Source organism: Apus apus, chromosome 2, assembly GCF_020740795.1.
Source record: "Apus apus isolate bApuApu2 chromosome 2, bApuApu2.pri.cur, whole genome shotgun sequence".
Classification (NCBI taxonomy): domain Eukaryota; kingdom Metazoa; phylum Chordata; class Aves; order Apodiformes; family Apodidae; genus Apus; species Apus apus.
Window position 1 is genome coordinate 135,940,655 of NC_067283.1, and position 268,819 is coordinate 136,209,473.

The window sequence follows — 268,819 nt, forward strand, 5'->3', positions numbered from 1 at the left end:
AATGTTTTTCTCGTGTAGTGATCAAGACTTCTCTCTGTCACCCACCTTTATGTAATCTTACCACTAGGCAGTGGTGGGCTGCAAGCACAGAGCACTCATCATCATTGCCACAATGCTGGGAGAGTGGATCTGAAGTGTGTGGGAAGAAATGCTATGGGAAGTGTATCACATAGACAGGCCGAAGAAGGCAGCACTGGGAGGTAGAGATGGGCTAATGCCACCAGTGCTCCAGGACCCCAGAATGTGCTTCTGAAATCCCATCCCAGCTTCTGCAGTGTGGGAAGGAGCTGACAGTGCTGGAAAGGGCATGTCTTCATTGTTAAGGTCTGCTTTTAATAACAGCTACTTTGTGAAGCCAAAAGGAAAGTAAATTCTAATTAATTTGCATGAGGCTGGAGTTAGGAGGAAACTTTCACCTATCCACGCAGAGTTATGCAAGGCTTAGTTTTTTTTCAGATCAGTTACCTGCTCCAGAAAATAAATTACATTTACAAAGGTCTTATTGGCCCTCACTATTAAGTTGAAGGATTCAGATCACAGGACCACAGTGCTACACCACCCATGCATCTCCTAAGAGTGCTGCTCAAGCCCCCATCCTCCAAATTAGTGGAATAGAATGGGAAGGGATGACTGTTCCAGCTACTTCAGTTGGCACATGCTTTAGTTGTCCAACAGCCCCTGCACAGGTCCCCTAGATGCTTCGTTTCTCTCACTTAGCTGCAGGGCCTCTGATCTGCCTTGCAGCAAAGGTTCCCTCCTGTTTCCAACCCAAACCATTCTATGATTCTGTGATCAGAGAGGTTTGCAGTGTCACATTTGCTGTGAGGAGGAAGGAGGTCCACCTGCACTTGCTCATGTCCATGCCCACATCCTTTCCCAGCTCTGCTGCACTGTTGTTTCAGGCTATAGAAGGGAAAGGCTTCACCTGTAAGGGTGTTGTTATCATAGCACTGGAACATTTTTGAGCTAGCAGAGTAGCTGTATAGTAGTCCTCACTTCCCACTTTTCTAAGCATTCTCCCTCAGTTTTTCTTTCTACTTTAGAGCCAAGGTATGGCTGACTTCTCATTCAGACCCTGTGAGGAGGGAAGCCACAGCCAAGGCAAGTAGGTCTGCCCCATTCCTGGTATAAGTTCTGGTGAGATAGGCGTGGTCCACAACCCATGTGTCTGTACCAACACCACATGCATGGACACCCTCACTCCCCTCAGTGATCTGCCACAGGCAGACCTATTGCTCTGCTCCTTCTGTTCCTGCATGTAACTCATGCGAGGCAGCTTTCCAGAGGGGCTGGAGAGACCTGCCAGCAGTGCTGCAGAGTGATGTGACCAAGGACTGCTTTAAATCTGGAGCCAAAGCTGACTTCTAAAGGCTTTTTTTTTGCTGTGTATGATGTATTCAGCAGACTTCAAACCACCATGGGAACTTCTGTGGCTGTTTGTCATGCCTGCTTCTCATGCTGGCTTGTTGAAGGTCAGATAAGACCATAGATTGAAAGGAAATTGCATTTCTTACAATGCTATGGCATAAGATTTAAATACTGTTAACATTTCCTCTATTAAACTATAGATTTTATATGTGTCTCTAAGCATTTGGAAATCTGATTCTGACCAGTGTCAGGAAGCTCTTACTATGGAAATTGGAGTGCCTGTCCATATGGGATGTCTCTGCCAGGAACAACGGCAGGTCCAAGAACACAGCAGGTGCTTATTGAAGGTAGATCACCTTGGGGAAAATCAAGCTGGAAGAAGGGAGGGAACAGAAGGCAAGAAGAAAACTTCTGGGATCAAAATGAAGAGGTTCAAGGACAGGGTGAGAGTAGGAGAGGAAAGTAGAGAGGCTGAGGGAGAGGTTTGTAGCACAGAGAAGAGAGAGGAGAGGAGGCAAATCGTGATCAGGTTGTGTACATACCCAGAGACAGAGGGACTTCCAAGGAAAGGGCAAGTTGTACCTGCAGGGCACTGCCCTGGGGAGGGTGTTGTGCTCTGAGTGCGCAATGGGATCTCTCTCCCCAGGAAAGCAACCTCCAGAGAGATTCAGAAGCTCTGCACAAAGCTGCTTCATCTGCTTTCAATTAGTCTGACTCCAAGATCTCTTTGAGTGGGGTTTTGTCTTTCTTTGTTACCCTTTTCCTCCTTCTAGGACTGAGCTACCAGGAGAGGAGGACACCGGGCTAACAATAAAGGGTCATTAATCTTGACAATATCCCTCCCATGACGTTAGGGGAAAACTCTCCCTTAGGTCTGTTCCCTCTGTGTTAATTATAACTGGAGCTACTCATTTATCTGCTAAGCCTCAAGTTACACTTCAAGACATAAAGGATTGTAGGTGAACAGATAAAATAATTGACAAGTCCAGGAGCTACAGAATATGCAACCTTTTTTCATAATATGGTATGAGCCACGTGTGGGCAGGTCACACAGTTGCAGCAGAAGCAGCCAAACCGTGCACGAAAGGGAAAATGAAAAATTGCATGTTTTTTGAGAACACAAGAGAGAAGAGGCCTGCACTTTTTTTGGGTGGAGCCCTGTTTTCTCCCCATTCCTCCCCTGAGGGGTGTGCTTTGGTTTAAAGGACAGAGGAGCTGGTGGCACTGCAGCACTGCACCACCCGTGCTGCCCTTCAGGCTCTGTCCCTGCTGTGCCACCATCGGTCCCTCAGCAAGGAGGATGCTGGAAAGCAGACAGTGATTGTGGATACAGAGAACTAACAGTACAGGAAAATCCTGGAAAGCATGAGGTAAATACTTGATGCAAAGCACAGAGCTGCCTCCCACTCTCAGAGACTGTATCTCACGTTGTATTGTCTTTAATCATTGCTATGACATGCAGTAATCTACTTCTTCAGCTTCATTTAGGATTTACATGACAGAGTCTTATCAAAATAGAACTATCAGGACTGCAAAACAAACACTTCATTAAAGCTGAGTGTTTCTAATTAAATCCAGTAGGATGAACACATTGCAATGAATGTCATTTCCAATAGTGTCCCTAGAAATGACAAAACAAAGCGACTGTGAGGGATACACCCCATGGAGCACCACCACACATGTTCACGTGTTGCTTTTCCTGCAAAACAACTCCAGAAGCTGCTGGCAAACCTGGTGCAGGATTTAGGTAAAAGCAGCTAGGGTTACCTGAGCATCCTTGTTTATCAGTCAGGCTTTGCTTTCTGAAATGTTGACCTTCTAGACTATACTTCAGGGCCACACTAAGTGCACAAGATTATTTTGCATGAAAACTTAAGGCAAGGACAAGGAAATTATTTGCCCTTACAGAAATTACATTAACTTTTCTGAGCTGTTTCATGACTCATTTGAATATCTCTAGCACACTGATTTCCTTAGGATCTAAGAGTAAGGTTTTAAAAATCAAGAAGCAAGCTATTGTGAATGCTGTTAAAAATCTAGTTGCCTCAAAATAAACAATAATATAAGAATAGTCCCAAAACTTGCTTTCAAGTTGTGATTCTTGCTGCCAAACCAGTCCAGAGATTGGTCCCCAACAGCTGGTACATGACTGTGGCAGCCCCACACACCAGGACTGTATAACACTGTCTACAACAACCACTTCCCAGGTTGAGTAAATTAAATGTCTGCAGCCTGTGTTAAGGAAGAATGCAAAAGCTTGAGTTCAAAAAGCTTATTTTAGTGCACTGAGCTGAAATGATATACACTTTGTTCTGAGAGAATGGGAGGTGTTCAGAGGATAAAAGAGGTGATAAGCTGAAGAAATGGGAACAAAGGAAGGCCTTTGGGGGATTCCTTCAGAAATCATTCCAGAAAAATACCTGAAATTCTGTTTGTGTTTTTTGTAAAAATTTTATTCTGTTTGTAAGGAGCTGGTGGCTGACCCAGTTTTAGGAGGAATGAGTTAGTGTTGAGTAACTGATAGCAGCAGAGTGGTAATTTCTGTCTGAAACAGCCTAAATGCTCTCAGCCCCCAAACAGGATCTCAACAAAGGGCACTGGAAGCTGCCTCCCTTCCTCAGCAAAACACAGATTTTGGAGAACACCAGCCCAAGGTGCCAGGTGCTGGTGCCTAACACCAGCCCTGCTGTTAGGACACTTATAATTACGGTCTGGACATTTTTAATTTCAGATGCTTTTTGTCCTCTTTCCCTTTTGAATTCTTGTCTTTTTCATTGTTTTGGGGGGAAATGCCCCATTCTTTTCTCCTGTGCCAAAGCTTCTTCTGGTGGTGGCTGACAGAGCTTAGGTCTCAACTGCCGTGGCTGGAGGACATGGTGCAGAGCACTGTCAGTGCTGATGGCAGGAGCCAGCTGCCTTGGGCAATGCCTTCTCCAATATTTATCTCTTGTCAGGTAGTGACAGGCATGGCTGGAGGGCTGCAAAGGACTGCTGAGGCACAGAGATTTTCCAGCACAACCTGTGGGAAAGGCAAGAGCACCAAAGCTGGTCAGCTTATTCAGAATATTCTTCAAATGTAAAAAACACAGTGGCAATGAGTTAACTTCTTAAAATGTTTTGCTTTGTTTTGTTTTGTTTTGATTCCTGGTGAGGGTAAAGTTGAGGGATTTTAAAAAGATAAGAAAGAAGGCTTGCACTTAGACCAGTTCATGGTGAGGCACCAAACTTCACTGCCTGGGGTGACAGCGGGATCCAGCACTAGAGGCTGGATTATCCCATCAGTAACAGGCTTGGCTCTCCTGCCAGGTTTAACAGAAGTATGATTCATCCTGCCTTGTCCAACAGGAATGATGGGGTGGTCTCCTGAGGCTCCTAGCAGTCCTATTCTTCCTTGCCTCACAATTGTTATTTCCTTCTGCCCTTTTTGCCCAAGAAAAATAATGACCATCCTGCTCATGCTGTATCTGAATGGCACCAAAATCAACCCTCTGCTGCTGACAAATTTGCCAGCATACCAGTGGCACTTGACAATTCCACACTCGCTTATGCTGTATTTGTACTGCAGAAAAGACTTGCAGCAAGATACTTATAGAAAGTCCATATGTAGGAGAATATTGTTATGCACTAGCAACAGATTGCAGTCCAGAGAAACACAAAACATGGAGAAATAGTCTTTATTCACATATCCTATGGCATAATCACCCACAAGGCTGCCAAAGAGGCCAAACCTTTTTTAGTTTTTGGCCATCAGTGGGCAGCAACACCACACATCCTGAGCAGGAAGCATCTGACAGCATCTGACCCACGACGGGTCAGCATGGGTTGAGCCTGATGAGAACAGGGCTACTTTCAACAGTTTCCATTATCCTCTCCCCAAAACATGTTGATCCATTGCCTTCATCAGCCATGGCAAATCTTGGGGAGTATTAATGCATTTTGGCATCCCCCTCCCACGTGCCCTCACCAACTCAGAATGGTTGGGAAGGGATCTCTGAAGGTCATCTGGTCCAAGCCCCCTGCTCAACCAGGGCCACCCAGCCAAGGCTGCTCTGCACCATGTCCAACTGAGCTCTTGTTTCTAATTTCTTTCTTGATAAAACAATTTTTTGTTAAGTCAGAGTAAGGTGCTAAACCAATCAAAACATCTGAGGAAGATGTGTCGCGATGAAGATTTAATAAGATTGAAGAGAATGCCATTCTTCTTATTCCAGTCATATTGAAGACAGCAGAAAACATCCAGTAGGCTGCAAATAAAATAATACAGGCATAAACACATGCAAAGACATAAAATACAGGGGACTGGAGCAGGAATCTCTTAAATAACATCAAAACTGATGCAGGTCCAGGGCTGCCCCATGCCACTTGATCTTGGAGCAGATGAGAGCCATGGGCATGTTTAATTTACTAGAGCAGATGTGGCCTGAAAGTCTAAGCTGGAGTGGGTGAGATTCACAAAGACAACAGAACTTCCACAGCAACACAGTGAAAAATGGTAATCACAGGGACAAGTAAGGTGGGAATTTCTGTGTTTATTTATCCTGAGTAGTTAATCACAGCATGTTTCTAGAAAATCACATATGGCTTTCAAGACAAAAGAGTTCATGCAATAAGCAGGTTTTGTGAGACATCACATAAAGCAAAACTTAAAGGCTTCAAATGTTCTTTACACTACGAAGAGCTGGTGTGCAAATTATTCACTTTGTGCTGATGCATTTGAAGAGCTTCCCAGTAGCTGCTGGGGAGGGCTGTCACCAGACTATGGGTAGCAGCAAACCTTGGCTCAAGGTAAATATCTCCAGCTTCACACGGCCACCCTTCAGCATCAATAGGCCAGTGCTACATGCACACAAGCTGGCGATGGAGCCAGAACCAAAATTTGACTCACTGTGTAATTTCTTTCAGGAGGTACAAATCTGCTATTAATTAAAATGTAACATTCTGTGACTCACAACCCCATTAAGTTTATAGAAATCTTGGTGGTGGTGACATTTATTAGCAAAGTAACAGGTACAACCTCGGTTATTTAGACCCAGCTAGAATTATCTTAATGAGTCTCCTTGGTTATTTAGAGCCAGTTAGAATTATCTTAATGAGTCCTCTTGTTAGGACTTCTTGAATAATCTTATCTTCTCTATACAACAAGAGCAGTTCACACTTACAGAACAAAATAAGTCTCAATCAACCCACAGATTCCAATTATAGACTTTATGGGTTTGGATGTTGCTTTGAGACTAAGCTATTGCATATCTTATTAGCAAATTGCAGTGAAAATCCTGCAACTGTATTCAAAATCATTTCCTTTTATGTATTTCTTTCCCATCATGTTATTTCCTTCAAAATACAAGATGTAATTTTCTTTCCTGTTTCAAAGTATATTATTCTTGTCCAAGACTGTTTATCTTTCCTTGGTCTATTTGCACCTCAGAAGATTGATGAAAACAAAACTGATTTTTTTGCCAGGTACTAATTGACAAAGTTTTAATTTAATACAACCATAGGATTATTAGTTTGGGGAAAGACAGCATTAGCAATGACATGTTCTTATCCAGTAGGGTCATTACAGACCCAGGGGAAACTTGACAAAAACATGGAAATTCAGATTTAATCCCATGAAATTGTGTCTAAGACCCTCATTATTTAACTTCTTGAAATTTCCTGCAGGAGACTCGTGGTCAGACCAACACTAAACTGTTGAATTGTATTTCTGGACACTTCTAACGAATGTGGATATTTTTGCCATATTTTACCCTAGAGGTTACATTTCAACTAACACCATTTTACTTTAAAATACTTTTTTTTTTAGTCTGTTAGTAAGATATTTCAGAAAAAACTTCAGTGAAAGGAATGATATAAGCAAACATTTTTGCTCAGGTTAACTAAAAGGTTTTCCTTTTGGCATATGTTCTTTTACAAATAAATAACAATTCTGTGGCTTCTCAAGAAAGGTGCTGCAGGGAATTACTTCATACTTTGCTTGTCCCATGGTTTGTGCAATATGTTTTTACACTAACCTCAAAAAGAAGGAGCTCTTGGAAGATGAACCATTACAATTCTGAAATTTGTTTCACATGAGTAGAAAATTTATTTGAAGTCAAATGAGAAATTAAATTATGGATGTTAATGCAATTCCATCTTGTTAACCAGTACACACAGTTCTTCAAAACTTAATTAAATAAGTTTTTAAAAATGGATGTTATTTATTAACAGATGTATTGAGAATTTGCTTTAACTTACAGTGACTTTGCTGTCTTAAAACCCACCATGAAAAGAACTACATCTCTTTGATGCACTTTCATTTTTTTTTACCATAATGTATTTTCACATGGCTTGGTCTGTGTAAATGGCAATAAGGATGACCCTAAAAGCAGAAATAAACTGTCTTGTCCCCAGCCCAAAGGCAGTGAGGAAATTACACTCCTCTGTTGGTCAACAGCTTCCATTTACAGAATCACAGAATCCTAGGGCTTGGAAGGGACCTCGAAAGATCACCCAGTCCGACCCCCCCTGCCAGAGCAGGATCACCTAGAGCACATCACACAGGAACTTGTCCAGGCAGGTTTTGAATTTCTCCAGCAAAGGAGACTCCACAACCTCTCTGAGCAGCCTGTCCCAGTGCTCTGTCACTCTCACAGGAAAGAAGTTTTCCTCATATTTACATGGAACCTCCTATGCTCCAGTTTGCACCTGTTGCCCCTTGTCCTATCACTGGACATCACTGAGAAGAGCCTGGGTCCATCCTCCAAACATTCACCCTTACATATTCATAAACATTGATGAGGTCGCCCCTCAGCCTCCCCTTCTCCAGGCTACAAAGACCCAGCTCCCTCAGCCTTTCCTCATCAGGGAGATGTTCCACCCCCTTCATCATCTTTGTGGCTCTGCGCTGGACTCTTTCAAGCAGTTCCCTGTCCTTCTGGAACTGAGGGGCCCAGAACTGGACACAATACTCCAGATGTGGCCCTTGTGGAATTTCATCAAGTTCCTCCCCACCCAACTCTCCAGCCTGTCCAGGTCTCGCTGAATGGCAGCACAGCCTTCTGGTGTGTCAGCCACTCCTCCCAGTTTAGTGTCATCAGCAAACTTGCTGAGGGCACACTCTGTTCCCTCATACAGGTTGCTGATTATATTGAATAGTGCTGGTCCCAGTACCAACCCCTGAGGGACTCCCATTAGATACAGGCCTCCAACTAGACTCTGTCCCACTGACCAAAACTCTCTGACTTCTTTCCTTCAACCAGTTCATAATCCACTTCACTACCCAATCATCCAGGCCACACTTCCTCAGTTTAGCTATGAGGATGCTGTGGGAGAAGTTGAGACCGTGTCAAATGCTTTAATGAAATCAAGATAAACCACAGCCACTCATTACCTGAGACCCTTTTCAATTCACCATATTAAATACTCTCCTGCAAACACCCCAACAATGTCAGAACCTCTGTGCATACCCATGGTGTTCTCCCAGTGCTTGCTTTATCAGGTAGCAATATTAGGAGGAGGGAGTGGGACTGGGAAGGAAAAGGAACATGCAAAGATAAGAAGCACATTGTTTGGAAAATGGGTATTTTGGAGAAAAAGAAGGCACACTGAGACTGTCGTAACAACCCTCTGAGAAGTCAAACATGTAAATACATTATATTGTTTTTAAACAACCCTGTAGTAATGTATGTGATCTTTTAAAAAAGCCTTGGATTGAATTTTGATAATTGAATGGAAACTCCACATGGAAGAAATAAAGCCCTTCCAGTAACATCCCCAGCATCCATGGCCTTCTGCCCTAGCTTACACGGGTGCAGTGGGAGGTAGTTAGATGCTAGCTGATTTCCCTTATATGCATTTTATTCTCCTTCTATAGCATATTATCTCCAGCTTCCAAGGGGGCAGGAGAACCTGGAGCTTTTTCCTTAGCTGGACATGACTGTTTGATCACTAACGCATCACATGCAGAGGCTGTTCCAGCTTCCCTCCCAGTCCCAAAAAAGCAAACTGAAGCCTCTGTGCTAAAATGTAGGGAAGAAGATCAAGAGGAGCTGTTCCAACACCACAGTGTGATACACACCCAGCACGTGGAAAAATCAGATACACAGTGGCCTTCTTGGTGCTCAAATCTATGAAACCTAAAAATAAGTTTCCTGAGCACTTTTCACTGTGCAGAAGCAAGTCCTTCCCAGGCAGTGGGTCTAACAGACCAGACAAGGCAGATATGACAGAGTGAATGTATCAAGATGTGCAGCAGCTAACTGGAGAGAGAGGCATAGCCTTGAATGACCCAGGTTAGGGTTGTACAGCAAAAAGATATTTCATGCTGCTTTTTTTTTTCTTTCTTTCTTTCTTTCTTGAAAAGCATCCTTTGCTTTGCCTGGCAGAGAGGGCAAAGCCGTATTGTGAGGAATCACCTACTTCCCAAGCAAAGTCATGAGATACATACAATAGAAAGAGACTTCCTCCAGGTATGAGTCCCTGAGAAACATGAGACTGCATTCAAGATCTGCTGTGCCCTCAGAAGTGATCTGCAACTATCAGGTAGTTGTTGAAAGCTCAATTGTCACAGTGTTGGAATCATCATCATGAACCATTTCTGCTTATGGAGGTTCTTCATCATGAACTGATACATGCTAACACCAGATGTTCATCACCTGCTCTGATTTCCAGTGTGACTTAGGACCAAAACTGTACCCAGCAGGTACAGTCAAGGTCTGAATTCCAGTATCTTGTAGTTAAACCTAAGTTGTTCCTTAGAAGCCACCTTCACAGGTTTAAAGACAAGATTTGGCACTGAGGCAATGCCAGCCATATGGGATGTGCATCCCTATGTGTATAGGACATGAAACAACTTCAAGCACTGTCTTGTAGTGACCTGAGGTGTTTAACCACCAGCATGCTCCTCAGCATGGACACGGCCCCTGCAAGCCACACCAGCCCCTTCCCAGCTGGAGATCTTGCAGAGCCCAGGGACCAGCACCAAACAGAGCCTGCTCTCAGTAGACACACAAACTCTACCACCACAACTGGAGGGAGTAAAGGAGAAAAGACTGTAGCCATGTGGGCAGAAGTCATGTTGCCTCATGTCCACTGAAGAACACCAGGAAAATGAACATGCTAAACAAACAGTGGCAATGCAGTGGCTACACAGCAACCATGATTGTAGTCACCTTTTATACTTGATACCTACAGCTCCTACTCGACAGTGCTCTTGGGAAACCTTTCATTATTCACTTCTGGAGGTTTTAACAAGTTAATGACTGAACTGCTCCCTCATGCCATTCAGGAATGGCAAAATTCCACCCAGGGGACCCCAAGGACTGAAATACCCAAAATGCAACAATTTCTACTTTCCTCTGACTTCAGTGTTGAATAACACAGGTCTTTCAGCAAAACCAGAAGATTTATAGGGTCAGACTTGCTGTGCATCCACCTGTGTCTCAGATTTCATCATGGTTTTGTTTGGAGGACTCCTTAGCTTGGTGCTGGAGTCCTGCACACTTATCATTTGAGGCTGCAGGCTGGAAGTTACCAGGAGAAGGATATTATGTATCCCAAGAGAAGATAAGTTAATGAAGTGCAGTCTTCCCCGTATTTTTTCACATTGCAAGTTCCATGAATTTTGTTCATTAATGGATATAATTTGCAGCAAAACTCCTGTGGCTGACACTCTGTGGGTCTGGAGGAGAGCTGCACAAATGTGAGGAAAGTGTAAATTAAAGTGGGTCACATCAAGCTTATTCTAATTTACCTCTTCTGGTGCTTGTAGAGTTGGTCTCCACTGCAGCTTCTGCCTCAAGCACCCCAGCCCCTAACTTAGACTAATTAGTCTCCTAATGCAAGATTCATGTTAACATGTAGGTAGGAACTCAAATGCAGTTGGAGTGCACTACTGTGTGACTGCCCATCAGAGATGGTCCATACTGCCTTATAGCCCAGCACCCCTGCAAAGCAAAACGCAGTGTGAAGTGCCCCAGACCAACAGCTCCAGCACTCACCTGCTTCCTCAGAGGCTGCCTCCAGGCAGAAAGAGCGTGTTTTTCTTCAAAGGAATAATTCAGAGGCCCCGAAGCAAGATGGAGATGGTCAGTGCCCACCCCAGGGGCCATCAGGACGAGGGGATGGTTTCCATCCAGGGCAGGAGCAGGAAGCCCTGCTCAAGGGGGTGAAGGGAGGGGAAAGAGACACCATTTTTTCTGGCGGCATTTCCCTGGCGTGGGCACAACTCATGGCTGGCTGTGCCAGCCCCTGAGCAGGAGGAGCCGCCGGCACCCAGAGCAGCTGGCAGCCACCTCAGCGTGGGAAGGCGCGCATCGTGCGGGCTGGCATCCCTGGGGAAAATAACCTGTCAATCACTGACGGAGAGTCACAGGAGATGCTCCTACTATGTAGGAGGAGATGCCAAAGAACAGCTGAGCAGGGGGCTGGGGTTTATTTTTAATTTTATAAAGTAAGTTTGCCTTCTGTGTGATCCTCTCATTCTTCCTCTCACAGCACATGTAAATAGAAAGACAGCAAAAGGCACAAGCAGGTCCCAGCAGAGGAAGCCACAGCACAGAGCTGCTGCACATCTCAGTGCTTGCTCTAGTGGCCTCAGACACGCCTGCGCTTTCCTTTTCTTTACACTCCCCTAGAAACAGGCCAGGGGGAGCACAAGAAGCAGACCCACTGCGTAATCCTGCAGCCAGTTTCCAGCCTGTGCTGGGTGCCATTATTTACAGATCCATGCAGGCAACCGTGCTCACTTAGCAGTGCCCTGTTAATAGAACACACAGTCCCAGACCACTGAGGGAAACCTCTGGATGCAAAAATCCTTCTCACATGGAATCATGTTTCACTCCTGGAAGGTTTATTGGCTAATCTACAAGAATTCTCCAATTCTGTTTATGAGTCTGCAAATGCTCCCTTGCCACACAATGGCCCCAGGAGGCAAGAACAATGTGTGTGAGATTTACCACAAGCCTTTTAACTGAAGGAGCTGGGCTATAGTACAGGCTACTCCAAGGTGGGCTGCAGGGAAGGGTATTTGCAAGGCATGGAGGCTGAGCTCATTCCTACGAACATCCCCAGCTGCTCACAGCCCAAACCTGCCACTGTCACTCTCAGGCCAGAGGAGCTGGTGGCTGGCAGAGATGGACACAGCCCTGGAGACATTTGCTGCCCCTGAGCCAAAATCTCTCACTCTCACAGTCTTATGTTCTTGCCTTTCATTGCAAGAACCAGGCAGTTGTAATAAAATAAGGATAGCTGCTGCTGCTGACAATTAATTAGCTCCAAAGAAGGTCTCCAGGGTGGCCAATGGGAAATAAATCCATGCTGTTTAAGCTAGCAGTGTAAAGACCCCCAGCAACCTCTGCCAGCTCTTGCCCTGCCAGCAGGTACCAGGCTCTACAGGAAGGGGTGCTCCAGGCACTGCTGGCAGCACTGGATCCCCACCAGCCCAGCAGGGGCTGGGACGCTGTGCCAATGGACAGTGACTTCACAAGTTCTGTTCTACTGTTTGTTTTTTTTAAATGGGTGTTTGTTCTGAAACACTGCTGGTCCTCAGGAAAGGTAAATACCTGCCCAGCATCCAAACTTACTCTCCCTCTCACCTGTGTGTAGGTATTACTTTATGCAGAAAGAGTGAAGAAGGAGCCTTCACAGCTGCTTATCACACCAAAGCCACATTTCCAGCCTCACATCCATCAGGCACTGACTGAATCAAATGCTTCCAGTGGCTCTGCATGATACTCACCACTATCCTGGCTGAGGATCTTTGTGGTCTATGGAAAGTGCTTCACACCTCAGCCACATCCACCCATCTGCACAAGCAGCATTTATCTTGAACAGAAATGATGCACATGCAGGGGTGGTCAACTTCAGTTTTTCAGCCCCACAAGCAAGAGTACATGTCTGGAAAAAAATTGTTCTCTCCTACTCCCGGGCCAAAACTGTCCTTTTTGTGTGCCTGATGTGAGAATAACCAGACCCTGCTCATTCAGACCTACACTCAGCAGCAACGGGGAAATAAATTAGCAGCCATGACACAAAGAAAGCAGAAGTAGCAGCTCTTGCTCTCTGTTTTACGGGTTTCAGGTAAGACCATTTGAGCTTAAAATACAATCAGCACGTGCTAATGCTGCCACTTACATCTAATGGATGTGGGAGAGAGATTTGCTTACGCAGGCATCACACCACAAAGTACAGCAGCAGCAGCAGCAAGAGTACATGTAGATTAATATTATAAGTGACAGAAGAGCTTTAACACACCTGTCAAGAACTTCATCTTTTTAAAGCACAGAAACCTAATGGGCCCAAGGTGAATAAAACCAGACAGCCAGAAAAAAAGAAATTAAAAAAAAATATATTAAAAATTGAAAAAAAATCAAGACAGAGTTAAAAGTACAATTATTTTTTAATCATACAGAGGAATTCCTACCCAGCACTGTTCTGCTGCAGACATTGCAAAAGGCCATATCCTAATGTGAAAACGTCTCTGTTTAACTCAGCAGCTGCCTGCATTTCCTCATGAGTTTTGTCTGGCCTCAGCAGCCTATTGGGAGCCATGAAACATCCCACCTGTGCCAGATGCAGGATGTGCATCCCATAAATGTGACTGCTGCCTTGGAGCTCAAGAGGACTGGGGAGACAAGGAGGGAGGCTCAGCAGCTCACACCTCTGCCTGGCCACAGGGCTTGTGGCAGTGGCCAGCTGCTGTCCTTTCAAAGGTGGTTCCAAAGGCAGGAGGGCATCCCCCCTTCAAGCTCAAACCCTGCTCAGCAAGGGAGAAGCTGGGAAAACATCTTTGGGCCCTACACCCTGCTCAGCTAATAAGAGGAATTAGGCTGGTACAACTGCTTGGAAGGGGCTTTTAACAACAGGAATCTTGGAGAAACAAACTAAGAAATGCTTTTTCCAAGGTGTTTATCCAAAAACATGGCACATGCAGTAGTGGCTGTAGGATGGAGTATCTGCAGGCCCCCTCCACACATGGTCCCAGATGGAGGGTACCACAGGCTCTGCCAGCCCTTATCGGAACATGCATCTCTGATGCAGGCAATTACATGTGCTATGAATGAAGTAATTCAATAAACACCTTCAGTTCTCCAGCCAGCCCATTAGGCTGTAATTTAACACTATTTCCCTTCAAACTGAAAGAAAAAATAAATCAATAACTGATAGCCAAGCCCCTTCACAGGTGGCATAAATGCTCGCTATTACAGCTCTAAACCAACACTCCCTTGCACCATGGGTTTCATCACACCATCCTGTCCCGAGACTCTGCAACAGCCTTTACTCACTAACCTGGCTGAAATTCCTTAAGGGAAACTCTTCTCCATAGCTAGCTGGACAGAAGGAACTCACCAGCTGACATATTTCAAATAAACCCCCCTGCTTTCCTGGAGTCTCATTTAAAGCCCATTCTACCCCACAGCCCTGGCAACCCACACTTCCTCCCATCTGCAGAGCTGAGGTGTGCAAGAGAGAGGCAGCCACAGGGGGGGGTTTCCATGCATTGAAAGCTGGTTGAAATGTCCCTGGAACCAGCTCTGGTCTGGAGGAGTTGCCCCACATCTGCCACTCTCCCAAGTTCTGCTCCTTGTCATGAGAAACAGGACACTTCAAAGCAAGTCAATGGTTGGAAGAAGTTAACCTAGCAGCAAATATACCCATAAAGTTCCAGATAAATGCTTTTAAATGCTAGAGACCTAGTAATGAAACATTCAATTTTGGAGAGAATCATATTTTTCCCAAAGCTGTAAATAAACTCAGCAACAGGATCTAAAAGCCTTCTGTGTCCTGTGTCCACCCAGGCTTGCCCACATGCATTGCCCTGCTTTGGGGAATAAGGGTCTCTCCACTGAGGGACTGGCTCAGAGCAGAGGGATCTTGGTCCACCATTATTGCTGCTGCCAACTTCTGAGTTGAAAGTCTCAGGGCTCAGGCCTCCCCAGTGTCTGCTCTGGTTTCACAGGATTTCACAGCAGCAGTAAATTTTCCCACCACTAATGATTTTCCAGGTCCCCAAAGCTGTTGCTTCCATTCCTTCCATCTGAGCAGATGGTAGCACTAGTACTGTTATTGAATAATTATTAGTCAAGATTTGTGCTGTCCACCATCACGTTTGGTTCCCCACAGTCAGGGTGATGGAGTCACCAGGAAAGCCAGTGCAGGACATAAGTGACCACGAGTCTGTGTATGATGAACATTTTTGTTGCAAAACTGCTGGCGTCTAAGCAGTGAGGAGTGAACCAGCTGTCACCCCCACTGTCACCAGCACATCCTTTGTCTGTCATACTCTTCTGACCCAAGACATGTGACTATCTTCAGAAGCCTCCAGCCCTTTCCTGGGTAGTCCCACTCTGCTAGAAGGTGGCTGATGTGCCACCTCAGTCTGCCTCCAATTAATTGTTCAAAACTGCCTCTGCAAGAAGCAAAACAGCCTGTCCCACTTTGGAGATCCCACCACCATTAGCATGCAGTGGGCCCTGGACAGGTTGTTTGGTAACAGACCTGCAGACATGGCACGGGTGGAGAGCCTGAACAACCTTCTGCAACTGTAAGGTCCCCAGCTGTGGAAAGGGTTATTACATTTCCTCACAAAACAACCTGAGTATAATCTCTTCTGAACCACATCATTGGGCTAAGAAACAGCGACAGGCGGCCAAACTTTTCTTACAGCTCTCGCATTCAAGCTAGCTTGGGGTGCCAGAGGCTTTCATCAGATGAGTAAAAACTATTTGCACATTGAGACTTGTTCTTAACACTTCTCCTGGATCTGCCAACTGACAAGAAAAAAAAAAAAAATCCTACCAACTAGCCTGCAATTCATCCAGAGCCTTCTCTTCTGGGATATCCTCACTAAAGCAAGTAATTTATGGATGACCTGAGACAAGACCTGGTTTAGAAGGCTTGAAAAAAAGGCCCCAAACCCACAGCAGCCACATGAGTGCACAGCCTGCTCTTAGTCCAAGCTGGGGGAAGCAAGAATGGTTCTCGTCAGCATCTGTCCCTAGTTTGTCAGCCCTTCACTTCACCACAGACCTTTCATCTGGTGCTGGCACTGTGCACAAGGCTCCCAGCAGGGCTCAGTGGGAGGAGAGTCCAAGCCAGGCAGGACTTCAGCCTGAGCCACAGCTGAAAGGTCACCACATGACCACGCCAGTTGTCACACAAAGCAGGCAGAGAAGCCACCACACAGAGCTGCTTGCAGCATCCCAGCAGCTGAGTTTATTTGTGTAGCTACCAAGTAAAGCTGTGGCGTGACATTTAGGAGGGGCTTGCAGGGACAAGCTTTGAGCAGATCACATAGCAAGCCATCCAGTAGTCACTGTGCCCAGCACAGATTTTTTCTGACATTCACTGGGCACCAGAGGGACAGGAAACAAAGTCAGTTCCTGCTGGAGAAGTCACAGAAGCATCCAAAATACCTTATTTTCATCAATCCAGTGATGCCTTATCATGTGTCGGTGATGACCTTCTCCTTCCTCTGTAGTGAGAGGCACTCACTAAAGGAATAGGCACCACAAAGGCCATAAGGTGCCCTGTCCCCATGGTAGGAGCCAACATCTCCATCAACAAAGCCATCCAGAGGGTCCTTAGCAAGCTGGAGAGGTGGGCCAATGTCAACCTCATCAAGTTCAACAAGGCCAAGTGCAAGGTCTGGCATCTGGGTTGGGGCAACTCCAAGCACAAATACAGGCTGGGGGAAGAATGGCTGAAAAGCAGCCCTTAGGAGAAGGACTTGGGAGTGGTAGGTGATGAGAAGCTCAACATGAGCTGCCAGTGTGTGCTGGAGCCCAGAAAGCAACTGCATCCTGGGCTGCATCAAAAGAAGTGTGGCCAGCAGGGCCAGAGAGGGGATTCTGCCCCTCTGCTCTGGTGAGACCCCACCTAGAATACTGTGTACAGTTCTGGAGCCCTCAGCACAAGAAAGATACAGACCTGTTGGAGAGGCTCCAGAGAAGGGCCACCAAGATGATCAAAGGGCTGGAGCACCTCTGCTATGAAGACAGGCTGAGACTGTTGAGGCTGTTCAGCCTAGAGAAGAGAAAGCTCCAGGGAGACCTTATAGCACCTTCCAGTATTTGAAGGGGCTACAGGAAAGCTGGGGCGGGGGCTTTTCATCAGATAGGGCAGTGACAGGACAAGGGGTAATGGTTTTAAACTGAGAGAGGGGAGATTTAGGTCAGATATTAGGAAGAAATTCCTCACCATGAGGATGCTGGAATAGGTTGCCTAGGGAGGTTGTGGAAGCCCCCTCCCTGGAGGTGTCCTTGGGACGACAGGCTGGATGAGGCTCTGTGCAGCCTGGTCTAGTGTGAGGTGTCCCTGCTCATAGCAGGTCCCTTCCAACTTTAGCCATTCTATGATTTTATCTCACCCTCAATGCCAGGTTAGTCCATGTAGTTTGCTGTGGCAGCTCTTCTCATACTATGAGCTTACTAGAGAGTAACATCAACCAAACTGTGTACTACAGTCAAAAAAAAAAGGTGATATATGATACAAATTTGTCCCTGTGATCCCACCAGAAGCCACTCTAGAGCCAATGCAGTGATGAATGATGCAAGCAAAGTAACAGCAATGCTGGGGGAAGGACTGTTCCCAGGTAAGCCCTTCAAGAAGAAATGGGAAAAGGGATCTGCAGTGCAGGAGCCCCTGGTCAGCACAGCTCCAGAAGAAGCTGCAATCATGTCAGCACCACTGATTGTCATAAAAATTTCATGTCTGTCACTCACAAGCCCTCTTTATTTCATCAGAAGGGTCAAAATGCAACTGGGAATTCCCAAGCCCATCTGTGTAGTTACAGTCAACCAGCCAAAGACTAGAATCATTGTTCTTCAAAGCTGGCTGTCGTGCTCCAACACTGGACAAACACAGCCATTCCTGAAATTTACCTGTATTTTAAGCTGAAAAAACCTGCGCTTAAGATTGTGGTTAGCAGAGCACAGCTCTAGCATCACTGCTGGGACAGCTTTGGCTCCCAGAGCCAAATTACGAATGAGGGAATGAAAGACACTTTTTGGCTGTGCCACCACTGTCATCTGTGCCCAGGCAGGGAGGAGAGGGACAGGCAGCTGCTGCAAGCCAGGAACAGCATCTCTTCACAGCTGCATTACAGTGTCCCTCATACCCTTCTGCTGCAGCGGGCGGGTCTGCTAAAACTCAGCAGCTTCTCCCCTGAACTCTGCTTTTGCATGTGTGGAGCACACAAGCCTGTGTGTGAGCACCAGACGGGTACACCAGCACGTGCACACCTAGCTACAGACACACCCAGGTGCTTCTGCAGAGCACAGCACCGTCCCCAGTCGCACCAGCACCCTCCTGGCAAACACATACTCAGCTACACAGAATATTCACACATCAGCATCTGTGGTGACTGTTTCTCTCCCAGAAGGAGCTCTAGAGAATCTTGAGACAGAAATACAAGTATTGACTGACTCAAGGGCTCCACCAGCAGGAAAACTAGCCCGGATGGTCCCATCAGAAGGGCTAGACAGAAGGCACTCCCAGGGCAGGTGGGGAGTGACAAGCAGGGAGGCCAAACTTGCTGCTTAGCCATGTTCACAGGCAAGGATGAGAAACGTGGCAGAGTTGGATTAGCGCAGTGTCAGCTGGCCAGGGACTGACCAGGGCTCTGGGTGAGCTGCCACACACGTGGCCTCCTCACCTACTGCAAAAATCTTACCAGCCCAGCAACATGGCCTCCAGGCTGTCAAGAAACACCAAGAGCAAACTTGCTAATTGCTCTGTCTTCACCCACCTTTTTGTTCCCAGCAAGGGATGGGCATAGTCACTGCCCTGCTGCACTCTGCAGTGGGTTCATGACCAGAGAGCAGGGCTGGGAGCAGGCTGCCCACTTGTGCCTATTGCTAATCAAGTAATGGATTTTGCTAGGACTCATGTGTCTGCTTGAAGGTGAACAGCGGGAGCTGCAGAGGCCATTTTGGATGTTAAAAGGTGGGATTCTACCTGTGAGCCTCAACTCCCTTTGCAGCACCAAGAGACAGGTTTCTGCTCACCAGACCACTGCAGACATGTCCTTTACCATGAGAAGGACTCCTCTAGAAGGACCTTCTCTGTCCCACTGCCTATGATGGGAGTCATGCCCCAGCCTTGGACTCCAACCCCAGAGCACACAGACTATATGTTAAAGGTATGCATTACAGCTTCTCTCCCCCCCACACACCCCCCTGAGAGTGCAGATGCCATCAGGTGTGGACCTTGCCAGCTCAGCCCCGGGTGCTCAGCTGCAGGCAGGCCGGGCAGGCCTCAGCTCAGGGGCCGAGCCCCACGCTGCTGTGCCCAGGCAACAGGCAGGGCACCCACACAGAGGGGGAGATGCCCTTGAGGTATCAGATATCACTCACTGAAATTACATTTCTACAGTATTTCTTCTCTGAATCTCAGGGATGCCTAAGAGATTTCTCCTTGAGCCAGAAAACTCCAGAAAAAAAATATTTGTTTGTTCCCTAGATGGCAAACCCCATTCCTGGGAACAAGGAACAGCAAGTTGAGAGCTCACAAAGCGCATGACAGAGTATGGAGCACTTGTCACTTCCTCCCCAACCCAAAAGCTGCGAATGCTGTCTTACTCTGGCACAGCCCAATTTCATCACTTAGGATTTCACAAGAAAGCACGTAACTAGCAAAGGAAGGCATGCTCCTCGCCACCTTCAAGTTTTATTGAAACTAACACATAACACACAAATGGAGTGGGAGCTGTTCTACCGCACTTCGCTATCTCATATACGTTTACAGAACCTGAGCATGTAGCAATTTTATACTCAAATATTCTGTGTACTCTCATCTTAATTCATAACACTCAAAACAAATACTTTCTTGTACTTTTAGTGACATAAGAATAGGTTCCATCCATCCAAAACCAGACTCATTTGCAACATTTTCTCCTTCTCTCCCATCAACACAGTATTTCCAAAAGGCGTTGATTTTCTGAGTGCACAGTTCTCTTGCAGCTGCAGGACATTAATGAGGGACACAAGCTCTAGGTTTTCTCTGTATTCTCCAGATTCCCTTCTGCTCTCCCCAAGTACCTTATGTCACATGATTCAGGCTCTTCTCTAGGAAAAAAAAGCTCTCTTGTTTCCATGCTCATTATTTACTCATAATCTTTTACTGGCACCAAACAAAGAGAGTCAGTTTTACTGCTAATTTTTACACCAGGGACAATTATTCACTACAAACTACGTTAAGGCAGTGGACCTACTTCATGGAACTCAGGTACCCAGGGCTATGACTGATCTGGGCTGGCAAGAAAACCTCAACGATAACCCTGGGCTGCCAGCTCATCTCCTGCCAGGCATCTCAAAAGCAGCACAAGATGTCTGCAACAAGAAGACAGACTTATAAAAGCTCATACACAAATTGCTGAACACTGAAATAAAATGCTGGGTATAATTAAGCAGAACACTTTGTCTAACTCATGTACACAGACCTCACCTCTGGAAAAAATAAGCATACCTATTTGCCAATAATCCACTTACAGCTGAGTGGTATCCTTTCCATCCCAAGTACCACTGCAGTATGTTAGCCATTCTTCAATTGCTCTGTTCTCTGCATGTGACATTAAGACATTGAAACAAGTTTTCAGGCACTCACTGGAACACCCCAAAAAACAAACAGCAGTCCTTTGTAAGGTGCTGCTCATCCACACTGCTTTAAGATTTGTTTTTGGAAGGGTCAATACCTTCCTCCAGCAGCTGTTCTGTGACAAGGGTTTCAATGGTTCACATTAAACATGCAACTTGAAGTACCTTCATACATTATTGGTGCTTCCTTATAACCCAAACAGTATGTTTGTAGCACCTCAGGGGATAAGCCCTTGGACTGACATGTCTTCTCACCCCATCAATGCACAAGTGAAACCAAGAAGGGGAGAATATGAAATCACCCAGCACAATAGAGGGAAGACAGACAACACCCAGAGCTGGCTGTTTCAGTGTCAGGTGCCGATTGCAACTCAGCTCAACTACAGACTGCTTAATAAGGCACTTGTTCAGAGAAGCAGGGAAAATCAGGTAGCACAAGCCAAAGAACTACAGGATGTGGTTTTTCTCCACTAGTAACAGGCTTGTCTTTTCTAGGACCATTCAGAGTCAAGTGACCTGCTGAGTAACAGCTGTAAGACAAAAATCATATGTATTTGATTTAAACTCCAACCAACGGGAACCAGGTTTCCAACCAAAGAAAGATATTTTCAGATAAAACCCACATTAATGGGGAGATCAAACTGTATCCCTGGGTTTAAGATTTTATACTTCATACCTTATTAATGTCTTCCCACATTCACTTATTACTCTATTTGCAGCAGGACAAAAGGGAAGAGCTTTTACTCTAGACTAAATCTATAAACATGAAAATAAAAACCATGAAAATAATGTATAGCAACATATATACAGAGTGATACCTCATCTAGTTTTCAGATTAAAATAGCATAAAATGAGGACACAGTTTCCATTCTTAAAACACTACCAAAGTCTTAAAAAAGTGGTATCCAGGTAATTTTTAAAGATAGTAATCACAGTAGATGAGTCAAGGGAATCTTAAAAAGGCCATCCTTTTTAAAAGCCATATAAATTTTTTTATAAAGGACCCCCCCCTTTTTTTTTTTAATTATACATATTGAAATATATTTACTCCTTGAACAAACAACATGAAAACCCAGGAAAAAAATCCCAGTAGACTCCGATTCCAGGAGAAAAAATGAGGACAACTTAATGGCAGAAAGTGAGATGGGGAGAGGGAAACAGTCACCATTTGTTTGCCGAGTTATCAAAAATCTGCATCCAGAGTGAAGACATTGTCCACTGTTTCTGCCATAACAGCAAAACGTTGATATTCCGAAACCCGTTTCTCAAAGAAATTTGTTTTTCCTTCCAGAGAAATATTCTCCATGAAATCAAAAGGATTTTCTGCATGAAAGACCTGGGGAAGGGAAACATGATCATATGGGTGATTCTGACAGGGTAACAATGCTTTAAAAAAACCCCAACAAACAAAGCAGTCAAAACCTTTCAAACTAGATCATCCCCTGCTGCAATATGCTGTAGAATCAATGGACACCCCTCTAAGCAAATTCAGCACTGTCGCTCCCCAGAAGTTTGGTCCGTGGTGAAGTTCACCTGCTCAAGGTGCTTATTATCCTTTGAGGACTGCAGCACTTGGGCACAGCCCAAGTTTCCAATTACAAACCTGCAGAGCAGATGAAGGGAAACAATGGCCTAAATTGTTCTCGCTTTCTGAAATAGTAAAGCATATATATCAATGCTGTGGTTTCAGCTGTCACTCACAGAAAGTGCAAATGCTAAATATGACCTGCTCTCAGGCACATTAGGAGAGTGATTTTCGCTGACAGCTTTCCTGGGCTGTCCTGGCAGGCCAGCATTTTGGGCAACTGCACCTCTTACCTTTGAGAACCCGAGCTCCATTAGTAACCGGTCTGCGACAAATTCAATGTATCGTTTCATCAAAGTGCAATTCATTCCAATCAGACCCACAGGTAATGCCTCTGTTAGAAACTCCTAAAAGTTAAATACAGATGACATTTAGAGAAATGAAATTTAAGAAGGGGAAAGGAGAGAAGACACCTGTGTTTCACAGTAACACAATTTTGTGATACTCCAGGCTGCCAAGGCAGTTGTCTGAATAAATAACTTGTATCACTAAACTCAGGAAGGGTCTTCTGTTTTCAGTAGTTGTTTCTATCTTCCTTTATTTTTATCATGCTTTTCTGGAAAGCACAAGAATTTCTATTGCTGCCCCTCTTATCTGCCTTTCCCACTATAAGATCCCAAGCTTCAGTGTAAGCTTGAACTCCAAATTCAATAAAACCCACAGCCCATACTAGTGGGAACAGGAATAGGTCCATAAATCTTTTTTCCCTTGGCTTCCAGCCATTACAGAATGACAGATCAGAGAGCACAGGGATACATATGAGTGTTGGACTCAGCTATGTATATGTTTAGGCACCAATGCAATACCTGCCAGTGTTGTGAGGCAAAGCTGGGACTTTCACCACCATCACAGTAGTTAGATGACAATAGAAAAGTTGTAAACTACAATCCTGCCAAACAGAAGTGCAGAAACTTGTAGTTGCTGATGGGTAGCACTTCATGTCAAAGAACCTGACAGCAACCTCAGAAAAAGCCAGAGCCCAGCATGGTACACATGGCCAGAACAGACCCTGTCTTCTCCTGAGGACAAGCAGGGGTGTGTATACAGCTGGGAGAGACAAAGATCCTGAGGGAAATAAGTAAATAAACTCTTCTCTAACAGACAGTTGCAGTTGGACTAGATGACTGTTATGGGTCCTTTCCAATTGGAAGTATTCTATTTAATAGTAAATATACAGCCTATCCTCCTTTCTATCATTAAGCTGCCAGCTTCAGCTTCTCCCAGTTCCTTGACAATTGAATCAGAAAGTTTCTGACTCTTATTGTCATCATTAAGGAAGATTAAAAGGATGGTACACTGCATTAGGGATCCAGGCCTGAGCCACATATCAAATACAGAATCGCAAAAGTTAGAAGTGAATTAGTTTATTTTTGCACCTAAGGCTGGTCCTCTGCTGCCCCTGATGCTGTCACAGCCAGGCATACCTGCTCAATTTCAACAGCATTAGTGATGATCTCACGGACCCGCTCTTCTGATGGTCTGTTCACTAAATAATGGAACATTAGACAAGCAAAATCACAGTGTAGACCCTGAAGCAAAAGAGAACAATGAAAAAAAACAGTCAGTTTTTCCCTCCTCCACATAGTTTGCTCTTACTTTGAGGCAGCCTCATTCAGGTTGAAGCTTCCAAGTCTCCTGCTTCTTTGACAGTCTTAATGTTACTACGTGTAGTGGACACTTTTAGTTTACAGACCAGTTAGTAACATCTGAAGTCCAACACATGCCACCTATGCTAAAATAACACTCAGCACACATTGTTCTCCAGTAAATATTTTTGAGAGCTGCTCTACTGTGAGGGATGCTACACAGAGTGCTGCTGGCTGTGTCCTACCCTCCCATCAGAGATGCTTTTGCAGAAAGACTTCTACATCAAGAACTGCAAAACTACCTGCCAGTCAACACAGACTTTTTACGTGCTCTCTGCTTCAAGATAAGTGTACAGAAATACGTGGTTTAAGTTCTTTGCTTCTCCTCACACCACTTTCAGAAAGGATGATTCAGATTAGTCACCAAACCCAAGATTAACAAGTGCAGTTACTATGAGGAATTTGCTATGGCTACTGTGCCCCAAGTCAACCCACCTTCACATTTCACCCAGCTATCCCACACAGAGCCAAATAAATCATGTTAATTCCCCAGATTTTCAGAAAAGCCTCCAGCAAGGATAAGAACACTTCAGGAGATGAGCAATTCATCACAGTCTGAGGAGGGTTAACAGGCAGCTGATTCAAGGGGTGCCTCAGTTTCTGTTTCAACTTGCCTGGCTACAGCTTGAGCCCCTGGCTTCAGCCATACCCACCACTGCTAGACGAGAGCACTGTGGTACCATCTCTCCTCTCAACAGCAAGGTGATTAGAGGCTATTAGCATCATGAGGGCAAATCTGGAGTGAAACCAGTCAGAAGCATTTGGCAGACTATGGTCTACCAGACAATCCAGTGCTTTTGTTAACAAGGCTCAAAACAAAACCAAGTAGTAAAAAATTTTTCAGAAAGGCTACAAAATCCTTGTGCTTCAGCTCATGAAACAGCCCTGAAACAACATCATTTGGGAAATAACTCTCCCTTTAGGGACAGCAATAGCTGCCTGCTGCAGGGCTGCCCATGGTCTTGTCCAGGGCATGATCACCAGCAGGATGCAGAATGTGTCTGGCTTCCCACCTGAACCAGTGTGCTCCACTGACTGGTGCTTTTAGCAGCTTTGCACCTTTAAGAATCATAGATGCACCAGCTCCAAGAAGAGCCTGGGAACAAAGGCTGCAGCTCAAAAAAACATGTTGAGCATTAACCATTTATCTGTTCAGGTGCATCAGAAAAACAGTTTGTGTAGTTTTCCATTGTGGATTTTTTTTTACTGCCACTGCTTTTGTAACAGCATTTCCTGGTTTACAATGCAGGTGCTGTGTGCACCCAGCCTTAACCCTTCCTAACAGCTCTGCAGTTGGAATTATGCCAACAGAGCTCAAGACAAACTCAGTCTTTTGCTGCTCAACTCTGCAGAGAAGTACAGTTACATTGCTGTGTAGAGGAACTTACATCTCATTCACCTGACAGTCATCCTTTTAACAAACAAATACTTCCTCACTCAAATGGATCAGTTTGCGATGACTCACAGAAACGGAAGACAAAAGAAAGGCTGGAGAACTGTTTGGTTTTACTTACTGGTTATATCACTTTCTTCAAAAGTGTCTTTTAAATTAAAGGCATCTTGTAAGATTCCTCCTATCAAATCGGTTTATCTAATCCATGGAAATTACTTCCATTATGATAAAGCTCTTCATTGTTTTGGACCAACTCTGGGAAGTCAAAACCACTAGCATGTTTATACTGCATACAAAACTGGTCTTTCTGCTTTTTCAGTGCTGACAGTGCCCTAAGTTGTGCAGTGCCTTAAAGACAGGTCCCAACCGTCAGCAACTGCTGCCAACTGGCAGGCAGTGGTGCAGGAAGCAGTGAAAAGAAAGGGCACTGGTCAGCACCTGGCCTGCCACCTGTTCAGTGTGCTGACATGCAGCCCCTCAGACACATCACATCCTAATCTAAGCAGCACTCCCCTCTAATGCAGACATGTAGCTGCCTCCTCCCAGGAGATCCTCAGGCTGTGAAGTAACACAAGAACATGGAGAGGAATGATACCAGGCCACAGATGGAGCAAGCTGTCTGCAAGCTATGGGACCCACAGCTAGGGGCAAATGGGGAGTGGTACAAGGAGGCTGCTTGAGCCTGACTGAAGCAGTTAAGGCAGAGCAAGGCCAGGAGTCACATCCTGTCCCAAGTAAGCTTCCAATGCAGCTGAGGGCCATGCAATTCCACACCAGTCCTTGAGCAGCCAGGCCTCTGCCTCCCTTCACAGCACAGGAAAACAAAGAAACCCTTCAATCCAAAAAGTCCACCTTTTTGATCATACAGTGCATTGAGTTATTGCGAATATTTATGTTTACTCCCTTTGAAAACAGGTATTTCTGCTGAGGGACATAGCAGCACCTAGGCTTTAAATTAATTAGTAACTCCTAGCTAGAGGTTTGCTTCTTTTCCCTTTTAAAAATATTCTGGGAATAGCCTGCTCCTTAGCAGGACTCCAGTCTTCCTACATGCCAGCAGTTGCAGCTCCTCTGCCAGGCTGCAGAAGCAGGGCCGGGCACTTGCTCTAGGGAAATGAAGTCTCTTGTCTGTGCTGCCTAGGAGGTGAGGCTAGAGCAGGTGCAGGCAGGTAACTGCAGGAGAAGCTCTAGGGAGCAGGGCTGCAGTTACCTGGCAGGTATCCAGGACCTACCAGGACCTTTCCTGAAAAGCCCTGCTGCTGGCTAACAGAGAATATACTCAGTCTTCCACCACCTCCTTGGTCTCCAGTACTATCAGCATTAAAAAGGCTCCATCTCAGGAACAGCCTGTTCTAGTGGGAGGTGTCCCTGTCCATGCAGGGAAGTTGGAACTTGATGATCTTTAAGGTCCCTTACAACTCCAAACATTCTGTGATTCTGTGATATGCAGAAATGCAGCCCCTATTCATTACTGGATTCTGTTTCCCTGGTTCCCACCCAAACACTGCCTTCTGCTCTCTTCATACTCCCTTCAGCCTGCCCTGTGAAAAGAGGTGGGCTGCTCTGGTAAGACTATGGGATCTTTATGAATATGATTCTTCCTTTCCCCATGAAAGTCCCTTTTCTTCCCAGACAGTATGTAGGACATGATACATTACCTCATCTCTGCTAATAAGCTCATTGGAGAAAGTCAGTCCAGGCATCAGGCCCCTCTTCTTCAACCAAAATATAGCAGCAAAAGAACCCGAAAAGAAGATGCCTTCAACAGCAGCAAAGGCAACCACTCTCTCACCTGTTTAACATTAACACATTTTCAGTTAGACACAAAATAGTGTATTGTTTGACAGCAAGATACACCATGTGCATCAGACAGAGGCTGAAGTGGAGCAATTCCATTTGCAGCACCAGGTGCTGTCTCTGACCACATCTTTCAGCAGATCCCAAAGCATACAGGGTCTACACATGCAGCAGCACTTAACCACAGGCAACCCCAGCAGAACTGAAGAACCAGGGCACCCACTGAAACTGTCACAGGCCAGAAGGGAAAGAACATAATTGTCCAAAGGGACCAAGACCTAAGCACTCCTTCATCTCTTACTGCTAAAAGGCAGGAAAATGGTTGTGTAACTAAGAGAAAAAAAAAAAAAAACTGAGAGAAGAGCTGAGCTCCTATAAATTAAGAAAAAAACACTACACCTTAATTTCTGTTTGTTGAGAATCTACATAAACCCACATTCTTACAAGAAGAACACAGAACATAAATTCATCAAGACACAAATAACTATTTCTATTAGCCCACGTGTCATTGCACTTTTCATCCAAGGAAAGAACAACATTGCTGGTCCCAGTTCTCCCTGCTCCCTACAGGAATGTTTTTCTTCAGACTATAAAACCATCTGACTGCTTGGTGAAGACATGTCATTCAATGTACTCTATTTTAAAAACCTTCACAAGATCCTTGGGTATATTCTAACATGAATAGCTTCTGGATTAAGTGCTGGTGCCTTTTCCCAGTGAGAACTGCACAGGATTTTGTTTAAAAAATAAAATAACCCCAAAACAGCCAATGTCCCACTTCTGCGAGATGCAAATGCCATCTGCTGGCTCATCTGAAGAAATTCAAGTCAGGAAAATAGCATGAAGAGCAACACAGACTTAAAAGTATCACAGAACTTACTAAGGAAAATAATTTGTCTAGTAACACTAAAAATCTCCTAGGTTACTTCTAGAAGGGAGTGGAGGCCTGCTGCTCCTACAATGTAGCTTGAATGAAGCACAAGACCAACTATCAGTATCTTTTTTACCACATTCCACCTGACTAGCTATCAAACACGTGAGTTCAACTGAAACAAAAATTGCCCACCAGCAACACCCCATAACATGATCACAGGTTGTCCACAGAACAGACACAGCATAAGAAATCAACCAAAGCTGCAGAGATGTGGTTGCAGGGCAGGTCCCCAATCTTGGAAGAAACACCAAGCAAAAAAACCAGCCACTTTCATATACTGTATCTCATAATCCCTAAACTGTAAAGATCTGGGCCTTCCAAATGTTCTAAACTTGGGAAGTTTTCTCAATAAGATGAAAAAGTAGAAGAGTAGAAATGTACTTTACAAAAATGTGGATAGGATGCATGAAATTTGGGGGCAGGGGGATGGGTGGGAGGGTTGCTTTTTCAGTTAGGGAACCTCCTGATACCTGCCACATGCCATCCTGCTGGGAGCCAAATGAAGGAGATGAAGAAGGGACTCCACACACAGCAAGCAAAGCCAGACTGGAGAGGCAGCAGGATGCTCAAGGACAGGAGAATCTACAGCTACAGAAAGAACCCCACTCAAACAAGAGTGGTGAACAACAGATGCTGCAAAAGAATGATATTCAGATGTATTTTGTTCATCTGGCTGAATGTCTCCATCTCCTACACTTTCTCTAAGTATAGAGGATGTGTAGTTTAGAAAATTCAACAGAGTCTGCCCATTATTAATTTTAGCTACCACACATCCTTCAGTCAACATCATAGGCTGAGTGCCGAACATGGGAAAGGATGCCCTGCACCACACAGATGGAAGCTGAGCCAGCGTCCCAGCTCTAAAATGAGATGCAGAAACTAGAAACCTAGTCCCAACAGCAAAACAGAAACACTAGAGACAGATCATTCTCGAATCTTTTTTGTCCAGGCTCATCTGTGCTGTTGCAAAAAATGGTTAAATCATAAAAATTTGTCCATATATGAACATGAACACAGAAAAAGCCCAGACTTGCAAGATTTCAGCTGCCCAGTTCTCAAAACTGGAGTACAAAATAAGAGCCAACTGGAAGAAATATTCAGAACTCATAGAAAACAAGGTCTACAAGCAAATGTTGAAGGAACTAGAGTTGTTCAGTATAAAGACAAAAAAAGACAGAGACACATGCTTTTCATAACGTGTTTCTTCTGTGCATTGCCATTACTATACAATTAATTTACTTGTAGTTCTTTAGTTAAACCAGAGACCCTGAAGCCACTGGATCACCCGTGAAGAATTTTGTCTCATGTTCCAGGAATGCAGCAGAGGATTAGTTTGTGACATGTGCAACAAAACCAAGTTTTTAAGAAGCTACATACCAAAAGTAGATTCTTTGTCTTCAACCCACTTTAAAGCCCAGTCTGCTTTCTTCTTGACACACGGCATTGTTTCAATAGCATTAAATAAGAAATCCCTAAAGGAAAACAAACAAACAAACAAACAAAAAACAAAGAGAAAACATCAACATAATAATAAGTGAGTTACATAAACCTGCCTTGGTTGTCCCTCCTGGTTCCACCAGACAGAAGAACCCATAACACTAGGCTCTCAACTCACCCAAGTAAGAGACTGTTACCACCCCAAAAGGGTGATGATCTCTGATGACAAGGGCACAGGGAGATAAATCCAAGGTCTCAGAGAAGGTGAGCTGTAGTGATGGGAGGTGAACTCAAACATCCCATCCTAGGAGTGTCCACTCACCAGACCACGCTGCCTCTCAGATTTCAATCCAGATGGCAGCCACTTCATAGCCATTGAGCTAAACCTCATCTTGCCCAACTCCACAAAAGGAACGGGGCCACTTCCTATGAGCACAGACTCTGTTCCCGTGCTAAACACCTGAAAGGAAACCTTGCAGCCCTTCCACTGTCACTATACAGGATGCTACGGTGGGAAACCAAGTTCTGTCTGACCATCACCATGGTGGAGTCTCTGAGGGAAAGTGCTTCTGTTCAAATGTATTGCCATTTGGACTAGGAAGTTTTCCAGACTTCCTGCAATCAGAGGTTTATACAAACATTAACTTACCTCCTGACACTCCCACACAAGTCTGTTGGTCAGTAATACTTCACTCCATGTTGGGAGTCAGGCATGCAGGCCTTGAAAGCTTTAAGGAACCATGCCCAACTTCCCCAGATGCTGCTGCCCAACAACGGTGTCACTGGACTAGGAGATACATTTCCCACAGGTCTGTAACATATCCAGAAGTTTACCTTTTCTCAGGATCTTTGATGTATGTGTCTATGAGCAAGCTGTACATCTCTGAGTGAACGTTCTCAATGAGAATCTGAAAGCCATAGAAACAACGAGCTTCTGGGATCTGCACCTCCTGACTGAAACGTGCCACCTACCAAAATCAGAAAGCATGGCAATGAGTACAGTAAAATTAGTCCTGCATTACAGTACTCTAACTACTTTATGAGAGAGACATAGATATTGATCACAGAGAAAGGATGGGAGCAGTTCACAGAGATGTCAACAGGACATGTCAGAAGAACATGCAGGATAGAGAGCTGCGGTGAAATGTGAGGGCACACGCACACAGGAGAAGAACAGCACAATATTGTGACAGTAAACACTTCAAAGTGTACAAAGCCTCTGACTTCTTGTTCATCATGAAAAAAAAATATCAGAAAGACATGTTCATGCAATATTTGCATGTATACTATGGCATATCAACAATGATACCAACATTCAAGATCCAAAGTGGACATCTGCAGTCCGATACCACTGATAACTTGTGATGAGACATTCTGCAGTCCAGAATTGATTTCAGCAAAAAGATTTCCCCACCTTTTTATCAGCACCCACCTGCCCTAAAAGATTCTATCATGCCTTTCAGTGAGAGCAAAATGGATTTTATCAAAATGTAGATGCCTCCTCCCTGGAAGTGCTCAAGGCCAGGCTGGATGTGGCTTTGAGCAATCTGGTCGAGTAGGAGGAGTCCCTGCTCATGGCAGAAGGCTGGAACTAGATGATCTTCAACGTCCCTTCCAACCCAAGCCATTCTATGATAAAATGAAGAATACAGAGCATGACACAATCCCACCCTACTTCTCATCTAACACAAGTATGGGAAGAAGTGTGTGAGTCCATTAATCCATTGAGAAATGAGGATCACCACAGCCGGGCAGAAGGCTGAGCTTAACAAATGTGTCTAAGAGTTATGTGATTTGGAGTCTTGCTGACCACAATTGATCCAATTTAACTCAGACACTGGCCTCAGCAGAACAAGCTGCTTTTTCCCCTTGGCAAAGGTGAGATGATGGGAAGAAAAATAGTATGCATTTAATAAACTTAGCCATTCATGTGAGAAAAAAAACCATAACACTAAATGAAAAGCCAGTAAGCCCATAAGATGAGTAAGTATATAAGCTCTCCTTAAAGCTTTCTCACCAGGTTTTCATTTACTATTCCATCACTGGCTGCAAAAAATGCCAGAACATGAGAGAGAAAGTATTTTTCATCTGCTTTCAGCTTGTTCCAGTGAGGAAGGTCCTTTGACAAATCAACCTAATGAAAAGAAAAATTAAACATGTTAATGCCCTTTGAGTTTGTCATTCTGCAAGAACAGAAGCAGCCTAGTCAGGTGACTGAGGCAGAATTTTGGCATATGCTCTCAAGTCTTTACATGTAGAGAATTTAAATACATGTGACTGTAAAAGACAACAGACATACTTCAGTATTGCTGCCTCCCTCTGCAACAGTAACATCATGTTTGCTTTACAGTTTATGTTTTTGTAATTTGGAATAAAAATCAGCACCCACTGAATTATGAATAATTTGTATTTTGAAAAGTGTAAGTGTCTTCTTGTCATAAGTATGAACATGTATCAATAAGCAGAGCTCCCTCTGAGACACTTAAACTCTCCTTGAGAAGTGCTGATACACCAGGAAACCTATACCCAGGTGTGCAAAAAACGAGGACTTTTGCCTTTGGCAGGTGTTCAGCCTCCATCCTGCCAAAGAATGGCACAGGGCAAGCACTGTGCAACTGCTCTCATCTACTAAGCTAAATTCTAGCCATGGTAGAAAACCACAGCATCCCTCCCACAGGCCTTTCTTGATTGTTTGCTTGGAGGCATTTCTGAACCACAGCAGCAGTTAAGTAGGGCCAGATGTGAAAAACACAGAGGCCTAAAAACTGGTATGTGTGTATATATGTGATATACACATATACATACACAACCAGTCTTACAGTTAACACTCCAGTTCCTCTGGAAACACACCGGCAGACACTAAGTCAGTGTAAGAAGGAACCAGCAATATGGTAAAAGAGCAATGCTGATCAGGCAGAGTTTAAATGTTTTTTCTTCAACAGCTTAAATCAACCTCTACTGCAACAGGGCAGCCAAGCCAGACAAGCAATGAAATAACACTTCTACAAACAGCTGCTCCTCACCATCCCAGGATGCTGTCTGGCCTATTCAGAGCCTGCCAGTGCATTCAGCTCACTCCTCTGCAATTGCAGATCACTGCTCACAAACAAGTAAAGGCTGCAGAAGTTCTGAGTTGGAACAACCAGGTCAGCTGACAGGTAATCTCTCCAGATTAGTGCAGTGTTCAGAAGCCTCCACTGCTACAAGTGCAGTGAGCTGAGTACTGTGTAGGTCTGGCTAAGCAGAAACCTTGCTTGTATTATAACACAGGGCAAGCATCTAACCAGGGCAATCAGGAGTCCATTAGAAACAATTTTTAGCAAGTGTCCCTGATAATCACCATCTTTCTGGAAAATAAACAGGCACCTAATATTAAAGAACAGCATTTACATGAAATTGCCCAGAACACCCTACAGGGGCAAGCAGGTAGTTACAGGTACAGAGACCATAGCAGGGTAGGAGCTACCTGACCACAAATCAGCTCCCTCTATAACCAGAGAAGCACCCTGGGATACAATTGCACCTAAACCAAACACCTAAAGAAGCTCCCGTGAATGGCTTTGAGGAAGCAGCTTTCATTCCACTGTCTACAAAGGGGGTCCTGCTGTTGTGCAGGCACCTCACGTTTGATGCAATTAACTCTAACCCTTACAACAGAGAAGCCAGGAGCAGAGCTAGGAAGGAAGCACCAGGACACCAATCCGAGCACCAGGACTCACCTCTTCTGCTGTCCAAAAGGAGGCCTGAGCCTGTTTATACATCTTCCATATGTCTGGGTACTGAATGGGGAAGATGACGAACCGGCGGGGATTTTTTCTGAGAAGAGGCTCCTCGTCAGGATCCAAGCCATTCTCAGCAGCACTTGGAGCAGAGCTCTGAAGGTAAAGCACAAGCCTGGTTAATGTCATTGTTACTTACTCCACTTCTTCCCCATACCCCAAAGGTGCAGTTCAAAAGCCACCCGTGTCACGCACTCACCCGCCCCCCTTGGGTAGACACATCGCCCATCCCTGGGGTACGTGTCCCCTCGCCCTCCATCCGTGTTCCCGCTGCTGCCGCGGCAGCGCTCCTTTGGGTTTCCCGCTGGGTTTGCCGGTGCCAGGCAGCGCCCGACGCCTGCGTGCCGAGCGGACCCGAGCCGAGCGGAGCCGAGCGGAGCGGAGCCGAGCGGAGCCGAGCAGAGCCGAGCAGAGCAGAGCAGAGCCGAGCGCCCTTCTGCAGCGCGGGAGACCCCGGCCACCGCACCGCCGCACCTGGGGACACCGCACGCTGCCGCCACCCGCAGCTGGCACAGCCCCGCCCGGCTGGCTGCCCAGCTCACCTCCAGGTCAGTTGCTTTGCACTGAGACACTTGGGCCTGGATGGACTTTCTGAAAAAAACCCCATGAGATCACAGCAACTAATCCCATGTGCCACAGCAAGTCTCTGCAGGGACTTCATGTATGCTATCCTGTGGTGAGCAGAAGGCAGCCAGCCTGCCAGTGCTGGTCTGGAGGCTCTCCCTCAAGTGCTGATGTGCAGCTCAAGTGCCTCTCTTTCCAGCAGCAGGAAAAGCCCAGCCTGGAGCCACCCAACCCCAGCCTGCTGCCCCTGTGAAGGCTCCTGGGGAATGCCGTGCACAGCTCCTCCTCAGGGAGCTGCCAGGTGGCCACTGTGGGGACAGCTGAAATCTAGGAGATGGGACAGTGAAGAGCAGCCCTGAGAGGGCACTCCATCAGCTGAGCCTTCACCTCACCTCCAGCTGGGAACCCTGGGATCACCAGCAGACAGCACCCCTGCCAGGCACACCACCGAGCACCTCCTGAAGACAACCATTGTGAAGAGCTGTCAGGACATCAAGATGCAACCCCTCCAGAAGGGCTGGTGACTCACACTCATCAAAAGCTCAGCCAGTAGGACACCTGTCTGGGTCCAACCGAGATCCCGCTGACTCTACTGTAGAGGGTAACGAAGCACAGGCAGTATACAAGGCATTCTATGGAACACAGGAGGGAAGGGAGCAAAAGGTTTTGAATACCATTGCTTCTACAGTCCTGGGACATGCCAAAGTCCTTTCCCTACCCAGTCTGCTTGTAACAATTCACGTAACAAAAAGTAATCAACTTAAATTTGGAAAATACCCCCAAGCAAATTATTCTACTCACATTTAAAAAACAAACAACAAGCAAATAAATGTGTACATTGCATAGCTGGTATATGCACCACAGATTCCCAAAGAAAACACATCAGGAAGCACATTCTGGGTCACAATTTTACCACTTTATTGCATTTTTAAGTATTACTCAATTACATGAGACAAATTGCCCAGTACCACCTAGCAGAGTCTCTGCTGAAAGCCACGAGAGCACAAGACCTTTTGTATTTCCCAGGACACAGAGACAATTCCAGTAATCTACTGGAAGTGCCACAGGGGCCCAGCGGGGACAGCACCTCTCAGCACACACCTCAGCACCTGCCATGCAGCTAGCACCTCTATCTGCTTCTGCACCAACCATCGTTCTTGAAAAAGGAAACACTGCAAAAGCCTTCCTCGTTAGCCCAGCGTTTTCCTGAGCAAAAAACCCTTCCATCTGCCTGGGGACTATCCCCAAGTATTTATTTCAGCTTAACGAGGTGGACTAGCAGCCACTAACCCCAGCCTTGATGTTCCTGAGCCATTCAAAACCCAGCATGCAGGGCCCATAATGCAGGGAAAGAATTTGAAAAATACTTCTGGTGTACAGAGGTGAAGCAGAGCACAGAAAAGCAAAATTCCAGTACGGCAGCAAAACCAGAGACCAAGAGACCAACACTGAGCCAAGAAGAACTGACATTTCTCCAAAGGCCTTTAACAACTGCCATGCCACAGACCAGAGGGAGAGGGATCGATGCCCCCAAAATACTGTCAGTGCACAGTGAGAGAGAAAGGCAAGAGAAGAAGAAAAGGCCCATGAAGCAGTGTGTAAGCTCTGGAGAGCCCTGACAACAGGAAAGCAGAAGGATGGCTTCTAGGAGCCAAAGACTCAGAGCAATGGCATGACCCTGAGCAGGACCATCACACAGAATCGGAAAACTACACAAGTTTTTTTTTTAAACTGGTGGGGTTTTTTAATTTTAAAAAAGGGTCAGTCAACATAGACTATACCATACTTAAAATCAGGGGGGTTGAGTGGAGTTTAACAGGCAGGCTCCATTTCCAAGCTGGCAGGAAGGCAGCTCCTGGCTACTAGACAGTAATTTCCCTCGATTTTGGTTTCCATTAATACTTCTTACTTAGCCTGTTTGGTAAGGCAGTACATGTCTTGGTACAACTCTGCTGCAAATTCAAGCAAGATCCTTCTCTAATTGAATTTCAGATCTGTGGCACGTTCTGATCACTGCCGAGGCTTCAGAGCAGCCACCACTTTGCCCTGAAGGAGCACATATTCCCAGCTCTGCCTTCCTGGCCTCGGGCAGCACTGGCAGGGAGCTAGAGAAGGTAACAGTTACAAGGCCAAGAGACCTTGCTTTGAGTCTGCACCCCCGATCCTGTCCTTAACCCTATGATGATGCATAAAACAGCCAACGCTCACCGTAATAATGAAGAGCATCCAGTTTATAATGCAAACATGCTATTTTCTGTTCGGACAACATCAGCCAAATACATGGAAGAGCTGAAGCTGCTCTTGCTCTAGCAGGATCAGCCAGCCCAGGACTACATTCAGCTGAGTATCACCAAGGAGAGACACAACACAACTTCTGTGAGCAACCTGTGCCAGCATTTGACCACCTTCACAAATTATTTGTTACGTATAAATTGAGCCTCCTGTGTTTCAGTGTGTGTCAAATGCCTCTGGTCCCAGCAAGGGACACCACTGGGAGAAGCCTGGCTCCACCTGCTTTATTCTCTCTTATCAGGTATTTAACACACACTGATGAGATCCCCTGGAGCCTTCTCTTCTCCAGGCTAAACAGCCCAACACTCATGGCCTCCCTTCCTATGGCAGATGCTCCACTCTCTTAATCATGTGTCACTGCTAGATACACTCCAGTACCTCATATCCCACTTATTCTGCAACTGCTACAGACACTCTTACGATGATTACAATAAACCCAATGGACTGCCTAGTGGCACTGAACTTTGCATCAATTTCAAATTCAGCAAATTAGGAAATAATTAACATACACCTGTACAGCCATCACCCCAATAGCTGTTGGGCTATGTGTGCAATCATCTCGGTTATTTGCCCTCTATCAGCTGTAACCAGGGAAAAAGCTAAGGGTGCTGGCAGAGCCAGCACTGTGATGTGACATGGTCCTCATGGTATGTGACCATGAGCCCTTCTGTATCCTTGTGAGAGACTGCACAAGCATCCCACGAGCTTCCAAAGGCTTCAGGCCAGCCCCGGGCTGTGCAGGCCATGCTCATGGAGAGGCTGGGAAGATCACCAGGAGACAGATTCTGCCACACAGGGCCCGAGGAGCACAAGGCCCTGCACACCGAGGGGACGCACAGCACCACTGCCTGCCTCTGACACACCAGCAAGCACCTCTTCATCGCGGGCACCGTGTGCTGCTCACGGATGGAAGCAGTCTTTTAGGCTTGCGTTTAACACAGCACATCCCAGTTTTGGAAACGTGAGTACTGCTGAAACACTTCTGGGAAGATGACACAGGCTTCTCTGCCGTTCTGATCCCTTACCTCTGCACACCTCAGCCTGGCCTTGCAGGGTCATACTGGGGAGAACCCCGAAGGGCGTGCAGTTGCATCCCTGGCGCAGACTGCCCTGGTCCACAGGGACCGGGGAGCCAGGACCACCTGGCGTGTGTGTCTGCAGGGCAGCCCGGGGCAGAAAGGAGAAGCTCTGCCTTCCAGTTCCCAGAAGGGCACAGCTCCGCCAGCCCGCCGGGCCTGGCCGAGACCGGGCTCTGAAGCCCCAGCCAAGTGTATTTACGCACCACACGAACCAGATCAGTGCTCCCCGCGGCCACCGAGCCCAAAGGTTATGTCCCTCCGCAGCCCGGGCGGGGCGGAGGGCGAGGGCGGCCCCGTGCCCTTCCCAGCCGCCGCCACGGAGCCGTCCCTGCAGACAGACGCGCAGGGCGGGCGGGGGCAGCCGGGGCGGCCGGGACCCTCCACGGCAGGAGCAGAGCGAGGCCCGGCGCAGCGAGGCTGCGGGCGGCGGCAGCTGCCGGCACCGGGAGGCACAGGAGGCCGCTGCGCTCGGCGGGAGCCGGCGGCTCGGGCAGGGCCCAGCCAGGTCGGTGCCTGCAAGGCTGGGGACGCGAAAGCGGCGGGCAGGGCGGGCAGGGCTGCGGGGAGGGCTCCGGGCAGGGCTCCGGGCAGGGCTCCGGGCAGGGCTGCGGGCAGGGCGGGCAGGGCTCCGGGCAGGGCTGCGCCACCGGCCGCGCCGCCTCCCGGAGACGCCCGCACGGCCACGGCAGCTCTCGCCGGGGCGGACGGGACCCCCCGCCGGGCGCTGCGCACCCCGACACCCGCCGCGGGGCCCCGGCCTTACCCGCTGCGGCCCAGCCGCCTCCTGCAGGGCCGCCTTCCCCCGCCGCTCGCCCATGGCTGGCGGCGACCGGGCCCGGGCGGGCGGAGGCAGCTGAAGGGGAACGGCCGCGGCCGCCCCTCCTCTCCGGGGCGGGCGCACAGCGGCCCCGCGGCTGCGGCCTGGGGGCGGGCCCGACTCCGAGCTACGGGCCGGGGGAGGCCCCGGGGCGGCGGGAGCAGGGGAAGGCGCTGCGGGCAGCGGTGCGGGCAGGTCTGCGCCGGCCGGCCCTGCCCTGCCCGGCCCGGCCCTCCGGCCGCTGCTGCCAGAGCGGAGGCGGAGAGCTGCGGGCGGGGAGAGCGTGGTTTGCAGCGGGGGGGTCTGAGCGTGTAAGGAAAAAAACCCAACCCAGCAACAGAAAAAAACCCCAGCGACCCCCCACTAGAAGAAGACCCTCGATGAGCCGCTGAAAGACGCTAATGGGAGATGAACACGTGGAGGGAGTTAACTTCCTCTGTCGAGGAATGGGTGCAGGGGAAGGCAGCGGGAGCTGTCACTGAGGCAGAAGCTGAAGCGTCCGTGATGGGGTACAAGTGGGCACTCTGTACAAGAAGCAGCAACCTACTTAAGAAAAAAAAATAATCTTTTAATACATCCTAAGCTAGTACAGACCTCAGAACACCCTCCAGTAATTAACAGATACACATAGTGGTGTTTCTGGGAGGTGCTTTCAGGGGCCAGTGAGTGCGGACACCGCGAGTCAAAGTATTACGGATGTATTTCTGTCACTTCTTGCAAGCAGAGATACTTCACCCAGAGCTGGGAACCGTCAAGAGTTCAGTGGTTTCCTTCCTCATCCCAAAGCTGGCCACACCCTTGGGCCCCTTTGCCGTAGACCTGTGGGTCATTTACCAAATAGTCCACAGGGAAAAGAGAAGAAAAACCTCACCAATGTATATGGCCTGGCTTGTCGTGACAGAAATCCAAAAACAAACACCAGAGAGTGAGAAGAAGAAGTTAATGAGCACCAAAACAGTCAGGCAGCTCGCAAGTTTGAGCCACACTTCTCTGGGTCAAGAGAACTGCTTTGGAGCCTAGGGCAGCTCCTTGAGAAAGAGGACATGGAGGCTTGGTGTTCCTCAGTGGAGATGAGTTGATGGACACTGTGCACCATCCCGGCAACTGCTGTCCAGTGCTCTCCAGTCCAAATGCTGGTCAAACATCCCCAACCACCCTGCAACCATGAAAGGTACATAGTGCATAGGCTGGGACTTCGAGGAAGTGTGGTATCCTTTTCCAGAAAGGTAACCTTTGGTTTTGTTAGTTCTCTGACAATAAGAATTTCAGATTTGTTTTTTTTAAAGGCACCTGGCCACCAGAGAGTGACTGAGACCTCCCCTCTCCCCATTTTCCAAGCATGAGAAGCAGGAGCTAGGCCAGCTGGGCACCTCCAGACCATACCTGCCTCTGCCTCCTGATGCTTTTTTGTCTTGAGAGAGGAGCTCAAGCCTCACCAGGACAGCAGCCAAGGAAAGTTCAATGGCAAGATCTGTGTAGCACAGGTGACAGTGCTGGTTCTAAGCACAAAAACAACTTTGGTTTTCTGACACAGAATTTTCTGAGGAGCAGAAACACATACCCAAGTAGCACGTTACTAAACAGTGCACCAGAAACACACAACAGTAAATGAGGAAAGGTGGTTTTACACTATCTGCTGTTACCTAACTTCTGTTCTGAGTCAGCCTCTGAGTCTAATTACCTAGAGATACCATACAAGTTGCTTAATAGTCACATCCAACAACAGCTCCACTCGTTGGCCTACTGAGTACCAGGGATTCCAGTTTTTTGTCCAGAGCAAATTATTGGAGGAACACTGATGTATAACAAACCAAACTGACCCATTAACACAGAGAAATTATATTGGTGTGTGCAACACAAACTGTATTAATGGTTTCACAGAGTCACAGAATGCTGGGAGGATGGTGTTCAAGGAGATGTATGAGTTTCTGGGCAAACAACCAAGCAGCAAAACTCAAGCACACTAATCATATAAAATAACATTGACCTGCCTATCAGTTGTCTTAGCCCCCTAACCTGACTATCCTGACTGCTGCTTTAAAATTCCTCAAATAAGGGATGGTCCTGCTGAGTATTTGACAAGGTTTTAAAACTACCACAAACTAATTAGCAACAGAAAGGAGTTCAAGTATTTGAGGTCAACTTCTTGAAGTCACACCTGCCTTTTTACAGATGTACAGCAAACATCTACTTACATGGTAACTAAAGATTAATATACAAAGGAAAAATACTGCAAAGTAAATGTACAAGGATTAAGAAAACAGCAGTTGCCTGTCCTTGTACTTCCACAAAAATGCACCAACATCTGTTAGGTGTTTTATATAAATTACTTTCATCACATACATGACACTGAAATACAGAAAAGCACTTGTGGAACTGTAGTTTACAAGCAGAATAAACATCCATATGAAATACAGCATTACGCACAACTTTGCAAGAGTGCAGATTCCTCCAGTGTACCCACGGTGTCTTATTTAGAACGAGCTCCTCAGCAGGTGGTGGCAGCTGTTCTCATTCCTTAGCTCTTCCCAGTGGTGTGACAGCCTTCCTGCACCAGTCCCCACAGCCCCTCACCTGTGCCCACTCACAACGAACATGCACGACAGGAGCTGTGGAAGTGTTTCTGCATGGGGAGGGACCCTGATCCACAGGATCACATCCACTACCACATCCTGAAACCATGGTGGCACTTCCCAGAGGTGTGGGACACCCTGCAGCACAGAGGGGAGCAGAACCACAGCAAGGCAGCACACCAGAACAGGCATTCCCAGAGTGTGGCCCATGGCTTCACACCACCTCTCTTGCTCTGCTAATTGCAATGCAGGTGCAGCAGCAGCACACACCTTTAGTAGACCTGTGGACAAACCCAGATCTTGCAGGCTTACCAGCAGAGCTTTGCATTCCCAAAGCTTGCACTGTCCAGCAGAGCAATTTTGATCTATTCAAAGAGCCTGTCCACATCCCTCTTTGGAAATACACGAATAGAAACAATCCGGAAGTTCACACTGTGTTTAGTAGTTCTGAAGTAGTAAAAGCAGTAAGAAAATGTAATCTATACCATTGATGACAACTTTTGGGGCAAAGTACCCTTTCATGGCAAGGCAAAGAAAGTTACTGACACAAAGCAAGACCCAAAATTTTAGCTACCAAGGCATCCAAAATGCAGTCATCACAGCTCAGACTGTAATACCTCTTCCCTCCTTCCCCCAAAAGCTACTACTTATTTTGGGAGTACTTAGCTGCCTTTTAAAAGTGCGTTATACATATAATTTTTACATGAAGAATGCCATTTCAGGTAAATTGAATAATTTTCATTTAGAAATTCAAGTGAAATTTGCTGTTCACTGTAGGAAAATCAATTTGTGAATAATTTCAGTGTGTCCAAAAACAACTACTGTCTTACAAGCATCCTTGCAGAGAATCCTTACCAAAGGTTGTGGCAGCGACCTATTGTCCAGTAGGCTTGCATTATTATGGTATTCAAACATCAGATGTGTTAGCTGCTGTTGTCTCTGCACAAGAGATACTGAAAAGTTTCACCATTATGGAATAAAGTCCTGAAACAACTGGGAGCAACCAACTGCTTTTTTATACTAAATGGTACCTTACTAGAAGAGTAACTTTTGGTGATATAATGACAAACAATGCCATCATTAAGAAAACCATGGGGAAAGGGAAAAAATTTAAAGACTCTCAGGCCTGCGTTTCAAGCAAGATATAGTTATCCTCTGAAAGACAACTCTGCAGAAAATCCTTAAAATATATATTAAAAAAATTAAAAGCCTCCCGTGCTTCTCAGTTCAGCAGATCTGCTCAGTGGTGATATTCAAATATCTGCAAATTAAAAGGACAAAAACAATTTCCAACTAGGAAAGGATCCATCAGTGCTCCTGCTGATGCTAGGAAGTCCTGCCAGGCAACGACTACTCTGTGACATAAACCAGATTCCAGTTGTGAAACCTGTTTGTGTCCTCCCAACACAGACCATGTGGGAACTTCCAGCACTGCGAGTTCAAGATAGTCACCGAAACTTTGGCATGACCAACTTATCTACACATTTCAGTTGCGTGTGAACATTCAGATCCTGCAATTAGCAAATGCCATGCACACTAAAATCCAGTTAATACAGACTTGCAGAATTTTCTATTTGATTTTGGCAGACGTTATTAAAAAGGCAAATGAAAGAGGTACAGAAAGAAGGTCAAATCATACAGAGTTTGAAGAGAGAAAGGGAATCCAAGCTACTAAGCTAGGTGTCTGCAGTTTGCCCTAGAGAGGAAGCCAGAAAAATCCAAGTGCCAATGAAGCATTGAGTACAGACAAAAAAAGCTCAGAATGGCATTTACAGGCTCACACACAGAGACGTAATCCACAGGCTAGGAGGACACTATAACATGGGTGTTTAAAGAGCAGTAAGCTTCTTTCAAGTAAGCTTCCGAGGAGGCTACTGGTAACCTACTGAACAATCTTTCATGTGGTGTTAACGAATGACAAAGAGATGTGCTAACTAGGGCTCCCTGCCAGCAGCAGAAGCGCCAGGAGGCGGCTGGTGGTGACCGGGGAGCTGCAGCCCCTGCACACCAGCTCCTGAGGAACAGCTCATGCTCTGCTCTCCAGGCACTTCCCTTTGGATGCACGTGTGGAGGCAAACTTTGGAAAAACAGCATACAGCGTCTGCATACAATTGAGCAAATTATACAAAGACAAATGTAGGTTGAGAGATTAGGAAAAACTTCCTTCCCTCTGCCTCCCTGAATGACTGCTGCTGTACAAGAAGGGGACTGATTTCAGTTTAAAAATCTGCCAGTTTACAGCTTTTTCTCTGCAATTTATCCAGTGACGCCAATTACTAACTTGAAGCAAAAAAAAGTTACTCCCAAACTAAGCAGATGGGAAAGGCCACTTGATGACAAGTGCATACAACTTTTCACTTCTGAAACACTATCAAAGCTGGAGCAAGTCATTTACAGTCTGCGTTGGATACCACTAGCTAAGGAACAGAAACCAATGCTGGTATTTACCCATGGAAGTTAGCACTAAGGTGTCAGTTTTCCCTAGATTCAGAATAGCAACTAGTCTAGTAGTTGGTTATAACATTTTATTAGTAGCTACCTTTATCTCCTGTTTCAGCAGTTATGAACAGCTAAAGATTTAGACTATTAAAAAATGTAAACATTACAGAATTTTCCTTTAGCTAGTTTCTCTACCACATCTTAAAAATGAACTAACAGAAGGGCTTAAGTCAAAGGGAGATGAGGTGTATGATTTTAATAAACATTTTTCTTATTAAAATCTTGATATAGTTTAAATATACCATACAGAGGAAAAAAAGCTATTTATAAAGCTACATACACATTTCAAGTCAATGACGACAGCATATATCATTCTAGATTCCCTCTCCACTTATCAGAATGCCTTGTGTGTGTATATATGGTGAGCTACTGTGAGTTATCTGCATAATTTTTGTCTAGCTATACATTACAGGACTTAAAAAATGTTTAAACTATATACAGAAATATATATACATATAACATATATTTATATGTTATACATACACATACACTTATATACATATACACACAATACATATATATATATACACACAGTATTTTACATTTTTATATGGCCCTGCATCCAAGGGCCTTGGATACTTTTTAATACATGAAGTCTCAAAAAGCTTTGTGAGGGAGGGAGGTTTTCCACAGACTGTAGATCTGATGCCTATTCTAAACAGTTTATTTTGTTTCTTTCTACTAACTTTACACATTTCAGTTAGAGGCATTTTTGGAAATGGAAATAATTACACCAGTTAGAAATTCAGGCATAAGGTATAAGCTGCTCTGTACCTTTGTAGCTATCCTCCTTATTATATGAGAACAGCTATCTCAATATACATTTTTTCTATACTAATACACCTATATCTCAACTTGTGTAGCTGTGCTGCTTTTTATTTTTAATTGATACTAACATAGTAAAATCTGATGGTTTTGAACTTAAGATACACTGGAAGTCACAACAGGAAATCCAGAATTTACTCCAATCCTCATACATGGAAACTATCCTTTTTTCAGACAATTTATTTAGGAAGTATTAGTATATGCAGAAATAATTCTACATCTGTTTACTTGATTTATCTACAGCTTAACTACACAAGCCTGCAACAGCCAGCCTTATTTAGAAAACAAGATTTTCTGCATCAGTTTGGCAACTGGTGATCACAATTTCTGACCTCAACTGCCCTCCATACCTCTAGCAAGTAAATAAATGATGAAAACAAGCTTTTTTGAAAATCACTGCTGTAACTAACTTCTAGTCATCTTCAACTAGCTGACAGAAAGGATAACCCAGTGGAACTCTGACAAAGGTGAATTCCACTCGGATTTTGATGGAACGTTAGTTTAGCTCTTCCCAACAAAAGGAAGGAAATAAATCACTAACATGGGCTCATGGGCTTGGAGAAGCGAGAAAGGGGGAGAACATCACCACCACAAAAGTCCTTAACCTTCAATACTTCAGTCTGCTAAGCTTTCAGAAATTTGTTTTGACACAGAAGTAGCTCCTTCCTTTATTAACAACTTATTAACTCTCAAAAAATCTCTCAAGCACTAGGGAAAACACACCCTAACTAATGGTCAATGACTGCCATCCCCAAAAGCCACCAGCCACTTCAAAAGAGAACATGCCATAAAACCCACTACAATGCAGTCTTGAGAATTTTATTCTAATTTAATCACCTTGCTATTTTTCAGAACAAGCCACTTTCCCTTCAAACCAATTCTGTGAAAAGAAGGGGCTGCCTGGCCTGTTTCATTCAGGATTCTCTGCTAACTGTAAAATGTGGGCTGAATGTCTTCTGCAGGTCAATTTTTCAGTTAAAAAAAATCCGATTTTTAATGAACTGTGTTTAGTGTATGCTGTTAGCTAAAGTATAAATGGCTAAATAAATAAAAACTATGGTTTCTTCAGTATGACTTGGTATTTTGTCTGTAATTTCTTTATTAAAAAACTGTAACAAGATACTTAAAAAAAGGCTAGGATACAAAAGAAGTTAAGCTGCTCACGAACATTAAAGTTTTCCAAAATGTATCTTCAATAATCATGATCTTATAAACATTTTACAGTTACCAGAAAGTGCCCAGGCTGAGTTTACATAGTTAGATAATGCAGTACAAGTGTTGGGTTAGAACTGGTAGCGGAACAATCTCCTGACTGTCTGTTCACTGAAACAGGGATACAAAAATGTTGATTGTGAACTATGAAATACTGTGCATTGGCCTCATCATATGTACAAAAAACCCAACCCAAAACCACTAAAGGTACAGATTACATGCAAAATATTAGTGATGGTATCTGATGCACCAGAGTTCAATGCAATCAGAGCAAAATTGCAATGAAAGTGGTATCATAAGTGAATGATCCCAACTCTGGGATCTCAGCTGTCAGGAACTTTTTACAAGTTCAATATACATGATACACAACTGCAGCCAACCACAAATTAAACACCATAAAAAAAGTTAAAATAAAACACAGAACATACTTAATTTTTTATTTTGAAATTCCCTACTCCCTCTATACAAGAACCTTTGCTGAAACACTTTCCACAAAGGCAGCAGTGAATTTTCAGAACATTTTACATATTTTCCCTCAGCAAAAAGATAAATCACAGTGTAAATTATATTGTTCTGCTGTCATCTTTGGCTGGGGTTAGGCAAAGGAGTTACTGACTAGCACACTGTTGCAATCAGATATTGCTAGTGCTCCTTACGCCTTTGCGTTACAAATTTAGTACAGGAATGTTTGCATTTAAATCTTTAAAGTACCACCAGGGGTATGACAGCATTAACTTTCATAAACTTTTATAGACAAATGGAAAAATCTACAAAACTTAGCTAGTAATATTACACAGCAATACACACTTTTTATACTCTACACAAAACCAAAATTCTTGGTCTTAATGGCGAGTAACAATTTCTGTTTCAAAATCTGCTTAGAGGAATAGAGTGGGACATAAAGGCGAGAAATGCAAGTGTTTGCTGTAGGAAGATGTTGGTCATCTGGTGGTCTTATTGTGATTGATGGCATAGGCTGGAATCCCTCCTCACTGGCAGGCAATGATGGACTTGATGTCCAAAAATAAACCTGAAAAAAGAAGATGGCATTTAAAATGTTGCTGTACAAGGCCAGAAGTCATATTGCCTACACTTTGTGTAGGGATAGTTTAAAGAAGAACTGCACAGTCACAAGTTTGATGGTACTGTGTTCTGTTCAATACGCCAGCTAAACTCAGTGATCATGCCACAGGCTTTTAAGTACCTTCCTTCAATTATTTTCCTCAACTGCTTATTCTATTATATCCTTCCATAGAAATTGATAAAAGCAGCACTCAAAATTATCCTGTTCCAACAAATCTTCAGTCAATGAAACATACCCACATCAACCTGGGAAGATGGTGACTGCCATCAATACAAAAAGCATCAGAAATCTCTCACAAACCAGTCAGTAACTACAGAATATAGTACTTGTATAGACAAAAGGCAACAACAGAGAATATTTGGTTTATTATCATGTGTGAAATATTGACTGGTAGAGCAGAGTCACTACCAAGGTGTAACCATAGATATTCCTTAACAAATGTGCACTAGATATACCACTTTTCACATTAGTCCTTGTTTCCTTTTAATAACTGTAAAGGAAAGATAGTACCTTAAGTAGTAGGAAGCAATTTACAGGCAAGTTTTGCAAAATGAAACCCCTCAAACAGTACCTTGTTCTTTCATGCTTCTCATCAGCTATTCCTAAAAGGCTCTGAGAGGGTGATTGTATCAATGCTGGAATCTTATAGAGAGGACACAGGTGTTGCCCTCAAGACACACAGAAGTCAGGAGAGTAGATGATCCAGGAAGAGAACTCAACCTCAAAACCCTACTAGCCTACAACACAGTTGACTAACAGTTACTCAGCTGAAGAGCAACTGTGCAGAGACTGTAACCGTCCTTCCACAAGAGGCTGGTGAATACAGATAAGGACACACCACGCTTACTTTCAGTTGCAAGGTCTGGGATTCACACCTGATATTTCCAGAACTGAAAGTCTAATCAAATCCTACTACCCTGCTCTGCTGCTTTAACTCTCACATAAAGTCTCTGCAGGCGGACACAGTGAAAAAAGTACTGATACCAAAAGTTATTCCAGTTCTGCACATTTCTAGTGGGAATGGACAACTTACTAGATCTTGTCTTTCTGTCATACTCATCTTCTCCACTATGGACCAAAACCAACGCTTGAATTGCAAAAGCTTCTCAGCATTTTCTCCTGTGTGAAATAAAGATAACATGTAATTCAGCTGGTACACTGGACAATACATATTAAGAGATCTGTTTGATATGTACTGCAAGTTGAATGTTCAGCTACAATCTCATCTATAAAGACCTGATACTGGAGACACTACTGGTTAATTTCATAACCAATACATATGCTTTTGAATGTAAAGGCTAACTCTGACATACCTCAGGACAATTCCCATCCCCTTCCTCCCAAAAATCCTAACAACAGCTACGTACAGTTTAAAAATTTTGTAAGAAATACTAAGACTGAATCCATCACATTTATAGTTCGGATGTTAGGTCAGAACTTTCACAAAGATATGCTACAAATGCTACCCTTGTATTTAACATCAAATAACATCTAAGTTGGATAAGTGTGCTCCCCCACCCTATTCCTAGCTGAAGGTGAATATTTGCAAAGGTATGTAAAAAACAGTAATGATTTTATTAGGAGTTTCAGTGACTTATTAACTGATGTCAAATTTGAAAAGGCAGTTTAAGCTTAATGCTGGTAACTCTACTCCACACAGAACAGTGTTGTTATCCCTGAAACTGTTTCTGAACGAATAAGTTATTTCATACCTGACTCATCATTGAAAGAGGTAAAGCTGATTAGCATTTGCACATTAACTTCACCACAGCCATTTACCAAAAGTCTGAAATCTTCTGCTGTCAAATCTTCTAATGAATTCTTTGGAAGTACATCCAGGAGACCCTTCCTCATTGCCTTAAGTAAAAACCACAAGATTCACATTATAGCCATCTCATTTTCAGATTGACTTTAAATGCATTACTGAAAAGTTCCATGTGAAATCCCCTATTAATTCAAAATTCATTATTTTCCTAGCTGTTCTTTTCCTTCAAAGTTTTACTATCTGAGATACTAATTTTCTGAAACAAAGAACTGCACCATTCTGTTACACCCTACCTACTACTGGAAAAGTAAGCAGCAATGGTTTGAAATTGCATACCGGTAGCATAAGCAAAGGCACTAACACTAAAAAGGTCATCTATTTCGCTGAGGTATGCTGAATTCAATCAGAAATATGAGACCTGCATCTTGCATGTTACTTAGCTTCCTCAGATACTCACATGCCAGCTCTGCTTTAAAAATGTTACACGTACACACATATTTTACATAAATAATATCCTGAAAAGGACTGGAAATTCCATTTCTTAAATAGCAAACCAGGAATACATTTGCTTTAGTAAATTCCAAGACAAATACAAATGTTACCGTTTTCAACTCTTAAAATGAACAAGAGTCAAACTATTAATATAGGCAGATATGGAGACCAAATAACTGAATTCCAGAAATGTGCTTTTCTGTGAGAATTTTGGACCTGAACCAGAGCTAATCTAGCAGCCTGCAGGCATATCTCAGAAGTGCAGCAGGAAGCCACAGTCAGCAGAAACAAAAAGCTGAGATGCAGTATCATATGACGGAGAGTAAGTGGTTCTTAATACTTGACTCATGTTAACTGTTTACAGAAATTCTGATTTTTTTTAATCTTTGTTTATAAGGCTAAACATATAAACGGTGACAGATTATTAGAACAAAGGAGCTACTAAATATAATGCAAAAATTCCAAGAGGATATGTGCCATTTGAGCTCAAGAGGTAAACATGTATGTTTAAGCAATGAGAACAACTTTAAAAGAAATTATCTTTCATTCTCTCAAGTAAGAGAAATTCCTCAAAATACTCAGCCCTCACAGTGCTACATAAACAGCTATACAATTACAAAAAAATTAGAAGATTAAATGTTTTTAGTAAAGCTGTCAAAACTTCAAGAGACTTGATTAGCAATACCACAATAAGGAAAAGAACTTACTGACTGATTTTTTTCTTTTTTCCTTTTTAAGAAAAAGAAACCACTTCACCAAAGACTTACATGTAGAGGCTGTTCCGCTACTACCAACATTCGGTGTTCTGCGTATTTCCGAACATACTCGTATACGTTCTGAGGAGTCACTGGTATGTTTACACCATTGGAAATAAGTTCAACCTATGGCAAGGTAACAAGGATCATTTGGGGGGGGGGGGGGGAAGAAAGATGGAAATGAAGTTATTACAATAAGCACAGTATACAGCAATTTATGGCTAACATCTCTCTAAAACCAAGCAAAAATTACTACAACACATTAGCTTTAGAGATTCCCTAGGCTTGATTATGCTATCCAGGCTCTATGGTAGGCTCTTCATCACCTTTATAAAAAACCCACACATTTCCATGTATTAGAAGTCTAAGGAGAACTCTGTATTTAAGTCTAGGAAGGGTAAAACTTTCCCTCTGCAATCCAAGAAGAGCAGAGATTATGTGTACACTACAACATGCATAAGCTGTCGATTTCTGAACCTGGAAACACAGGTTTAGCTGTGCTTACCTGTCCTCCACCCTCCTCCTTACACAGGTCTATTGCAAAGGCCAAGTCCATTGCTGCAAACACTGCATCCGCGTCCGTGCTCTGGGAAGCCAGGATAAGTTGCCGAAGGCTTTCATACATAACAGGATCAAAAAAAGCAAAGTCGTGCCAGTTCACCTATAAAGAGAAGAGAGATGTTTAAGAATATATTCAAAATCACATGGTCTGTGCCTAATCTATGCACAAGCATACAGCAGTGCACAGCCCATGTGACAAAGCACCCAAACACTTTGAAACATTTACATACATTTAACTGGAAAGAATACACATTCAAGAAGAAAAAACAGAAGAAGAATTAGAGGGCAATCTCTCCTGGGAGATATCAGGTGCTATTTGGAGGCATATCTTTCTGCTATTAATCCCTTTTTCATTAAAGATCATATGTATGTTGGGTAACTGATTATGTGATCAACATTGTTTTTAAGTAAAGACCAGCAGTAACAAACCTTGGTTTAAGTTCGTTGCATGAGACAGAACTTTAAATCCTACTGACTAATGCATGAAATGTGCAATACATAATTAGTGCTTACTGAGGTGGGAAAACATTTTTGCCAAAATACTAGGTAAATATTGCTCTGAATGAAATTATATCTACACCTTAGGCAAAATTTTAATTATGATTCAATTTAGTGAGTTCTGAGTATCATTAAGCTGAGATGCTATTGCCTAGTACTGTCCAACACTATCTCTTCAAGCCTTCAGTCTTAGAAAGAGAAAAAAGTGAGCTCTTCCTGAAGACCTATTACAAATCATACCGTGCCAGTCAAATACATGACTTCTAGTACATCTACTCAGTTCAAAATCTAGGAAATTAAAAAAGTAATGGTTCTCAAAATGTAAAGGCACCCTTACCATTCCAATATCATCTCTGTTGTCAATACATGCATGTTAGGAGAGGAAAAGTTATTTTAAAAGATGGTATTTCATGCAATTAAAGAATATTAAAATTTATATGTTCAACTTACCTTTCTGCCAAGAAGAACTTTGATGACATGTCTATTTAACGTGATGGGACATAGTTCATTCTGTAACAAGCACAATCCTAGGATTCTGAAAATAAATGTTTGGGGGTTGTTTTGGTGTTACAGAAATTCCTCCAGCGAACTCACAGTAAAAATAAACAAATTCTAAGAATGAAGCTGCAGATAGATTTCTAGACCTATCAATCCCCAGAAGAAAACCATGGGCATATATAATTTCATAAAAATATTTCCTGTAGTATAGAACTTCCAGATTGTAAAAAACAACAAAAAAAAACCAACAAAAAAACCCAAAACCACAAAAAAACCCCAACAAACCAAACCCAAAATATAACAACTAAAATTTATCAGGAAAAGAAACCTCAAGCTGATGTGTGCAAATTCCCTACTACTTAGCTTCAAGTGAGAAATACAGAAGATAAAAGTAATCAAGTTTTTGCAGCTTGGATCACTGGTACTCTCCCTGGTCCTCTGTATGTTTGTCTTTCACATTTTTTCAGACTAGAAAGTTGATAGCAGCATACCTGCCGATGTTTCTGAAACAATTCAGCCTCGCTTCTGTGTTTTTCCCAGGTCTTGGTGTATAAAACCCTCGTTTCCCAGGTTGGTAGAAAAGTGGTGCATTATCATCCCCATCATCTGTATCATCTAATTCCATATCTACTACGCTGCGGCTGGAACCATGTCGCTTTCTGTTTTCCTAGTTTGAAAGCCAGAAAAGCAATTAACAAACTTCTAGTTACTGACATGCATCGACAAGCCCTTTGCTACTAGACCCTAAGATACAAGTTCCATTCATTAAGTTCCAGAAAGGTGGGGGGGTGGGGAAATGGAAATGGAAAGGGAAGATAACTCCACAAGATAATTAAACAGAACTTGTCTTGCTTGATAAAGGAAGGCTACAGTTGCTTAAGTTGTTTTTTTAAATTAACCGATACAACTCGATCTTAAGTAAATTTTGTTTGTGCAACAGTTAATTACCTGCACCTTATCTGAAGAGTCCAGCAATCCAAGATCCAATATACTGTCAGCACCATTCTCCCTTGACAGGGTGGAAAAAAAAAAAGGGCAGATTTAATTTCGCAATAATGAGTTGTCATATTCTGAAACCAGACTGATTAAATTAAACCAAAGTCAACAAGTCATTGTCCAAAGAAAAGTATATGTAACAAAGCAAGGAATAGGTTGCATGATCAGAGTCAGTACAAATGCTTTGGCCACAACATCAGTTTTCATTTATCTAAAGCCTTGATACTTTACCTGCCGTGTGCAATAATGAGTTCCATTGCTTCATCAACTCTTGCTCTAAGGGAATCTTCACTAGCTAGTAACAGAAGCAGCTGAGCAGGGGACAATTCCAACAACATTCCTGTGATTTTACTTGCAAATGCCTGGGGATAAGGAATGACATGTCTTACTGTTCTCCAGTTCTCTCAGTTTCAAATATGGTTTTATCAAAGTTGTATTATTATAAATATAGAATGCATTTCAAGATGCCTCCTAAGCTACTTGTCAAATTACAGAAAAACAAATCTTAAGAAAATGTCAAAGACAGAAACAGCCCTACACATTAAAATATTTTCAGTTATGTTAAATAATCACAGAATCTTAGGGGTTGGAAGGGACCTCGAAAGATCATCTAATGATGATCTTGTCCATAATAATGGACAAGGAAGCCATTTTTTAACTTAAAAGATAATGAGAACAATGCATCATTAAGTGCATTACGTAAGTCTTACTGGTTGCATTGCTTGCACTCGAGGGTAGAGCCTTTCTCCAAGGGCTTGTCTGTGTGCTGGTAGAGGGTCAGGGTCATCGCTAGGATTTCCTTCTGACGCCGGTCTAAAAGGCCGTGTGTCAATGGAAAGTTGTCTTCTAAAGTCCCTTAAGAAAATTAGAGCAGTTTGTACTTCCTTCAGAGGAAATATGCCAAAATCCTCTCGAACAACATCATTTGCACACAGATTCAAAATAACATTAGCTTTTATACTGGAATAGTGGTGTTACTTATAGCTGCTTGGAGAGAATGAATCAGAAACAGAGAATTAAACTGAACCAGAGGTTTTAATACTTCTAGTATTTTAACTACAGCAGTCAGAGATGCCACCAGTGGCAATGCTGTTTCTAAACCACATTAAAATTTTAATCTAGTACACAAGTTTTTATTATTCCTTTAGCAGGAGAGATTTATGGCATATGGTTTGCAACATAATTGATCAGTGCTAAAGTAAGCATAGTTATTCTTTAATGTATATGTGGGATTTCAAGAAATTACCCTGTAAATTGCTCCTGAAAGTGAAAAGGACAGACAGCTTTAATTTGAGGAAGTATTTTTCCTGAAGGTAACTATGGCAATTATTCTATTTGACAAAGTATCTCCAAAAAGTTAAAAATATATCAACTTACCTATCCCTGTCTCTCCGAGAACCAGCTCGTAAGCCACTACTTCTCCGCATTTCTCTTTCTCGCTCCCTTTCCCGATCTCTCTCCCCTCTATTTCGCAATCTCTGCATCAAACCTGAAGGGGTAAAAACCTCATAAGCCTAAACTTCTTTATGCTTCTTTCTCCTACCTAAGTTTCAGTGTAAGGAGGACACAGTTTAGAAGGTAGCTTGAAAGACATCGACAAGATAGAACCACTTCACTTGAAGTAGTGATCTGGATTCAGCCAGACTTACAAAAGGACCCAAAGTGTTTGTACCCACGTAAAAACACCAAAATACTTCAAGAGTTTATATATACTTTGTAAAACATTAACATATATTTGTGACAAGCCAAATGGAGCAGTCATACTAAAATGTTCTTAATAGCTAATTGACAATTATTACCCACTGGAGAAAGATGCTCAAAAAAGCTGAGAACATCTAAAGATGACTCTTGTTTCAAGAAAAACAAGATTCCTGTTTCTGAAAGCAGAAAAAAAAGCCATATCCTCCCCTCAGAGAAGTAACATGCAGAATTTTCTTTGTTCCCATCCTGAGCTAACAAGACCAGTGTCTGAGACAATGCCAAGTATTTCAACATAAAAAACACCTGAGGGTCTTATGATTGTTATCTATAGATTAACTGCTGGGCATCACTTACTTGTATGGGTACCCTTGTTGGCATTCTGAATACAATCTAGATTTGGCAGTTTCTCATTTGACAGAAAAGCCTGTGCAATGGCAGTATAAAAGCTTCGTGCTACACCACTGCCTTCTCCTGGCTCATCCTTAAAAGTCACTTTGACTCTGTGCACAGCCATCGGAGTGGTAGCACACCTGCGGCCAAAGTGGTTGTTGAGCTGCCTCATGGTCTGCTGAATTAGAAGATCTCTGTCTCGATCAACCTAGTAAAAAACACAAAAAAGTTTTCTTCACTTTGTCAATCACCATACTGAGAGAATTTCAGCTTCACAAGAAGTTTTTGGACACTTCTGGCATAGTCAGAAAATACTAATTAGACTGTGAAACACATCAGAGTAATTGCAATGCAGCTCATACAGCAAGGTTTAAGACATCTGGGTGCAGACTCTGAAATACAGCTTCCTCTATCAACTTACTGCAATGTGTGATCGTTCAACTTTTAGTGAAAATTAATTCAGAAGATAACCAAGAATTTTTTACCTCTAATGTTAAATCCCTGGATTGCTGGTTTCTAAGTTTTTCCATCTCCCTTCGGAATTTTGATTCCTTTACTTCAAAGCCACCTAATTCTGTCAAGATCTTAAAATAAAATAAATAAAAACAAGAGAGAAACAAAAAAAACAAACAAAATCAGAATAACGAGGGAAGTTCACAATTTAACTGTCCTTACAATGGGAAATACATACCGATCCAGGCTCTGCTCCAACATCTTCCATGAATACTCTACCGAACAACTCCAAAGAAAGGCGCCAACGTCCCAGCAACATGTCATGAGATATAACCATGCCCATGAAGCTACACTGGGGCCTGACAGAAGGAGGGGAAAAAATGACAGACAAGCAAAACCAAATTATATTTCAGGCACATTTTGTGTACTTCTGCCTTCAAATGAGTATTTTATTTCTGATAAACAACAACACAGTACAATAAGTTTGTGCGCAAAAGCACACGAAGCTGCTTAGTTTCAGCTTAAACACGTCTTGCTTCCAAAGAGAAGTTACTCTCAAAGCGTGTAACTTCACTGTTACATGGAATTCACTATTATTGGTCTCCCTTCAGTCAAGACCTTAGTATTTTTTACAAAGCTGTAATTCAAAGTGAGGGCAGTTCAATCCCTAACTGCATAAAGTGTGGTCAGTATCACCAGACACAGATGGCAAACTTAGCTACCCAGGACATCAGTGTAGGTCTGCAGCAGGAAGTCAGGTAGTAAAGGACTTTCACTAAAGTTTGCACAAACTTTTTTGAAGACTTCAAGTGTTCATTTTAAAAGCTACCAAACACAAACTACAAATTCAAACTAAAGTAGGCTACTCATGTTAATTTTAGAAGAATTTTCAGAGTCCCAAATATCCTTTTATCAGTTCAGTAATATTTTATAGAGAAATTTTTAACTCAAACTACCTGAAAGATGTGAGAGGTGGCCCTTCACTTTCTGTCAATCCTATCTCAGCCAACAAGCTGCTTTTCAGTTGTGCTGCAAGATCATGAGCTGAAGGCCCTGGCTTTGAACTCTCAGATTCTTCTGTAGGCACATTTTGTTCCTCCCCTTCCTTCTTTTGTCGATTTTGCATGCTCATAACATTTTTTAAGTTGGCTGCATAAGACATTTTTGTTGGAAGCACCTAAAAAGGAGAAGAAAAATTTAATTACACTTTAAAAAGCAGTCCAGGAGGCTCTTTCGTAATCTATATAAAATTTTTAAACCACATAAAAGTGAGCACTGTAATTGACCTGTTAAAACATAATAACCTCAATCATTTCAACAAATATGAAAAAGGTTTTTCCTACTTTATGTTAACATTTTATATACTTGCCATTTAATGTTTGGTCTGTGGGCAGGTCAAATCTATTGGGCTACAGAGAGGTTTAATACTTTGTATTACAAAGAATTATATAATTGGCATTTCAAAATTAATTCAGGATCGTACTGCAGCCTCTAAAACAATATTGCCTGAAATCTGCTATAAAGCAGTGACCATAAAAGTTCCTACACAGAACAAAAAATAATTAAGTGTTCTTTTCATTGCAAGTCTAAGTTTTCACACTTACTGGACTTTTAAATTATCATTCTGAAAGCTACTTAAAATTCTTTCTAAAAACATTCAAGTGTAATTTAAGGAATGAAGGCACTAGCTTGAATTACCCTATTGTTTATAAGAATAAAAACCCTTTACATCTACCTCAAGGCAGTTTCTATCCACTGTAACTTCCATTAAGCATTTCCCACTGTTGGCAGAAGACGAATATAGACCTTGGCTTGGTCGGCCAAACAGATCTTCTTTGCGAGCATTTGGCTGAAAATTAACAAAAGCATTCTGGGTAAATAATATACTCCAGTTAGAAACAAAAAAGCAAACTGCAGTTTTCTTCTGGAACATCATCTCTGATGTCACCTGTAATAGATGGGGCTGGTCTGCCAGGGGGATGGCCTCTGCCAGAGGAACCTCAAAAGGATTGGGTGGAATGCAGCCGAGGAACGTCATAGAGTCTGATCGTCTGAAAAACGGGTGGTTTTGGCCAGTCTCTGCTGGGAGGGAGTCGTCATCTTTGTCGTTGAGTGTAGCACCTAAGTATCAGAGAAGATTTCAATTCAATTTTCACAGTTATAAAACCAAAGGATTTAAAATAGCAAAAATTGAATACGCTTTCCTCTTAGCTATCTGACTGGAGAAGTATCTCCACAAAGCTAAGATTTGAAGTACGGATGCTTCCACAAATCCCCTATTTTTATTAAGTTGCTTAGTCGTTGCTTTTGTTCTTTTTATTGTAACTAGCTTTACTGAACATGCACTCTTACACTATATGTGCTTAGTATAGAGTATACATTCTACCATGTAGTAGAAACCAGCAGTTTCATCAGATCAAAAAACAAAAATCAGTTTACCTCTGATTCAAATTTTATATTCTGTCATTGTGTAGAATGATAAGTAAGGGCACAAATTCTGCAGTTTAGAGAGAAAGGAGACAAAAAGATGTCCCCAAAATGAGAACAGGCAACAGCAGAAGCAAACAGGTAAAGCAACAATGATAAGAAAATCTTACTAAAACCCAACTTTAATGTAACATACGCAAATAGCAAAATTTGAGGTCTCAGCCAGCTAAAGGGGAAAAGGCAATAAGAAAGCATTGCATTTTGGCATTCTATGGAAGTGTTTCTGCATACTAACTCTGATTGGTGTCATCATCATTTTCATGTTCTGAATCTTCATTGTCAAGACCCAATTCCAAAAGTTCCCGAGTTCTTAAAAAAAACCAACAACAACAAAACAACAAACAAAAACACAAACAGGAAAAAAGTCAGTCCTCTTGAAGAAAACATTAGGCAAAACATTTAGACCTGTAGCAATCCATAAAAGCAAGAGTATAATCAGTAAGTGTACTTGAGAGCTATAAATACCAAGAACAAACTCACTATAAAATTGAAGTACTGTAGAGTACTCTTCATGACATACTCACTCACTACATTACTCACACAGTTACCCCTTGGCCACCTACCAAGTTTGATCCAAAAAGTTACAGCTTAAGTGACAGGCACACTTGTTTTTAAAGATTATGTCAATATAGAAAAAAAACAGGAAACATATATTAGTGGAAAAAAGAAGTGAATACTATTCTAAAGTGTACTGTTGTAGAATATGCTTATTCCTGTAAAAATAATGTCACTGATCACAGAGTTGTTCTGGTTGGAAAAGACCTTTAAGATCATTGAGTCCAACCATTAAATCCAACTCTACTGAGTCCAATGCTCATTTCAGAAGGTGAGACTGCAAGCTGTATATTACAAAAAATGCTTTTCACTATATTATAAAAAGGATCAAGAACTTTGATTAGTATTCATTTCTGGCAGTTTGTGCATTGTGAAATATGTTCTGAAACTAGATGAAGACTAGTAAAATTTCTTCTCATATAGGCTAGTAAGACATCATCTAACAGAAGCAACTGACAGAATTTGGAACCACTCAGCTTAAATTGATACGGTCTAGGCCTTCATAGTTTTATAAGCATTTAATGGGAATTTTACAATTCTTTGATGAACAGTTATTTGACAGATTTCAATATATGAATTTTTGGGGACAAAGCAGATTCCAGAAATAAGTTATTGCCTGGAAAAGGCTTGAAGCCACAGCTTTAATGACTCAAGTCAGCAAGCACAAAAACTCAAAGATGGTTACTGTATTAAATCATCCCTACGTTTGAGGAAACTACTGTTGACAATATCCTCTGGTATGCATTTTGAAGTCGTAACAAGCTTTACGTTACCAAGATATATTGAACATAACACTGGAACTACAGCAGCAGCCCAACGTATGCCTAAAATACTGATCTCTCATATTTTACAGTTACTAGATTCGTATAGAAAAGGAAAAGTTAAGTTCCACTTGTAGTATTGAAAATCAGGGGTAGGAAGGGGCAAAGATCTGCATTTATTTAACTGTTGACAAGGGCTGTTCAGGTGCATTACCTCAAAACCTAGTAAGAAATGGGAACAAATGGTGTAGGCTATCAACATGTGGACATTTCTACTATTATTAATTGCCACTTGAAATCAAATAACACTTCTAAAAAATCTTACAACTTTTAAAAATAGTAATAAAGGCAGCTTGTAAAATGCTGTGGTTGCAGTAGCAGGGATTTTCAACTTAAGGATGTGTGATGTACTCTAGGTGACCCTGCTCTGGCAGGGGGGTTGGACTAGATGATCTTTCGAGGTCCCTTCCAACCCCTAGGATTCTATGATACTATGATATGATTTTCAGCTATTGATTTCCCTACTGTGCTTTATATCATCAGGCAAGTCTCAAATATCTGCAACTAAATGGAAAACAGAACTACTAAGCCCCTCGTACAAGGCTTTGACATTTTCTCCCATGTAATTCTTATTTACTATGTTTGACAGGATTTTAAGTAAGTTGTAATCATGTTAAATGTGAGGAGCAGATTGCATTTTCCAGCTGAGAACCTTATTAGAGGCACAGCCACGGAGTTAAAAACCAAATTCAAGTTTCAATGGTAAGAAAACCACCTTTTTATGCAACTAGCATAAAAAGGGTTGAATAGGATACTACAACAGGCTTATCAGTCAAATATATGTACATTATACACCATTAAATGTTATTTTTATCATATGCATGTTACTGCACATGTATACACATAAATAGATGTATATATTTTTATGAGTTACTGAGTAACAACAGCAATGACTGAAACAAAAGGGCACAGGCCAAGTTTGGCAGAAGTTATTGTTTCCGAGTCAGCCTTAATACCTTTTCCGTTCCAGCTGAGGAGTATCCAGTGTTGTCTGTTGATTCATTGCTTTAATCCAATAAATAAGCGCTTGAAAAACGTAAGCTACGTGCTTTAGTGAACAGACATCTAGAACAGGAAGAACATCTGAGTGCTCATCGTTGTGCGAACGCATCAAGGACAGCGCGTAGTTCAGGAAATCCCCACGTGCCGACATCATTCCCTGGCGGGCACTGAGTAAAGTTGCGCGTCTGGGGAAAGAGGAGGGTTGAACACAGAGAGATCAGGCATCCCAGCAGAATGCATCCTTAACCTATTAGTCATTATATTTGCAATGTGGATGTAAAAACTCAATCCCCTCCCCTCAAAAACCACTGTGATAGTAAGAGTAACAATCATTTTATGCTTTATTACAAGCAGCTCAGGTGGATCTAGTACGTCAGAATAACCGAGATAGTAGCAAAACCAGAGGAAACCTACTTAAAACAGCAACTATAAAGCTGCATTACAAAATGAGATTCCTTACATGTCAGTGAACAAGAAGGTTTCACTTAAGACTGGCAATTCATATTGCATGCAGTAATCAAACTACTTTCATACCTTCTCCCCTCAAGTGTTCTTAAGCTAGCTTCCTCACGGGCTGTCATTCTTTCCCTTCTGGCTGAGTTCTGAGAAGCATGGAGAGGATGATTTGGATGCCCAGGATCACCAGCAGATGCTAATGCAGAACCATAGCGCAGCTGAGCTTCTGTAGAGTCCATGATGCTAACCATCCAATTCCAAGTAGGAATAAGCTTTTCTTCTACATAATTCTATAGAAAAAGAGATGTAATGAGTTTTCTTGGAATCACAGGATGACTTTGCAAAAAATAGAACTGGATGATGAGAATGCCATCTCAACATAAGCCTGCCACCATGGTTTTTACACCGGATTACCTACAAAAAGGTTGTAAGACTACATTGAAAAATGAACAATGAACAGTTTTTGAAAGCTCTGTTGAGATTGCTGATTTATTGCAGTGATATGCAGCTCTCATCACTTAATACCTTGGTGTCTGTAAAGCATTCTCACCATCCCTCTCTCCCTTTTGGGCATCTCTCTACTCCTTGCCTTATGATCACCCAGCATCTACCAGGTGTACACATCTTGGGGATTCTGTCCCAATTCCTGACTTTCCAAAAGCTTTAACAGCCCTCATCCTGCTATGGCATTCACCAGACAGGTCTTTCACCATTCTTCACTCCTTGCAACTTACTCAGTGATGACACCAAAGTTAAGACCTGCACTATATGTCTGCATACAAACCTCTCCTCCTGGCCCAGCCTCTTCCACACCTGCTCCCAATACTGGCTCTGGAGCCTACTTTTCTTGACATTTGCTAACTCCATTGACTTGCAGTTGTTTTTTTTTATCCAGCATCAGTCTGCTTTGTTCATTCCTCTGTATTCAGATCTCTGAAAACACCCCTCACACTTCAAATGTTCTTGTGTGCCCTAAACTAACAAAATGCTGTCTCAGCCCTGCTTCTGTATTGAAATGAAACCTTCACTGTCAAGCTTTCACATGCTAATACAAATCGCTTGCTGCCTCAGCTCTCCTGGGCACTCATCTGGCAAAAAGGTAACCTTTGCAGAACATCTCTACTCAGCAGAGGCAGTATTTTCCTACGAATAATCTCCTGAATAGAAACTGGTTTTAGTCCCCTCTGTAATGAAACTAAGTTCTCATAATTATTTCCCTGTGTATTTCCCCCAGCATTTGATCCTAGAATCTCTCTGTAACATTCCTATCCCAAATCAGAAGTCCTTTTCATCCATTACACTGCGAAAACAGAGATATACAAATACTTTGTGGCTCCATTACAAGTAAATATATTGTCATCCAGTTTTCACATCCCAGTAGATAGCTAACAGAAAAAAGCCTCCTTGGGCTCCTCAAAGCAGCAGTACTATTTTAACAGTTGGGTTATGCACCACTTCAGTACAGATGATTTCAGTCTATAAACTATGTCCACATGCAAGTTGATACACACTTTCTGAACACACTCAAGTTCCTTCTATGTTTTTGGTCTCTGAAGCTTCTCATGTACATGCTAGATAGCAGGTTTTGCTTTCACTTATTTTCTCTAAATATGTATTTTACATATGCTTTCAAAAAACAGCAGTCAAGAGCACTGTACTAAAACATATGCACATAACAGGGAAAGGATTATCATGTTGCTGAAAGACAGCCTTCTCCAGTTAACCCTCAGGGAAGGTGGACTACACAATCTTCAGAGGTCACTTTCAACCTTGACAATTCTATGATTTTTCCTAAAAAACCCACTGTATTGAAGTTGTTTCTCTATGGAAATTTGGATGTTCTTACCTGCAAGTTAACTGCATCTTGATAAGTCAGCTTCACTGCAGCTGGGATTTGGGAGTACACTAAATGATTGTACTTGGGAATCAGACCCATCAGATCAGATATCTGCCGTATCACAATACTGTATGCTCTTGCTAAACTGCTTGCAGATGTTAAGTAGCTGCTTGCATTGCTGGCTTCAAGTGCTGCAGCTGCTGCTGCAGCGCTCGTACTGATGGTACCGCTCCGACGGAGGTTTGATGGATCAATGTAAATCAAGCCTGCTGAACTTGCTAAACATAAAAGAAGGTATGACGTTAATGCATTTAACCACTGCTACTCAGTTTCTCTATTGACTGATATAATGAATATTTCTCAAAATAAACTTGTAAATATTACTGACATCACAACTAACAAGCAAAGAATTACTAGCTGTTTTAAGCATACTTGTATCTTCTTAAGAACTAGAAGAGATTCTTCTGTTTTTAATTCAAAAGCAGAACTGGAACAGCCAAGATGGGTCAGCACTATCCTTCTAAGACAAACACATAACATTTCATCCTGAAGAGAACAAACTAAAACAGAGGAAGGAACAAAGCCAGAGTTAACTGACATTCATGCATGCATTTTACTCAGACTTGCCTGCTGGGGCTGACGTACTAGAAGGAGCAGCGCTGGTAGCTCTCTGATTTTGGGTGTTACGCACTGCCCATTGCATGGAGCGGGGAGCTTGGGCAGCACCGTTGGCATGTGAGCTATTTGTGGTTCGTTCTAGAGGTTCATCAAGCATGAAGGTCTCCTGCTCTATGTCATCACTCTGACTGCTGCTGCTATCAGAGTCACTGGAATCATTTGATTGAGAGTCATCTTCAGAAAAAAATGCTGGAACACTGCTAGCTCCTATTGAGAAAATAAACAAGAAACAGTAAGACAATTGAACTTGGGTGCAGGTGTACACATATCATGTCAGTGTTGTAAACTTTTTCCATGAGAAAAAACTGCAGGTACTAAAAAGGTTCAAGTACTAGTACTGAAAGTCTTTAAAAAATTATCCTTATACCATTCTGCTAACTTTCAACAGGTGTCATGAAAAAGCTGTAAGATTACTTACATTTCAAAAGATAAGTTCAGAAATAAATGGAATTAAAAATTCCTATCTGAATTTGCCCCCAGGCAATGAATTCTAAAAACTTATGCTTCCAAACTGGACAGTAGAGCAGTTGCTTTCAAAAAGCTTTAAAATTATTGGTCAGATTGTATGTTTTGTTTTATACCATATCTAACATCTACATTAAAAATGAGTGAAGACATTTCATTTCGCTTCACAAGAATGCCAGGTAATCTCTGGCTAACTCATGCAGGAGCTCTGTAAGAGCAAAAAAGAGGCTGCATCTTAGCGCATCTCCTTGTCCAAAAACTCTGCATAGTACCTTACAACTACAGGCAAAGGAAAAGCAAAGGAAAAAAGAAAATGTAGGAAAGGCAGAGATGGGAGAGAAGAAGCTGGGTGAAGAGAAAAATAATAAAGAAAGGGAAAATAAGTTTACAAGGGTACTGTTAAAGGAATTTGTTAAAGGTGATTATTGAAATATCATGACCAGGTAACTTTCATTCTGTCCAATGTATCTGTGAAGTAATGTCTCCAGTATACCTCTGGAGTGCTGGATGCAGGCCAGATCCAAAGGCAAAAATTAATATTTTTTAGATGAAGCCAGTTCTGACTTTGTTAAAGCCATGTTCAGTCACTAACACATTTTCTTTCCTGTACAAGTTAATCCTAAGACCTAAAATAAAACAGCTAAACACAAGATGATGTGGTGTACCTGCTTCCGACCCAGCAGTAGCTGCAGTGACAACACTTCTGCGCCCACTAGCATTGTCCTGATTACTGTGGTTACTCTCACTGTCACTTTCTGTTTCAGCAGCAGCTAGCAAATCCAACTCCATATCACTGCCTATAAAAACAACATTAAAAACAACTCATGTTTAGAAAAAGAAAAAAACCTGAATGACTGTCATGACTTATCTAAGACACATTAAACAAAACCCAGGGCTGCTTACTATAGCAGAAGTTAATGGATATGCAGGGAGAGGCCCTAAAAGCAGTGCAAACATGCAGCAATTTTGAATTTTCCAGCGATTAACAACCTCTGGCCCTCCCTCTCTGTATTGCACATACATATTCACACTGAAAATGCACACTGAAAATTAAGACTTTAAGGATTCCGAATTAGTCACTCAAGCAAAACACTCCAAAACTCCTCATAAACATGTATTAGGACAATTATATGCTGTTTCAAATGAATATATAAGAAATACCCAAAAACTTTTAAAAAACTAATTAAAAAGATACAAGTTCTATTCAAGTTTAGGTTTTGAGAATTATATGTTCTCAGTACTCAGCCAGTGAATAAAGAGATTGCCTGGACTGTAAATGGGTTGACTGGATACACAAGGCACAGTCAGAAAGTAATTTTTTTTATTTTTTTTTTTAATTGTAGCTTTGGGCCACTTAATCCCAAATGAACTAATGCAAGTCATATCAATGGCAAGAATTTTCACACAGAATGCAGTAGTTTTGTCTACAATGTATTGAACTTTAATATTTTGTGATGAGTTTGAAAATGGCCCACCATGACTAAGATCCCTTTTGAGAACATACCTACCACTATTCTAACATTAGTCATACAAGAGGTAGGCTATTTTTTTGGTCCTTCAAATAGTTTGTCAACATCATTTTATAGTAGCAAATACAAAAGGCAAAACATATATTGTTGACCAAATACGTAACAACATTTAGGTTGGTTTTGGTGAATTATTTTTTTTTATATACTTTTGGCACCTTAATATTTTCTCCTCATGGAGAAAACGAAAAATAGAAGTGTTCATGTAGTAGGAAGTACAAGTTATCTATAACTGTACCCAACTCCTTCTGTAAGAAGTGTAGTCTGACACCCTTGGATTCTCTCTGCTCATGCAAGGCTCTCAAAGAATTATAACTAGTGACTCCAAAAATGCCTTTAGCTTTTGATGCACAGTTTGTTCATCCAAGTGGTAACGTGCATGATGTACATCATACGCACCATCTTCATCATGCTCGTCATGCTGTCCTTCTGCTTCAGCGTTTTCTTCACCATGTTCTTCCTGTTCATCATGATGGTCTTCTTCACCAGCTACACCCTCAACCACCTCAACCTGTAAAAAGCATTGTAATTTTATATTTGACTATCTTCCACATAAGAGATAACCGACATATTTTCAAAAACTCTGTGCAAAATTTGGTCTAAAAACTAAGAAACAAAAACCCTGACATCTAAGAAAGACTACCTCACAACTGAATTAACTTAAAGCCACAATGGATAAAAAAAAAAGGTCCACAAATAAAATATAGCATTGGATGTAATATTTTAATGTTGAAAGGGTAAATCTGACTGTAAAGCCTAGACCTAGTTTCTAAATAGTTACCATCCTGGTGAAAGATCTTCTAGTTCTCCAGTATAACTTGTAACAGCAACCATGTCCTGAAAGACTTGTGTCTTAACAGGGAGTTATAATATAGCATAAGGCTACATATAAAGGAAATTACAGATTTACAGTCATACTGTAATTCCATCAAATGCAAGGCACTTACTATACCCTGAAATGACTAAGTATTACTGAAAACAAATCAACAATTAAAAAGCCCTACTCAAATAAGGTTATTCTGTGCCATAAGCACTTCATCAAGTACTACTCGATGTCTTTCGACAAATCAGAGATCTTGATACATGGATTTCTGGTTCAGATGTTAAAGCATGTGCTAATACCTTAGGTACTTTACTGAGAAGAAAGGGAAAAAAAAAGGACAAAAAAAAAAAGAGAAAGGAAACTGACCTCTTCCACATCTGCTGAAACTATATCATCCTGTTCTTCATCCCTGCCACGAACTGGCTGTGACTGGCTGATTCGTCTTTGCTGAGGATTCCTTATGATGTAAGATGACTGAGATTGACTAGAACTTTTGTTTGAAGAAAAAAAGAAAAAGTGGATTTAGACTTCTGGACATTAGTGAACCCGAATTTTTGTAGAAACCTGTCAGTAGGAAAGTACTTCCAAAACACCTGGCCAGAATAAAAAGTCACACCATATTTTTGTTAATGGGAAGCTAAGAAAAAACCTAGAACAAAACTACCTTTAACCAGTCTTTGAAAAGAACGAATAGTAAGCTTTAATAAATTTTACCTGCTAGACTGGTCAGATGATGGTCTGGGTGGTAGAGGCTCCACAGAAAACAATTCTTCACTTCCCTGCATAGCATCTATGCTAGTGCTAGCAAGAGTAAAGGGTGCTGTAGGACGTGCAATTCCCATCCTGACTGGGATAATTAGAGATTCTGCTACATTGCACAGCTCTTCAACAGCATAGGGCAATAATGCCTGGAACACACGTTTACATTTTCCAATTGGCTGTGGAATAAAATTGCTAGGGAAAAAACATGGAAAAATAAAGGTCAAATATGTATTTTCCTCCAAACAAAAAACTGTGGCAATGTAATTTTTTTTTTCAAAATGTCAAGACAATTATTTTTAACAGATACATAAATTTGCGTGTGTATAGAATCAATACGCACAGGTATTTCAGTCAGTTATAAACATCTGTCATTCAATAATTGGAGATTAAGGCTGGATATCTGCATCTATTACTAAAAAACAACCACAGACTATAATTTTGATTAACATGTTAAAAAAACTACTTAAAAAAATGTTAACAGTTTAAACATCAAGTTTTGTTATGATCATGTATGTTTAACAAACATTGTTGTATTAAAAAGCAAAATGACATACCAGAAAGCTACTTGAGGTTTGCACCTTTCCACACAATGCTGACTACAGACCACACATTAATTCAAATGTTTCTCCCTACTGTTGATTTGTAGAAAATCATTTATTAAGAGAATAAATATTTTAAAAAAAAAAACAACACCACAACCAACACACATACACCCCACCACTTACTTTTTCTTTTTAGAGGAAGCCATTTCTACACTGAGAATGACAAACACTCTTGCCACAGAACGCAGGAATCTCATTGTAACAGCAATAGCTTCTTCTCTGCGTCCGGGTGTATACTTGTTTTGCAATTCCTTTACCAGAGTACCCAGCAAAGTATCTAAGAGCTGTAGAAACAGTTCATTACAACCTAATAATGATGTGTAGTACAGAAGCATGAAAAAAGACAGACGATTCAAAAGGAGACCACAGTTGTAATAGTAGAAATTCACAAAAACTAACTTGAAGTTAGTTCCAAGTTAGTCTACAGGCATGTCACCTGAGATACACTGTAATATCACATTGTTCAAGAAATCTATGTTAAACATGACTAAGAGTGCTTACCAAAATGTCTGCTGTACACTTGACAATAAGGCAGTGTGTAAAACAGTCCAAACGAATAGTTCCACTTTGCTGATTAAGGTAAACTTGTTCTTCAGGCAGAAGATGACCTATCCTACTGCTTGCACTAAGACTTGGAAAAAACAAAGAAAGGAAATAATGTTTATGTAAGTCAGCAGGTCTCTAATATTAGATTAAACTTTGCATTGGCAACTGTAAGTAAATACACACGGGTCTTTATTTTCCTGAGAGCCAAACATGATCATTGACTTCAGTGCATTCCAGTCTTGCAAGACACGTTCCAAAGCAAGTTGGGCAAATCGAGGAGGTTCTAAGTCATGATCAGGCATATCAGAATCTAGAAAAGACAAAAAAGCAATATAAGAAAGGGGTGGTGAAATACGGAATTTGTCATTTATTTCACTGAAACATCTCTTACCTTCAGGATTCGCAGATTTACGATTACGATCTTCCCTAATTCTAGGTGGTCTGTACTGGCAGTGTTCCACAGTTTGCCTGGCAACTGTTTGCACTAAAAAGAGCAGCAGATGCTCTCCCCTGGAATGAAAAATTGATTAGTGGAGATATATCACGTATTTTAAAACAACAGAAATTATCTTGCCCTAGTCATTGCAAATATGAACTTGCCTGCTATTTGGCATGGTAACAAGATTTGTGGTGGTAAGCAGGCGGTAAAGCAGATCAAGGCGAGCAGATTTTTGTCCAGCAATGAGTGTTTTACACTTGCACTTCTCCCAGCAATCACAGTAGGCAGTTGGAGATGTTCGTTTGAGCCTACAAGAAATAGAAAAAGTGAGCTGCAACACTGTTCAGTAACGTATCAACTGTTTTCTACACGCACTGAGGGTGGTGGTGCACACATTTAAATTTCTGCTAAAGTTTTTTTGTGTATTATAGTAGCAAGATGCCAAAACCCAGCTCAAAAGAGAAATGTAGAATTTACATGTGGCAACACTTGACATTTGCAATTCTTGTTTCCTATGCTCATTTTAAGAGTGCAGTTTCACTACAGAGCTTTTCATAGTGCCTTATTCCCTTTATTACAGTTGATCTTAGAAATTAATGTGTTACACTTCTTTCTGAAAGTTTACAAAAATGGTCTGTCATCAGGATTCACTGGCTTCAGAAAACTCACCAAAGCAACCAAAATGAAAATATGGTATTATTTAGACACATTATTCTTAGAAAATTAAGCATTTTGAGGGTGTTAAAACTCATTTACTCCAAATTCTACAAAGTGAAAAGTACAAGACTGCTTCAGGTTACTCTTTCAATTTTGACCCATAAAATAAATCTTACAGAGCAGAGAGGAAAGACAAGTATTTTAAATATTCTATTACTCTTCTGTTCCGTAATATCCGAACTCTTCAATTAAGGGAAAAATCCTACAATTATCAGTAAGCAAGTGAAACCACAAATTTTTATTTATAAGAAACAGAACATAATACTTACTTGCAGTCATGTCCTTTGTGACACACCCTTGCACATTCTGTGCAACAACAAAGAGATTCCAACAGGCCACATGTTCGGCATTCAAATATATCCTAAAAAAAAGTTTACAAAAAATATTGTGCTTAGTTTTTTTCCCTGCAACACTTGCCATTTCACAGCATACCAGGTTACATTAAAAGTGCATTTGTTCAAACTGACACTTTGACTTAGAAATAAGTCAACCCTACAAAGTATAAGTTTATTGTTAGTTAGGATATTCCATGTTTTCAAAGAGCTTTTTCCATTCATTTATTTTGCCAAAGCTAGCCAGAGGGGAAAAGCCACACTCATAAACAGCAATATTCTGAGCAACAAAGCCAGCTTTGGGTGTATTATGGAAGGCAATAACTATCCCAGAATTAAAAGTTACAGCTATCAAACCAATATAACTTTAATAACTTAAAAATTACGTTAGTGGACTAACAGAATACATGGTTGGAACTCATTCCTATTTAGTTCAAAGTTTAAAAAAAGCTTACTTGATTAATATGTTCTGCACCAGTCCATGTAAAACTGCATGTATCATTACAGCACAAAACATACAAGGGAGAGTCATCTGGATTTGTACCAGAGGGACAAACCATTCCCATAAACACATCATCTTCTTTTTCACTAGAAGTTGCCTCAGCTAAAAAAAAAAATGAAATACCAGTGTTACAAACAATCCCCAAAAAGTAACAAAACCCCATCAACAGAACCCATGCTTGACATATGTTTGCCATTACAGAATCCCATACAGAAGCTGAAGTCTGAATAGAGACTCAAAGTTTTTTAAGAAAGCTTTCTGCTTTGCAGGTATTTCTTACAGGAGCTGCTGCAAATTCCTGACCAAAAAATACAACTACCAACTCTTCCCCAGTTTTGAATTCACTGCTATTTTAATTAATCTTTCAATATGATGATCCAAAGAATTGGAAAAAAAAAAACAACACCTCTTTATGGGCTATATTCTTGTAAGAATATACACAGTCCTACAGACCTTTTCACACCACAGTTCTAATCTGCTCGAGTTTCTCCTTAAATTCAACTTAGACAATAAAATACCAACACTAAAAGAGAACCACGAAACATATTTGTATAGAAGTCTTTTTAGGAACAGGATCTAGCTTAGCACAACTGCTTTATCATACTTTTCTTCCAATTCAAAGAAACAAGTTCCAGGTGATACCTCTGAGCTACTGAAAAGTGGTACCTTAATCCACTGATGTTTGTAAAGCAATAAAATACTGAGAAGACTACAATGAACACAAAAGCAGTAATATTCAGAGAAATCTATTGTAATATACACACCACAAAAGAGGAAGATACACCATAACAGCAAGATTTCCAAAACATGCAGCAATATAGTGTTTTGGAAAGAGCTGTTTACCACCATCACGAGTTGCTCAAGCACATGTAATTTTACACAAAAAAAAGCACCATTAGTAATGAATCTGCACACATGCCAACCTTTAGAAGGAACCACATGCTATTAATTAATGGAACTGGTCTACCTTTAGCAATTTTCTGTGCCGTTTCTAGAATTGTAATTGCAGCAGGATATGCCCGCCCACTAACTGCTGACATAAATGGTGTCATGCCTCTTGCATCCCTAAGGAAAAAAAATCAACAGATAAGTTAAAATGCACGCTATTTTTTTGCTACAACAGGAGAGGTAGGCAAGAAATCTATGAAAATTTAGCACTGCTACTGTGTGAACAGAAAAAACACGGCGTGAATAAGCAGTCTATTAATAATTTTACTTCTGTGAAATAGACCTAATTTTAAGGGATAGCTGGATGCAAACACAGCCAATACTGTAACATTCTGCATTTCAACTAACACGCCTTTAAATAACCTTTTTTAAAAAGGCTTCTACGTAATAAATTTCCAGTGATATAACATTACAAAGGATAGTGAGAATACATATGAAAGTTCTTACTTGGCTGACAGCAATTCTCGAAGATAAGGTTGTAAAACGAGAGTGTCACACACTAATTTCAGTATGAAATGAGCATTTGCCTTCCGATCCTTTGATTCCACTACAGATGGCTCGGTTGAAGGACCTGTAATGAGAAGAAAAAAAAAAAGCAAGAAACAATTTTTCCTCAAAATATTACTACTATTAAAACCAAATAGTTGAATGTTTCACTGGGGCGATTAATCAGTAGGTTGGCTACTCGGTGGTTTGCCAGTTTCAGCAACATTTCACATAAGTACTGTAAATTGAAGTTCCAAATTACATTCTGAAATACAAACAGGAATCCCAATTTCATACTGTCTACCATATTTCTACATATTTGTCACTCCCCAGTTAAAAATAGTTTTTACATAAAACACAGCATAGGGCTTCATGTAATTTTTGCAAACTTCTGAAATTCTGCTCCAATCCCATCTTCATCTGATAAGAGGCATTTTCATATGGAGAAAGTCTGTGCAAGCAAAGACAGCCTTTGTCATAATTTTCCTTCTAAAATATAATCAGATAAGCAGCATGTCCTCACCTGGTATCGTGGAGGTGCTAGGTCCTTGGCTGGTGCCAGTCGCAGCTGTGGTAAGAGATCCCACAGCGGGGGCCAGGATAAAATCAATGTCACCATCTTTCAGTAAACAGAACAGCAGGATGTATATCAATACATAAAAACATCCCTAACAACATGCTCTTCCTGCATTGCCTAACACACTGTTGGCTTCCTATATTTAACTGGTACTCTTTCCTACAAACAGCCATATTCCTGCATTAGTAACCTAACCCAACATTACTAAACACTTCACAGAGGTTCCACGCCAGAATTAGAAAGACACGTACTGGATCTAAAACCAGCTTTTATGTCTTCAGTGAACTCATAGAGCACATTTTGCTACCTCAACTACATTAGCTGTTTTAGTCTCATGCTGAAATCTAAGTGATTCACCTTAAAAGCCATTGGTTCCTTTATTAAATCTCTCATGCTACAGTCTAATGTGATACATGAGCTGACTCACCCGGATCCATTGCAGGAGGATCTGGAACCCAGCTAGGAGGAGCTATTGGTGGAGAAACTGGGTCCTGGTGATCACTTGATGAAGCACCAGCTTCATGTCTGCCTAGTCCAGCAGCTCTCAAGGATCTTCTCATCATTTCCCTTAATCTCAAGCTGAATACAAAAAACAAGGTAAAAATACTATCTCATTTTCATTAATAATTAGAACATTTTAAAGCAGAATTTCACACTGAAAGAGGAAACTAAACTTCAAGAGATTCTGTATCATCTTAGTAGAGGAAAAGGTGGTAGGAATAAGATAGAAGCCAAAGAACCCAGTGTGATGGAAACAAAGAGGTACAAACATAAGGGTGGTTTTGTTGGTTTCTTTAAAAATGCATTTCCTGTTGTGAGTAACATCTCCTACAGAACGTGGGAGGGAAGCTCCAACCCTTACCCTCATCTCCCATATCAAAAAGATCACTGTGATGAGGACTGTAGCTTGGAAAGGATAAAGACACCATTCCACTTCAATTGCTTCAACTATGGAGCTAAGTAAAAAATAAAGTGGTACTATGCTCTCACACAAAGTGCTCTGAACTGACTGGAACTCAATATAGATACTGTCACTTTCCCTTGACATGAGCACCACCCAGTTACCATAATGGAAAGAGAAAGAACATACTTATCCTCAAAAATCAGGATCCTGTCAGGATCAGAAACTTATCTTTTAGAGGCACCTTGATACAAAGGACTCCCACTATAAGAAAGCAGTAGTCAGCTCACCTTCTGCTGCTTGATGATCCTGCCCGATTTCCTGGACCATTACTTGACACAACAGAGATTGCATTTGCAATAGCTTCCACAGCTGAGAGCCTTTCAGCAAATGTGTTCCTTTCAGAGCGCTCTGCTTCTGAAAAATTAAGAAAAGCCTTAGTGCCAAAACTTCACTTGGAAAAATTATAGGTAACAAGTATGAAATGTCACTAATCATAAAATGTTCCCTGCATAATTTAATTTTTTTTTTAAGACTTAGAGGGATAGTGTAGGTTCATATACAAGTTTTTGTTCTCAACTAGCTTAACCATGATTTTGACTCAGTTTGGTTTCTAAACGGCCATCAAGGAAGGAAATTCAAGGTACCCTAATTCCAAAACAAGGTTTCAGTTTTCCGTATCACCAAGAGATAAGGACCTATCACATAGCTGATTCCAGACACTTGCTGAGTCAAGGCTTCAAAAGTAATGATAACCAGAAAAACTCAAAACATCATCCCTACCCCACCCCTACTTCACACTGAGCTGCTACCAACAACAGTGCAAAGTTGCAGCTTGTAAGATGCACACGTATGAGCATGCTTAGGAAAACTATGTTATGAATAGAAGGCAGCACCATCAGTTTGCATCAGAAAGAATAAGCCTTTCTTCTAACATCTAAAACCCCAAGCACCATAACACCTAAAGGTTCTAGTCATAACAAGGACTGAAGTGTGCCAAGTGCAATACAGGATATAAAAAACTACCTATTTGTACAGTTACAGTACAACTTGAAGCAGCCACCTGAATCAAAGACCTAATGTAGATTTGTCTGCAAGACAAATACACAGATAAAGCAGTAAAGTCAACTGTGCAACGTTTGCAGAGTGCTACTAACAATTAAAGATCATGTAGCCACTATGCAGCAAACTATGAATCACTACAGCTAAGGATCCAGAAAGATCTTTCAGCATGATACAGAACAAGAGAGGAGCAATTTTCCTTTCAACAGAGTGAAAGATAATTTTTGATATAAACTAAAAGGAAAATGTATTTAGTTAGTGTTCCTTTCTGGAGACCCATCAACTGCAGATGCCCTGGCACTAAGAGTAATTTGCTGTTGTGTTGTCTAATGAAAAATGTCCCAGTTCTCTGGAAAAAACTCAATTTGTAGGTGTTCAGTAAAGTTACCTGAAATTTAGTATCATAACTCTTAAATGATATCACATTCTTTGGACACTTCTTTTGGACCTGTCTTTTCCAAGATCCTTTCTATTGGCGAAGCTGAGTTATCAAATTACAGAGAAACAAAGCAGCTTTCCCCCAGTTTTGCAGGTGCGGGGCATTTTTTTTCTGCAATTCCTTTATCCAATGCTGCAGGGGCTATTGTGAAACTAGGCACAAGATCAGAGAACAAAAAAAAGCTCTTCCCTGCCCTCAATATTCCCTTTCTGGCACTTAACGAGGAATCTATATGAAGAAGAGTGAAGGATCTCGGGCAGGTACTAGCTGGGAACAGGCTTTATGTTCTGTAATTGTTAAGGAACCATCATATCTGGATTCTGGAACTGAAGTTTTTACTCCGGAATCAAACTTCATTTACAGTTCAACAGATGGCTGTACAACTTACAGACAATAACAATAGTCACCACTGCCCTCCAGATGATGGACAGAAAATAAGCTTACCCTAATATCCATCACTAAGAGTTAGAGTGGAAGGTGAATGTGATTTGAACCTAAAATATGAATCCTCTTTTAAAACAATTTTTGTGAGAGGAAAGAGAGAGGCAGAGGGGTGTTAAAAGTCTATCAGGTTCACATTTTTTGATTTTTCAGAAAGTTAGATTACATCCAAATGAAGTCACTGAAAGAATGTCAAGGTTGCAAAGACAAGCACTCAAATTAGGAAAAGTCAGATTAAGTTTGCCCATGCATCCTTATTTCAGCTTACTTGTGTGCTTAAAGTAAAACAATCTTTAGTTACACAGTTGAGTTTTGTTTGTTTGTTTTGGGTTGGTTTTTTGTTTGGGTTTTTTTGTTTCCCCTTCCCCCCCACAACAAGACCCCTGCCTCAATCAGTGCACAGGATGGACGACACACTAAAGATGAAGGGTTGTACAATGAGCAAGCTGTTCATGCCTTGTTTGCTGCAACATTTGGGAGGTGCGTATCAAGGCAGCAACAGCTTAGCAAAGAGAGGAGGAAGCACTGGCTTGTGTTTAATTCTACTGAACATCACTTTGGAGAACTGGAACTTACTTCTGCCACATCTAACAGCACAAAGGACTTTGTGAAACAAGTTTTTACAAATTATTGTGATAGATTTCACTCATTTCTGGACAACTAAAAGGTGCCTTACTCACAGAAATAATAAACATTCACAGAACAACTGAAACTACTATTAATCCAGCTCTAAAATAAAATGTTTTGAAATAACACCTACTCAAAAAAATTGAGATCAGACCCTAGGCACCTCAAACAGAATCCTGAAAAATCAGTTAATAGCTTTGAATACACAAAAAGTTCAAGCTATAATACCTTCAAGAGATGAGCTGCAGCATTATCCCCATTTTATAAATAGGGATATGAGGAACAATTAATGTCTATAAATGACTAAAATTCAATGACAGCACCATACAAAAATCCCTCAAGAAAGTTCATTCATTATTCAGTGCAGGGTTTGTATGGTGTGCAATAAGGAATGGGGCCACACACTGAATGATGAGGATAAAAAGAAATATTGAATAGCTACCCATTCGGTGAGCACCGTCCATCTTGTGCACTGAATGAGGTAGTCCTGTGGAAAAAATAGCATGACGGTGTAATTAAAGACCATTTCACAATGCATACCCATGCATAGCACATGGGTAAACTTCCTCTTGGCATTTCCTAATTTTGGAGTGCTTGACTTAGCAACCTTGTTATTGTTAACATACATAACAGTATTTAACAGACGTTTTCAAATGGTGTCAATAACTGGCATTAACAGAAGGTCATTCTTTAACATTTCTTAATACATGTCAACTGCAAGTAGCATTTCTTATTGGAGGCATTACCGCACAGTATAGCTCTTGGAAAATATTAAACACAGTTTTTCTTTAAAATTTACTAGTGATACAATGGGGATACTAGCCATATAAAGGTGGAAAACTACTTGTTCTGATCTAAAACTAACACGTGGATGTGAAAAGTTTCTCTTTTGCAATCAATAAAAGCAGCTTAGTACTCCTAACTACAGAATTGTTAAAAACCCTTAAGACAGTAATAAAATGTTATCTCAGCACCTTTGGAAGGCTAGGACACATTTTAGGTGCTAAATTTTAAGATACCCACAAATGAAGAATGCAGCCTTTGTTTCAAATGTTGTTGAAAACGCATAAACAGTTTATTCTCAGATTATTTTCATGATATTGTTGAGCTCACCCTCTTCCTCTTTCGTTTCTTTGTTGCTGGTTGGAAAGCACACAGACACACAAGCATGCAGAATATTGCGGTTCCCGTCACATCTCCGTAGCGTCTGCAGCATTCGTGGATCCTCATCAAAGACAATTTCAAGACTCATCAGGTATTGTCTGCAAGCCTCGTAGTCACATCGAAGAATGTGCTGCATTAAAGTTTGTTTCTGTACTCAAAAGAATAAAATGTTTTAACAACTTAAAACACAAAAGGCAGACACACAAGTTTCCTAAGTACTTCTAAGATTTCCATTTTGGAAATTAATAGATAAGTCTAAATCTAGGAATTTGCTGGAAGTCAGTGTAGAAACTTGAGAACATGCATCACTTCAATTCTAGCACTGTTAAAAACAGAACACAGCACACATTCAGACACAGCAAGATGAAGGAACAGAGAGGCTTAAGTAGCAGAAGCTATCAGGCTCACAAAAGCCTGATACAGAAGCCATGCAGCCCCACAACGGATCTTCCATTTTACTGTGTAAATTTATTGATGCTTTTGTGTTTCTAAGAGAATCTTCTGTTGAAATTAGTTCCTTTGAAATAGTGACAATACAATTCGGAATCTAAACTGAAGCTGCTTTAAGCTTAACTTCATAAAAGCAAGAGAAAAAACAACACAATTCTGTAGTAAAGAAAATACTTTACCTCAACAGCCATGATGATGATAGCAGCTTTCTTTTTGATGGTCGAATTAGCAGGAAGATTTGTTAAGGAATGAACACCCATTCCAAGACTACTAATAGGTGGAAGATCAAGCCAGTCAGGGTCTCGTATCCCACCCATACAATCTTTTGCCATTGGATAGATTGTGCCATTTCCATCTCTAAGAATAATAGGAGATTCCTACATTTGGGAATAAAAATTTGTTAAGTCTCCAGAATTTATAAATACTATCCTACCCAAAAAGGTGCAGTTCTGCTTGACTGCCTATAATGACAAGTTTACCTAAAATTTTATTTTTTATATATATATATAAACTTATAGAAGTTTATTTTTAAATACTATCAAAGAAACATATAGTACCAGTATGTTTAGCTTACTTACATGCTCCAAAGAAAGTTGAATATATTGAAACACTCAAACTCAGTTCTTTTGGCAAAAAATCTCCCTTCAAGTATCCTAAGCAAAGTATGTTTGAGGAAGTGACTATATCATTTTGATATTTTTTCTCAGCCCTCCTCATGCCTATCTGCAGTGTAACCAAGCTGTATAATCTGATAAACTAAGATACTTAACATTGGATAGTAGAAAGAGAACCTCAGAACCTTCACAGAACCTCACTATATCATTTTCAGTATCAAATACAGGTTGGGTTTTTTTGCTAACATTTCCATTTCTTCTCAAGTGAATTTTCATCTGACCCAGTATCAAAATACAGCTAGATCACAGATTTACAGTAACACAGGAACTACCCTCAAGTTTTTTCCCCCCTCTTTTACTTTTCATTCAAGGTAGAATTTGAGTACGATTAATTAAGCACTTAAGTGCCTTCAAAATACAAATGGCAACAGCAAGTCTTTCCTAATCCATGTGAAGAACTATTTCTTTGCCAGTCTTTGGAAGCATCTTACAAAAGGCTGTACTGTCCCATTCAAAGGTGATGGAAGTGAAATGCAGTGAGGTTAAATGATTGAGATACAAAACCACAAACCTGTCCAGCTGTAAAAATAGCAACACTTCTCTCATTCTGACCCAGGAACGCAATGCTGCTAGTAGGGAAATTATTTTCCTGTTCAGCCTTTCCTGTGGCAAGGTCAAATATGCAGTATCGAACCCAGCTCCCAGTTTTCAGAACAGCATGCACTCCTTCAAAGATATACAGAGAAAAATGTTAATATCTCTTACTGATGGCATCCAGTAAAAGAACTCCTAACTAAAGCACTTTTAAGGAATTACTAATATCCACGGAAACAGCTATTTATGTTAGTTTGAAAGCAGTTGTTTTCCACTAGGAGGAAAGACAGGTAACAAAGGATCCAACAGAGTATACTATGGGCAAAGTCCTACTTACCTTTAGAATCCACATTAACTGCTAGGATCTCTGTTTTTTCAGGAATGCACAGCTTTTTAGGTGTCCTTTGAAAACAGTCAGGAACTTTTGGAGTTCCACCAGTTTTTACGACCTGGAAACACAAAATTTTAAGATGCAATTAAGCACTCAGTTCTGACATTTAAAAATACTGATTATTTTCTCAGTGTTTCACAAAGACATACCTGCAGTTCATCTATTCTGAGCAGCCTACAGTCTTGGAGAAGAGAAGAAGGATCAGGATCTGAATTAGAACTGCTCTGACAGTTTGCATTACTGGAGGTGCCAGGAAATTTCACAGCAACGTAAGCACCATCCACTTTTAGCACCTAAAAGCAGAACATGTTACATTTACCAAAAGATATGAATAAAACTTGTTTAGGTTGATTTGCTTCAAAATAAACCAGACCTTAACCAGGAAAATGAAAAAGTTTACAATAAACAGTGATCAAATTATCTCAGTCATTAGCTTTGTTGTTTTGCTAAAATTATTGAAATTTAAAACCGTGGATTTCTTAATTACTTCACAGGAATCCTGCATCAGATCAAAGGTTCTCATTTTCAACATCCTCTGTCCAAGAGGAACCAAGAGGAACCAACACCAGCTGGCTATAAAAGCTCCTACTGATACTTCCCTGCCATCTTTCCAGCTTCCACCTACAGGAAAAAGCAGAACATCTTCATATTTAATAACCTAGATAGATCCTTCTCCTACTAATTTGTCCAATCATTTTTGGAAATAAACACTATTCTTGTGGTAATGAGCTCCAAGCATTAGCTAATAATTAAACAAAAAACATTTACACTGAGCCTCTTACTTCTTTAAGTGCTCATAAGCTCTTGTACTGTAAGAATTAGTAAATCACTTGGGGTTTTTTGTCCCATCTAATAATTTTTAAAGCCTCTGTTGCAGAGTCTTAGGGCATATTCCTCCAGATGACGGCAGAGTGGAAAAATGAAGTTGTTCCTTTATGGGTCTATTATCTGTTCTTTACACTCAGTGATAAAGTTTTCCACTCAGTCCCCTAGGACTGAAGGATACAGACAAGTCCATCCAGGCATGCTTCATGCCCTCCAAGGAAATGGAAGTTATTCAACCCCACACTGTCATTTCTGACCCTGTAAGCCTCTCTGAAAGAGTTGCTGCCATGCATATCTAAATCAGAACTGTCAAATATGTTTCCTTGATACAGAAACATCTTATGCTATCATCAAAGAGCAAGGCCCTTTGGGTTTCTAGTTGAGACCATAATTTACTCAAAAGGAAAACAAAGCTAAGAGGGAAAACAAAGCTAAGAGGGAAAACAAAGCTAAGAGGGAAAACAAAGCTAAGAGGGAAAACAAAGCTAAGAGGGAAAACAAAGCTAAGAGGGAAAACAAAGCTAAGAGGGAAAACAAAGCTAAGAGGGAAAACAAAGCTAAGAGGGAAAACAAAGCTAAGAGGGAAAACAAAGCTAAGAGGGAAAACAAAGCTAAGAGGGAAAACAAAGCTAAGAGGGAAAACAAAGCTAAGAGGGAAAACAAAGCTAAGAGGGAAAACAAAGCTAAGAGGGAAAACAAAGCTAAGAGGGAAAACAAAGCTAAGAGGGAAAACAAAGCTAAGAGGGAAAACAAAGCTAAGAGGGAAAACAAAGCTAAGAGGGAAGGGGGTAGAGGAAAGGACAGGCAATGCTTTAATTTTGAGTAGAAGTAAGATCTCAGACTTGATCAAAACGAGATACAAGTAATTGTCAATCTTGATTAAGCACTAATTTCTCAACAGTTTCTACACAGAAAGTGCTTACAAAGCATTATTAAAATATCTAGATGTAATCGACCTTATCTAAAATGTTCCTGACAATATAGAACACCTTTCAAAGTTTCAAGATATTGTAGGTAATAAACACCCAGGCATTTCCATGTCTTCTCTCAATTTCTCTAACTAGATGCAGCTTATCAAGCATGCTAGATAAAAGAATATACTGACAAATATAAAAGTATTAGCATCTTTTTCTAACCAAGATTACTGTGGATAGAGTCAAGCGTATTTGCTCCCCATATGCCTAAGCATCACTCTAGTAGCAGAGCATCACTGACAGCTGTAAGAATCCTACCCAAAAAAGTCAAAAGTCAGACCTAATCAAAAGATTAGAATCAGAAGATTCTGATCTAGACTACATTGTGGAAAAAACAACTTCTATTCCTCTGATACCAGTCAGCAGTAACAAAGGCCAATCTCACTCCGTATCTTCTCTCAACTACACTGAAAGAAGACTCCATCAGATTCCTCACTAATGTAGACAACAGAAGAGACAAATGCCAGCCTTTTTGGTTCCACCAGTCTTCCATTAGGTGGATAATCTTATTACCTCCTCCATCTAATGATGGACTTGGAGGGGTAAAGGCTTAGTTTTGTTCCAAGCTCATGAAGTATTTAAACCGAAATGAGACTGAAAGATAATATATTCCAAGGAGAAAGAGAACTAAATCCAAGAGTATACCTAGCAGACTTCTGCTTGCTTTATTTACTTCAAGACTGCCCCAACATAAGAACTTTCACACTCTCACATCAATGACCTCTGGTCATTTGTTGCTTTGGTACCATACACAATCCACATTTACTAAACAGTGTGTAAACTGCGGGTTGTAGGACCTACTGGTGTCAGAATAATCATAAGCATCCATCTTGGATCTTAGCACTCAGGGGAGGGCTGCTACTACATCAAGATCAGCAAGAGCCCAGAGAGAAAAAGGCGCACTGGAACTTGGCACCATCTACCTGACCATTCTGACATAAGCTCATGGCTATCACACTTTATTCACACTATTCTAAAGAATACAGATGTTCAAAGTTTCAGATGCTCTTGCTACAGTTAAAAGGATAGAAATCAGGTTTTTGTTCCTCTTAGCATGTCAGACCTGAATCATTACATAACATAGGAATTTTTTGTCTCAGCAATCAATTAGTTTAACGCCATCCACAACATGCTTGTCCAAAACTATCTGACAAATTACCATAGCACATTTCTCAGTATGCACATGCTCCATGACCATGTTTATTCAATGATAATACTTTAAGAGAACCTAAGCATTGCCCTACTGACACCAGGCTTTGTTACACCAAGAACTTAACACAGTGCTTCAAAGCCTTTCCAACTTTCTGCAACACCAAAGGAAACAAGCTGCTAGGAAACACAGATATAGCATATTCTCAAGCAGGATGCTCATGCCACTGAAGCCATCCATATCAATACATCGAAGATGAGAATTTTCAGAAGATCATTCAGTAAACAAAAGGCCACAGAAGACCAGATGAAGGTATATTTGGGTGGATTCTAAAAGGGTAGGACTTCAGCCATGAAGTCTTAAGAGCCTAAACCCACCTAATTATGTTTTTGCAGTCTGAACCACTGTACACATTCTGAAATTATGCACAGAACAGTCATACTGTTCAAAATTAAAATCTTTGTGCTTAATTCAGCTCACAACAAACCACATTACAAATATTACTGTTCCACAACGAACAAGATCAGCTATTCTGGAGCCCGTAGGAGAGAACCCTGCAAAGAGTAACCTTGCTGCAGACTGAGGTGCCTGAAGTCTTTTTCACACAAATACACAACTGATCTAAATTACAAACAGGTCAAGATTACCTAATCCCTACTATCACACAACAATGCCAAGGGAGGAATGGAGTATTTTCCTCTAAAGCATTCTTAGTCAGAGCAAAGGTTTACTAGAGATAAAATGAAAAAATTACAACCACCAAAGAAAAACATTCTCTGGAGTAATAAATCAAATAGTTTCACAGTCTCATATTAACGAAGCATGTAATTTCTTATCAAAACATTTCTGTTTGGTTGCCAGAACATGAGATTCACCCAAACGTTCAGCTGATGTGTATGTAGAAGTAAAACAGGTGTAACTCCTTCATAATCTCACTGGACATGTGAGAGCTGTTCCTCAAGTAACCAAAAATAATATTTTGGATAAAACTTTTGCTTTTCTTAATATTATGGTTCAACTTAAGTACCAGAACGTTATTTTTTTAAAGATTCATCACATTTTATTCACAATGCATTCAGTTAATGGCTATTATTGTATTATGGACAAATAAAAATGCAACAAAAGCCGTATTAGTCAGAAACATTCTCAGGCATCTCCAAAACTACAACTGTCTTAACAGTTATCTAAAGGGAAAAAACTTTTTTTTTTCCCCTCTCCCCAAAGATGGTGCAACAGTCTATTTTAGACAAACCTTGCCAACAGGAACATTCTTAACATCTTCCACAAACACAACTTCCCTCAAAGACCACTGCTCTTCATTCACTTTCTCCTCCTCTTTTGGAGCAGGAGTCGATCGTCGTCGCTCTGAGAAAAAAAAAAAAAAGTAATTACAGACAAAAAAAAAAAAATTAAATATTTAATCAAGGCATCAAAATACAATGGTCAGTAAACACTAAACCTTTCCCTAAAAAAGGATTATCAATGGAGAAAACTAGAAATTAAGAAGAGGTTAATAAGAATCTGACTTTAAAACCACCTAAAGTCAGAGCTACCTAACACTATGCCATACCACTTCCATAGTGTTCTATGAAATTAGCACTAACAAAGCCCATCTGAAAACAAAGCAAACTTTAAAGACATCTAAGCAAAGTAATTAGAAAGCAACTGTTTTGGCACAGTTCAGATATTCATGCTTTCAGTAACCATGATGACATTGCAAGACCCTTAATTCAGCCCTACAACATGCTACAGTGCTTTATATCACCTTACACAAAGTCTGCTTGTCCACCACACATGGAATTTTTGGTAAACATCTAGAAGAGTAGCACATGAGGCAGAAAATAGCTATTTGGGCTAACAGCAATTGCAACACAGTGAGATTTCCTGCAAAGATACTACCTAAACAGTAACTGTAGCACACTCAGGATCAAATTTTAAATTTGTAACGTGACTAAATTAATACTGACAAGAACCTTTAATCTCCTGAATTTAGTATTGAGTACAATGAATATTATCAATGTTTAAATTAAGAAGCAGAGAACTTAAGATAACCGTGAAGTTAAATTCAAACACTATTTCGAAATCCCAAGCAAAGTTACAGTGAAAAATTAGTTGAAAGAATTGCAAAGAAAAGAAAGCACTAGTGAAAAATTCTATTAAAATGAATTAGTACTGTAGATAAAAGCATACAAGATTCTCAGTCACCAAATGAGCCCATTTGATTCTCTAGGTGAACACTGAAAAACCGCAGTATGTGAACAATTAGAAGAAACAGGAGCAGAGAGAATATTCCTTCAGCTGATGGCATTGTAATCAACCCTTTATAAATGTATGGGTTTAAACAGAGAAAGAAAAATTCTTAAGAGGTCGATTACATTAATTCTAATGCAGCTTTTTAGGTTTTAAAGTACAAATTGTACTATAAAACTTCTCTAATTGCTTTTGTATGTTAGTAAAGAATGTCTGATTTTAGACATGTTATGTAATAGATAACAAACTACTACTTCATGCACTGAAGTTCACCTGCCAAGAAAGCTGTGTAAGAACAGCTTCATCTTAAAAGGAATTTTTCAAAACAAGTTCAGCTTCTGGACTGTAAAGAAACTCACTATCATCTTGCAATTAAAAATAAACAACTTTATTGTCAGACTTCCTCTTGATCACCTCTCGAATGAACAAGGTTTTATGCTTGCTTAGATACACCCTACATCAAGTAGTAACTGCTTACACTAACACATTTAAATTTAACGCTGACAATTCACTGATGCTCCAAAGTCTATTAAAAAGGCTTTCAAACTGAAAGACTGAAATGTGTTCTAAAATTAATGCAGAATCTTTGTAGAACTGCCTCTTCTGAAACCTTCTTATCTACACAAGCACATCACTATGAGCTACACATTACTTACTATATGGCATGGATGCACTGCTTGCTATTGAAGACGCATCACTACAAGTGGAAGCTGGGGAAGGCGGAGGACCCATCTCAGTTTTCACTGGTTCCTGTTTGCTTTCAGGTCTAGGGTTAAAGACAACACTTAGCATGAAGAAAGAAGATTTTAAATCTCTTCTGTGACAATGGACAAAGTGACAGATGTGTTCCAGCCATGTTCCTTTAATAATGCTTTAATGAAATAACACCACGCTTGCAAACAATCCTAACCAGCAAGGCTATACATCCAATGTTGGGAACCATGCTATGCTGCTAAATCAGGGAATGGCTTTATAACATTTACTGAGCATAGATAGAACATCACAAAAAATAAACATCCTTAGATGTACTCCATTCAAAGACAGGAAGAATTATTAGTTTTATACAGTAACCTGACACTCTAGAACTGCTCAGCTTTTTCAAGCTTTTCTTGAAACTGCTTAAATCTGTTTTAAGAAACATTTAAATGGCAATTGTCAACCCAATTACTTTGTTCAAACTACAGCAGGGCTGAAACAGCTATCTCAGTACCATGAAAAAGGGCCTGAAAATACATCCATTTTAAAAACAAACAAACAAACAACCCCACAACCAAAACAAACAAAGCAAACAAACAAACAAACCACCAAAACAAAACAAACCCCACTTTGAAGTACTCAAAGATAACATCTTGGAAACTTCATGAAAACACTGCAGGATAGTCTTCATTTAATATTCTTTCTGCATTTCAAATTTCCGTCCCTGTCTCACATAACTGAGACACCTTTCCTGCAGTGAGCATTTCTGCACATTTAGCAGTTTACAAGAAAACTAGAATCTTATAAAGAAGGGAAAAACTTCAAACTGATAAAAACCTGAGCTTCCTTCTTTCCAATTTTTAATCCATCAACAATTCAAGAGAATATCAAATAAATGTGTGTGTCCTTGACACTTACTTTGCCTCAGTAGTTTTGCTAGCTTTCTCCATGTTTTTCAAGCTCTCAGGTGACCGAAGCTGAAATCGACAGCTGTCATTCATGTTCCAAACAGATTCCATTAACACACCCACTTTAGGAATTCCAGCACTGATTGAAAAAGCAACTGCTCCAGCATGATAGAGAGGGTTATTTCTTAAACACACCTACAGATAGAAATATTTATTTCTATGAGAACAATGGATTACACTGAGGGAAATCATACATGCATGCATTTTCCTGGTGACATATGTAGTAAAAAAAAAACAAAACAACTTATGGAACTAGATTAAAAGAAAAGCACAAAGTACTACGCACTTTGCTAGAAAAAAAAAAGACTCTCTTGTGTAATTCATTACTGAAAGTAACAGCTTTAGCAGTGTGACTGTTTAATATACAGTATTTAGATGCTCCACCACAGAAGGAACAATTCATCCAATAACAAAGACTCATCCCAGAGTGCTTAGAATGGACTTGCAACCAAAATAAATGTGTTCCTTGGGAAGGAGCTGTTTTGTCTCATACCAATTCTAATACTAATCACAAAAAGAATCCTACACTTCTATGTCAGCTGTTAAATTTTTTGGTAAAGGCTTCAAACCAAAGGCCTTTCTCACCAGATAACTAAACCAAACTCAAATACTGCTGGCATTTAAATGCCAAATAATTTAAAAGCTATGTGCTCTGCTGAGAATTTTATTTCTATACTTACTTTATCTCAAAATATAGAATCAGTAGGCAAGTTAAAATAGAAGTACTTTGTACGAGTACAGCTTGTTCCTCCACATTTGCAGCAATAATCATACTTGTAAAAACAATAACAACGCTAACCAGATACATCCATTCACAGTCATATAATTAAAACATACTATTTCAATTCCCCAGTATTGATACAACTTTTATGCATAACAAGAATAAAACCTAATTTGTTTTAGCTTGGTTTTTTTTAAGAGCAGGCTGTAAGCATACGGCACTGTAAAAATGCCACTTGTGACAGTTGCACTTGCCTGGGTTCCAACGGTTATGTTTGGCATAGAGGAGATCCCAGCGCTAGACTTCGGCTTCTTATTTTTTGCTCTGGCCTTTTCTAGCATTTTCTTCCTTTGGCTAAAAGGAACTACACCCCTGTAGAAAAACAAGTATTATTTTTAAAAAGGCTATGAAAAAAAAAATGCTGTTCATAACTTTGAACAGTTTATTCCTTCTGCTTAATGTAGTCATGATCAAACACACAAGTGTCTCTGCCACCTTATCCAGAATCTCAAAGTTCTGTAGAAGTGACATTTTTCTATATTTCTTCCCACTTTTCAAATTCATCTCAACTGGCCAATTTATTAGGGGGAGGAGGAAGAGGGAGACCATGTAAGATACGTCGCTGTCAAATGGCTTTCTTTCTAGTCCAAAATGCTTCAAGACATGTATCACAGATGGCTTTCAAGTTGCAGGCTGTCCCCTGTGAACTTGAGGACATCTTTCCCTACTCTAGTGATAGTTTCCAGAATTTGCAGTCATTTGTTTTTAGATTCTAGAAGCCTCACTTTCTCACTGGGGACATGGCTGAAGGAGTCTAGAACTTTTATGTCAGACTTAAGCTGTAAGAGGGGGAAAAAGGACACTTAATTGGATCCACTCAGTTTAGCTGAAAATGCCTATGCAAGCAGTCATGCTTACTATTATGATACTTCATGTATTAGCCAGTGGGTTATACAGTTGCATGCTTTTACTTGAAAACCTCATTCATGCTAAGTAAAACATGAAACGCATCAGTCCTGTGCAACACTGGAAATGGAAATCCTTTCCAATGTACTACAGATCATTGTAACTAAGGATATCACAGAATTACGAAGGTTGAAAAAGACCTTTAAGATCAAGTCCAACCATCTGCCCTACAACTCCTAACCACTAAACCATCTGCCAAAACACCATGTCTATCCGTTTTTTGAACGCCTCCAGGAACGGTGCCTGCAGCACCTCCCTGGGCAGCCTGTCCCAATGCCTCACCACTCTTTCCATGAAGAAATTTTTCCTATTATCCAATCTGGACCTCCCCTGGTGCAACTTGACCCCATTTCCTCTTGTCCTATCACTAGTCACTAGGGAGAAGAGGCCACCTCACCACAACCTCCTTTCAGGTAGTTGTAGAGAGCAATGAGGTCTCCCCTCAGCCTCCTCTTCTCCAGTATTAGATACCAGTATTAGCAAAAGCTTCTGTCTACCAACAATCTGATTAACGTAACATCAGCATTGCTGACCTTTAACCCTTCCCAGAAAGGACGTGTTGGGTAATAAATTGCTTTCAAAGATTATGTAGAAATTCTAGCACGTCTTTTTGTATATATTGCACTGATTATTCCAAAAGCAGGTTCTAATAGCCAGGTATCTCCAATGTTATGGCTTATTAGTTTCTATACTAAGAGCAATACTCTTACTTTCATTATGTCATAACCAAGAACCAAAGAGCTGTAATTCGGAGATTTGGGACTACAAGTTAGATTAAAATACAGTCTTGTTTAAGTTTACAAGCCTAGCTGCAACTGTACTTAAGTATTTTCCAGAGAGTTATTAGAATTTAACAAGAAAGCTGTTTTATAGAATCAATTTTGAGTGCTCCCGTTTCCAACTCATCCAGTATTTAACTCATCTAGTATTTAACTCATCTGTGCCTAAACACTACTGGAGCTTTGGGCATGATCTGTAATGCAATGACTCCTGACACAGACAAAAACAGTGGATTTGACAATGTGTTAGTAACATTCAATTAATTCATTCAAATTAGAAATTTATTTCAGAGCTTTTTTGGGAATGTTATTTTTGAAGTTTTGTTTTTTGTTGTTTTAAAATGGTTTAAAATAGGCTTAATCATTCATACTTTACAATGTTTAAAAACGTTATATTTTTAACAACAAGCTCCAGAGGGAGCATTTGATCTTACTTCTCCCTTCTTTAAGATTTGGATCAAAAACTAACAGATCAGACTTCTTAACAGTGCCGGACAGAAGAATGTGGACTTCATTTGTGGGTAAGTTTATTCCATATTTATAGTCTGAAAATGGCCTGAAAGGCATAAAGCAGGTTATTCTCTGATACCGTGTAGTACTGATATACCTGGACACTAAAGCGTTTTATACATATCTCCTAAAAGAATAATCTTATTCTCTTAAAGATGTTATAACTGGATCCAAAAGCCTTAGGCATTAAAAGAAGAGAACAGATACACTTTTAAAAGGGAATCTAAACTCAAGTGCAGAGTTACAGGCCTTGAAACAACTGTGACTCAGTAGATCTGCAATGCTTCTCAGAGCCAAGGACATGAAGGTGTCCAGACGATCTGCACTGTTGTACACAAACACAGTATTTACTTACCACCAATACAAGTTGTTCTCTAGTTGAGCACACGTATAAAGAGCACAACAATGTAAAGAAACAATCCGTTCTCCCTGAAGCTCCGAGTATGTCTGTGCAATGTGTTCTAATTTAGAAGCTACAGAGCTTAAAGTTTCATCTACCCATGTAGCAACCTAAGGGAGAAGGGAAGAAAAGAAGAGAGAGGAAAAAAAAAAATAAGTTCCACCTTATTTGTCGTATTTATTGGTCTTGAAAGGAAAAAAAACAACAACAAACTACCACAAAATAAAAAACAATCCCTTTCAGGTTTTATCCCCTAGTACCTTTTTTCCCCCCAAGAAAAGAGCCTTCCAGGATTTTTTTTCTCCTCTATTTCCAGTCCCAAACAAAACAAAAAAGGTAATAAAAAAACCCAAACAAATTCTGAGAGGTGTCATAAAAATACTTCAATAAGTGCAGTTTCAAGTTTACTTTTAACATGGCAGAACAGTATCTGTAGATAACATACTTTACATCAGTGAAAGCTTCAGTGCCTTAAGTTTTTCTACTAAGTATATACCGAACATTAACAACCGTCTCTATCCTTAAACCAGTCTGTTTCTACTGTAACAGCAAAAAATCAAGTATTTCAGATAATTAGGTAAAACAGATATATTTCACTGTTTCAGCTGTGTATCTGCCAGGTTGCTGTTTTTTTAAAATGTTTTTGCATTTTTATAAAACCCCAGTTGGGTTTCTGTGTTGCTTTTGCAACTGTATAGAGGAAAATAAGTGAAATGAACAAACAATTAAGTACTTTCTGCTACCAATGAAGCTGAAGAATCAACTTCTCTATTATATACTGCAAGTAATTGAAAAAAAAAAAAAAACACAAAACAACACAGCTTTGTCAAATTCAACAGCCAACACAAACATTTCATACCTTGTTATTTTCAGTGGCAACAGTTGCTCTAATACTGTTTGCAGAAAGGAGCACTATCTTTTCATTGGTCAGTCCCAAGAACATGGCTCGTGGATGATGTAGGGAAGGATTCTTTGGAAACAAAAAACATTTTTTAGATATTCAAAGCATATAAATAATTCTGAAGGTAAATATTTAAAGACGTACAGTACCTGTGCATTTCTGTAAGGCTCTGATTCACTCCACTTCCATTGATAGAGCTCTCCTTTACTGCTAACAGCCACGAGCTCAGAATACAGAGCTCCAATAGAAATAAACTTTGTTCCATCCTACAAATTCAGAAATATGAAGTCTAAGACAGTGATATTATAAATACAGATTAAAATATATAAATGCAAAAATATGAACTTGAAACTGTTAGGTTTTTTTCAGAGTTCCCATGAATGTTGAACCTTAAAATAAAGACATATCCAGCTTGTCTCAAGCTCAGCATGCTCTCAAACACACACACACAATATTGCTTCTGACAGGAGGGAATAAAGAAATAGGTATTATTTTCCTGAAGTTTAGCAATAACATATAGATGGCAATTAACTTGGACAGTTTATTAAGAGCTTCCACAATTTTTTAAGAACATGACACTGCTCATAGAATTAAAGATGGGAAGATCTTTTGACTTCTGTCAATTTTTAAAAAAGTTTCCCACTAAAATTCTGGCTTCTTGGGATGAGCAAAAAGCAACACAATTCCATTATCCTACTCCTAAATATACTCATGAAGGTTACTTCCAAATGCCCCAGAAATCAATCAACAAATTCACTGCCTCATCAATTAAACAAATATTCTATTTCACTTTTGAAGGTAAATACACAACTGCAAACAAAATCAAGTACTATCACATTAATGCATCGTTATGCACTGACAGATTGAAAAAGTTCCTAGTTATAGGTTATCCCCGCCCTTCTCTTCATTTTAACTTTTTACCAGAGCTCATACAGCATCTCTCTGCTGCTTAGATAGAACCACTTTGCTCAATCGCTTCACCCTGTCCCTTACCCAGATTTCTCAGGCCTGTTTTCCCCCCGCCTCCCATCTGGTTGTATATTAATGTTGCAGCAACTATGCAACAGTTACTATCTCACTTTTTACAACTTCCTGCTCCCCCTTGCATTGAAATGAACCTCAAACTGCAAACTTCTGAATTTGAGTGATTTTACAAAATATTTACCTCTGAGAAGTTTACTGAGAAACATTTGTAAGGCCTGTCCATTTGCTGCTCCTCAGCTATAGAACAACTACGTTCTTTCTAAATTTCATTACTGCCAACAACTGGAAGTCCTCATCCAGTTAAGGGAGAATACAGTTTTTTAAAAAAATGTTAAAATAAACCTTAAACTAGTATGAAATCAAATTCTGTCTTCTACAGCTACAGATCTGAAAGACAGGTACATGATAACGAGTCTTCTCTGTAGTAGCTCTCTCAGATCTGTAACTCGAGGTGTCTCTTAGATTACAATGCCACCACATCTAAGCAATTCAACCCTCTGATGGGAAAGTGAACTCTTCAGACCTTTAAAAAAAGCCCACCATTCAGCATATTTATCTGTCCCCTCACTTAAGACATTTTTCTTTCAGCTACAGAATTGTACAGATGGAAACATTTTTAGTTTCATAAATCTGGATTCATACTTTTTTTTTTTACTATTTTCATTCCCAAAAGCGAGCATTTCAAAAGGTGCAAGTGTGTCCTTGAATAACATGGGATTCAGTGAATCTCCTATCAGTAGCTCAAAAGGTTTACCAATATTTTTGAGAAAGAAAGCAACAGGAAAGGACAGAAGCAATCACAAGGAATCATCTTTTATATCCTAATAACAGGATCTAGAATTAGTTAAATCGTAATTATTTGGTTCTGAGGCCATCTACCAATACAGCACTTGCCATTGCATAAATATTGCATATTCTGAGGAAAAACTGCCATCAGAACATACTGTAAGACTAATGAGATGCATCTCAACTTCATCAGCATAAATGAACCTTCAGAAATTATCTGGCCTAATGCCTCAAAGTTAAGTATGGAATGCAATTAATTTTTGCTCAAGACTATTATTATGGCCTTTAATCTTACTAATCTGTTTTATAACTTCTTTTAAAAAGTTTTACACCATGAGCTCAACACTAAAGAGACCTGCCACTCGACATTTTTCTCTCCCACCAACAATATATTGGCAGTTGTGACCTAAAACTGCTACATACACCTCCATGAGGCCATTCAAAAGACTAATGGCACAAAGATGCACAACCAACATGACGGCTCTAGTTCTGTAACTGATGTCTTACGTGTTCAACTATACATTCTGACTTCAGACCAGAGGAATGTCATACTTGAAGGTGATGCAGATGGCTGAAAAAATCTTAGTATCTCAATAGCTAAACAGAATATACCTATTTGAACAAAACAAAGGCTCAGCTTGCACCTACCTACAATCTAAAGAAACCACACATAGTTGCCATTCTATAGGGTTGCCATTCTATCTATCTGATAGGATGGCACCATGTTGATACGTGGCAGTGTAGACTAACAGTACTACAGTCCAACAAGATCTGACCTATCAGAATTAATTCATTGACTTGATTTCCTGAGCAGTTAATTTCACTTAATTGGTGGAGAAAACTCATGCAACATGTCTCGACATCATTAGTCTCAGATGGTGGGTGAAACCAGTGCTTTTGGGAACAGTATCAGCTTTCCAGAAGTTTCATCTATTCCTCTCATGTTGGTACTTTACCTCCCACAAACACAAGTTAACCAACATCATTAAGAGCTACTAAGTTCTGTTTCAAATGCTAAATGTCAAAATAATGAAAAATTAAGAGAAAATATTTGTGAACAAGATAGGTTATTTTGTAGCAATTCCTCATGCATTTTAATCGCTACCCTTGCTTACAATCTTTTCCATTAACATTTCAAGATCTCCTTTCCAGTTTTCAAAATGGAAGAAATGTCTAAACTGGCCTCTCAACTAAATCATCTCCCTCAGGATTAACCCCGAATAATTTCTATTGAAAAATGCCACCACCAAAACTTCAGAGTAGGGATATAGCAAGAAAGATGCTTAAAAAATTCTTACAAATGCTGAATTGAGGACAGCATGAAGAATTTAACCATTCTGGATAAAGATGAAAGGCCTTTCCAGTAAGACACCTTCACTTAACTGGAAGCTACATTTTATAGGAGTGCAGATACAAACAGCTCTCTTGGAAGAAGTTCAGTATATTTAAATTGAACAAGCATGCAATTAGATATCACAGCAAGTTAATTCCATAAAAGATACATATTGAAAGACTATAATAGTTGTCCTAGGGCAGGATCTCCTCAGTTTGCAAATAACAAAAAACTCCATCCAGAAACAAAACAAAACAAAACAACTCTAATTTAGTAACTAAGATTCAGGGCCAGAGAGAACAATGGGGTTAACAAGAAGAATATTCCTGAAGTAGTAAAAACCCAGAACAGAACAAGGAACACAACAGTAATAATGGCCATAATAATGTTACCAAAACACAGCAGCAGAAATAAAAGGTAAATTAGTATTCCAAATATCAATTACATTTATTCTTTGATGGTAAAAGCCCTGAAATCTCTGTCCGAGCCAGATGACCCTCTCATTCTACCATTATGATAAAGCAAGGTGGATAAAAGCTGCCAGTTTTCACTGACACAGAAATTCAATATTACTGGCTGGGGAAAAAAAAAAAAAAAAAAAAAAAAAATCACACTTTCCCAAGCATCTATGTAATTCATAAAGAAAATTATTACAGATACCCAGTTAGCAACATTTAGCTGATATTCCTATTATTCTTATATCTCACATGGGAATTACTTCTTGCCTTGAAAATGAATTAGAGCTACAGAGCAAATGAGCTAATCAAAGTCAAAGGGATTCTGAAGGAGCAATCAAGACTCATTTAAGTTACTGGTCAACTTAAATCTCAACTGAAAATAAAAGTCAACTTTCAGCATTGTTGCTTAAAAGCCTGATCCACTCAAATTGAAAGTACCTCTGAGAAAAATAATGCTAATAAAAAAGTTTTCCTAGATGTAGGATAGTTAGAATTGTTCCATGAGTTTCCTACTGCCTCTTAAATGCTTTGAGCATCTTAAGTAAAAAAGAGGAAAGAAAAAACCCAAACATTATGATCTACAGCAGTTCCTTCAAAACACACAGACAAGAAAATTAAAACAGTAAAAACAGAAGCACAGCTGTAAGGGTGTAACTAATTATTTATAATTTTCCTAAGTGCATAGTAAAGAACATGCTTTATCACATTAACTCACATAAACTGGGATGTGATACTCAAAATGAAACAGAGTATTTATTTGGAAAAAATCAACAGATCTACTGCATAGCATGGAAATAGTAAAAGAAAATTCAGTACCTTATCTGGCCACCACTGCAAGTCTTCTCCTAAAGAAACAGGACTTTGAACAGGTGTATTCTTCTTGTCCAGGTTGGGCTCCCCTTCTTTACTTGTAGAGCCTCTTTCATTATCAAATGAGGCTCCATCAAGCCACCTTCGTTCACGCAAACGTAAAACGGACTCACGTTCACGCAACAGCTCAGAGTCTCTCTCTAAGGGAAGAAGGAGAACTGGTATGCAATTGGGTCACACCAGTGGGATAAAAGTAAGCCACTCTCTAGTAAAGACCCTTCAGGATGCAACTAACAGCAGTTAAAACTACTCACACAGATTAAAAACAAAGTCCTGACATGCAACATTCAATGTATTAACCCCTTCAAGCACATCTACTTTAGAATTACTAAACATAAGCTAGAAACAAAGGTCAGAGTTTTGTGCATGATAAAAAATGCTAAAGCATTTTCACTTACATCATAAGAGGCCAAATACATTTAACATGGCAATTTAAAGTTTCATAGTACAATATGCAGAGTTTTGCAGTATTGTTTTACCAATGTAGTAGCAACAATGAAAAATCTAAATCTATATAATCGGTTAGGTATCTTTATGCAAACCAAAAAAGAGTATTTATTAGAGAGTTTCAGAACAAATTTCAAAAGAGAAAAAAGAAAAAACAACCCACCAAAAAAAACAACCAGTAATTTGTGAAGGTTAAAGAAAGCAAGCATTAAAAAAAGCTCTTGTATACGTGTTTGATAATCCAACCCCTTTTCTTTAAACCAGTATTTCATAGGACTGGATTTAATAAATTAAAGTGTATCCATTTTGAGTATATCAAATGAAACTTTTCAAGAGTCAGACAACTTTTAAAAAGGATCCTTGTAGGAAAATGTTCCTTACCAAAATGCTTCCCCTCCAATTGGCCTACAAACTGTCTAAAGCCAGTACTCTGCAGTTCGCTCATGCAGATACATTTTTTTAAATCAGGTAATCAAACTAACTTTCCAAGAGTCAACTATGCATGGAAAATAAGGATTATAAAATTCGTGGTAACGTCTTATATAGAATAACCTTAGGAAAGGAAAAAAAAAGGAGGAATTTAGAAGGAGTTATGTCAGATGCTGAATATTTGTACATGCACACAATGCATTTAACCTATCAAGTACTTCATTTATGCTCACAAAAATCAACTGGAATTACATGTATAAGATGACCACGTTACTACCATAGTTTCAACAAGTTACACCAAGTCTTGGGTCTTTCACTGTATTAGAAAATGGGAACGTTTTTACATAGGCCAAAACGTAACAGCTTACAGATATGTTTCATAAAGTACTACACTGATTTTCTAGCAGACATCACACTGTCCCCTGACTAATAATTTTGTTAACAGGAACTTAGGTGTTCAGCAATTAATATACTTAAACATGTTCACAAAAGGCAACAGAACTGTACTAAACAAACAATGACAGCAGAGGTTGGATTAACAGTTTGAAATACTAGAGGCATCTGCGCAACAGCTTCAAAAAGACAGGAAATTGCTGCATGGTCTGGTATAAATCTTTTAAGTGTAATATGCTTTTTAAAAAAGAAAAGTAAAATGCCTTAACACTGCTCAAGGAGGTTTTTTTATCAGCTGCCAATAGTTTTCCTTATCCAACTATAAAAATGTTTCCAAAAAGTAAAATTTTCATTTCTTCTCCCTCCTCAAGTATCTAAAGTTCCTCAATCCATAAAGGTAAACTTCTGTCATGGAACAATTAAGGAATGTGAAGAACAGTGAACAAAGAGCAACCCAAAAGAAAGAAGGAAAAAAAAAATTTTAAAAAAAAATATTAAGAATGCTGCAAGTCATCAATTTTTACTTTTTTTTGAGCCAAATTAAATATTTGTAATGCAATCTATGTATTAGTAGGTACTTACACTACAGTTTAAAATAAACTTAACATGCAAAATAACACCTTGCAACACCAACGGATCAACAGTTAGATTTAAAATACATGGCTATCAAGGTTCTTGCAGAACTTACCTGCTAATATTCAGAATTCATTAATCATTCTGATAACGAGTAACAGCCTATTTGTCTGCTCTATATTTGACAACATAACACAGTCTACTTTCGCATTAAAACAGAATCTAAACCACCAGTGTGTACTATCACTAGCTTTTTCCACAGCAAACTACTTATTGCAAAGAAAAAAGGTGCAAAATTACCTCTGGATGAGCCTAGCCTGGAAAGTGATGAGCGCCGAAAGGATGGATAACCAAAGTAACTAATATCTTCTGAAAACATAGCATCAGCATCAATAATGACACTTGGGTGAGCAGAATGTATGTCAGCATCCAGAAGAGACATAAGATCCTCTATAAGAGGAGACAAGGGTCTTAAGTGAATAATCAGCTACTTCATACATCAGCTAGAGAGACCATCAACTAAACAAATATGAAAACAAAAAAAAAATCCTATCTAGTAATTGAATTTCTGCTCTTCAGATTCACCAGTGCAAACTCATGTGCCTCCTATGCAACCACATTTACAATCAAGCTTGGTGGACAAAACCAGTTTCCCTACAAGAACTGCTCTATCACTTATCTAACCACATTTCCCAAACAAGACTTGCCCAAAACACATTTTTCTGTAACCCAGAAATTCAAACTGTAGCCTGTCACTTGAAAGAACAAAGCACTAGAGTAAGACAGATACATAATACATACACGTGCACACACACTCATGCATGTAACACAGAACTCCAAAGATGACCTGGAATTAAGGGAGGACAGAATTGATGGTGAAAGCTGGCCTTCACAAAGCCATGTTTTGATGTCAAAGACTACGTTCCTCCACAGAACGGGTCTTTCAAAGAATTATGTACTTGTTTAACTCACAGGCTTGCAGCTCTCCATACAAAGCTTTAAATGGTAGTTACATTAAAAACAACAACAATTATCTGGAAAAAGCAACATTTTTTGATACCATGCAGCTAAAAAAACAACAAAAAACAAAAAGATGAAAAATACCGTGACTGTCCTCGCCTCTGTATTAGAAAACTTGAGTTTCTCTGAAGTACTGATTTATCATCTTTGAAGTACAAAACCATATTCTTCTGTTTACTAAACTATAGCTGCTATCCACACACAAAAAGAGACTACTGAAAATTGTAATTTATTGAAGTCCAGCAGTATGGACTGACAAAACAACTAAACCTGACTACCATCTTGCTGCTACAGAAAGGACAATCCTACTTCCCTCTTTCATCCCTGTGGCAGTCACCTCCTTGGGGCCACAAGCCCACAAAGAGGGATTTCTAAACCTACAGCCAGCACGTTCACCTGGCTTGAAACACTACTTCACAGCATAAAGAAGTAAGGTGGGAAGGAATATTCTGACTGACTTCACTGGGTAGTCAAATGGAGCCCAACAGGTGGTGCCTCAGCACATGCAGCAAGGCTAGCAGGACCCTACTGCTGACAAAGAAGGCAGTTCTGCCCCTTTCCCAAGGGGGGAAATCAAATCTGATTAAAAAATGAGGCTCTCTAAGTTAAGTTTTAGCTAACCCATGCAGGCACACGAACCTCACCACCACACAAGCAAGTGGCAGGACAGCTCCTTCAGGCAGTAGGACCACCTCATCTCTTTAAACCACCTGTGAATGCTAAGACAAGGCTATACACTGAGTCCTCTCAGGAAACACAGAATCACAGAATAGTCATGGTTGGAAAGGACCTCTGAGATCACCGAGTCCAACCATCATTAAAAAAAAATCCAACAAAAACACAACAAAAACCCAAACACACGCACACTAAAGGAGCACAAATAATTCTAACTTATCCAGTTCTCAGCCTCTACCTCATTGCAAGCATAAGTTAAAAAAATTGTCTGGATATCAAGCTCTGTAGTTAAATAAAAGCACTCTTTATAGTAAAACCTGATTATTATGGCTCTTTTTCTCACTGTCTTGAATGAAGGGAGGTGAGAGTACAAAGGAGAGGGTATCCAAAATCTGAAAAGGAGCCAGAAGTCCATACTTAAAGACAGTATTAACTCACATAACTGTTCCACTTATTGATATGAAAAGTGTTAAGAGGCTTTCACATCCCTGCACATCAGAATATTCATCCTTAAATTTTTTAACTCTCTTCTCCAGGAAAAGTAACACATACCAACTACAACCAGCTGCCCCAGAAAAACAGCACTGTAACTAGTGAGAGCTGTGGATTCCAAATCAAAACCTGCACAAATGCTTTTTGCATTAAATAAGTAATCCACTCAAGTGTTGTCTGTGTGTCTAAAAGCACACCATTTGGGACTCAGTAGCTCATGCAGTACATTTTAGGAAGTCACCCTTGACAGACAGCTTGGAAATTCTAGTAAAAAAGTTTGGATAGGGCAAATAGGCTCTGTCCTACTAAAATACTTGAAATCTCTCAGAGTGGCCTTATCCTGCTTTCCACTGGCTTTCCACAATGATAAAGCAGCAGTACACTGCACCGTAAGAGTGTCAGCCTGTAAGTACCAGACTTTTAAGAGCTGGAAACACAGCTGAGACTCTGTTGTATCTCCCAATATTCACATGCTGCTCCTCTTCCCTCTTCTCAGAAATCATCACAACCACCTCTTCCTAGGTAAGCTCCAACTTCTCTCCAGCCTAGTACTCATTCTCAATTTTTTGGTCAGTATCCAGACAAAAACTGCTAAAGCCACTGATTTATTTTTTAGGAACAGAATTGGCCAGTATAGAAACAAACTCTTCAGCCTCATTCAAAATGGACAATATAGGGTTTTTTTAAGGTAAGCTAAGCCAGAAATACTCTCAACAGAAAACACACGCTAACTTGTGGCACACAAACTCCTTCCTCTATGCTAGGCATCTTGACTTTAGCTGTATTTCCAGAAGGAAACTAAAAATTCAAGCCACCAGACAAGAACCAAAATTATGTGGATTTTGGCTAAATGTGCATTAAGAAGAGTGAGGAAATGAAGCCTTTTCTTACCCTCTTCTTTCAGCTTCAAAATATATTTTAATTTTCTTCCAGTATTTCTGCAAGATATCCCTCTTCTTCCACTTTCCATACCATCAAAGGTGCTAAAACCAGTAGGGGTAGGAGTCTAATCCACTCCCCTTCAAACACCAGTGGGATGTTTTTAGTGCTGCACACAGATACTGCAAGGCTACATCCAATTTAAGAATCCAGGGGGAAATGCATTCTCTATGACTTTTATTTTCCTGCTCTTCAGAAAAATCCCATAGGATTATATAATTCACTTCTTGTACTGTGTTAGACCAGAATCAGGCTGCACCCTTCACATTTAGATAATTCTTATAAACTTCTTTAGGTAAGAAAGTACCTATGATTCACTAGTAAACACCACTGAACGTTGGAAGGAAAAGGATATCAAGCACAAAGAAAAAAACCTCCACCAATTAAAAAAAAACCACACACACAAAAGAAGTTTCAGTATGCACATAAGCAGCAACTCAAGTACTGAGCAAATTTTTATTTTCAATGGCTTCATGCCTAGCATTATCACTGCATTCATTAATTGAAGGCGTTGCCCAAGTTAATTCGAATATCAAGTTGAGCTCACATTAAACCTTTTCCCTTAAGGGGGCAATCATAAGTCTCTCTTCTCAGCTGCATATCTTTATGAAATATTCAAGAATCCAGTGTCTTAGTATCTCCTCCTCTTTCAAGTTTGGATTACATTGGCAAAACTGTGTCAGTGAAGGGAGAAAAACATGAATTCTGGTTTCTTAGGGAACCAGACTCAAACAGAACTCCAGAACTTATTTATTGATAAGATATATTGATATATTATCAAAAACATTATCCAACTTGAAGTTCACCTTAAAAACAAACAAAAAGCCACAAACCAAACCACATCAACAAAACCACAGAAAAAACATAGACCTAATTGCTCTCCCCAAAGACAAGCCATTAAACTGATCCTACGCTATGCTCCCGTTGCCATTTCCCCTCACTGCAAGCCAATACAGTTAAGTGCTGCTGCAATACCAGCCTGCCTCTCATCTCCTTTAAAACAAACGGAATTTTCAACAAGCTCATCTTAATTCCAAAATGCAAAATAGTCTGAATGTCACCAAACTTCTGTTTCACAAGTCCCACTACTGAGAACATACTGTAACATACTGAGGTTACTGAGCAAATATGCAAACATCTGAACTATACAAACAAAGTATTTTAACTTCTACATAATCTCTATATATAAGATTAACAGAACACAAAGCTCAGAAGCCTCTAATAAAACTTGATATGAGCTGGAAAATTAAGCTAGAGACCTTCAAGACATTTCTGTGCTAAATGATCTTGTCCTATGTAGTTTTTACCTTGATTATTTTCCCTATGCATTTGTTACTTATCAAAAGAATCCACATTCCTCTCTTAACTGTCATAAAACAAAAGAAGCAGGACTAGATTAGAGAAGTTGAAACCAAAGTACATAAGAGTCCAGAACTAAATATCAGAGAGACATGTATTGAAAGCAATCTGTACAGAAAAGTTCTTCACGTAAGACATTTCCAAGAGTTTGGTAAGAACCGAGACATGTTTTCTGTTACCTTAAAAAAATTCAGACGCATTAACTTTACAATACTAACTGAAATTACCACAACTTCTGTATTATTGAAATTATTACTTATTTTTAAAAAAATTATTACCTTCACAGAGGTTGAAAAGTACCTTAGAATTTTTTATTATTTTATTTTAAAAAACAAGTATAACATTACCTTAGTGTTCTAAAAAAAGCTTCTCTGTCTTGGAAGTTTTAGAGAAGTAACCCTTAAATTTAAGGCTCAGAAAGCACCAGACATGAAGAAGGGAGAAAGTAAAAATTAGCATATGGCATCTAAATGGTAGACCCTCAAAAGCTCAGAGGCAAAAGCAATCTTGTCATTTGCTTTTTTTGTACTTGGAAGAAACAAAATCAAAAAGCTTTAACCCATAATTTGACATGATTTTTAGAAAGAAAAAAATAGTAGAGGATTTTTATCTTTCAGAATAATTTATAAGAACCTGACTAAGAACTGAATGCATATAGCATTTATCAGTTATCTACAGTTTTCTTTTATGAACTCTGATGTTATATTATAGTTGAAAAAGCATCCAACGGCAAGACGACACATAAAATTAAGAGTGCAAAGTCTCTAAATCAAAAGACTTAAAAAAAGGTTCTAGATAGTTCTGAAGGACAGAATTATGGGTATAAGTTGGAACATAGGAAGTTCCATTTAAATATGAGGAAAAACTTCTTTACAGTGAGGGTGACAGAGCCCTGGAACAGGCTGCCCAGGCAGGTTGTGGAGACTCCTTCTCTGGAGATATTCAAAACCCACCTGGATACAGTCCTGTGTAAAGTGCTCTAGGTGATCCTACTTCAGTGTGAAAGTTGGACTAGATGATCCATAGAGGGCCCTTCCAACTCCAGCAATTATGTGAACGTTGGTATTTTTTTTACAGAGAGCTATAGGCAAGTTCCTATGTCTAGTGTTCAGCGGGAGTCTTCCTACTGTTTTGATGACATTCAGATATCAAATGAATTAATTTCTGTGCAACAAACTTATTTTTGCCCATAAAACTGCAATAATTTAAGACAGATAGAGAAAGCACAGTATGTTCTACAAATCGCAAATTACACCTTTGAAGACCGGAGGTAAGACAGATCAAGTTTCACTTCAGTTGTCACTTCCACATCTTTTTGCACAAAAACTGGGGAAGTGTTAGCCCAGTTTCTCTGCGAGGTAAAAGAAAAAAAGAGGAAAAAATGCTAACAGTAAGAGGTTGCAATCTCTCACAGAAAAGATTAGTCTTAAATAGGAAAGAAGCTTTGAAAATTAAGCCAAGGACAACATAGTTTTGTGGGCAGCCAGTCAGGACACTGAACCTTTTCATAGTACTTTAACTTGTCTCAAACACAAAAGACTCACAGACTGTAGTGCATGCACCTCCAAATAAAAGTTATCAGTCCAGGTTGTCGGACAGTCCCTGTTAACTGATGCTTATGCCCTCAAGAGGTACTAAGAGAATAGTTAATGTCACAGAAAGCCAGTTAGTATGGTTAAAAGGAACTTCTACTGTAAATGATTACTAACAGTGATTTATCTTCTGAAGGCTGGTTCTGGAGGAATACAAACTCCTGCTTTGAATATTTGGAAAGAGTTAGAAGAATTTACTTCCTCCAGTGCATCTGTCTAAAAATAAGACTCAAAAGACTTTTCACACCTTTCAATAGAGGATTCTTGATTCTACAGCAAAATAAAGAAGCTTGACAGGTGCAACTAAAAGAGGCAAAATGAAATACAAAGCCTTTGCTGCACAACAAAAAAAAAAACCTTTTTCTAATCACGATTGACAAGAGAAAGATGGAGGAAGCCCATGAACCTTCCTGGTGAACCAGATGAGCAGAAAAAAAACATTTATTAGAAAAATATCAAAACATCATTTTGACATACAGAAAGAAAAGCTAAAATGCAGTCAGTTTAGATGTGTTCTTTTCATGCAGTGCACCTAACACAAATATTAGATTTGGCTGCTATGTGTTCAAATATGTTTACTCAGCAAGAAAAGATTATCTAAATTATTTAGGCCAATGTAAAAGAAGACTTGAAGTCTTCTATAAAATGCAATTGTATGGGACAGACAATATTGTTTAAATAGCTGGGTTTCAATTAGCATATTTTACCAGTATAGCCAGAATACTACAGCATTTATGAAGGAAACTTGAGATGAAAAATAAATTCTCAACCGAACTATAACAACTGTAAGTTGTTTTGCCATCACTTGAGGCATTTTTTATTAGAAAACAGCTGTATAATTTTTTTCTCTAAAAACTGCTGTATCTTAAGAATATATGTTAGTAGTAAAAAACATGCAAGTCACTAGAAGGTTTTGGAATTAGCTTTTATGAGCAAGCCACACAGCAGTCTCAGCATCTCGTTGAGCAGCAATATACAGATGTAAGTAATGCTGATGTTACAAAGCCTGGGAACCTAAAAAACGACTAACAAACTTTCATGCCACCCACAAATAGCGTCAAGTTATTCTTCAATGCCTAACCCCTCAAGACATCCCAGTGCATCATTTCTTTTGTGCACCTTTAGACTTTGCTCCTATAAGCAAGAACTGTCTTTCTTCGCTGCATACCTTGCATAGCATGGAGCACGCTGTAAGTGCTTAAATACAGAAAAATAAAAAAGCACTGGCATTCTCTTAACAAAAGTTGCAAGATACAAACCTCCAGGAAGATATGATTCACTTGCTGTGTCATCCCCATCATCTCCATCTTCATCATCACGACTCAACAAGTTATTTACAGCAAGGTTTACATCAAGATTCGTTCGCTGGAGTTCCCGAATAATGATACTTCTAGACTTCCCTTGTAAAACAACTTGTGCCTGTAAAAGCAGAGTATAATTGGTTACTGGTTATGCTCAGCTCACCAACCACCATTTCTAGAGAAAGGAATGCGTGATTCTAAAATAAGTTTAATAAAAACCAACACTCAAACACAGTACATACAAAGGCTTCCAAACAGTTATAGTATCTTGTACTAGTTATTCCACCTTTTCTCAGTTCAAGTTAGGCCACTGAATTCCAACTTTGGTGCTGCATTTCCTAATGTTCTACCTAGAATCTACTTCTTAAAATGTTTAATGCTGTAGTTAAAGGACAAGCAACATCTGTTTTTGAGAATGTTTTAAGTTTCTACAAAACTGATTAAACTTACTATGTCTTTTAAAAGAGTTTTGCCATCAACTGTTGATCCAAAACTACACCTTAAACCCTGCCTTTTTGACACTGGTTTCTCTTTCCATTGCCCTTCAATGTGCAACCACCTTATTTCTTCTGTTTTTCTCATAATTCTGTTTGTAAAGCCTGATCTTCACCAGTTTCTGCAACATTCAAATTTTTATTAGCCAAGTGCAAATGCAGACAAAACCTTTGCAACATTAAACAGATCCAATTAAATTACAAAAACCAGAAGCATTTTAATTTATTTCACTAACTCTAGGACTCAGAGCATCTTCTTTTTCCAGACAGACTACTCTATTGAATGCCAGTGAAGATGACAGTTCTGTAAAATCACAAAGTATGCGAAGAATGTAAGAAACCAGAACTGAATGTTTTTTTAACACAGTAAAAATAAAATGGTTTGTTGACAAGCAAAAAAACAAGGAAACATTGTGACAGGAGAGAACAGTAAACTTTTTGTAATGATGCTCAATACAATTCTCGAATATTTGATTTTTCTCACTACATCTTCCATCTGCAAATGAAGAACACATGACACTCCTCATCTAGATTAAACACATACTTTTTCTTATTGGAAGTCTGGGAAACAAAAACTCCAGAATCCAAAAAAAGTCTATCACTCGGAGTACACATTTAAGAATAAACACAATTCCGCTAGGGAAGGGCAATTTTTTCAATTATATGACATTACTCCTTGGAGAAAATCTCCTATTACACCACATTCCTGTTCACATGCTATGAGAAACTCCCCAAGATTTTGACAACAAGCAATTTTCTAGTTTCACGTACCTGCGAAATGAGTTCCTCTGGAATGACTGACGCTGGAATCACTGGTTGTGGTTGACTCCCCAGCAGTCCAGATCCTCTGTCACGTCCTGTGCGTATAACTCTGGTCTGCCTTCTAGAATCTCGAGCTCCAGCAGATGATCTACCAGAAGACCCTCCTCCACTTCCACCAACTCCTGAACTCCAGCGACTCCTAGAAAATTCAGATGACATTTTTTTTTATATAGCAGCATACTTTGGGGACTACTTCAGGAAGTAGTTTTATTATTAATAACTTGTAGACAGTCTCTGAAAAATTCTGCAGATTGACTTCATAGACAAAAACTATGAATGTATCTCTCAAAGCTAGTAAGAACAAGAACACCAGGCAACTGATGAAGTTGGGAATTACACAAAAGAAATATAAAACAGTACTTCAAATGAAGTCGCACTCCTTCCTACTCATCTACTTGTGTGGATGTATACGTAAATACATGCATGCACCAATGCCTAGAATTTCTACAAGCAACAGTGTCAGCAGTGTAACATCTAACACTCAGCTGTTAACTTCCTACTATAAAAGCACGTGCACAGTATCTTCATGCCCAGTGGACTCTGACAGAAGGTCACTAAACTCAGATTAGTCTTCTAAAATTTCTGAGACTTGATTTATATTAAGAAATTGCTTAAGATTACACTGGAAAAATAAACTTTACTGCAAAACAAATGTTAACACTAGTTCTCTGATCCTCACAGATCGTTTTCAAGAGATAATCTACTCTGCACCTATTCCTATTGGAGAAATCAACATTAACTGGTATACATGGCAAAAACATGCCTAAACTGACCAAACAGCTTTTTCATTTCTTTAAGTCCGTATCAAAACAAGGACATTAAAAGGTAGCTGAAGAAACTAAAAAGGCAATTGTAGAAATAAACAACTTGCCATCGTTACAACTTTCTACTAATCTTAACACCACAGAACTGGGTCAATTGAATCCATCCTGGACTTCAGACTCTGTTGTCATAAAAAGCAAAAAGACTCTAGGTTGTTCTTCAAGGTTGACTAAACTTTGTTGTACAAATCTACCTTAAAGGATACTGGATAGGGTATTACCGCTACTTAATAATCAACATCATCAGAAATTTCCTGCTCTCAACTATTTTAATCTTCCAACTCCTTTCAAGAAAAGCACTTAGCATAAGACAAGAAAAAAAGGTACGTTCTCTGAAACGTATCTAATAAATTCACGTGAAAAGTATACCACCTGTAGCTATAAGAAGCTAATTAAGATTACTTGTCTAACATTTTATATCTTAAAGTTGATTACTAACATCCTTCTTTGTTTTTTTTCCTCCTGACAAGACCATGCAAACACAGAATAGCTCAAGTATTCAGCCAAAATGAGGCCCTGTCAGACATCTACATTTTCAGAATTCTAGACAGTGACCATACAGACAATGACAAGACAAAATTATGGCTTTAGCAAATGTCTTATCTCATGAGTTAGAAAAGAGGGTCACAAAAAAAGATACTACTGAACACAGGAAAACAAAACAAAAAAAGAAGAACATGACATTTAAAATAAAATGAGCCAGTTAATTTATTTCTAAAGGTAAGAAGCGGGCTGAAATGAAATAAGGGGGGCCGATGGGAAGTCAAATTCTTCCTAGATAAAAATTCTCAGTTCAGCTCTCAGCAGGGAAGATGTGGGTTTAAAGAAAAGGTTATGTATTAGATTTTAATAGTTGTTTTACCTTAAGTTATAAAAGATCAATGACAGACTTAAAACATCTAACAGTTAAAACTATTTATATCAATATAATAATTCAAATATTCAAAGTGTGTTCTAACCTGGTCCTGTTACAGAGAAAAAAACCTCAAGGACATAGCTATTCCTACTAAAGCTGACTAAATCTAGAATAAATATTAATACAGACTGGAAATCTTTCTGCTAATTTCTGCTCATCTACTAGTTTCCCACATCTCTCTAATGCCCACAAGCATGCCAGCAATTCTCCAAATCCAGTGATCTAATCTAAGGGCTCCACGGTTTGAATGCTACTAAACTCCACTTATTAAGATAAGTATTCCCTTCATTTAACAGAACAGCTACAAGTGTCTACTGCTACTCTCTCACTTCAGTAACTTTCAACTACCTAGTTCTGAAACATGCAAGGGAAGGTCTTCAGGGCTGGTCTCCTAAGCACATAGTTTCAAACAATTTTAACCAGTTATGCTCAGGTAAAAACAACAAGGAAACAAAAAGTCTCAAGCTTTCCTCAGTATGCTTTTTACCACGACAATAACAATCTGCCTGAACACATGGATTTTAGATTCAGATGCACATAGGTTTCACATAAAGCTGGGGGGGGGGGCGCTCGGTTATCTTTTGTGCAATTAAGCCCCTGATGAAATTAGCTTAGTTGGTAACATAAACAACAATTTCACTTTTGCATAAAAGCTGTAGTTCCTCCCTCTTAACAAATCATTCACATGCAGAAACCACAGTTTGTAAATGCAATTCTTGTCACTATGGTTAGTAACCTTAGGAAGCGGCACCGTTCAAAATGTCTTACAAAAGCATATAACGGGTTCACTGTGATTACGTGAAGATTAATTTACATTGCTATATGAAAGAGACACCATCCATTTTACAGCTAATGATAAAGAAAATTAATCTGTACAATACACTTTGTATATAGTAGAATTTTAAAGGTTCCAAGGGACAAATTTTTCCCAATGCTCCCTTTCTAATACTATGTATAAGACTGCAACTGACAAAACAAAGCTCATTACTTGGGGCAGGGGAAAGAAAGGCACAATAAAACAGAGCACACAAAGGTCTGTAAACATAGATAATGAAGATTCCTCCTGCATAAATGCACTGATTTTACTTCATGCTGCTATCCTATCAGGGTTTAAATTGATAGCATCCCTATAAAAAACTGCTTTTCAAAAATCAAGGAACTAAAAAACATTTTTAAAAGACAACACAGCCAAAATGAAGTTATTCTTCACACACAACACAGCCAAAATCAAGTTATTCTTCACATACATACGAAGAACTCTCCATATCCTAGGTACTGAAGTGTCATTTGTGTATCTGCCGTTTTAACCAAGTCAATGAAGATTTTTATCATACCCTACCTACACAACTGCTATAATTATGCGTTCCCTTATACATACTGCATACAATTTATATATGTGTATACACATATACTCAAATATGGAACAAACAGATTGCAGCCTCATTCCTATCAAAACTTACCCAAGGGTGTTGCCTGCCAGTCTGCCCAGAGTTTCAGAACCAGACAGAAACCATGGGGAGTCACTAGTCCTGCCTGGCCTGGATGTCCTTCCTGCCCCTGAGCCACTGCTCAACTTTGAACTGAAAGTAAAAGATGGTAAATCAGTCACAAAACAATCCCAAATGGGTTAAGAACAAAACCTGGAATCCCAGGTCTGAATTCTCAGGGACTTAGTCTGGTAACATACCAGCTTAAGCAACACCCTTGGGGAATATTCCAAACTAATCTAACTGTATATTAAGAGGTACGCTGGAAAAAGAAAGTGGAAAGCATGCCTAAAAGTTCTTATGTACATTGGCAAACCGTAACAGCACAGTTGCAGATACATATTAAGCTAATTAGCGATGTGAGCCACTGTGCTGTTTTCAGTTAGCGTATATGTACAAATTGTAATCACCAGGTGTTCCATCCATAAACTTGAGCCTGAGTATACTACTTTGATATTAGGAAGTAGTTTACATTCAAATGCAAACCACTAAATAGTCCTGTTAAAGGGGACTTACCTGGCCTAAACACAACAGGTCAGAGAAAGTCAGCCTCTCCAGATAGGACCACTTTCAGAGTGGATTCTACATGAGGCTTAACAACTTAAGATTTCCTTCTTAAGGATTATTCTTGGTGGGGTTTGCTTCTTGAAGTTAAGAGATCCTGTCTCACTTCTTTTAGAATCACATCTACTATTTATTCCTACATTAAGTTGTCAAGCTAGGCTGTTTGGCTGCATCACCATAACCATTAAGTATCTACAAAGTACACATTCCAAAAGCAATCTAGTTTAAAAACAAACAAAACCAAAACAGCAGCCAAGCTGCTTGCCCAGTTCAAAATAATTATTTAATATGAAGAAAAGCATTTCTTACCCATCATTGTTATCAGGTTTACCCAACTCCAATCTGTCTGGTTGAACTGAAAAACCAATCCTGCAGACTCTACCATCCTATATTGAAAAGAAGAAAAATGAGTGTCCAAAACTGCAATGTAAGAGAAGTTAGGAAAAAAAAAGTACAAGCAAAACCAGGTCTTCAGTTACTGAAGAATGTTGATTAATATGATGTTAGAAGAATTAGTTTTAACTGTATGGTTTCAAGTTTGTTATCTGAGTAGATTTAAGTAATTTACCTCAAGAAGAAATGCAGCATGATTTGGTCCCACCACACACTGTTTAATAGTGGCCTGTTCCAATACATTCAAAGGGGGGTGGCTGAAAATAAAAAGTGAGCATGTAAAACATTTTTAAACTTTAAAAGTCTATTTTGTTGGGGTTTTTTTTAAGGGGCATATGGAAGGAAAAATTGGGCACTGATGATGACTGATATGAAAAACATTCAAGAATGACTAAATACATACACTAGATGAAAGAACTATAATGTATTTTTGGTCATTAAACACAAAGTGCAGAACCTTAAAAGGTGATACAGTTTAATTTAATTTGCTCAGCAATAAACAACAGGGGTATACTTCAAATTAAGGAGTAATTTCATAAGGAGGATATTTAATAATATAATTTATCATAACTGAAAACCTAACATTTTCTTCCTAATATAAAAACTGTCTTATCTGAAGCAGTTCCGAACTTTAGTATTAGTACCGAGGCTTTCTAAGGCTATATCTAAAGTACAGGCCTTTGCTTCTTGTTGCTGTTAGAAAAACTGTACTTTCCAAAGTGATTTACAGCAGCATGTGATATGCCTTACCTGTTTAAATTATACTTGTTCAGCTTCTCTGAAACTTCCCTTAATCTGAAAAAAAAAGAAATTAAGCTGTTGCTTGAAAGCCATCCCCCACAGTATCCATCCACTTAAGCATTATGGGAATAACCTACTACTATATTTAATGAAGCTTGATGTAAATACTACTTGATGTTGGGAGTCTATATAAGAAGTAGGTGGCATTCAGCTTCAAATCTGGATTCTCCTTTGCAGGTTTTTTTCTTGTTTTTCCCTTCTACCTACTACCTTACCACAAAACCCATGCTTCGCAAGGCACCGTCAAAAAGCACTCCTCCTGCCTTGCTACTGCCATTTACAACTTCACACAAAAAATCAGCACATGAAGCATTATCTGTAGATATACTTGTGTTTCCTCATGTAACCTTGACTAGAGTATGCTAAAGTAGACAGGTTTATAATTTTCTAGGAAACTCAAGTATGTGCCACATCAGAGCCAAAAATACAGCAGTTCATTCCTCAAAAAAAGACAGGAAAACAGACGTAAAAAAGCCAGCACCAAACAACAAACTTTGACTAGTAGAAGAAACAAACCAGAGAAAATTCACTATCAAATACAGGGTTACATAAAACATCACTTCTACTACAAGGGAAAGAATGTTTCCTACAGTACTTCCACCTTCCTTTCCTGGTACCTAAGCAAAGATCAGAACCCAAAAAAGGGCCAAACCCACAGACCAGACCACCCCTGCCTGGAGGGTATGGTGTCCAAAAGTAGAAACCAACATAGTTGTTTCTAATCTAATTTCTGATCCACTTAGACAAGATTCCCTCTAGGCAGCAAAGATAAGTAGTATAAGTATCCTCTTATAGTATCTTACAATATACTCTTATAAAACCTGTAAAAATAATACAAGGCCTTCCTAATTAGATAGAGAGAAAAAAAAAAAATAATCACAACTTTGGCTGCTCACCCTAGCATTTCACAAATCTCCTTCCTAATGAGCAACACCTTTCCATACCAGCACTGTTTAAACTCCTCCTTTTCACCTGCTTCACTTCAGTTTCTACACAGACTGCTAAGGACAAGAGACTTCAGCTACTTGCAAACCCTGAGCACAAGATTACAGATTAGAGGTCCAAACAACCAAGTCTTAATGTAATCAACTCTTAAGTGCTTATTTTGAGGGAAAACAGGAAGAAAAAGGTAGGTGTTTATGCTGACAGAAATAACTTTAAAGCACAAGAAAGGACTACAGTGAGAGGGCAGCAGGAAGGAAGAGAACATGCTTAGAATTGCCTTTTGCTATCCATGCCAAGCTGCCAGTTTGAAAGTAGACAATTTCACACTCCCTATTTCCAAGCACAACTACTTCACACAGGCCAAGACGACATACATAGATAAGGTAAAATTCTGTGAAGATAAACCATGAAAAGAAAAGAGAGAACACAAACAGTCTGCATGCAAGGTACCTGACAAGAGTGAACTACTGTGGGAAAATGTGGAATGAGCCTTGAAGATGAATGGCATACACTCCTTGGTTTACTGTACGGTTTTATAAAGTAAGCAGGGATCTGCTGCATAACACAACATGTTAAATATTCTTGAATTTTCATGTCTTAAGCATATCACCTAACAGTTTTCCACCGGAATCCTGAGCAGTTTTCCATTAACATTTCTCCTCTTGGCAAGCACAAGTCATAATTATAGAATAGAAAAGCCTACATTTAAGTTCATTGCACTGCCTATATGGAAAGCTGATGGCAAATGTTGAGTGCTTTATTTGAGATGGTTACTAGACTAGTCTATGAGTAACATTTGAAGCTTCCTTATCTGAGCTCTGGGTCACAAAATCTCAGTGCTACCAAAGAAAAAGACATTTTGCAATTTATAAAAAAAAATAATCGGATTCCTTTTTATGAAGGGATAGGCAAGAAATAAACCCAGAAAGCTACGATTTGCATACTGAGTGAATCTACTAGTAACACCAATCTCAAGAGAGTAGGTTGTAAGGGACCAGCCCTCAGGACCTGTACTCGCTGGAATTGGCATCAAAAACCCACTGTAACCCCTCGGAACAAAGTCTCGTTTGCATCCCAAAAGGCCTGCCTAAGAGGGTGGAGACAACGATGATGGCTGCATATGGCTTGCATGTACAGCAACTGAGATAAGGACAACGATGGAGGGGGAGAGGTCCACTCCAGCTGCTCAGTCTTATGACTGAATCATGCTTGGTCATCCCTGCAAAACAAGGAAATTAGGCCTATAGAACAGGGGGCTGCAATGGTGGGCTTGGGGAGCCTCACCGACACCAACTCTCCCCCATTGGCTGGCTCAACACTGGATCCAAGACTGGTGATTTGCTATTATCTATGTCTCTACACTTTTCTTCTACTCTCTCTCTTCCTTCCTAAAACCATTAAGTAACACAAGGCCTAACCACACATTTTTTCTCAGGTTGTGCAGCTTAAACATACATGTATTACACTCTTGTGATCTAAATGTCAGGCTTTATGATCTTGCAGCCTGAGATAACAGTTGAAGCACCCATATTCCTTCTACAGTTTTAATTAAGCCTAATTCAAATACAGACCTTGAGTGTTGTTTCACCTTAATCTGATCAAGGGGTATCAGATGGTTGAGAATTTCCTTGGACTTGACATTTTAATCACTCTCCCTGGAAGGGCCAGGTCTGAGACAAATATTCAATCCAATCTCACCTAGGCTCCTCTCTGAGAAGGAGTTTAGAAAGCAAGGGGGCCCAATCTCAATCTCCCTCGGTTGCCCTACCCGGGTCATGACAGGTCTATCTGCAAGAAGTGCAAGTCAAATGAGATCAAACATTATTGAAGAGGCTGCTGTCAGCATTTAAGGGGAGGGAGCAGAGAACTGATGATGCTGGAAGTACTAAACTTTCCTACAAGAAAGAAGAAGAAAAAAAGAAGTAAAAACTGTATCACCCTCTGACCACATTGTATGTAACTGCTGTAACAGCAAAATTACCATGTACTGCCTGATAAGCTTAGAGATCCACGAGAACTTGAATGTGATGCAGAACACCACACCAGGTCCCTGGCTGGGCTGCTGGTCTCACCCCCACTCCTCTCCCTGCCTTGGGCTGCCACCAGTATTTGCATGAATGCTCACCACAAAACTACAACAGCAGAAAAACAAGAGTAAAGCCAAACTATGTGTTTAAATATTCTGTATGGAGAGTATGTTTGTGCAAATAAAAACTCTACACAATTTCACAAAAACATTTCCTGCAGCAATCTAAGCCTTCCTACTTGTAGTGTTGCATGGTACTGTATGTACTACTACAGACCCTCTGAAGGAAAAGTATGAAATGCATACTTAAGATCAGATTAGTTTTAACAATACGATTCAATTATTTTGACTGAGGGTGCACTGGAGGAAGAAGAACGGGCATTAAGGAAGGCCAACACTTCCACTGAGACCTTTCTGTGATAAAATGCATCCCCAGTATGAATGCCTGGACATTTCAGAGCCTAAGCAATTTAACTATTTCAAAGGATGAAGTTAGAAGCAACATGTATTTTGCTCACAAAATCATTTTCAGGAAAATGCACTAGCTCACCAAAAGGTTTAGTCATGAGGGCTTCCCTGTTAAGACACTTTAAATATCCCTATAAAATTTCACCTAACAACAGTTGTGAGAAAAACAAAGTCAATTTGTCCAAGTTGAGCAGAGATTGCTTTTCTAGCCTCTGCAAACAGATCAGAATAGAAAGGAGCTATACTCACACTAAGCAAGCGAAGAGGCTACAGGTCAGGACCACAGGAGCTCAGACTTCACAAGTGATGCTTTTATTCATCACAAGATATTTCCTCTCTCAAAGTACATTTCTGTTTCCAGCTAAGTTTATCTGAGGACCTATCCTTTCACCATGTCTTGCTTTATAAAATCAATTGAGGCTCAAAAATGCAAGAGAGCTACAGAGAAACTCCACTTCAAAATACGAAGTATTTTACAGAAATAATCATAGAATCATAGGGGTTGGAAGGGACCTCAAAAGATCATCTAGTCCAACCCCCCTGCCAGAGCAGGGTCATCTAGAGCACATCACACAGGAACGCACCCAGGTAGGTTTTGAATGTCTCCAGAGAAGGAGACTCCACAACCTCTCTGGGCAGCCTGTTCCAGTGATCTGTCACTCTCACAGTAAAAATTTTTTTTCTGATATTCACCTTAAACCTCCTATGCTCCAATTTGATCCCATTACCCCTTGTCCTATCACTGGTCAACACTGAGAAAAGCTTAACTCCATCTCCCTGACACTCACCCCTTACATATTTGTAAACATTGATGAGGTCACCCCTCAGTCTCCTTTTCTCCAAGCTGAAGAGACCCAGCCTTTCCTCATAAGGGAGATGTTCCACTCCCTTAATCATCTTTGTGTCTCTGCGCTGGACTCTTTCAAGCAGTTCCCTGTCCTTCTTGAACTGAGGGGCCCAGAACTGGACACAGTACTCCAGATGCGGCCTCACCAATGCACAATAGAGGGGGAGGAGAACCTCTCTTGACCTACTAACCATACCCTTTCTAATGCACCCCAGGATGCCATTGGCCTTCTTAGCCACAAGGGCACATTGCTGGCTCATGGTCATCCTCCTGTCTACCAGGACCCCCAGGTCCCTTTCACCTACACTGCTTTCCAGCAGGTCAGCCCCCAACCTGTACTGGTACATGGGGTTTCTCTTCCCCAAATGCAAAACTCCACACTTGAGTACATTTTAAACGAACTTTACGCTGTTTAAACAAGTGCTTAAATTCACATAAGCAAAATTCTCGTTTACAATTTGCACTTTTACTTTATTTGTAAGAATGGAAAACTTCTGTTTTAAAGTAAGCAGGCTGTCCCAAGACTTTCAGGTTTTTTTAAAGACAATATAGACTTTTATTATACATGTTCACCAGGCCCTGTTCACTGCAGCAGTCAGTCAGCAGCAGTCCTACCATGCCAGCCATCCTGAAGGAATATTCATCCTTGTCAAGTATTTCCATCATGCCAGCAACAGTTTACAGACAAAGAAACAAACCATAAGACATAAACAGAACCTTCTAACTACTTGTCAGTCATTCGATCACCAGCCCAGTGTTAAACCATAACAGAGAGATAACTACTATAAGATTTCAGAATAGTTCATCGAATCTACACTCATCCTTCTCCCTGCACGTTAGGAAACCTAACAGATACAAAAATAAAAGAAACTCAAACATCTACACTCAGTGAACATGAGCAAGACTTTCTCAAGAAGGCAAGTAACATGAACAGCACAGTATGTGCTGTAAATAGGAATCTCACGTAGCAAGATTTACATTATTTTCCCCTCAGAAACCTGCTTAAGTATTTACAGCAGCTAATATCTAACTTAACGTTTTGCAGTTTTAGTTAAACAGCAGTATGTCTACCATGTTCACTTGTGAGTATTAAATTCTAACATCTCAGAAACTAACTACTGCAATGAAATAAAACTATTTTCATTTTCTCTGCAACCTTAAGACTACATTTTTCAATGTCAGTTAGGTTTTTGAAGAATACACAGTAAAAATCACTTATGTGAAGCCACTCAAAGGAATTAACCACCGAGATGTAAAATAAAATGTTTGCACATTGCATGTCTCTGTCTTTCTGTACTCAGCAAGTAACATTACAAAGTCCCAGACAAAACATTTAGAAGATTCTCTTGGATTTTTCCCGAAGTTGCTCCTCTAGCCTTAAAAAGTTATTTGTACACTTTAAAGTTAAAATAACAGGCAGGGGGCCCATCTCAAGAGCTTTTCTCACTTCAGTATCACATAGCGATGGTAAAGATTTGCAGAAGAGGAAAAGGAAAGGCACTTAAAAACACACATACAAAAAAAACCCCAACCAAACAAAACCAAAACAAACCACCAGCTTGGTATGAACAAATTCGAGTAAGGAAACAAAAAGTAAAACTAATTAAGCCCTGCTAGTGATGAGGCCCCTCTAAGACAACTTAAGATTTCAATGAAGTCTATAAGACACAAACTTAGCAGACTTGCAACAGAGCAGAAAGAAGCGAAAGGGGGAGGGGGAGAAGGGAAGAAAAAAACCCCTAAAACTGGAAAACAATATTGAGTAACCTACCTATCAACACAAAAGTAAATACAACCATCAACTCCATCCCTCAGCTGAGACTCTGAAGTGCTCAAGAGCACAGAAGCCAGACCCAGGGAGTCATCCAGATGGCCCATTAACAGGTTTTAGCCCAAGAGAGCTGCACAGCTGCCAGAGCAAAGCCCTCTCCCGCTTCCCTGTCTTAGATCATGGGGAAATGAGATTCCAGGTCTACAGGTGTCATGAAAACAGTCTCAGAAATGAAAAAAAAATTGAGACCAATGAAAAGTTTAAGCAAGTAAGTTATCTTTGTTTCCTGATCCCAGGATATCATGGGTACTCGATGATACAAAGTCACTGATATAAAGTAACATCCAGCTGTCTTCTATGCCATGGTAGAGATCTCACCCTGTTTTGGGACAAAAACCCCTGATCACTGTTGTAAATCTTAGCTAGCAGTTTCCAAAGAGGCAGCCTTCCACAGCTGCTGTACCAGACACATTTCTCTTCACTGAATACATTTGAAGGTGAAAAGCCTCTTTTCCATCGGGGTGGGGGGTATGGAGGTGGAAAAGGGAAGAAGATTATTAAAGTGTATTTTAAGTATTAACTCATTATGGGTAGTAAGGGGGCAAGGGGAGAAGGGGGCATTCATTAAAAAATAAATGCTTAAGTACCACACAAAAGCCAGCAACATTACCTGTAGGAGATAAATAGTAATGCACAATTTAAAAAAAAATCCTAAGTGCAAATACAAAATTAGAGCCTCCAAGGTAGCAAATACTACTCAGTGGGCTGGGACCACATGCTCAGACTACAATACACAGAACACTGAAACAAACAAGATGAAAAAGGAAGTCCCTGCTTCACTCTTGTCAGTAACCATGCCCACTGTGGATTACACTGTGTCCTCTTCCCATTCCAAGAGACAGAAACCAGGACTTTTTGGTTATGATATATTAAGCCAACACCTACTGCTCAGGAAATCCCTGAGCTGCAAACTGTTAAGGCTTGAAAAGCACCACTGTATGTACGTCTGTTCTAACACACCTATCATCTAGCACTGGTCACTGCAACAAACAGGAGGAAAACAAGACGGACCCCTTGTCCAATTTCTAACAGCTACTCTTCTGTTTCATGGTATCAACCAGCATGCTTTTAAAGAACATGGCTCCCAAACTTTGTTGGATAAAGGTAGTTCTGACGGTTTAGTAGTCCTCTCTGGAAAAATGGAAACACAGTGTGCTAAATCAGTAAGCCATTGAACACTAACTAATCTGCCAAACATCAAACAAATCCATCTCTTGAAAACAGTTTTGTGCAGTATCACTAAAAAGTCTTCAGTTAATACGATGATTGTAGAAATTAATTTCATTACAGCAGATCATTATTATTTCATGATATAACAACACTGATATAGGTAATGACCTATATATCTAAACTTAGGTATAAGCTAGTCCACTAAAGCAGGACAAAAAAAAACCTAGCAGACAGGATAGAGGCAACAACATCAGAAGGTTAAAGGTAAGATACCCACCAATATCTAATATTCAGAACTATACACATACTGCATAGGCAAGTAAAATTACTTACCCATCATCTTCACCCTACAAAGAGAATAGGTATGTATTTAAATTCTGGTTTTAAGAAAGCAACTTCATATCACTGTATAGGAGAACGAGGGGAAAGCCACAGATATTCTTGATCTAGAATATAGTAAAGGCTTTTGACACTGTTTCCCATAATACCCTCACAGAGAAGCCCATTAAGTATGGGTGCATAAGCAGACAGTGAGGCGAACTGACAACTGTCTGGACGGCTGGGCCCAGAGGGTGGTGAGCAGCGGCACGAAGTCTAATTGGAGGCCAGTGACTAGTGGTGTACCCCAGGGGTTAATACTGGGTCCAGTCCTGTTCAACATCTTCATTAAAGATCTGGATGAGGAGGCAGAGCCATACCCTTAGGAAGCCTGCAGGTGACACCAAACTGGGAAGAGCAGCTGATATGCCAGAAGATTGTGCTGCCTTTCAGCACAGCAACCTCATCAAGTTCAACAAGGGGAAGCACAAAGTCCTGTACCTGGGGAAGAACAATTCCATGCATCAGTAGGTGCTTGGAACTGCTCAGCTGGAAAGCAGCTCTGCAGCAAAGGACCTGGGAGTTATTTGCTGGACATACTGTACAGAGTTCAGCAAAGGGCCACAAAGATGATTTAAGGGACTGGAGCGTCTCTCAAACTAAAAAAAAAGACTGAGAGCTGGGACTGCTTAGTCTGGGGAAAACAAAGCTCTGGGGAGGGATCTTTTCAACATACATGAACACCTAAAGAGAGGGTGCAAAAAGAACAGAGCAAGGTTCTTTCCAGTGGTGCCCAGTGACAGGAGCAGGGGCAATGCGCACACAACTGGAACTCAAAGTTCTGTCTGAACATCAGGAAACACTTGTTTACTGTGAGAACAACCAAGCAACTGGTGCAAGTTGCCTAGAGAGGTTGTGGAGTCTCCATCCTTGGGAGTTATTCAAAAGATGTCTGAATACAGTCCTGGGCAACCAGCTCTAAATGGCCCTGCTTGAGCACAGGAGTTGGACCAGATGGATCCAGAGGTCCCTTCCAGCCTCAGCCACCCTGTGATTCTGAGGGCTTTTTGCTTTCAGGATTATGCCACACGTTTGACTTGGAGGCATGGCAAAAAAAAAAAAAAAAAAAAAAAAAGGCATTTTTTTTTGCTACTGAAAAGCTGGGACCTCAAGTTTTGCTACAGAATCCCTGTAAGGGCAGTGGCTTAGAAATAAAGTTAGACCAAGGTGTCGGGGAAGTGTCTGAGAAGTATTATTTGGACATTGAGTAAAAATATTCATGGATACTAAAACAACATGCAGATGGAAGTACTTTGTTTCTCTAAAAGGAACAGAACCCCTCCACCAAGAGCAGGCAACAGGCACCTGTAGGACTTGTGAAATACAGCATTATGTTTGCCAGAACTAGATGTCTCTGATTAAAGATTAATTTCTAGGCTGGCCAACTGGTTCCTCTAGTACAACATCTACTTAGACCCTTTCTTCAGATTTGTCATTTAAGTGACACTGAACACATGACCTTCTGAATAATTTGAAAACAAATAAACAAATCAATAGTGCGAAGCACAGCCATACCGTAGCTCAAGAGGAATATGAAGTCAATAACACTTTTTAAATAAGCAAAAACTAAATCCTAAAAAAGCTATGATACAGCATGTTTCTTTTCTAGGGGCAACCCCCCCAAAAAAAAAAACAAAACCAAACAAACAAAAAACCAAACAACAAAAAAACATGCTTTACTTACAAGTCTGAATACAAAGAGAAAGAAATCACAACTTGTATGATCCTGACAGGACTAGCACACAGCAGTTACAGCACACCTATACATTATTTAGCACAATATATAAACGATTTGGTAGCAAAGCAGATCTACAGCTACAGCTTGCCTAAATGCCTAGTGGCGTTTCTGTGGAAAAAAAAAAAAAAAAAAACAAGATAGAAGAATGAGTCAGCCTCAATTTGAAGTCATTCTTTGACAGTAGACTTCCAAAACTAGGAGCTGCAGATTCAGGCAATACAAGTCAGAACTCCGTTCTCTGGTGTAAAATTCATCAAACCATCATTCTGTGTTCCCAGATTCTGTTCCACTGCTCACAGTCCTTGCAGCTGCAAAGAAATCCTGTTTAACTTTTAGCAGAAGGCTATTTCTTCAGCCAGAAGGCAAATAAAAGCTAAACAACTGGATCAATCAACTCAGTTGGGTGCAAGTTCTAAATCTTGAAACAATGAAAGTTGTAAGCTATTTAGCTACCCACCATTTCAGCAAGTATATACTTCCCTGATTGTAAAATGTGGATTACGGGAATTTAAAAACCAATGGTAGTCTTCAAAGACACTTGAAAACTACTTGCATGAAATAACACAAGCCAGTTGAGGAATATATGAATGCCAGCTACCAAGATGTAGCTAGGAAGTTGTACACTTGTGAAACTTAAGAGACCACTTAAAAAACCCATTTAGACCCAAAGAGGAAAAAAAAATATCATATTTTTTACTGTCAGTGTTTGCTGTAGAGATTCCACTTTAAAAATTGCTTATTGAAACAAAAATCCAGTAATTGTAAAATCTTTAAAACTCTACCGAATAATGATAGATTGTTAAAGTTCCTTCAAGAGTTAATTATGAACCACCAGGGAAGTTGTGTATTTACCAGGAAACCAGCTTAAAGTCAGAAGACCCAGGTTCTGGCCCCAGCTGAGGTTACTGTCGGAATTCAAATAATATTTCCACCATTTCCCCTTTCATTCTTGCGCTCAGCTTTTGGATGCCATTACCATTATGTGCAATGTTGGAAAATGGCCTTTGATTAGAGCATTCAAATGCTACAAAAATATTTCAAAATATAGAAACTGTCACATTATTAACAACTTTGTATCTTGGCTAGACAAAAGCAACAGTACATTTTGCAGAAGTGATTTTATTCAAATCAAAGCACAAACAAGACACTGAATTCTAATTGCTTTGCGAAAAAAGTCCAGCATGCTTATCCACGTGCTGGATTAGTTTTAGCAATAGGGAAAGATCATTTGGCATATCCAGTAGTTTACTTGCCAGTTCTTCCAATTCTGAGGCTTGAAGTCTTCAACAAAAATTCTCGTATCACAGTATGATCTGCCTGTTATTTTTTCAAACTTCTTAAAAACAGCTTTTTTCATATTATGAATTCCCTTCCTTACACTGCACTTTCTGCTACTAAACATACATCTTCAAAACCTTCCTCTCAGACACTGAATCTTTAATTTAGATAGGAAAAGAATAAGAACTGGCATAGGGAGTAGAGGGCAAGCACTATGCCAGAAAAACAAGCAGCCAAATCACTGTGTCAGATGCACACTGCAGGTAAAATAACTCCAAAGAAAACCCTAGCTTTTGACGTGCACATCTCACCACAATACTTTTGTGCATTGCCAAAAAACAGATTCCCTTTTCCATCTGTCTGTATACCACTGTCACAAAACTCCAGATGCATCTCCTCAGTGTAATGAGTATTTTGCTTCCTCTACAAGAACTCATGAAGCAGCACCTTGCCTACCTCCTGCTTGGCATTTTGCCTATCGCCTTACTATTTCAGGTAACAATCTTGCCAGTTACAGGTTTTGCACCACAAGGTAAAGAAAAAAACCTTTGGCCATTTCATCAAAAAGCCTGTTTTCCCTCACACACTCCCATCAAGAGTAGGGCAATCCCAGCCAAATTACATCCTGCTTACCTAATCTGCCCCAAAAGGACAAGATACTATGATTTGTGTAACTGGAATGCTTTGTTAAGTACCTTTAAATCCTTGCTCTAGAGACAGATACATTTTGGCAAGGTCTTCAAAAGAAAAAAAAAGGAAAACCTCTGCTGAAGAGAAGCTTAAACAACCTAAGAAACAGATCTTCATTAAAGGTCAAAGAACAGCAGCTCAGTTATTTTAAAAAGAAAAACAATATAAGATGGATTAAAAGCCATAAATCCTCTGTACAAGAACATGTCTTAATATTTACTAGAAAGAGAAAAAAAAGCAGCTCTGATAATTTTCAGGCTGGATATAGAATGGCAAAACTATAAATGAAAGAATAAACATCAAGGCACATTTAAGAAAATTCATTTTGCAGGATGAACAAGAAATTGAAGTGATGTGTCACTTCCTGAAGGAAATGACAAAGCCCAGTGACTTGATACGACAGAGCAAGGCCTACAGCTCTCATTCAATGACATTCATAAAGGTATTTATTTTCAAGTTAAGTTTTTGGTAAAAACCTATGGCAAAACCATTTGACCATATTAAGTCAATACCAGAATCCATACTGCAAACTATATAGCAATTTTATAGTTTTTAGTAGACTAATCCATCTCATTGTATCAGCACTACCTATGTATATATAATCTATCCCAATGGGGAAAAAAGGTGAGTTTGAATAAAGCATAATGGAATGCTGTAAGCAATTTTTTTTTTTAAACACAGGTTTGGCTTAAACTAGTCAACTACTGCTTCTACACAGCATAAAAAAATAGGCCCAAACTTAAGTAGAGAGGGTGGCAAACATGCTGCAGAAAGTACTAGCACCAAGCCCCATGTACAGAGGCACAGTTTCTTTATAGTCTGTTTTCTAATGAAAAGGCAAATACTGCTGCATGGTTGTGTGTGTAATCACTCTGGATTACTCAAGATATTCTAAACTGTTCAGGATACTGATAACTTTGATTAAAAGGAAAAAAAAAACCAACCCTACTCTCTCTGGAATGTGGTGAGGTTTTTTTACTGAAGACAAATTCCATAAGAATACTGAAGTCTCCAGCAGCCTTCATGCTTTCATCTGTTGAGTCACACTACCGTTGTCACAAATGAAATTGGCAGACCTCACAGCTGGCAAAAAACAAAAAAACACAAAAAACCCCAAACAAACAACAACAAAAAAACCCCCACACAAACAAAACACAAAAAAAAACCCCAAAAAACCCAGTAGTGAGAAGTTTTAACACACTAATGTCCAAAACAGTACTTATCATATGAATGTTTTCAAAGCTTTTAATTCTGTTTTTCATTCTGTGTTCTTTAAAAAAACACCATAACATAAAATTAAAATCAGAAACATAAGGGACCAAAGCTATTTTGGGGTATCTTTTCTGTCCAAAACAAAATTAAAAAAAAAAAAACAAAAACAAACCCACAAACAAACAGAACATTTTATCTCTATTGTGGATTTAAACAATTTAAGAAATCACTAAGACACACCTTCAGGTATAACACCAGCAGATTTGGGATTACAAAAACTACCCAACCTGATAAAACATAGGATACTATGTTAAAGATAATTTTTAGAACTGCAACAGAATAATCATGCTGGAGTGTTACAAAAGGGTAGCAAATGAATATTCAAGGCTTTTCTGTACCAGTGTGGATCGGTACTGTAAATCATGCTGCACTTTAAAGCACAGCAGCCAAGATACACTGAAAGACAAGGAAAAGCATATTTACCACAAGAAATTCCCCTGACAAGTGCTGGCAGTAGCAGTGAGACTTGCAAGAGGAAGAAAACTTTCAAAGATAGAAAATTCAATAGTTAAATCACTCCTCAACCAGAACCAAACTCACAGTTTTACACCAATACAAATGGCCAGTGTGCCCAATCTTATGCCTTCTTACTCAGTTTTAAAGCATGTTTGAAATGTCTAGACTAGGCAAACTTTGCAAGTTTGTATCTGCTAAAGTGGTATGTGTTCTCTTTCAAATGTAACAAAAAGCTCTTTACATTGAAACAAAATTGTTAATTTTCCTTGGATGGGAAGCCTAAGAGAAAAGGAAGCAGCTTTGCTTGATTGGGTTGTTTTAAGCACAAAATGATTAAAAAGTACAGCAAAGAGTTTATTGTCAAAATTTTCCTATGACACAAAGAGAAGCTAATTAAGATCTGAAACTTCAACAATTTTTGCTGCCGCAGACCAATGCTGTGACCGTTCTCGTTTAAACTACCAGCCTTACAGTTCTGGCCAAAACACACGTGCACCTTGAGAACCACATCTGTGCAATTTTTTTTTTTTTTTTTTTTTCCTAATCGCTGCTCCCAATTTAAAATCCTGTAGCTATTACTACTAGGTCTTGTCCCTATGTTTTCTCCAGGGCAAAGAGATGCCAACTACTGCAGTCATCGTAACTAAGGGCCAAATCCTCAGTGGACTTCAATCAATTCAAGTTTAGGAAAAAAGCCTGTGCAACTCAAAAGCACAAGTATTTTTTTGCATTTGGTTTTCAGCTGTCAAAGTGATGCAAGGAATGACAGCACAGCAACTTTTAGGCAGAGCATCTTGCAAAGATGCTGACAGCATAACCACTACAATAAAAGCTACCTTGAAACTCCTCCTCCTTCTTCATGTAATTTTTGAATACATACTACTGTCTAGTTCACTTAAGTCACAAAAAATTAACCATGCCATAACCATAAAAAAGGCAGCTACAACACTCTGCAGATCTTGCCATACTTAAGTACATCACTGGCTGTTAAGTTTTAAGTAATTCTTCACATAAATGTAATTGAGTACTGAATAGTTATCTACTTAAATTTTAGTTAGTTCAAGAAAAAAGTGTCATACTCTTTATACCTATTTTCTGATTTAATTACAAATTTTTTACAAACAACTTGCTACAAAAATATCCTACATGGCAACTAGAACATTTAATAAATGCATACTATACCAAAATTACTTGAAAAGTATGCTATGGATTATAGATTTTAACTTCTCCTGAAAATTAACACATAAATGTCATTGACTGATACCTTGCTGTTCCTAGAATTTAAAAAAGTTGTTTTCTGATGGCTCCAACTTGCATTGCCAACCTTAAGATACAACTATTAATACCTTATTCCATTAATTTTATTTTAGCACTGGTCTAACAACAAATATTCTTAAACCTCACAGACAATTTGAGAAGGAAAAAAGACAACATCTGTGCTTTAATTCCTATTTTACCAAATTCCTTGTGACAGGTCACAACTACTCTCAGCCTGGATCACATTCACAGTACAGTTTCACATTACAGTAGCGAAAATAAACTTGCTGCTTTCAAAATCGAAGGAACTAAACCCTCCTTCCTCTTCCTTCACCTTCTCCCCCAATTCTCCCTCACACAGCACTTTTGAAACACACACCCCCCCCCCCCCCCCTTTATCAATTTACTCTGATATTCACCCAACTGGGAGATAAACCAGTTCAACTTCCCAATTGATAAAACTTTATTTACTTCACTTTACCAGAGTTAGGCTTATATCATTTTAGAAAATTAAGTCAGTTTACTGTAGGATCAGACACTTGAAGTTAGTGCAAGGTAAGAAACGGTGAAAACAAACCTCGCCCCTTCAGAAGAGAGCAATTACTTTGACTTACAACATCTCAGAAAAGTTTCAGCAAGAACATTCACAGACAATTACATACATGCTCTCTAAAAAGCAGTCTCTGGAGTGTGGCAAACAATTGTACCCAGAAAAGGACCCTGGCAGAGCAAAGTCCAGAAAGTCCGAGACTATTGGCCTGTGTGCAAGTAATCTTTCACATTCAGTCACATGTGGAATTATGCTTACGTTTAAGTTCTGATGCTTCCCAAATTATCATCCTTAAATAACAATACTGAAATAAGACCAAAACTTAATCCACTCCTCACGGTATGAACCCTATAATGGTCTGTATAATCACAGAGGTGATGCGAACAATTTGACACAGCTAAAACATTTTATTCTTTAAAAAGTATTGCCAACTAAGAGTCTTATTCTAATAATGCCATTACAGTCATGCCATTCCCTCAATTTAAATTCTGTTATGCTTTCAAGAAATTAAACCTAAAACCAAAGTCAATTCTTCTCCTGTGACTAAAGTCTCATGAAGCAACTGTAACTTGGGGAATTCAAGTACATCAGTGATGGTTTCCTTGTAATTAAACCATCTATTCCCGTTTGAGGCAGCCTAACTTCACTTCAGCTAAAGTAGATTAGGAAACAGTTTAAAGTGGACCAAAATAAATCACCTGAGCTAAAAGAAGTACTGTATTAACTCCACACAACTTGTAGGTTTTCTATTTCAGAACAAGTCAGTCAATCCCTTCTTTCCCCTAACTTTGAGCAGCAAGGCAGATTACATGCAAGTAACAGCAGAGCAGCTCAGGGCCAGGCTGCCTTGCTGTCCACAGGAGGACAGGTACTCTCTCTCTCTCAGCACGCCTACGGATATAGCAGAGGGAGTTCAGGGCTAAACAAACCATTGGTTACCAGGAGCTCTCTCCCTGCATGGCTACCACAGACATGTGGAGCTGGTGTCTTGACCCCACATCCCTGCTGGCTCCCTGCACAGAATCATACCACACCCTACGCCAGCTCCTTCCAGCAACATCTGCTTGGGATTTTTAACAGATTTGCTCATCAGTAAATGCAAAGAAGGAGTAAGAAAATCTGCCAGAGTAGCAGTACCCTCTATTTAAGCAAATTCATTATATCTCATCTTCAAGAGAAGAGAAAAAAGTGCATTAACACTGAATTGATTACCACTTCAAAAATTACATCGGACCCTATGCTAGAACTTAAGTGGCTTAGCTGACAAGAGTTTTCTTGGTAGAAGGTAAAAACAAAGGCAAAGCCATGAAATTAGTCCTGTCCCTGAAAGTTGGTTCATGTACAGAAAGGCAATTCCTACAAGGTGAAGGACTCCCCTTCCCATTCTATAGTGTAGCAAATCAAATTGCTCCTGTGAGGTTTCTTAATAGCCAAGAAATGGTTACTTGTCATGGTTGCACCCACTTCTAATCCAACATAAGGTTAAGAAATATACTAAGAAGAATTTTCCAAGATTCTTTGAAATTTTGTGTCAAACTTCCTTAGCAAAGCACAAAGCCTTCAGCCGTGAAACATACATAAAACAGGTAGATCACAAGACAAGAAACAAAATTTATCTAACACCCACTGCAACAGATGTTGGGCATCTCTTTTTCAGAGATTCAAGTCATTAATTATTTACACCCCAAATACTTTATGGAGTTATTTCTCAAACTGCAAGCCATACCCAGTTTTTCTCCTATTAACCTTTACATATTCAGTTTGCAGAGAACAAATTGCTTGGGGAAAAATTCCAAATTACCTATCCTTCTAAATAAACTTATTGGAAAATTACCTCAGTTCATCCCAAACAAAAGTTTATCCTACTATACATTTCAAAAAAGCAACTAGCTTCCAGACATCTGAGTGAATACCACAAACAAGCCAACACTACTTGAGCTTCTCTGAGAAAGGTTTAATAACTACCATCAAAGTACAATGTTAACTAGTATTTTTAAAAATACTAGTTAAGAAGTACTTTCAGATGATGAATAGGTGTGCTCAGGAGTCTTCCCAATTATTTGTGGCTCTACAAATACTTTCTCCCTTTTTCTTTGAATAGTTATACCATTCTCTAAGTTGCTACATGAATAAGGGAGATAAATCACACAGAAAATCTAATTAAAACTGTAAAACAGAGTGACAGAAACTGCACCAAACCTAACAGAAAAAACCCTACTTCCTCACAACTTGGGGAGGAGTAGGGACTCTTAAGACCAGGGCAAAATCCTCAGGAGGATGTTTTCCAAACACATCTCTAGACTGTGCATCAAATACCTTATCATAAACATTTAAAACTGTCATGTATCCTGAATGCACGGGGATTGCACCGATCAATCCCTTGTGCTTTACAATGTGATTATTTGTTTAGATGCAGAACACGGATCCATTCCTGAAAGCAATACAACTGATCACATTCTATGTACACTACAAATGAAAGTACACAATGTAGAATTACGGTTCCAAAATCAGATTTTTGAGAAGCAATTATCTTTCAGAATGCATACAGGAAAACAGCTCACTTGGGCTACTGACCACCGCCTGCAGTGCAGGCTCAGAAAAGCCTATAAAGTGTGAGAGTGGAAAGAAACATCATGGAGATATGAGATGTTCCAAGATCCTACCTTCAATGCACATGTATATGAGAATCTATTAACCTATCTGGATCCCTATCTACACTGACAGAACAGTAAGAAGCAGCAATGCTACTGACAACATTGAGCTGGCATTTCCAGCATATTATGTGTGTGCCTCAACGCAATTTATGAATCATTCTGATTTCACTGCATTACAAGTTCGGTTATACAGCTACCACACTTCTAGTAAAATTATATTTATGAAGTGGGAATTTATGACTTGCAGCTCTGGTCAAGGAGCCACTTGATTTTTCAGAATAAGTCACTACTTAATAGCATTTCTGCAGCTTTTGCCATATATTAATTACCAGACATTATGAAGCTCCCTGTATCAAATAGAAGCTGAAAGACCCGCTGCTATGGCAAGAAGGGGGGGGAAAAAAATAAAAAATAAAAATAGGAAGCATTATGGAGACTGAAGTGGCATCATATTTAACATCAGTAATTCAACAAAACAGGCAATATTCAAGAAAATACACATGAGCTCTCTTGCTCTGAGAGGTGTGATAATTACATGATAAATGTTTTCTAAGAGTCTATCGACATTAAAAATAAATTTAAAAAAGAGAAAAACCACTGGGTTCCTCTGAAGATCTTACCCAAAATCAAAGCAGTGCAACGAAGCAGCAGAACTCCTAGTACAGAGTTTGCCACTCTCAAAGATGATGATTTATGCCAAATTTGAATGCATTACTGTGGAGAAAGCAAATCAATTCCTTAGAAATGTGTAGGCCTCCTAGGAAGCAGAATGGGGGAGACCTCATCACTGTGTTCCAGTACAGCTACAAAAAAGATGGAAGACTCCTTTTTTCACAAGAAGTCACATGGAAAAGACAGTGGTAATGGGTACAAATTACTCCTGGGGAGATTCTGTTGGACACAAGAGGAAAATCTGTCACAGTGAGAACAATCAGCCATTGGAATAACGTCCCCAGGGAAGTAGCAGATTCCCCAACACTGGACACTTAAAATTCAACTAGACATGGGCTGACTTGTCTAGACCATCCTTTTGCCAGGAAAGGCTCAAGCAGATAATCCTTGAGGTCCCTTCCAACCTCATATTCTGTGATTCTGCGATCCTGCAAAATCTATTATCAAGTTAAGGATAAAAAAATAGACTCCACACTAACACACTTCAGGTTTTGGACCTATTTTACCACGAGAAGTTTCTTTTCCCTGCTTAAGGGCAGGGATGATGTAATTTGGCAGAAATTTTATCTTTTCAGTGACCTATTTTCCCCATCATAAGCCTTCAAAACTCAGCTGTGTTTTAGCAGAGACACCTCAGCAAAGACTGGAGCAGGAAAAGTGATCTAGCTACAAACAATAGTGGAAGTGAGCTGGACTCAGACCTACTCTGAAACCTGCTAAGATCAAAACCAGAAAAATGTAACTAAGAGCCCATATTTTTTAAGATTTGCAAATATTTAAATACTATTCACAAAAACGAAATAACATTTATATTTAAGGTAAAAAATATGTTGGTTTACAACCAGTGGTTATTACAGATCTCAATTTAATCACACATAAATGTATAGGAAATTAAAGATTAAATGTTATACATTTCTTAAGAATTTATATGTAAAAAAGCACGAGTAATCTACAAGCTGTATCACCTACCATTAGTAATTACTACAGAAGACATACCTGACAGCTCCAGAGTACTGTCAAATACCCATCAAGCAGCAACGAAAATTCGGTTCACAGATTTATTTTCTCCCAACCATTCTACTTCCCCCCCCAGCCTGCAATTTCTCTCCCCTAATCCAACATAAAGTTATCCACGAGGTTTACAAGAGACTGTGCTTCTTTCCTAGCTGTCATGCCCATCCCAGCCAAGCCGCACAAAACCTGGACACCGGGCCTGCTTTTTTATTGAAAGGATCCTTGAGCGTACGAAGGGGAAGCAGCGAACAGGCGCGGTAAGATCCCTGCCGCCCGCCGGCTTTATCCTCGCTCCCATCGCTCTCCCACACGCACCGCGGTCGCCCATCCGCATTGTCTGCCTCGATCCACCTCCGACCAACATGGACACAGCCTCGCTGCTCCTCGGCCGGGGATCCTCGGGAATCCCCTTCCTCGGGCCGGCGCCGGGGCTCCCCGGGCACGCCGGACGCCCTGCCTGGGCCGCCAAGGGGCGACGGGCCCGCGGCGAAGGTCACGGCCCCCACCCCCGCTCCCCAAGGGGACAAAGTTTACGGCGGCGGCCGCCCCGGAGAGGCCGGCTGCGTGCGGCGCGGCCCGCACCGCCCCCCGCACCGCTCGCCGCCAGAGCCACGCGCCGGGGCCCTGCGGCGGGACGGTGCCAGCCGAGCCCCGCGGCCGCCGCTGCCCGCTCCCCCGGGCGGCCCCGCCGCGCCGGCCCCTCCCCGCACCCGCGGGGGGCCGAGCCGCGCCAGGCCGGCCCCTCCCCTCCGCCCCCCGCCGCACGGCCTGCCCCTCACCGGTCATTGAGCTGGTCCTCGGTGCCCGGCAGCGGGTGCACCACGAAGTGGATCGAGGTCATGTTCCGCGCCGCCGCCGCGGCCCCCCCCCGGCAGCGGGAGGCGGGCGTGCGGGGGCCGGGCACACAATGAGGGCGGGGGGGCGGCGGGGGAGGGGGCGCTCGGCCTCCGTCCCTCCCCCGGGGCCGCTGGTGGCCGCCGGCGGAGTCCTCGGCTCGCTCGCCACGGCGCGGAGAGCGGGGAAGCAGGAGCCCGCCGCGACGGCGCCGGGAGAGGCTCGGCCCGCACCGCGCTCACGCACGCGCCGCCATCTTAACTCCCAGGGCCCTTCTCCTCCCTCCGTGCGCCGCGCCGGGGGGGGCGGGGCGGGGCGGGGCGGGGCGGCGCGCGCGGCCGCCCTGCAAGCCTCGCGCTGACTGGCGCGCGCTCCGGCGCCCGGCGCCCCGGCACTAAGCGCGCCGCCGATTGGCCGAGAAGGCCCGGCCGGGGGCGGTGACGTCATGCGCGAGGGACGGGCGGGACCACGTGCCCCGCCAGCGGCTGCCGGGCGGGCAGCGGGGGCGGGGCCGGGCGCGCGCGGCTCCCCGGGGGGCGGGGCCCCTCCCCCCGCCAGGCCCGGCGCGGGCGGCGGGGCCCGGGGCGGGACCCGGGGCCGGGCCGGGCGGCGGGGCCCGGCAGGCTCCCCGGTGCTGGAGGCGCCCCGGGGCACCGGCCGCAGCGCCCCGCCCCGCCGGGCTTCCCGCCGCGCCGCGGCCTCGTAGCGCGCTGACCGCCTCCCGGGGGCTCGGGTCAAGCCCCGCGCCGGGCCTGCCGCTGCTCGCTGGCCCCGCCGGACCTCCCCGCTGCGCCCCGGCTGGGCCTCTGCCGGGCCCGGCGGCCGGAGCGGGCTGGGGCGGCGGGAGACCGAGCCTGCCCCGGGGCCCCGGGCTCCCTCCCCGCTCCGGGCCGCCTTCCCGCCGGAGCCGGCTGCTCCCTGTGCAGCCAGCCCGGTCGGCGTTCCCCTCCCCCGGGGCTACCCACCGTGTTCCGGGACGGCCGGGGGTCTGTCGGCGTTAGAAGTTGCCTCCCACGCCGGCGGAGCGCTCGATGCCGTCCCGGCTGCGCTCCCTCCCTCTGGACCGGGTTTTACCATCGTGTTCCGAAAGAGCGTAACTTGGACCTGAAACTGTTTTTAACAAATCAGTCTCTGGATTTGCTGAAAGTTGAGTAACTAAGTCAATAAAACGGCCATTTGATTCTGTGGAAGCCGACACCTTGGTTGGTGTTGTGCCAAGGTTTGGTTTTTCTGAATTGCAGCCTGCTCTTGCTTATTTTCAGGAAAGTTCGGAAAACTGGCTTGGAATTCTTTAGCGTGTGAGGAATGCTGGCAATCACGTGATAATGGTACAAAAAATTATATCACCTACTTCAGTGAGTTCTAATTCCTTTCTGAGACTGTGTAATCATAAGCCCTAGAAATCCAAGTTTGTTCCTCCACTATCAAGCGTAAGGGGTTTCACAACTTCCCATCTTCTGTTCCCCTTTCTTCCTTGGCACTTTCTCCAGTGCAGCTGAAATGAGCTAATCTGAGAATCAGCTGATGTTGCTGCTTGCAGCCCAAAGATGTGGGAAGTTTGAGCTGGTTTGTGTATTTTTTCGGTACAACTGCCATTAACAAGAGGCGAGGCAGTACAGAAAAGAAATACTCTGTTCCCCGATTGTTCTGTTCTCAAGTGACAGTGACAATCAAATGGGCTCAAGAACTCTCATCAGTCAGGTCGCTTACCCTGTAAAGAAAATCCTAATGGGCTTCTGGAAATACACAAGGCATAGAATAGGAGTTGTGTTTCATAGTGAGACAGTGCAGTAGTTCTGCTTTTAAAAACAGGTGGATCCATGATTTACCTCTTTTTCTCTGTTAGGACAGAGCTAAGAGTTTTTTCAATTAGATGTGCATCTGATCGTAGAGAAGTTAGTTTTACTCTGCCTCTTTTTTTTTTTTAATACAAATCTTTATGCTTTTCCTGAAAATGCTTATGTTGACTTTTGCAGTGGAGGATTCTTCTAAGCTGTCTTGATCTCGGTCATTTTATTAAAATCATATTTTGATCACCTGGAAAACATTGTCTCTCCAGTTATTTGAGTTAGTTCTGCAGTCATTCCTTTCTTCCTTTGAACTGTAGGAAGATGAGCTCCTGCAGTAGGTCTTGTTGCATCCATAGGAATGCTTTCAAGGATTTTTGGTAGGGTTTGGGAAGCTCCAGATTCTTGTTTGCTCTTGGGATCAAGATCTAATTCTCCAAAAAACGTAACATGTCCAAATAACGTGACTGGTTTAGTGGAATTCTCTTAGGGGCGTGGTATAAGGAAGAGATTCCAATTACTCCCTTCCACCCTTCACACACAAGTTTTACAAGTTAATTGATTGTGGCAACCTATTAGATAAAAGACAGGAAGAGGGCTGGAAAAGCCCAGAGAGGGCACAGGTCTGTTAGGGCTCAGAAGCCTGCTGCTGGCACTTATCAGGAGTCCCTTCCTGTGGCTTTATTCACCTACTGAACCCCAGCTGTAGCCATTCCCTGTGGCCGTGCAGATGCAAACCCTCAGCAGAAGCAAAAATGAAAACAGTTAAAATTGATTCCACTGAAACTTGCACCTGGAGCCAGAATAAACTTGAGTAGTGCAAATGTCAGCTTTTGGTCACACTGGGGGTTTATGCTGCCGTCTGAAATGGCAACGAATCCTGAGTGTAGATGAAAGGACACAAACCCAGGTGTTTGGGCGACTATTGGATTATTCTGACAGGAGTTTGTGGCACAGTGGAAGTTCCAGGGCACTGCCAGAAGCCCCCATACTTCTCTAATAAGGATGCAAGGCTGCATCTTACTGGTTGACTTTGGAGTACCAGTAACGTGATAATAATATTGAATGCTCTGTCTTGCCCACTGATGCATTTCTTAGAAGATGATAATGCAGTTAACAGAGTTTGATGCTCCTTTAATTATCTGAAATTACTCCAAATAGAATTGCTTTCTGGTAGAAGAACTGTTCATCCGTACAACTTGTTTTAAGACTTTTCCCGAGTCCTTTAAGTCTGTTGGATGACTACATCCAGTGCTAAGTTGGTATGTAAAAACTCCTGTTTACCAAATCATGAAAAAAGAATCAAGAACGGAACTAGATTTTCTTTCTTTACAAAACATATCTTTAAGATCAGACTTCTGTCTTTGCCTAAGAAATTTAGTTCCCCATGTTGCACAACTCCTCGGGGCGTAGATGGTGCTATTTTCAGGCCTACTGATAAAGCAGCAGCTTCCTTAGGAAGGTGCAGCTATAAATACACCAACACCCAACCAGGAGAACAAGTTCCTTGCTGGTATACTTTGTGTGAGAATTTTTGCCAGCTTGGAAATGCTGTATAAAATAACTCCTGTGGGATCACTGGTGTCATGTCTGAAGTTGAGTTTTGATGAGAGTCAGCATTTCCTGAAGTTTTCAGTCTGGTAGAAGTGAATGGGGCAAAGACCCATGGAGGTCATCTCATCCGGCTTCCTGCTCCATGCATGTCCAATTGCAGGAGATCAGGAACTTTCCCATTGGGAACAGCTTCTGAGTGAAGTGCACCAGGACAGACTTATTCCCAACCACTCACTAAAATCACTCAGCAGCTGCAGGCTGGATGGTTTGCACAGAAGTCCTGTTAGTCCTGAAGGGAGGGAACCTGCTTGAGATGACAGGATTAGGTAGGAGAACTGCAAGGGACTTTGCTCTGTAAACAGCGTGAGCAGATGCTGACAGGTGAACCGCAAGCAGTGGTGCCTGCAGCTGATGGGACTTGCTGCAGCTGATGGGACTTGCTGCAGCCAGGGAGGAGGCCCTGAGCAGAAATGAAAGCTTCAGGCAGCTAAGGAGAGCCCCAGTATGTACTTTCCAGGCTGTTAACTCCAGATGTCAACAGAGATGACATCAGGCTGGCAGCATAAGATTGTATTTTGCTGTGGAAAAAATGAAGCCAGCATTCCTGGAAATGTCAACAACAATGCTGTGCAGAAAACTGCAGCTTCTAGATTATTCCCTAAGCAGAAGTTTCTGTAGTGAGCAGCAAAGTACATTGCAAAGGAAGAAATTGCATTTCCAGCACCTTGTGCCACAAACTGAAGCAAAGCATGGCACTCACTGCCTCTTGCTCTGCCTCTGTCTAGGTATAACATGGGAGTAGCTTGTTTGGAGCTGGGAACATCAGGCTTTTAAACCACATCCCTGTGTTTTGCAACACAAGTACCTGCATAGTTTGCAAGTTAATACTGTATATCAAACAGTTCCAGCTGAGAAGGGCTGTGCTGCCTGTCATCTGCTTTCTGCTGTCCTGGACTGCATTTTGTCATGCTCACTTCCAAGGTTATAGCCTGTTGTTTTTTATACTTTGCTTATTTATGACACCTGAAACTCCCTCTTGATACCAGGTACTAAGTGTTGTTATTATTTTCTAACTTACTATTTTCTAACTTGTACTTGGTGTTCAAGTGAAGAGGTCACTGTAATAGAAAAACCATTCATCCTGTGCACAAAATGATGCTGGTCTTCAAGACATATTGCTTAAGGCCAAAAAAAGAGCAGGTAGCTTAGTCAGGTTCAGAGCTGATGAAGACTTTGTTCTCCATGGATTTTTTTCTTACAGTGTGCTCTTTCTTGTCTAATAGTGCACACACCATTTCTCTCTGCCTCGTGGATTCTCCAGCGACTAAACCAGGTTGAGCTCAGCTGCAGTCTTTCCCTTAGTTGCGGTACTAATCAGTTCTGCCCCTTCTCTGATGCTTGGGTTTATGAAGCTGACAGAGACCTCAGATCAGAATCTCATATCAGAATTTGGCTGAAAGAGACTCAGAGGTTCAGAAGTTAATATGGTGAGCTAGAGACTGACACATAGCCTGCTCATATAACACTTGCTACCACACACAGACTAAAATACAGCTGTTTAAGGTCAAGCAATACTGCAGATACCTGAACTCCCTTCCTCTTTCTTGTCTAAGCTGCTTGGCATTTTCAGTCCCCTGTTGTGCAGTGAAGGACTCTTGGGCTATAAATTAGGATTCTGCATCCATTTCCTCTTCCTTTACTATGCAGTCAGTGTTACTTTCTTCTGGTGTGGGGAGTTTGCACAGAATGCCAGGGATTGAGGTGAAGTACTCGCTGGAGTTTGTAGATCTGCCAGTATTTGATAGACTGAAGTTTTGGTTTGTGCCCCTAACCTTTTGGCTGAGCTCTCACTCAACATTGCTCCTAACCCTTGTTTAGGCCCTTCATCCTTCTCTTCCAGGTTCTACATAGGCATTCAGGATATCTCTCCTTGCTCAGACCCAGCCACAGAATTTACATGACTTTTATATGTGTAGAACAGACCTGTCCGCTGGCAAAAGTGGCTGAGCTTGACAAGAAGAGCTCACCAGGCATTGTAGGCACTATGCAGGAGCTGAACATCCTGGGAACAGAGGCTGTTTACAGCCACCTTGTGTGACCGTCCCTGGAAGTGTGGGCAGAGCTGGTGTGCACAGTGCACATGGTGTGTGTATCTCTGAGGCTTTGTTTCTGCTGTGTCATCTGGGCAGGGGTTCCTGTGCAGGCAGCTGAGAAGCTGAGTTGTGCTAGTTTGCATCAGAGCAGCTTCCTGTAAGCTCCTGGTAAGAAAAGACAGAATTTTTTTGGTCTTAGCAACCTAAAAGGCAGGCCTGTGTCCCTAGCGGGTTGTCTGGGTTCCTTGTGGAATTCCCTTCTCTTGGTCATCTGTCTGCAGGATGCCAAGGGAGTCTGGATTATTAACTGGAACAAAAGAGAGGTTTTAATTCCCTGTTAGTTCCGTTTCATTGGGTTAGTTATTCTTGCCTTAACCATATTTACCTTCACAAGTGGCACTTTTGAAAAAAAGTTTATAAATTGTAAAGGTGAATTGCATTTACAGCAATAGTTTCGTATGGCCTTGATTCATGTACTACCTTCCAAAATTATTGTAGAGTAAATTTGTTTCTGGCAGGGAAAGGCATTAAGACCTTCCAGGGCAAAAGCAAATTAATTATTCCATGGATTCCAGTGGTGTCAGGATTTACCTTCCTGTGTACTAGCCTGCTTTCTAGCCACTGTTCCTCTGCCATCAGATAGTCACCTGACATGGACAGCTATTGATAATACAGAAATAAGTAGTAGATAGTTCTTGCATTTGGTCTTAATTCCACTTGAAATATTATAATTTTTTTTTTAAATTCAGGTGGAGTCAGCTCTAAAGAAGCAAGTCCAGAAACGAATTTTGAACCCAAACTCCTGACATGAGGGATAACACAGGCACATAGAGAGAGAATTGAGCTGCTTATGAAACAGCTCCAAAGCAGCCTCCATTTACAGCTGGCACTTTAAGCGAACAGAGGCCGTGTCATTTGAGAAGTAATAAACAGTTGCAGTTCAGGAGAAATTTGGCCTGTGCCGAATGAGCTTACACAGAGGCTGCAAATTCACCAGCCCTTCTGACATAGTTCTTCCATGTTTCTGCAGCCAGAGGCTCCTGTCACGGGTCTTGGGTCACCCTATTCCCTTTAAATGATGGGCTTTGCTTTCAGGAAGGATCTCACCATTCAGCTAAAAATCTCATGAGCTTCTCTCTTCTCTGTTTGCCCGCTTAAATCACTAAGGACTTTTACAGAGAATAGGATGACTGTTTTTTAACTGTTCCTCCATGTCCCTGTAACATATTCCCAAGCTGAGAACATAATTCCAGTGGGTCATCGCAACCAGTTGCAGAAGTGATTAAACATAAAAAAAAATAGATATTGACTGCATGTAAAGAGAGGCAGCTTTAATAGATGGAAGTCTCATGAGATAAATTTTCTGGGGTTTTATGCTGAGGAAGCTTTAGTGCTGAAAATACTAATAAATAGCCTGGAAGGTTTTTTTCTATTGCATTTTAAGGGTAAAGGGACACAGTTTAACTGATGGATGAAGATTTTACTGTAACAGCAATTACAACACTTGTCTGTTGTGTATGCCTGCATATGTGTTGGTGCATGTATTTATATAGATAGGCAGGCAGTTAACATGAAACTTCAGGCAGATTTGCAAATACAGAATTACTTGCTACTAACTGAACATACAGGTAGTGTCACTTAGAATGAATGTTGCCTACTATAAACCGAGATTATCTGGGGTGTTTGAAGATCTATCAGGCTGCAGTTATTGGGCTGAAATGTTTAATATTGCATATCTGCCTTTGTCTATTTTTTAGCAGAAGCATTGACTAAAAGGTTCTGCTGTTGCAAAAGGTTAAGTTAGAAAAAGATGTCCCTAAATTGTCTTTGAAATATTGTATTGAAAACCATAATGCCACTAGAGACTGAAGGAGGGCGTTCAGAATGTTACTGCTTGCAAGAAGCTTCAAAGCTCACCTGAATTCGGTTATGAGCACTGGGCAAAAGGAAAACGGAACTAAACGTGCCAGGCAGAACTTGTTACCATTTGACAGATCTGTTCACTCCATATTACATGCCAACACTTCTCCTTTCCCCCATACAGCTTGTACAAGCGACCTAGACCCAGCTGGATTTGTGTAAAGCTTTCCCTGACGCAGTGCCATCCAGCCGGCAGGGAGCTGGTGACCAGCCCTCCTGCCCCTGGGCTGCTCTGCTGGGCAGAGTGCCTGCCAGGCACACTGCCAGGGGGAGCTGGCAACGAGTGGGAAATGTCTTCTGGTGTCTCCTCGCTTTTGGGACTGCAAAGTCAAGAGCACAAGTGCGTTTGTTTTGGGGTGCCCCATTTAGAAATGCTGTACATTTTTAATGCAGAAATCACAGGTGTTTGCCAGAGGAAGGTACAGAAGTTTATAGTACATAAGGCACTGGGGTGGGAATTCAGATAGACTCCAGCAATAATGACAGGCGAGCATCTCTTATCCGTTTGGCTTCTTGTTTCCTAGGATTTATTCTGCTGCTCTGATAAACTGTGATTTAAAACATGCTGAAGTGCCCCTTCTCCTACACTGAAACACATCACTGCAAGCAGATGACACCGTGCTTTGCATCTGTCTCCCACAGTGAGGGAGAGGAGAGCTCAAAGGTATGGGGCTCGGCCCACAAAGACCGACACTCAGGCTGCCAGCTAACCTCAGAGTGGGAATCAGATTCAGACAATAATACTGAATTTAGGTGTCTATTCTCCCACTGTAGTCAATGGAGACTTAGTTACACCTATCAGTGGAGCCAGGAGTGTGATTCAGCTGATGAAACAGGTATCCATCCTCAGGTGAGCTGAATCTCTAGTGATGGAGGGAGGTGGGACACTGAGCTCATACCTGTGTGTTGACACCTCTGGCTACACATCCACAGCCTGGAGGTGATCCCATGGACATGCTGATGACAGGGATTCACTCTCCAGCTGCTGGCAGTGTTTCTCCAGTTTAATGAGAGGGGTGGGCTAGAGCCCCCTCAAAAAGGCTGGAGCTGCTGAGCCCTCCTCATGGTCTGAGATGTAGGCCAGCTTCAGACCTTCTGTGTGGGGTGGTTGAGCACGTTAGACCTTATTCAGGGTAGTCAAAATGGCACCAGGAAAGAACACCCAAAGCTCTGCAATAAACAACCAACCTTGCTCTATTAAAATTATTTTTACAACCCCGATTGACAAGTTCAGACAAATAGGCTTAACCAAGCCATCTTAGCATATGAAACATTAATAAGTACCACTTATTTTTGAAGCTACATTTTAGATGTTTATTTTCAAGACAAAAGAGTAATTTAAAAGTATGCAAATGAGCTGCCAAACACAAGGCATCATGCAGATTTGTGAAGGCAGGCAGCAGAGTGTTAACCCTTGGTGCTGCACAGGGAGTGCCAGCACAAGAGCACTGTGTGCATTCATCTTAGGCCTTGTGCTCTTTAGTTACAATACTGCTATGGCAGGGTCTGAGGTTAGGCTAACCCTCCCACATGTGCCTGATTAACACGTGGGTTTAGGTTGATGGAGGAGGTGTATTTGCTGTAATGTTCACCTCACAGTCCTCCCTGGTACAAGCTGAACCCAAACTCAGTCCAGGCATCTCAGAAAGGACAAGCAGCATGGCTCTCAGCTGCTGTTTCACACAAGTTGTTTCCAGATTATTTGAAGTGACTGTCATGGGAGAAATATGAAATTGTTTTTCAAATGTCAGCCGTGCAGTAACACTTCAAAGACAATTGACACTGTTAGCTAAAAGTCCTCCTCACTCCCTGGGCTGGCTGGTGTATACAAGAAGCAGTTGCAACCTTGAGTTTGTCAAGGGGAAGGCTATTAAAAGAACTACATGTTGTGCTCATTTGTGGGTTCACAAGCTCATTATCCCACCCAGCTATAAAGGCGGTGGGAATAACTCCCAGCCAGGAACAGATGGGTTTTGATAGAAATCCAAGGCCTGATCTGCTCTGGAAGTTTGCCCCAATCTGCAACTGATGCCAACAGCTGACATGGCCACATTGGTGCAAACACCAGTCCTGAGCAAGAAATGCAATGGCTCATAGCAGCAAAGTATGGCAAATGGCAGGAGCTGGCAAACACCCACCATGCATGAGGGTGTAAGTGCAGCTTATCTCTGATGGAAATGTCTGATGCTGGCTTAAAGTAGTCATGGTGGCAGCCAAGCTCGGGGAGAGAGACAAAGAGATCATGTAGGGTGATTTTTGAGAGGCTGCCTCAGCTGTGCTCAGGTGGGATGCTGAGCAATATGAATATGGGTTTTGTTGAGCATCAGGCAGGGACAGATCCTGCCAAGGGCAGGAAGGAGCCTGGCTGCAGCTCCAGGCTCTGTAAGAGAGCTCACAGAACAGCACAGGTGCCAAGGAAAACACCAAGGCACTTGGCATTCACTTTCTAGTTGCTAAATAAGCGGGGGGGGGGAGTAATTTTTCCTCTCTGCTCTCTTTGAAGAACTTAGTATTTGTGTAATGAATTACTTCAGTAACAAATAATGTCTCAGTGCTGCTCTAGGAGGTGGGGATAAACTGGGTTTCTCTCCTGCATCCCCTTACACCCAAACTCTTTCAAGTGTTCTCCACTTACCAAATTGCTCCCTTGCTTCCTTGCTAGAGAAAGGTGTCATTTCAAGCTGACTGTCTGAGACAGTGCAAAATACTGAACAAACACTTCAATATATTCAAATCTGAATGCTATCAGCAAATTTACAGACATAAAACCTATGGCCACTTTTAAACTGGATATATATGCATGCACACAAAGGTTAGCCCAGTTTAGCTACTTTGAGCTTTCTTGGTTTTAAGAGCATTTTTGGCTCAAGTATGTGATTTCTCTCATGTCTTTGGAAAGAGTTGTCCAGAGCACATGATCAACATCTGCTGGTTTCAGATACGCTTGAGAAGCTCAGTAAGAATGTAGGAGATGCAGAGATCAGAGAAAATACTGGTCCTGTGTATAATTTTTTTAAGATGGTTTTGGCATTTTCCTGTTGCTCAGATATTTGAGCAATGGACTGGTGATCTAGATAGTGGGGGGGAAGCAAAAAATCCACCTACATTGGTTCAGGTTTTTGTTAATTTTGGAGGGAATGGCTGAAAAGGATGTAATTCAGACACTGCTGCTGTACTGTGCTTGCCTTGCCAGCTTAAAAGAACTAAACTAGTTTAAATAGGAAGAAATACTGTTTTATGATGGCCCACATCTCAAAACAAATCTGAGCACAAAGAGGGTGAAGGAAGTTGCTAGGAAACCTCACAATGCACTGGGGGAGTTTTGCAGCACAGGCACCTGTAAGAGAGTCGTTACCACCTGCCAGCCTGGGCATTTCCAAAAAACTGCCATGCAAAGTTGTAGTGCACATTCTTTTCCAGAAATGAAGCACCAGGAAATGCCACACAGCATTTTAAATCAATGCATCTTCAGGGGACTGCAAGCCATTCCCAGAACCATCCCTGAAGACTCAACACCGGTGTCCTGTTCACACTACTACTGAAGCCCTGACTTCTGTGTTCAGACAAGGTCTGCCCAGGTTGCTTTGCGAGCACATGCCTGCAGTTATCTTAATTGGGTTCTTAGGAAAGGTCCTTGCTTCGCTGGGCCCTGACCTTGCCCATGCTGAGATTTCAACAAGAGCTTTAAGCCAGACTAACCTTCTGGAGGCATGGCCACCCAATCTCATCTCTTTTGCACTTAGACTCAGGGTGGGTTTTGCCAGCAGAGTTTTCATACGGGCATGCTACCCCCTCAGGTGTTTGTTCTGCATGGGGATGCTCCAGAAAGATGAGGTGAATCAACTGAAAATGTTAAAGCTGCAGGTCCACAATGTCAATGTCCACGTGTCAAAGCCCCCATTTCTGTACTAAGTTGCTGTAATTGTGATATCATAATCCTCTTAACACTTAATTTCTTTCCTACGACTACTTCATAGCTGAGCACAGCTGTTTCTAGAAGGAAAGTGGTAGCTGAAATATTGGGGAGTCATCAAGGACACACTTTTTCATTTGTCATGAAGTCACCTGTCAGTCCAGTGTGTGACTGGGATAAGACAGGTAAAGACATCAGGTGTAGCTAGGATTGCTTGTCTGTACACTTCCTCAGTAACTTTTTCCAAAAGTGGGTGATGTGAAGCAGAGTGATGGAAGGATGGTGGCCGTGAGCATGATGAGCAGAGCAAGCCGGCCTTGGTTTAAGAGTCTCCATGAAATTCCCTCTGTGTCAGGATCCTCTGATAGTGCAGCACAGATGAATTTCTGCCTGCCACCACCCTTCCTTGCTATGTCTAAAAGCTGTCCTAGCACATTCCCTACTCCTCCCTGCCCACCTGTCAAGAGGACCCATCATGGTAACAGCCATTAGCACTCAGAAGATGGACCCTAGGACCTCCACTCCTTCAAAGATACGCAGTAAATTAAGATTAACCAGGAATGCATGTTAAGCATAAGGATGCTCCTTTGAAGAAGAATTCCTTTAAGAACAGAGATTCTTTACACAGCAAGGGAGGCACTCTGGAGATGTGATGCTGACATGTGATGCTGATATGTGAACTGTGGCTGTTACAGGATTTTCCATTCTGTTTTATCTAGCCCCTCTTGACACATAAAAAAGGAAAGATCCAGATCTTCAGTTTAACTTAAAAAAAGCTCTTAGGAAATCATGTTTTACACAACATATAATTAACGTATGGAATCAGCCCTGGATATTCCTGACAGGTTTAGACTAGCTCTGAACTCGATGGTCTAGCAGTGTTTGTTAGCTGTGTCCTCATGTGATGCTGGGGGAGGAAGAGCTCCAGGACATTCTGTAATGGCAGAAACTCTGTTGCTAATTTAAAGAAAAGTGTTTCCTTCCATTACAGTTTCTGGAACAGGAAAACCTTGTGAGAGACATAGCAACATCTGGAGCTTTCCTGGTTCAGGGCAGGTTTTCTACGCTTCAAAAATGAGTACATAAATGTATAGGAAGCTTTTCCAGTGGTGGTAGCTGGAGTAAGGTTTCATCCAAAGTCTCTTGATTCCCACACTGTGGGACTTCGAAGCAGCATCCACCTCACCAGCTCTTTAATTGTGGATGCCCACACCTGGCCTAGCTCCCTGCTCCTTCTGTACAGCCAGTGGGGAGAAACGGGGACCTGAGGCTCAGCAATAGAGCTGCTGGTGGGATTAGCTGTACCCTAGGAGCTTCTCTCTCCTCCACTGGCTGGAGAGAACATTTAGAGGGGAGTAGATGTGTTTGTTGCGGAGGTTTGAACTGAGTGAGCCCCATCAAGGTTCCAGCTGGCTGCAGCCAGGGAGCTGTCAGCCTGTCCCTGCTCCAAAGGCAATGCCACCCTGAGCTGAGCAACTCACAGGCCCTGCTTGGTGTCAGGTGGCTGAAGCAGTTGCCTCTCACAGCCACTCACCCTGTCCCTTTGGTAGAGACAGTTCCCTTGAAGCAAAGATGTGCTCCTCTCGTGAATCATCTCATGAACCACAGATGTTCATGTGCCAATACATGTCTGTTGGATCCCTGCATTCTCTCTGGCCACGCACCTGGTGCCAGGGCAGAGGAGTGCCCAGGAAAGGTCCTGCTCTACACAGAGCTGCAGAGTAGTGAGGAAAAACAGGAAAGACAGGTTCAAAGGTAGGTGTGACACAAAGGAAAAGGTGAAGGTAGTAACACCAAGCCAGCAGCAACAGCAGCTGCCGCATGTGGCAGAGATGACCCCATGCAACCTGACCTTTTCCACTGGACCCCTCTCATCAAGACATGCTGCACCATATCTGCAGATGGATATGAGAAAGGGTCTTCTCCAGAGCATTCAGCACAGGCAGGACTCTTAGCAACAGGGTGCCAGTGCAAACCTAACCCTTGCTCATCACCACAACATCACCTGCACAAGTAGTGGCCTCTTCCAAAGAGAGGCACATCTGGATGTACCTGATGCCTAGAGGTAGTACCAGGCAGAGGTTCACATCCCCATGACCATCCCTAAACCAGCCTTTTTATGCTCAACTCTTGCTAGCACTGCACAAACAAGTAACCAGAAGCTCTTAAATTTTGACCACCAGCTTATTTACATGTACTTTGAAGACACTGTAGATAAAATCTCTAAGGCTCTGGGATAGAGTCACTGGAGAAAGCAAGGCTGACATAGCTCCCTTGCCACTGCTGCTGAGGGTGGCTCATGCTTAGTGTCAGGAGGCAGAACATCTACTGCTGCACAGCTCATCCTTCTGGGCCACTGCCATTGCTGCACCTTGCTGAGAGATCCTCACCCAAACCAGAACTACTAATCTTTTTATAAATAGGGAAGAAAAGCAAAATTAGTGTTGTTTTGAGGGTTTTTTTCATTGCCAGAGCCAATGCCTTTTTTCCATCCCTAGAAGAGACAAGGTGTCACAGAAATTATGAGTGGCTGGTGGTGAGAACTGACCACCAGAGAAAGGCATTGTAAGATTTATTCAGTAACTCATGTCTCATTAAAACTGTCAGATTTTTTTTCTTCATAGCAGAGCAGACAAGAGTGGAAAGGTTTCACATAATCACTGATTTCACTGAAATATGACAGAATTATCAAGCACGTTAGATCTTTTTCAACTTGATATGAATTCCATAAAATACCGAAACACAAGTATCTAAACAAAGGACTTAATAAGCTTGGGTTTGATATTTCCATTATGTTCCAATTTGAAATGAAATAGATTTGAAATAATCAACTTTCCCAAGAAAATGTAACTTCTGAGACTTGTGCAGCTCTAAGCATCCCTGCATGAGCCTCAAGAAGCCCAGTGGTCCCTGCTGACAGACAAGTCTCCTGTGCTCTGTGATGCTGCAGCCACTCCAGCACACCTGCCACTAAGGGAATTCTCACTCACATCCTGTCATCTTCCAAGGTGACAGTGCCAAATGCCAGCATCATCTTTTGGGGATGCACTTTCTTAAGCACACTTGAGGAAATGCAAAGTAACATCCCTGATGTTACTGATGTTACCTGGGCCCAACCTGACAAGGGGGTATGCCTCACCTTCATCCTGCAGAGGAGAAAACAAAAGGTGGCCTTGGCACATACAAATGCTTTTCTGTTAAAGTGAACATGGATGCTGTAGAAATGAGGGAGTTCTTACTAAAAGAGTTCTCTCTCCCATTGCGCCAGCACATTGATTTCTAGTCCAGCAGCAAAAGTGAGTTTCAGTTGTAGAGGACTCTCTTGAACAGAAGCAGATGTTGAAATATGAACTAACAGCATGAAATGCATTTAGGTAGACAAGATACTTAAAATGGAAGAACAAGACCAGCAGATACACCATGTACTAAACTGCTCAGGCTTTGATGGCTTTTGGCACTTGTTTTCAGATGGAAGTTTGTACCCCCAGGGTGAGCTGTGCACTGCTGGGTAATACCCAGCCCTCTCATTTGTTCATCTGAGAGCTGGAAAGCACAGATAGTAACTGTCTTCTGCTGCTCCACAATTTACATCTCCTCTGGGCACCAGATGCATTTGCTGAGCTATTAGAACTGAATGGAACAGTAGGAATACAGTAGTGTTGGCTGAAAAAAGCTGAAGCAAGGGATTTTCAGAGCAGCTTTAGGGGCTGAAGACTACTGCAGTCCTCCTGTTTGAGCTATGCAGAGGTGATGTGAGTCCCTGGACATGACTGTGGTTGTGACAGAGAGAAGAAATTTCCATTTAAGTAGCAGGCTGTTCTCTATAAGGATGGCAACAGCTTTCAGATACTACCTTTGGGAAGGGTGGACTGGCCTGATGGAGGGAGTATCTCTTCTGTAACATCATGCCCTCCAAACCTGCAGGATGGCAAGCAGCTGCAGTGAATGCCTCTTCCAAGTGGTCTGCACCACCCAGTCAGAGCAGGAGCAGCGGCAGGGGCAGCACAGCCAGGCTATTGCAGAGAGCATCACATGAGAGGAGCAGTGAGCAGGAGGAACGCCAGAGCTAGTGAGGAGATGTTCAGACATTCTGGGGTTAGAAAAGGCTCTGGAAAGGGCAGGCTTAGTGAGTGAGCACCAATGACAGGCCATGACAGGCACATCATGGGCTTTTGCTCTCCAGGGTCTGGTGCTCCAGGGTATTTTGGTCAAGATCCTGTGTACACATGGCATAATACATGTTTAGCAAAAATGCTGGGTACCATGGTGCCCTGAAACATGCTGGGAAAGCACCTGTCACTGCTTTAATTGTATTGAAATGGTGAATAACACCATGAGCAGGTCAGCAATTAATTAGCTAACCGGTTTGCTATAAAAGAGAAGGGTAGCGCTCATTTTCTTCCACGTGGCCTGTTGTCTTGTTTTGGGACAACACGACAACAAAGGAACATCCCCATGGCTGCTCACTCAACTCCCCACACACACACACTGGGATGAGGAGGACAAAGCTCCTGGATCCAGACAAAGGATGTTAGAAATGAAATGTAGTTTTGTTTTTGCATTCTAGTGTTAGAAACATAGTGTCGGGTTTGGGTTTTATATATATATATATATATCCTAGTGTTAGGAATATAATAGTTTGTTTGAGATAAGTGAGATATCTGCATATTGCAAGGACACCGGGAGTGGTTTACGGCCCAAGAAACGGAGGGAGTGAATTGGGCTCCATCTCGGGAAGAAGGATTTATGGCCCAAGATAAGACCAAACAAAGCCACTTCTATATTGCTCCTCAGGGCAGGATGACACCAGTAGATTTGTTAATTGGGAAGACAGCCAAGGGGGCAAGAAAAGTCAAACTTTTACCTTAAAAGGTAAAAAGTAAACTGCTAGAATGGAATGTGTAAACAGGGGAAGGAAACTTACAGGATAATTTGAAGCGTTGGATAGGCTGTAAACCCTGGGCTACCCAGCCAGTGGGGAAACAGAGGAGGGAACTTTGCGTCGGGAATAGGGGATATAACCCGTTACTCACCTTACTATGGGTGTGCCTACTTGTTTAGGTCACCCATTCTTGCAAGAATGTAAATAAACTGTGCTTCGCTGAAGGATCTGTGTGGGCCTGCTCATTGGTGTGACAGACGTTTCTCACAAGGACAAGGAGGGTTCTTCACTGATTAAGGTCCTGGGCAAAAAAAACTAACCTTGGGGAAAGAATAATAATTTCATTTCACACTAAGAAAACACACAAGACACAGACAACACACAGAGCAGGGCTTGCATATGTTACCCCACCCCTCCCTTTTCCCGGGCCCAAATCACTTTGTTCCCGGTTTCTCTCCCTCCTTCCCCCCAGTGGCACAGGGAGACAGGGGATGGGGTTTAGAGTCAGTTCACAGGCTGGTGGTTCCTGCTGCTCCTTCCTCCTCAGGAAGAAGGATTCCTTACAGTCCTGCCCTGCTTCCCCACGGGGTCCCTCCCATGGGAGAGAGTCCTCCACGAACCTCTCCTTCATGAGTCCTTCCCACCAGGTCCGGAGCTGCTCCAGCCTGGGCTTCCCACAGTCATGGGCTGCTTTGGGAAGAAACTCTCCTGGCGCTGGGGTCTTCCAAAGCTGTGTAATCAGAGTCCACAGGCAGCAAATCCTCTGGCCACAAAATCCAAGTCCAGTGGCCAAGTTCACCCCTCCTGGCACCCCCAGGGAATGTTCCACCACGTTCCTCCACGAGTGCAGGGGGACAGCTGCCATCTCGCCATGGGCTGCAGGGAAACTTCTGCTTGGGCACCTTCTTCCCCTTCTTCCTCACCAACCACCAGTACCTCTCTGCTTCCCCAGCACAGCTTTTCTCTCAAGTGCCAGCTCTGCTCAGGTCTCAGTTCTTTCGTATGTTAATCGCTGAGGAGCATCTGTTGTCCCCCTAATGGCTCCTTGTCTGGTTTTGGAAGCAGGGGGACCTTCTACCCCTGGGCCCCTTCCCCCACTTCCAAAGAACCCACCAAACCAAACCAGAACACCTGTTTTGAACAGAACTTGTCAGGAAGAAGAACATGTATTTATTTAGGTGTCAGAAAGCATGGCCCTTCTCTCAGGTCTTCGCTGCTATGTGCCAGTGGGAGAACAGAAGTGGAAGAGAGCCCAGGATGATGTGGGAAACACTATTTGAAAGGAAGACACCTTAAGACAGCATTAGGAAAACTAGGAAAATCAAACCCTTTTAAAGTTAACTAAGTGTCTGTGTCTGAGCAGCAGACTGAGAAGTGAGTCAGTCTAAAATATTCAACAAATCATTTCAATTTGAATTGAAGGAACTCAATTGCTCCATTGTGAATTCCAAGTGGACAAATAATTCCTTGAGAAAAAATGTTAAAAATAGTTATTCATATAATATGAGTATCTTTTCCCATGAAGGTTAAAGAGTGTTAAATATGTCCATAAAACCAAGAGGATATAAAAGGATTGTCTCATTTACATAAACATTGTGTTGGGAATCCAGAAATACCAACCCCAGAAGTTCATTTTACCTGCAGGTTTGCAAGGGAAGTCAGCAGTCCTCCAAAGAGCAAGAGGCTGAGCTGGAGCTTGATGCTCTGGGTCTGCTCCAGGCCTTTCAGTGATACTTGACTGGACACACAAGTGCACAGTTACATGACTAATTGCTTCCTTTCCATGTGGAAATTACAAGAGGGGAAAATGATCATTATTATCCATTTGAGCACATGGTTACCTGATGTCAGTGTTAGGCTGAAATACTCTGTATACAATCACACTCTCAGTTAAACAGCATCTGGCTTGCTCTGCCAGGGTTTGTCCAGACTGGGCTTAAAGTGATATCCTTTTACACCACTCTTAATAACATGGATGGGGTGTTAAGAGATTCTGGCTGATATCAGTAAATCAGCATATCAGACACTGTCAAAACCTGCTAGGTCTGAAAATATATTGAGCAAACTCTCTTTGAATTGATTGGTACTTGCTAATTCAGGTATCATGTTTGGAAGGGCACTGAAGGCAGCAGTGCTGCCAGCTTAGGGCTAGCTTTTGGGAGCTTGGGGGCTTGGGGTTGGGTTTTGGGGGGAGGTTTTTTGAAGTTTTATGTCATTTGGAGTATTTTAAAGTCCCTTTCCATGGACTTTCCTGAAAAGGTGGACTCTGAGCAGGGAGGTCCCTGACACTGTACTCAGGACAAGGAGAGGCAGTCACATCTGGCAGCAAGCAGTGGTCTGAAGGACATCTTACCATTTCCATCCCTCTACTCTGTGTTTAGATTTTAAGAGAAAGTTCTCAGTTTCATGGGTGTCAGAAAGATTTTGACAGCCAGGAATGCTAAAGGGCTTGAAACAAAGAGCTAAAGAACCTGTGCTGTGTTTGACTTAGCTGTGTTGGGATGTTGTTGCATTTAAGATAACTGTGGATGGGAGCTCAAGACAATCTGTGAGACTGACAAGGGCCAGGTCAGAGATGGATGCTGTAGGATATGCAATCCTTCATCCTCATCCTCTTCTTCATGCCAGGTTAGATCTGACTGTGCAGGCTCCCTAGGAGTGCAGCAGACTCAAAGAAGGAGAATGTCCTATTCAACAGATAAGAAAAGACCTTTCCAGAACAGCATTTGCAAGTTAGACTTGATAGTGGACTTCATTCCTTGACAGTCCCAAATATGTTTCATTGCCTGATCTTTGCAGAATTCAAAATTCCGCTCGACTTCACTGGGCAGGGACCTGATTAAGCTGAAACCTGCATCATACCACAGGGGTTTTACTCTGGTAATTCTTCATGTCCCAGGCACATGCAGCATCCACCTATCAGCATGTTGCCATCGCTTTTCATTTACAGCATCAGATGACTTGCCATGAAGAACCACAGTAATCCCTCTTTGCTAGAGGGATTACTGAGACTACCCTACCAGCAGCTGGAGTAACACATCATGTGACAGAAGTCCCTCCTTCCCCTAGGGACACAGCTGAGCTGGTTCCTGAAATGACACACAGCACACCTTCAAGGTAGGGCTGACTTGTGCTCAGAGCCATTCCCATCCATCCACACACCTTCTCCTCTGTATTTGGATCACCTGTCAAGTGGGGCCAGCTAAGCAGACCCATAAACACAGATGCCACTTCCCCATGCCTGAGAGGTCACTAGCTCCGCAGCACTGGCGTTGGCGATGTTGGCCAAATCACCTGCACATGGTCAGTTACTCACCCGGAATCTGCCCGTAATTACCCACCTGTGCCCAGAAGGGCAGGCAAGCTCTCCCACAGCTCACAGGAAATAATTACAGAGCTGCTTACCTTCCTGCAGCATGAAGCTCTCCCTGATACATCCCAGAGGAACTGGCAGCATTACTCATGGGTGATGTTTTCCAGTGTGATTCTCACGCCCAGGCTTGGCCATCCAGCCTGCTCCCTTCTGAGGCTGGTCAAGTCAGTGCTGGGGAGGAAGGGGAGGAGTGGATGTGGCTCTGGCTGTGGGAAGCAGCCCATCAAGAAGTGCTTGTTTAACACACTGCACATTAGCTTGCCCCAGGAGCAAGCTGCTTCTGTAAATTAAGCTGCTCTTCATGAGTCAGGAGCCCAGCCCTTCATTACAGAGTTATGTATTTTCAGAAATGGTTGAAAAAGTAGCAGGCATTTTGGAGAAGCTGTTTTACACTGGTGTGGTCCCACTTTCCATTTACTTGGCTGGTTCCTGTGGTGCTTCCACAACTCAACAACCGCATACGTGGAGCAGCTGGAGATGGTCCAGCATGGTGCTGCCCTGGAAGAGATGTCCTCCCACCCTGATTATCCCCTGATAAGGGAGTGAAGTGCAAAGGCTGGTGATCTTTCAAGCCAGCTTTGTGGAAGAGATGACTTCTTAACCGTTCCACCTGCAATACTCTTCATTCTTTTAACCTGGAGATGCCTTGAGTTTCCCTCATTGCTCTTCAGGAGCAGATGCAGGTCTCTGGTGGAGACCCAGCAGCCTTAGGAAGTCTGTTTATGTTTTTATGGTGATGCCTGGTACCTGCCTTCACAGGGTTGACCTCACAGCCATGGCAGAGAGAGGGCTTGTGTGTTGTCTTTTTCTGGTGGTATGTGGTAGTAGAACAGAGCTGAGGGACTCACCTCAGCCCATGGGTAGGCTGGAAGAAGCTAGGGAGTGGGATCTTCATCCTGCACCTGCCTCTAGACCTGCTGTGTGGAAACAGGTGGAAACACCCCCCCCCCAGCAGTGGAGTCTGTGGCCACCACCTCTCTCACAAGGTACCATGAGGACTCTTTTGGGTAGTTTAGCACAATGCACACTGCAGTGAGGGGAGCAGTCCATAGCCCATTGTCACCTCCCCCCAAAGGCAGATGCCGACTACACCACCATCTTTTCAGAGAGAAGCAAGACCACGAGAGAAAGATGGGAGAAAAGGCAGAGAGAAGGCAGAGAGAAGGCAGAGGCAGGCAAGACCAACTTCTGGATGGTTTGGAGTCTATAGTCCTCAAGTTAGTTTATGGGTCATCTATGTACCTTTCTCCAGCCTATTGAGATGTGTCAAGCCCAGGCTCAGAAAGACTCACTAGCATCTTCATTCATCACATTGTCCCAGACCTTGCATAGTACAGTTATCAGGGTTGGCATCTGTAAGGAAAAACTTGCTCCATCTAATCTGCTGCTGTTGTGGTACCGATATCAAGCCACACATTTCACCCCCAAAGGGTGGTTGGTGACAAACCTTATCTTTATGATTTATGCCTAACCTGTCCCCCATTTCTCTCACTGTACTAGAGGAGCAGGTGACATCAGTAGTTCAGGGATTTTCACTGTTAACATTTGCTGGTTTTTATGTACCAGGCTGAGGTGGGATCTGACTCCTTAGAACCATGAAGACCATGGGTTTCTCTGTAATGCCAGTAGCCAAAGGGAGTGAAAGCCTAGAAAAGGGTACCAGGCAGCACAGCCAGTGCCATTATTTCCCAAGAGAGCCAGATCAGTCTTTCTCCTCTGAATGCTCTTGAGGTACCTTTCCTAAAAATGGCATCCACAGACAGTAACTACATGGGAACACTAGTGGAAATGATCACGTGTGACTGAGAATGCCGAAACTAAATCCATAATACTTAGCTGCTGTAATCTGCAAACAGTGCTAAGTGCTAGAAAGGCAGCAGCTGCCTTCCAAAACTGTTTTCAGGAACATAAAATCAAGTGAATCACTTGTCACAGCCAGAGCAGCTGCACACTTCTGCTTGACCCCTAGGAAGTCACCATAAGGATTATCACCATTCAGATCTTTATAGAAAGATCATAAAACATAAGATGAAAAAGTAACTATTGTCTAGTCTGCCTAGTCTGGCCCATCCACACCTTGTAAGTGCAAAGTGAATGATTTACAGGGGATGACCAAAGGTTTAAAGTGTGGGAGATTTTAAATAAAAGCAGCAACAAGAGGCATGAGAAAAGCACATTGGCAGCATACAATTCTGGCTTAGCTGCTGCAGGGAAACCAGGCTACAAATTACTTTCAGAACTGTATAATGCCTTTTGGTTTAATAACTACAGCCCAGTTTTCAGAGCATTGAAAAAATATATGTCCTGCCTGCAGATAGGTTTTTTATTATTTTTTAAACACTGATTCAAAATGTAAGTGAAGATTTGCAGTTGGTGTGACAGTGCCCTGGGGGATGAGCAGCTCCATGCACAGGTGTTTCAGGAAATCTTTGTAAACCAGTACTGTTACCCCTGGGTTCATTGATTCCATAGAGGGCACTTGCTGACATGGCATTTCATCCTACTGCTGGATTTCCTGGCACTTTCTGGGACATGGTAAGACAAGGAAAAGCAGATACTTCTCCCAAAGCAGGGTTGTTGCATGCCAGGAGCAGTGCTGCCTGCTGCACATCAGTCTGCCATGGATAGATGGAAACTGGCCAGAGTAGGAGAGCAGGAGCTCCAACACCTGAAGGTACCTACAGGAAAGCTGAAGAGGGACTTTTTACAAGAGCATGTAGTGGTAGGATGAGAAGGAACTGTTTTAAGGTGAAAGAGGGTAGATTTAGATTAGATATTAGGAAGAAATGCTTTCCTGTGAGGGTGGTGAGACACTGGCACAGGTTTCCCAGGGAAGCTGTGGGTGTCCCCTCCCTGGAAGTGTTCAAAGTCGGGTTCGATGGGGCTTTGAGCAGCCTGCACTAGTGGAAGATGCTCCTACCCATGGTAGGGGGGTTGGACTAGATGGTCTTTAAGGCTCCTTCCAATCCAAGCCATTCTATGATTAAATGAAATCTCTGCTTGGCTGATTTGTGTCCAGAGACACCTGCTTATCCTACGTATGTGTGATGATGCCCTCTGAGTTTATTTTGCATGCAAGTCCCTCTGCTTGGTGCTCAAGGTCATGGACCATGCTGGTGCTCTCCAGGTCTGGGAACAAACTCCCTGGCTGAGCATTCCTGTGGGGAAAAGCTCACATCCCCTGGCATAAAGATGCATCCCAAAGGAGGCAACACCCCATAGGCACCCCTGCCTGCAGTGCCTCCCTGCTCTGCTGTGGGTCTCATGGTGAATCCTCAAACCCCCAGATTTCATGTACCAGGGAGGTTTAATGTGAAAACATTTTCAATCAGTTGTTTTTCCTGCAGAAATTTTATTTTTATGCACAACTTTGTGTTCAGCATCTTTGCTTTGTAATGGCTCCTGCAGTCTGTACCCCCAGGACTCTAGTCAGGAAGATCTAGCTCAATATTTGGTTGAGTCGTCTGCTCCAGATCTCATCTCTTCAGATGGGACTTGGCAAACAAAAATTCCTCTGTGAAATAAGGGATTCAGACTTGCACCATCCAAGAGAGACCTCCCGAAAGACTCTTTCATCTGCAGCCAAAGAGACTAGAGAGTGTCAGAGTTTTAAAGACAAAATACTGCTGTCAGAAAGGTATACAGACTTCATAGAGGAGGGACCCTTCAGACAGCGGCAGACTTTGAATTCAGCTTTTAAATAAAAGATATGTCTTCAGACTGAAAAAGTTACGCCTTTTATGAGCAATAAAGCAAGAAGCAATTTCTTTTTTTCTAGATGAAACTACCATTCAATATAAAATAAGCTCTTTTGATTTACTGAAAAGTCAAAGTAATATTTCTCCTTGGGAAAATGACATATCATCCAGCTCACCAGTTTGCGGATGCCTGATGCACAGATGCACCTGTGCTGGAGCTGCTGAGGCTGGGATTAGATTTGTGTCACAGGCCAGTCTGAGAGAATATGGTTCATGTCTTGGGTTACAGCACTTATCAGAGAAGATGGGATGGACACTGAACGTGAGGATCACTGCTGGGAATTGGGGGTTTTTAAGAAGCTTTGCTTTCTAAGTATCTATTAAGCATCTGGCTTTTAACAAATGTTTTTCATTGCCAGTACATGTAAATTAAATTAGGTATATAAAGTTATATTTTAATGTTTTCCTTTATTCTTACATATGATACAACAATGTTTGAATGTGAGCTACGTCTGACAGGAAGCCTCACCTGGTTTTGTTTAGCTTGGTTCTTAGGGTCCCCTTTCTCAAAATTCTCTGCTGCCAGCAGCTCTGGCTCCCTCCAGGTGTGCAGCCCCATGGGAGCAGCCCACATGCCAGCTCAGCTTTGCCTTCTCGGGGACTGCAGTGGATATCTTCTTGTCTGGGGCTGCTGGGGCTTTTGGATGCATTAATAATTGCGGAAGGCACTTCCTCAGTGGGGAGGTGCCAGAAGGGTAGAGCAGCTCCAGAGCTCCCAAGGGGTATTCTGCTGCTCTCTTAAATGCACAGGGATTATGCATTCCCACTGATACTCAATCCACTGCAAGCCCTTAAAGACCAGATTTCTCTGAAACATTAAGCACCCCCCACTCTTGCAGTCTGCTCATAGTTTTTCTAGCAGTATTAAACCCAAGAAGTTTTGGTGTCAATGCTGCTTGTGATCCTAGTACCACAGGCACATTTCTAGGAGCCAGGCAAATCCATCCATGTCACAGGTATTGCTGACACTGAAGTCCATGGGGGTGAGTCTCAAGAAAAACTGATGCAACAGCCTGACAAGACAATAATAGTTTTGGAAGTCCTCAAGGCAGGAGCCAATGACTGCAGCACCCCTGCCCAAAGTCACTGAGCAGGCAGGCAACAAATCCAAGCACACACAGAATTTGGAATCATCAAACCGTCAGCTCAGATAAGTGCTTGCAGCAATGCCTGAGTGCAGTGCATGCAGCACTGTCCTTGTCTGTAAAACAATTGCAGATGCAGCATCCTTTTTCTGTCTTAAATCAACCAAGATACTTCTGATGCATAGGCAGATGAAAGCTGTGGAGTAACATCTGTGAGTGGGGAAAGCAAATACCTGGGTTTGCTTTCCTTAGTGCCTTGTTTGCTTACTATGGTGTGAGGACAGGGACATAAATACTTTTGAAGATGTTCTCAAAGTGTTCCCAGAAGTACCTCAGCTGCAGCGGTCAAGGGATGCAAAGAGAACTCTGATCTCTGCACATTTTTAACCATTTGCTGTGTCTTCTCCATTAAAAAAAAAAAAGAAAAAGAAAAAAGAAAATTGAGCAAAGAGCTAACGGGCAGAGGAAGCAGATTTGAAGTCACATCTGGAACTTGCAGCCACTGGAGAAAACCCCATGGAAGAGAGCCAGCAGGATGGGGAGGTGAAGTGTTCTGCTGGGGAGATGTTGGGAAGTTGCCATGAGCATCTTGCCTTCCCCTGGCACTCACTGGAGGGGCTAGTGGTACTCCTGGGGGTGCCAGTGCCCCACAGAACAGCCTGACGTGTTCAGGCCAAGGCTTCTGGTAGCCAACACCTAAACAACATGGCAGTCCACGCTGGGGGTCAGGGATGATACGTAAGGTATCACACATCCCATGTCTTGTGCAAAGAACTTGCAAAAGGAAGAAAAAACACAGAGCACTTGTAGCTCTCCTTAGTTTACATTTTTTTCTTTAATGCAAGGAGCTGCAGTTTTGCAGCAGGTTGACAGCAGCCTGCTGCTAGGTGCACATTTCCCCTCTCCCAAGGCAGTGGTGGTCAGGACCTGGGAGTGGGAATCCTCACAGGTTTCAAGACACCACACTTAAAAGTTTTACCCACGGAGATGTCTGCCCAGGAGTGAAAAGGGGCAGCTTACGTTCCCTCTGCACTGATGTTCCAGGGCAGGAGAGAGGGGGATATTGGGGGCAGCTGTGATGGAACAATGTTGTGCATGAAACCACATCCAGGTCATGCTCCTGGTGGCCCAGCCATTGCACATGTCCCCCACTATGCCCCAAGCCTCCCAGACTGTACCACTGCCATGGGCTCCCCTGGTCTGTGGGTGGAAGCTGCAGCAGGGGGGCTTTGGTTGTGCACAGACCTGGGCTGTGTTTCCCATGGCAACTGTGGGTCATTGGACACATGATGTCATAAGGTCCTGCTGGGAGGCTGCAAGAGTTCCAGCAGCTCTGCTCACACACTCACCTCTGGACAAAACTGTCCAGGCAATTTCTGCCCCTGCGGGGACTGCAGGCTGCCATGGCTGCACTTTTACCTTGATGTACTTTGCAGCGTGACAATGTCGTGGCACGATCACCTGTGGGAAGAGGCTGAGCAGGAATTTAGGCAGATGGAAAGAGAGATGGCACAGCAGATGAGGCTGCTGGACCAGCAGCTCCAACAACTCAAGGAGATGCTGCCTGCATCCTGCCTGTGCAGCCCAGCCATGTGCCCCTGCTGCCTGCGCCCCTGGGAGAGAGGGACTCTCACCAGAAGATCGGATGCAGAGCAAGAAGCGGGCAGGTAACAGATATTTGCCTGCTTCCTGCCGGCACTGGTACCCTTTAAGGATGGATGCAAGGAGGTTTGGCATCAGTATCAGGAGCAAAGGTGGAAACAGATCAGTAGGACAGAAGAGAAATATCTGTTTTCAGAGAAATGGGTTACAAGGGGAGGTATGGCTTGTGCAGCTGGGCAGCCCAAAAGGAGCCACATGGGCAGCACCTGCACCAGAAAGAGTTTGGACCACGTTGTGACATTAACCTTCTCGCAAACTGTGTCTAAGCTAAAGTACACAAATAGCTCTGAAGCTGTTCAGCTGTGGAACAAAGTCCATCTTTGTCATAAATCCAGTTTAATTCCGTTAAAGACATGTCCCCTTTGACCACTGGTGGGATGATTTTATTTTGTTAATGGTGTTCAAGATTGACTGTAGTGGAAATAAAACCTAAAGGTAGCTCTACAGGAAGGGAGTTGTTGAATGATAAAACCTCACCATTTGGGTTATGACACAACCAAATATTGAGAGATCAGAAGGGCTAGGAAGTCCCTTGGTCATCCGAAGTGGTGAGAGCCTCCTGCTGCAGTTGTGACATTGGTATTTTCCCCCCAGACTCAAGCTTCTGTTGGAGGTCTCTTGTGTTGCAACTGGAAATGATGAGACCTTCATCTTGGCAATTAAAAATATGATATTTTTGTTACCCGTAGAGCATCAAGTATCCTCCCACAATCTGCCATGTGGGTTATCTACTGGATGCAATAAAGTTATAAGAAAAAGGAAAAAAAGCCTTACCCCTGGGTAGTTTTACACTGACTTCAGAAAAAACAAAAGTTGCTGTGAGGTTACTTTAAACTTACCTAGGTGCTGCCACTCACACAGGGCTGCTGACTAGCAGATTTCTGATCCCAAGTGTTACAGGACTGGTGTCTGCATCCAGACTTTCATCAGTGTATTGGGTACCAGAGCTGGGGAAGCACAGCATCCCCTTGCAGAATCATTGCATGTCAAAATCCCAGAGAAAGAATGGAAATTCACTCTGAATGGAAGATGGGGAGCGTTCTCAGAATGGGCTGTGGTTTGCCAGGGCACAGTATCCCTGAGTACCAAGCTCCCTGGCCCTACCATACTCAGGGCAACTTGCTGGTTTGAACACAAGTCCATACCACTGCCAACTGACATAGATCCACAGCAAGATTTCAGCCCATCATGCTGGGGAATTCAGCCATTCCCTACCCACAAAAAATGCTGTGAAGGACCAGTATATTTATTCTCCTCCTACCAGCAATAAAAAAAGACTAAAAGAACTCACACAGAGCACAGACAATACATCCCCAAATCACCACACCAGGGTGAATCATTGCAGGCTTTAAGTAGTATTACTGAAATGGGTGTACCTTGCAAATGAACCACTCATTAAGGATTTCTCACCTTAGTTGTCATGCTCCTTCCCACACTGCTTGCCCCATTTCCTCTTCCATGAAACCCATTATCTTTTTAATTTGGTGCCTTGTGTCCAATTTAGCTATTAGAAGTGAGGTGACCCTTCCATTGTCTGCTTTACAAATGGTTTGAATAAGAGCCAGACTTCTGGTTGAGCAGAGTTGCTGTTTGACAGTATTAGAAATCACTGTAATGGCTCAGGGAGCCTCCAGCCCAGCTCTGCAGGAGCATTTTGGGTTGTTTGTGGGGTTTTTTTGCCAGATGTGTCTCCTGTCCACTGATTGCTTTAAACAAAACTGCCAACTGGAAAATGTGATCTATTGTAACTATCTGTTTAGAATGTAGGACAAGGCATTAGATGGACATACGTGGCTTTGTGGGTGTCTGTACCCATGAAAGAGGAGCACTGGCTTCTCTGTATTTAGGTGAAAGAACTTTTCAGCTCCACAATTTCTCCATGTCAAGAGGCAACACTGAAATACTCCTGACTGCTGTGGCGTGCAAGTGGGTGCTCCGTCTGATGGTGCAGACACCACCCCAAGTGCTGGGCATCAACATGAAGATGGATCCAATAGTTTTCTATATACTTCTCTTGTTTTTAAGGTGGTCCACCAACTCCTTTGTGAGTTGAACTGAAAGGCTGTCCTCTTGTTTTTATTCCAGCAGGCAAAGGAGCCGGAGCAGGACATTGAACTCTTCCCGTGATGACAACCTTTTGGCTTCACTGGACATCAAAGGTTTTGACCCCAAGGAAGTCACTGTAATGGTGAAAGACGGGAAGGTGAAGGTGTTAGCAGAGCACGAGGAGAAGCACACCACTGCAAGAGGGAAGGAGTATAAATACAGAAACTTCACGAGGGAAATCAGCCTGCCACCGGGGGTGAGGGAGGACGAGGTGACCTACTCGCTGAAACCAAATAGCATCTTGAAGATTGAGAAGTCACACGGCTGAGCTGCAGCAGGGAGCAGCACCCGGGCACAGCGCTTCTTCCTCTGCATCCCTCCTCACCACTGGCTTTAGGTCCCTCCCGCTAAGCTGTGCCTTGGGTCTCTTCCCAAATAAAAGACAGCACTGAGCAGATGTGCATGAGCATCATTTTTAAGGAGTCTGGTGGGCAAAAAGAGGGGGATGCCAGCAGGAAAATGCAAAGATAGGCATACTTGGCTGCGGTCTCTTGCTGGATAACAAAAAGGCATGGGTGGAGAGACAGCACGGTTCTGGGCAGGTGCTTCTGGTTTGTACAATCTCATGGATTTTAAAGGCTGAAAGGCACCTTTTATGATCTGTCGTGTTTCTATAAGGACACCTCTTAATCCCACCACTTCCATTTGAGATATAGGATACTTCCAGGATGAAAGCTAAACAACTAGGATGAAAATAAACAACTTGCAGGGAGGGGCTTCTTCCTCTTTGTCCCCTTGATTGGTTCCATAAAGAGGCTGCCTGGGGAAGAGCCACAGCTGAAGGACAGAGAGCTTTTCCTAAGAAAACACTAGGACTAGGTCAGAGCACTTAACAGCTGAGGAGGGAATGACTAAAGCATTTCCTGCTGTAGGAATCAATAGCTCCAAATTAATAAGAAAACATTTCTCATGTTGGAAGCGGGGAAGAATTGTCAATATAATTTCCTCAAGGTAATATTAATGAAAAATTTAAGGTCTGAAGTGGAACCTCACACAGCCACAGCCCTCACTCTCCCTGAGCACAGGGTACATCAGGATCAGCGAGATGGAGCTGACACCAAGAGACTGCCTTGCAGGGGATTTGCATTTGCTGGCCTGGCCTTAGCATTTGGACACACACTTGTGTGGGAAGCAGCATTAGCTTTCACTGTGGAAAAGCATGTAACAAAAAAAACATACCCTGTTTTCTGTCACACAGGGGCATTGGTGGGGAAATGCTCCTCTGGCAGCCTCTGGCAGCCAAGGGTCCCTAGTGCCAAGGGCTCCCACCCACTGCTGACACATGGATATGACCCTGGAAACACTCATGCCTAAGGAAAACAAAGCCATTCCTTTACTTTCAGTCTGCAAACAGCCAGCCCCACTTTCCGAATTTAAATTCATCTTAAAAGGGTGGCGAAATCAAAGGGGATGGGTTGCAAAGCAGTGAATCAATGACTGGGAGCACTGTGGCTGGGGGAGACTCCCACCTCCACCGACCCCTATTCTTCTCTTCCTTGATGGAGACATGCTCTGGCAAGGAGAAAAAACATCCCTGTCCATGTATTCAAAAGTCTTAGAGAAGCCCTCTGCATCAATCAAACAGACATCAATACCTGTTCCTGTATAATCACCAACCTCATTGTAAAACATTACTTTCTTATGCTTAGTCTAAATCTACCTTCTTGCAGTTTAAAACCCCTAGTTCTCTCACTACAGGCTTTGGCAAAAAGTGTCTCCACATCTTTCTTATAACCCAATTTATATGATGAAAGGCCACCTATGCACAGACAGCCTGATTCTGCTGGTGTTGGTTGAGGGAATTTAGAAATAGCCATACCTGAAGTCAGAGGCTGCCAGGGAGCCTCCTGTGAGAGCAGTGGCAGAGACAGGGACTAGGGATGCTACAGACCCCCAGAGAAGACTGTCTTCTTACGAAGCAAACCACTGAGTAACAAAACTGGAGCCCCTTTGGGGTGTGATGTTCTCACTGTGTAGCTATTTCTACAGAAGCAGTCTATGCATGCACACACCTCCCACCTACCTGTGACTTCAGGCCTGCAGAGTATATCAAGTCCCATAGAGACCATAGGGCTGGCTATGACTGCTCTTATCCTTATTGCTCATCCTTTAACATATGCTTTTCACACTTTGTTCCTAAATTAGGCTCCCAACAACAAATTACACTCCTGAGTAGCAAGACTTTACTGATGGATATGACTTAATTCCCAGTTTCCAAGACTAGAAGGCACGGTCAGATAATTGGCCTATTCTAATACTAAAAATGATATAATATCATATAAAATATTATATAATATAACACAACAAAACATATTATTATATATAATATATAATATTATACAATATATATTATATGATGTATATTATATATAGTATATTGTTTATCGTATATGGTATATTATTATATTGTGGGAAACTGTAATATAGTATTATATTATATTGTATTATATTGTATTGTGTTATATTATATATATTATTCTATTCTATTCTATTCTATTCTACTGTACCACAAATGAACTGCTCAAAGTCTAACATCCAGGAAGTTATCTAGTCTTTATTTGAAGACGTTAAGAGACAGACTCCAGCACCTCTCATATTTTGCTCCAATTAGTAATTTCCTTGTAATTAAATGTCATGCCTTGTTACTAATGCAATGTTGTCTGACATCATCAGTTCAGGGGTTTTTTTCTCTGCCAGATGACAAAAGTTCTCATAAGCTGACTTTGTAGTAGTTCAGTAGTAGCTATGAACATCTCCTACATTGTAATAAAGTCACTTTTCAATCTTGAAATTCTGGAGTTTCTCATTGCAAGACCTGGTTTCTAACTCTTCCATATTTTTAGCTTGTTTCTTTCCGTGCCCTTGGCAAAGGTGTCCACCAGGTCTAGCTGCAGCGATTCCCTCTCCACCACACCAATACAGCGTATGGAGGCAGAAACACAGTGTTGGCTTTTTTATCATCCTCCCAAGATGAGAGGGCCCCTGTAGCTTTCTGGTGTTGCATCAGAAGGTTCTTCTGCTGGGTGGCTGTTTTGCTCTCAGCCCTGCAGCTTGCTGAGAGTATCAGGTCCCCGCTTTGCAGCCTGCAACCCAGGGGGGTGGCCTGTGCAGCTCCTCCTTGTGCTGTAGACATGGAGAAGGTTGGTGTGGCAGTCCAGGGGATATGAGAAACATCTGGGGAGATGCCCACTTATTAAAGGAAGATTTTGGAAAAAATGAATCATAGAATCACAGAATTGTCAGAGTTGGAAGGGACCTCTAGGGATCATTCAGTCCAACTCCCCTGCTAAAGCAGGATCCCCTACAGCACGTTACTCAGGACTGCATCATTACACAGGACTGCTTGGTTTATATTTTTTCTTACAGAACTGAGCCACAAATAGCCATTTTTTGACTAATGATTAGGACTCCCAGTGTTTATATTCAAAGAGGACTTGCTGGCTGGGGGAGCACATCTTACAGGGAATTCTAAAGAAATTCCTAATTATAAGCTTCTGTGGAAAGCTCTCATGGAGGGTAAAGGGGCTAGTGAGTGCTGGGAGTTCTTCAAGAACACCCTACTGGATAAGCAAAACCAGTTCATCTAAAGGCAAGGGAAGTAGGCTGACCAAGAGACTCCCTTGGCCTAACTGTGAGCTTCTGGGTCCGCTCAGAACTAAAAATGAAATGTACCAGAGATGGAAAAGTGGGACATCACCAGTTGGAAATTACAAGCGCATTGCCAGGGCATGCAGAGATGCAGTTAGGAAAGCAAAAGCTCCCTTGAGCTGACATTGGCCAAAGATGTTAAAAACTTCGAGAGAGGGTTCTTCAGATACACAAGCAGACACAGAGGAATAATATTGACCCACTAATAATATTCACCGAGAGAGGTGAACTAGTCATCAACAACGCTGAAAGGGCAGAGGTCCTCAACACCTTCTTCACCTCTGTCTTTACCAGTGCTCTTGGGTCCCAGGCCATAGGAACAGAAGTCCTGATGCAGGCACCAACCTACTGTCAGTGGGAAGAGCTGGTGTGTCAACTATTACAGGAGCTTGACCTGTACAAATCAATGGGTCTGGATGCCATCCAGCCTGGGGTGCTGAGAGAGCTCCTGATGTCATTGCAAAGCTGCTCTCCATAATCTTGGAGAAGTCGTGGAGACTGGAAGACGTCCCTGAAGACTGGACGAAGGCTGATGTCACCCCCATCTACAACAAGGGTTCCAAGGAGGACGCAGGTAATTACAGACCCACTAGTCTCACTTCAGTCCCTGGAAAGCTCGTGGAGCAAGTCCTCCTGGGGACAGTCACAAGTCAATTGAAGCACGTGATTGGGAAAAGCCAACATGGATTTACCAGGGGCAAATCGTGCCTGACAAACCTGATCACCTCCTATGGCAAAGTCACCTGCTTGGCTAATGCAAGGTGAGGGGTGGACATTGTCTGCCTGGTCTTCTCCAAGGCTTTTCTCCAAGAAGATGGAGACTCCCTATTCATAATGAGTCACATGGAAAGCAAGGGGTAATGGGCACCAGTTGCTCATGGGGAGATTTCAGTTGGACACAAGAGGTAAATTTTTCACAACGAGGACAGTCAAACATTGAACTTCCCAAGAGAATATGTAGATTCCCTACATTGGACCATTTTAAGTCTCAGCTTGACAGGGTGCTGAGCCATCTCATATAAACTATAGTAGTACCTTGAAAGGTTGGACCAGATGATCCTTGAGATCTCTTCCAACCTGGCATTCTATGATTCTATGATATATCCTATGAAATGCTAGTCTGGGCTGGTAGGACCATCTTTAAGACCTTTTCTGTAGTAGAAGCAAATCACTCAAACAGTCACATAGTATTTTTAACACTTATATGTTGTAAGTACCGTGGGACATGACATACCCCAAGGTGTTCTCGAAATCTGTACCCTCCACACACCGCTTAGGTGAGATTTGCTAAGTGAAAATACCTTTGGAAAACGACCATTAGCACAGCAGGACGTGCTCACATCACCACTAGATGGCAGATTTTTTAAATTAATTTTTTTTTTTTAGTTTACCACTCTTTCTCTAAAAGGAAGAAGCCCTGTGCAGGTGCTTGTTACGGAGCAGTAAGGCTGGCGAGCACTGCAGCTGGCATTCTCTGTGCAGCACTAATAGCAAATGAAGAGGACAGCAAGAGTCAGAGCTGTGGTTTGTGATTGTTCTCTGAGGGTTGGTGCTGGGACTGGTGCTGTTTAACATCTGTGTCAGTGACATGGAAAGTGGCAGTGAGTGCACCCTCATCAAGTTTGCCGACAACACCAAAGCATGTGGTGAGGTCGACAGGCTGGAGGGAAGGGAGGCCATCCAGAGGGACCTTGACAGGCTTGAGAGGTGGGCCCATGCCAACCTCATGAACTTCAACAAGACCAAGTGCAAGGTCCTGCACCTGGGTTAGGGCAATCCCAAGCACAAATACAGGCTGGATGGAGAATGGGTTGAAAACAGTCCAGAGGAGAAGGACTTGGGAGTGACGGTGGACGAGAAGCTCAACATAGAATCATAGAATCATTAAGGTTGGAACGGACCTTAAAGATCATCAAGTTCCAACCCCCCTGCCATGAGCAGGGAACCCTACCACTAGACCAGGTTGCACAAAACCTCATCCAGCCTTGCCTTAAAAACCTCCAGGGATGGTGCATCAACAGCCTCCCTGGGCAACCCATTCCAGTTCCTCACCACCCTTAGAGTGAAGAATTTCTTCCTAATATCTAACCTAAATCTCCCCTCTCTCAGTTTAAAACCAGTACCCCTTGTCCTATCAGTATCTTCTCTGATGAAATGAAACATGAGCCAGCAATGCCCACTTGCAGCCCAGAAAGCCAACTGTGTCCTGGGCTGCATCAAAAGAAATGTGGCAGCAGTGCCAGGGAGGTGATTCTCCCCTTTTACTCAGCTCTCATGAGACCCCACCTGGAGTGCTGTGTCTAGTTCTGGAGCCCCAAACATAAGAAGGACATGGAGTTCATGGAAGAAGTTCAGAGAAGGGCCATGAAGATGATCAAAGGGCTGCAGCACCTCTGCTATGAAGAGGCTGAGAGAGTTGGGGCTGTTCAGCTTGGAGAAGGCTCCCAGGAGACCTTACAGTGGCCTTCCAGTACTTGAAGGGGCCTACAGGAAATCTGGGGAGGGACTATTTACAAGGGCTTGTAGTGAGAGGACAAGGGGTAATAGATCAAAACTGGAAGAGGGGAGATTTAAATTAGACATTAGGAAGAAATTCTTTAGTGTGAGGGTGGTGAGACACTGGAACAGGTTGCCCAGGGAAGCTGTGGAAGCCTAAATCCTGGAAGTGTTCAAGACCAGGTTGGTTGGGGACCCCAAGCAAACTAATCTAGTAGGAGGTGTCCCTGCCCATGCAGGGAGGTTGGAACTATATGGCCTTTAAGGTCCTTTCCAACTCAAATTGTTCTATGATCCTATGATCCTATGATTCTATGATCCTGGGTGTGCAGGAGCCCTTGCCACAGACCACCATCACATCAGTTTTCTGTGCTGATGATGTCAACCTTTGTTCCTGCAGCTCTTCCCACAGGAGCACAGCTCCTGGATAAGGCCAGTTTCATTTGTTTCAGCAGCCCAACTCGACTGCAGTTATGAACCTGAATGGGGAATTCGAGGAGATAATGTATTCTTCAGCATACTGTTGCATCACATTCTTTGGGGGATTGATGTTGACCATCGTCATATAGCAAATATCCCCTCTGATTTCTCTGGCATCAGGAACACGGCTGAGTGGGTGACTTGGCTCTGTAGCTATAAATGTGAGTGCATTCTTGAACTCTAGCTTTATCAGGGCACTTATAAATAGCCAGAGCCCTAGGAATTTGTAACAGGAGGTCATCTGAGGATGCTAACACCAGGCATCTCTTCAGTCATGGGTTTCTAGGGGTTTTCCTACAGCCAGGCATGCTCTGCAGGCTTAGCTCACGTAGAAATGTTATTTCTCTATTTTTGCTATTGCAAAACGAGGGAAAGTGGTATCCCAGTGGGATGAGGCAAAGCCATTCCAGCTCTCCTCTCACTGCGTGCAGGTGCTTTGCTGCTCCTGAGGCAGCACCAGTGTGGGAGGGATGTCCCTGCCAAGGGGTAAGGTGCTGCTTGTGCAGGGGTCAGCCCCGCTCTTCACGCCTCTCTTCCTCGTCCTCTGGGTAGCAGCATGGCAAGGCTAGTGGGGTCAACCATGTAGGGCACTGCACCTCCATGCAAAAAACATCATCCATCCACTTTATTTGTGCTTACAGTTAAATTTAACCATTGTCCCTGCTAAGCCATTTGGCACCTCAGTCTCTTAGATAAACTTTCCAAGCCTGTTTTCTGTCATTGCCCCCAGAGAAAGTGCTAAGAGTTTAGAAGACAGAGAAGGACCCATGGCTTCAAGCTTGCCTCTGTACCAAAGACTTGAGGGATTTGTTGTCATTCTGGACCATGCAGTTGTCACCTCATTAATAATCCTGCACTGAATTTAGGTTAGGAATAAGCAGATCCTCCCAGTGCACTGCACTCTGTGTGACTGTCAGGAAGCTGCCACCTCAGCCGTCTGGGACCCTGGCCCTTCCCCTATTTCACCCTGAGGGTCACTGTGAGGGACCAGCCCTCAGGATCTATTGTGGGAAGTGGTGTCAACACTTTTGTAAGCCCTCAAACGAAACAAAAGGACCGCCTGACAAAGGAATGTCTGGCATGTGGCCTGAGGCCTGCTTATAGAGACAAGAGAGATGTAAGATGGAGGAGTGGAGGGGATGGAGGTCCAGTGCAGTTGCTCAATCCTGTCTCAACCAGTCTTACACACAATTGGGAAATAACTGCCTAAAGGAAACACCTATAAAAGGAGGAGCTCTGCTGGTGGGCTTTGGGAGCCCCACTGACACCAGTCCTTCCCCACTGGCCAGACCAAAGCTGGAGCACAAGACTGGTGATTTTCTGTCATCTCTCTCTCTAACTTTTCTTATCCTACTCTCTGTCTCTTTATCTCTTTCTTTCTCTCTCTCTTTTCCTTCCTAAAATCATGAAGTAACACAAGGCCTACCACAATTTTACTCGGGTCACGCAGCTTGAACGTATATGTTACATGACTTTTGAAGTCAAAATACCAGCCTTTATGATCACACAGCCTCAGCATATGTAATAGTCAAAGTATCAGTATTCCTTCTATGTTCTAGTTAAAGCTGATGTTCAAATACAGACCTTGAGTGTCATTTCACCTTAATCTGATCAAGGGGTATCAGATGGTCGAGCATTTCCTTGGACTGTGGTATTTTAGTCACTCTCCCTGGGAGAACCAGGTGGGAAGGCTTCAAGCTCCTGCAGAGGAACAGAAAAGGGATGGAGAATGGGGGAGACTGGGGCCAAACTGGTGCACTGAAGACAGTCAAGCCCAGACACAGACCCTCTCAGAGCATCTCCAAGGTGCTGCAGTGCCCACTGCCTCCTGCTCGAACCACCAGCTACATCTGTGCTGAGCAGCATCTCCCCCTGCTTGTGTGTCCTGGCTTCTTTGCCTCTTTTGGTTACCTCCATGGTTTGGTGGAGAAGCAACAGAAGGGAACAGCTGAAAACAATGTGCTGTGTAGCAGGCAGTAAAGGCAGAATGTAGCAGCTGCCAGTCACGCAGCCTTGCTGAGGTTTTACTGACTGCAAAATAGAGTAAGGCCAACAGACATTAGGAAGAGAGGGATAAATTACAATGCTAACACTTGGGATCCACTCATGGCAGGTCCTGAGCACTTTCTCTTCCCACTAACTTCGCTGGACAATAACTGCACACAGCAGAACAGCACCATTACTATGAGTATCTGCAAAGTATCCTCTTGGGAAAACACAGAGATATGTCTGTTCCCAGGAGTGATCAGCCTGGCTCAGAGCCAGGCACACTCTGTGTACAAAGAGGGGCCCATGTGGGCAGGGCTACACACATCAGTGCCTGCAGGGCCGGGCAGAGTGTTTTGGCCACAGCACATTCAGAACCACACCACTGTGATCCACCACAGCTCAGGATGGAAACTCCTTCGCTGTGCTCTCAGGTGGTGCAGTGAATAGCAAAGCATGTGGAAAATTCTACCAGCTTGAGGGGAGTGTCAAAAACTCCCCTTCCCTGACCAGGTCCCCACCCCTCGTCGGCTGCTTGGTGTGCCTGCAGAGCCAGGCACTTCGCTTGAGATCCAGGGCTGTCACCCGCAGAGATTTATGGGTGTTAATGCACCAGTGTAATGTGACCCTGACCCCAATATTTAAAAATAGCCCAAGGGACTGACCTACATAAAATCCAGTCTAGATTGGGTGCCTGGTTAGCATGATGACATTTTAAACACGGTGCAGTTGATTTCATTATTTTAGGTGGGTTTCTTCTAGGAAGGTTATGCAAAGTGTGTGTTCAAAGAACATTGCTTCACGTTAGATTAAAGCAGTAAAGGAAACTGGAGAAAGCACTTGCTGTTTATTCCCCAGAGCAGCTATTAAAGGAGTAGAAGCAATGCCTGGACTGTAGTATTATTCAACAATTTATGTGTGCTTTGTCCTTTCCTCTGAAAACCAGAGGTAAAGCAAGCCACCGTGTGGCAGAGGATCCCTGCACACACAAAGGGAGAAGCAGTAAATGCTGTGGTAAACACTGGCCAGACTGGGGCCCCTGGGACTGGGCATCCCACTGGCTCCTAAGGGTCATCCTCCTGGCTCCTGGGCAGCGACAGGGCAGAGATGCCCATCCAGCACTTCCCAGGCTTTACACCCTCAGTATTTCCAAGATCCTTCACCGCTGGCCTTCCCAGGGATATTAGTGAGGAGTACAGCAAGTTTTCTGCTCTGCAAATCCCTCCTCTGCCCAGCTGTGAGGTCCAGCTGCTATGCTGAGAGGCTGCTCAGCCTCCCCCCACTTCCCGGGGTGCCTGCAGCCTGCTGTGGAAGTGGGAAAAACTACCTCAATCTCACCATGCATGCCCAGAACCCTTGCACAGAGGAGACAGTGAGGGTAAACGTGCCCCCCATCATGTTTGGGAGCATATTTTCCAAACCACAGGCAAATCCTTAAGGAGGTGCTCCATCACCCTGACAGCAAAGGGAGAGGACCAAACCAGAAGCCAGTGCAGTCCTGGACGTAAACATGTGCTTCTGGGAACAACAGCATGTGGAGTGCCACGTATGGGGTGCAGCCAAAGGTTTTTTTTGCACTCACCTGATTTTGCCTAAACCCTTGAACTAGATGGGAGGTTTAGGAGAAAACATGTACCCCTGGCTCTCCAGAACTGTTCTCTCACTGCTCAGCCATGGCCCTGTGCCCTCAGAGCCATGCACTGCCAGGAAGCAGGAAAGCCAATACAGCAGAGCTCAACTTCAGCTGCAGGCTCACGCTGCTTAGAGTTACATGGGAAGTAAAACCTGGTTTTAAGGTGATTTTAAAATGAGCTCACGGAAGACTGGGACACTGGGGAGCAGAGGGAGGCACTGCCTGTCAGCGTGTTGGCTCACAGCAGGCAGTACAACCAAAACTTCCCTTCTAGCAGCCTGCGTGAAAGGAATTTACCTGTGACCGCCTGTCCCCAGGGTCCTGGTGACCTGAAACAAAAGCTGCACCTCCTTTGCAGTCTGATTATCATGGTCCCTGCTCCACGCCAGGTAGTACCCTGGGTCTGCACCATGCCAAGTGGTGAGACAGGAGTCACCCAGGAGGAGGAGAGGTGACACCTGCAGTATGCACAGGCACAGGACAGGGCTGGGACCTTTCTGTTTTTCTGACCATCTCTTTGGGGATGTTAATGGCAGAAAAAGGGCAAGGCTGACCATGTCAGAAAAAAAATTCCCAGTTTCAGGCGAGAATTCCCATCAAAAAGCTGAGCACAGGTTTGAGGATGTTGAAGCTCTCATGCTGGGAGGTGCTACAGCCTCTGACTGCCCAACAGCTATGTTCAGCACTTCATTGTTTCAGCAGAAGGTTTATATGTCTGAGACCCAGCATGCATGGTACAGAGTACTCAAATCTGTATTTCAATTGAGGAAGAAAAACCATGAGTGAAATATTAAAGGGGCAAAGAGTAAAAGTTCCAAACAACTTCAGGAGGAATCAGAGTGAGGGACAAATTTAAGGCAAGGATTAGGAGAGATGAGCCTGCACCCAAAATGGAGAGAGGCACAGGCTTTGGGATACATCTGTAGGCAAACCCAGGCTGCGCCAAAATGCTTAATTCCTTCAGCAACCTCTCCTCACTAGAGCAAAAAAGATCCCACGTATTTGGCCAACCATCCATATCTAAGAGCAAAAACAGGTCCCAGGGGCCTTGTGAGCCTCTGGTAGAAAAGGCAGTGAAAAAGGCAGACCAAAGAGCAAAGCAAAGGCAGGGAATGACTGGGACATGGGTGGCATTTTTCCTGCTACTGATGTGTCATGGCAGTAGTGGATGCCTCTCACCAAATACCAGTGTAGAGCACAAGGTTTATCTCAGTTCAAGAATAACCAGCTGAGATGTAATGATTTGAAATGCAGTGTAACGGACTAGATGACCTGATGGTGCTTGCCAGTCTGAAAGGCTCAGTAGCTTCTCCTGAGCACCCATCGATCCTGGGGCAGCCCTGCTGCAGGGTGTGGGAAGGAGTAATCATCCATCCCCTGTTAATGACAGCAAGAACTCGAATCCCAGACAGTTTGTTTGCTGTAAGGGAAATTTTGTCTTTCAAGTGGGAAATAAACAAAATTACTAGCTCAATGCTTACCTTCTTGCACAACAGGTTCCTCCACACAAGAAAGTTTAATCAATTCTTAATTACTAAATCACCTCAACAATCACATTGTAGCTCTCTGGTTTCTCTAGGACTACAATTCTAGTCCTTGAGCTCTTTTCTTCCAGCAATATTGGGTCAGTCCTGGGCACTGGGTCTCTGGACCTGTTCAGGAGGGTCTCCTGATGACACCCAGAGACCTGACTCTATCCATCCTGTCACAGGGACTGGCTTGGAGGAAGAACACCACCTTTCCTTCCCATCTGCTTTGTTCCACCACAGGAGGACACAGGCTTTTGACTTAAATTCATGCAGCTTTCTAGACCTCAGCTTATTCTTTCTAACCTATTAACAGCTTTCTAGCCATCAACATCTTCCATGCCCAGTTTACACATGAAAAGTGGTTTACTTCCAACACTTTGTTTGGGTAGACTCGTGAGATCTGGCAGAAACAGCAGCTCATCACTTACGTTCATTACACTGAAGCAGAATATCACAAATAACAACTAGGGAGATGATCTTACCTTTAATAATGTAACATTTTTAAAATATTCCTTTGATTTTTATAGAAGGAAGGGTAACTAAATGTGTTTGAAGAGATAGAGGCTCTCTCACTTTCCTGGCATTAGCATCAATCTCTCTGACATTATTTGTGTTAGTTTTCTCCTGTGTACAGAGGTTTAACTGGATTTCAAACTTTATCAGGAAAATTCAAAAAGTAAAGGCCAGGTATTTTTATGCTTGCTGGCTGTAATGGTTTTTATTTCATCTCCTTGACTGTGATTATAGAGATAATTCTTGCCCCTTGAAAACAGTGTTAAATTCTCAACTGCTCACAAAGCCATATGAAAGTAATTTATTGCACATCACTGAACACCTTCAAGGGGCCTGAAGCAGCGTTAGCATTTTTATAGGAAGTGCTGGTATATCCTTTTGTAAATATCCTACCTGCTTTTTTATTCCTGCATTTTTATGAAAGGCACATAAATGCTTGCAAAGATGTGCCCAGCACCATATAGAGGAGCCAAAGCTAGCTAGAAGAGGCTCCATCAGGATGCAGTGGGTCACCCTGACTTTCACATCAGCTGCAGCGAGATATTTCAGCTCTGTTAAGTGCTGAGGACCAAAGGCACGTGATTACAAATCCATCCCTGCTGGCCGCATAAGACTAGTTACTCCTGACCAGAAAAACCTTGCTTCGTGTCACCTCCTGCGGGGATGGTGACACCAGGTTGTGGCAGGTAGCACAGAGGACCCAAGAGGGAAAGAAACTCAGGCTGTCAAAAGGCTCTCCCATATGTTTTAAGACATACACGTTTAATCTGAAATAAAGGTGACAATCACCAATGTCACTCATCAGGCAAAGAAATAACTTAGAATACCCAAATAAAGAAAAATAAAGAACAAAAACAAGCTGCCTAGGCTGGTGCTTTCTACCAGCCACTCCAGTTAATGCCACAGTAATTGAAACCTAAACCACCAAGACAGTTGGGCTTTATAATTCTTCTACCAACAAAGCAGTAGTGGGAGAGTTTCATATGAACTAATATAGGTATTGCAGATGGAAAGTCACTTGGCACCAGAGTGAAGCAAGGGGATTGCTTAATTTTTGGCTGAGGTTCTCAGGGATTGTAAAAGTTATGTTAGCAAATGGATTTGTTACTTTATCAGCTGACATTCCCTCCGATCAAGCTCCTTATTTTTCTCTCCCCCTATTTTTTGTATATTTTAGGGCATTCACTCTTGGTACAGAGGGGCAGCTGGTGCTGTTTGTGGACTACAAATTCTTGGCACAGAGAAGCCGCAGCTCAGATTTTGGATACAAATGTATTTGTAGAGAAGGAGCACACAAAAACATCTGCAGCACAAGATGCTTAGTCTGTGGGCCTAAAAAAAACACAACAAACTTCTCCTTTGCCTGAACCATTGCTCCACCTGACTCAAATTTCTGTGTTGAAGAGAGCCAGATTTTGCTGAGGGCTGACCATGGGCTGTCCACGATGCAGGAAAGTGCTCATTGACACACTGTGGGCATCCACATGTCAGGGAGTGCCAAGTTCACCAGGAGCTTCATCATTAACTCTAGTGCTTGCTAAGAAGTACCACGGTTTATAGTGCTCTACTCTCAGCTCAGCTCTCCCAGGATCTAAAGATGGCTGGGACAGGGGTGGAATTCCTGGAGAGGCTGCTTCAGCCAGACTTTCTGAATGTTGACCACAGCCAGCTAAAGTAGTTTTTGTTCCAAAGCTCTGCTGTAGTTGCTGGCAGGGCTTTTTCTGCAGCAACACCCTAATTAACACACATAGAAGAGGTTGCAGATTTGGTCCTAGACTTTGTTCTCCCCCAAAGTGAAGTAAAGCCGCACAGCAGGGAATGGACAAAGTGCTCCCGAATGCAGCCTTGGTGTGAGGATCCCCCCTGTGTTTTCCATTTGGGATATCTACAGCTGATGCAGTTATCATCAGGAGGCTGTCCTGGGTGCCACACCAAGCTCAGTCCCTACCTCCAGGGTTGGCCTTTCCAGGTATGCAGTGACCAAAGTGAACCAGAGCAAGTGAGCACACTCCTTGGCTGCTGCTCCAGCAGCTCCAGCACTTACCTGTGCAATTTAATCCATGAGCTGGGGTCTGGGTATGCACGGAGAAATATCCTAGGCACTGTCTCTGGGCAAGCTGCAGCTGTCCATCCATGCTGCTCAATGCTGACCCAGCCCAGCCCTCTCAAACCTGAAGCATCGATTGTTGGGCCTAACATGCTCCTGCACCTGTTTGTGCTGGAGTCACAGAATCATAAAATAGTTTAAGTTGGAAGGGACCTTAAAGATGATATAGTTCCAACCCCCCTGCATGGGCAGGGACACCTTCCACTATACCAGATTGCTCCAAGCTCCATCCAACCTGGCCTTGGATACTTCCAGAGAGGGGGCTTCCACAACTTTTCTGGGAAACCTGTTCCAGTGTCTCACTATCCCCAGGCTCAGCATGAGGAGCTGCAAACAGCAAGTGAAGTGACCTGGGTTGCATGCTGAGGGAGGGGCTGGCCTCATGTTGGGTTCTGCATTGCCCTGGAGGTACCCACCTGCCCTAGAGGCTGCACCACTCACCAAACAATCTTTCTGCTGCCTGAAACTTCCTGTTGATGTGTTCTGTTCCAGCAGTGCAATGGCAAGGAAATCAGTGTTGTTGAAGGTCTGCCTTTTCATCTTTTACTAGAACAGACTTTATTAGATTAACTCCATAAATTTAGGCATCCATATAATTATCAGTGCTTTTTGTGCCTTTGTGGGTCAACCACGCTTAAAAACTTCTTCTGTAACAAAATTTCCCAAAGGCTTTTGTTGTATTTATGATTTCTTAAATGCCCTTGGAAACTCCGGAAGAATGATAAGAATCAGGCTGGAGGCCTTTTGTCAGCTTAGACTAATGGAAAATCCACTTCATGAAATGAAGTGACCTTCTTTCCAAAACACCGTGGCCATGTCCCAGACACCAAGGTCTAAGGATGAGCGGGTTCATAGCTCATGGTTTCATTTTCAAACCAGTATATTCATATTCAGAAAAGATTTATTTATTTTTCAAAAACAAAGCTGTTCTCAGAGCAGCTACAGGGACTGAAAAATAACCCCCCAGCTTTCTCAGTGAAGCAGGTTTGGTTTGGTTTTGTTGGGTTTTTTTGTTTGTTTGGCACTGAGTTATCTCAAGTACTGCACAGGAACCATTCAGAGTTTAACCACATCTGTCCAATATGCTGAGAATTGCCTTTTGCCTTTCTAATGCCCACATAAAAATGAATGTAAGCAGTTTTTCTTTGATTTTCTTCTGAATTGCAAAATGGGCCATCACGTGGCAAACCAAAGGGGAGGAGAGAGGCTGCCCTGCAGGCATCAGGCTCAGAGCTGCAGGAGAGGTCTCAGTGCTGTGGGGAGGCCCTTTCATAGCAAGACATGACACAGAGGCCCTGGTGAGGCTACATCTGGAATATTGTGCCCAGTTCTGGGCCCCACAGTTCCAGAAGGACAGGGAACTGCTTGAAAGAGTCCAGCTCAGAGCCACAGAGATGATGAAGGGAGTGTAACATCTCCCCTTTGAGGAAAGGCTGAGAGAGCTGGATCTCTTTAGCTTTGAGGAGACTGAGGGGCGACCTCATCAATGTTTTTAAATATGTAAAGAGCAAGTGTCAGGAGGATGGAGCCAGGCTTTTCTCTGCTTTGGTCAGACCCCACCTGGAATACTGTGTACAGCTCTAGAGCCCTCAGCACAAGAAATATGTAGACCTATTGAAGAGGGTCCAGAGAAGGGCCAGCAAGGTGATCAAAGGGCTGGAGCACCTCTGCTATGAAGACAGGCTGAGAGAGTTGGGGCTGTTCAGCCTAAAGAAGACTGTGGGGAGACCTCATAGCAGCCTTCCAGTACTTGAAATGGGCTACAGGAAAGCTGGGGAGGGGCTTTTCATCAGAGAAGATACTGATAGGACAAGGGGTACTGGTTTTAAACTGAGAGAGGGGAGATTTAGGTTAGATATTAGGAAGAAATTCTTCACTATGAGGGCAGTGAGGAACTGGAATGGGTTGCCCAGGGAGGTTGTTGATGCCCCATCCCTGCAGGTTTTTAAGGCCAGGTTGGACAAGGTTTTGTGCAACCTGGTCTAGTGGTAGGGTTCCCTGCTCATGGCAGGGGGGTTGGAACTTGATGATCTTTAAGGTACCTTCCAACCTTAATAGTTCTCTGATTCTGTGATTCTACGATTCTGTGATTCTATGATTCTATGCCCAATGATAGAACAATGGGTACTAACTGGAGCATAGGAGGCTCCATGTAAACATGAGGAAAACCTTTTTCACTGTGAGAGTGACAGAGCACTGGAACAGGCTGCCCAGAGAGGTTGTGGAGTCTCCTTTGCTGGAGACATTCAAAACCCACCTGGACACGTTCCTGTGTGATGTGCTCTGGGTGATCCTGCTCTGGCAGGGGGGTTGGACTGGGTGATCTTTCAAGGTCCCTTCCAACCCCTACGATTCTGTGATCCTGTGATTCTGTGAAATGCTGTTTTGCATCACCACAGCAGCTCGTGGGGATGAACAGGGAGGCAGTTGCAGCAAGGATGGAAAGCAAAGCCTGGGCAGCACAGCCTGCTACCTGCTTGGCACTGATGTTGTGTGTTACGAAAGCCCCTCTCAGCTCCTATTTGCTTGACTTTAGGATTAACTGGGGGGGATGAGGAGAAACAACAAATTGGGATTACCTAGGAAAACAAAAAAAAAAAAAGAGAAGGAAATCAGAGACATCGCCAAGATGCAACTCCTGGCTGCAGGTTCAGCAGGACCTGCCTCCAAGCTGGAACACAGTTGATGTTAGATAAGCCACAAGCAGCAGATTTCCCAGCTCAACAGTGGCAGAAGTGAAGCTGCTTCTTCTGCCTTTGCTGTTCTCTGCTTCCTTGTTGACAGGCATCTTCAGCCCTTCTTCCCCATCACTCCCTATGCCGAGGACATGCAGAGGTTCCTGTCAAAAGGTCTTAGATACCCGCTGGAAGAGTCCATGTCCTTGATTTCATAATTCTGAAAGGGGAAAAAGGAAGAGCAGCTACAAGAAAAACAATCTCTGAACAACAGTTCTTCCCTATGCTCCTTTCCAGAGCGCGTGATGGGCAGGAACAGGGATGGCACTGAGCTGCAGTCCTGCATCACAGCGCTGGCCTCGGCCCCTGCTCAGCGTGGACGCGCAGCTGAGGCCTCGGTGCTGCCAAGCTGGAGACCAGCCGTGCTGGCCCCAGCCCCTACCTCTCAGGCTCTCTCTCCAGGGATCTGACTCAACTACAGGAATGTGTGGGGAATGCCAACGTGCTGAAGTAGAACAGAGGAAGAAAACAACAAAAGGAAAACTTTATTTGGACTTATTTTTTTTCAGGAAGCTCATTAAAAATGCCGTAATTAGAGATGGAAGCACAGTTACAGCTAAATTCGTAATTTCTACAGCTTTTATGCTTTGCATAGTCCTAGGGAACCACAGTTAGAACCCTGTGAGCCACAACTCCAAAATATAAGCAGGCCTGGAGATGTTTCCTCCTAGGAAGTACCCTGCACTCCTCGGCGACCAGCTCTCCCCTTTGCTATCCCTTCCTGCCTGCCTTGCTCTTCTGCCTTCCTCCAGCCCCCTCCCAGGAGCTGGGCAGGCCTCCTGCACCACAATGAGATCCCTGGCACCCATGTGGCCTCCTTGGCCCCAGCAGCTCCCTGTGGACAACCTCATCCTCAAGTAACCCCTTTTGCTGCTGATGCCTGCTGAGTCGGGGCTGAGAGCTGCTGCACCCAGCACCCTCCACACACATCAAAAGTGTTGCTCAGAGGGACATGGTGTTGAAGTGGTCAAGACCCACCTAGATGCATTCCTGTGTGATGTACTCTAGGTGACCCTGCTCTGGCAGGGGGGTTGGACTAGATGATCTTTCGAGGTCCCTTCCAACCCCTAGGATTCTGGGATTCTGCAGCAGACTTTCCCTGGCTGCTGCCTCCTTCCAGGAGGCATCCCTCGTTGCACAACCCTCTGTGGCAATGAGCCACAGCTACAGCTATGAACTCCTCAACGTCTCCCAGGGCAGAGTTCCAACTCCAATACCCACATTCATAGCATTTTAACCCTGCATTAAAACTAGCAAGTTGCCTGAGGCTACACCTGCAAAGGCAGATTTGCAAGGCCTTAGAAGGCACTTGATGTGTCCCACACCATCGTGCTGGAAAACTGTCTCTTTCAGGCTCCTCTCAGAGAGGAGCTGTGTAAGTGCTTGTTTAGAATAAAATATCAAGAATAAACTATTATGGACATTCTGGAAATAAACAAACAAATAAATAAATAAATAAAGGACAGGAGGGACACTACTATATGTTTGTCCCTGAAATGCTGAAATATGAGCTCGCTCAGTCAGCCCTGGCTCTGGTGTGCCAGTAGTACAAGAAAGCACAAAGTAAGCAAACACCACCTTTTGTCTGAAGGAAACTGTAAGGGGGAGAAGAATAAAAGGGATTTAACTTTCTGCCTTAGGACCAGGAGGGTTTACCAAGATCTCCTTAGAAATCCGAGCACAATGAAAGTGGCACAGCACAGTTGAAATTCCAACCCCAAGCCAGCCAAAACCAACACGGGAGAGCAGGGCTGCAGCCAGGTGAGCCTGCCTTCACACACGGTGCCCAGCTGCCTCCAGCAGCTCATCCTGTGCCACTTTGGAAGTGTCTCCTTTGGACAGCTGCCAAATGCATCCATGCCTCAGGCAGCAACTGCCCAGATCAGAAAACCACTGGCATGGGTTTTGGGAGGTGAGGGTGCCTGCTGCCTGGAGGGACCCAGAAGGATGGCAGAGCAAGGGGGACTTCCTGGAGAAGGTTTTTGCACCAACTACTGTCCTAGCAAAAGCTGGAAAATCCTCTTTTTACATAGTTTCAGGTCACATCCACTAAATTTTGGGGGTTGATTTTGTTGTATCCAGCACACCTCCAGGGCTCTGCCACCCTGCCTTGGGCCAAGTTCCCTATTTCATATCTCATCTGCAATGAAACATCTGCTTAAAAAGCAGCAGACACCGCACAGCTACATTTGTTTCTGCTAGAGCAAGGTTTGTGCTGGGTGCTGCATGGTATGGGGGTTGTTGCCATGGGAAATATCAGCACTTGTCAAAACTTTCAAATCCAACCCAGCATATGAAGGCATCCTGCTTCCTCTTGTGCAGCATGCCCACAAAACTGGTGACAAACTTCAACGGTGGCAAAGTGACTGCAGAGAGGATGGGGAATTAAATTTGCTCAATAAACGTTAAAGAGAGAAAGATACAGGCAGCAGTGAAGAAAACAGAGAGTACCAGCATGTAAACAGAAAGTACCAGGGACAAACAGACTAAAAGGGAAAAGAGTTCATTAACAGTAACATTTTGTTTCACTTTGGTCACATTAAGAGTGTCCTGTGGCTTCAAACACAGCACCGAGATTATGCTGCAATGAGTGCTCAGGGTTGTAAAGTTCCTGTCACCTCAGTATTAGTTACACTAATTAGTGGCAAGGCCGTGTCTTGGCCGTGGTTCCCAGCACAGGTGGGTGAGGGGGTGGCCATGTCCCTCTGCTCTTCCTGCCTGTTTATCTCCTCCTCCCCCACGTGCTGCTTCTGAGGTTTCTTAGCGAAGAGGCTCAGGGTGGGGAGGACTTTGTCTGCTCCCTCCTCCCTGATCAACACCCAGAAGAGGAAGAAGGGAGGAAGTGAAAACTGCCCTGTGCCCTTGGACCCAAGTGATGCTCAGTCCTACTGACTCGCCTCCAAAATTGCACAGGTAACCAGCTCTGCCAAGCTAGTCTAGCATAATTGCCAATAAGACAAGAACCAAAGCTTTTACACAAGAACCATGTACCTTAGGCTCAGAGCTCAAGACAGCGCATGAGAATCCAGAAGAAAGAAACCCTAAATCATTGCCAGCCGGGCACTGACACTGAGGGTTGTGTCCAAGTGGGACACTTAACCACTGCAGGCTGTCCTGTCTGGCACCAAAGCAAAGCAGAGGATTTCATAACTTCTGAAACCCGATCTGAAGATGCCAGACCTGGCAAGGCCTGCTAAGTCTCTGTGGAACATGGCTGTGTCCTCCCAAGAGCTCACAGCCTTTGCAGACTGCATGCTACAATGGCACTACTCAGGCAAAAAATTGTGTTTATTTTATAGCCTGTTTAAGCCAACCAGCAACATTAACAATGCACAGAAATAAAGTGGATCAATTCCTTATCATAGGGATGATTTTTTTTTATTTTTAAGTAATTCAGGAAAACACATTTCAGGACAACTAAAAGTTTGCTTTGGTGTGAGAATGTCTGTCAATATAGGCTTAAATCCTGTCAAGAGACAGGGCCTGTATTTCTTGATCACCTGACGGTGATGTAGCCAAGGCAGCAGAGTGTTATGGTGCTGAAGAATTCTCCTCCCCAGCAGCAGTATTGCAAAACCAAACCCATGGATATCTGGTTGCAAAGTTTCCATTGATGGTGATGGTAAAAACCAACAAAATACCCTTGCAGGAATGTTTTACTCTTTGGTTTTTTGTTACCTACTAACATCATCAATACTTCAAGCACATACAAAGTGGGTGTCCTTTTTTTTCCTTAGAGGCTGTGAGGAACAAAGGCCGACAACTCTCTTAACTTGAGCAAGCAAAACTAGCTTTGCTCAAGTGAGGCATCACTTTGATTCCCCGAAAGAAACACAATTATTTGGGTGATTTCTTTAAAGATGTCCTACTTGAGGAGCTGTCACCCACATAAGCTCACATTATTTACTCATTACACTGCTGTCTGTTCAAAGCCTGAAATGGTGTGCAAATAGTACTGACCATTTTTTCACCTTGTGTATGGTTAGTCAGGAGAAATTAACCCTTAACTCTAAAGAACCATTCTTCTTCCCCAGATCCAGTGCTTTATGAAACTAGAGCCTAAAAAACTCCTAAGCACATTGAAACTCATTAGCTGTGCAGATATCCCACAAACTGGGAGGTGCACTGAATATCAGCATGAAACCATGTCTTGGATGAAAACTATGAGTGCTGAATCAAGCCACCAGCATATAATCCACATCTAACGTGATAAAGAAAGCTCATCACCTTCCAGTCCATCGGTCCTGGTTAAGCACCTGTTTAACCGTGCTGTGATACAGGTTTGTGATAGGCTTTTGGATTTTTACCTAACACTGGAAGTAGGGATGATGTGAGCACAGGGCAGGGACATGAGGACAAAGCTGTGTTGACCACCTAAATGACCCAGCTGCAGACCCCTCTGCTCTGAAAGCATCAGGTACTGGTACAGTCTAACCTCATCCAACAGACATTGATCATGTTTTGCAGGTGGGACTTCAAAGACCTCAGGTGCTGTTTGTCTTCTTGGCGGTGGGTCTTTCTCTCTAGCCCCACCCCAGAGCAGTTACAATTACCCAGGATTTGACTATCAAATCCCAGGGAGATTCATGCTCACCTGCTGTGTGAGGAGGCCATGCCTCCTTGCTTGCAGATGCTCTTAGAGACAACTGTGGCAGTGTCTGACACAGGTGAAACTTCCACTGCTTTCAGCTGTCCAAGCCCAGCATTGGGCAAGAGTATCTCCAGGCTGAGATCACCTAGGGCAGCTTGCACCCTCAGTAATGCCCTTGCCAGCCTTGCCAAGGCTTCACAACTATTGCCAAACGCCTTTGTTGTTTGCTTGTTTCCCAGTGGCACCTTTGCATCCCACCTCATGGTGTGGCAGTGTGAGCCAGGCGAGCTGAGAGCTGGAGGGGCTGAACCATGGAGAGGTTTCCTGCTCACAGCCCAGAACCTCCCAGCAGAGGAGCCGGGTGCAGCACAGGAAGCCCCTCCAGCTCCCTCCTCCACCTCTGCTCTCCCAGCAGAGCCCCTCATCCTCGCCGGATCGAGGCTTGGGCTGCTGCACATCCCCCCGGGCACGCAGGGACGGTGAGGAGGTGAGAAACGAGGGGTCTGTAGCTGCACGGCCGTGCCCTCGGGGGTGAGCTGCAAAGCTCTCCTGTGTCAGGGGTGAGGGGCCAGCAAGCTCTGCCAAGCAGGCTGCTCCACACAATGTCAAGGAATCCTTTCCAAAAAAAGCACATACAGCCCTTTCCCTCTTCTTCCTGGGAGGTTTGCTGTCCAGAGCCTGAGGATACATGATCCCACAAAAGAAGCTGGAGTCACCTTCCAGATCTCTCTGCATGTTGAATATATTTCCTCTCTTTCTTTTACATTTTATAAATAGTCCAGCCTTCCTGCAGCTTTTTTCCAGACCCGGTGACTCATCATTGACTCATTATACTTGTTGCTTCACTTAAATGGGGAATTGAAAAGTCCCTTGCATAAGTGGGGGAAAAAAAAAATAATAAAAATATCCCCCCAGCTGCAGACTACCAACTAACCACTTTGGATGTTTTCCTACAGGAAGACCTGAAAAAATCCCTGCTGTCCTACAACTGGGAGTGTTACTATTAAGATGAATCAGTGCAAGACACAAGCAATGCTATCTAGGCCAGTTAACCTGTAAGTACTCGTCCTTTCCGCTTGCTCTGCTTCCCTGTGGGTACTTCCAGACAGTAACAATATCTTTCTCCTTAGTTCAAGGATGAGTATTTTTGACCCTTGTATTGCACTGAGAATTTCACAGGGGTGCCACAGGTTCTCTGCTATTTCAGAAAAGGGCAAGACTCTTTTGCCAGCATGGTTTCCTAGTGAAAGGAAATGGACGTCATCACACCACCCTTCTGAGCAGCTGCCAGGTTTTCTGGCAGCGTGGGAAGCTCGTGGGTCATGTCAGCCATGGCCGAGGGAGGAGGTGAGGTCCCAGAGACACTAAGCTCTCCCAGGCTTCATGAGAAAAAGAGACCCAAGTTTCAGACCAAGCCAGCCTGGGGGTTCTGTGAGTGCTGATGCTGGTGGGGAGGGTGAGCCCATGGCTCAGCAAGGGACACACCAGGCAGTGGCACAGCTCCAGTGTGGGGTTCCGGCTGCCCCAGGGCCCCAGTGGGGTCCCAGGGCAATGAGGGACAGGGGGATGGGGTGACCATCACCTGCCAGATGGAAGGGCTGTGGTGCCAGTGAGAAGTGCATGGCCTAATTCCCAGCAGTGGGAGCTCCTCGTAATCCATCCAGCAGCCTGGGGGTGTGGGAATCCCCTCTCCAGGAGGGCAGTGTGCAGCTGCTTGCGAGGAGAGAGTCTGACAGCTCTGGGGAGCCCAGAAGAGTCCCAGAGTGCCTGTGCAGCACAGCAAGAGCAGGTAATATTGGTGGGGAGAAGCAAAGGAAATAAAACCACTTATGCTTAACAAAGAGCATTAAAGGCTACTCCCTAAACCTGCATAGCAATCGGACCCCAGCAGCAACAGGACTCCTGAGTGCTGCTCAGTGCAGGTTGTACAGCCCTTGGGGGACAGGAGTAGTTCTCAGGACCTTCCCGATTCATTCCTCCAGCCAGCACTCTGTATTGCAGCTGCCAACAGGGAGATTCCCCTGGCTAACCCAGCTCTTGCTTCTGCCTTTGCAGTCCTTCCCCCTTAGCTGGGATTACCCGGTGAATACTGATTGCAGCTGATCAAGTATTGTGTCTTCATTAAGCTGATTACGTAGCTTGTTTGAAGATGGCTGTTCCTTTCCCTTGCCAAGCTGCAGTTCCCAGCTCTCAATAGTAACTGCGACGACTGGTGATGTCACATCACAGCTGACAGGTGGGCAGGGGAGTTGTTTTATTGTTTACTTGATGAAAGTTTCATTAGTGTTCTGGCCACCCTGCATTTTAGACCATTAATGTACTCTCTGTACTCTATATTTTATATATGTGTGATATTCTCTTTCTCTTTTCATTTTGGAGAGGCGAGGGTTGTACTTTCCAGCTGCCTACCAAGGAATTAAACATTAAAAGCTGTATTTCCCAGGCAGAAGTGTTTCAACTGCCTGAGGCTGCCATTCACAGCAAGCACCCCATCCCAGTCCCCCAGCTACTGCTGTGAAGATCCCAGCCCTCACAGTTAAACTATGACAACAGGATGGAATCCAGCCCGAATGGCATAACAAAATAAGCTTGTGAAGGTTTTAAAAAAACCAGACTTGACAAATGTCAGGTCCTCTTGCATGCATTGGAAACAGACAGGAGACGAGCTGAACAGAGAGGAGATGCTATGTGCCTCAACTGTTCAAAGCCATCCAACTTTTGCAGAGGCCCTGGGGAATATTTAGCTGAGGCAGGGTGTACTGGTGGCTCGCTGCAGCTGCTGGTGCATGAGCATTCCTCACAACTGCTGCATCTGTTTGTTAGGGAAGATGTTGCCATGCACATACCTTGATACCTCCTGAAACCTTCTGCGTCGCTCAAGTGGCATTAACAGCAGAATTTTTTTCACCAGACAATTACTTTGACTTTCAGAATAGAATACGCTGGCAAGTATAAACTTCTGAATTACTTAACACATTTTATAGTATTATTACCTGATTTATATCTCAACACAGCAAGGAAATTAGCCAGTTTAGCCCCTGTCTGTTTGAAAATTCAATGAGATGCCTAAAGACATGTTTCGCTCTCATTTTCTGATTGCTTAATTATCACATTTTCTTTTTGTGACAATAGAAAGTGTTCCAGATCACAATAACGCTAGAAAAGACATGGAATCTCCATGTGACATGCTCAATTGCATCGTAAGATATATTCCAAAAACATTTGTTCTAGGTGAATATTACCCACCACCCCACCCCCCCATGATCCCCCTTGCAAAGACTTCTCCTGCAGAAAACCTGTGGTACAGAACGTCAGGGAGCTTGAGCCCGTAATACACATATTCATTAATTCTTTCTTCATTTCTCCTGACCTGATTTTGTGCTCTAACTTTTCTGACAGCTTGTGAGTGTCTCCTTGGTGATCTAAGTTTGTTGCCAAAGCAGACAAATTAATCATCTATTTACACTAAAAACGGGGAGCTGCCAGGGGAATACCTGATGCCTCTGCATGCGGTGCGTTCGCCTCGGGCCGCCGATGACAGGGCCCTTCCTTTTGGCTGTCAGCCACATGCCACATCTGCATCGTGGCACCCACCCTGGCACCGAGGTGGTGCAGACCCTCTGCCATGACCACAGGACTGGCTGCTTAAGAGTGTCCTGAAGTAGCACCACTGGATGGTAAAGCCTGGAAGGAAAAACCTCAGAAAGCCCAGCTCTCCAGGCAGGAAGGGTAGACAGGCTGCCCTGGTTCTAGTCTCTCCCATGTCTGTGGCTCCAGACAAGCTGCTCCTGCTCAGGACCCTCTTCTTTTGCAATACATTAGTTCACTCATAGAGCATCTAAGCCTCCCACAAACACTCCTGCTGTAATGGAAATTATTCTTCTCCAAACCACAAGGGGAAATGCTTGCTTTTTCCAGCCTACTCTCCATCCTCTCCAAAGAACTTGAAATCCCCCCCACCGCTGGCAAAGGCACACTCAGGGTGTCCTGGCACTACAGTCCCATTGCTTATCCATGCTTATTTAGCAAGGGGGTGGGATTACAGACCCTGAGCCCCTCAGGACATCCTACTCAGCCCTGCTCCTCCTCTGCCTGTGCTGCTCCCAGGGTAGGCAGGCACTTTCTGCCTCCCACAGCACCCATTGGCATTGGCATCGAAGTACAGATGGTGGGGGGGTTGCTGAGAGCGTTTTGGTTTGCATTTCTGTTTGGCTTCATCATTAAACCCAAACAGGAGGAAAAAACACAGGGTGCGATTTTGGTTTACTTAGAGAAGTAAGGAAACCCTGATTATTCTGAGAAATCTATAGAAAATTAATAAAAATTGTTTCCTACTATGCAACCAAAGTTGATTGCACATAAAACCAGTGTTGAAAGTGCCTAATGATGTCCTTCCAACTACTTTTTTCTATACTTCCTCTAAACTCCCAAATGGCTGTTTTAATTTTCAGTTGGCTTCCATGGCTAATCTTTAAGAAAATGACATGTGAGGTAAATTCAGAATTACAGCTCTACCTTTGTCCAAAACCAGTCAGAAGTGCACTTCTTACTGTTAAATTCTGTATTTAGAGTGAGAAACCCTTTAGCTCAGAGTAAAGCCAGAGAGCTTTTCCTCTGCAGCCTCCCCAGGGGTGCCACCCGTGAGCACCCTCAGGGCACACCCCATACACTCCACCGGAGTCGGATGCCACACAAAAAACCACCAGCAGCTGATTTTCTCTGGAAAACTCAGGCAGCGGAGATGGCCATGATGCAGGAACTTCCTTTCTTCCCCTTTTATTGCATGGCAGCATGAGAGCACTTGGCTGGGAAGCCAGTTTTCAGTCCAGATCCCTGCTGAGCTGGAGGAGGTTCAAAGCCCACTGCAGGCACTGCCGAGGATGGCCAGGCAGGGTAATGAAAGGGGGTGGCACTTCCCTTGTACCATCCTTATGTGGGGCACAGCACAGAACTTGAACTCAAGGTTCAGTGTGCCAGGGCTGGAGAGGGGACCTGGCTTCCTAGCCCAGCAACTAGTTGCAGATATGGAAGGGCTACAGACCCAGAGCTCTTACAGTATTTTATCTTATGCCCATGAAATGTATAATACCCTGAAGGAAGATGGCAGAGTGGGGCTCAGGCTCCTGGGAGAATGCCTCTTTTGCCATGATGCTGTATTTCCCCTGGAACAAGAAGGGCAATGACTCAGGTTTTTTCCAAAGCAGGGCCTGCGTCAAACAGGATAAGGAAAGGAGTGTCCCTGTCCCCAACACCGCGGGGCAGGGCCATGAGTCAGCAGCCTGGCAGCTGGGAAATCTGGGGATGCCTCGGGCAGGGCAGAGCAGGAGATGAAGAGCCCCGCGGTCAGCAGGAAGAGGCCATCCCTGCATGCGGGAAGGGGCAGCAGAAGGCAGAGGAATGTGCTGCCCGCGGAGGTAAAACCCCGCTAAGGTCCGAGGGCCCTGGCAGACCCCTCCCCGGGCGCGTCTCTGCACTAGCGCCGGCCCCGGGCGGGGGTCGGGGGTCCCGGGCGGTGGGGGCTGCAGCCACCGGCTCACCCGGCAGCCGGGCCTCAGAAACGGGCTGGGTTCCGCCCGGGAAGGCAGCGCCGCTCCATCGCCGGGAAAAAGGAAGTGTTTTTCACCAGTGTTATAACGGCCCCCAGAAACAGATTTATTTCTGCATGCTTGGAGAAAAGGAGGGCAGATAAAGAGCGGGGAGGGGAAAAAAAAAAGCCCACAATGGAAACAGAGACTCAGAGTAGTAAGTGCAGACTTGAAATTCGACTCCTATTGGCTTTATAGAGCTTAAAAAAATACACAAAGTTTCACAGACAGTGCTTCATTGGTCAGGACACATACTGATGGACACTGTATTCTGTTTGGAGTATCAAGGGGCAAGCTCTGTTATGGAGAAAGAAAAGAGATGTCTACATTAAAGAAAATTTGTTTTATTGTAAACAAAGTATAAAGTACAACATAAGAAATGTGCAAATCTTTAAAGTAGTCACAAAAAGCATATCTAATACACTATTCTCAAACTGTCCACTTTTTGATATGTGTCCTCAACATAATAAGATAAAATAGAAATAGTGAAAGTTGATGCATTATTTGCCATAAAAGCTACAGTTTAAATCCTAGGCCGGTGTCTTTACTGCCTTATTTTACTTTTTGAATCACAACTTTCTAGTTCAATACAATACATAATATATGCATTTCATTTTTCATAGAAACCATCTTTCAGAGAATAACACAATCAAGAAGCTTAAATTTCTTGGTTTTCTTCCTTAATCAACCTGGGTAGTTTACAGTTCCATTATTTCTCTTAAAAGTGCACTGTATCTGTTTATGAACCGTAACCAACACAAAAGCAGAAGCATCGTGTGATGCCCAGGTACAACCAACTGTAATCATCACAAAGCTTGCCAAGAAGCTGGGAAAATATTACAAAGCTCATGAGGATTCAGAAATGCTCCCACTCTCCAGCTGCCCACGTGGTGCCCCTCAGCACCCTTCCCGAGCCTCCCCTGGACAGCGGTATAAAGCTGGGTGTGTTGGACACCCTGTACAGAAGGACAGGCAGGAAATCTCCAGGAGTCTGGCACCAAATCATCACTAATGTCTGGGCCCGAAAATGGATAGGAGGAAAGGATTCCTATCAAGAAAAGGTGGCAAAAGTAGGGAAACCTATTTAGATTATCTTACGCGGGTGTGTTCTGGGCTTTCAAGCCTGTGCCCATGCATTGCTGTCTTCCCAGTCCATGCTGTACTGCAGATTGACAACCCAACATTAAACCTGGAGCTGGTCTCAAGCACCAGCCGCAAACTTTCAGTAACACACGTGACTGAGCTAGAGTTTACGCGAATAACTTGCTAAAGTCAAAACTGGCACAATGTGTGCTGCTCTGCTCTAGAACCTTCCCTTTCTCTCTCTCTCTCCTTACCAGTGCAAAAGACACCCAACTATTCCAGTCAGCCACCAGTTCTCCCAGCAACACGTTTAGTGACCAAGCACAGGCTGCCTTCGCCTCTCGGCTGCGCTGCCACCAGCAGCCGGCGTGGGAGAGACACAGACCGGGAGCAAAAGCCTTTTTTCAGCTGGCACATCCCAGTGACAACAGTTAATTCCACCGTCTTCGGAGCAAGTTCTTTCACTGCGCAGCTGCGGCCGCGGGCGGCAGGGCGATGTCGTTCAGCTTGCTCACTTCCATCTGCCAGTTGGGCAACTTCTTGGCTGACAAGTGGCGACGCGCGTGCTTCGTTAGGTGGTCGCTCCTCATGAACCGCCGCTCGCACATGGGGCAGGCAAACTTCTTCTCCCCAGTGTGTGTTCTGCGATGGCGAGACAGTTCATCAGAGCGTGCAAACCTTCTCTCGCAGCCTTTCCAACTGCAGCTAAATGGCTTTTCTCCTAAAAGAACAAAAAAATGACAATGAAGAAAAATAAGCTCGAGTACTAATGGAGCAACAAATACTACTGCCTTGACTGGCAGGATTTGAATTTTTTAAAGAAAAGTTTCTATTATGACAGCTGAGCCAAAAATCTACACAAATATTAATTATTATATATATATGAAATGTGATAGAAGTCTATATATATATATTTAAACACACAGACTCACTATCATGAAGGCTAAGTAGCACGAAGGGTTAACAATTTTCTGGAACCAAATAATCTGAGGTGCTCTTTACATCTCAAGAGATCTGATTTTAACTCTCAGCTCCAGATAATTATGCCAGATTATGACAATTTCACACACCCCAAACTACCCTTGAAATATAACCTGCAATAACATTTTATATAATGGAGCTCTGGTAGTGAGTGCACTTTGAGCCTGTATTAAAATATACATTACTTTTCTGCTAGTGTGCTAAGAGCTGAGGCATGGAGAAGCTACTCCAAAATAACCAAGGTAGGAATAGTTTAGAGTGGATCCTCACATTCTTTCATAAAATAATCTCTAAGTTTTGCTCACTTTGGACAAAGGCATTCTTGTGGAGATGCCTAATAAGGCATCTTTAACTCTGGAAATCCTGGAAAAGGATACTCTACACTGGACAAGGCCTTGCTTCCACACTCACAAGAAGCATTACCAAATGCCTTCTGACATGAAGCAAGTCCAGCACAAACAAACTGCTGAGTCAGCTTCCCCTCTGGGAGATTTCCTGTCAAGAGATTAGGCAGCATTATAACGCACACTGGCAAAAAAAGGATTTTACTGCTGCCCCACAACTTGTTCCAGGAACAAATCCGGTAATCACTAGAACCTGAACAAATTCTGTGTATAGATGCAATATTCTACATTACTTTTTAACACCCAGCACCAGGGACCAACCTGTGTGTGTTCTGACGTGAGCCTTCAAATGGGAGCTCTTGAAGTACGTTTTCCCACACCCTGGGTAGCTGCAGATGTGACTTCTTATTCTTGAAGAATCAACCGGAGGAGCGGTTTTTGCTGCAGAAGGTACGAAGCCAGGAGCAGGGGCAATGGGAGAGAGTCTCGTGCCGTTGGGACTAATAATGGGAGCTTTTGTGCTCTGCACAACTGGCTGGGGTACAACAAACATAACAGCCCCTTTGGGAACTTGGGTACCCATGAAGACCATGGGCTGACAGAGAGCTGGCTGCTGGCTTGGCGTGCTGTTGGGCACCACGGCTGTCACCACATTGTTGTTTGCAGGCAGAGGGACCATCTGGCAAATCACTGGCACAGGGGGGGCTCCACTGCCTTGGGCAGGGCATGGTGATGCCATCCTCGCTGACTGCTGAGCTGACCCGGGGACAGGCTGATGTCTGCTGACCGGGGGCTTTGTCAAGGGCACCAGACCGACAGCTGGTTCTGCGGTTTTTCCTTCTGCCACCTGCAGTTCACCGCTCTCATCACCGGCTCCGCTCGGCGCCACGGCGGGACACGCCGACTGCTCTGCCTCAGCATTTTGTTTACTGTTTGTTTCCCTCAAAACGCTGTCCTGGTACTTCAGCACACTGGCTGTTCTCACTGGGCAGGTTTTGTGATTACAAAGCTGAGAATCAGCCGTGTGGCGGATAACACTCGTGGCTTGAGCTTTCAGAGGCCCAGCAGCTGGAGGCTTCCCTGCCTCAGCCGGTGACCTGCCGAGCGCTGCAGTGGGCGTGGGCGCCCCAGGATGGACCCCTGGATGGACCACCTGAGACATCTCAAAGTCAGAAGGGCTGTAGGGAGGTGTAAGGCACTGTGCAGGGAGAGAGACACGGTAAGGAAGGAACAAGTTACCAACACGTCACCACACTAATGGTTAAAAACAAGCACACACGTGCAAATTCAAAAACTTACAAATGCTGGTATCATGTTAAAGTCTGCTGCTCCAGGAAGCAAAGTCTCATCACTCTCTTCTGAGAAATCAGATGCTGGAGTTATAGGTCTCATTTCTGCATGTTTTTTGAAGTCTGATTTCCAGTTGCAACTCATAGAAATCAGGGCTTCTACAGCCTCAAAATCACTTTTTTGAGGAGTGTTGTTCCAGAAATACCTATTATCTCTCTGTTTCTCAGTCATCATCTCCATTTCTTCCTCCTGTTTCAGTTAAGAGGAAAAAAAGGAAAACTTTAAACCCAATCATATGATTGAGTATTTTGCAGGTAGTTGTAAGATGGCACTGTAAAAACCAAGCAAAGCAACCTGTGTCACAAAAACAACACGTGTGGTCATGTGGGGGCTGTGCCTGCATCTTTCTGCCCTCTTTCTTACGTCTATAACACTACCATGATGTTGTTGGTGGAGAAATCTGTCCATCTGGTGAAGATTATTTATTTTCTTGAAACAAAAGAACTCCCTGCAATCTTAAGCCACAGTTTAACTTATTCCATATTTCAAGTGTTGTGTCTGCAAGCTTAACAACAACCCTCACCCAATAAACCCCAAAACTTCCTCCCCCACCACGCCCTCCTCCCATTCTTGCTTTAGACACAGCCCTTAGTATTGTGTTTGTTTTGACTGACATGTGAGAAAGGGACGTGTTGGGACTGACGCACGTTTTTAGCTACCAAAGGTGACACAGAGCACTCAAAAGGTGCCTCTCGCATACATGTGTAAGCGAGGAGAGTCACCAACTTGGAGAACTAGAACATATACATCTAACCAATCACCTCTCAGTACCAACCCACGCAGAAAGCCTCCCAGGCTGCATTTGCCGGGATTATCCTTAACACAGCTATTGGATTCTGCGTGGCGGTGCCCGCCGTTGCGGGCGAATTCCCCTCCTCGCCCCAATGGGACGGTGTGGGTGGAAAAGCCCCATTTCTGGAAGCTGCGTCTCCAGGCAGCGGGAATCACGGCGGAGACGCGTCTTTCCATCAGGAGAGCCGGTCCCAGCCAGGCTGCGGGGCAGGACCCAGCCGGGCTGCGGGGCAGGACCCAGCCGGGCTGCGGGGCAGGACCCAGCCGGGATGCTGCGGGGCAGGACCCAGCCGGGATGCTGCGGGGCAGGACCCAGCCGGGATGCTGCGGGGCAGGACCCAGCCGGGATGCTGCGGGGCAGGACCAGCCGGGGCAGGACCAGCCGGGCTGCGGGGCAGGACCCAGCCGGGCTGCGGGGCAGGACCAGCCGGGGCAGGGCCAGCCGGGCTGCGGGGCAGGACCAGCCGGGCTGCGGGGCAGGACCAGCCGGGCTGTCACCACCAGCCCCGCAGCGCCGGCCCCGCCCTCGGCCGCGCGCCACCCTCACCTCAGCGCACCCCGCCGGCGCGCGCCCCCGCCCGCCCCCCATTGGCTCCCCGCGCGGCGCCGCGCCCGCGCCCATTGGCCGGCGCCGACCGAGGGCGGGGACATGTGAACAAAGCGTGATCAGCGCCTGCGGGCGGCGCGCGCTGCCCCAGCCGACCTTTCCCCCAGTTCCCCGCGCGGCCGCCCCCGCCCAGCCGGCAGGAAGGGGGGAAGCCCCCCCGGCCGCCCCGCCTCCCGGGGCCACGCGGGCGCGGGAACGCCCGGCCGGGGGAGCCGCCGCGCCTCGCAGCGGGCGGGGGCCGGGCGAGGGTCAGCGCCGCCACACCCGGCGCCTTCCGCCGCGGGGGAGCGGAGCGGAGCGGCGTCCCCGCGGGAAGCAACAGACCGGCTCCGCCCCGCCTGCCGGCCCCCGCGGCACCCACCCCCACCCGCTCGTTCCCCGCCTGCCGCCGCCGCGCCGGGACCCCCCGCCCGGCGCCCTTTTGCTGCTGCTGCTGCTGCCTGGCACATGCAGCCGCGGAACCCGCCGCTGCCCCGCGCTGGGCACGCCCGGGCGTGCGGGCACCCGGGCTGTGCGTCGCCGGCCCGGCGGTGCCGACAGGTTCCCGGCAGCTCCTCCGCCTCCCCGCCTTCCCGCCGCTTTCCTTGCCCGCCCGCTCTGTCCGCGGGGTTCCCCCGCACCTTCCCCGCAGACCACCCAGCAGCCCCGGTGCCCCGGCCGCCGCTCGCCCCTCCCGCTGCCGCCTCAGGCCGAGCAACCTCCCGCGCCGCTGCCCCGGGTCCCCCGGCACCGCCGGCCGCCCCCGCGCGGCCCCCCGGGATCCCCTCGCCGCGCCATCCCCGGGGACCCCCTCCCCCCGGGGACCCCCCCGCGGGGCCGGTCACTCACCGCGGCCGCTGGCGGGAGCCGAGGTGCCCGGGGCGCGCGCCGCCGCCGCTCTCCGCGCGCGGCCGTTATTCCCCTCTTTTTGTTCCCCGCGCAGGTGGCGGCGCCCCCGGCCCCGCGCGCTGCGGGGGGGGGGGGGCGGTGGGCGGGGCTCGCCGCCCGCCCCAGCCAATCGCCGGCAAAGGTGTGTGAGGCGGCGGCCAATGGGCGTCCGGCGCCCGCGCGTGATCGGCGGCTGCCCCGCGGCGTGGCCAGGGTGTCAGCGCGGCGTGTGCGCGGCGCGCGCTGCCCCGGCCCCGCCGGTGCCGCCCCCTCCCCCGCCTCCCCCTCCCCCGGCCCGGCCCGGCCCGGCCCGGCGCTTCCTGGCGCAGGAGGTCACGCGGCTGCGGGGGGAGCAGCCTCCCCGGCGTGGCCCCCGCCCGCTCCCCCCGGCCCGAGGTGAAGTGGGGCCGCGGGCAGGCGGGGAGGGTGGCCCGGGCTCCCCGCAGCTTCCTGCCCGCCCTCCCCCGGTTCTGCTGGGCACCCCCGGAGGAAGGGCGAGTCCATGGCTGCTGGGCGGGGGGCTCCTGCTGCGCCTCGGGGTGGCCCCGGCTTGGCGGAGCGCAGCCGCCCGGGCCGTCCCGCGAAGGGAGGCAGGGACCCCCGCCCCGCGGAGCCCGGCGGCACTGCGGGGCCGCAGAGCGCCGGGGGCTGTGGGTGTCCGGCTGGAACGCGGGCCCCCGGGGCCCCCGGGCCGCTCCCCGGCTGCGTGCGGAGCAGCGGCCGGTTCGCGGGGTCGCGGCCAGCTCCGTGACACGGGTGTCTGCGGCTCTCCCGCAGGGCCGCGGCTGTTCGGTGCGTGTCTCTCGAAACAGCTTCAGGCGAGTTCTGCTTCTGCCGGGGTCCCGTCCTGCTCTAGGAACGCTGCCGGTGCTTCATTCTGCCTGAGTGCCATTTCTCCTGCTTACTCAGCCTCACTTCGGAGGTTTCCCCTCCTCCCTCTCCTAGGCCCTCTAGTCTCGTTTGCTCAGAGCGTTTTCTACTTTTTTTTTTTTTTTCCTTTTCTAAGATACGTCTTTTTCTCTTCCCCCTTTCTAGTGCGTCAGGGTCCAGTATTCTCTTTGTTACACTCTATCCTTCTTCCCCTTGTCAGCAGTTCCCAATTGACGGAAAGAATCTGATAGCAGGCTGTCCTCCTGTAACTTGCCTGAATGTTTAATTATGTCTGAAAGAAAAAAAAAAACACACAACACAAAAAACTGCAAGAAAAGCAAACGAGCAGATTCTTCCACCTGATGGAAGAATGAGGATGGAACAATTGTAAAACATGCACAGAGAATAAAATATAATTTAAAACCATTTCTAATTAGTTAAAAAACTTGTGTATTGATGGAAGAGTGGTCATTTTATCCTCAGGAAGACAGATTTGTTTTTTTTATTATTCCTTTAATTCCAGTGTTTCCACTGATACCTTGTACAGCTGGGATTTCTGTTCCTCTGTGTCACACTGGTGGGATAGTGTCCCCTGCTGTGCCCCCTGCACCAGACTGCTGGTGACATCCCTCTCTCCTTGCTACAGCTTCCATGATTCTCATGTCTGAGAAAATGTGCAGCTTGATGATGGGAAAACTGTGTCTCCCATCTTCTGTTAGGTAACCTGAGTATCTGCCTGCCTTTTGGCCAGAGTGTATAAAATCCCTGCTGCACCTTGCAAGGAAACTTGATTGGCTTGACTGCCTTCTCCAGAGGGAAATCCCAAAAGAGAATTCACTTCAGCATGACCCAAATCCCTTTCACTACTAGTAGCAAACAATTGTTTACAAATTACTCCACTGGATCCCACATCTCTGGGAGCCTTAGCAGGAGAAATAGTGTTTACTGTTTATTTCCTACTGAATCAAACAGGTAAAAATGTGGATGCAATGGTTGCTTGACTCCCAGAACATGCTGTCTCTTGCCAAAAGGTGCTCCTGTCACACGAGGCACGGCTGGGGAAAGACTTCTTGGCTCTTAGGTGCATCTGTCTGCATCTGCTCTGGCTGAAATAAAGGTTGTGAGACTAACACACAGTAGTTCTTGATTAAATTCTGTATTTTCTGTTATGGCAGGTTTGGTATGGTTTGGGGTTTTTTTGTGATTATAGTTGTATTAATTTAAAACATCTTGAAATATCTTCCAAAGCATATAATTGCCCCTAAACTGCATCTATAAAAGTTGCCCCAGGATTACAATTTAACCCCATGTGATAACTTCACTCAGAAAACTAAAAGCATCTCAGCAGAAAATCAGGCAGATCTTTGTCCTTTCTTTCCCCTGCAAAAGTATCTATTGCATAGACACACAAGTTTTACTGATTCATTGAGAACTCCAGTGTTACAAATCCAGTTGCCAGCATGAAGGACAGGTCTGTAGTATGAAATACTGTTACCATTTTTATTTTGCTTGCTCTGGTGAGATGTTTAAGGTGTGTGCTGAAGTACCTGTGGAAGTTTCAGTGACTGCAGTAATTTTCTTGAAGAAAGTTTGTAGAACTGCTCTGAGGAGAAAAAGCACAATTATCTTCATATAAAATGGAAATACGAAGAAATTGGCATAGCAATGTTTGAGCTGGATGACATGCCTTTTAGATTTGTCACAAGTAGAGCTTTCAGGGGATGTTGAGCAGGGCTGTTGTAAATGCTTTGGAGTTTGGGCTGTATCTGTCTCAGCTTATGCACCATGAAGTAGGATGTGACCCAACACTGACAGGTACTTTTGGACTCCAGTGTGCTGCATCTGGGCTGGGGCCACCAGAAATATGAATACAGGCTGGGGGAAGACATGCTAGAGAGCAGACCTGTGGAAAAAGACCTGGGGGTACTCATGGATAAGAAGCTGGACATGAGCCACCAATGTGCAGTTGCAGCCCAGGAGGCCAACTGCGTCCTGGGCTGCATCAAAAGAAGTGTGGCCAGCAGATCAAGAGAAGGTGATTCTGCCTCTCTGCTCTGCCCTGGTGAGACCTCACCTGGAGTACTGCAGCCAGATCTGGAGCCTCCAACACAAGAAGGATGTGGACCTGTTGGAGTGTGTTCAGAATAGGGCAACAAAAATGATCAGAGGGCTGGAGCACCTCTCATATGAAGACAGGCCGAGGGACTTGGGGTTGTTCAGCCTGAAGAAGAGGAGACTCCAGGGTGACCTTATGGTGACCTTCCAATACCTGAAAGGGGCCTATAAGAAAGCTGGGAAGACCTGACCACAAGGGCATGTAATGATAGGACATGGGGGAATGGTTTCAAGCTTGAGGTTGGACATGAGGAAAAAGTTATTTAATATGAGGGTGGTGGATCACTGGAACAGGTTGCCTAGAGAGGTGGTGGAGGCCCCATCCCTGGAGACATTCAAGGTCAGGCTTGATGGGGCTCTGAGCAATCTGTTCTAGTGTGAGATGTCCCTGCTTATTGTAGGGACTAGATGACCTTTAGAGGTCCCTTCCAACCCAAGACTGATTCTATGATTCTATAAATACGAGAAAACAATGAAGGGCTGATTTGCAGTATCAGCTCCCGCTTCAGGTGGCCTGTTCTATTTTGTTCTTTTCCTGCTCTTACTTCTCTTTCCACCTGTCTTTTCTTTGCCTCCACGTCTGTACTCTCTTTGGCCTCCCTCTGAGGCCGCTTGGCTCTTGCCTTTGTGGCTGTGGGTCCTGCAGGACTGCCCCGGCTGCCAGCGGTAACTCTCCACTAGCCCTCACAGCCTGCCTTTCCCAATTGCCAACCTCGTGCTCTAAGCACACACCCTGCTCCTTAATACTTCATCATGACTTTCCTTCCCATGACATGTGGGCTGCTTTTGCTCCCTGAAAGCCTCTCCCTGCGGCCATTCCCAGTGCACCTGCCAGAGCCTGCTCCACACCACCTACAGCCAATCTTAGCCTGCTGCCTTCTTGGACATTCCTGGATCCTCCCTAGCTGTTCCTCCCCCACTAACACCGCCAGACACTCCATCCCAGGGTGCTTCCAGCTCTGCCTCCCCTGCTGCCATCTTTGCTTTTAACCACCTCATTTCAACTTCAATTTCCAGAGCAACCCTTTTCAGCTGCTTTTCTCATCTGTCTACTCCACTGGTTCCTCAGGAAACTTCTCACTCATTCTCCCTCTTCCCACATTAGTGTCTCCTCTCACCCCTGGTATTTGTCCCCACCATGTCAGTTCTTGACTTCTGCTGCCACTGTCTAGGTGCCACAGAACCTTCTGGCCCCACAAGTTTTGTGTTACATGCTGACCAGCTGCAGTCTAAGTGCACAGAATGGCCAGGGCTGGACTGGTAGGTCAAAATCCTGTCATACTTTCCCCCTTCAGGGTATTTAGGCCAGACCTTCAGATGAGGTCTGGATGCTGATTGTGGCAGTTGGCAGGGAGTATGGCCTCTGAGACTGTCTGGTGGCCTGGGGGTGATAGAGGTGCAGCTGGGGGTGAGTGACTTAGTATGAGAGAGTGGACAGGCTGTGCCTGTCCTCCACAGACAGGCTTGGCTGTCATCTCAGTGACCGGTCCTGTAGCAGCATTTCTGGCAGCTGGCCTTGGGCTGGGAAAGAGCAGCCCTCAGAAGTGGGGAGATTTAATGTCTCTTTAACTACCATGCACCATGGGAGCTTTGTGTCTCACCACAGACCTTCCATCCCGACCAGGAGCCCTGCGTGTGTGTTGAACTGCTGTACCCTCCCTCCTCTTCTCCCAGCCTGCCTTGTGCTCTGCCCGTGAACTGCAGGGCAGAACTCTCAAAAACCACCTCTCCCCAAAATAATCTCTGCTTCAGAGGCTGGAAAATGTGACAGCTCATTTCCATCTGCACAGCGATGCCGTGGGTGTCTGAAAGCAGCTGAGGCTGAGGGTGGCCAGGGAAAGGCAGCTCTGAAATGGCAGGAGAGCGGCAGCCGGGGAACTTGAGAGGGAGGACGGAAGGAAGGAAGGACGGATGGAAGGAAGGGAGCAAACTGAGACTAGGGAGGGAGTGGAAGGAGGGTCGGAGGCAGTAGACAGTGAGTTCAGGGCAGAAGAGGGTTGTACAGTGTGGGGCTGGTCTCTGTTCCCTGGCACGCCTTCTGCTGCTCGTGTTCATTTATTAAAAATTGGGAAAGCAGTCGCAGAGCTTTATAGATCAGATAACTGGGGAGGTGGAGCATGTAATTGGCAACAAGGCAGCTTGTCTCCTTTTTTTCTTTAAATTCTTTCCCCTTCCTCTTCATACCTGTTTTCCTCACACATCCCAATCACAGGAAAAGCCTGCTTTGTTCTGGTTCTGCAGTTATTAAGAATACCAGGTGAAAACTAGAATTTATTTGTAATTCATACTTCATTTCATCCATTTTAGTTTGCTTTACCAGTCTGATTGCCAGACAAAGAAAGTCCTGTTTGGTTGGCAGCTCCATGCCTCCCTTCAGCCCTACATGAGACTAACTCCAGTTTCTGTGTACGTGCATTTTACACAGTATTGCTCATGGCCCTTTTTTTTCCAGAGCATTTGTGGCTGTTCCTGAGTCACTGCAGTTCCAGTCCTGCCCTGCCTGCTCAGCGCTGTTCAATGGAAGGCTGTCAGCAGTGCTGATGTTTGCACTGCTGCCACAGGAGACAGCCTGGCAAGGGGAAAAAACCCTCAAACATCCCTAATGAAGCCTAGGGCAGGTAAGAGAAACTACTTTTTGGTAGGAGAGCAGTTTTCAGTGAAACTGATTTTCTCTGGCAATCACTGGAAGCAGCTGAAAGATTACTGTCAGTTCACATGTATTTTCCATTCAGTTTCCTAGAGAAGCTGGGGATGTGGTGTTATGCCACCCAGGAGAAAATAGGCGTGTCTGGGGTTTCCACTGGGAAGATGTTTAGGATTTTTACTTTAAAGCACTTGCAGGTTATTGGTGTATGTCTATTACAGTATATCTTAAGTTTAACTTTCCCAGAAAACAACTTGTCCAGCCTGCAGGTCATATTCTTAATGTTGTGGAAAGCTAAACTGTCATGGGATTGGGAAGATAAATTAGGGAAGAGAACTGGCAACATGGCAGGTAAATCACTGGCCAGCAGTGTAACTGCAGTCCTGTCCAGCAGTGTAGGAACTGAGGCTGTCACATGAAACTCCAGTCTCCTGAATTTCACCCTGCTCTTAAGAAATTCAAGTCTGTTATCTGTGGCCTATCTCGGCTTTGGCATGTGGAATTGAGAAAGTGTTTAAAGCTGCTCCTTTACTCTAAACATTTGGCTTCTGCAACTTATAAGCAAGAGCCGTTCTCCACTTCTTGTGATGGGACATCAAGGGAGCTTTTTAACCTCTGATGTCAGACGTACACCTGTTTCACAGAAAACTGGGCTAGACAAAGGAGCCTAGGTGAGTAAATGGTTGCTTCAATGTCAAGTAAAGATATTGAGAAGTTTTGTATTCAATTCCCAGTGCAGGATCACGTTGTACACCAGCCTCAGGTCCTGTGGATGTCACAGGAACTGTGTTTCTTCTCAGGACACTGGATAGGATAATGGTACCAACTGTAGCCCTGCTTCCCATCTATCATTTTGGAAGAGCAGCCAGAACAGAAGTCTGGTCATCTCAAGTCAGCAGCCAAGTCACATACTCACTGCTTGTCTTTGTCCAAGAAATCCTAGGATTTCTCTAGAGTGGAAATCAGGAGTTAATATTGGAATGATTTGTTGATTCTTTTCATGTAGTTCAGGCTTCACATTTTGCTTCACATGGTGTGACCATGCGTTCATTTTTATTTAGTATTTTGTGTGGTCTTTTTTACCTTGTGCAATGCTGGTGGTTTTGTTGAAGCCTCAGACAAAGGGCAACATTGCTGGGTCCTATGTGTGATGTGAAGATACACCATTTCACAAGAACATGAATACCTTTGGGAAGCTGTGGAAGAGTATGGCAAAAAGGCATTGTTTATTTGCAGACAGAGCTTGGAAAAATATCAGAAGACACAAGTCAGAGCCTTTTCTGCTTGTGAGGGTGACACAGGTCTGTGTGTTCCACCACTTCCTAGTGCCATGATTTACTCAACTATTTCATATAAAACCCAACTATCAATTTGAATTTCAGCTAACAAAATCAGATACTTACAAGCCGAACTATCAACCAGTATCTACTGACTAGTTTCAGCCCCATACGCCAGATGAGATGGAGATCTTAATAGCTCCTGCAGTGTTAATTTGTTGGTGCTAATACTTGATCCCACCCCTATTGCATACCTGTTAGTTTATATTCAAGCAAGAAATAGTCTCTGGATAGGAAAATGCAGGTGCAAAAATGCAAGAAGCATGTCCTACATACAAGACAGACTGAACTGCATCCAGTTTGGCTCCCTACACCAAATCCACTCCTCCTCTGTGTGTTGGCAGACCTTGGGCTCTCCCATATCCCACTGCTGTCTCTTTCCAAATGCCTGGCTCACATGCCACACCCTTGGCAGCAAGGTACAAAACACAGCACTGCCATGCTGTTAAGCAATCAACTCAGTATTAGTAATTGGTTTTTTTTATTATTATTATTCCCCTTAAGATGTCACAGGAGCTAAGGACAGAGGCCACGCTTTGGTGACCCTTGAAGATCAAGGCCTTGTGTTTCATTTAGAGAGATGTCATAAGAGTCCCAGCTTTGCTGCTCAGCTAGTCTCTTGGCAGCAGTATAAGGGTTGAGCAATCCTACTTTAAACTGTTAAAACAAGAACCTATATGAAAACCAGCTTTGGTGCTGCTCAGTGCAACTATCTCTGTTGTGATCTCAGACCTGCCCAAGGGGCTCCACAGGAGATCCCTGTTTACTCTCCAAACGCCCAATATGCAGAGATAGTGTTGCCTTTGTCAGAGACCACAAGGAGGGAAACCCCGTCACTGGTGTTACCCTCATAGCCAGAAAAACTTGCCCAAAGATTTTCATTGGGTGTGCCAAACCCCTGGACTTTGCAGATCCCTGTGGAGCAGTTTAGCTGGAGACCATGCAGGTTATGCAATATGCAGCCCATCCCAACCACCTGCGTGGCAGCAGAGTGCTGGCTGAATTCTCCTCCACATGGCTTACTTTGCTCTTGCACCTCAATTTTGGGGTCATGAACCTCATTCCCACAGCTCCCCAAGGGACAAATGCACTTTTGTCTTGCAGCTCACTGTTGGAGAGCCATCTCTGTCCTGCAGCTCATCCTAGGAGACACACTGGACTTCGGTCTTATGGGTGTTCCCTCTGCAGGAGCCACAGTAACAAGGAGAGGGACTGTGTGGGCCCTGTTTGAGATGACATGTAGAGTGGCACCCTGACCTCATGGAAGCTCTTCTAGAAGAAGAGGGCACTGGCTTATGTAGATGGGGCATGCTTTACTGAGCTGGGGTGCAGACTGAGCCTGTGTAGCTGGTTATGGTACCTATGACTCTGCAGGGACCACCAGCCTCCAAAGGGTGGTGGTGATTCTCCCATCTGTTGAGATGGGAACCTAGCAAATGATGTGCTGGAGCTAAAGGGCTGGCAAGCAGACATGTGAAGACCTCATCAATGTGAACCCTCCTTTGACTGCTGTCTCCTTGATCCAAAGTCTATTCTCCCTGAGGGGAAGAAGGGATGGTGGATGAGGTCAGTGCCTGGAAGGGTACAGATGTGTGAGCACATCTGTTACAAAACAGCCATGGAGAGCTGTGGAGTGTGGCCTGTGCCTTGTAAGTGCACTGGCACAGGAGGCTGGGGAGGGGACAAGTGCACTGGCATGCTCCTGCTCATCTTCTGTGGGTGCAAATCATCTGCTTCAGAGAACCCTTGTGAGCAGCTGGTAAGTGAACCAGTTTGCACCCTTTGACCCTGGGCCCAAGGTCGTTCTTGGGTTCAAACAGCAAAGTGAATATAAATGTACTCAGAGTCACTATGGGTGGAGTTCATCTAAGATGAGGTGCTAATAACACAAGCATCTGTTTTTATAGCTCTTTTTATAGTCAGTAGAGTGCTAGTAAATATAAACCACAGGGTTCAGGCATGTTTAATTTTTCCCTGATGTCGGATGAATTGCACTCTGAGCTCTGTTAACTCCATCTCCCTTGCTGAAAATGGGAGCCTGGGCAGCTAGCACAGGTGGGTGAATCTATGTAACAGGTGGAGTGAGGTGAAGGGGATCCCACCAGGAGTGCCTACAAGTTGATGAGAACCATCAGCTGGTCAGAGGGGAGTTTTGTGGAGGGAGGGACAGACCAAGCAAGCTCAGGCCTGCCTGTTTGCTGGCTGCTTGGTGTGCAGGTCTTCATCTGCATGGCTGTGACTTGGACACAGCACAGGCTGCGCTTTGCTGCCAAGAGACTTGGGTAAAAACTGGGAAGATGGGGGATAATAAGATGGGGACTCTAGGAGAAGTTAAGGAAGCCTGAGGATCTTGCGAGGGCACAAAAGAAGTGGAGAAGAAGGGATACTGTAGTTATTACCGAGGGACATGTAGAGGGCAGTTTCAGGCTGTGTTGGGAACCAGGTTATTCCAGAGCAGCTGCTCGGGGGTACAGCTGGGTTGCCTCTGTCCTGTGTCAGAAGCTTCCATTTCTCCCCATTCCCCCTTGATGAGATAAGCAGTGTGGAAGCTGACTGTCACCATCTCCTGGAGGTTTGCTCTGCTGAGGGGCAGTGGCTCTGTTCTGCTGGGTTTTTAGGAATGTACTTGTCTACCATGAATCACTTCTTAGGCCCCTGGATCTGTGTCTTTGGGTGTAATCATAAGACAAAGGCTTTGTGATCCCTGTGGTTCTCAGAGCTGATTCAGAAGCATAGCTTGTGTTTAAAATATTTTTTAAAAAATCAGGAGAATGCTTGCATGTAACTAGCTCCATTCTCCCAGGAGACATTTGATGTTCATTTCTTACTACTTACAGAAATATTTGGGTTTGTGATATGTTTTTTCATTCACTTTCAACATTTTTCTAGTATGTTCCTGCAAATGAGTTCACTTAGGGTGGGTTTTGCAGGTAGACTATTTCTACAGCAAGAGGAATGTCTGAAGCTTGACTGATGTAATCATTTTAAGCATGAATGCCCATGAAGATTTTTCGTGGGTGCTGTTGAAAAGTCACTGTCTGTTTTATAGTAGTGGCAGGCCAAAATATTCTTGCAAAATACTATTTCACCCCTCTTTGTTTAGTGATTGAAAATGCATTGATTGGGCAGAAAGAGGGTGTGATTCTGGAGTTGTTGATGTGAAAAGAATGTGAGAGAGAGAGAGCTTGCATCCAGTTTTTGGCTTTGAGAAGCACCCTTGAAGACCATCTTTATTTATTTGATGGCACCAGTTGTAAAAGAAACATTGATGTTGTAACATCTGTGTGTGTACGTGTGTTTGTTTTGCAGCTGGAACAGTTTTAACTACCAGAAAACAGCCCCATCTGCTCTGTGTGGTCAGGATCACGCACTTACTCTGAACTGTCTTTAGAGTCCTTCTGATAAAGGACATTTCCAGCATCAGTGTGAAGTGTGGGTGGAAGAGAAAGCAATGAATGAGGGTTGGGGGGCTCTTGCGCCCACAAAAGGCTTTGTCAGATAAGGTGGGTCACATTTTCCACACTTTTATTCTGCTTCTGTATTCAGCCCTACACTGCATGAACCTGCACCTGCAGTGGATGCCATCCTCATGGGTCCTGTTCACAATCAGTGAGTGCTGGCTGGGACCAGTGCTGGAATTTGAGTACAGACAAAAGGAGAAAAGTGGAAGCCCTTTGGCTTCCTTTGTCCTCAGGAAGCTTTGATGTTAGCCTCAAATCCAGGTCAACCTCAGGAGACTGTGTACCAGATAAGCTGTAATGTGTAGTTCTCTGCAGCAGGAAACATCCGTAATAGTTTTTTAGAAAGCTTTGCCTGTTTCTCAGTCAGGCAAAGGACTTCAGGTTCCCACGACTTCTTCCTTCTGGAGAAGTCCTGGGAACTCCTCCTAAGGCCGGTGTGACATGCCCTTCTCCTCCACCCCAGTATTTTCTGCCCTGTGTGAGCTGCATTGTCACATATTGTCAGTCTGTCACAGTTTGGATCTGTTTCCTTAGGTGCAGTGAATTAAATGCTCATATTTCATATAAGAGCAACTAGAGGTGGTGTGAATGCTTGCAGCTGTGGTGAAATCAGTGACCTACCATCCTGGTCAGTGTACCTATGGAGGGCAAAGCTGAGGCACTAACGTATGTGTATCTAAAATAAGGCTGTGTCTGGAAAGCATCTGTTAAATTAAAGAAACGCAGCATAGCAACCCATGCTGAGAGAAGCTTTATGGATCCAAATTGGGATGACACAGATGACACAGCAAAGCCATGTTTTGTAGGAGCACACTTGAGTGTGGCCCTACATTTACAGACCCCTCTTCCCTCTTTGGGATGACTATTAATAGCACAGGGTCTGGCCAGCCCAAACTCAGATGGTGTGTGGGTCTGTTTGTTTAGCGCAACTTTGGCAACTCTGGGTGAATGCCCTTAAATAATTTTGCTGGCATTGGGTGTTGGAGAGCTTGAGACTTTGGAAACTTTTGGGTCAAACTTACTCTTGTTAAATAAACAATGAGTATTGATTAGATCATACGATAGACCAACCAAGCACTCTTTCAAACGCCGCAACTCGTTTGAGTTCATCTTATTTATTTATACACTCAGAATCCCTTGAAATAGTTACTTTGGTGAAATAAGTATTAAGTCTTTTACTCATCTAACTCCATATAGTTTTATACACACAGCCCCGTGCACACGGATAGGAGGATTTTCGAGGCTGCTTAAAGGATTTGGATGCTTGCTTTGTTTGGTTTAGTTGGAGACTGGAATCCCTTAGGCACGTTTTAAAATCCCAGCCATAATTCTTTGCTTATTTTAGTACAACAGGGCAAGACCTTTTCCCTGTTATAATTTCTAAGTACTCCTTCCTTGGTGCCATAAAATAAAAATAGAGATGTGTTTAAGTGGAATTTTAAGAAGTGTTAGTTTCCTCTAGACATGTCACTTTATCTTACTTATTTGCTGTTTTGTTTATTGAGGAAGTCCTTAAGGCACAGTCTGTCTATATTTTGTACTGAGTAGAGTAGCAAGGAGCTTGTCAGGACTAAACATGCAGATTTAGAAAGGCCTTTCTTTTATTATTTATACAGCTTAAATGTCCTGGAAAGGTTTTCTCATTTTAAATCTCTCAGCAGTGCAGTTATGTATCCGGCCTCAAATGTATGTCAGGAAAGCCCCACATGGCCCTGCCAAGTGCAGAGCCCTCACGCACACCCCCAGGTTTGCGGTGGGGGACAAGAGAGGAGTGCGATACCAAGAGTTCAGCAGGGGAAAGGCTGCGGGGGCTGAGCGGGACGCGCTTGCGTTGCAGCGGCCGGGAGAGGGGAGTCCCGCCTGCCCCGTGTGGCTGCGCCGGGTGCTGTTGCGCTGCGTCCTGTGCCTGGTGCCACCGGGAGCTCGGAGGAGCTGCAGCCGCGGGACGACGGGTCAGGCTCCAAGCCCTGGAAGCACCACACGCTCCACAGCTGCCCCTGCGACGGGAAGAGCTGAGTACTCACGTGGAGAGCCAGACACCTGCCTGGAGCACAAGCACCTCCTCCTACACTTGTATGTCCTTTAGCCTTTTAAAAAATTGTTATTAATATTATTATTTATTATAGCCTGGCATGTGGCCCTGGTGATGGAGCCCCTGGCTGTCCCAGATGTCTGTGGCACCTGCCGTGGGTATAAGCCCCTCTGTGGGACCTGCACTGCCAGGCTGAGGAAGTGGCCGCTTTGCGTGCACCCAAAGACGTTCCAGTTTGATTCTAGTTGAACAGGAGTGGCCGAAGAGCAGGCTGGAGGCATCAGCCCCTTCCCTAAGGCCCTGCTCCCTCACTGCTCCACCATAAGAGCAGCCCTGCATGCTGCTGGGGCACGGGGAGTGTTCAGCAGCTCCTCTCCACTCGGGTCGGAGAAGTCTCTGCTGTGGGCAGAAAGCACCGACAACAGATGCAGGGAGGGAGAGCTCCGAGGCTGCACCCCTTGTCCTTCAGGGGCGCCGGCAGACACACTCATCCACAACTCCTGTCAGCTCCAGAGAAGCCTGAGGGAGACCAGCAAACCACCACGTCACCCTCCTCCTGTGCTGTTCCTCTGCAGGCATAGGACAGCCTGTGAACCACGGCTAAAGGACTGTTTGGAAATCTATTGCAAAACCCCATGACCACTTTAAAAAAAAACAAAAACCAAACACAAAAGCTGGAATCATTTAGTAGGTCTGTCTCTGCTCATCCCGTCCTGCAATTTAAAGAAAGCATAGAAGCATTACATGAATTATGAACTAGGTACCAAGCCACACACTAGGCTTCAATCTGGAGCATTGCAGTTCTGCGGCTTGCTTTGATCAGTTTGCTCAACTGGGCAAGAGAGCCTCCTGCAGAAGCTGAGTATTACCATTTATTTGAAAAAATTAACAGTCTACCTAATGCCAAAACAGTATCTTCTGACTTGCTGTCAGGGCCTTCAGCTGGTTTGATCTTAGCTTATTCCAGCCCAGGCTGCTTTATGTCACAGTGCATGTCCTCAACTTCACCTTTCCTTTGTTCAGCTTATCTGAAACCCGGCTCCTGGGATTTGCTGTCATTCATTCAAAATTAAAAATAAGACAAATAATCTTAGATCTAATTTGAGTGCATACTCAGTGAGGAGCTGGAAACTGTACTAGGTATAAAAATGACCTGTTTATCGAGTGTCTGTCATGGGGAGATGCCACAGAAGTGTCCCAAAACCCAGCATTGTGTGTGTATGTGTAAAACATAGGGATGTAAAGAGAAAGCTTGCAAGAGAACATATTTTTAGGTGAAGTTGTTAGGGTATGAGACAAACCCTAGAATCTCGAAGAGATTATACCATCTGAGTTCAGGGGATCTGCAGTAGTCAATGGAAAGGTGAAAGAAGTTCATAGATAGAAAGAAGATGTGGTCATATGGGAACAGGCAGTGGCAGTGAGCCCAGCTGTCCCCCTTCTCCATGCCTTGCCAGCACCACGGGCAGCTCATGGGCCAGAAGGGCTCAGCCTGTGGCACAGGGAGCCTGCACCAGCTCCTGGAAAATACTGGCACTTGGGGGAAAATGTACCATCATGGACTGCAGCAGGCTGTGGCGTGGCAGGGAGCACCCATGGCACTGCATCCACCCTCTCCTCGGCCCCACTGCCCCTGACACATCCAGAGTTTTCTCCTGGGGTGCTGAGCCCTGTCCTGGCGAGCAGGCAGCTCTGGCTGGCAACTGCAGAGGATGCCTGTGCCTCGGTAGCCCTGGCTGAGGTGTGGGGCTTCCATGTGCAGCTCACCTGCATTCCTGCACACAGGGACTTGTGGACACCATCCCATCATGTGGGCTTTAGTCCTGCATGAGTGTGTTAGGACATGTGGCAGGTGAGACAGTTCTCTCCTCAGAAACCTCCCTAACTCTGGCATCCTCTGGAGTTTGCACCAGGACAAGAGTTTGTTCCTGCTCTGCTGCACCCCATATACCTGGTCTGCAGGTTTAATAGAGGTTTAATGTCAAAGAAACTCCCTGCTCTGAGCAAGGGGGGATTGCCTTACAGTTGCCAGTGACTGGTTGGGCCAGGAGCAGCTTTGTGTGGCTGTGCAGGGCTGGTGCTCAGGCCTGCAGCCAGGTGAGCAGCACCAGCAGATCCAGTCCTCACCACCCAGGTCGGGAGCCAGACCCATGCATGGCAACGGGCAGCAATGGCACTGCTGGGCCTTACGTGTCTGCCCTTCCATAGTTGAGCTGCAGAAGGCTCATCTCAGCTTGCTGACAGCCTTGTTTGAGGTTTGAGATGGTTGAACCCTACAGAAATGTCCAGGCAGGTGGCATCCTTCAAGGCTTTGGGCTTGGGGACAGCAGCTGCACCCCAGCTCATAGAGGTGGGTGCAGACAGGTGTGCATTGTGGGTGCAGCTGGGTTGGGGTGCAGCTGGGCTGGGCCTGTGGGGCTGTCCCCTGCCCCTGGAGTGAGGGTCCAGCCCTTGGGCAGCACAGGCAATGGGAGAGCCCCTGCTCCAGGGAGATTGCAAAATGGATTTGGCAGGAGCAGAGGAACAGCATTGCCAAAACGCACTGAGCTAGACCAGCTTTGTTTGCAGGGTTTTGTTCACAAGCCACCAAATAACACGCCTCTTTAGGAGCTGAACTGAAGCTGGGAATCCCTCTTCTGCTGCTGCCTTTGCAGCCCAGCCCTCCCCTGGCACAGCCCCGGCACCAGTGTCTGGAAAAACTGCGTTTGTGCTCCACGTGGCTCGGCCTCTGGCCCCGAGGGACCGAGGCTGGGGCTGCCGGGGCGGGGGGAGCAGCGAACTGATGCCCTGAGCCTGGGATGCTGGAGCCCGCGGGGCTCTGCGCCGTGCAGTGGGGACTCCCTGAAGCTGCCTGGAGGGTGTTTGAAAAGCAAACACTGCACAGCATTGGCTGGCCTTCCTCTAGCTAGCAGGGGAAAAAAAAAAAAAAAACCAACATGCTGGAAATCTATTCTGGTCTTGCGTGCGTCTCAAGTGGAAAATTTCAGCTGAACTGATTTGAGGTTGGCGGGGTGAAGCGAGGTGAGGCTTGGCTGCTGCCGGTTCCGCACGGCAGGGAGGGATGGAGGGAGGGATGGAGGGAGGGATGGAGGGAGGGATGGAGGGAGGGATGGAGGGAGGCATGGCTATGGGCAGGGCCCGTGCCTGCCACGCGGCAGGGCCGGCGCTGGCCGCGGCTGCCTGTGACAGCAGCCAGCACCTCCGGAGGGGAGAAAAAAGAAACCTGAAGCCAGGGCAGCGTGGGGGACGATGTAGCCGTCACACAACATGGCAGCTGCTGCCTCTGTTATACCTCCCAGAAGGAAAAAGAGCACCCTGACTCTCCAGGAGCCGAGGGATGTCTTTCCTTCTGGTCACTCTCCCAGCTGCAGTCACTCATCTCAGTGCAGCCCACAGAGGGTGCACCAGCAGGGATGTTGGGTGCAGTGGCTGGTAAGTCCCGCTCAGAGTCCCTGTGCCAAAGGAATGACAGGAAGCAGGAGATGCCAGCCCAGCCCTGCTGCCGGCACAGACCTCGAGCCAGCCCGGCACGGTGCCAGGGCAGCTCTCCTCGCTGGGCAGCCGGCAGGATGGCGGAGGAGCGGGTGGCTGTAAGCGCCTCGGGGACAAGGACAGCTGGAGAAGGAGGTGTCTTTGCTCCTCAGCCTTCCAAGGCGGGTGTCCTAGGACCACTTCCTTCGGGACCAAGAGCTGGCTAGGGACTTGCTGTTGAGGCATTTGTTGTAAAAGAATAGTTATTTGTCGAAATTGTAACTTCTAATGGGAATGTCCATGTGCACGTAGGAGACTAAGTCCCTATTCCTGTGTCTCGGAAGCTGTGTCTCCCATCTCTGCCTGCCCTCCTCATACCCTTTTTTTGCCACCCTGCGTAAGTTAGTCCTTATCTCCGTGCAGAACAGAAAGATTTTGAATTTTCAGACACCTGGGAAAAGAAATGGCTTTTCTGGCCAGCCGTCCACGCCACCTGCTAGCACAGCTCCAGCCGGTCAGCCAGCGCCACTCGGGCAAGGCGGTGGCACAGCTCAAGCAGAACAGAGGATTCATGACCTGGTGGTGCAGGATCACCGGACAATTCCTTGTGGGAAGGCCCCCGAGGTCTCCAGTCCAGCTGCCAGCTCAGGGCAGCGTTAGCTGTTAGCTCAGACTAGGCTGGCAGGACTTCATCCTGTCGGGACTGGAAAATCCCCAGGGATTTGAGACCGGCAGCATTGCTGGCACCCTGTTGTGAAGCCTGACACACCCAGGCTGCTTCCCGCATCTGAATTTCCAGGGACATCTGAGGAGCGGGCTAAGACGTTCTGAGGTTGCAGGCTGTGTCAGCGGGAGGTCTCAGGGCTCTCTGGGGGCACGCAGCCTGCCCGGGCTCGGCTGGCCGCCCCTCGCCCTGCTGCAGCGCTGCCAGCACCCGGGAACGGGGCCGGGCGGGCAGCCGGGGCAGGGCAGGGCAGGGCAGGGCAGGGCAGGGCAGGGCAGGGGCGGCACGGCGAGCGGGAAGTTTCCCCTTCCCTCCCCGCAGCCCTCCCGGCCCCGGCAGGGCGGGCGCGGGGCTCCTCGCCGGCCGCGGCTGCACGGCTCCGGCGGGGTGAGGCACGGGCTGCGGGCTGCGGCCGCTTCCAGGCACCAACACCTGCAGGGATTTTTTAAAGGGAATTTTCTGGGAGGAAGGTGTCAGACCGCGGCGCTGGAGCCCATCGCTTCTGCTGAACACAGCCTGCTGCTGCCCAGCACGTCCATTCGCCATCGCTGCGTCCATCTAACTGGCCACAGCAACCGATGCACGAGTGGCCTCAGGCTGTACTGCTGCTGCCGAGATCTGAAGCATCAGCTCCCCTCTGCTGCCACCATTTTAACAGCAGGTAGTTCCATGTCAGACATGTAATGAACTTGTTACACATGATTAGCTTGTAATTAAGAAATAACGGTATGAAGACGGGCCATGTTCAGAGACTGTGTAGTTGACTAAAATATACAATCTCAATTAAAATTCAGTGGTATTGGCATTGTAAATTCTTGGCTCTTATATTCAGCCTTATATTCAACTGAATTATCAGGAAAAGCATCATAGAGTCTTTGGAGAAAGACCTGCCTGTAACCAGAGGCTGCTCACTTTGGGTGCAGAGATGTTGAGAAGCAGCTGGTCCTACTGAAGGCAACCAGCTCCTGCTGCCACATCCCCAAAAGCTTCCCTTCTCTGACTCATGCTGAGAAGCTCAAGTAGCTTTGTTCCATTTAGCTGACAGGGTAATCCCATTAATGCACTTACTTCAGATTAAAGACTTTGCAGCTGCAAAGAGATTAAAACATAGTGAGAGAAAGCTTGTTATTCCAAGGGTAGGGACTTGGGGTCCACAGCACTCTCGTGCTGTTGTTGGTTCCACCGTTTCCCAAGACTGCAGAGCAGACTGCTATGTGTATCAGGCTCTCCAGGAATAGCCTTGCAGTCCTGGCCTTCACCTGCCTTCCCTCAGTCACCTCAGCACCAGCACTGCCCACAAACCCACCCCCTCAGCACTGGGAGAGGTGCCTGTGGGGCAGGACCTGCAGGCAGTGACAGACCATGATTCTTCCTAACACTCAGGGCAGGTGCTTGAAAGACAGGATTCTCATCACAGAGTACAGCAACAAGCATTACTTAAATTGTGGCAATTACATGCCACTACTTACTTGAAATTGTGAATTTTAATAAAAAGTTCAGAGAATGAGCAAGAAGCCCAGTCAGCACGGTGCTTCCATTGTAAGGAAAAATTAAACATGAATCATTCAATGTCTTCCTGCCACACATGAACTGGAGGATGGGCAGTTACAGAAATTTTCTTTTCCAGTCGTGGTCAGACCAGTGAAGACAAGCCTTCTTTGGTACATACCCTGCTCCTGCTCCCAGCTCCTTGCAGCAGATAGCTGGCACACCAGCACCTGGCCTGCCCTCAGGGGATGGGCCCTGCTGCTTCCCCTCTGCCCTGTGTTTGCTTTGCAGCTGCTGCCTAAGGCAAGGCCCAAGAGCACCACCACACCAGAGACCTAAGGTGTGGTCCCCTGCTGTCTTTGTGGGAGCTAAGATGATCACCGGGATCAGGCTAGACCAGAGCACAGCACCTACCCAGTATTCAGGGACTAAAAGCAGCCTTTCCTCCACCCCAAGGGGTAAGTAGAACTACAAGCCTGGTTTTTCACTACACACTTTATCTGTGAAAGCATCTGCTTTTGTTTAATTTCGGTTTTTTTAAATTTTTTTTAAAAGCAGTATTCAAACCTGCAAACAGCTTACTATGAAACATTAACAGACTACTTTACTGCCCCTCCCAAAAAGCAGCAATGAAGAGTATGTATGAAGTGGCAACACAGCCAATGGTGGATCCAGGGCACCCACTTTTATTTTAAGCCAATGAAAGTGAGCTGTGCAGCTGCTTAGACACACAAGGAAAAAGTAGAATTGTCTTCTCCAGTTCCTGAGGAATAACTGGCACCACTAGTCACATAGTGCTGTCTCAGGTTGCATTCCCAGATCTTCCTTGGGAAATGATATGCAGGCTGAAGGGCTGCAGCAGAGAAGTACTTGAGGCCAGAGCAGGTGGGAGCCCTTTGGCATGCACAGCGAGTAATTCTGTTATAAACTGAAACACCATTTGCATAGGTCAGTATCAAAGAAATCCCATTTGCTGCAGCTAGCCAGACCAGCAGGGCTACAAGAACAGTGGCCTCAATCAACAAGGTGAGTTGCAGACATGTATCAAGCATGGCCAAGCTATGTCAGTTCCAAGTATTATAGAGAAATCAGCCAGCTTTTATATTTTCAGTAAAATTCTGAACTTCAATCACAATATAAATAGTAACACTTAGCAAATCAAATTGAAATACATACTGTGTTCAAACTCCAGGCTGTTTTTAATGGCAAACTCTCTTCAAGTACAACAAATATTTATGCTCTGACCACTGTATCACTTATAGAGGAATTTTTCAACTGATCTGTAAGTTAACATAAAACAACTCTTCTTAAGACTGTATTAAAAATCCTGTTAAACTATCTTAGGCAATTGTAGTTAGTATTTAGTCAAAAACCATGCAGCAGTCTTGTTTTGTCCAGGGAAAGATCTCAGCTAGTAGACTGAAGTGCATCCCACTTCTTGAAACACAGGGATGGCTAGTAACTTTAGGTTTAAAAACAAACAACAACAAAACAAACACAAAAGAAAACCCCATCACCTGTCCCACTGTCATTATTTATTCCCTTTCCTCCTTCCATATTGAACTACAGTAATAAATATTTCTTAGACCATGTCTTCAAAACATAAGCCATTTTATACACCTACTTTATCTGGTCTGAAAAATGTTCTGACAAGTGTCCAAATTGAGTTTTCTTTACTTTCAAGTAAAAGTTAATTGAGTTTTATTAAATCTCTGCTTTAGAGAGCCAGAAGTTAAGATTTCCTACCAACTGGCACTCATGTAAATTAAGCTTGCAACCAAAAGGAAGAGAGTTTACCTTTAACTACAGGGTTAAATATGTCCCCTTTGACTGCAAGATCCAGAACTTAATGCACCATTTCCAAGCCTGACATCCCTTCTCCTCACTCCCCAAGTGAGGGGAAAGTTAAAATGAGAAAGTAAGAAAATGTCCTGGAGGGAATCCAGAGGCTCTAATAATGTAAGACAGTTTCCATAGTTCCAGTTACTCAATGCAGTTGGTCTATGTACTTCCAGTACTGTGTTTTGCCTTTATTTTCTGGAAATGATTTAAAGTCCAGTGCAAGAGAGCAAGGAGGTTTCTGAAGACTTGTGTAGCCCTTCTAGGCATCAGCACTACACAGAACTAGCTGAAGTTGAAAGCTAGACATTTTCAATAAACACCATTAAAATAATAAAAGTTAAAGGTTCTGTGACAACTTGCATAGCTGGACTAACCCATGCTGCCTCAGGGGCACTACATGCACACTAGCTAGAAGACTACCCCTCTCTGTGCACAGCTATCACAGGTTTGCTGATTAGTGTGAAGAACTGAATCTAAGGTCATACTCTAAAAAAACCACAAACACTAGAAGTTTCCTTTTAGCCTTCCAGAAACTTACATGACTTTCAGCTCATGCAGGTTTATCAAGCTTAAATTATAAAGCTGAAATAATGGCTTAGAGAAAAGAAGGCTTCTCAAAACAATTGTGTACATCTATTTTATAGCTACCTCTTCTGCCTAACCCCTCCCGAAGTTAGCCTGAAAAACAGTAAAATCTACACAAAGTTTTATTGCAATCATACAAGGGATACATCAAGGGTCAAATACAACAAATACTATGATGCAATTTTACATTTATTAAACTACAGTTCAAAGCACAAATTTACACATTCTAAATACACTAAACATCTAATGAAGTCACACTGGTCTCCCACTGACATTTGATATATCTGGGCGAAAGACAATAACTTTACAAGACTTTTCTAACAGGAATCCTTAGTATAAAAACTGTGTACTTGTATGTAAACTGTTGAAGAACCCAAGTGATGGGTTTCCATCTCCACTAAGTCATCCATTTTGTTGCATATTTAAACGCTCAGGGGTTGAATGAACTTGATTTTAAATTTGGATGCCATTATCTAACCCTCCCACCCCATAGTGAATTGTAGCTGTAGCTTGTTTTGCCTGGCCCCCATTTAGCTATTACTATTTTTTTCAAGTTTTGAAGAAAATGAATTGAATTCAAGATTGTTCCATTTCTTCCACACAGGAATGTTGACCAGACAAACTACAGACTTGCAACTGCAGGTCTAAATGAAGCGTTAATGCCTGTTTAAGCTGCAGTGGAAAAGCGGTCTTCTGGGCTCAGCTGAACGCAAGAAGGCACAAAGAAGAAATTCTTCATCAATGTGTCTGAAGCAATTCCAGCATCTTGCATCTCATCCCTGCAGCAGAAAGAGATGAGAGTTGTAATAAGGTGTTTTCATGTACAATTTCACATCAGAAACCAGCCTCGAGTACAGCATTTGAGGTCTGCTGCCCCTGGATAGATCAGCCCCAGCCTCAGCAGCAGGTGGAGAAGCAGCTTTGCAAGTGCCTGGCAGGTACAGGGAGGCCGTGACACTCCCCCCGTGGCAGCAGCACAGGACCCTGGCTACCTGGGTGTTGGCAGAGGTTGCCCAGCTTCTCACCCCCGCAACAGCATCACTGCCCTTCCCGCCTATGGTAGCGCTGACACACTGTACACAACTTGCAACTACTGGTACTAAGAAACCTCAGTAGCTGATGCCATGCAGTAAAAGGTTACTACTCAGCAACAACTACCACTAAACTCAGTCTACACTGGGTATCCTGCTGCTCTTTGTCAACCTGAAAGCAAAGCAGGCATTTTACCAAAGATCCCACTTTAGTCTTAGCAAAGTCAAACAGAAAAACAAAGCAAACAAAAAACCACAAAAAAGGCACATTCTTGCACTCAGTTACATGTTCCTGTATTTGCAATTAAATACAATCTGTATTTGGTTCTAACTGTACACTCTTGAAGGAAGTGAAAACAATCTTGTCACTATCAAGAGTATCTTCTTACCAGTCACTGAAAGACATCATGTAGTAAATCAGTGGCCTCTGATAGTCGTTAAAGGTAGACTGTTCACCTAAGGTACCAGAACCCATATTATCAAAGATCAGCCAATCTCCAACGCTCAACTCAGGCAGAAGACAGTTTTCCACAATTTGATCAAGCTCATCACAGGATGGACCCCAAAGGCTGCTTGGGAACAGAGGCTCATCTTCCTTGTATTTCTATATAAAAATAATCCAGGTAATTCAAGATTTAGTTTATCAAATAAGAACCAAGAACAAGAACAATTTTTATAAATAATACAATAATACTTACAAAGTGTTAACTATATATAAAAACATTAGGATAGTAAGAATTAACTCTGAATAGTACAGAACTCACCTTGTGAACCTCTGGGATAGTATTCAGTTTCTCAGACAATTTACTTGCAAAAGAGCCGTAAACACCATCGTTTATGTAATACGTAAATACTGGTTCATCATCATTCCTGGTTTGCTCCACTGAAAGTAAAGAAGAAGTAATCTTGCATCCATTTTTTGTCATATATAGTCTTTTTGTAATCTAACTTAAGTAAACTACTGTCTTCTGGCAAGGGGTTTCTACATACACTGGAATAGGATTATAAATTCAGTTGTAACACTAAGTGTGAGGCTTGATAAAATTATTTCAGTAATAATCACTGTTAACAATATAAATCAAATTTCTACTTTGAGAGAATCAGCTCACTCTGTGATCTGTAAAGCACTTGATAGAGGTTTAACCATTAACAAGTCAAACCTAGCAAGGAGACAAGAAGAGCCACATAGATGTAACACAGAACAAGAGCTACACTGGTAACAGAAGGCAGATTACAGTGTAAGCATAAGGAAATGTATTAAAGAGATGCTGAGACAAACTAGCACATCCTGACTAAAAGTTGGCAGTTATCTATGCTGATTCATAGCCTGTAAAAGATAAATACAGCCCTTACCTCCAGAAGGAAGAAGTTTATCATACTCAACAGTCTTTTTTGCAATTATGTTAACTGCTAGCGTAAATGCAGATGAAACATAATAGCATCCAGGCTCTGCAATCACATTAACACCAGATTCCTTAGGAAAGTAGACATCCAGCAATGGCCTGATGACATGATTAACCTAGGAAGTTGAAGTCAGAGGTAAGACCAATGAAACTCAGCTTACGTGTACATCACATACACCATCAGCAACAGTTCCAGTAAGCACACCAGAAGCTTACTCCTTTCCTGTTCTCTGAACAGTGTCCTTACCAGAGGTCCAAAATTTACAGAAGACTGAATACCATGAATTTGAGTACTGCACAGTCCCTCCTGCCAGCCAAAGTTCAAGTTGTGCAGTCTTGTGGTATGTCACAAGTAACTTCAATGTTTGTCCAGCACAACAGATAATGCAAAATTACATATGAATAGAAAAAAAACAAGGAAAGGGCCCTTCTTGTGATCAGTTCCAAGTACTGTCATATTAAAAATTGAATTATTTAATGCTGATGCTCAAATCTTAAGCCAGACAGTGAAGATCAACAAGTATTCCAAACAACTAACAGAACAGTTAGAACTAAGAAAGAAAAACTGCAATTGCTGTTAGTAACTTTTCACTTAATCACTTCCATTGACCTACATTCAAGGAGTTTGTCTTTAAGACAACATAAGTCTAAACAGGTTATTCTGTTTTATGTGCCACTGCACACTGAAGATACCCTTTAGGCCATATCAAAGGCTAGCCAAAGCAAAGATAAAAGCCAGTCTTCAGTTCTAAAGCAGAAACTTTCACAAAGTAGCAAGGTGGTTCATAATCCAAAGCATGTTAAGCAATCCTGACCCAAACAATGCAACAGACCAAGCAGAGGGATAACAACAGTCACCTGCCAAAAAAGTCAAATTACTACTTTGAAGGTGGCTTAGGATAGGAATTTAATCTGTGCCATGCTTAAATCAGCATTCACCCAATATGAATAGGATTAAGGAGAAACACAGATGACCTCCAAGGACAGATTACACCAACCATGATAAAGACTTTAAAACCAATTATTCAGACCTTATGAATTACAGTCTAACAGACTACGTTTCAGCTATCAATGTTAGTTGCACTTCGAAGCTTAAACACTTCAACTTCCTAAACCAGTTTGAACTTCCAATACATTGCATACCTCTTCCAGCTGAAGTTCTGAACCTGTGAAGCCCCCACCAATATCCAACATGTTCATCTGAAAGCCAAATTCTTCCTAAAATGCACAGGCAGAATATAAGAACACAGACAATTGTAACCGTAAAAATATAATTGTTGCTCCTTACTGTGTACTTGTGAGTATATTTAGCAAAGTACATGAGGGAGTTGTGGTATAGTAAAAATTAGTATAGCTCCATTAAATCTAGTATTAGTAACATTGGGATGTCAGAGGCTGGTTACACAATTCTCAAGTAGAAGTCCCACAGCAACATCAACTCCCATCTTGTGGCATTTGTTACATTCAGACAAGATTTACTGAGCTGGCCAGTGCATTCTGACCAGAAAGTTTTAGGAATTTACAAATAAATACAATGCCAGCCTTTTGGATACTACTTAAGTGACAATAGTGCTACAATGAATTTGCACAAAGATCAGTGAGAACTGCAGTTCTGTTGCCCTCCATGTGCTACCCAGTCTCAGACAACACACTGACTGCAGTAATAACAGTAGAAAGATTTGCAGTCTTCTCTATTTAGGAGCTTTTCATGCCTAGGAAGACAGATGTTCAGAAAAGGAATTTTATGATTTTGTAGTATGAGAAATACACATAGAACATGAGACTCACAAGAGTCATCTAAAGCATCTGACAAATCCATTCCTTTTAATCCAAGTTGGGATATCTTCCCACAATATGACACCTTCATTTCTTATAATGCTTAGTTATTAATCTCAGAAATCACATGCACCAAGATAATCGTCGTGTCACGATAAATGCCAGCACACAAATGCATAGTATTTTAACATAACTTAAAAATGTCAACTGTGTATTTGCAGGACCAAGATTTGGATTTTAAAAAGCCTTTACCAAAAGTGAGAAACTAATTTATATGAAAACATCTTACTGCCTGTCAGTGGGACAGTGTTCATTAACATTTGCCCACAATTAGAATCATAGAATCATTAAGGTTGGAAGGGACCTTAAAGATCACCAAGTTCCAACCCCCCTGCCATGAGCAGGGAACCCTACCACTAGACCAGGTTGCACAAAACCTCATCCAGCCTGGCCTTAAAAACCTCCAAGGATGGGGCATCAACAACCTCCCTGGGCAACCCATTCCAGTTCCTCACCATCCTGATAGTGAAGAATTTCTTCCTAATATCTAACCTAAACGTCCCCTCTCTCAATTTAAAACCATTACCCCTTGTCCTAGCACTATCTTCTCTGTTGAAAACTCCCTCCCCAGCTTTCCTGTAGCCCCTTTCAAGTACTGGAAGGTGCTATAAGGTCTCTCTGGAGCCTTCTCTTCTCTAGGCTCTTCTCTAGCCCCAACTCTCTCAGCCTGTCTTCACAGCAGAGGTGCTCCAGCCCTTTGATCATCTTGGTGGCCCTTCTCTGGACCCTCTCCAACAGGTCTATGTCTTTCTTGTGCTGAGGGCTCCAGAACTGTACACAGTATTCCAGGTGGGTCCCACCAGAGCAGAGTAGAGGGGCAGAATCCCCTCCCTGGCCCTGCTGGCCATGTCTTTTGATGCAGCCCAGGATGCAGTTGGTTTCCGGGCTCCAGCACACACTGGCAGCTCATGTCGAGCTTCTCATCTACTACCACCCCCAAGTCCTTCTCCTCAGGACTGCTCTCCAGCCATTCTCCCCCCAGCCTTTATTTGTGCCTGGGGTTGCACCGACCCAGGTGCAGGACCCTGCACTTGGCCTTGTTGAACTTCCTAAGTTTGGCATGAGCCCACCTCTCCAGCCTGTCAAGGTCCTTCTGGATGGCATAATTAGGATTCTAACATTTGTTTTACCTTTGCCACACATCTCACAATGAAGTACTTAGTCTCTTACTAAAAGTTCCATTTCCTATGTTAATATATATTTAGGAAATAATATAGTTGGCTTGTTAGTATTAGAATAGAATGGACCCTCTACTATAGCAATTGCATCTGTGTACATATATATATACTTACAGCCATGTCAAACACACACCGAGCATCAGATAAAGCATGAATGTATGTTTGCAGTTCCTTGCAAGAGCCTGAAACATGAAATCTGAAAGAAATAAAAATGCAGTTAATACACTGAACCATGCAGGCTTCAGACAATACAAACCATTTCACCATGTAGAACAGCACTGGAAGCAATTAATTCCCAAGCGGCTTGAGTCAAGCTTGCATGATAATACAGTAACTGTGCAAAGATTAAGTTCAGAAGAGGACTGCCTTCTATTTCATTGGATTTGCACTTGGTCTGTCTTGCTCTTACTGCTAACAATGTCCTACAATATTCTTGTCTTTAAGAAATATCAGATTGACTGAACTTTTCAGTCCTCATTATCAAAGTGGCTAAAATTTGTTTTTCAATGGGTGCCAATGCTAACACAGTACCTAGATACAGTCTCCCCTCTCTCCTAACACTTTGTGTTGCTTTGCCTGTATACCCTTCCCCGTGGTCCATCCAGTTTTCTTCTCAAAGCTAGGGCTGTACTGTATACATTCCCTAATTAATCCCACATTTGGGAGAGGGTGAGGAGATGTGGGTCCCACTGCCACCCTGTTCATTCCTCTTCACTCCTGGTCAGCTCCTAGTTTCACAGCAAGACTGAAGAGGCTGGTGAGCAGATCATCAGAAGCAGAGAACAACTGATGTCTCTGACAAGGTTTAAGTAGGGCCATAATACTGACAGTAACTGAGGTGCTAAAACAAGCACCAACATTCTTAATGGGCTTCCTAAAGACTAGTATAGTGTAAAAAAAGCCATGTAATTTTTGCTTGCTTATACACTGTATAAAAGAGGTACATTTTCTCAGCAGTATCATCTAATTTTTAAATACATTTGTTATTTGTAATTATTAAACTATGTTTATGCTTTAAACAAATTTCCAACAGACTTGCATCAAAACAATTGTGGTTTAAATCCTCAACCCCCGGCTTTCATTTTATATACTATTTTTACCTTCTTGATGACCCACCCTCCTTCGTTTGGTTGCTTTCTTAGAACATTCCTGAGTATGTGATACATTAGGTAACTGATGGTAGACAGAAGACTTCTGCATGTTATTTTTCTTTCAGATAGTAAAATATTGGTGTCAAATTTTAAGTTATAATACCACAGATCATTTGGAAGCTCTCAGAACACTAGGATTCATTCCTTTCATCTGCAGGAATGAAGTAAAAACCTCAACTGTTTTGCCATGACATGGGTAGAAAATGACATAGGACCTAACTCAGAAAATCCAACTCCATGTTCATCTTGTTCAAAGTCTGTCTCCCATGCTGTACTAGCACTTATTATGGAAGAAATACAAATTCAAGATACCACAGAAGGTCAAGAGACAGCTAGAAAACAGGAGAGGCTTCTTTGCTTATGTGCTGACAGAAGGATTTCTGACATTCCATTCCAGATCACTTTGGTAACTGTAATAGTTTGTCTCATATTTGGTTTTGCTTGGATATTACCATTGCTTGCAAGCAAAAACTCATGATCCAGAAGTTGGGGTTTTTTTATTATTATTGTTGTTTTTTATTAAACCCCTGTAAAATAGTGTCAAAGGAGGGAAAAATTATTTTGTATTCTAAGTCTTGAGTACATAATACAAACATCTGCTTAGCCACCACAGAACAAAAAATTACTCACTTAACACCAACTATTTGGACTCCCAACTCCTTAGCACATTCCATGAGGTGCCTACAGTTCTTCAGGGTGGTGCCAAACTTCATATTCATCTCCTCATCAGCAGTAATGTCTTCTGTGGCAATGTACAGTAAGAGCCTAAGAGAAGGGGAAGATGATTGGGGCAGTTGGTTTACATCATCAGCACATGTGAAGCCTGAAGACTGTCAGAAGTGTGTTGATTATGTTGTCAATACTCCAGCTCCATCGATGGATGAATCAAGTGAACCTAATAAAAACAATCCTGTACAGAGAAAAAACTAGCAATTAGGGGCTAAAACATGGAGCCAACAAGGACAAGGGATTTCGAAAGGCAGCAACTAAGACTCTTTTGTAGCAGCAAGAGTCTGTTGAGTGCTGTAATAAAAGAGAATGTTACCTTCTAATAAAGTTACTTTCTCATAAAACCATTAATAAGCTTTTCCCATCTCTGTCCTCCTTTCTGGCCAGTGGAGAGCATGGAAATACCTCCCTTCAGTCAGTCATCTAATGGATTTTGTTAAACTCAGCATCTGGGGGACACCAGGCTGACACATGAAGAGCGCACCTTGGCCACATCCATCTTCTCTCCTCACTGAGCACACTGAGTGGAGATGGAGTGGGCTAGTCTGTCCATTTCCTGCCCCTTCTTCCTCATGGAACAGGGAGGCAGTAAGGACCATCTCTATCAGTCTTCTGCAGTGAGAGCTTCCTCTCTCACTCTGCCTATGTTTGGCAAACTGCAGTGCCAGTGCTGCAAGTTTGCTAGATTAAAGCAACACTGGAGTGGCAGAGGCATGTTCACAACAAAGCCTCTAGAGGTATAACTCCAAAACTCAAAATTCAAACTGATGTCCACTAAGAAAGCCACTGGCCTCCTCTTCCCTCCGCCACAATAAAGATTAATTAGTCATGTAGTAAACTAAGCAGAAGTTGTCATGACATACACACAGACAGCACAGACCACATTACAGTTATGCAAGTTGGAGAACATAAACAAGCGATGAAAGCTCTACACTCCCAGTGAAATAGTTCTTTTCAAGACATGAAACAAGCAAAACCTAGCCTAGCCACTGCAACATATGTTAGTCTAACAGATGTCCTGACTTCTTCTTGACCTTTGAAAGGTCCTTTCAAAACATCTCAATGTGTTGAAAATGTATTTTATAAAGAAATAAATAATTCCTAAATTCTCACACAGGTTGCCAAGAAATCATGGAATCATAGGATGTCTTGGGTTGGAAGGGACCTCTAAAGGTCATCTAGTCCAAACTCCCTACAATAAGCAGGGACATCTCACACTAGAACAGATTGCTCAGAGCCCCATCGAGCCTGACCTTGAATGTCTCCAGGGATGGGGCCTCTACCACCTCTCCAGGCAACCTGTTCCAGGGATCCACCACCCTCATATTAAATAACTTTTTCCTAATGTCCAACCTAAATCTATCCTTCTCTAGCTTGAAACCATTCCCCCTTGTCCTATCATTACATGCCCTAGTGAACAGGTCTTCCCTGGCTTTCTTATAGACTGTAACTCATACAGCTTCACTCCCCTTCAGAAACTGACTAGCCTCTCACTTCCTGTTGCTCAACTAGCACAGACACTTCTGCTCAATAAAGTTGTAGTCAAATACTTTAAGCATTTCTAAAGGGTACAAGATAGAACAAATTTGTTAAGTTAAATTATTTAAAATATAAAAAAAATTCAAACCCATAATACTATCATTAGTAACCTCACACAAATGTTAGACAAAGCTGCTTCTTAAGCAAGACAACCAATGTTAAATTTTTTTTATGAATTATCATGGCAGCATGATAAATTAAGCAAGATGCTTTTCTAGTGCAAACCACTGAAAAAGTGTAATTCTGATTCCTAGAAAAGTAGTAGGGCCCTTCTTTCTGGGTGTCAGCCAGGGCAGGGCTAGAGGATGATGCGTGTTTGGGTTTTTTTGTTTTATTTGTAAGAAGAACTGTACCTCCACTGGAGCTCTCAGCACACCAGCAGTTACCTTCAGATTTTTCCAGTCAAAGTTAATTATAAAGTAGCAAAAGATTCACGCATTTCTCCTCTTTCCCCAAAGTATTTGCAGTCGTTCATATTACTGAGACTACCAAAGGCAGAAACATCATAAGAAGGGATCCACTCTTCATTTTGTGCAGAAAGTTACAAGAATTTTCAGAAAACAAGGAGAATTACAGCTTTCTAAGCAGGATTTCCTCAGCTTCATATAGAAACTGACAACCTGAACCTTGAAACTATTCCAAGGAAGAGAGAAAGAAGAAAACGCAATGGTTGTCACTTCAGCATCAAAGCTTTTAATGACCCAACAAGAGAATCCTACACCCAGAAGGAGAGCTGGAAATTGAGTTTCTAGAAAATGTAGATAGAAAGCTGCAGTTCTTTTGTAGAAATTAAGTTTCTTGTCCTTGGTAATCAGGAACTTCTTCAAATATTACACTATGGGATTCTAGAAAAGAAGTGAAGAGTTTATATTGTTTTTCTCTACTTCTACTCCTTCATACTGTTTCTCCATTTTACAACTTCTCTGCATCCAGAAAAATCTGCATCCTAACTTATCTAGCTCTGCATGTCACAATAGACAACATTTTCTAAAAGAGGCTGTTAAGACTCACAGACATAAATCAGCACAAAAACTAACAGAACATAAAGCCACCAGTGGTAACTGGTAAAACACTAATGACATAAGAGACAGCTTTAACTTTGCTGAGGCTTTCAAATACATGGAGTATGTCAAGGCCAACATCTTGCACACAAAATTTTTCATCATAGAGAACAGCGTTTGCAGAGGAAGTGCTCTCCAGTACACAAAGCACTGACAGGCTTCCATGAGGATGGAGTGTAATCACTAGCAACAGCAGTATTAACTCTTGAGGTAGCCTAGAAAAAACACCAAACCAGGTGGAATTAGCAGAGTCTCTGGATACTGAGCTCAGAAACTTCCCTATTCTACAACTATGGCCACAGTTTTGGGAGAAGACAGAATACTTTACTGAGAACTGTCTAGAACTAAGGGCTTAGTACAAGATGTCTGGAATTAACTTGCTTAGGGAGCTCTGACATTTATGCGAAGCTATACCTTGTTATTCACTGGAAAGCACTGTAATGTTCACTTGGGCTCTGACTCCACATTTCTCAAAGGTATGGTCCACAGCCAAAGTGTTCTGTGAGGGATGGGATGCACAATGACATAAGCACTTCAGTCCAAAAGAGACCATGATACATTAGCAGCAATAAAATTATTGTATTTAACAACCAGAACATCAGCTTTGATCAATTCCCTACAGAAAGTATCTGGGCCAATCCTGAAGTGACTAAAAAAGGAATTAGTGTCAAATTCCTCACTTTTAATGAAGTGGGGAAATACCTGTAGGTGTATTTAGTAGACCCAGAGAGCACACTCAAACCCTAGATGGGACCTATTCACAAGCTCACTTGCTAATAGTCCCAGTCCTGACATCAGCTGAAGCCACTAACAACCCAAACAGAATACCCTGAAAGAAAACACTGAAGACAGAGCAGGAGGAAGATGTATATGCAGATGACAAAATTACAGACTTCTGAAGCTTAACCACAGAAATCTTTACATGAAGACTGCCCTAAGAAATAATAAAGATGGTTTCTCCCAAAACAAGAGCCTTACTAACACATAAGGAAGCCAAGACTCACAACAGCTACCTTTGAAAGAGATATCAGAGAAGAGAAAAATAGACACAATTGTATTAAAGAAGCCATGTACCTTGCTTGCAACTCAAACAACCCAGAATTTTATAAATTAAATTTCCACCACACAAAAAAAACAAAACCAGAATTTTGACACTTACTTAGCATTTGGATGGTTACGTGCAATTTTCTTCAGCTCAATATCATTGTCACAAATCATGGTGTTTATCCCAGCTTTCGCTGCATACTTTATCTGAGAAGCTTGCTTGCAAGGATTTGTATATATAATGTTTTCAGGAGAAATGCCCAGGTCTTGTACCAATGCCATTTCAGCCTGAAAAACAGGAGCATAACAGAGTTTGACATAGCCCAGTGCATTATCTTCACTTAATTTTTATTAGATGTGGTCTAGTACTGGACTAAATAGTCAGATATACCAAAGACAAAACTATCCACTGCTGCAAGGATGGAAATACGCATTTGTAACAGCTAGTTACACAGGACTTCACAGTTTAAATTGTATTATATATAATCATGGCACTTAGTAACAAAGAGCTCATTTTAAAACAGTAGACAAAAGAAAATAAGGCACACATACAGAAAAAACTTACTTTACTGGAACATGCAAATCCAACACCAAGGGTTCCCAAAATTTCGAGTACACCTGGCATAGAATTGCATCTTACAGGATAAAATGGTTTTATTGGTGCCATCACATTCTGCCATTGTATGTTCTTCTTCACAAGCTTTCCAAGATCCCCAACATAAAATGCTCTTTTTTCAGTCTAGAAAAAGGAGAAAGGAAAAATAAAATGTCTGAAATTGTGGGTTTGCTGTCAAAACATAAATATCCCATGAAACAAAGTCTTAAAGAATTATGTACTTCTTGCATCTTGCTATTAACTTTAAGGTTTGACCTTGAACAATCCTCTTGTTTTTACTTTCACCTAGCAATTTGAACTACTTAAAAAAATAAAACCGAAGGGAATACCTACCACTTCAGAGATATTATGAATGCTATTTAGACAACATTCTGAGATTCCTGAACACGAGACACTAAAAAGCCAAATGTTGATTTTATCTTAAAAATACTGAATAGGTTACAAATCTCTTCCAACTTTGTATTTTCGGAAGTTTGCAGCTTTTTGGAGGAAGAAAATCCACTGGGACAAAAGCTTCCACAGTCTCAACATAATTTATAGTTTAGTACACAAGGAATAAAATCTAATGCACTACCATTATTTTAACATCTAGCTAATAAGCTCATTTTACTGACAATTTCTTTGATAGCATTTTAATTCAGAAAGTAAAATTTGAGACTGTTCTCCACAGCTTGTGAAGCACCAAGTTCAAACAATTTTAACAAATAAACTCAGTGTGTTAAGGTTGCAGAGTCAAGTACATAACCTCGTGCACCTGTTACCATAATCTCTTAATGTCAAGTCATGATGTGGATGTTGTGGAGCAAAATCCAAACAGATAATTCTATATTTGTTTATAATGTGCACTCAGTAAAATTCCAGTACATGAGTGGCCTACTGTATATCAATTAAAGACCATCACAATATATGATTGCTCTAAGACTGTACATCAAATGTTAATTCTAGCACTTGACTTCCGCAGATATGAAACTATGTTGTGGCTTATTGTATACAATGTCTTTATTTCTGTTTAAAAAACACAAATAGAAATTCCATCGGGTGGAAGCATACTGACCCCCTGTACGGGTCACCAGCAGGAATGGGATCTGGAGCTTTAGATCCATGGCACAGGCCTCTACCCCTTGAGCTAAAGGAGTAAATGAAAGCAGCAGGAGGCAGCTATCCTCTGTGAGCCAGCCAGTGGTTGGAGACATGACATGTTGCCAGTAGTTTACCTATTTATTTGCTAGACAGAAAAAGAATATTAGGAATCAGGATTTGGGAATCCTACACCTGAGTTCAGAAGGCCATGGGATTTAGCTATTTGCTGAACTATAGTTGAGCACTTGCATTTGAACATTAGTTCTGCTAAACCAAAGGAAAAGTGAACAACTCATAGGTATGGCATATTAAGAATATACTATTTGGTTAATGAAAATTATTTTTTTAAAGCTTTTGAAATCTTGTCTATAAAACAAAGGTTAAAACATCTTTCTGCCTCTTAAGTGAAGCCTTATTCGATAAAACTGTTACTATATACACAGAAGTTTCTTTTCAGTAGATTGCTAAGCCTTAATAGCTTAGACCAGTTTATTGCCTTGAAAGAAAAAGGTAGGTAGCACCTCACAATATGTTTGTACTGGTGTTTCCAGTGGAGTGAAGGGTAGTGGGAAGATGTATAACCATACAGCTATGACTGACCACAGATTTTAAACATGGCTTTAAAGTCGTGAAACACATTTTTTCAAAACTTTGACATATTTTTAGGGAAAGAGCTAAAAAAGGGTTTTTAACTTGGTGATACCCACTTGCCCAATTTCATGTTCCTGGTCTAATCTCCACTGATAATAAAGTATCTTGAAACAATAAGATGGGAAACTGTATTTAATTACATCAGCAAGACTATTTTCCTGCTAGCGACACTGAGGCAGGTAACAAACTTCCCCAACAGAATTCAGCCCAAGGCAAGCAAACAGTAAAGAAGTAAATTAGAAGAGGAAATTACTTGCTACGGTGAGTTTTAGCTGACTGTTTCTCTCTCGCTGTCACCTCACCAGTGCCAAACACCTTGATCTAGTTTGAAAACTCAGAGAACTAAATCAGAAGACTTGGAAAACTTACATGAGTATGTTCATAAATACAGTTGTCAATAACATCTGCAAGAGTTGCTCCTTCATCCAACAGGCCAATAGAGTAATTTGCATCCTCAAGAAATCCTTTCATCTCAGCCGTTTTCCACAAAGCCGACAGTCATAAACCAAGAAACACAAGGGATGGGCTTCCAAGCCTTATATCCGGGTCCTTAAATTATGCAACAAACTGTACAAAGAAAACATAAATCAATGGGGAAAGAGGCACAAAGCACACTATGCCACTATTTTAAAATTAGAACTTTCTATATGCAATGTACTACAAACAGTAACACACGCTCTCTCTTTAAAAAAACTTTTTTTTTACTCTACCCATGCTCCATTTGCTAGGGATAAGACAGTGCAATTCTACTGAAGCCAAGAATAAAATAGAAGCTGTGTCCTGTAAATCTGATACCAACTTAGGGAAGAGTAAGAAACCATTGATGCAAGGCTGGTCTTGAGAAGCATCCCAAAATGTATGCACACTGATCTGGGTTGAGCTTATGCACACTATGTGAAAATACTGCAAGTGCAGCATACTTGTACAAACACCTCAGCTCAGTTATTCTTAGATATAGCAACTTAAGTAACATCAGTGCTCAAGTATGCAACTGAAAGACTGACTATAATAGAGAGCTTGTGGTTTACTGACTAAATGTTAGCACTGGTATTTGTTAGGTTTGCATATTTGTGTTAATATTCTGGTTTTTGTTTAGATGCTAATTTATAACCATTGCCTTCACACATTGTATTTACTAGACATTTATTTTGTTGTTCTGCCCATAAGATCACCTGCAACACTTAGCCTCTATTGAAATTTTTTTTAACAGAAAGAAGCCACTAGCTAGAAGTAGTTTTAAAAATTACCATCTCAGTAAGTGGAACTGATATTAAGACAGTAAGAGTTACAGCCCAGATTTATTTACATCTTACTTATCCTCAAACCTTCACTGCAAATTAGATGTTGTTTATAAGCAGTGTTTTCCAAAAGAGAGCCTGAATCATAGTCAAAAGACAGAGAGCGTTGTTAAATATACAGTCTTAGAACATGGATTAAAGAGTCTCCAGTAAAAATCAGCAGACAGCAAAAAAACTACCAACAGCTGATTATATACCTTCACCAGCCCTACTTGAGGAATACAATCTGCAGCTTACATTCTGTTACAGCTGTAGTCTGTAACAGAAGTTACAAACTTCTAAAAATCAGTAAAAGTCTACTAAAAGTAGTTTATAGCAACTGATTGACCAGGCCTTTTTTTTCAACTGTGATCTTTATGACTAACACAAGACTGATCAATACCAGTCAGCTAACAAGATTCCTTCTTCACATAGACACCCAAAATGTTTTTTTGATCTATGAACAAAAATGGCACAGTATTTGTAAAATAAAAAATAGTTCTCTAAAGCCACCTGTACTTGGCTTTAAAGTAACAAAATTATTTTTTTAATGAAAAGTGTTGACAGAGACCAAAAACATTGCAGCTGAAGGTAAAAAAAATGCTTAATTAAGACTCTAAAAGCTAAGATGCTGATTTTGACTTCAAATGGTCACAAGGCCATGTTATTAACTGTGTCTCATGTTTCTTTCACCAACCCCCTACAGTCTAAAAACATTTTAATAATTTGCAATATAACTTTGGTTAACATTGTTAACATGAACAGTTACCTTTGTTCACACTAATACTAAGACAAATAAACAGCAGTTGCTCCTGCTTGTCATTACACCCAAAAATGGGGGAAAGAGCCAGCAGACTTTTGTATACTTTCTGCATAACTCAAGTGTGCCACCTATGCTTAAGAGAAGTATTTACTGCCACGTGAATTTAGCACAGTGGCAGCACAAATTTTCAGTCACATTCAGAAGCTGAATGACATAGACAAGTATTCTGGGAGGAACATACTTGTCTTACACGTACAGCAATTCATATGCTTAAGTGAAACCTGAAAAAAAACAGTCATGAAATAGCAAAACATCCTTACGTCAATGTGATAATAAAGTAAATTACAATCATAAAAACAATGACTAGGTGGTAAACATTAGAACCAGGATAAACTTCTTCAGTCGCATCTCAACTTAAGTCTGTGAGGAATAGCTAAAACTCCTTAAAAACACCCCACAAAAAGACAAGCTGTGAGCCAAGTTTGACTCAAAATCATTGAAACAAACATGAACACTGCAGTTATGATTACATAGCTACTGCCACCCTCTAAAGAGGTATTTATTTCATCAGTATCCTTGATTTGCTAGCTGATTAGCACAAAGTCCTCAACATGTTCAAATCCATAAAATAACAATGATTTCCAGGAGCAGAGTACCAAAGAGAGTTTGGTTTGGTTTTTTCTCCCCTCCTCCCTGGAAAGAAAACCTGGCAAAATCTGATATAGCTCTGGAGTATTCAAATGTGATCAAAAGAAGAAAAAAGTTAACAGCAGAGTTTAATTATTTTAGCATAATTTCTTTATACTATGAGTTAAACAGCCTAATGTTTAACTAAATTTTAAAGTACTTTATGCATCTTCAGGAACTTGCTGGTTGTGTAATAAACACAAACTCTTCTATGATAATAGCTCTTTTTTGTCTTCTTGCAAGAAAAAATAGCCCCAGAGAGGAATAAGTAAACAACTATGGTGAACACATGCAAGAGCAGAGTGATTTCAATTTTCAGTAGGTTTTAGCAAAATAAAGCATTTGACATACATACAAGGGGGGTTTTTCATAGTACAAACAACCTGGTATACTCTAAAGCATGCAGATGGTCAGGGTCCCTGTCACTGTAGGAGTGCACACCTTCACTTTGCACTGCTAGGAAGTCTCAGCGCACCCAGTGGAACCCTTACAGCACCAAATGGACTTCAGACTCCAGAGACAGGCACCCGCCCTGCAAGCTAATTGCTGGTGACATGTAGTGGAAATGAAGAAGCTTGGTACAAACACCAGCTATCAATCTTCAAATCTTGGTGCTGTATTCATCTCAGTTACATGGGAGAGGATTTAGGCTGATTTTGTGCTATTCTTGAAAGACAGGTTTTTACGTAGTTTGACTCTGGTGTCTATAGCTTTCAGACAGAGATGGTGTAGAGCACTTTCCCCCAAAAGCTGCCCTTCTACTTTTAGGGAGATCCTGTGGGGAGGAGGGTGAGGACTGGCTTAAGTAAAGCATGAGGGGAGGAGGCCTCTTTACCACTATCTCTTCAGAAACAACAAAAAGAACACTGATCTGCTAAGTTAACAGAGTAAGTCAAAGTTTAATTTTTAAGATTTTAAAAAAAAAAAAGTTTGAGAAGAGAAAGATGCATTAGTTTCAGACAAGCAGACTACTCCATAAAAAAAAAAAAGGTAGACATTTGTACTTTACTCAACTGACCAGATCAACTTTGAACAAGAAGAAGGATTAATCAGGCAGCAAGAGCTTTTTGTTAGCTTTGATGGTCATTTCCTAAAACAAACATTGTCTCTTGCAGTTCATTCATCCAAAAGCATCTCATGGTCAAGAGGCTGGGAGGAACAGGAATTCATGCTAGCACAGACTTAATAAAATAGCTTGCAACAAACCATGACCAACCTAGTATAACCTCTCCAAGGCTACTAAGCAGCAATTGTTTTTTTCCAAGCATTTTCATGTCATCCAAACTTTTTCATTCTGCAAAATTCATCTAACAAAAAAAGCTAATATTAGCCTATCAACTTCTGTTCTCAGAGTCACAGCCCATTCCTCTCCAATTTCTCCTGCCCTGCAAGTAATTATATATTTTCACTCCTTTTGAGAACAAGATAGGAAGAATATTCTACAAGGAGAAAACTGAAATTCCTACCAGCACTGCTACAGCACCTCCACAAAACTGAGCACACTCAATGCTTCTTTAAGGGGTTAATCCCTGCAGTAGGATTTGGGATTGTGCTATAACCTTACTCTGTTCTGACTGCCCTCCCTCTTGAGGGGGCAGGATAATCAACGATAAAATTTGTGAAACAGCAAATTAAGATAGACATAGGGAAAACAAGAGGGTTGTTTAAGACTTCGGCGTCTGTAAGAGGAGTCAGAAATCATTACAGTTCAGTCCTTGCTGGAAGTGCTGACTTACTGCAAGTCATGATTTGACAGACTTAGTGTGGTAACACTACCTATTTTACAACCTGAGATGTTAAGTCTGCACAATGCTCCAGGACATGTCTTTTAGGGCAAACAAAAGCTGTCAAGTGGTATGAGACTGCTACATAGGCATACAATTGCTTTCTTTGAAGCATTACATCCTCAGGCTCTTTAGGGTTTAACACAATGACTTCTCAGATTAAAAACTTCAGATAAAAGTTTATTTAAACACTGCAATTAATGCAGACATCTGGAACAGAAGAAAATTAAAAAGCTCTGAAAGTGATTAACTAAACACACACTTGTCATACGAAAGCATCCATAACAGACAATTCAATTTTTTTCATTACATTGTCAAAACTACATATTGTTTAGTCCGAAAAAAATCCCCAAACATCTGGAGGCTTGTTTCTTTCATTAAAAACTTCCTTTGCAAAGAACAAAGTCTGCAAACTGAGCAGGCTCTCAATACTTCCTTTTAACTACATGTCTTATTAAGCAAAATAAATATTTATAAGATTAACAATTATGCTGATGCAAAAATCAGAAAGAGGTAAAAATACATTCATGTCATGTTCCTTATGTAAGAATACTGGTTCTGCAGGGCTAACAAAAAATTTGAAGCATTTTGTCACTAACATTGGCAGTAAAGTACAGAACAGGTATACTAGAAAAGAAGAAACACGAGTCCTCAGTTTCCAGTGCAGGAAATGCCTATTTATAATGGGAGTATCTTCAAAAAAAATTCCAAGATGCCAGCTCATTTACTTCCTTATCACTCAGCTGAATGCAGCTACTCACCAACTGATGGAAATGCTGAAGCAGGTGTCTTTACCTATAGAGGCAGTGGACATTCTGCATTACCCAAGTTGCCTCTCAGCACAAATCCACTGAGGGCCATAGCAGAGTTCACCCATACAGGTTGGGCTAGTTGCATCCTACCTTTCTTCTCAGGAGTATCCCACACAGTTAAATGAGCAATGGAACAAGAGCATCTCTGCTGAAGTAAGTGAGCAAAAAGGATAGATACTAATACTTGCTCCATCTAACAATTTATAGAAAATGTGCACTTTTGTTTCTTAAAGTTTGACAAGCCAAATAAAAAGCCAATAAACTAACAAAGCTTACAAAAGTGAGTACTCTTACAGAATGGTTTGTGTTGGAAGGGACCATAAAGAACATCTAGTTTCAACCTTCCTGTTCTGGTCAGGGACACCTCACACTAGACCAGGTTGCTTAAAGCCCCATTCAACCTGGCTTTGAACACCTGAATGAAGGGGGCATCCACAACTTCCCTGGGAAACTGTTCCAGTGTCTCACCACTCACACTAAATTTCTTCCTAATGTCTAACCTAAATCTACCCTCTTTCAGTTTTGATCCAGGACTTTACACTTGGCTATGCTGAACTTCATGAAGTTCACATAGGCCCACCTCTCAAGCTTGTCAAGGTCCCTCTGGATGGCCACCCTTCCCTCCAGCATGCCAGCTGCACCACACAGCTTGGTGTTGCCAGCAAACTTGCTGAGGGTTCACTTAATTCCACTGTCCATCTCACTGGCAAAGATGTTTAACAGCTCAAGTCCCAGTACCAGCTCCTCAAGGAACACCAGTCATCATTGATCTCCATTGACATGGAGCCATTGATCACAACTTACATGACTTAAACTTCCTGTAAGTGCATGTATACTTCTGCTGTACCATACCAGCACTCTTCATGGAAGTGCAAGCAGATACCTCCATATCCTATCCTCCTTCTTGCTTGTCATTATTTGCATTTGGCCTCCCCATTGCCTCCAACCTTTTATGCTCCCAGCCCTTGTGTTCCCTGATTGCGACTCAGTTCCACTCAGACAAAGCCAAAACAGCTTTAAGAGGCCAGCTAGTCCAGATAACTACTGCTTCTACTTGGCATAAAAAGGGCTCATTAACAGATTAGATTTTGATTGCTAATTCCTTCCACTTCGCATCAACCAGATATGGCAATAATTAGAACTTGCAGACTACCACTACCTACTTTATCACTACAATCAATACTGAACTAATTATATTTGTGTACAGTATGTTATTACTGAACATACAATAGATCCAAGGTCAAAATAAACACACACTATATGAACATCCAGTTACAAATACAGCAAATTCAGTGGCATTTCCATCCTGGGGCAAACTATATCTTACACTGTTTGTCACAGAACATTAGTGCATCAATTAGAGAAAGAATAATCTCAATGTAAGTACCAGAGCAGCCTTCTCAAAGAGAAAAACTGCAGCCAAAGCAAAAATACCTTTGGAACAGTTTTAGAAACTGAAATGCATTTGTAGTACCGTAAGATTTTATATTTTATTCAATCTTCCTCCTAACAATTATTCTGCCTTTCCTGTATTTTTACTACTTAATTCCTGTTGAAGTGCAAAATGCTTGAATGCAAAAGCCATCCAAGGCTTCTACCCACATACAAGAGTGAGACAAAACTCAAACTGCGTGACAGAAAACCTTCTCAGCTCTTTTGCTTATAAAAAAAAAAGCACGTGACACCTACAAAAGAACAGATATATTCAAAGAATTTTCAGTGTTAACTGTATTCACTGCAAAAGAGCAGTCACCTACATAGAACTAGATACATGCAGTTAATTCAGCAAGTTTCAAACAAAAGAAAAAGAATTTAACCTCTGGAGATCAAGCCAGAAATCATAACAAACCAAGCTCATCCTGTACTTCCCTAACTGCACTATTTTCACATCTACATTAAGTACATTATTAAGAGACATACTAACAGAACTGGCACTTGGACTCTTCATGGTCTTTAAGAAGTACCTGGCTCAGTTAGATGCACTTAACCATTCTCATTCTCAAGTTTACATTAAAGACCATTATGTAATTTATAGGTACTAAGCCAAACAAAAACGCCTTCAGCTAGACAGGAAAAAAGTAATACCTTATAAAATCAGCTTAACTCAGATATTACAAACGCATTTAAGGCTATTGTCAAAACCACATAAAGCTATTGTTTTATTTTAACCGAACAGGATAACCACAGACATTCCAGAGTTTTCTGTGCTCCTTAAGTTCAGCTATGTGTATTCATTTATTTTCAGTTATCATGGGTTTTGTTTTTCTTTAATAACTATTTGCCTCTTTAAAATTTAAAGGCAGTTATAATTGGTACACAGTTTCCATCCAACACAGAATTACACATTCTACTGTAGCTCAACTACAACTATTTGTGGAAGTGGATAGTAATTAGCAAATAATGGAGACAGGCACTTGGAAAGGCACGCCCTTCATGATCAGCATTAGCTACTGCTCACAATTGCAAATTTTAACTTTTTAAGCATAAAATACCCTGAAAACCACACAGTACTCAGCAAGTCATGATTTGATGTTAACAGTCATGTGGTGATCACCACTGAGACTGGAGTTATAGCATTTTATTTTTTCTACAGCCAACAGCTCTGATTCAGAAAAGTAACTGTTTACAAAGTTTACTCATGTTTAAATCTCTCAGAAATTCATCAGACAGCTCTGCCCCATATAATATACATGCCCCTACTTTTAAATGTTGATAATCTACATCAACAAGACAGTTATCATGCTTATCAGAAAGTCAATACATGGTGTTTGTATTTTGTAGAAGTGCTTATCCTCTGGCATACAGATGAAGACAGGTGGAAATGAGACTTACATGGACAAGTTAGGAGATGGAACCCTACTATCATCAGCTAGGTTCCCAAGGTGGCTCAGCGTTGAAGTCGAACTGTTCTCTATAAAGCACTTCTCCTAAGCCCTCTGGATAGTTGTAAACTTGATCAGAGATTTTGCCCTGTGGGAGAAAAGGCATACAAAAATAAATTTCATAGTCAGAACAAAATTTTTGTCTGAAAACATGTAAGAAACCTATTCAGTAATATTTTTAAGGAGGCTTACAACATCCCACCACAAAACTATATAATGAAGTAAAATGCCCTGTTTTCAAGAGTGAATGTAAACTCTGTGCCTGAAGAACTGCTAAAACACATGAACTAGGCACATGAATTAGGCACATGAAACTGCTTGTTTGTACTTCTCTTTCCTAGCCTGAACTGGAAGATTTTCAAAACTGAAGGCATAGAGTGATCTTGCTTTAGGGTAGCATGCCTTAATATTGGACTACCCTCCCAGAAACGTTTTTAACCCTGTAACCATTGTGATTCTTCCCCTCCCCACTTCCTATTTTAGAATTCACTGGCCACATTCCTTCTTCCTCTGCTGTGAATGAACACGGCATGTGGGTGAAAAAGCTATTTGGGTGAAAAATAGTGCTTTATATAGTGAAACTGAACACCATACAGACAAATCCAGAGATGAGCAAGGCAGTAAAAAGAAACTTATGCTTGCCTTCAGGAATGAGGAAACATTTCAGCTAGCCCTTAAAGGCTATTACACACAACACTAAAGCAGTATTTTGAAGTACAAAGGTAGCTTAAATTAATGTAAAGCAATCACACAAAACAGTACAATGAACACAAAAAGCATTCAAGAAAACATTAACCAGCCTTGCTGGGAAGTTATTCCTTCTAAAAGGAACTGTAATTTTAATGGAATTAAATATGGTACAGAACTGGTCACATGTAAATCCAACACACAACAAAGTACCCACATTTCATGCCATAGATCACAGTGAATTTGTAGAATGTACTGAACTATAGCAAAACCAAATCTTTGCTGCTCATTATTTAGCTGAGACTACACGTGCTGACTACAAAAATCTGGTTTCTGGGAATCACCTAACTCAAATGATCACTTTTTCAACTGCATTTCAGTTATGCAAACTACTGAAGTGTATTTTTTCAATTATTCTTGCTATTAGAAAACTAGTCTACTCTATCAGGTACTGAATTACAACCAGAGGAATGCAACTTGAGAGTAACCGTTTCACAGCAACTCCACAGAGCAATCTCCTCAGCTCTACCATATAAATTAGCATTCAGTAGCATATAATACTAAAAATAAACCTCAGTGCTTCAAAATTAATTGAGATAAAGGCATTTTGACAGCTAGAATTAACATACATGCAGTGTTTTTAATCTTATCTCCCACTTCCACTAAAGCAAGTAGTGAGTAACATTTAGTTATCAGAGTATGCATGCAACAGTTTCAAAAGCTGGCAACACTTGCTTGTTGTAAAATTAACTAATAGTAGCTCCACTGTTTTCTAGTGCTGTTCCGATTATACTTAAGAGCTCATACAAATTTTCCAATGATTATGAGTTAAGTTTACCTTCCCAGCAAAACAAGTCAGTAAAAACAGGTGCTTCCAGGAAAAATGCATAACCTCTAGTGCAAAACTTAAAAAGCCATACTTCAGACAAGTATCACCTGCAGTACTATTCCAATAAATACTTCTACATGACACAGGAAAGAAGTGTGCAGTTATAAGTCTCCATGGAGCTGAAATGAAAACAAATCATTTTCTGTAGCAACAGTCATCTCTAAGCTGCTCCGAGTTCTAATTGCCCTTCAGAATTTTTTTTACAATTATTTATCTGAAGGATCTACACAAACATACAGAAAATATTCTGACTGCCCTTCTTTTGTGCAGGTTTGCCGATATTAAACATTCAGAGAGGGAAATGGTATTTCTAGATCTGTTAGTATACTTTACTAGCAGGTGCCTCAAGTTTAACTGCAACAATGCTGTACTTTGTACTTTAATAGTAACACTAATTTGAAGAACAAAATAAGCCACCAGTCGTCTGCAGCACAAAGTTTTGCCAGAACAGCTGCAAACTCACAGCAAGTCTTATAAGCACCAGCAAGTCAGCAGGGGCCAGGTCCTTTCCAGCTACCCATGTCTGATACAAAATGAGGCATGGACTAATTTTGTTTAAAAAAAGAATTATGCATTGCATCTCTCAATTTCTGAGGAAACACTTCAACCACCCAAGCTAAAATATCCATGAACCAAGCCCTAAAAATCAAGTAATAAAATGACCTCACATCTTTACACCAACTGACAGACTTGGAGGCACCAAAGTTACTTTTGGTCCACAAAAAAATAACCATTCTTCTGATACAGGCAGCACTTTCCAGATCAGGGCCAGGGCACTGTGGTGAGGCGATCCCCAGGGGAAAACAGGTCCTGAAGGAAGTGCAGGTCGCTGAGGAATTCTCCCATCAATTGCATTCTTGCACTACATCAACAGCATTTGGAACTGAAATTTGGCATTATACCCAAACAAGTCCGTTACACAATCAAGCCTCCCTTTAAGGAAGGGATGGTCTTAATTCTCTTCTAGAGCACTCAGAGTCTCCTTTAACTGGAGAGATGGAATCATTTCCAGGTCATACAACCCAGCATTGCTGCAAACACACACCTGCACTAGTCTTCCAGCACAGGGAGCAGGGCAGACTGCAGCTCTGAAAGGCAGTAAGCCTGCCTCTTGCCTCCAGTAAAGCAGTCCTCCATGGGAGAAACATTCCCCTTGCTGTTCATCACCAAACCTCACCTTCCCCCTCCCAAAGTCTTCTACAGACCCCTGTTTTTCAGGGGTCTAACAACCTTCCACCGGAGCTGAAGGCCCCGCGTTGGGAGGGGAGGGGGGTGGGCAGCAGGCTGGCTGGGTGCGGTGGGGCTCGGCCTATGGCAGGCGGAGAAGGGTGCTCACCACAGCCAGAAGCACACGGGGAGGGGGCTGCGGGGCTTGCGTGTCGCAAGCATGAGCCACGGCAGCGGCAGCATTGTTCACACGGTGACAGGAAGGAAAGAACTAGACTGGACCAGTCCAGACTGGAACAAACCCCTCCTACCATCACCATTATTCACAACCCCTGCCTCCCCCCCCCCCAACACCGCTGCCTCCGACATTTATCCAGGAAAGAATAGTGGGCAAGTGCAGTATCCTTCAGAGCCAAAAATCCAGTAGCCAGGGCAGAGGCTGAAGTGGGGCAGCACTCCCCCCGCCTGGACTGCCACACTGGAGACCCAGCCACACGTCTGGCTGAGAGGGTAGGCAGGTCTAACCCACTTTATTGGGCACCACACGGTATTTTCATTCAGGGCAGGTATATCTGACTGGGACTACACAATCAAATCCTGCTTGGTCACCAGAGACTGCTGCAGAGGTCTGAAATGCAGCGCTTCTGTCTACTGGCACATGTCGGCTGTGCAGGATTTTGCACTGCAGGAGATGCACTTCAGAAAGACTCAAAAGAATATTAAAGCTCATTCCCCTCTTCACCACAATCAGGAGCCCCCCCCCCCCAGCAGAGATACACATCATCTTGGGCTCTGAACGAGCTCAGATTGCCAACTGGAAAAGACCTGCAGTGCTGTCTAGTAACAAGGCATAACAGCATCCTCCTCAGCCACACCAGCTGCCCCACGTTTGTGTTTGCACCATCCTCCTTACCCATACATGAATCCCCACTCCCACACCATACGTAACAGCTTCTCTACCACCAGTAACAGGCACTGTTACCATAATCTGTAATGGGCACCTCTGCTGACCTCTCACCAAACAAGAAACAGCAGAGCGGCGAGCACCCGCACACTAGTGCCCTGACATCCGGGAGCACGCACTTCACACAGGCGCGTCCTGCCTGCAGCTGAGCAGCGACTGGACCCTCTTCTCTGTACTTTCTGAAAGTCACCAGTACAGCAGTGGCCAACTGGATCACAAGGGCCAGCAAAGGCTGCCTAGACAAGGAGGCTGAGGCTCAAACATGAGAATTCCAGAAGGACTGGTGGCACAAAACCTGCTGCTGCTACGCTAACCAGACTAAGGGGAGAGGGAAAACGTGTCCTTGAGATGACCCGCAAACACCCCTGGCAAAGGGAGGAGAATGCCAACAGGAGGGAAGCGCTCAACTTCCTGCACCCTTGAGGACCCCTAGACTCTCCATGTGAAGACAATCTGCCCCGTCATCCCAGCACTTCTCGTGGAGGCACTTGTGCAATGCTCCTACAACCGGTGCAGCACGCCGACAGCTCAAGCTGCTGCCCTGCTCCTCGGCATGTCCGCAGCCCACCGCGCCCAGGGGCCCAGGGCGAGGCCTCAGGCAGGTGCAATGCAGGTGACAGGGGAAGAGGAGCGTCCAAGGGGGAGCCCGGATGGACAGCCACGGCTACAGACACATAACATGGCCCACGCAACATGGCCTCTGGGAAGCGGAGAAGCAGAGACGCCACGACCATGCCACCTGCACTTCTTCGGCCTCTCCGCCGCCCGCCAGCCAGGCTGGCACCGGGGCCTGTCACACCGCTGCTGCCCCGGGCCCGAGGGGGCTTCCTGCGGGCGGGTGCACCCGAGGAGAAGGGATCCGCCGAATTCGGCGCGGGAGTCGGTGAGCCCGGGCAGCTGCCACACGGCGAGGTGCGGCACGCCGGGCTCCGGGGCAGCCCCTCTCCCGGAGGGGCCCCAGCGAGGCCGCCCCTCGCCCCCTCCCCAGGAAGCGGCTCCCTGCGAGGGCAGCAACGGCCGGCGGGAACGGGTCTCCCGCCGCGGGGCACTGCCTCGGCTGCTGAAGGGGAAGACACCACAGAGCCCCCCTCCGCAAGAATCCGCCATGTTAGGGCGGCCGCCGAGCCCCCGCTCCCCGCGGAGCTGGCGGTCCCACCGTCCTCTCGCGCCCGGCGGGACTGGCGGAGAAGGGGAAGCGGCGGCCCCAGCGCAGCCTTCGCCCCGCTCCCCGGCCTCCCCCTCTCGCCTCGCCGTCTCCCACACGTAGGGCTGTCCGCCATGTTAGTGCGGCGGCCGCTGACCCCCTCCGGCACCGCCGTGCTCCGGGGCGCTGGGGGCCCCGGATCCCGCCCGACCCCCGGGCGACGGCCCCGCACCGCCCCGCGCCTCGCTGCGCGCCGGGGCGCGGGGGAGCCCCGGCTCTGACTCATCCCGCCGCTCTCCATCTGCCGCCGCCGCTGGCAGCCGGTCTCGCCCCACGCCGCCGTGCGAAGGGATCAGGGGCAGCGGGAGGAACCGGCCCCGGCCCCCTCCCCGCCCGGCACCGCCACGGCGGCAGCGCTGCCCGCCGGGCACCCTCCAACCCTCCCCAGTGCCGCGGCCACCGCTCCCCACTCCCCTCCCTGCACTGGGGGAACACGGGCCAGCCCCTCCCCGAGCCCCGGGCCCCCGGGAGGGCTGAGCTCCTGCCCCTGCCCCCCGCCGCCGGTGTCCCGGGACACCCCGCTCCGCTGCGGGGCTCGGGGTGGGCTCCGCCGCCCCCCGCCCTCCCGCCGCCTCCCCCGCGGGAGCCCCGGCCCGGCGGGGAGGTCAGGGGCGCCGGGACCCCCGGCACAGGTACTCACGTGAGATAACGGCCCGAAAGATTTGGTAAATCGTCTTCTCTTTTTAGGCGGAATTTTTAAAGAGGGATGTGGGAACCTACAGCAGAAATACAGGCGGCAGCAGTGGCGCCTTCCAGGGCCATAGGCTGCGGGGCGACCGGCGGGGAAAGCGCAGCGCAGCGCTGGGACGAGAGGGCACAGGCAGAGAGAGACGGAGCCGGAGCGGGCCGGGGGCGCGGGGCGGAGGCGGCTGGGGGCGGAGGCGGGAACACGGCTACCGGACGGCGAAGCGAGCGACGAGGCGAGAAGAAGCGGCTGTTGCCGGCAGCGCTCTTATAGGGCGGGCGGGGAGGGAGCCGGCGCCACGCGTCACGGCACCGCGGGGCGGGAGCTGCCGCCGAAACCTCCCCGCGCTCCCCGCGGCGCGGCGGGGCCTCTCGCGCCTCCGGCGGGCAGGAGGACGGCGCTGCCCCCGCCCCGGGCCCCGCCGCCCCACGTGGAGGCGGCGCGGAGGCCCCCGCGGCGCGGCCGGGCCGGGCGCAGGTGCGGGCGGGGCGGGGGTCCCGGGCAGGGGTCCCCGGCGGGCCGGGGCGGCAGCGCGGGCGCAGGTAAAAGTGTCCCTGGGGACCCAGGGCAGGCGGTTGCCCAACGTGGGCAGCTTGAGACCGTGTTTCAGTGGTGGCTTCCAGAAAATCGAGACCTGTTCCCTTGGACTACGGCTTTCAGCAGGTGGGAAAAGAAACGTGGCCTGTTGAGCGGCCAGTCAGAAGACGCGTTCACCGAGTCACAGCAGCTGTTCCCAACAGCCTAATAACTCGCACTGATTCACTGAGCATTCGTAAGCTGTTTGTGAGGCTCACTGGAGGAGACTAATCACATTGCATACCTGGCAGCCTCAGTCTCCCAGGAATTCCAGGCCTTCAAGACTCCGGCAAGTAAATGTGTGAACTGAAGGATTTAGCTGACCTGTACATTTCACGGTTTCACTGAAGCAGTGGGACATCTTCAGCACATCCCAAAGCCCTTGCTACTGTCGTACCACCCTTGTGGGAAAGCGCAGCCCAGCTGCAAGAGGAAAGGAGCCACTCGGGGGGTCAGGCGCCTCAGCTAAAGGTCACAAAGCTGTTCCCTGATCTGCCAGCTCCAGTCTGCTAAGTCAGGTTTACCAAAACACGGGGCTGTATTTTAGAAAAACACATTCCAGTAGTCACAATTCTTTTTGGACACTGCAATACCTAGTTACTTAGTTCACCAAGAGTCACCAAAAGGTATACTTGTTCTGGAAAGTAATTGTTCTTCTCAGGGCACATTCATTTTCCTTCTTAAAAGGCATGTTACTACAATTTGGAGATTTTTTTTTTCCAAAGCAAAGCTGGGTTTGTTTAGTTTTATAGCAGAGAGAATTTAGAAAAGTGGTGAATAGATACACACCTGTCATCTCTTCAGAAATAAAATGAGACTGAGGTTCCACAGCATGCAGGGGTGGAATTTTTTTTACTCTTTAAATCTGTTGTCACCTTCTCTTTTGCAAATTATACTAAATGAGGAGGAAGTAAACTGACAAATATACAGTGTCTCATTTTTCCTAATAACAGCACTCATAGGGTATGGATGAAGGCAGTAAAAGCAGACACATTGATTAGAAAGTCAGAAGACCTCTCACATTTGCATTGAGGATTAAAAATGCAGTGTCTTACACTGCTGTTTTCTCAGGTATGTTCTGTATCAACACTTCATCAGTGACTTACCTGTTCGCTTGTGTTCCTATTCCAGAATGCAAGTGCAGGAGAATGAATTGAAGTATATTAAAAAACCCCAATGAACCAAACCAAACAAAAAAAAAAAGCTATATAGAGGTAGGAAGAGAGATCTGAGCAAAGCTTGGACACGGCACAATAAATGTGAATCATTAACAGGCAAAGAAGGGAGGAAGGGTTACAGGGGAGGACAAAGGTTATGGTAATATACACATAGGAGCAAGTCAGAAAGCTGTATTCTTTGGGAAGGTAGATTTTAAAAACCATTTTTTAAAAAAGTCTTTAAACTAGGAAAAGGACCTGATTAGTTTGAAAGTGTTTAGGTACAGCCAAAAGGCAAGTAATAAGTCAATACTAGTTCTATGTAGAATCAGGTATTTTACCTATGTTCTTAGATGTCTGCTGAAGGTAATATCTGAAGATACACCAGTGATATATGAGTGATGTAACTGCCAGATCAGTTACTGCCATGTAGTCTACATTCATCTTCCCAGAGGAGTTTTTGGTTTTGTAAGGAGGGGATGTTTTTAATATTCTTTCCAGGAGTAAGAAAACAGATAGGCTATTTAAGAAGGGAGGACAGTCACGTAGGACAGGAAAAAGAACTTCGGTTTGATATGCAATTAGTGGGGGGCTCTGTCAGCTATTTTAAAAACGTATGGAAGGAGGGAGGATTTCCTGCTTGTGTGGAGGAAGCAACACTCGAAAACAGAAACATAAACTTCATCCTCTCAAATCTACAGGAAAAAAAAAGAAAGAGTGGCACACTGGGAGAGTACAAGATTGAAATGTGTAGGCACTATATACAAAATGAGAAAAAATTTGATGGATGAATGTTTTATACAGTGTTTTCTCTCCCACTGGTGATACTAATGCAGAACTAGAAAACTCGTGCCACAGCTCAATTGATATTTATTTTTTTAGTATAGTGCTAAACAAAACAGCAGTCATGTTTTGTCTGGATGTCAAAAAGCTAACATATAATTTTCTTCTGCTTCATTAACATTTCTTTACACTCAGTTTTAATACTTGGATTCCTAACTTAATATGGCTCCAGATAAGCCATAGGTGTAGATAAGGACATAGAGTGTATCATCAGTAAGTTTGCAGATGACACCAAGCTACGCTGGAGTGTTGATCTGCATGAGGACAGGGAGGGTCTACAGAGAGACTTAAATAGATTGGATTGTTGGGCTGATGTTAATGGTCTGGGCTTCAACAAGGCCAAGTGCCAGGTCCTGCACTTGGGCCACAACAACCCCAGGCAATGCTACAGGCTTGAGGAAGTGTGGCTGGAAAGTGTCTGGCAGAAAAGGACCTGGGGGTTCTCATTGACAAGCGGCTGAATATGAGCCAGCAGTGTGCCCAGGTGGCCAAGAAAGCCAATGGTATCCTGGCTTGTCTTAGAAAGAGTGTGACCAGCAGAAGTAGAGAGGTGATTGTTCCCCTCTACTCAGCACTGGTGAGGCCACACCTGGAGTATTGTGTCCAGTTTTGGGCACCTCAATTCAAGAGAGATATCAAGGTGCTGGAGCGAGTACAGAGGAGGGCAACAAAGCTGGTGAAGGGCCTAGAGAATAAATCTTATGAAGAACACTTGAAGGAGCTGGGAATGTTTAGTTTGAGGAAGAGGCGGCTGAGGGGAGACCTCGTCAGTCTCTACAATTACCTGAAAGGTCATTGTAGAGAGGTTGGTGCTGGTCTCTTCTCACAGGTAATTAGCAACAGAACAAGAGGGAATGGCTTCAAGCTGCAACAGGGGAGGTTTAGACTAGACATTAGGAAAAAATTGTTCACAGAAAGAGTGTTTAGACACTGGAATAGGCTGCCCAGGGAGGTGGTTGAGTCACCATCCCTGGGTGTGTTTAAGGGTCATTTGGATGTGGTGTTGGTGGATATGGTTTAGGGGAGAACTTTGTAGTGTAGGGATGATGGTTGGACTCGGTGATCCCAAGGCTCTTTTCCAACCTGAATTGTTCTATGACTCTATGATATGCACAATGTATTCATAGTACTACAGTCAGAATTCACATTTTGTTCCCCAAAGATAAAAAAGCAGCAGAGCACAAAATACATGTCAAGCCCTCAGTTCCCCCTACTTCCAATCATGAGGCTCTTCTACCACATTCTCCCCCCCCCCCTTTTTTTTTTTTTTGCCTCCACACATTTTATTTTCAGTGTTGTTCACAGTTGGATGTAGACAAAATCAGGTGTTATCCTTATGACGCATGTAAATGGGAGCAGGAAAGACACCCGGCCCCATCTCATCTGCTGGAGTGCAAAAAATATTCACTGCTGAGGCAACCCAGCGGTCAGGAGCTTCAAACTGGTTTGAACAGATGTCTGGAGGCTGCACAGCCCTATGACCTTCCATGCTAATCCCAAGTATTTCCTTCTCTTTATGTCTTCCTATGGGCTACCTCTTCTCTCCTCTGGTTCTCCCATTTCCTCTCCCTCTCTGATGCACTATCTATCACCAGGCATCCGCAGCGGGGTCAGATTCCGCTCCTGCAGGTGAGAGAATGAGATTATTTCCTCCTCCATCTCCTCTTCCTCTTCCCCCACTACTGCCAACTCCCATCTCCCGCAGCAATCGGTGTTCTTTCTTAAAGCCTCAGGTGCAGGAACTATGTGATTACATAGGAATTTCATCTTCCATTGAGAATGACTTGTCCCTAGCTACTGAAAACTCAGCATAACAGCAGACAAATACAAATAACAATACACGTTTGGATGCAGGGAAAAGGTTGCTTCGATTTCTGAATGCTTGAACTTGATAATATGGTCCCTGTCTGGACTCCTCTTATGCTCAGCAGCACTCCATGCCAGGCATAGTTAAGGATCTGAAGCCTTCCAGCCAGAGCACACAGCCGTTGCCGTGCAAGGAAAGAGTAAGACCAAATGACATTTTTGTCTGAGTTGTTCAGGGCAAGAATGCTTGTGCACAGGGCAGAGGCACAGGAATAGAAGAATGAAGGCTGTGACAGCTCTGGATCCCTTGTGCTCACAATGCTGTAGGAATACTAGGGTTCAAAAAGTCTCTTTTTAGTAGCATTGCCTGTGTAAGTAGAACCTTGTGGAAGTATTATTATTAACTGATGCTCTGATCTTCAGACCTTGTTCATTGCAGCATACTTTGGAGCTATCACTGTTCCTGTCTGGTTGACAGACCTAGTGATAACCAGCTAGAGGAATGATTCACAACTATTAAAAGCCCAGAGGTGGTGGAAGGAAAGACCTAACTCACATGCAGCAATCACCTCTCACCTACATATACTGAATTGTTTGCTGGATCAAAACAACTGGGGCAGAAATAAGGTCCTAGGTTCCTAGTATGGATTAGTTTGGCTTCAGAAGAAGAGTAAGTTTAAGTGTAATTTAAACACAGAATACTTACAGAATAGATCTCATACTCATGCTAAATAATTTATATTAAGGAAAGGTTAAAAAAGGTGCATATATCAGCATTATTTTGACTGACTTAGCTTCTGTGGATGCCCATGGGGTGATATCACACATGGAAGATTAATGGAAGCAGCAGCTCAAAGCACTATATTAAGATAGCACAAGTAAGTAAAATTATCTTGGGGTCATTTTACAAAAGCAAAGGTTTTAGGAAGGAGCAAGAGAAAATTCTATCCTGTTTTAGGGTATCCAGCAACGTATCATAAGCCCAGTTTTGCTTTTTACAGCTACAGCCTCCTATGAGTCCAAGGCTAGAATGTTTTCACCTCCAAAAAACTATGTCTACATGGACAGAGACTAAGAGAAAATTACTGTGAGCTAATAGATAAAGACTCTTGAAGAGAATATTCAAATATGAGCATTACTTGAAATTCTAGTGACCTGCATGCCTGTGCCACATTAACTAGTAAAGAAAACTGAAAACCTTTAAGAATCTGCAAAATGATACAGTCTTTTTACTGTTATTAAATGTGCCCAGGTCCAGCCCAGGTTAGAAATTATTTGGACTCATTACCTGGTAGATACTGAGTTGTGCATTAATCATTCACTTTCTAGTTCCTGGTATTCACATGTGATGGATCATCAGCAAAACCTGAAGGATCAAGTCGAGAGCTAGGCCTCCATGGAATCCATCATTTCTCAGTACAAATACCTCTGGATCAGAGAAGAGGCATGGGGTTTCCCTCTGCAGATAAACAGGAGGCAGTAGTTCCCAGAAGAGTGAACTAGTCCACAGTGATAAGACTATATCAACTTAAAAATGCAACAGTCCAAATACTATAGTTGGATAGAGTGGTCTGTTCACCATGCAAGGAGGTTTTAAAATATGCGTATCATGTGCTGTTACTGGTGGTTACTGAATGGGGAGATTCTTTTTTATGAACTCTTTTGAAATGAATACTCTCTTTGTTGTTGTTTGTTGCATTTGCAAGGAGTTTTTGTTCCCAGATGTTTACTCTCAGCTCTGTAGTTCTTGTGGAAGTAGACTTCCCCAAATGTGGTCCCAGCTCTATGCAATGATTCAGAGTGGTTTTAGGCTGCCTGGCTTGCTAGTTGTTCTTGTCAGTCACCTTCCAGCTTTCTGAAAATGCATGTTCGTCTCGTGATTTCTAGACACAATGTCCCCCAGCAGCTCCCAGCTTTGTTAAGCTTCCCCTTGGTAGAGGAAGGTAGGGCATTTCACTGAGAGTGAAGAATCAGAGTCTTCAAGAGGAAAAATTCCAGCTAACACATGGACCAGCACTTTCCACTTGTCACTATCTTTCATCACCCTCCAAGCCCTGAGAGGTGGCAGTGATCTCACCCTTGTCATCTAAGAGCACCAAGAAGGAAAGTGGTCTCTTGAGGTTGCACTCCAGCTCTGTCTGAGATGCCTCCAAACATGCACCTGTGTTTTCTCTCAATGGCAATATCTCACACATTTTGGGCATGAGAGAACCACAAGTCTCTCAGAGCCCGTTCCCACCAGGGTGAAAGGGGCAGGACTCTTAGACAAAAACCTAGCAAACTCTTACACAGCCTTCAAAGCAAGTGACAACACATTTGAAAAAAATATTTGACCCATTCCAGATAAATCCTGTTTACTTTGCTTGCATGACTAGAGTTGCTAATGTTAGTAGGAAGATGAGCAGTACTCACTTCCTTTTGTGTTTGAGTTTTCTGTAACACGTGCATTTCTCACTTAGAAGTTGACAGACCTTTTCAAAAAGAATTTTTTTTTTCCCCATAAACCCAGAAAGCCCATAAATTATAGGCTTGCAGTAGTGATCAACAAGGAATAATTACCCCTATAACACAGCTAAGAGCATATGGAAGGATCTGCAGGACCCATGTCATGTACATACAGGAATGAATATGCTCTGGACTTGTGCATTTTGTTGTCAGACCACTGCAGTAGTGATGCTGTTGGTACTCAGAGCCTTCAAATAGCTGGCCTGTTAACACGCTTTTGAGTCCATAATTGTATGTAACTAAATTTGATCTTTACCTCTAGGAAACTGTGTTCGTGTGCCTACTGCTCTTTCTGTCTTGGGGCTGGCCCTTAACTCTAAGATTTGTAGCTTGCCATTTACTTTTCCAGGCTCGCCCTTCTGTGGTGCTCAGAAATAGGGAAGAAAATACTTTAAGTTTTGTTGCCATTAAGATCTCTGATCTTGTTTAGAACTTTAATTGGTTCAAGAATATGGGCAATGTCCTGAATCAGAGGGACACCTCACACTAGACCACTGTGCACAAAGCCTTATCCAACCTGGCCTTAAGCACCTCCCGGGAGGGGGCTTCCACAACCTTCCTGGGCAACCTATTCCAGCACCTTACCACCCTCTTGGTGAAGAATTTCTTCCTGATATCTAACCTAAATCTCCCTTCTTTCAGTTTAAAACTATTACCCCTTGTCCTGTTACTGCCCTCTCTGGTGAAAAGCCCTTCCCCAGCTTTCCTGTAGCCCCTTCAGGAACTTGAAGGCCACTATAAGGTCTCCCTGGAGTGTTGCAAGTGAAAAAATAGCTATGGATATCATGTGCTTAGGATACTGTGTCAGTTCTATCCCTTGGCTTTGCTATTGCCAGTTGAATATGAAGAACAATAGGAAAGTTATCAAAGCAACCAGGGATGCATTATTTTTATTACACTCCATTTCCTCATGAATGGCCCAAATAGTCAGTACCCTCCAAACATGACCAGCCTGAAATGCAAGTGAAAGCCAAACATCAGGCAAGGCTGGGGCAGTGTCTTCTGGTCAGTACCCCATCCTCTTTGACATGCTCTGTTTTCAGCAGTAAGAATGTACAACCCAGTGTGAACACTCAACCCAGAAGACATACTGCTAAGCCAGAAGTTCTCAGTTAGTTTTAACACCTCCAAATCCCCAAGGCAAGACCCAAGGAAGACACTGTGCAGGGCAGCAGGGTCATGCATGACCAGGAAGCACCCAGGAGCAGCGGGGGCTGCAGCTGAGGCAGGGGCTGCAGAACAGGAGTACCGAGCTGCTGGGAGCTGCTGAGCTGAACCCTGCTTTCAGTCCTGGGGCAGTCCTTGGGGGTCTCTGGCCCTCTCCCAGCCATAGTGTCCTGACAGGGCTGTCCCTTCATGGTTTATGTCCCCTCAGAGAGTTCCCAGGCTAGGGAACAGAAAAGCACATAGCCCCTGCAAGCTCAACCATTGCAAGGAGGATAGAGATGGTCTTGTTCGAGGAGTTATTACTGGTACCAGTAAGCATTCTGCTGTGGCTGCTCCCTGTCTCCTTACACTGCAACTGCTCATGAGAAAACACCACTGGAACTAGTCTTGGGCCATTTACTTTGCCTGGCAATCCAAGACTGGGATTTGCGTCTTTTTAATAAAGACATTTTTTCAAGGGGGCAAAAAAATTGCTGTTAATTCTTGAAATAAAAAAAAAAAACAATCAACCAATAACACTTAAAAAAATCTTTCTTGTTATGTATGATTTTCTTGCTTAATTTAGAACTTGGTTCCTTTCCTCTCCCCAGCCTGGGAGGGTGGGGCAGGGACCCATCACAGCACCTGGGAAGCTGCTGCAGCCCCATGGCTGAACTGGATGCCCCCATCAGCTCAGGTGCTGCTGGAGCTGGAGGGAGAGGTGGCTGCCCAGGTGTCATCTGTCACAGGAAGGAAATGCCTAAAGCAGCATCTACTTAAGGTTACCACCTCATAGATGGTCCTTTGCCTGGGACATCCCAATATTTTTCTGGTTACAGAGCAGGGCTTTGAGCTTAGGTTTACTCTGAAAAACCAAAGAAATGTTTGCCATTTTCTGTAATAGAAGTGGAGTTTAAATGAATTATTATAATAATATCTAGGGACTGTGTTTCTGAGATTTAACCACATGTAAACACAATCATAAGGAATATCAGTGTCAATGACTTCTCTGTAATTCTCAGACAAACTTTGCTTTTAAATACCACAGCAGATTTGACACAGCCAATGATAAATGGAATGCAATTAGTTCTACTATTTGCTTTGATGATATGCTAAATTACTTCTTACAACAGACCATTTATTATCCAAAGCTAATGGTTATACTCTTGCATTTAACAAGTCTAATATATTGTAAACCGTGGCAAACTGATAAGTTTCAAATTGAGATATTAAAGTCTTGAAAAAAGTCATTCCATGAATGATTTTCGTCTCATAAATCTTTGTCAATGCCTGAAAACATCATTTTCACAAAGAAATCTTAAACAGTAAGAATTTTGTATGTATTTCTCATCATTACATAAATAAAAAATGTTAATGATGCTGCCTCTTAGTGATTTACTGACACTTTATGAATATATAATCTTAAGTAAAATGTCTGAATGTGAATGTTTTTATGGCATTTTTAACATAATGTCTCTTCTAATTGTTACCAAGACAATTCTTACTTTTCCCCCCCTGAAATTATGTAGTTTATTATGGGAAATTTATCATTAAATTTATCATGGTAATTGAAAATTAATGAGGAGAGTGTAGTCCCTGAGAATACAAATATTTGATCTTATGAATTGTTAGCCTTTATATTGCAATGCTGCTTGCTATGGAGCTTACTCAAGCCGCTCTGCACTCTAAATTTCCATTATCACTCCTTTCCTTCAGTATATGCCTTCTTCATGTGGACCTAACCCAGCCTAGGAATGTAAATGCCTTACAAAATAAAAAGCTGGAAACAGGTAGCAGCAGAGCACCTGATCCCAGTATTTTGGCTGAAAACATAAGTCCCTGAGCTTAAATAAAAATGACTTGCCCAAATGTTACCATTACTGCAAGGTATTAAAGCTTGTGAATGTCAGGATTTTGTACTTTGATGCCTGTTGAAATTCCGTGGTGGTGAAAGCAGGGCACGCATAAAATACCAGATCTCCAAGACTCTGGAAACTCTTCCTGTAGAGTTAACTGCTACGATGCTGTCACAGTTCTGCTCAGGATCGGCAATTAAAGCAGTGACAACAACGCTCTCAGTCCTCTCCCTGTCCCACCCAGGTAGGGAAAGGAGAGAGAGAATATGGAGAGAGGCTTTTTGGATTGAAAACTAGACAGCTTTAATTAAATACTAATGATAATATAGATATGTACAAATACATACAAGTATGTGCAGGAATGTGCAAAACCCTATTGCCTCTCCGCACTGCCAGCAACTCCCAGGGCATCTCCTGAGCTGTGAGCAGTTCCAAAATGTCCTGGAGCTGCTGGAGAGAGAGGCAGAGCAGACAGGAACTGAGGGGAGAGTTGTGAGGGTCAGGAATACATGAGCCTGGGGATCAGTGGTGATGGATAGATGGAGTCTTCCCTGGACAACAGCCATGGATAGAAGAGAAGAAAGGAGTTGACTTCCTTGATCCATGAATTTATACTGAGTATTACGTAGTTATATGGAATTGGAATACTCTGGTTCCCCAACTTTGCTGTCTGTCTAGCCCACTCTTCCCTACAGGAGGGCTGTAGATATGACTGATGGCTCCTTTAGTGTCCAAAGCAGTAAACTCAACAAGCAGTGTTCTTGGTCTCTTGGCAGTATCTATAAACACTGAGCGTTATCAGTCCACGAGCTGGTCAACTTGCTGTGCTACTTAAAAGAGAGTTCACTGAAGAAAAAAAAAATAATCAGTAAAAAATAATCAGCTTCATCCTGGCTCAAACCAGGACAAGTGCAAAGAGTAGTGAGTTTGTTAACGAGCCACATTGCACTGACAGAGTCATGTCTTAAAATAATAACAATAACAATAATAATAAAAGCAATAAAAAGTTACCACAAGAGGGACTTTAAAAATTCAACTGTAACATTTATATATTTAAAAAAAATTCTTATTTTCCACCATATTCAAATCTCCTCTTATCAGCAAAGGTCAGGTCTGTCCCACCTTGATTTGGTTTATCCCAGGTTTCAAAATAATGGAGGCACAGCAAATTCTGGTTATTTAGAGAAAGTTCTTCCCTTTCATAATGTGAGGGGTTACAGATTGGGGGCATTTCATTCCCCTTTCCATGGTTACCTTACTAACAGCAAGCCAGGCCCTAGGCCACCCACAGAGGGTGCTCAGCCCCAGTTCTCCTCCCCTCACCTGGCCCCTCCCAAACTCCCCTTTGCTCTCCCAGTCCTTCCTCCCCTCCTGAGTCCACTCATGCCTGGCTGCCCTATCATGCATATCTCTAGTTGCATCCTCTTCTGCCTTCTGTTTATCTAATTGCTCAGGGATCTTTTTTCATCCTTGTAACTTTCCCCATTTTCTGAGCTCCATGTTTTCTTGCTTCTTGTTGTACAAGGGGACTCTCCTCAATAGTTTGATCCTTCTAAAGATGATAGGAGGAGGTGATCACTAGGGATAAAGGCAAACTTAGAAAATGTACTAGTGTTTTGTGATGAACACTTAGATGCACCTCAAATACCTTATTGTTCTCAGTGAAATCTAGCTATCATGGATTGTCTCTTCTGGTAAAGACTATGTAGAAATGTGGATGTAAGGGCATCTTAGCTTTTTTCCTGAGGAGAAAAATAAATGGACCAGACATTCAAATAATCTTTCTTATTCTGCTGTCCATACAATGTGTTCATAAATCTGTTCACCCTGGATAAAAATGGTAACTGCAACAATCCCAGTTGCAGGATGCTAAGATACTGATGTGCTCAGTACCCTTTAGAGCTCTGTCTCGTTATTGTCTCCGTAAGCTGTCTGGTTTCTACATTCTGGTCAGAAGAATATTCCCATCATCCAGATGACATCCTGTCTCCTGCTAACCTTTTGGCTGGGATAAATTTTCCTTGAGGTTCTCTGTCTAGATAAAAGAACCCTCAACAAACTCTGTGTGACTGAGGTAGGGCTGCCTGAAGCAGCAATCTCTGCTTCTCTGCTGCAAAACTCCCTCATGCGTATTCATCACCCCTGCGTTTATCACAGCAAGAGTCATAAAGAATTTTGACAGATGATACATCACTTCTAAACTTCAGTGTTTCAACAGAAATAACAGAAAGCAGCAGACAGCTGCTTCTTTTTCAGTTTCAGAGAAGGCTACAATAGCAGTCTATCTTTCCAGCAACTCAATCCCTTATACCCACCATACCTTCCCCTCGGCTCCGGTTGGATACAGCTCTATGATTTTAGCACTCCAAAGTCTCTGCATTTCTTCATCTTTTTCTAGAGAGTCACATTAAAACTCCCACCTGCAGCAAGTCTGGTCTTCATCTTTTTCTTTCAAGGAAGACAGATTTATTTAGCAAATAGAGTCCTCTTCTTGTGGTGGGAGGGCACTGGATAAAACCCACATTCCACTCATCATTTTTTTACTGCAGCAGAGTGGTCGCTTGCACCAAGATGAGGCATCAGCAGGACCTCAGTGGTCATCTGCACTGCTTAGCTGGATAGTAATGGCTTGGACCAGCTGCAGGGCTGCCTCCTCCCTCTTAGTCTTTGGCAGGCTACCATAGGTGAGGGGTGTTAGGGTACATGGGGAGACCTTGGGGCTGTGGAGAAGGAGGGAAACAGGGATGTGCTAGTGTGAGCTAAGATTTCGGCAGTATGAAAAATGAGGTACAAATCATTGGAAGTAGATGTATTTACTACTGTTGTCCATGGAGCAAACTCTTTCTTCCTACCACAATGTTGATGAGCTTGTATGGGATGGTGACAGCACAAAGCCATGGGGCCCACATCACGTTTCTCTTTGCCAGAGTCCCATATGGGAGATTTAAATCACACATCCACATGGCAACCTTAATGACCCCTTGAGCAAAGTATAAAAATAAAGGTAATAATAAAGTGCTGCAGTGGATTCCCTTGGGACATTGATGAGAAAGCAGGCAGCTCTGCTTCCCGCAAGACAGGAGCTGATTTCTTGTGATGACGGTACCAGGCTGTCGCTGCAGCTCCTTGCTTTGGCACGAGATGCCAGCTGCATGATACCATTAGCATTCCTCAGCAGCCAGAGCTTATGTCTCTCTCTGTGCACAGTGTTGGAAAACCAGGTCATTCTCTTGGCTCATCCTCCTCTGATCACTCCTCTTTTCTTCCCCTGCCGGGAAGCTGAGGACAGCATAATTAGTTTTCACTAATGTTCAGCTCTATGTGCATCTGCTTTTGGCACAAGCCAGAAGTGAAGTTTTCACATAGTTTCATGCTCTAATAGGAGGGAAACTTGAGACAAATTTGAGAGGTACCCATTTTCTTTGTATTATAATAATTCAGCTGATATTTTTCAGAACACCGCAAAGAACACTTATGACATGTTAAGCTCCCAGAACTCACAAACAGAGAATAAATGAGTGAAATTCCAATGAAAATGCAAAGTTATATACCTACCCATGCCAGGTAACAACTGGTACTGCAAGGCTGTCATAATGAGCAAGATGAAATTATGTCCTTAAGCAGAGAAACTGCCTGAAATTGCATTGAACTGCTTGGGGTTTTCAGGCAGATTACAATCCTGATATTCCAAAGAAGCTGCATGGGAAAAGAAAAAGTTAACTCAAAGTTCAGAACAAAAGTTCAGGTTTTCATAATAAGACAGTGGAAATGATGGCTTTTAAATGTGCAAGGAATGAATTTTGAGAGGACTATATGGATCATGGTGAAGAGAGATAAAGCAACAAACTTTACTAAAGGTCAAGTCATTTTGTGCTGTGGGTAAATACATAAACATAAATGTCCATGAAAAATAATATGGAGCCTCTGTATTGGCAAGGTAACCATATCAGTAATTAAAGCTGCATTCATGTATTTAAATGATGCTCTGAAAGTGCCACTGTAATGGCAGTCACAGCATCAACTGAAGCAAGTAAGCTGTGAGAGGAGGAGCTATGAGCTACAGGGACTCCTTGCCAGAAATGCGCTTGGAATTTAACATGCTGGGACACTATTAAAAATAACAAGACTTTAATAATAATAATAATAATAATAATAATAATAATAATAATAATAATAATAATAATAATAATAATAATAATAATAATAATAATAACAACAACAACAACAACAACCCCACACAATATTAGTGCCCACTACAATAAAATCATAGAACTATTAAGGTTGGAAGGGACCTTAAAGATCACCAAGTTCCAACCCCCCTGCCATGAGCAGGGAACCCTACCACTAGACCAGGTTGCACAAAACCTCATCCAACCTGGCCTTAAACACCTCCAGGGATGGAGCATCAACAACCTCCCTGGGCAACCCATTCCAGTTCCTCACCATCCTTATAGTGAAGAATTTCTTCCTAATATCTAACCTAAACGTCCCCTCTCTCAATTTAAAACCATTACCCCTTGTCCTAGCACTATCTTCTCTGGTGAAAACCCCCTCCCCAGCTTTCCTGTAGCCCCTTCAAGGACTGGAAGGTGCTATAAGGTCTCCCCAGAGCCTTCTCTTCTCTAGGCTCAACAGCCCAAATTTTCTCAGCCTGTCTTCATAGCAGAGGTGCTCCAGGCCTTTGATCATCTTGGTGGCCCTTCTCTGGACCCTCTCCAACAGGTCTGTATCTTTCTTGTGCTGAGAGCACCACAACTGTATGCAGTATTCCAAGTGGGGTCTGACCAGAGCAGAGTAGAGCAGTAGAATCACCTCCCTGGCCCTGCTGACCACACTGCAAAATCAACTGCAAAATCAACTAAATTATATGCAGTATTTCAGGAAATAAACTATGAAGCAGAGAATGCATCAACAGCTGTTTGCATCCCCTCATCACCCGGTGCACTCTTTGGAAGGAAGCACACCAAGTTTCAAGGAGCTAAATTGTGTCTTGTATACCTTGATGGTCTGGGAAAGATTAGGGGGACCCTGAAATTGCAGTTGGAATTGGTGACCCTGGAAAAATGTAAATTCCTCTTTTGTAGTGATTTAGGTTAAGATGTCCTAAACATGGTATGTAAGCTGATGAAACTTCTGCAAACAAACATGGCTCTGTTCATTCATAGAATCAAAGAATCATAGAAGTATTCAGGTTGGAAAAGACCCCTGGGATCACTGAGTCTAAACATCATCCCTACACTACAAAGTTCTCCCCTAAACCATATCCACCACCACCACATCCAAATGACCCTTAAACACACCCAGGGATGGTGACTCAACCACCTCCCTGGGCAACCTATTCCAGTGTCTAAACACTTTTTCTGTGAACATTTTTTTCCTAATGTTCAGTCTAAACCTCCCCTGTTGCAGCTTGAAGCCATTATCTCCTGTTCTGTTGCTAATTACCTGTGAGAAGAGACCAGCACCAGCCTCTCTACAATGACCTTTCAGGTGTTGTAGAGACTGATGAGGTCTCCCCTCAGCCTCCTCTTCCCCAAACTAAGCTCATTTTTCAACTAGGTGAAAGTTACAACTCACTGGGGAAAAAGTATCAACCAGAAAGGTTTGAAGATGGAGCTAGTAGGAACACTTGTGCTTCTCAGGAGAGAGAAACATATTCCAGAAAATCCATACTCAAACATAGGTGATCCAAGCTGTGCAAATTCAGCAGAGTAATTTTAAGAAGCTTCAGATGCATTATGTTTACACTGTCATTATTGAAATAGTATTTGGCCCAAAAGGCCACTCAGCAGTTAAACCTGTCATAACAACTCCAGATATAATAGAAGTCCAAGTTCAAGATATACTTCAGAGGTGTGGTGCTAATTGCAGTTAAAATGGTTTTAGACCCAGATTCTTTCAGCCTGTGTTCCTTGGTGATACTTAAACTATGTAAATAAGAGCAATATAAGCAGTGGTCTTATTAGTAACGGAGCTACTAAGCTGTGAGGAAGAAACCTACACCTTGCAGTTGCTTCCTGTCATAAAACAAATGGTGCCTTCTTCATCACCAGAGGTGCAAACTAAGTACCCTCTCGTTAGGTCTTGTACTGAAGAGGGTTACAGTGTAAAAAACCCTGCTCTAGGAATAAACTCTGCAAATAATAATTTTAAAAAAAAGACAATAAGGCACAAATGTTTTTCTATGCTTTAATACACATCTCCAGGGGTAAAAAAAAAGAAAAAAAAGAAAAAAAGAAAAAAAAGAAAAAAAAGAAAAAAAAAAGAAGACATTTCCATATTCACAACATATTACATCTAAAACCATTCTAAAACCATTGTATAAGATATTGTAAGAGCTCTGGTTTGATTCACTATTAATGCCTTATAATTTTCTTTACAGATGGAGGAACACCTCTTCCCACTGCCAGCCCTCAGCCAGATGCTGTTGCTGGCACTTTGGGGCTCATCCTGCCAACAGTTTGCACCCAGGCTCTAGCAGGCCATTGATCACTTACTAACACTTACAGCTGAGCTGAGACTTCCAAGGCAGAATAAAGTGACAAGAGCAGAGGAAGCAGATTGTAAAAATCCAGCCAGCCATTTTAACACGCACTGGAGGACAGCTTGAGTTTGGGTATTAGAGTCTTTGTTTGTCCTTCTCTAACAGATGATACTTCCATTGCTTAGTAATTGAGTAACATTGCTTTGTGTATAATTAAAAGCTAAAACAAACAAATAAACAAAAAGCCAAAGTCCTCTTCTGTTGTTATTTCTTGCACCTAATGATCATGAAGTTTTCACTAAACTGTTGCACTAGTATTCTTGTAGTCTCATATTGGAAGTGGGAAATGCAGAAAACACTGGAATCCTAGAATCACAGAATATCCTGCATTGGGAGGGACCCATGAGGATCATTGAGTCTAACTCCTGACTCCACATAGGGCAACATCAAGTTACACCATATGAGCTTTCTCCAAACACTTCTTGGCCACTGACACACTTGGTGCCGTGACCACTTCCCTGGGGACCTTGTTCCAGTATAGATCTCTGAGGCTATGACCAGAAAGCTGTGCAAAGAGACCTTTTGCACACAGCATCGTGATGGAGAGCGCAAACCTTTGCTGTGGTTGTGCAATCGTATTGCAAGGGCAAGTAAGGATATTCATTAGTTGTGTAGGAAAAGTAAGTCTGTAGGACTGAGTTGAGGCCCCAGGCTGTGAACACGAGCCAGTACAGTGGTGCTGCTCAAGTAGAAGACTTAGCTTTGAAGCTGGTGGAGGCATTTACTATGGTAACACCTGCAGTCGTTGGATCTGGTCCAGAAGGTTTGGCTTCAGCACCCATGGCCCATTCATGTTTATGCAAAGTAATATTATGCCCCAAAAGCAGTTCTGTGAGGTCCCTTTGTCCTGCTGGTGACGAGGAGATTCTTTCCATTGTTCCACTGATGCTGGCATCTTTTATGGGAAGAATGGTGTCCAGAGCTGATTTCTCACAATAAATGTTGTGGAAAGAACCTGTGATCTTCTTTAAGATCCTGAAAAATGTAGTTTCTACAAAGCAAGATCTGCCTTTCTTTATCTACCTTTTCATTAAAATAATATTTTGAATGCAGATCAGCTTGATTTGCCTCCAGGTTATCACAGTTATACATTTAAAACGTCACTGCCCTGAATGTTAATCAATGCATTGTAGTCTTCAATCCAGTCCCATGGGGCATACACAGCACTCACCTCATAGGTTACTCAAACTGAGAAGCAAAATTAATGGGCCTTCTTTTTAATAAAATAAATGTATGAAGCCACTTCTCTATGCCTGAAGATAGAATTTAAACAAGAAAATAGCTTGACAAAAACATTCTGAAAAAGGTCAGGGCACCAAATGACCCTGTAATGTGACTGATTCTTTGGTCAGTAATACTGCTGAGCAAACAACCATCTTCTCACTGTGCATTGTAAATCCTGTCCTCACTTCTTAGGGTGTTCACAAATTATCTTTCAAAAGAGAACATAATACCAGTTTCTGCATATCTGAGTTATAGGCTACAAACAGGGGCTTCCTCCAGGAGCAAGCTACAGAGGAACTGATCACAACCTGCTATGCATTTTTCCTATGAAATTTAGATCCCTTTAATGTTCCTCAAAGTGTCTTTAATGTTCAGTGATATGGAAATGACAGATAGGCAGGCATGGAAACGTCACTGACACTGACACTGCCTGTCTCGCAGAAACCTTGGGATACCTTTGACTAAGGTGTGTTATAACACACACAGTTTCAGTCTTTCTTTTTATCTCTCCAACTAAGACACCAGCACGACAGAACAAACATTTCCAGGGCACTGGGGGACAGGACATACAGAGCAGGACTGATAGTGTGAAAGCTCTTGCAAGCCCCAAATGGCTGCTGAGCTGTGGATCAGCCTCCTCCAGCCTCCTGTGCTGCACTGAAGCTTACTACAGCTTTCCATCTTCACTGGGTTCAAAGAAAGGCCAAACCAAACCCCAAGCCAAACAAACAAGCCCTATGTGCCCCTACAGGCTTATCTGCACAGCTGAAGCTTTTCTTTAATTTCTTGTTTGCTTGTTTGCGTGAAGAAATCTGCAGTCACTTAACAGGCTTGGCATTGTGTGTGACTGCCTGCACCAACAACTAGGTCAACCAGCAGGGTAAAGAACTGCACACACGAGAGGCTCCCTCGGCTCAGCCAGTGCCTGCCGATTATATTTTGGGAATTAGATAGGTAGGAGAGAATGTCCTCCCGGGAATGTGCTACCCTGAAACTTTAGGCCGTTTGCACGCGTCATTTGAAACCTCTTCTTGGCCTCAGCTGCAAAGGGTGCTAAACCCACGGTAGCTAAAGCAAGACTGAAACAGTGGAAAGTTCATTGAGTTTCTCTTCTACTTCCCTCTTTTCAGCACTTGTAACTACCCAGTAATTAGTTGCCTTTCCAGCATCCAACACCATAGAGGACTTGTGCTTGTGTTCAGAGAGTATCAGCTTTCCAAAGCACTGCAGATAACTCTTGGGTAAGATAAAAGTGAGAGGATAAAGACCTAAGATATTTTTACTAGGACTATTTTTTATTTGCCATATGAATGTAATTCCTACCACTGCCTTAGGCAAAGACAAATAAAATGGCAAAGATGACAGCTACCCTTAGGTCTAGGCAGGCAGAGCTCTCCATCCTGCCAAAGCGTGGGTTTGCCTGCTCTGTCTCTAGCGGAGCTGCCTCTGTTGTAGTGCCATCAATGTGGAAACACTGCTGCAGGAACATATTTTTGGCCATCACTCAGGAACTGCTGCCAGCCCTCTGCAGAGCCTGGGAGACCTTTTATGCTGTAAGCTTGCCTTTAAGGGGAAAGTCCTTACAGAATATAGGATTTCCACATCATTCTCATAGCTGAAATGTTTGGATAATCTGTAAATGAAAAAACAAACAAACAAACCCAACAACAAAAACAAGCCAGCCAACAAATGAAAGTGACAGCTTTGCAGAGTCCCTCCTAGGATGTATTATTGCTCTAAAAGCTAAGGAATTACATCCAAATTCCTTCCAAATTTGCTGTATTACCAAATTCTCCTTGGATCAAGGTATCAGAGAGTTTGCGGCTGCACAGAAAATGCAGAGACAACAAATGGAAGGACACTTCTGTTCTACCTTCTCCTTTTTTGATTGCTTAAAACCTAATCTTACATGTTACCCCTAATTTGTAAAATAGCAGCCAAATAATCTCTCTACAACTCTCTCTGCCTCTCCTTCTGCACTGTGTCCTGCCATCCCTACACACCCAATGACAGACCTTAACCCTATTTCAGGAACTATAGAGTCAGAGGGGCTTAAGGGAGACTTTGGGAGAGGTCATCAACAACATCCCAGAGAGGCTGCCTGCACAGGGAAAGTGGTGGAGGTTGCCAGGGGGCATGGTTGTTCTGCCTAGATGGTATTGCTGTGCGATTGCACTTCGGCACGTCTGCCCCACTTGTTGAGGTATGGTGGGAAAAGATCAGAGCTATGAAGAGTAAGCTGAGACTTTTGCAATGTGTTCTCTGTGTGCTGTAGAAGCAAGCTGGAACACATTTTAAAAAGCCCTCCAAGTCTGGAGAGCAGGGGTAGCCACACAAGAAGCTTGTGCAAAATGGTATTGCATTTTGAATTCACACTTTTCCTTAATTGTCAACTGCTTTTCCAGGGTGTATAAGCCTGAAGGTGGAAAAGTCTGCTTAAGCACAGAAGCATGAGTGACAGAAATGAAGCAGATAATGACAACACAGAAAAGGTATAGTACAGATTTCCAATGCTTCTCATGGTGGAAGGAGAAATGGACAGCTGAAGAAATTAAAATGTGACACATTCAGAAATTATGTGAAATTAGGTAGTTACTCATGGTGGACAGTTCAACCATGAGACTTGCAGCTACTAAATGTTAATGATGGCGAAAACTTCCTAGGAGTCAGTAAGGGCATGATGACTAACAAAAGTATTCAAGAGTTGCAACAGTTTGAAATTTTGAAAGCAGCCAGGGTTTACCCCAATCCTCAGCTAATCAAGATTAGGACATTTCTTGCCCCTTCCTCTGCTTACTACTGTCAGGGAAAGGATATAGGACTACGTAAACTATGTGGCTAATCCAGCAAAACAGCTGGTGTGACATACACACAGATGCCACATTAAAAAACAGTGTGACTTTTAATAGTTACAGCCTTGGTGACAGTGGCATTCCTTTTAAGCAGTTTCTCACACAGTTGTTTATTTTACTTCTCATTCAAATTCATTAATAACTTGAAAGTGGGAACCCAGAACCCACCAAATTTAGTAAAGGAGCTACCCAATGACTGGATGGAGGGTGGATGCTCCCAGGAGTGTTTGTTCAGTGCCCTTTAAACCAGATAAATGCCTTAGATTACAGGTATATTATGGCTTTAGAGATATGCTAATTCTCCATCATAATTAGCCGTGCATGCTTCCTTTCAGCTAAGGGACACTTCTAAGAAATCTATTTAGATATATATGTACTATCTGTAAAAATAGCCTACTCTGAGTATTAAGAAGTCAAATTTAAAAAATAATCACATAAGCAGAAATATCCAGCACTCCGCATATCACCAACTTGGCAAAGGACATATCAAGTATTAGATCTCATTCCAATACCCCAGTTTCCCTGTAAGCAGCAGTTCTTATCAGATCACAAAGACTGGATTAATCCATCTGGCCAGCAGTGTGACATTAAGACTGATGAGATGTGTGAGCTACCGAGGCAAAAGGTCTCTGCAAATGCAGTGAGCTGGCTGCAGTGCCACAGCACTTGCTAAGGGATGGTGAGAGCCTGTGATTTTACACAGGGTTTTTGCCTAATAGCTAAAGTGAAGGGATCTGCATGTTTACTAAAGGAAAATACTCACGGGCTGTGCAGAGAAACTCAAAGGTGGGAATTGTCAGTGGCATCAGAAAGTACCAAATATCTCTAAAACACAATAATAAGGTTTTTATTTTTAACTGTTTGTTTTGAATGTTTGGAGCTGAAAATTCTGCAGTGTGTGCATTATTATCAGTATTTCAGTTCAGAGCAAGGAAGCACAGAAATGCTCCCTACTCTTTCTGCCTGGCCAGCCTTTGCTCAGCTGTGTGCTCTTCACACAGACATGAGATCCACTTCACCATGCAGATTTAAATTTACTTTTATCAGAAACAAGCTAGCATGGCAAAGCAATCTGATACACTGTGTGCATCCTGGACATCAATCCCAGTTTCCTGGAGACCTCCTGATGCTGATGCAGCTCTGAACAGGGCCCTGCAGATCTGGATCAGCCCAGGGGCTGAGGGCCAGACTTCCATGATTGTTAAGCATTCTTATTCCTAAATGAAATTAACAGGATCTGTGGAAAGCTCCAGACATCGGGAAGTGCAATGTTAATTCCTCCATGCCCTAGGGCATGCCTAGAAGGGAAAAACTGACCTACTTCAACTAGATCAATTTTTAAATGTAAGATTTTAATAGTGAGATTTCTGCAACTTGAGTAGTTCAGACAAGGCCTCATGTTCCCTGTCCCTACCGTGTCTATAAAAAGGGCTTTTTTTATTAAACAGGCTTAACTGTGTGTGAAGGCCCTGGATGAAAGGCACTGAGCCCCAAATGTTCTTTCTGTGTTTGTTGCAATGGCACTTTCCAACTGATCCAGTTTTGTAGAAAGCTGGAAGGCCACAGGCCTTCAGATCCCTCCCTTGGCTTGCAGACCTCCAACCCCAATCCCCCAACCCTGCAGTCAGACTCGGGACCCACAGAGGTCTCTTCCAACCTAAATCATTCAGTGTTTCTCTCTGAATATCTGAGTGGGCTTCAGCTTCTGTTTGTCTAAACACCACAGAAACAAGGAGTGGCGGCAGGTCCATGCTGAGGCTGTCCTGTTCCTGCTGGGGTTTCAGGGCAGGTCTGGCTGCCCCCCGCATGCACTGCACCACTGCGGCATCTCACAGGCACAGCCAGGCTTTCCTGACACGCTCTGTCCTCATGGCCATGGCATACAGGAGCTCCAACCAAGCTGCAGATACGCTGCAGATACAATTCCAGATATGTGTAACTTCTTCAAACCCAGTGATGCAACAAGAGGACCAGATCAGGATAACCTGAACTCTTGCCAGTACCCTGGCAACCTGTAAGCCTGTGGGTCAAAAGCTCCCAGGAGCTGTTGATATTTAAGAGGAGGGGTGAAAGAAACTTAAGCCCCCCAAATCAGAGCTACCACAGCATAGTAACCAGAGTGGTCCCTCGCTTGCAGGACAGTATTGCCCTGGAGGGCTGATGGGGGAGAGGAGCAGATCTGCTTGCGATGTGTGAGGAAGAGTTTTGAATCTGCAAATAGAAAAAAAACACACCAAGAAGAAAATCAGATAGGAGGGAAGAAGTCAGGAACAATTAACTTGCCCAAAGAAGAAATACAACACACAAATCACTGTTAAAGAAAGGAAAAAAATAGTTGCTTTCCTAATAATAGTTTGTTTTATAAGCACTTGCTGCAGTTAGCTGTAGTGTCCATATTGAGTATTTCCAATATACTGCCTGGGTTTTAACACTTCTTTAGTCCATCTGCCCACTGGTAAAAAAATCCACTGTGAGAGAAGGGGGAAGACTTTCCACTCTCACTTGGGGAATCAATATTCTCAAAGATCTAAATTTACCCGGAGGTAAATCACTGCCCTTTTGGCAAATTAAAAATAATTAGGCAGTGATACGTACGTGTCAAATGCCTCGGAGTGGTTGCCTTGGAATTATGTTGGACAAAGTGTGACTTCAGCTCCTGGGAGCCTCGGGTGAAATACTAGCTTTGCTGCTCGCCTGGGAAGAGCCAAACATACTGTCATTTATAGACTGTGAGAAACAAGGGCAGAACTAGGAATCACAGGATAAGCTGTACTAACATTGCCCTCTATCAGAAATGTTAAGAAAATAAAAAAATTACGTGATTTATGAGTTTTGTATTTCACAGATATTTTTGCTGTAGCTAGCATAAGAAACATGTAACACCATATGATCCATAAGCAGATACATAATTTTATTTATGCGAGGACATGACTATTTCAGTGGAAGTGCTGCATGAGTCAGCTGCACAGCTCAGTGCCCTCGTACCTTCTGAGCCTCTTGCTCTCACACCAGCTCTCTCCTTCTAAGCACTGGCACATCTGCACAACCACTGAGTCGATTAGGTTAAAGATCTGATTCAACGGAATAATAACAGGGGGAGGTGGTGTAAAAAAGGTTGGTTTTCAGCCACATGAGTCCCCTGTGTGGCCACAGGCTGCTTGTGCTGGTGCAGCACTGGGCAGAAGGTAAAGTGGGGTAAGGACCCAGACAGGAGATAATGACTTTGTTAGCCAGCTCTGGTGTCAAACAGTTTCTTATCAAACTATGTCCTAAAAAAATTTCTAATATAATGCTGTGATAGGGAAATATTTGGCCAGGATTATAACCAAAGGATGTGACTGAGAGGAAACTGAGAATTTAAGATAATAGAGTAAGTTATTAAATTTGGGAATTTTTAATTTTTATTTTTATTAATATATTTTTTGGTGGAAATTGCCTAGGTCAGTTGTATAGGTATGAGGGAGAGCTTTTGTTTTTCCTGTCAAAAACACTGCAGTAGTAACCTGTATTATCTCTACTCTAGCCAGCAGTGTCTGTGTTCAAAGGTACCACCTACAAAGGCACAAGGGATGTCCTGCTCAGTTAAATGAGTGCTTGCAGAGCCAGGTGCCACGTTAAACAGTTAGTACTTTATTGTCATTTGTATCTTCACAATCTTTCATAAAAGGTAAGTTGTCAACCCATTGTTGCTATTCCTGCTGTGTTTATATATTGCTTCCATTTTTCAGAATATACAGACATACAATTCTTTTAAATACCATTCTATGATACTGAAATTACCTAAACTGACTTCTAACTCAGTGAAGATTCACAGGGCAGCCCGGGCATTTAACTCCAGTGAAGTGACATCTGGCATCACTGGTGTTCACAGAGCTTATTCCTGGCTGCTCCCAAAGCATCCTACCACGCTGCTGAACCCCCCCACCCTGCCATCAGTCCCAAGATGTCTTCCACTGGACATATCCATAACTGTCTGAAATACAGTGCACCCTGCAAATTCTGCTGCTGTAGCCAGGACAGCCAAGCTCCACCACAGGCACAAGTGTGCTGGCCAAGGAGGACATTGCCTCAGTTTATGCAATTTGAGAGTGGGACTAACAGGATGCCTGGTGCAGCAGTGTGTGCCTGGAATTGCTGCACAGCTGTGGTGCAGAATGTGTCCCCAGGCATTGCTGACCATAGAGCTACAGCCTCACCAGCCCCTTCAGATCAATCCAAGCCTGGAGTGAGAGCCCAACACGAAGCCCCCACCGGCTTATCTCCACATCAGAGCTCTAAATCAGAGGCTCTGAAACACAGATTTATTACAGCACTGAGCTTTCCAGTGCCCCTTCCATAAATCTGATGCTGTCTCCATTATCTTGGCTCTGAGTCCTGCATCAGTAGGGTGTTGAAGGACCCTCTGCCCTGCATGGAACAGGCGAGGCAGCGGTCACAGCTGTCCAGCTGGAGTGTGAACTTCAGATCCCAAATGCTGTTCCTAACTTCCCTCTGCTTGATTTGGGACAAGGCTTTGGACACGGATTTCAAGTTCATCAGAGTACCTCCTGCCCCAAAGCTTTTCAGGCATGCTGCTTTAAGCCATTCTTCATCTGTCTTGATGCTGCCCACATTGTATAGAATAATTAATTGCTCATATGCATAAATACATAAAAATGAAGACTTCCATTTCAATTGGGGTTGGAATTTTTACATTTTTGGAAAATTCAAATTTATTGTTTTCCTCAAGTCCTTGATCGGAAGCTGGAAGCCAGGGAAGCAGTTTTAAAATAGAGAAGCAGCTAGAGAAGAGGCATTCTGTCTCCTTCACAAAGCTTGGCTGAAGAATATATACCATTTCTGCTCCCATTTGCAAACATCTTTCTTCAAAGTCTTAAATTTCAATTTTAAGGCTTGTGTCTCCCAGGCAACATCAAGAAATATTAAAATGCAATGCACTTTGATAGGTATCTTTTATTAAAATGCTTTCAAAAAGTGACCTCCAGGAATAGAAAAAGTAAATAACAAAGTAATACAAGTTTATTTTCTGTCTGCTTTCCTTGAATAACTTTGGGAAAACAATAATATGCGTTCTCCTAACAGCCAAATGGATGGAGGCTGGAGGATGGGGTCTTATACAGCACTTTCCCTCTGTCATACAGAACATCATGATCTTAAACCCATTCATTGCAATTCTTATTTTTCAGATATTTGAATCCTGTGCAACTTCATACTTGGAATGTATTATCTTTTCCTATAGCAATATTATATTTTTCTGTCTTTTGATCTTATATTATAAAGATCTTTTTGATCTTGATATTATAAAGATTTAGAAAACGCAGCTTTCTCTTTTTAGGGCTTTACTCCTGTAAATTGTGCAGAATCTTTGTTTTAGCATCTTTATCACCAGAATGAAAAAAGTCCCACTGATACATTAATAAAACCATGAGTAAAGTTCTGATCACATTAAAACTCATGATAATATTTCCATTGTGTTCAGGAAGTCAGGATGTTAGCTCGTTTGTGTAATAGCTGAGGAACATTGCCTCAGAGAAAGCCAGAAAGCAAGGGAAATCTACATTATCTCTGCCAATCTCTGTTGTTTAAGTTGCATACATACTAAAGAAGAACACAGAGCTCTGCAGAGATCATTGCAGAAAACTTGGCTTCACAGAAAGACAAAGAAAAAGGAAGAAAATGGGAAGTTAATCAGACTGCAAATAATCCTTGGAGATGTCAAGAGCCACTGCACTAGAATTAAAAGCTAAAATCCTTTCACCATCCTCATTCTGGGAACACTCATTGCCGTGAGGGAGTGTGGAAAAGAAACCTCAACTGACAGATGAGAGGACTTTCATGGGACAGAGTCTGGCTTCTGACAGCAGCCTGCATCGGCTTTTTGGCTGAGGCTCCTACACAGCAGGCGTGGATTCCTCAGCTGGGGACTCCCCTGTCACTGCCTGGTGCAGCACACATGCTCTGGGTCATATTAGCCCTGCAGGACTCTTCTAGCCCTGGATAGTGTTTCTTTCACCATCAGGATTTCCAAATGGCAGCAACTGTTTCCACAACCCATCTCACATGTTCTTATTTTCACTCTGAAAGAGCAACCACTTTCCACAGCTGGTAAAAGATCAGGCCTAAGCACAACCCTGCCCCCTTGGCACCTCTTGCCTAACTCCTAGGTAAGCTTCCTCAATCCTAACTAGTTTTATCTGCAAATATCTCCGTGCACCCAAGGGCACACTCAAGTCAGTCTGTGTTTAGCTACTCTGTGCATAAGAGAACAAAAATGAGTTATTCAGACATTCAAAGCTGAATATAGGCCTATGTGGAGAACTGATCCAAGGTCTTCTTTGACATAAATTTGAATTATAGAATGAGATTTATATGCAATAAAGAGAGAAATACTAAAAAAACCCCACAAACCACAACAGAAAATAATTGAGATGAAAAAGATACTACAGTCCCACAAGCCCCTGAAATGAAATTTCAACAAATCTATTTCCCAAGCCGTAAAAAAATAGGGTGTGCTATTTCTTTCAGGCTTCTGAGTCTTCATAAAAATATCCCCATCAGACCAGATGGAGCAATGTTACAGGCAAGTATGTTTATAAAAATATTAGTGAACATATCTGTTTAATCTACCATATACCCACTCATATCATAGCAGCTCTGGTTTTAAATGTTATTCTTTACAATATTATCCATCATACCATTTATAATTTCTGCACACCTGGCTTGGCTTTCTCCCTAACACCTTGCTTAAAGACCATGTTGCAGCTTGCTGTTATTGTGTGTTTCTTCTGAGGGTGCTAATATCCCAAGTATTTGACTTGTGTTAATCCTTTTTTCCTGTTTTGTTTTCTAGTGAAGAGTTACAGATTGCCTGCAGGCCTGCTTTGTACCTCATTGATCTTAATTAACCAAATATTGTAATAAAACCAACCACATTAGGCCGTACACTTTAAGTTCTAGATAACAGATCCTTGTTCTCCGAATGCCCTTCTGCAGTTTTACAAACCTCATGTCATTGTGCAGGTTAGAAATGCTTGCTGTTCTTCTGTTAAGTACTCGTTTTATGGTATCATTTACTAACTGCTTTGTTTATTTATGGTGCTTAATGCCAAGTTTCCATCTGATAGCTTGGAGCTATGGATCACTCAAAAAAATCTTATCTTGTTCCAAAAATAACATAGATAATGACTTGCATTTGCTAGTTAGTGCTGGCATATGGCATATATTGCCACATTTTGAGGAAACAGCTTGCAATAATAATGAGAAATATGTCTATTGTGAAGTTTTATAAGAATATCCACTGGAAACACAATGTTAATAATTCAGCCATTGAGAAATCATTCTTCGTGGAATTAGTAATGTGGTCTTTAAAAATGAGTTTGCCCACTTATAATGTGGGTAAGCTTCTGTTTACAGAATTATTGTAGTGTATCCTTTTTTATACTGATATACTCTACTCTGCCCTGGTGAAGGCACAGCTGGAATCCTGCATCCAGTTCTGGGCTCCACAGTTCAAGAGAGACAGGGAACTACTACAGAGAGTCCAGAGGAGGGTGACGAAGCTCACTGGGGCTCTGGAGCATCTCTCTTATGAGGAAAGGTTGAGAGAGCTGGGACTCTTTAGCCTGGGGAAGAGAAGGCTGAGGGGAGACCTTATTAATGTCTGTAAGTATCTAAAGGGTGGGTGCAAGGAGGATAGAGACAGGCCCTTTTCAGTAGTTCCCAGTGTCAGAATGAGGGCCAATGGGTACAAGCTGGAACACGGCAAGTTCCATTTAAACATAAGAAAAAACTTATTTACAATGAGAGTGACAAGGCACTGAAACAGACTGCCCAGGGAGGTTGTGGTCTCCATCTCTGGAGTCCAGAGCAGTCCAGTATAAAGAGCTCTAGGTTATCCTACTTCAATGGGAGAGTTTGACTAGATGGTCTCTAGAGGTTGCTTCCAACTCTAACAGTTCTGTGATTCTGTAAGAAATGTCCAACTAAATTGTACCAGTTGGAATACATGGAGAGCATTATAAATGGCTGTGGGCAGTTCAGTAGTGGGAACACTTTTAGAAGTCTTTGGTGGTTGAAGAACAACATAAATGGCTGAAGGAAGACTGACTTGCCACATTAAGAGTTGTTTAACAACATTCACACTTTAAGCAGAGTTTAGAGCTGCTATATCTCTAAATACTTAAGGGGAGAGAAGACCACTGGAGCAGAGGAGTTGGTCCCAGAGACATGCAGCCACATCCTCTGCTGGGCTGGGACTATGTGAAATCACACTTTGGTACCTGCAATCACATTTGTGCCTCTGTGCTGCAGCTGCCTGCTACAGCTGTAGGATGGCCCCCACTCTTGCCTACTTGAAATAATAAAAAAATTAGTTGTTTGGTTCAGCAAAACCAGCAAAATAAAGTAGTTTGCTTTTTGCATATGGTTCCTGCTTTCTCCAGATATTATAACCAAATAATATTATTATAAGCCGTTTCACACAATAAAATTGTCTTCTCATTTACAGCCTGCTATTTTTTATTTAGCAACTACTGCACTAAGTAAGAAAAATGGGGTTTGGTTCCAAAATAAAACTGCAACAGTTTCTAAGTCCATCTTTTCCCACTCCTTACCTGCACGCACATTGCCTTCTTTCCCAGGTTCTTTACAACAGATCGATAGCATTTACGTACACATATACTGATAGTTATGATCACTAAACCACCATTATGTTTTCCAAGCCCATGTGTTTTTCGAGAGCTGATCTGAGGAAAATTAGCCAACCACAGCAAGGACCAACACTCATGTTTTCAAACCTGACTATTCTTCTCTGCCCTAAGGGCAAAATCACATAAAACCTTAACATCTGCTTCCTTGAGGCGGATGAGGCCGCATTGATCCATATGTGTTTTTCCCACAAATTCCCTAAACAAGACCAGGTGTGTCAGGAATGGCCAAAGCCTGCTGGGTCCTTGGGAGGCCATTGCTGACCAGGCCCTGAGGCAGCTGGTGCAACCTGGAGCCTGCCGAGCCCTGAGGCACCCATGGTGGCTGCAGGAAGCTCAGCTCAGCACCCCCAAGAGTGGCAGCAGTGTCCTGGGCAAGCCCTGGCTGTGGGGTGGGGAGGAAAGAAGGCATGACTGTGCTGGGCATGGCCAGGCATGAACCTGCAGCCCCACCACCGCAAGTGCCCTGAGGTGGCAGGATCCCAACGGAAGCGCATTGACACCAGTGGACGCAGCACAGGCAACACACAGGAGGCACTGGAAGCTGTGATGCAGCAAACTATGATACAGTTGCCATCACAGAAACCTGGTGGGTTCACTCATACAGGTGGAGTGCTGCAATGGATGGCTGCAGACTCTCCAAAAGAGATAGGCGAGGCAGGAGAGGCAATGGGTGCTCCTGAATGTTAGGAAGTGTTTTGATTTCCTAGAGCTTAATGATGGTGATGGCAGGATTGAGTATTTATGTGTAAGAACCAGAGAGAAGGCCAAGAAGGCAGATAGCATGGAGAGAGTCTGCTATAAACCACCCAACCAGAATGAAGAGGCAGACAAAATATTTTACGGGCAGCTGGGAGAAGTCTTACAATCACTAGCCCTTGTTCTTGTGGGGGACTTCAACTTCCCAGATGTCTGATGGAACTACAATACAGCAGAGAGGGAACAGCCCTGGAGGTTCCTGGAGTGTGTGAAAGATAACCCCCTGACACAGCTGGTGAGGGAGCCAACAAGGGAAGGCACCCCACTGGACCTGTTGCTCGAGAACAGAGATGGATTTGCGCATGATGTGATGGCTGGAGGTCGTCTTGGGCATAGCAATCATGCAATGAGAGAGTTTTCAATTTTTTGATAAGTAAGGAGGGGGATCAGCAAAACTGCCACCTTGGACTTCTGGAGGGCAGATTTTGGCTGGTTTAGGAGACTGGTTGACAAAGTCCCTTGGGAGGCAGTTCTGAAGGGGAAAGGAGACAGGCGGGCTGGACACTCCTTAAGAAGGAAGTCTTAAAGGTGCAGGAGAAGGCTGTCCCTGTGTGCTGAAAGATAAGCTGGTGGGGAAGAAGACTGGCCTAGATGAACAGAGAGCTCTGCCTGGAACCCAGGAAAAAAAATGACAGATTATAGCTTTTGGAGAAAAGGCAGGCAACTCAGAGGAATACAAGGATGTTGTGAGGCTATGCAGGGGGAAAATTAAGAGAGCCA

The 268,819-nt window shown here is 43.2% G+C and overlaps 6 protein-coding genes and 2 long non-coding RNA genes across 19 annotated transcripts; 4 read left to right on the top strand and 4 right to left on the bottom strand.

The window, feature by feature from the left end:
- Window positions 1-19,994: 19,994 nt before the first annotated feature.
- On the bottom strand, window positions 19,995-38,324 carry RRM2B (ribonucleotide reductase regulatory TP53 inducible subunit M2B). Its single transcript, XM_051612231.1, has 9 exons — window positions 38,209-38,324; window positions 33,451-33,606; window positions 31,749-31,865; window positions 30,566-30,699; window positions 29,672-29,766; window positions 27,222-27,355; window positions 23,949-24,053; window positions 22,758-22,871; window positions 19,995-22,275 (listed from the first exon to the last, which is right to left on the bottom strand). Exons 1-9 carry the CDS (start codon window positions 38,260-38,262, stop codon window positions 22,123-22,125), a joined length of 1,062 nt encoding a protein of 353 aa, XP_051468191.1. The 5' UTR covers window positions 38,263-38,324; the 3' UTR covers window positions 19,995-22,122.
- Window positions 38,325-45,776: 7,452 nt separating this feature from the next.
- On the bottom strand, window positions 45,777-129,254 carry UBR5 (ubiquitin protein ligase E3 component n-recognin 5). Of its 11 annotated transcripts, none has more exons than XM_051612222.1 (60): window positions 128,923-129,254; window positions 108,847-108,891; window positions 108,272-108,353; window positions 108,013-108,089; window positions 107,113-107,232; window positions 103,865-104,054; window positions 102,558-102,717; window positions 95,522-95,671; window positions 93,326-93,519; window positions 89,098-89,214; window positions 88,907-89,017; window positions 88,003-88,157; window positions 85,647-85,764; window positions 84,622-84,806; window positions 83,664-83,773; window positions 82,010-82,122; window positions 77,958-78,101; window positions 77,755-77,866; window positions 77,395-77,549; window positions 76,389-76,586; window positions 75,709-75,907; window positions 75,038-75,082; window positions 72,317-72,443; window positions 71,553-71,704; window positions 71,072-71,167; window positions 70,510-70,633; window positions 70,082-70,179; window positions 69,068-69,216; window positions 68,550-68,641; window positions 67,725-67,871; window positions 67,516-67,634; window positions 67,308-67,434; window positions 67,080-67,209; window positions 66,702-66,862; window positions 65,929-66,168; window positions 65,581-65,704; window positions 64,791-64,902; window positions 63,531-63,662; window positions 62,350-62,607; window positions 61,732-62,000; window positions 59,964-60,175; window positions 59,384-59,614; window positions 57,287-57,360; window positions 56,513-56,685; window positions 56,300-56,434; window positions 55,521-55,741; window positions 54,803-54,923; window positions 54,597-54,695; window positions 54,076-54,319; window positions 53,398-53,509; window positions 52,731-52,875; window positions 52,252-52,382; window positions 51,973-52,033; window positions 51,516-51,691; window positions 50,977-51,061; window positions 49,973-50,128; window positions 49,480-49,593; window positions 48,168-48,312; window positions 47,489-47,574; window positions 45,777-46,401 (listed from the first exon to the last, which is right to left on the bottom strand). In XM_051612222.1, exons 1-60 carry the CDS (start codon window positions 128,982-128,984, stop codon window positions 46,189-46,191), a joined length of 8,433 nt encoding a protein of 2,810 aa, XP_051468182.1. In that variant the 5' UTR covers window positions 128,985-129,254; the 3' UTR covers window positions 45,777-46,188. The 11 variants fall into 11 exon arrangements, with proteins under 11 accessions (XP_051468182.1, XP_051468185.1, XP_051468183.1 ...); XM_051612225.1 differs by having other exon boundaries at window positions 71,072-71,116; window positions 93,326-93,537; XM_051612223.1 differs by having other exon boundaries at window positions 56,300-56,413; window positions 93,326-93,537.
- Window positions 71,639-78,531, top strand: LOC127381657 (uncharacterized). Its single transcript, XR_007888774.1, has 3 exons — window positions 71,639-71,722; window positions 75,747-75,850; window positions 78,303-78,531. It is a non-coding gene; the product is annotated as an uncharacterized LOC127381657 (long non-coding RNA).
- Window positions 129,255-130,008: 754 nt separating the features above from the next.
- ODF1 (outer dense fiber of sperm tails 1) lies at window positions 130,009-157,378 on the top strand. Its single transcript, XM_051610300.1, has 3 exons — window positions 130,009-130,070; window positions 154,779-155,009; window positions 157,090-157,378. The coding sequence occupies exons 1-3, from the start codon at window positions 130,009-130,011 to the stop codon at window positions 157,376-157,378; spliced, it is 582 nt and encodes a 193-aa protein (XP_051466260.1).
- Window positions 157,379-184,741: 27,363 nt separating this feature from the next.
- KLF10 (KLF transcription factor 10) lies at window positions 184,742-190,515 on the bottom strand. The gene is made up of 4 exons (XM_051612122.1): window positions 190,399-190,515; window positions 188,121-188,360; window positions 187,143-188,019; window positions 184,742-186,217 (listed from the first exon to the last, which is right to left on the bottom strand). Exons 2-4 carry the CDS (start codon window positions 188,349-188,351, stop codon window positions 185,958-185,960), a joined length of 1,368 nt encoding a protein of 455 aa, XP_051468082.1. The 5' UTR covers window positions 188,352-188,360; window positions 190,399-190,515; the 3' UTR covers window positions 184,742-185,957.
- Window positions 189,056-191,541, top strand: LOC127380816 (basic proline-rich protein-like). The gene is made up of 2 exons (XM_051610301.1): window positions 189,056-190,666; window positions 191,473-191,541. The coding sequence occupies exons 1-2, from the start codon at window positions 189,056-189,058 to the stop codon at window positions 191,539-191,541; spliced, it is 1,680 nt and encodes a 559-aa protein (XP_051466261.1).
- A 14,308-nt stretch (window positions 191,542-205,849) lies between these two features.
- On the top strand, window positions 205,850-209,040 carry LOC127380605 (uncharacterized). The gene is made up of 3 exons (XR_007888530.1): window positions 205,850-205,917; window positions 207,543-207,752; window positions 208,871-209,040. It is a non-coding gene; the product is annotated as an uncharacterized LOC127380605 (long non-coding RNA).
- A 2,070-nt stretch (window positions 209,041-211,110) lies between these two features.
- On the bottom strand, window positions 211,111-238,369 carry AZIN1 (antizyme inhibitor 1). Of its 2 annotated transcripts, XM_051609821.1 has the most exons (12): window positions 238,082-238,369; window positions 232,481-232,618; window positions 224,695-224,892; window positions 222,544-222,717; window positions 222,094-222,266; window positions 218,236-218,370; window positions 216,569-216,650; window positions 214,584-214,658; window positions 213,391-213,556; window positions 212,802-212,920; window positions 212,427-212,641; window positions 211,111-211,785 (listed from the first exon to the last, which is right to left on the bottom strand). In XM_051609821.1, the coding sequence occupies exons 3-12, from the start codon at window positions 224,794-224,796 to the stop codon at window positions 211,674-211,676; spliced, it is 1,353 nt and encodes a 450-aa protein (XP_051465781.1). In that variant the 5' UTR covers window positions 224,797-224,892; window positions 232,481-232,618; window positions 238,082-238,369; the 3' UTR covers window positions 211,111-211,673. The 2 variants fall into 2 exon arrangements, with proteins under 2 accessions (XP_051465781.1, XP_051465782.1); XM_051609822.1 differs by lacking the exons at window positions 232,481-232,618; window positions 238,082-238,369 and adding an exon at window positions 223,649-223,819 and having other exon boundaries at window positions 224,695-224,773.
- Between the last annotated feature and the right edge of the window lie 30,450 nt (window positions 238,370-268,819).

What these genes read in the sequence shown, in the direction of transcription:
- UBR5 (XM_051612219.1), bottom strand. Translation starts at nt 128,984, where the DNA reads ATGACCTCGATCCACTTCGTGGTGCACCCGCTGCCGGGCACCGAGGAC. An exon ending in ACCAGCCCCATCTATTACAG is followed by an intron (nt 56,435 to 56,512) that starts GTGACATCAGAG and finishes TTATTTACCCAG; the next exon opens with AATGCTTTTGTTAATTTTCA. An exon ending in TGTTTCAGAAACATCGGCAG is followed by an intron (nt 51,062 to 51,515) that starts GTATGCTGCTAT and finishes ATTTATTTTCAG; the next exon opens with AATCCTAGGATTGTGCTTGT.
- ODF1 (XM_051610300.1), top strand. Translation starts at nt 130,009, where the DNA reads ATGCCGTCCCGGCTGCGCTCCCTCCCTCTGGACCGGGTTTTACCATCG. An exon ending in CCATCGTGTTCCGAAAGAGC is followed by an intron (nt 130,071 to 154,778) that starts GTAACTTGGACC and finishes TGTACTTTGCAG; the next exon opens with CGTGACAATGTCGTGGCACG. An exon ending in GCAGAGCAAGAAGCGGGCAG is followed by an intron (nt 155,010 to 157,089) that starts GTAACAGATATT and finishes TTTTTATTCCAG; the next exon opens with CAGGCAAAGGAGCCGGAGCA.
- LOC127380816 (XM_051610301.1), top strand. Translation starts at nt 189,056, where the DNA reads ATGGGACGGTGTGGGTGGAAAAGCCCCATTTCTGGAAGCTGCGTCTCC. An exon ending in CCAGGGTGTCAGCGCGGCGT is followed by an intron (nt 190,667 to 191,472) that starts GTGCGCGGCGCG and finishes CCCCCTTTCTAG; the next exon opens with TGCGTCAGGGTCCAGTATTC.
- KLF10 (XM_051612122.1), bottom strand. Translation starts at nt 188,351, where the DNA reads ATGGAGATGATGACTGAGAAACAGAGAGATAATAGGTATTTCTGGAAC. An exon ending in TTAACATGATACCAGCATTT is followed by an intron (nt 188,020 to 188,120) that starts GTAAGTTTTTGA and finishes CTCCCTGCACAG; the next exon opens with TGCCTTACACCTCCCTACAG. An exon ending in TCACGTCAGAACACACACAG is followed by an intron (nt 186,218 to 187,142) that starts GTTGGTCCCTGG and finishes TTGTTCTTTTAG; the next exon opens with GAGAAAAGCCATTTAGCTGC.
- AZIN1 (XM_051609821.1), bottom strand. Translation starts at nt 224,796, where the DNA reads ATGAAAGGATTTCTTGAGGATGCAAATTACTCTATTGGCCTGTTGGAT. An exon ending in GATTTGCATGTTCCAGTAAA is followed by an intron (nt 222,267 to 222,543) that starts GTAAGTTTTTTC and finishes CCTGTTTTTCAG; the next exon opens with GCTGAAATGGCATTGGTACA. An exon ending in CTATCCCAGAGGTTCACAAG is followed by an intron (nt 212,642 to 212,801) that starts GTGAGTTCTGTA and finishes ATTTTTATATAG; the next exon opens with AAATACAAGGAAGATGAGCC.
- RRM2B (XM_051612231.1), bottom strand. Translation starts at nt 38,262, where the DNA reads ATGGGCGAGCGGCGGGGGAAGGCGGCCCTGCAGGAGGCGGCTGGGCCG. An exon ending in GAATAGTAAATGAAAACCTG is followed by an intron (nt 30,700 to 31,748) that starts GTGAGAAAGCTT and finishes TGATTTTGGTAG; the next exon opens with GTGGCACGTTTCAGTCAGGA. An exon ending in ATGCTGTTGAAATTGAGCAG is followed by an intron (nt 22,872 to 23,948) that starts GTATGCCTGGCT and finishes TTTAACTTTTAG; the next exon opens with GAGTTTCTAACAGAGGCATT.